Source organism: Haliotis cracherodii, unplaced genomic scaffold, assembly GCF_022045235.1.
Source record: "Haliotis cracherodii isolate W230 unplaced genomic scaffold, xgHalCrac1.p SCAF_16, whole genome shotgun sequence".
NCBI lineage: Eukaryota > Metazoa > Mollusca > Gastropoda > Lepetellida > Haliotidae > Haliotis > Haliotis cracherodii.
This window is the reverse complement of record NW_027266271.1, coordinates 6,685,539-6,935,900: the sequence shown is the minus strand read 5'-3', so window position 1 is coordinate 6,935,900 and position 250,362 is coordinate 6,685,539. Positions and strand designations below refer to the sequence as shown.

At 41.2% G+C, this 250,362-nt stretch overlaps 2 protein-coding genes across 10 annotated transcripts; one reads left to right on the top strand and one right to left on the bottom strand.

Annotated features, from left to right (window-relative positions):
- The first annotated feature begins 38,711 nt into the window (after positions 1-38,711).
- On the top strand, positions 38,712-205,529 carry LOC139463757 (supervillin-like). 8 transcript variants are annotated; one of them, XM_071245034.1, is made up of 36 exons: positions 38,712-38,839; positions 93,115-93,237; positions 101,125-101,551; positions 104,801-106,933; positions 118,067-118,542; positions 152,900-152,952; positions 154,818-154,985; positions 158,238-159,850; positions 166,599-166,769; positions 167,074-167,307; positions 168,315-168,992; positions 171,982-172,105; positions 175,086-175,323; positions 176,729-177,428; positions 191,017-191,187; positions 191,634-191,866; positions 194,162-194,221; positions 194,332-194,436; positions 195,295-195,493; positions 195,704-195,864; positions 195,991-196,146; positions 196,347-196,483; positions 196,927-197,071; positions 197,279-197,424; positions 197,965-198,121; positions 198,400-198,566; positions 198,740-198,849; positions 199,062-199,231; positions 199,641-199,795; positions 200,074-200,387; positions 200,795-200,928; positions 201,182-201,343; positions 201,611-201,769; positions 201,999-202,120; positions 202,349-202,504; positions 202,945-205,529. In XM_071245034.1, the coding sequence occupies exons 3-36, from the start codon at positions 101,199-101,201 to the stop codon at positions 203,029-203,031; spliced, it is 10,347 nt and encodes a 3,448-aa protein (XP_071101135.1). In that variant the 5' UTR covers positions 38,712-38,839; positions 93,115-93,237; positions 101,125-101,198; the 3' UTR covers positions 203,032-205,529. The 8 variants fall into 8 exon arrangements, with proteins under 8 accessions (XP_071101135.1, XP_071101137.1, XP_071101136.1 ...); XM_071245036.1 differs by lacking the exon at positions 38,712-38,839 and adding an exon at positions 54,420-54,481; XM_071245035.1 differs by lacking the exon at positions 38,712-38,839 and adding an exon at positions 68,277-68,363.
- Positions 205,530-206,174: 645 nt separating this feature from the next.
- LOC139463764 (inversin-like) lies at positions 206,175-245,969 on the bottom strand. 2 transcript variants are annotated; one of them, XM_071245053.1, is made up of 23 exons: positions 245,925-245,969; positions 242,680-242,736; positions 242,205-242,319; positions 241,322-241,488; positions 239,532-239,705; positions 239,267-239,332; positions 238,822-238,923; positions 238,470-238,650; positions 230,856-230,962; positions 229,793-229,958; positions 225,322-225,529; positions 224,913-224,993; positions 223,366-223,462; positions 222,653-222,759; positions 222,348-222,465; positions 221,777-221,868; positions 219,323-219,475; positions 210,139-210,285; positions 209,833-209,982; positions 209,408-209,511; positions 208,262-208,348; positions 207,911-208,036; positions 206,175-207,127 (listed from the first exon to the last, which is right to left on the bottom strand). In XM_071245053.1, exons 2-23 carry the CDS (start codon positions 242,719-242,721, stop codon positions 207,048-207,050), a joined length of 2,670 nt encoding a protein of 889 aa, XP_071101154.1. In that variant the 5' UTR covers positions 242,722-242,736; positions 245,925-245,969; the 3' UTR covers positions 206,175-207,047. The 2 variants fall into 2 exon arrangements, with proteins under 2 accessions (XP_071101154.1, XP_071101153.1); XM_071245052.1 differs by lacking the exon at positions 245,925-245,969 and adding an exon at positions 243,629-244,084.
- Between the last annotated feature and the right edge of the window lie 4,393 nt (positions 245,970-250,362).

Genomic DNA, 250,362 nt, shown 5'->3' with positions numbered 1-250,362 from the left:
GGTCAGTACATGCATCTGCTGCCTGTGTTACACTGATCCATGTCAGTACATGCATCTGCTGCTTGTTACACATGACTGATCCAGGTCTGTACATGCATCTGCTGCCTGTGTTACATTGATCAAGGTCAGTACATGCATCTGCTGCCTGTTACACATGACTGATCCAGGTCAGTACATGCATCTGCTGCCTGTGTTACACTGATCCAGGTCTGTACATTGCATCTGCTGCCTGTGTTACACTGATCCAGGTCTGTACATGCATCTGCTGCCTGTGTTACACTGATCAAGGCCAGTACATTGCATCTGCTGCCTGTGTTACACTGATCCAGGTCAGTACATGCATCTGCTGCTTGTTACACATGACTGATCCAGGTCTGTACATGCATCTGCTGCCTGTGTTACATTGATCAAGGTCAGTACATGCATCTGCTGCCTGTTACACATGACTGATCCAGGTCAGTACATGCATCTGCTGCCTGTGTTACACTGATCCAGGTCTGTACATGCATCTGCTGCCTGTGTTACACATGACTGATCCAGGTCAGTACATGCATCTGCTGCTTGTTACACATGACTGATCCAGGTCAGTACATGTATCTGCTGCCTATGTTACACTGATCCAGGTCAGTACATGCATCTGCTGCCTGTGTTACACTGATCCAGGTCAGTACATGCATCTGCTGCCTGTGTTAAATTGATCAAGGTCAGTACATGCATCTGCTGCCTGTTACACATGACTGATCCAGGTCAGTACATGCATCTGCTGCCTGTGTTACACTGATCCAGGTCAGTACATGCATCTGCTGCCTGTGTTACACTGATCCAGGTCTGTACATGCATCTGCTGCCTGTGTTAAATTGATCAAGGTCAGTACACGCATCTGCTGCCTGTGTTACATTGATCAAGGTCAGTACATGCATCTGCTGCCTGTGTTAAATTGATCAAGGTCAGTACACGCATCTGCTGCCTGTGTTACATTGATCGAGGTCAGTACATGCATCTGCTGCCTGTGTTACATTGATCCAGGTCAGTACATGCATCTGCTGCCTGTTAGACATGACTGTTCCAGGTCAGTACATGCATCTGCTGCCTGTGTTACACTGATCCAGGTCAGTACATGCATCTGCTGCCTGTTAGACATGACTGTTCCAGGTCAGTACATGCATCTGCTGCCTGTGTTACACTGATCCAGGTCAGTACATGCATCTGCTGCCTGTGTTACACTGATCCAGGTCTGTACATGCATCTGCTGCCTGTGTTAAATTGATCAAGGTCAGTAAACGCATCTGCTGCCTGTGTTACATTGATCAAGGTCAGTACATGCATCTGCTGCCTGTGTTAAATTGATCAAGGTCAGTACACGCATCTGCTGCCTGTGTTACATTGATCAAGGTCAGTACATGCATCTGCTGCCTGTGTTAAATTGATCAAGGTCAGTACACGCATCTGCTGCCTGTGTTACATTGATCGAGGTCAGTACATGCATCTGCTGCCTGTGTTACACTGATCCAGGTCAGTACATGCATCTGCTGCCTGTGTTACATTGATCCAGGTCAGTACATGCATCTGCTGCCTGTTACACATGACTGATCCAGGTCAGTACATGCATCTGCTGCCTGTGTTACACTGATCCAGGTCTGTACATGCATCTGCTGCTTGTTACACATGACTGATCCAGGTCTGTACATGCATCTGCTGCCTGTGTTACACTGATCCAGGTCTGTACATGCATCTGCTGCTTGTTACACATGACTGATCCAGGTCTGTACATGCATCTGCTGCCTGTGTTACATTGATCAAGGTCAGTACATGCATCTGCTGCCTGTTACACATGACTGATCCAGGTCAGTACATGCATCTGCTGCCTGTGTTACACTGATCCAGGTCTGTACATGCATCTGCTGCCTGTGTTACACATGACTGATCCAGGTCAGTACATGCATCTGCTGCTTGTTACACATGACTGATCCAGGTCAGTACATGTATCTGCTGCCTATGTTACACTGATCCAGGTCAGTACATGCATCTGCTGCCTGTGTTACACTGATCCAGGTCAGTACATGCATCTGCTGCCTGTGTTAAATTGATCAAGGTCAGTACATGCATCTGCTGCTTGTTACACATGACTGATCCAGGTCTGTACATGCATCTGCTGCCTGTGTTACACTGATCCAGGTCTGTACATGCATCTGCTGCTTGTTACACATGACTGATCCAGGTCTGTACATGCATCTGCTGCCTGTGTTACATTGATCAAGGTCAGTACATGCATCTGCTGCCTGTTACACATGACTGATCCAGGTCAGTACATGCATCTGCTGCCTGTGTTACACTGATCCAGGTCTGTACATGCATCTGCTGCCTGTGTTACACATGACTGATCCAGGTCAGTACATGCATCTGCTGCTTGTTACACATGACTGATCCAGGTCAGTACATGTATCTGCTGCCTATGTTACACTGATCCAGGTCAGTACATGCATCTGCTGCCTGTGTTACACTGATCCAGGTCAGTACATGCATCTGCTGCCTGTGTTAAATTGATCAAGGTCAGTACATGCATCTGCTGCCTGTTACACATGACTGATCCAGGTCAGTACATGCATCTGCTGCCTGTGTTACACTGATCCAGGTCAGTACATGCATCTGCTGCCTGTGTTACACTGATCCAGGTCTGTACATGCATCTGCTGCCTGTGTTAAATTGATCAAGGTCAGTACACGCATCTGCTGCCTGTGTTACATTGATCAAGGTCAGTACATGCATCTGCTGCCTGTGTTAAATTGATCAAGGTCAGTACACGCATCTGCTGCCTGTGTTACATTGATCGAGGTCAGTACATGCATCTGCTGCCTGTGTTACATTGATCCAGGTCAGTACATGCATCTGCTGCCTGTTAGACATGACTGTTCCAGGTCAGTACATGCATCTGCTGCCTGTGTTACACTGATCCAGGTCAGTACATGCATCTGCTGCCTGTTAGACATGACTGTTCCAGGTCAGTACATGCATCTGCTGCCTGTGTTACACTGATCCAGGTCAGTACATGCATCTGCTGCCTGTGTTACACTGATCCAGGTCTGTACATGCATCTGCTGCCTGTGTTAAATTGATCAAGGTCAGTAAACGCATCTGCTGCCTGTGTTACATTGATCAAGGTCAGTACATGCATCTGCTGCCTGTGTTAAATTGATCAAGGTCAGTACACGCATCTGCTGCCTGTGTTACATTGATCAAGGTCAGTACATGCATCTGCTGCCTGTGTTAAATTGATCAAGGTCAGTACACGCATCTGCTGCCTGTGTTACATTGATCGAGGTCAGTACATGCATCTGCTGCCTGTGTTACACTGATCCAGGTCAGTACATGCATCTGCTGCCTGTGTTACATTGATCCAGGTCAGTACATGCATCTGCTGCCTGTTACACATGACTGATCCAGGTCAGTACATGCATCTGCTGCCTGTGTTACACTGATCCAGGTCTGTACATGCATCTGCTGCTTGTTACACATGACTGATCCAGGTCTGTACATGCATCTGCTGCCTGTGTTACACTGATCCAGGTCAGTACATGCATCTGCTGCTTGTTACACATGACTGATCCAGGTCTGTACATGTATCTGCTGCCTGTTACACATGACTGATCCAGGTCAGTACATGCATCTGCTGCTTGTTACACATGACTGATCCAGGTCTGTACATGTATCTGCTGCCTGTTACACATGACTGATCCAGGTCTGTACATGCATCTGCTGCCTGTTACACATGACTGATCCAGGTCAGTACATGCATCTGCTGCCTGTGTTACACTGATCCAGGTCTGTACATGCATCTGCTGCCTGTTACACATGACTGATCCAGGTCAGTACATGCATCTGCTGCCTGTGTTACACTGATCCAGGTCAGTACATGCATCTTCTGCCTGTGTTACACTGATCCAGGTCAGTACATGCATCTGCTGCCTGTGTTACACTGATCCAGGTCTGTACATGCATCTGCTGCTTGTTACACATGACTGATCCAGGTCAGTACATGCATCTGCTGCCTGTGTTACACTGATCCAGGTCTGTACATGCATCTGCTGCCTGTTACACATGACTGATCCAGGTCTGTACATGCATCTGCTGCCTGTGTTACACTGATCCAGGTCAGTACATGCATCTGCTGCCTGTGTTACACTGATCCAGGTCTGTACATGCATCTGCTGTCTGTTACACATGACTGATCCAGGTCTGTACATGCATCTGCTGCCTGTGTTACACTGATCAAGGTCTGTACATGCATCTGCTGTCTGTTACACATGACTGATCCAGGTCAGTACATGCATCTGCTGCCTGTTACATGACTGATCCAGGTCAGTACATGCATCTGCTGCCTGTGTTACACTGATCAAGGCCAGTACATGCATCTGCTGCCCGTTTTACACTGATCAAGGCCAGTACATGCATCTGCTGCCTGTGTTACACTGATCCAGGTCTGTACATGCATCTGCTGTCTGTTACACATGACTGATCCAGGTCTGTACATGCATCTGCTGTCTGTTACACATGACTGATCCAGGTCTGTACATGCATCTGCTGCCTGTGTTACACTGATCCAGGTCAGTACATGCATCTGCTGACTGTGTTATACTGATCCAGGTCTGTACTTACATCTGCTGCCTGTTAGACATGCCTGTTCCAGGTCAGTACATGCATCTGCTGCCTGTGTTATACTGATCCAGGTCAGTACATGCATCTGCTGCCTGTTACACTGATCAAGGCCAGTACATTGCATCTGCTGCCTGTGTTACACTGATCCAGGTCGGTACATGTATCTGCTGCCTGTTACACATGACTGATCCAGGTCTGTACATGCATCAAAAGATGTAGATATGTCATAACACCGCTAAACGTCATTATTTTAACCTCTATATTGAAATACTGTGTAGTCCATATTCCATAAAGCATCAACGAGATATATGAAGTTCAACATACCCATAGCATCTTGCACGCACATGCAGTACAATACATGTACTACTGGACAACTGTGATGGTGCTATGAGTTGGTTTCAGTTCAAGATCGCACTGATCGCCCATCCGGTTCATCCTCATCAACAGGTGAGGTGTGTATTTTAAGGAGCTTCAATAGTAGTCAAAGTTTGAAAGAGTATTTCATCTTTTCTGTTGGAATAGGATGACTTTCTATGGGTGACTGAAACGCTACGACAGAAACAGAAATGCATGCTCCGTGGGTCACTGTTCAAAGCTGATACAGATTCCAGGTACGACTCGGATGTCGTTTTTGAAGTCAACCTTTGTGAAGTGTTGTAAAATCCCAGCATATTACCCATTCGCGTAACCCTGAGTCTGTGCTGAAGGGCTGCTGAAGTAGATTCAAAAGCACATTCCAGAATACCTTCATGAAACTGTGCACGTATTGATGACTGGGCTAATCTTGCCTTTTGCCATTTAGCATTATCACATGGCATTTGTAGTGTGTGTTTTTATGGAAGAAGTTGGCCGCGACTAGTTGTTATATGTTACATAAATATTCAGTATATCTTGGAACATCTTTGTCCAAAAGGTCACAATAGTACGGTGTCGTGAGGTGCCATTTGATATTCATAATTTGATTGATTCAGTTGATTGTAAATTTAGGATTCCACTGAAACAATATATTTTCAGTCTGATAAACTGAACTGTATTGAAACTACATTGATAATCAGGGTATAATTTTATATATTTACTTTTGTGGGTAAAGCCTCCCGTCATGATAAGTTAACCTACTTCCAGGAAAGCAGGTGAAGGTGATGAACTATATCCCTTCCCGTTCCCTACATCACAAGTCTGTGAATGGTGAAGGCAATATACCTTTATCAACTTCGGTCACATCGCGCGCTCCAGTCATAGGTTATACCAGGTCACGTTCGAAGACATGAACACGAACACAAGAACAGTTTAAACCAAGGAAGGAATTAGAGCTTAAGAACGCATACAGGATGTGTCAATCGTCGACACACACCTCAAGAGACAATATGTGTGAGTTTGATCCAGTGATATCGACTTTTCTCTTAAACTTTTTCAAATATATCCACTCAAAGAGCAGGTTCAAATAAGGTAAATGGTTTCGATAACAACAGAGACAGGTGAAATTCACCATGTAAGAAGAACATGCATATCGCTCACCATTTTACGTGGCTTACATCACCCATTTGGATGTGTATACAGTTATGGGTCTCGTTCTACAAAGCGATCTTAGCGTTACCAGCATCGTGAGTCCATGTCAAGGTATTTGAGATATAGCAAGGATAAACTAGCTTTGTGATTCTGGTCCCGGTTCTTGGGTTTGCGCGGAGTGTTCAACTGCCTCTCTGTACATGTATAGTGCCATGCCTCTCCAGCAGCCATGTGGCTGTCATCCCCCACACCAGGCACAACATCCACGGCAATTCAAGTCAGACTCCTTCGCCAGTCTCATATGTTCCGGTCTATAATTACGATCAACTACATGAAACAGTTAACATCATCTTGAAGTGTATGTGTTTACAAGGACCCACCTAATTAGTGTTGAGCAATAGGGCTTGTCTTGGCTTTAAATCTCAAATGAGAATTTCGCGCTATAAATACCATCTTAAAACATGTAAACCGCGACATCGTCTTTACCTTAAGTTAACTGTAGAACAAACGAGGGGAAATTACATACAAGTACATATTTTGCACGGAACTGAACATACTATTATAAGGAAAACATCATTAGGCCTGATACCAGTGATAAATCCCATGTGCTTGAAATTGTACAAATGTTGACTTGGCCACGAGTCAAAAAGCTTATTACCAAACAACCTGAAGGGACTGGATCATCTCAGGCAGAGCGTGTGTACAGAACATTGAAGATCAACTAGGCGGGCTCATCGTCCCCCGGTAAAGGTGAAATCACTTCTACACTTCTGTCTGTTAATGGTTCTTTACTAAATGGTCTCAAAGGACCACAACCTTTTATTATATGATTAAATTGGACTGGATGCTGTTTTGAATACAATCGATGCCATATACATTATATTAAAAGCGACAAAACCCTTTCCATGATCATAAGAAATTTCTGCATTATACGATTCCGACTATATCATAATTACGTGTTTATTATCAAATAGAAATGATACCAGGTGTTCGCGAGCATAGCCTGTCCCGTCGGTGACACCCGTTACAAACACACGCAAAGGCAAGTCAAATGTTCATCTAAACAAAACACGGGAACATATTGTAGCTCACAAGTGAAGTGTAGACACCAAAGCTCTGGAGCTGCTGGAATATTGCTGGTATGACCGGTTTCTTTATTTCTACATCAGAGAAACGGGAACAAACTATACACTAGCCACGAGTCATAGTGCACACATGGAGTAGTTTGGTAACAGATACAAGCTCATTAAGAGTATCAACCAAAGAGGTGACAGAGCACCATGGTGATATGGCGAACACAATACGAATACCTGATCATGTTTAGAAACATGTTCAGACAAACCTACTTACACTCGCTCAGTTAGATATGACTTGATTTAGTGTATGTGTTTAGATATGTTTCTTATAAAAAATCAGGGGAATATTTCATGGCTGGCCTGTTGGCGATGAGGTTCTTTAGAGTGAGTTCTTCTTTCAAAGATCCGAATCAGATCTTAAACATGGAAATCCTTCATACACAGCTTCAGTCCTCTGGGTCTTGTTGTCTCAGAGAAGACGTTGGCACATTAAAATTGCACAAAAATAAATTGTTGATGGTTCGAACAAATTTAACCTCCCTTTTGAAAACCTGCACTCTTTCAATCTGATCCACCGAATATGTCCAATGATTACCCTCCAGTTATGACGTCATGTGGCATCTGGCAGCCTGACGTGTCTATATGACAATGTTTGGTTTATGTCACATCTCGAGGAATACTGGCAGCCTGACGTGTCTATATGACAATGTTTGGTTTATGTCACATCTCGAGGAATACTGACAGCCTGACGTGTCTATATGACAATGTTTGGTTTATGTCACATCTCGAGGAATACTGGCAGCCTGACGTGTCTATATGACAATGTTTGGTTTATGTCACATCTCGAGGAATACTGACAGCCTGACGTGTCTATATGACAATGTTTGGTTTATGTCACATCTCGAGGAATACTGACAGCCTGACGTGTCTATATGACCATGTTTGGTTTATGTCACATCTCGAGGAATACTGACAGCCTGACGTGTCTATATGACAATGTTTAGTTTATGTCACATCTCAACGAATACTGACAGCCTGATGTGTCTACGTGACAATGTCACATCTCAAGGAATACAGAGTACCTGACATGTCTTTGTGACAATGTTTGGTTTATGTCACATCTCAAGGAATACTGACAGCCTGACGTGTCTAAGTAACACCGTGGATTATAAATCAAGAAATACTGACAAAAGACTTTTGTCTTTATCTTGCACGTCTTTGAACGTCAGGTGATACCACTTGCCAGTGTTTTCTCTTGCAACAACATATTTGTCTGTCCCAAAAGTCGCCTGCTTTTAATATTAACTGTAAACCCATTCAAGCTAGTCTGCCTTCCCTGGTATAACCTTCTTCATTATTGAAAGTGTTGAATATCAGGCATACACACAGAATTATTATAGCACCAGTGGGAAGCACTTGTCCACCACAGCCACTCGCGTGTATCAGGTAGGCGCCATGCGATACAGGTGTTACAGGCCATGTCGAACAGAGCATCAGCGTCGGGAGGTATCTGGCGCACGCCGTGTCGGGGCTATTCCTTTAATCACTACGCAGAAGACACATGGCTGGGCCGTGTTTTACCTCATTACCGTATGATTGGCGCAAGGGACAATGTTCTGAATCCACTCACACTTTCCTCAAGTATATGAATTCTCATGTGTTTGTGCTGTATCATATTGCCGGAGAAGTAACCCAGAAACGTCCGTTATATGATCCTGTTCTGTGTACGCATCGTACCAAACACCGACTTCGCGTTGGCAGATGATACCGACAGAAATAAATTACAACATGATGTGTTTTTTCCAAACTTCATCGGCAAAATGAAGATCGTTTACACCTCTTTCTTCTGGCAAACTGTTGAGGCTGTAACAGTTCTTTGTTTTATACAATCATTGGGAAGCTGATAGGGATATTATCTGTAGTAAATAACACTTTCCACTGGCAACCTTGGCATCAAGCGTGACCTCATGGAACCCCCTCACTGAAGTTGAAGAAAAGTCAATAGTAAAAATGCTGAGTCTGTTCTTGTTTTTGTTTTTATTGACGGAATTATTTTTAGTTATTATTTACCTTTTTATTATCAACAATAATTTTGCAATAACTCCACCCTACACAAGCGTGAATTCTGTACCACCCGTTAAGCCCTTTTACAGAAATGAGTACTGATATTTTTTTACAGAAACGAATATGAATACAGTAGTATAGTATCAGTAGGCAGGAGCGCCTTTTGGTAGACCATGGTAGACCACCAGACTTAAAGGGTCCCCCAAGCCTATCGGAGTGGATCAAATTCATCTTGTACGGTCTACACGTTGTACACCATGAACGTTAGACAACCTGTATGGAAAAAATATATAGAAGAAATAGATAAGACTACACAATCAGCAAGCTAGCAGTGTAGTTTAATTACATTTAGCGCGCAAGAACGAGGTAGTCACGTCACCCTGCACTGACTATAACGCTGAAGGCAGCCGGATTTCGAATCACCCGCGCTGCGTACTATTGTGAACCATTTGTATAGAAGGCGTTCACTTATTCAGCCCTGTCCCGACTTGCATAGTTGATGTTTCAATGCTAGCGTTTCCATTTAACGCGATGACAAATAAGCCCTACGGTTTGAGTTTTAACCGTGTAACATGATGTGCACAGTTTTTCTTCAGAACGTGCTATTTTGAAAATAGATAGAAAACTGATAAGTACATGTATCAGTGTGACGGCACGAAGCTAGATTTGTTGGGAAAGTGATGGAAGCAATCTATAGGACATTTTCATGTTTACAATACTCACCCTTAATTCGAAGAGAGAACAGAGTTTATCATGGAAAATTGTTTGACGAGGAAAGTGTTTTATTGGAAATATATGTCGAAGCAGGTTTATTCATAGCTAATGCATAGCAGAGAGGCTAAGCGACCGACCGCCCATACCAATGTCAACATACCCCGGCCTTACAATTAATGTTAACATACCAGCCTGGTCTGAAGCTTCCCATTCAAAAATTGTGTGACCAGTGTCCCGTATTTATGATATGTTAGGGAAGATGTGTTGTACATTTGTTATTTTAAAAGGGATTTTTTTCAGAGAGGATATATATGGGTATTCCCCTCATTAAACCTTTCTTTCGTTGGTGTCTATTAAACGTATCCGGTATTTAATACATTTGAATGATGTAGGAAAGTATGTGCGTGTAGATGTTGTACCTATATCCGAACATGAATGTATGACACCTTTCAATAGATCAATTACGGTTCTAACCACGACACGCAACATGACTATGAGCGTGGTTAGCAGTTCATATTTATAAACACATCGAAAATGACAGATTTCTGATGAATGGACTCGCCCGCACACATGTCTATAGGGTTATGTTCGCCCAAACTGTAAACAGTGACACATTGATAACAGGAAGTGTGTGTGGAATGCACTCGTCCTTGTAAGGGTAAAATACGCGTTTAAACTACTTTTTATTGGTATCAGTGAGTGAGTGAATTTAGTTTTACGCCACACTCGGCACTGAAAATAAGCGATGACACAAGGTGTTCCCGAAAAAGGTAAGCATGTCCGTCCTACGCGTAGAGTTAAATCCGCGACATATTTGGGAAATCTGCACATGAGATGTCAAATGCTATTGAGAACTCAGCAAGTTTATTAGTTGTTGTAAATTTTATTCTATCAACACAGCAATGGAATGCAGTGGAATTAGTTCCCCTAGTCAATTCATTAATAGTGGCATTTGTGCCTTCAAATAACAGCTATTTAGGATTGTACATTTTTGATATTCCAACAGAGTCAATATAAAGTTTCTGAACAACACTGACTATCATAGGATATAATAAATATAAAAGCAAACGAAAGACGATTTTGCACCAAAACAATATACAAAACTTATTGTGTTCAAATTTTTCTGTTGTTAGATATTCTGGACTACATCCACAGATTCAGATTCAAGACCCTCTGCAGGGATGTATATATTCATAGTTCATAGTTGTATTCTGGGCTTACGACATAATAATGATAAGATAACAATAACTGTTTTAACCCTCTAAATAGAAAATCGATATACATATCTATGTCTTATCACAAGAACTCCTGCTAACTTTCAGTTCAGTCTTCTAAATGTTGTTGTTGGGTTTTTTTTATCCCGGGATTACGGAAAGAAGGGTTAGGCTCATATCTAGGAAAGCGGTGTCCATGGAGATTACCTTACATCTTCAGTGATTGGAAGATCATTCCCTCTGTATGAAAGCAAAACTGATGCCAGTTAACCCATTATGTACATATATTGGTAAAGGGGAATCGTCAACGTCAGAGAACAACCAGTCTCGATTAGCCGACGAAACAGAATCCTTTTTAACGTAAATTGGGAAAATAGAGGTGAAATGTATATGTTGGATCAGTGGAATCAGTGATGACACCACGTGTCACTAATAATATAGTGAATTTGGTTTGTAACCCAGCTTTCAGAAGTATTTCTGTATTATCAGGGCGTGTCAGCTTAATGTGAGGAAGCGTACCTGTAGGTGGAGACCATTACGGTGCTGATGAACCAAGAATTGTAATCGGGACTATTCAGGAATTCGAACCCACGATCATCAAGGTCATAGGATCGAAAATCTATACAGCGAGATGCGATGCGACACCGTGGACCACTGAGTCTCCCCAATCCCGTATGTAATAAGACGCCTTTATCGCTTGTATAATCACTATATGCATTCACCATCCTGCTTGTGGGCACTCGGAGAGCCCTGACGGACAGATCCTGTCATTGTGTTTACAAGGAACCTTCACGGCATCGTCAAGTGAGATAAACAGTCTGCTACAGTCCGTCCCTCCCTCAGGTCGCGGTGATAAAAGAGTTTATACCTGGAGAAGGAGGAGTCTGGCCGTTAACCCCTTATATTCTCCTGTAATATTACATAAAAGTTGTTATCATTTGAAGCTGATATAAACATTACAAAAAACCAAACACGACATTTATATTATTCACGAGTATATCCATTACAAAGTTTCAGGGTGAAGATAATACGTCACACAGCGTTTAAATCATGTTGGTTTTGGAAGGGTTAAGAAGTGTGAATTGGAGCCTTTGGTATAAAACGCCATGTCCGAGAACCCATGTAATACACATGTAAGATACATGCAGATGTATATCTACACGTGAGCAGTCTGTGTAGTGACAACAGTGACACTGTGACAGTAACATACCAACACTGTGATAGTCATAATACCACTGCTGTCTCACGCAGTTGACAATTAGCGTTGAACAATTCAAGAAACTATGCACTGTGGCCGTTTCTGACTTCCGGGGTATTCAAATGATCACTGGCATTGGCAAATCCTGTCACTGAACCGTCATTCTTTGAACCGACTTCAATATCGCTGTTTGGCGTCTGCGACAATGGTCTTGGGTAACCCAACAGGAGTCGTGTCGTGGTACACGTCTGTGTCCTGCACGACCTGGAAGCACCATGACGATCAAGGCAACAATCTCATCACACACGTCGAATCCATCTCACTCGTCGAGATGAACTGGATGAATAGAAATTGCGGTAAGTGTCCATTCTGACTGATTTCAAAGTATTTCTAATAAGACACAATAAGTTCAATCACCATATTTTGTTTTTAATTTGATGGAATATGTTTTAGGATTTTTAATAAACTAAAAACAAAGCACAATTTACCAAAATATGCTACGAAATTCCCCACCTATACAAAGGTTCTCTTCAACGCCTCATTCCTTACAAACTATCCCAATGAAGAAATGATACATATAATGTGGCTCTGTTTTCAAGTTAGTTGGTAAAAAACCTTGTTACGACTTCATACACCAAGTCAACATAACTGATACAAGAGAAATCTCCACCAGCTTGAAACAACGATGGGGTTGTGTTGTGAGTGCATGATGTTATTGACACCATACATGAAGTGTATATTCCACTTTATTGGGCATTTTGTTGCCGTATACGGTGTCATATTAGGTTAGCAGAAATATATTTTTCTGCTAACCTAATATGACACCGTGTACAACAACTATAAAGACACCATAACGAATTTATTATGCCGAAAAGTGAAAAATGAACAGTTGGGTACCTGGCTTGCAGAATGACTAGCTACGTCATGACCAATAGATCCACCAAGCAGGCAGTAACGTTAACATAAAACATGTTATTACAGAAAGGTAAATGGATACCACATGTACTTAAAAGTATGTGTTATTACGCATGGCGGGCGGCAGTCGTCCAAGGAGGCACAATTCGCTGTGCTGTGGCATGCAAAAACCCTGTGGTCGTTGGTTCAAATCCCTGATTTGCCCTGATAATGATTCATGGACCGAGTGCATGCATACACTGGAGTTAATGTACAAGTACGCACATGCATGTTAATACGTCTTGTAAAATGCTTGGCTACTCATTTACTACACGATATTGTGGATCCTATCAAAGTCATTTCAGTAAATAATACTTTCTGTACCAATTCAATCCCGTGGTAAAACCATGGCTGTCACTATTTGATGCGGGTGTCACAGTTGGGTTTTGGACTTTAGGTTTACAGCGTTACGGCGACTGTTTTCAGCCTAGTAACATTTTTAAAGTTTAAGTTAAATCCACTGTCCAAGTGTTTATACTTTTTTTGCCCGACAGTTTATCATATGGCAGTCAATACATGTCGTGTGTTCTGTCTGGTTTGGGATTTACTCAGTGTCACAGAACCTCTGGCTATTGTTAAGACTGTGCATTCGTGTTGAAACAAAACGACTCTTAATTGAATTGATGTTCGCTGAGGTACATTACATCCTGCCCGAATGCCTATGAATTGTCCAAAAACAACACAGCAACGAAAGTAATATCAAATGGCTTATATGTTTTTGATCAGAGGCAGAGGTAATTGTTAAGTTCACAACGGATGAATAACCATTCACGGTAAAGGGTCATACTCTTATATGTTGGTCCAGGTAAATTAAGAAGGTGAAATTTCACATGACAATGATTATTTACCCGGAGTCGTGTAACCGAGCACTTATGATGTAGTGGTTCGTGGCTAGTAGACTTCCCCATCAGTGACCTGCAGTCCGGCGTCGACCCAGGTCACGTGTAGGAGTGTGGAGAGCCCAGGTCACGTGAAGACGTGTGGAGAGCCCGGGTCACATGAAGGAGTGTGGAGAGCCCGGGTCACATGAAGGAGTGTGGAGAGCCCAGGTCACGTGTAGGAGTGTGGAGAGCCCAGGTCACGTGAAGGCGTGTGGAGAGCCCAGGTCACATGAAGGAGTGTGGAGAGCCCAGGTCACGTGTAGGAGAGTGGAGAGCCAAGGTCACGTGTTGGAGTGTGGAGAGCCAAGGTCACGTGTTGGAGTGTTGAGAGCCCAGGTCACATGAAGGAGTGTGGAGAGCCCAGGTCATGTGTAGGAGTGTGGAGAGCCCAGGTCACGTGTAGGAGTGTGGAGAGCCCAGGTCATGTGTAGGAGTGTGGAGAGCCCAGGTCACGTGTAGGAGTGTGGAGAGCCCAGGTCACGTGTAGGAGTGTGGAGAGCCCAGGTCACATGAAGGAGTATGGAGGGCCCAGGTCACGTGTAGGAGCGTGGAGAGCCAAGGTCACGTGTAGGAGCGTGGAGAGCCAAGGTCACATGTAGGAGTGTGGAGAGCCCAGGTCATGTGTAGGAGTGTGGAGAGCCCAGGTCACGTGTAGGAGCGTGGAGAGCCCAGGTCACGTGTAGGAGTATGGAGAGCCCAGGTCACATGTAGGAGTGTGGAGAGCCCAGGTCATGTGTAGGAGTGTGGAGAGCCCAGGTCATATGTAGGAGTGTGGAGAGCCCAGGTCATGTGTAGGAGTGTGGAGAGCCCATGTCACGTGTAGGAGCATGGAGAGCCCAGGTCACGTGTTGGAGCGTGGAGAGCCAAGGTCACGTGTAGGAGTGTGGAGAGCCCAGGTCACATGTAGGAGTGTGGAGAACCAAGGTCACATGTAGGAGTGTGGAGAGCCCAGGTCACGTGTAGGAGCGTGGAGAGCCAAGGTCACATGTAGGAGTGTGGAGAGCCCAGGTCATGTGTAGGAGTGTGGAGAGCCCAGGTCACGTGTAGGAGCGTGGAGAGCCCAGGTCACGTGTAGGAGTATGGAGAGCCCAGGTCACATGTAGGAGTGTGGAGAGCCCAGGTCATGTGTAGGAGTGTGGAGAGCCCAGGTCATATGTAGGAGTGTGGAGAGCCCAGGTCATGTGTAGGAGTGTGGAGAGCCCATGTCACGTGTAGGAGCATGGAGAGCCCAGGTCACGTGTTGGAGCGTGGAGAGCCAAGGTCACGTGTAGGAGTGTGGAGAGCCCAGGTCACATGTAGGAGTGTGGAGAACCAAGGTCACATGTAGGAGTGTGGAGAGCCAAGGTCACGTGTAGGAGTGTGGAGAGCCAAGGTCACGTGTAGGAGTGTGGGGAGCCCAGGTCATATGTAGGAGTGTGGAGAGCCCAGGTCATGTGTAGGAGTGTGGAGAGCCCAGGTCATATGTAGGAGTGTGGAGAGCCCAGGTCATGTGTAGGAGTGTGGAGAGCCCATGTCACGTGTAGGAGCATGGCGAGCCCAGGTCACGTGTTGGAGCGTGGAGAGCCCAGGTCACGTGTAGGAGTGTGGAGAGCCCGGGTCACATGTAGGAGTGTGGAGAGCCCAGGTCACGTGTAGGAGTGTGGAAAGCCAAGGTCACGTGTAGGAGTGTGGAGAGCCAAGGTCACGTGTAGGAGTGTGGGGAGCCCAGGTCATATGTAGGAGTGTGGAGAGCCCAGGTCATGTGTAGGAGTGTGGAGAGCCAAGGTCACGTGTAGGAGAGTGGACAGCCCAGGTCACGTGTAGGAGCGTGGAGAGCCCGGGTGACATGTAGGAGTGTGGAGAGCCCAGGTCACATGTAGGAGCGTGGAGAGCCCAGGTCACGTGTAGGAGTGTGGAGAGCCCGGGTCACATGTAGGGGTGTGGAGAGCCCAGGTCACGTGAAGGCGTGTGGAGAGCCCAGGTCACATGTAGGAGTGTGGAGAACCCGGGTCACATGTAGGGGTGTGGAGAGCCCAGGTCACGTGAAGGAGTGTGGAGAGCCCAGGTCACATGTAGGAGTGTGGAGAGCCCAGGTCACATGTAGGGGTGTGGAGAGCCCAGGTCACGTGTAGGAGTGTGGAGAGCCAAGGTCACGTGTAGGAGTGTGGAGACCCCAGGTCACGTGTAGGAGTGTGGAGAGCCCAGGTCACATGTAGGGGTGTAGAGAGCCGAGGTCACGTGTAGGAGTGTGGAGAGCCCAGGTCACGTGTAGGAGTGTGGAGAGCCCAGGTCACATGTAGGGGTGTGGAGAGCCCAGGTCACATGTAGGAGTGTGGAGAGCCCAGGTCACGTGTAGGAGTGTGGAGAGCCCAGGTCACATGTAGGAGCGTGGAGAGCCCAGGTCACGTGTAGGAGCGTGGAGAGCCCAGGTCACGTGTAGGGGTGTGGAGAGCCCAGGTCACATGTAGGAGTGTGGAGAGCCCAGGTCACGTGTAGGAGCGTGGAGAGCCAAGGTCACATGTAGGAGTGTGGAGAGCCCAGGTCATGTGTAGGAGTGTGGAGAGCCCAGGTCACGTGTAGGAGCGTGGAGAGCCCAGGTCACGTGTAGGAGAGTGGAGGATATTTCTAACAGAGATCAGACCATATGAACGTGCCCTTCATGCCCAAGAACTGGAGGACCGGTGGAATCCCCAGCAACCTATGCTGGTGGGAACCAAATGGATCGGGTGGTCAGGCTGTTGACTTGAGTAATGACGTGTCAACGCACACAAACGGCGTAGATCCTTTCTCGTAATATCAATCACTGGTTTGACTTCCCAAAACCGCGTTGTACTTAATGTTACATATGTTCCTCTACTTTCGTATGACGTCAACCAATCACATTAACAAAATATTCATCGCGTACTTTGAGAAGCACAACTACACAGTGCTACTGGCTTCGTCCCCGTGATGCATCGTTATGTAATCATCATTACATACTGAACGTAGGCGTTGACGCATAACACTAATTAAAGTAAACAGTGTCATTTCATAATGTGGTTGTTTTATCCACCGAACATGCTAATACTAGAAGGATAAATATTAACACGTGATTAGACCCCATCGCGTGAGGCTTAGATTATAACGTGTGTATTGCTCAAGAGCGGAAATAACACACATCATAATGTTAATAAGGATGTGAATTTAACTGGTTAACTTCAAGATTCAGCCTGACAGATGTGATAATCAATAGTTCATACTGGGGATGATCCTGTCCTGCTGGCAACTGACGAACTGACGTCATATACATACATGTGTGGTCCTTACTCAGGGACATGGCTCCACCATCTAGAGCCAGGAGCCAGGCGCTCTAATTAATGTCATGTGTGTGAAACTTGTGTGAACGATCGACTGTCATCTATATATAGTACAGTACAGCAGTACAGCAGTAACAACACGGGTGTCTCCACACACGTCTTCAGTACAGCAGTAACAACACGGGTGTCTCTACACACGTATTCAGTACAGCAGTAACAACACGGGTGTCTCTACACGTCTTCAGTACAGCAGTAACAACACGGTCGTCTCTACACATCTTCAGTACAGCAGTAACAACACGGGTGTCTCTACACGTCTTCAGTACAGCAGTAACAACACGGTCGTCTCTACACGTCTTCAGTACAGCAGTAACAACACGGGTGTCTCTACACACGTCTTCAGTACAGCAGTAACAACACGGGCGTCTACACACGTCTTCAGTACAGCAGTAACAACACGGTCGTCTCTACACGTCTTCAGTACAGCAGTAACAACACGGGTGTCTCTACACGTCTTCAGTACAGCAGTAACAACACGGGTGTCTCCACACACGTCTTCAGTACAGCAGTAACAACACGGGTGTCTCTACACGTCTTCAGTACAGCAGTAACAACACGGGTGTCTCTACACGTCTTCAGTACAGCAGTAACAACACGGTCGTCTCTACACGTCTTCAGTACAGCAGTAACAACACGGTCGTCTCTACACGTCTTCAGTACAGCAGTAACAACACGGGTGTCTCTACACACGTCTTCAGTACAGCAGTAACAACACGGGTGTCTCTACACGTCTTCAGTACAGCAGTAACAACACGGTCGTCTCTACACGTCTTCAGTACAGCAGTAACAACACGGGTGTCTCTACACACGTCTTCAGTACAGCAGTAACAACACGGGTGTCTCTACACGTCTTCAGTACAGCGGTAACAACACGGGTGTCTCTACACACGTCTTCAGTACAGCAGTAACAACACGGGTGTCTCTACACACGTCTTTAGTACAGCAGTAACAACACGGTCGTCTCTACACACGTCTTCAGTACAGCAGTAACAACACGGGTGTCTCTACACGTCTTCAGTACAGCAGTAACAACACGGGTGTCTCTACACACGTCTTCAGTACAGCGGTAACAACACGGGTGTCTCTACACGTCTTCAGTACAGCGGTAACAACACGGGTGTCTCTACACGTCTTCAGTACAGCAGTAACAACACGGGTGTCTCTACACGTCTTCAGTACAGCAGTAACAACACGGGTGTCTCTACACACGTCTTCAGTACAGCAGTAACAACACGGGCGTCTACACACGTCTTCAGTACAGCAGTAACAACACGGTCGTCTCTACACGTCTTCAGTACAGCAGTAACAACACGGGTGTCTCTACACGTCTTCAGTACAGCAGTAACAACACGGGTGTCTCCACACACGTCTTCAGTACAGCAGTAACAACACGGGTGTCTCTACACGTCTTCAGTACAGCAGTAACAACACGGGTGTCTCTACACGTCTTCAGTACAGCAGTAACAACACGGTCGTCTCTACACGTCTTCAGTACAGCAGTAACAACACGGTCGTCTCTACACGTCTTCAGTACAGCAGTAACAACACGGGTGTCTCTACACACGTCTTCAGTACAGCAGTAACAACACGGGTGTCTCTACACGTCTTCAGTACAGCAGTAACAACACGGTCGTCTCTACACGTCTTCAGTACAGCAGTAACAACATGGGTGTCTCTACACACGTCTTCAGTACAGCAGTAACAACACGGGCGTCTACACACGTCTTCAGTACAGCAGTAACAACACGGTCGTCTCTACACGTCTTCAGTACAGCAGTAACAACACGGGTGTCTCTACACGTCTTCAGTACAGCAGTAACAACACGGGTGTCTCCACACACGTCTTCAGTACAGCAGTAACAACACGGGTGTCTCTACACGTCTTCAGTACAGCAGTAACAACACGGGTGTCTCTACACGTCTTCAGTACAGCAGTAACAACACGGTCGTCTCTACACGTCTTCAGTACAGCAGTAACAACACGGTCGTCTCTACACGTCTTCAGTACAGCAGTAACAACACGGGTGTCTCTACACACGTCTTCAGTACAGCAGTAACAACACGGGTGTCTCTACACGTCTTCAGTACAGCAGTAACAACACGGTCGTCTCTACACGTCTTCAGTACAGCAGTAACAACACGGGTGTCTCTACACACGTCTTCAGTACAGCAGTAACAACACGGGTGTCTCTACACGTCTTCAGTACAGCGGTAACAACACGGGTGTCTCTACACACGTCTTCAGTACAGCAGTAACAACACGGGTGTCTCTACACACGTCTTTAGTACAGCAGTAACAACACGGTCGTCTCTACACACGTCTTCAGTACAGCAGTAACAACACGGGTGTCTCTACACGTCTTCAGTACAGCAGTAACAACACGGGTGTCTCTACACACGTCTTCAGTACAGCGGTAACAACACGGGTGTCTCTACACGTCTTCAGTACAGCGGTAACAACACGGGTGTCTCTACACGTCTTCAGTACAGCAGTAACAACACGGGTGTCTCTACACGTGTCTTCAGTACAGCAGTAACAACACGGGTGTCTCTACACGTCTTCAGTACAGCAGTAACAACACGGGTGTCTCTACACACGTCTTCAGTACAGCGGTAACAACACGGGTGTCTCTACACGTCTTCAGTACAGCAGTAACAACACGGGTGTCTCTACACGTCTTCAGTACAGCAGTAACAACACGGGTGTCTACACACGTCTTCAGTACAGCAGTAACAACACGGTCGTCTCTACACGTGTCTTCAGTACAGCAGTAACAACACGGGTGTCTCTACACGTCTTCAGTACAGCAGTAACAACACGGTCGTCTCTACACGTCTTCAGTACAGCAGTAACAACACGGGTGTCTCTACACACGTCTTCAGTACAGCAGTAACAACACGGGTGTCTACACACGTCTTCAGTACAGCAGTAACAACACGGTCGTCTCTACACGTCTTCAGTACAGCAGTAACAACACGGGTGTCTCTACACGTCTTCAGTACAGCAGTAACAACACGGGTGTCTCTACACACGTCTTCAGTACAGCAGTAACAACATGGGTGTCTCTACACGTCTTCAGTACAGCAGTAACAACACGGGTGTCTCTACACGTCTTCAGTACAGCAGTACAAGACACAAGACAAGTCAACTCGGGGTGTCGTATGATGTCAGGAGGGGTTCCCGCAGCATTGTTAGTCGAGTTCAGATACTGTACATGTTTCCCTCTTTAGATGAGAGTCAGACAAATAAACTGATTAAATGTCAGGTCAAGTTTCATATCTTATAGATCAACAAGTAATTATTTTGTTACTGCTACGCTTAAATCTTTTTCAGACAATTTCCCAATAAGATATCCTCTAAATCAACGCAATTTCTACATCATTTTCAGGAATCACATTAATCGACACCCATGAGACAGTGCTGTGACTGTTTCAAATATATCCTTATTAGTTCTTTAACGGAACTGTCTATCGTCTGATATACTAGTATTCGAAAAATGTAATCTAAATATATATCATAACAAGCCACAGTTCCCTTTTGACAACAAAGCAGACCTGTATGCTGGGGTTTGTGAGTCGTGACCTGGTCAATGTTACTCTGTTAATGAGGACCTGCCTGGGCGTCCTGCTGGCTCAAAGCTTACATCTACAGGTAACCTTCACCTGACAACTCTCACATCTTGTTCTTAGCAGGATCAGTCGCTAAATAGCATGTCAACATTGACAAGACGACACTCTGTGATGAGAAGACACACACGTCTCGTTCAACTGTGGAGTAGGTCTACTTTACCTTACGATGGCAGGTAGGCGACTTGCTATTGTTTCTGTGCATACTCCCATATACAAACGATCATGAATATCATTAGTATGTGTGTTTTAAACTAGTTAGGTAAATAACATCTATTGCTTAGCCACAGCAACATTAATTCATCCTGATGTTATCTAAGTAAGACCAAAGACGTACTTGGTAAGAGAGCCTTCATCGTTGAAGGGATCTTGCAGAAGCTTATATTACAACTAAACATACAATATTACATAGAGATACACGGTTCAAATGTAGCGACACTGTATGACACTGTATCTAATCCACGTTCACAAAGTGAGGTGAGGCGAAATGGAGTTGTAGAAAGCGACGTGCATGCACGCGCGCGCGTGTGTGTGTGCTAGTCCAGATTGATGCCGATTTTATAATACCATGCCGCAGTTAAACATGAATACCCCACACAGACACAGTATCCTGACTCCGAGCTGACCAGTCCTTGTTTTAGCCCCTTTATGCCAAGCGCCAGGCACGGTAACAACAAGTACTATCTTTTATTTTTACCTCTAGACCACGATATTTCAAACAGGTGCATGCACATGAGTGTAAGTGGTCAGAACTTTCGAACTGTAGGCTAAAAGCTTGGGTGATATCGTTTCAACTGACAGAGGCAAAAGGAAAAGCTGAGTGCTGGATACAAAGAAAATACACGAAACAGTGATCTGTCAGAACCATTCATTAGAGGAGGGAGACAGATAGTGGATTGAGTACCATCTAGATAGTTTATGACCCGAATGTGAAAATGAAGAAGTATTGAAAGTATATAAGAAAAAGAAATAAGCACGAGGTCGCATATCTTGGCAGGCATCATCAAGTGAAACCTCGTACTTTAACTTTTCGTATAGTACTGATTAGTCTTACAAAGCAAATCCTACTGTCAGGTCCAGTATGGGCGCAATAAAGTAAACAACGTTACATAAACTCACTGTGGCACACTGGCACACTGCATAACCTTTGTTGGAATTCTGAATTGACGACTCGTCCAGCCTGCTTCCCGAAAGGATATTAATGTTTCTTTGGAATCACATATATGTTTCTCCTGTTGACTACATCTGCCGATTAAAACATCTTGTCAAGATGTTGATCTATCAAGCTGCCTGTTGTACTTCAAGCTATGGGTACTTCTCACTTAAGCAGATTTCATTCTATTCTACATTTGAAACATTGTCCTGTTAATGACGAATGAAGTGAGCCTCTTAGGTTTTAAGTATTTAATACAAAACTCAAACAAACGGCAGATAATCACTTCAAGAATGATGGACAGGTAGCAGACAGAGTCGTTATCAAGCACGAGTCAGTCAGATAAATGTCATTGTGAGTGACTGGGGACGTTCCGTGAAGGAGCTAGATACTTACCTGGCCTCCAACTGAGCACTTACTTTCCTTCAGCTGGACACGATTGGCCTTCAACAAGACCCTCATCTGGTCTTCAACCAGACCCTCATCTGGCCTTCAACCAGACCCTCATCTGGTCTTCCACTGGACACACACCTGACACTTAACTGGACACTTCCCCGGCCTTCAACCAGACCCTCATCTGGTCTTCCACTGGACACACACCTGACACTTAACTGGACACTTCCCCGGCCTTCAACCAGACCCTCATCTGGTCTTCCACTGGACACACACCTGACACTTAACTGGACACTTCCCCGGCCTTCAACCAGACCCTCATCTGGTCTTCCACTGGACACACACCTGACACTTAACTGGACACTTCCCCGGCCTTCAACTAGACACATCTGACCTTCAAATTGGCACTTACTAGGCCTTCAACTAGACACATATATAGCCTTTAACTGACACTTCCTCGGCCTTCTACTGACACTGACACATCAACACATTAACAGGACACACATCTGGCCTTCAACTATGCACTTACCCGGCCTTTACTCGATATTTACGTGACCTTCAACTGGGCACTTACCTGACCTTCAACTGGACACTTACCCGGCCTTTAACTCGATATTTACGTGACCTTCAACTTGACACTTATCTGACCTTCAACTCGACACTTACCTGACCTTCACCTGGACACTTACCTGACCTTCAACTGGACACTTACCCGGCCTTTAACTCGATATTTACGTGATCTTCAACTGGACACTTACCTGACCTTCAACTGGACACTTACCCGGCCTTCAACTGGACACTTGACACTTACACATCAACACATTAACAGGACACACATCTGGCCTTCAACTATGCACTTACCCGGCCTTTAACTCGATATTTACGTGACCTTCAACTGGACACTTACCTGACCTTCAACTGGACACTTACCTGACCTTCACCTGGACACTTACCTGACCTTCAACTGGACACTAACCCGGCCTTCAATTGGACATTAACCTGGCCCTCAACGTGATACATATCTGGCCTTCAGTTGTTCACTTAACCGGCCTTCAACGTCATACTTGCGTGGCCTTCAACTGTACACATACACTCGACTAGGCACTTACCCCAACATTATTGTGTAATGATCTCAGTTGCACTGTGATTTGTGTCGCGGTGGCCGGAATAGTGTAAGACTATGTCCCGAGGAATAATACGATCATCTGTGCCTGTCTTGCTTGATTTATACACATAATGTTTACGTAAATGCGTCGCTACATCACGTTATACAACGTGGACCGTGTTTATGCGACCACCTTCATCAATCACTAACCTATCGCACAAGCCGTTCATGCGACAACCTTCATCAATCACTAACCTATCGCACAAGCCGTTCATGAGACCACCTTCAACAATCACAAACATGCTACCTAGCTATCAACGAACACAAACAATTAGTTTACCCAACTTTGTGTCAGCGTTATCACGGTCGGCGGCTTGGGATTAACGATTTTGAAGCCACGTGTAAGAAGGTATACTTCATTACTTTCATATGAATATTCAGATTATTCCACACGATAGGGCGTTCGGGTAGCCTAATGGTTAAAGAGTTCGCTCGTCACACCGAAGACCCAGGTTCGATTCCCGACATGGGTACAATGTGTGAAGCCCGTTTCTGGTGTCCTCCGCTGTGATATTGCTGGAATATTGCTAAAAGCGGCGTAAAACCATACTCACGCACTCACTCCACAAGTTAGCAGATTCATTACTTATGGAACGTTAACTAGTATATGTTTACAGAACCATTGTAAACCAGGGATTGCACTGACTGTTCGTGTGCTGCCTCCCATCACACGCGAGTGAACAACTGGGTCTGACATAAAGGCGTCAGGACCAATACCCCCTTAGTATATCATGTAGGTGATCACGTAAACACAGGCAGAGAAATAGATATCACCTGCACGTTGCAATCAGTTTTAATCACTTGAGACAAAGTTTGTATCTTCCCTCGGAAAACTGAAGCCAGTTGTCCTCCGAATATATAGTACCTCGGTGCCACACACCTGTCGTCTGTATTGAGTCGTCCGCCGTCCAGCACCGATCTCCACAGGCCTAAAATAGACTGTTTGAGGTTTGTTTTCCGTCCCACTTTTCCCTGTATACCAACAACCTATGCACACACTGGGTAGCCGATAGTTCAGGCTGCAAGTGTCAGCTTGACTTTTTCAGGGGGTAAAAGATGATAAAAAAAAGTAAGGGAAACATATATGATTGTATGAAAATAGTCTCGACATGTTTATTGTGTCTCACACATAGGTATTTTGTAAGGTGGATAGGCCTATACCTGGGCTCTTCTGTACTGATTTGGCATCTTGGGTATCAATCATAAAATGTAACTGGATTATTGCTCTACCATCTTCAATAAACGCAAAAATAGAATTACTAATTAGGTAGTACCCATACATTTAACTTTCATTTTCACTTTTAATTGTAAAACACTAATACGTATAAGAACAATACAATGTGTTACGCCTCATGAGTCTGTGGCCATATAAAGTAAACCCCGCGATAGGACTGTCCAGTATGTTTGACACGTGTGTGTATATCACAGTAAGTCTGGCACATCAATAGGACTGTACAGTATATCTGACACTTGTGTGTACATCGCAGCAAGTCTGGCACAGCAATAGGACTGTCCAGTATATCTGACGCTTGTGTGTACATCGCAGCAAGTCTGGCACATCAATAGGACTGCACAGTATATCTGACGCTTGTGTGTATATCACAGTAAGTCTGGCACAGCAATAGGACTGTACAGTATATCTGACACTTGTGTGTACATCGCAGCAAGTCTGGCACAGCAATAGGACTGTCCAGTATATCTGACGCTTGTGTGTACATCGCAGCAAGTCTGGCACATCAATAGGACTGCACAGTATATCTGACGCTTGTGTGTATATCGCAGTAAGTCTGGCACAGCAATAGGACTGTACAGTATATCTGACACTTGTGTGTATATCGCAGTAAGTCTGGCATAGCAATAGGACTGTACAGTATATCTGACACTTGTGTGTACATCGCAGCAAGTCTGGCACAGCAATAGGACTGTACAGTATATCTGACACTTGTGTGTATATCGCAGTAAGTCTGGCACAGCAATAGGACTGCACAGTATATCTGACGCTTGTGTGTATATCGCAGTAAGTCTGGCACATCAATAGGACTGTACAGTATATCTGACGCTTGTGTGTATATCGCAGTAAGTCTGGCACAGCAATAGGATTGTACAGTATATCTGACACTTGTGTGTATATCGCAGTAAGTCTGGCACAACAATAGGATTGTACAGTATGTTTGACACTTGTGTGTATATCGCAGTAAGTCTGGCACAGCAATAGGACTGTACAGTATATCTGACGCTTGTGTGAACATCGCAGTATGTCTGGCACAGCAATAGGATTGTCCAGTATATCTGACGCTTGTGTGTATATCGCAGTAAGTCTGGCACAGCAGTAGGACTGTCCAGTATATCTGACGCTTGTGTGTACATCGCAGTAAGTCTGGCACAGCAATAGGACTGTACAGTATATCTGACACTTGTGTGTACATCGCAGTAAGTCTGGCACAGCAATAGGACTGCACAGTATGTCACTGGTGTGTACATCGCAGTAAGTCTGGCACAGCAATAGGACTGTACAGTATATCTGACACTTGTGTGAACATCGCAGTAAGTCTGGCACAGCAATAGGATTGTCCAGTATATCTGACACTTGTGTGTACATCGCAGTAAGTTTTGCACAGCAATAGGACTGCACAGTAGGTCACTGGTGTGTACACTGCAATAGGACTGCATAGTATGTCACTGGTGTGTACACTGCAATAGGACTGTCCAGTATGTCACTGGTGTGTACACTGCAATAGGACTGCACAGTATGTCACTGGTGTGTACACTGCAATAGGACTGTCCAGTATGTCTGACACTGGTGTGTACACTGCAATAGGACTGCACAGTATGTCACTGGTGTGTACACTGCAATAGGACTGCACAGTATGTCACTGGTGTGTACACTGCAATAGGACTGCACAGTATGTCACTGATGTGTACACTGCAATAGGACTGTCCAGTATGTCACTGGTGTGTACACTGCAATAGGACTGCACAGTATGTCACTGGTGTGTACACTGCAATAGGACTGCACAGTATGTCACTGGTGTGTACACTGCAATAGGACTGCATAGTATGTCACTGGTGTGTACACTGCAATAGGACTGTCCAGTATGTCACTGGTGTGTACACTGCAATAGGACTGCACAGTATGTCACTGGTGTGTACACTGCAATAGGACTGCATAGTATGTCACTGGTGTGTACACTGCAATAGGACTGTCCAGTATGTCACTGGTGTGTACACTGCAATAGGACTGCACAGTATGTCACTGGTGTGTACACTGCAATAGGACTGTCCAGTATGTCACTGGTGTGTACACTGCAATAGGACTGCATAGTATGTCACTGGTGTGTACACTGCAATAGGACTGCACAGTATGTCACTGGTGTGTACACTGCAATAGGACTGTCCAGTATGTCACTGGTGTGTACACTGCAATAGGACTGCACAGTATGTCACTGGTGTGTACACTGCAATAGGACTGTCCAGTATGTCTGACACTGGTGTGTACACTGCAATAGGACTGCACAGTATGTCACTGGTGTGTACACTGCAATAGGACTGCACAGTATGTCACTGGTGTGTACACTGCAATAGGACTGTCCAGTATGTCACTGGTGTGTACACTGCAATAGGACTGCACAGTATGTCACTGGTGTGTACACTGCAATAGGACTGTCCAGTATGTCTGACACTGGTGTGTACACTGCAATAGGACTGCACAGTATGTCACTGGTGTGTACACTGCAATAGGACTGTCCAGTATGTCACTGGTGTGTACACTGCAATAGGACTGCACAGTATGTCACTGGTGTGTACACTGCAATAGGACTGCACAGTATGTCACTGGTGTGTACACTGCAATAGGACTGCACAGTATGTCACTGGTGTGTACACTGCAATAGGACTGCACAGTATGTCACTGGTGTGTACACTGCAATAGGACTGTCCAGTATGTCTGACACTGGTGTGTACACTGCAATAGGACTGCACAGTATGTCACTGGTGTGTACACTGCAATAGGACTGTCCAGTATGTCTGACACTGGTGTGTACACTGCAATAGGACTGCACAGTATGTCACTGGTGTGTACACTGCAATAGGACTGTCCAGTATGTCTGACACTGGTGTGTACACTACAATAGGACTGCACAGTATGTCACTGGTGTGTACACTGCAATAGGACTGTCCAGTATGTCTGACACTGGTGTGTACACTGCAATAGGACTGCACAGTATGTCACTGGTGTGTACACTGCAATAGGACTGTCCAGTATGTCACTGGTGTGTACACTGCAATAGGACTGCACAGTATGTCACTGGTGTGTACACTGCAATAGGACTGCACAGTATGTCACTGGTGTGTACACTGCAATAGGACTGCACAGTATGTCACTGGTGTGTACACTGCAATAGGACTGCACAGTATGTCACTGGTGTGTACACTGCAATAGGACTGTCCAGTATGTCTGACACTGGTGTGTACACTGCAATAGGACTGCACAGTATGTCACTGGTGTGTACACTGCAATAGGACTGTCCAGTATGTCTGACACTGGTGTGTACACTGCAATAGGACTGCACAGTATGTCACTGGTGTGTACACTGCAATAGGACTGTCCAGTATGTCTGACACTGGTGTGTACACTGCAATAGGACTGCACAATATGACACTGGTGTGTACACTGCAATAGGACTGCACAGTATGTCACTGGTGTGTACACTGCAATAGGACTGTCCAGTATGTCACTGGTGTGTACACTGCAATAGGACTGCACAGTATGTCACTGGTGTGTACACTGCAATAGGACTGAACAGTATGTCACTGGTGTGTACACTGCAATAGGACTGCACAGTAGGTCACTGGTGTGTACACTGCAATAGGACTGCATAGTATGTCACTGGTGTGTACACTGCAATAGGACTGTCCAGTATGTCTGACACTGGTGTGTACACTGCAATAGGACTGTCCAGTATGTCTGACACTGGTGTGTACACTGCAATAGGACTGCACAGTATGTCACTGGTGTGTACACTGCAATAGGACTGTCCAGTATCTGACACTTGTGTGAACATCGCAGTAAGTCTGGCACAGCAATAGGATTGTCCAGTATATCTGACACTTGTGTGTACATCGCAGTAAGTTTTGCACAGCAATAGGACTGCACAGTAGGTCACTGGTGTGTACACTGCAATAGGACTGCACAGTATGTCACTGGTGTGTACACTGCAATAGGACTGTCCAGTATGTCTGACACTGATGTGTACACTGCAATAGGACTGTCCAGTATGTCTGACACTGGTGTGTACACTGCAATAGGACTGTCCAGTATGTCTGACACTGATGTGTACACTGCAAACTCTGACAATAGGTATGTGATTTGAAACTTCACGCTTGTGTACGTGCGTGTAGGCTGTGATTCGCCATTGTGACAAGGAGGCTAGGATGGTATGTGGAGGCGGTGAGGTTATTATGGGGTTGAGAGTCTGGGCGAAAATGTTGCAACATTAGAGAAACATTACCCACTGACATAACAATAAAACGTCAAGCCAATGTTAGCCGCCCCAGCTCCAGCCACCGTCAGCAGCCTGCGGCTTGTGCGACTCCTATGTACAGACGACTCGATTTCACCATTCTCGGCACTTTATGAGATGTGTATTTACAAAAGGTGGCTATACATAAAAAGCAAGCTACCACTTGAATACCTAAAGTTGTGACAATGAAACAAACATTTGTTGCGCGTTAACGATCTGTGCAGCATATCTGTTCAACAGGGGAAGGTCATTGCAGTTGTAATGCATGTTTCAGGACAATAATAACACCTACGATAACCTGCGTGGGAAACACCCAATACCGCTGATGGGTGATGGGCTGTGTCACATCACAGCTGCCGGTATAACCCCTCCCCACCTCCACTGTCGCCAGTCGTGACCCATTCACAAAGGCCACAAGGACACGCGTTCAAACAATCTTCAAAGCCCTCGCTGGTGCATGTACATAGTATCGGGTGGCGGGACGAATTACGGGTGGAATGCTTATAGATCCACTCGCCACTCGCCCAAGGTTTTGGTCTGCATGTGAGGTTTAGGAAATACATACTCTGTTAGTCATACAGAAAAGTCATACAGCATTAATAACTGGGTAATATTTTCAATAGCTTCCCTTTTAGATGGATGTATAGTAATGATAACATATATGATAAGTGAGTACCTACGTTGCTTACACTATACTCTATGGTATGTTTGGGTGATGTCCAGTTTGTAATGCCCACATTCACATTTGACGGCTGACCGTAGCTGAGTCGGAAACTCCTGGTTTGAGCTGACTGCACACATCCCACATGAGACCCATGGAGGCGGTACTAACACCCGGATGTCGCGGCCAGTGTACCGCCGTGCCCACTCCATCACCGTCACTGTGTAAGAATATAGAGTGTAACAATAGTGTTATTGCCTACCGAACAAATGCGACATACTTCCCCTGCCCCGTCGGTTGGATAGTCCCAACGAAAACAGATACTGTAATTAACTAGGCCCTTCTGTCACCTGAAACATGAAAAAATCCAAAGGTAAATATCACAGGTAGTCAGCTATGATACTTCTTGTCTCATCTTGGCCACAGGGTTGACCGACCCATGAGAAGGGGGCGAGGCAGCTGGTGTTTCTAACTTGAAATTTATACACATGTAGAACAGTGACAAAGCCGGAAAACAATACAAGCTGGTTTGTTCAGGCCTACGAATCCAAACAGTTATTTTAGTTTGGGATGATTAAGCAGGATTCAGATGTGATATTTGCTCGTCCCGCCTGCCTCCATCACCCCTAGTCTCAAATTTCGCGACCTAAATTCAACCACTACGGCCATGTCGAGTTATTTCGAACAACTCTGTGTGTTTTCGGGGGATTTAGTTTGATGGTGAAGTGTAGACATGTTATTTCTGTGTGATATGAGGGTGTCTCAAACAGATGGTGTATGTTGCTGAAACAATTGACCGGTGACACTACATGGATACCATGATGTACCTGCTCTCCGGCGAATCTAGCAAGACGTCTGTCGTCCTTGTAGAGAGGACCGGGTGCCGCAGATATGGTAAGGACAATACTCAGACTATCCACTCCTGCATGTGTAGATGCCGGGTAGCAATACGTATTCAGTTCGTCAAGTTGTCGAAAGAGCCGACTGGGATGTATATGTGACTTGGCTTATTGAGTGCCATCGTAACACGATGTTGTGGAGATATCGATGTTCGTGCTTTCAGTCACTGGTTCAACTGGTCCTGATTCGATGACTTGCACGCCACCATGGCATAGCTGGAACTGGGGCGTCAAATAAGTCACTCAATAAACCCACTCATCAACACGCGCCCCCTGTGCGAAGTGCCAGTTTGTGTACACATCCTCCCATTCCGACATATCCTACCCTGAAGGCAATAAAACGTTTTTTCCTGCAGAAATAACACATTGTATTGTTCAGATCCATGTATCACCTAAAGTCCCTCGTCGGATAGTAGTATTTACTACTTAAATGCCATCAGCGTAAATTAAATTAGGAAAACAGAATATTAGGTTTTTACACACTGGATAACGTGCTTAATCAGATTGAAATCACCGGCACGGTTGTTAGATCTTGGACTGTATATCAATACAAATGAATATCATGACACCCTACCTTGTATGGTCTTTTTAAGATCGCAGACTATTGCTGCAGCTAACAAACAGCATTGCCACCACGAGTGACCCTCTTATAGAGACACCGGGAGATAGAGGCACGGCTTGTATTCACAGTCAAAGTGAAATAAATGGAACTGGTGAACGGAGGGAGTTATCTTTGTTATTGTTTGTAAGTCACAGCTACGTTAGGATCACGGCAGAATCCTGATGTACTCTTTGATCTGATATTGGCACTCTGATACTGTAGATAGGTGAACGAGAGTGTTAATGTTTGTATTTTTTCGATATAGTTTTCGACGAATGTTTTGTACAAGGACGAGTATCTAGCCTGGTATATTGTGGATGAGTGTTCAAGAACGAGTATCTAGCCTGGTGTAGGGAGGATATTTGTACAAGGTCAAGTATCTAGCCTGGGATATCGTTGATGTGTGTTCAAGAACGAGTATCTAGCCTGGTGTAGGGAGGATGTTTGTACAAGGACAAGTATCTAGCCAGGTATATTGTGGATGTGTGTTCAAGAACGAGTATCTAGCCTGGTGTAGGGAGGATGTTTGTACAAGGACAAGTATCTAGCCAGGTATATTGTGGATGTGTGTTCAAGAACGAGTATCTAGCCTGGTGTAGGGAGGATGTTTGTACAAGGACGAGTATCTAGCCTGGGATATTGTGGGTGGGTGTACACGGACGAGTATCTAGCCCTGTATATGGGGAATGTATGCACAAGAAGAAGTTTCTTACCAGGTCTTGAAGGTGAACTGATTTGTCAGCTGTATACATGCATGAGGTGACGAAAATGCCCTTGGCCCACAACAATGGGCAGACGCTGTGCACCGTCTGTAAGTCGTAACGATTGAATACCCCAATCTTGCCAAAAACTGCTTGTCTCTGAACGTCTAGACTTTCAGGTTGGGCGTTTTTATAACAAGTCTGTCTAAATCAATAGTCTAAGCTTTCGTTTTTAGCGGTAGGGGGAAATAAATAGGACGACATGAAGTCAGAAGGCTCGCAGTAACACCTTCCTTGTGTGTATGGATGTGCGTTTGCGCGTGCGTGTGTGTGGTGGCTATTTGTGATTGTGCTGAAGGCAAAGACATACTTTGTGCTCAAATCCAGCATAAAATGTGCCCACTGTAGCCACGCGTAAGGTCGATTTGAACATATTCAGTGCTTAGCAGTTTGAAGAGATGTAATATTACACCCGTGACACCTTAAAACAGATTTCAATATATTTCTGAGCGATTTGTAGCCTGACTCAATCCGCGTGTTTCTGACGTACATTTCCACGCGCTGATTATTTGTCTGCTTGGTGCAGTTGTAAGCCTGGACAGGTGGTGAGAGTTTAAGTCCAGTTTACAAGCAGCCGTTACAGGTTACAGAATGACGGCTGCGCAGTGCGTTTGGCGCAGCACCAACATCGTGTTTGTGGCCCTGCTGGAATCAACATTGTCCAGAACGTGCAAGCACTAGATCACACTAATGCACACTGGGTGCATGATCAAATATGATTTTGCACACGAAGTGTGGCATAGAAACTGTCATGGTGGCTAATGCTCGATGCATGTGTGTACGGTGCTGTAGTCGGGATACTTTCAGCAATCCAGAATAGCATGGTTTGACTGTCCAGTGACGTTCGGAGCATATTGATGAACATATTGTATACACAGCCCTGAATGGATTTACTAACAATACACTCATGTGAGCGGAAAGGTTCAATTCGATTCCCACTACATGGAGATCAGGGAATTGCTGGGGGTTACAAGGGGTTTATGGAATTACTGGAGTTCAGGGACCTGTTCCACAAGGCGACGGCAGCGCCACGACTGTCGTAAGTCTGTGTTAAGTAAAGGAGTTACTGTCGTCTCAGCGCTATGATTGCTTTGTGGAACAGGGCCCAGGGAATTGCTGGTCGCAGTTGGGAGCTAAGGGGCTTGCTGGGAGGTCAGGGAGTTGCTGAGAGTTGCTGAGAGTTGCTAGGATTTCAGGATGTTGCTGAGAGTTGCTGGGATTTCAGGGAGTTGCTGGAAGTTGTTGAGAATAGCTGGGATTTCAGGGCGTTACTGGAAGTTGTTGAGAGTTGCTGGGATTTCAGGGCGTTGCTGGGAGTTGCTGGGATTTCAGGGCGTTGCTGGAAGATGCTGAGAGTTGCTGGGATTTCAGAGACTTGCTGAGTGGCCGGAAGTCGCTTTGAGTTGCCGGGATGTCAGGGAGTTGAGGGAAGTTGCTGAGAGATGTTGGGATTTCAGGGAGCTGCTTGGGGTTCAGGGAGTTGCTTGAAGTTGCTGAGAGTTGCGGGGATTTCAGGGACTTGCTGAGTGGCCGGAAGTCGCTTAGAGTTGCCGGGATGTCAGGGAGTAGAGGGAAGTTGCTGAGAGTTGCTGGGATTTCAGGGAGTTGCTTGGGGTTCAGGGAGTTGCTGGAAGTTGCTGAGAGTTGCAGGAATTTCAGGGACTTGCTGGGAGTTGCTGGGATTTCAGGGACTTGCTGAGTGGCTGGAAGTCGCTTAGAGTTGCGGGGATGTCAAGGAGTTGAGGGAAGTTGCTGAGAGTTGTTGGGATTTCAGGGACTTGCTGAGTGGCTGGAAGTCGCTTAGAGCTGCGGGGATGTCAGGGAGTTGAGGGAAGTTGCTGAGAGTTGCGGGGATTTCAGGGACTTGCTGAGTGGCTGGAAGTCGCTTAGAGTTGCGGGGATGTCAGGGAGTTGAGGGAAGTTGCTGAGAGTTGCTGGGATTTCAGGGAGTTGCTGAGTGGCTGGAAGTCGCTTAGAGTTGTAGGGATGTCAGGAAGTTGAGGGAAGTTGCTGAGAGTTGTTGGGATTTCAGGGGTTGCTGAGAGCTGCTGGGATTTCAGGGACTTGCTGAGTGGCCGGAAGTCGCTTAGAGTTGTAGGGATGTCAGGAAGTTGAGGGAAGTTGCTGAGAGTTGTTGGGATTTCAGGGGTTGCTGAGAGCTGCTGGGATTTCAGGGACTTGCTGAGTGGCTGGAAGTTGCTGAGAGTTGTTGGGATTTCTGGGACTTGCTGGAGGTTGCTGGGATTTCAGGGAGTTGCTGAGTGGCCGGAAGTCGCTTAGAGTTGTAGGGATGTCAGGGAGTTGAGGGAAGTTGCTGAGAGTTGCTGGGATTTCAGGGGTTGCTGAGTTGCTGGGATTTCAGGGACTTGCTGAGTGGCCGGAAGTCGCTTAGTGAATGAGTGAGTGAGTGAGTGAGTGAGTATGATTTTACGCCGCGTTTAGCAATATCCCAGCAATATCACGGCGGGGACACCAGAAATGGGCTTCACACATTGTACCCATGTCGGGAATCGAACCCGGGTCTTCGGCGTGACGAGCGAACGCTTTAACCACAAGGCTACCCGTTCGCCCGGAAGTCGCTTAGAGTTGCCGGGATGTCAGGGATGTGAGGGAAGTTGCTGAGATTTGCTGGGATTTCAGGGAGCTGCTTGGGGTTCAGGGAGTTGCTTGAAGTTGCTGTGAGTTGCAGGGATTTCAGGGACTTGCTGAGTTCACACCAGTATTAGTTAACTTTGCAATTACTGCCATAGACAGTATTACAGTATTATCAAAGGGTACATCAGTCTTCACGTGTGCAGCTGACATTTCCCGATCCTTCGGTATAACCGCCCCGACGGACGGTCTGGTGTAACCTCACCACTGCAACCTAACACGTAAGGCAAGCTCGTTATTTGTAAAAGAACATCTCATCAAATGAAAGTAACAGTCAATTTATTTATCACTGATGCGGCAATAAACGCGAGTCAGAATGTTGCACCTGATGGGTTTATCTTGCAGACTGTATCTACATTATCTCACACACGCGCTTCAGCTAGGGTCAACTGCTACCCCCCGTAACTATATATAGCCTCCACCAATCTCAAAGACTTGGTACAGGGCTCCTACTTATGCACGACCTTCACGCGCGTGTGATCTGTGACACAGGGTAACTTTGTATATAGCCTCCACCAATCACATAGACTTGGTACAGGGCTCCTACTGATGCAAGACCTTCACGTGCGTGTCACCCGTGAAACAGGGTAACTTTGTATAGCATCCACCAATGACAAAGACTTGGTACAGGGCTCATACTTCTGCACGACCTTAACGTGCGTGATACCGGGTAACTATTTGTAATACATCCTACACTGTCATCACACACGTGCATGGCATAATGTTCCTCCACCGGTACCTTTACTTACTACACGTGCATGTTAGCTGGTACCTTCGTATTGCCAACCCTTGAGTAAATGTTGCCATCGCACACGTGCATGGTATATGGTTCCAACAAGTTGTCATCCCACGAATGTTGCCATGCTTACACGTGCATGACATAAGGTTGCTCCATGTTGCCATCCAACACGTGCATGGTATAATGTTCCTCAATGTTGCCGCGCTATACGTGCATGACATAATGTTCCTCCGTGTTGCCATCTCCCACGTGCATGATATAAGGTTGCTCCATGTTGCAATTCTACACACGACAGTGTTGTCTTCGCTTTCCTGCTTGTAATTTGGGATATCCCTTTTGCTTTGGGACATGTGATACAATGTCAGATATTACAATCAAACAGTTGTTGTGAATTAACGCTACGGGAAGTAATTCTACCATTTTAGTATTATTGCATAGGACGTTGAAGTCATATAAATGTTGTCTGTGAAAATAACCATTTTGCGCACAAAACTGGGTTCAGCGAGGTCTAACATTATTTTCAGCAACCAGCGTGTCACATTCGGTAAGAATTGCGCACCTAGAATTACATACTTTCATTTGAATAACACAACATACACCCATGGCGAACAGCTCCTCATACTAATTAGAGCTGAAGTCGACTGCATGGAGTCAACAGGACTTCCTATACAACTAATGTGAGCGTGTTTTGACATCTCTTCTGCAGCGAGGGCACTTGTCGTGGTTTTTCTGCGTTCGTTGTGAGGTGTTTGTTGGCATGTGGGTCTCATGGCAGCAGGGCAGATGTCTTTACAACATGTACGTTGTACCTGCGAAATTATATTACCAAGAAAACAAACTGCTCCAGCGAGCAGTGCCATGCTTATGCCAACAGCTAAACTCGGCTGCTCAGGTGCACACGGGCCTTATCTTTATTACAGAAACACTAAATGACTGCCATATCTCAATGCATTGCAATTTTCTATGCTTGTTAGCAACCGAAATAGAATTACTGGGTCTAGATAAAGGAAGGAGTGCGGTGATGTTTCGGGTCTTTCTATGTTTTGCGTTAACGTTTTAAGTTTGATTATAGGGTTTGGTAAAACCGTTCCTACCGAAAGTTTACAACATGCTTACTGTAGCAAACACACGAACTGAAACCAACACCGGTTTCATGATATTATGACAGCATGCCTCGTTCATGTTTGTTATGAGGGCGTTATTGGATACCCCTTGGGTGTGAAAATCCTGATTCCTGATATACAAAAATAAGCCTCATCAGTTCAAACTTACATCTCCATAAATACGATGATTTCATCCCCTCGTCGAGCAGGGTGACACCCCGACTACACTCCGACCCGCTCTGGTCATTAGTACAGGAATGACGGGGTATCTGTAATGTCATGCCATCTGTCCAGGAAGGTAAGGACAGTGTGGCTCCCCGTGTTGCCGGCGTACTGTGTAGCACGGGGTATCAAGCTGTGTCTACGATCACAACTCACCTCGGTGTATTAACGTGACAAAAATAACAAGTACGGAATGCCTGGCATGAAAAGACAACACGTCTCGAGACAGCATGTGCACCTGGGGTGTTTGCCGCTATGCATCAACATGGGGCTTGGGTGGGAACCCTTTGCATTCCAAAACACCACAAGGATATAGGGAGGGATATTAGAGCGTATCGTGGGTAATACTTACACGGACAGTTTATACAAGGTCTGTTATTTGTTAAAGTAAACATAAATGTCTCTAGATGTATGAGAGGACACAGCACATGGCGTACGTATATCCAGTGCTTGGAATGTCTGTCAGGGGATGGGTGTATCTGCTTGTAGCTGCTGTATTGGCATTGTTAGATCCCTGAAGTCTTCGTCGGTGTCTGTTGATGAGTCACCTCTATCAACTCCTCGTTGGTGACATATGTTTATAATATGACCAACAGAACGATTATAACCTATTACGGATGTGAATCCCCGACTGGATGAATTACTGCCACTAGGGCTACAGATCCAGTTGTAGGCAGTAATGCAGGAACCAAGGGCGACCTTTCATGGATCGTCAAATATGCACTCTGAGAACCCGAATTCATGAGTAAACGATGTAAGTAATGACGCGGTTTGGTGATATGGTGTCCTGGGACAGCGCATTGACAGTCTCTATCAACCCTTTGTGATGGTCGATACCATTGTGTTGAACACTACTTGTGTTGAACATTGACACTGGGGTCAGTCTGCCTGCAACCTACTGTTCATTCAGCTTTCTTTAACGCTTCAGTCACCCCCCAAAACACGACGTGTGTTTGTGGAGACCAATCTACCAGTCCGATCCTCATTAACTCCGTACTCCATCACCATTCCGGTTCCGTTACCACACTGTAGATGTAACTTCCGTACACATAGATACCACCCCATCACTCCGCCCCACTCCATGCCGGCTCCGTCACCACACTGAAGATATAACGGCATCGGCTACTGCCCTACACATAGATACCACCCCATCACTCCGCCCCACTCCATGCCGGTTCCGTCACCACACTGAAGATATAACGGCATCGGCTACTGCCCTACACATAGATACCACCCCATCACTCCGCCCCTCTCCATGCCGGTTCCGTTACCACACTAAAGATATAACGGCGTTGCAGTGATACCACATAGATACCACCCCGTCACTCCGCTCCTCTCCATGCCGGTTCCGTTACCACACTGCAGATATAACGGCATCGGCTACTGCCCTGCACATAGATACCACCCCATCACTCCGCCCCTCTCCATGCCGGTTCCGTTACCACACTAAAGATATAACGGCATCGGCTACTGCCCTGCACATAGATACCACCCCATCACTCCGCCCCTCTCCATGCCGGTTCCGTTACCACACTGCAGATATAACGGCGTTGCCTACTGCCCTGCACATAGATACCACCCCATCACTCCGCTCCTCTCCATGCCGGTTCCGTTACCACACTGCAGATATAACGGCGTTAATCCTCACTCTCCCTGTAACCCGGAACCTCGTAGGGTGAACCACCAAGCCACTGTCATTGGGGTAACATGCCATCTTCAGACACCTTCATTCAACTCTACTAAAAACAGGTAATTTTTTAATTGTGTGTCTTAGTGAGTTTTGTAGCGCTCTGGCAATGATATGGCGTTGGCCCACACGTGCCATCTCGGATTACAGGTTCCATTAGATTGTCTACATGTAGCGAGAGAGCTGTAACTCACTGCTTAAGACGTAAACACAGCGATAGATGTTGTCTTTTATCAAACCAATATGTTACCGGAACTGGTTCCCGAGGGTTTCATTTGCCGGAATATATTCATGGTAGAGAATCAGTTCAGTTCGTCGAAGTTATTGTTCATAAGATAGCGATGTTGGTATACTTTGTGTCATAAGATTGAAATATGTTTGCTTTCAGATTTCGTTATCGTGATTAGAATAGCCACTTGACTGCCAACCCAACAATCACACTTTTTAGAATACCCGTAAATGATGTGTGTACACTGTTTCAGTTCAAGTCAATGTAAGTTTCCTATGTCGGAAGTTAAATCAATTTGCGTTTTCCTACACAAGGGGGGAAAATATATTGTTTTCTGTACAATAGGTTAAATGTATGTTAGTTTCCTTACAATCGGTTAAATATATGTTAGTTTCCTAGACAAGAGGTTAAATATGTTAGTTTCCTTACAATCGGTTAAATATATGTTAGTTTCCTAGACGAGAGGTTAAATATATGTTAGTTTCCTAGTCAAGAGGTTAAATATATGTTAGTTTTCTGTACAAGAGGTTAAATGAATGTTAGTTTCCTAGACAAGAGGTTAAATATATGTTAGTTTTCTGTACAATAGGTTAAATGTATGCTAGTTTCCTAGACAAGAGGTTAAATATATGTTAGTTTCCTAGACAAGAGGTTAAATATATGTTAGTTTTTGTACAAGAGGTTAAATATATGTTGGTTGCTATACAATCGGTTAAATATATGTTAGTTTCCTGCACAAGAGGTTAAATATATGTTAGTTTCCTGTACAATCGGTTAAATATATGTTAGTTTCCTAGACAAAAGGTTAAATATATGTTAGTTTTCTGTACAATAGGTTAAATGTATGTTAGTTTCCTTACAATCGGTTAAATATATGTTAGTTTCCTAGACAAGAGGTTAAATATGTTAGTTTCCTTACAATCGGTTAAATATATGTTAGTTTCCTAGACGAGTGGTTAAATATATGTTAGTTTCCTAGTCAAGAGGTTAAATATATGTTAGTTTTCTGTACAAGAGGTTAAATGAATGTTAGTTTCCTAGACAAGAGGTTAAATATATGTTAGTTTCCTAGACAAGAGGTTAAATATATGTTAGTTTTTGTACAAGAGGTTAAATATATGTTAGTTGCTATACAATCGGTTTAATATATGTTAGTTTCCTGCACAAGAGGTTATATATATGTTAGTTTTCTGTACAAGAGGTTAAATGTATGTTAGTTTTCTGTGCAATAGGTTATATATATATGTCAGTATCCTATACAAGAAGTGTAATAATGGGTTAAACCAACTGAGATAATACAGGTATACGTTCAGTAAGTCATATCATATCCGCTACCAAAATGTGCATGTATCCCCAGTCACAGTGCATATTCGTTGTTCATGGGGATATGTCAAGCGCTTGACAATGTTTGCTTGGCTTTACTGGTGTTAACTTCCGTGGGCGTGGATCTCTATAGCAACCGACCATAAACAGCTGTACACCACAGTCCATCACGGTACATTCATAGTACATTCAGGGTACATCACAGTACATTCAAAGTACATCACAGTACATTCATAGTACATTCCAAGTACATCACGGTACATTCCCAGTACATCACGGTACATTTCCAGTACATCAGGGTGATTCACAGTACATCATGGTACATAACGGCACATTCACAGTACACCAGGGTACATTCACAGTACATCAGGGTACATTCTCAGTACATCAGGGTACATTCACAGTACATCAGGGTACAATCACAGTATATTCACAGTATATCACGGTACATCACAGTACATCAGGGTACATTCACAGTGTTTCACGGTATATTCACAGTATATCACGGTACATCACAGTACATCGGGGTACATTCAGGGTACATCAGGGTACATTCACAGTATATTCACAGTACATCACGGTACATCACAGTACATCAGGGTACATTCACAGTATATCACAGTAAATTCACAGTAGAGCACGGTACACCACAGCACATCAGGGTACATTCACAGTACACCAGGGTACATTCACAGTATATCACGGTATATTCACAGTATATCACGGTACATCACAGTACATCACGGCACATCCACACTACATCACGATACATTCACAGTACATCCACAGTACATCACGGTAAATTCACAGTAGAGCACGGTACATCACAGTACATCCGGCTACATACACAGTACATCATGATACATTCACAGTATATCATGGTACATCACAGTAAATCACGGTACATTCACAGTACATCAAGTTACATTAACAGTAGACCCGTGAAGATCTGGGCTAGAATAGGTCTTCAGCAGCCCATGCTTGCCGTAAATGGCGACTATGCTTGTCGTAAGAGGCGACTAACGGAATCGGGTGGTCAGGTTCGCTTGCTTGGTTGATGTATGTCATCGTATCCCAATTGCGTGGATCGATGCTCATGATGTCAGTCACTGGTTTGTCTGGCCCAGACTCGATTATTTACAGACCACCGTCATATAGCTGGAATAGCCATAGTTATACAACAAACAAAACAAAAACAAACATCACAGTACATTCAGGGTAGTTTGCTTCGATTTCCTCATGTTTCCATATTTTGACATTTCCCCATTTACCTCTGTAATCTCATTATTATGAGTGTGCATCTCGTTTGTGAACAGTTTTAGTTTACCCCCAATAATACCTTAGAATTTCTCTTGTGCTTCCACCGCATATTATAGATTATCTTTGAGTGCGTGTGATGAAGGCTTCTGGAATACAGACGTTATGGAACGATAACGTAAGACACACACGCATATCATAGACGTTATGGACCCCCCCCCCTGCATTATATGTCATATTCCGCATGCGTTCACCCGCCTATGTACATATGACAGAAGTAATGATTATGAACCTTGGTATCTTACATCAGTTTCCGGTTTCTTGACAAATATGTATGTTGCATCTCGTTCGATAGTATGCAGTACACAGTGGTGTTTCCGAGCGATAACGATAAAGACCAACAACGATGATTTGTAACCGTCTGATTATCTTTCAAACTGTTCTACACACACATTCACTTCATACAGCCGTGATACCCCTCACGTGGTAAAAAGGGTTACTATATATATATCCCATTTGGGAAAGATATTCCAAACAACCTGGTTCCCTCTGTACGCAAGGGATGTTCTCTTTGCTGTGTTTATTTACGATCTGTTGATTGGTCCAAGGGAATCGTATTACTGCTTGAATTGGTCGGATAACGGCCAGAAATGTTTGGTTTGTCAAAACCTGATTATGGGTCAGATATACACTCCTCGTTAGGGCAGAGCTCAGTATAGGCGGGACCCTGGAAGCGCGTGTTCTCACCTGTGGCTGCTGTAGACTGACGTGATGTCATGACGGAGGGAATGACTTATGGCAAACGAGAGTGCAAGTAGTGAGGTATAGTAGGGAAGCATCTGGCAGATGCAGCGCGGCTTCTTGTGAGACGCGCATGTAAGTAGTCGGCGGATATATATATCTCTGGTGAGGAGGTACGTGGGAATATACCTGGGCCCAGAGAACCCCGACACTTTACACAACCACTGATACACTGATACAAAATGATACCCCTCCATATATCCTTATGACGTTGAAGTATCTATCCAAGATGCATACATCCGCTTGCCGCTGTCAGATTCTGTCAGACGCTGTGTTGTGTTATCGCACTGACGTTCAGTGAAATGTAAATAACGAGCACAAATCGGATGTTGAACACATTATGGAACGTTCCTAATTACATAATTATTATTCGCGAATGCTGGGGGGTTTGTTTAACCTATCAGCAATATTCCAGCGGTCGGTAAATAATCGAGTCTGGATCAGACAATCCAGTGATTAACATCATGAGCATCGATCCACGCAATTGGGATACGATGACATGCATCAAATCAAGTCAGCGAGCCTGACCACCCGATCCCGTTAGTCGCCTCATACGACAAGCATTGTCGGCTCTTACGGCATATGCACATATTTCTATAAGTAAGTGATGATATATGAATATCATGTGAAAATGTTTATGTTTTAGTGGAAATAATTCAGTGAATCTGTTTATATTGCGTGCATGTCCAAGATATTCAGAAGCACTCATAAAAGGTTTTACTTATCGGGAACATGCAATTGACCTGCGTGATGACTCCGAGCAATGGAGTCCGTAGTGAGTATTGCTGTCCTTCCCCGCAACACTGACTTGTGGCCTTGTTCCGCAAAGTGATCTGAGTATCGTAATTCATATAGTTTGACCCACTATGGAAACGTTCTACATAAGAGTGACAGCTGCACGCCCAGGTGTGATAGAACCGGTCGAATATGTGCACTTTGGTTTCGACGGTGCCTTGCCTAAATCTACAATGATATTCATCAAAATATTTCATTCTGTTAAAACGGAAATGTCTGTCTCCTTAATGTATACTGCACATCTCCAACACCTTTACCGATCATTGGGTTACTTCAATAGCTGACTTTGGTTGTTGGCGAACGTGTGGTGCGGTGCCAAACCACACTTTTACATTCGTGGATTTTTAAAGAGAAAAAAATGCGGAGGCAAAGAAACTTAAATTACTGACACATCTATTATTGCGAGTGAACGTCCGCATGAGGCTTCGACGTCGTCAGGATGTGTCTGATAATAGCATTTCTTTTTGCTACTTCAAATACGTTGGCGTCTCGGCTGCTTGCATCATCATTGCTGATTAGTCGCCTACAGGTGATCTACAGCCTTGCTTGTCTTGTCTGTATCAGCAGGTAGCGCGTCGTGGTATACCGATTGACTGAAATAGAGGAAACTCCCTCACACGTGTCCACGACGCAACCCTCCTAGTTCATCCATCGCAAGTCTATATTATGATAATATAATAAATCGCATGGATGTATAAATGAGTAATTGAGATACGTATATATAGTCACTCGTGCGTTGTTGCATATAAGGCCTGCGCGGTTTTCATTCAATGGATTGAGCGTGAACCCTGTGGCATAATGCAGTCATTGTGACACAACAGTAAGGACCGGGGCTTTATCTATGTAATCAGTCATTATGACACACTAGTAAGGACCGGGGCTTTATCTATGTAATCAGTCATTGTGACACAAAGGAAAGGACAGGGGCTTTATCTATGTAATCAGTCATTATGACACAACAGTAAGGACAGGGGCTTTATCTATGTAATCAGTCATTATGACACAACAGTAAGCACAGGGGCTTTATCTATGTAATCAGTCATTATGACACAACAGTAAGGACAGGGGCTTTATCTATGTAATCAGTAATTATGACACAACAGTAAGGACAGGGGCTTTATCTATGTAATCAGTCATTATGACACACCAGTAAGGACAGGGGCTTTATCTATGTTACCAGTCATTGTGACACAACAGTAAGGACAGGGGCTTTATCTATGTTATCAGTCATTATGACACAACAGTAAGGACCGGGGCTTTATCTATGTTACCAGTCATTGTGACACAACAGTAAGGATAGGGGCTTTATCTATGTTATCAGTCATTATGACACAACAGTAAGGACAGGGGCTTTATCTATGTAATCAGTCATTGTGACACAACAGTAAGGACAGGGGCTTTATCTATGTTACCAGTCATTGTGAAACAACAGTAAGGACAGGGGCTTTATCTATGTTACCTGTCATTGTGGCACAACAGTAGGACAGGGGCTTTATCTATGTAATCAGTCATTATGGCACACCAGTAAGGACAGGGGCTTTATCTATGTAATCAGTCATTGTGGCACAACAGTAAGGACAGGGGCTTTATCTATGTAATCAGTCATTGTGACACAACAGTATGGACAGGGGCTTTATCTATGTTACCAGTCATTATGGCACAACAGTAGGACAGGGGCTTTATCTATGTAATCAGTCATTGTGGCACAACAGTAAGGACAGGGGCTTTATCTATGTTATCAGTCATTGTGACACAACAGTAAGGACAGGGGCTTTATCTATGTTATCAGTCATTATGACACAACAGTAAGGACAGGGGCTTTATCTATGTAATCAGTCATTGTGACACAACAGTAAGGACAGGGGCTTTATCTATGTAATCAGTCATTATGACACACCAGTAAGGACAGGGGCTTTATCTATGTTACCAGTCATTGTGACACAACAGTAAGGACAGGGGCCTTATCTATGTTACCTGTCATTGTGGCACAACAGTAGGACAGGGGCTTTATCTATGTAATCAGTCATTATGACACAACAGTAAGGACAGGGGCTTTATCTATGTTACCAGTCATAGTGACACAACAGTAAGGACAGGGGCTTTATCTATGTTACCTGTCATTGTGGCACAACAGTAAGGACAGGGGCTTTATCTATGTTATCAGTCATTGTGGCACAACAGTAGGACAGGGGCTTTATCTATGTAATCAGTCATTATGGCACACCAGTAAGGACCGGGGCTTTATCTATGTTACCAGTCATTATGACAAAACAGTAAGGACCTGGGCTTTATCTATGTTACCAGTCATTGTGACACAACAGTAAGGACAGGGGCTTTATCCATGTTATCAGTCATTGTGGCACAACAGTAGGGCAGGGGCTTTATCTATGTAATCAGTCATTATGGCACAACAGTAGGACAGGGGCTTTATCTATGTTACCAGTCATTGTGACACAACAGTAAGGACAGGGGCTTTATCTATGTTATCAGTCATTGTAACACAACAGTAAGGACAGGGGCTTTATCTATGTTATCAGTCATTATGACACAACAGTAAGGACAAGGGCTTTATCTATGTTACCAGTCATTGTGACATAACAGTAAGGACAGGGGCTTTATCTATGTTACCAGTCATTGTGACACAACAGTAAGGACAGGGGCTTTATCTATGTAATCAGTCATTATGACACACCAGTAAGGACAGGGGCTTTATCTATGTTACCTGTCATTGTGGCACAACAGTAGGACAGGGGCTTTATCTATGTTATCAGTCATTGTGACACAACAGTAAGGACAGGGGCTTTATCTATGTAATCAGTCATTATGACACACCAGTAAGGGCAGGGGCTTTATCTATGTTATCAGTCATTATGACACACCAGTAAGGACAGGGGTTTTATCTATGTTACCAGTCATTGTGACACAACAGTAAGGACAGGGGCTTTATCTATGTAATCAGTCATTATGACACACCAGTAAGGACAGGGGCTTTATCTATGTTATCATTATGACACAAGTTGTCGTCTGGTAGTGTGTGGAGTTGCTTTGCCTGACCGCTTTAAGTGTAACGAGCAGTATGTGTTTCCTCCAATACACTCACTATAAACTTCACCACGCAACACTGCTGCTACACCCCACCCCCTCGGTACATCCGGGTTGCTGGTGCTTCCTTGTACTGGTTGCCCGCATAACGCCATGCATAGTACTTGCTTTGTTTCATGCAAAAAACAGATGGCAATGAAAACACCTGGTTGGCTAACTCATTCGTTCCTGGTCTATCCTATCGTTTTGTACAAAAGGTGAAGCGCACTCGTATCTTTATCTTTATCATATATATTCCGATATATTGGATAAAACAAGCATCGTCTCGTGTAACAAAACTTTCTAATACATCTTTAAATAGGAAGCTATACTATGTACTGTGTTAATGAATCACACCAGTATAAGATGTCATCAAATTTTCATGCCATATGAGCATGCCCTAAATTTCTTTTCAAGGAACAAAATATCACAATGATCACAATTAATAAATGAGTATGTTTCATTGTTACATGTATGGTATATGTGGTGTTACATTTTTACATATGTGTGGTATATGTAGTTTTACATGTGTATGGTATATGTGGTGTTACATTGGTACATATGTGTGGTATATGTAGTGTAACATATGTGTGGTATATGTAGTTTTAAATGTGTATGGTATATGTTGTGTTACATTGGTACATATGTGTGGTATATGTAGTGTTACATTGTTAAATATGCGTGGTATATGTAGTTTTACATGTGTATGATATATGTGGTTTTAAGTTATTAAATATGTGTTGTATATGTAGTGTTACATTGTTACATATGTGTGGTATATGTAGTTTTACATGTGTATGGTATATGTGGTGTTACATAGTTACATATGAGTGGTATATGTAGTGTAACATATGTGTGGTATATGTAGTTTTACATAACCAGGCTGTACGAATGCGGTATATATATTTTCTGGACGTATCTGGAAATAGGAGCTAAAAGTATCTGCCCCATTCTTCTTTTCCCTACCTCATAAAACTTGATTAATAAAGTAAAGCAAGCTATATTATATATTTAAGTATTTTTGGAAAAACTTGTTAGAATTTATGTTTTGACGCAGGCTAAGACAACAATGAGTGCGTTTTCAAAAGCAGCGGACGTAAAATGTTCTATAGCCATGAGATAATGCTTGAGTGAAACTTGAGCCCGGATCAACATATGGTTTTATGATAGTCCTCAATGTACCTCACAACTGTCTGATTGCTTCGAACGATTGTTTGACATGACATTGCATATTGCATGTGTTTGTCTTGCTATATTTGTTAAAACATTAGTACATGTACACAGTGAACGCTTTTCTTGTATACCCACACGACCACAAAAGGTAAATCTTTTGGACGGCTTTATGAGATAATGTGGTGCGTAACAATTCTGTTTTCAAAGAAACGCGATATGTGTTACGCATTTAATGTAAACGTTTTAACGTATACTAATTGATCCAAGTGCACATGAGCAGGACCTGAACGCAAATATGTTGGTGCACTCAGAGACCATATAATAGATATATGGTCTCTGGTGCACTGCACAAATGCAATGTACATATCTGCTCCCATCCGGAATGTGTGATGTACTTTTCCGACGACACTAACACACGTGCTGCTGCAGAAACCACATGCTTATTGTTTATTGCACAGGCATTCTGCGCACACTCGCAGGAACATTCTGTTGCGGCATCACCCGCCAAAAACAGAAACTTGCGCACACTTCAAAAGTGTTATAAACTCCACGCAGGCCAATGCGTTCATCCCCACTTTCTGATACTTTATCCGGTCGGAAGAACAATACACATAAAAGTTACAACATAGCTCAGAGCAAACATATTGACCACATGTTCTAAAGCATCTCCTAAACTTCTGTGAAATGTATCAGAACCACCCATTTGTTCATTAGTTGTCGACCCATAGCGTTCCAGGGCATCGTCACCATAACTTGGCATGATGACGTCGTTAGGTGGCACGACCAGCCACAATAATGGAGTCATTGTTTGTGTCAGATCAGCCACCATGGTGACGTATTTGCTGTGTCAGAACAGCCACCATGATGAAATCATTACTGTGTCAGATCAGCCACCAGGGTGAAGTCATTGCTGCATCAGATCAGCCACCATGAAGTCATTGCTGTGTCAGATCAGCTACCATGGTGAAGTCATTGCTGCGTCAGATCAGCCACCATGAAGTCATTGCTGTGTCAGATCAGCGACCATGATGAAATCATTACTGTGTCAGATCAGCCACCATGGGGAAGTCAGTGATTTGTCAGATCAGCGACCATGAAGTCATTGCTGTGTCAGATCAGCCACCATGAAGTCATTGCTGTGTCAGATCAGCGGCAATGAGGTCATTGTTGTGTCAGATCAGCCACCATGAGGTCATTGCTGTGTCAGATCAGCCACCATGCTGAATTCATTACTGTGTCAGATCAGCGACTATGATGAAGTCATAGCTGTGTCAGATCAGCGACCATGAAGTCATTCCTTTGTCAGATAAGCCACCATGCTGAAATCATTGCTGTGTCAGATCAGCAACCAAGAAGTCATAACTGTGTCAGATTAGCCACCATGAAGTCATTGCTGTGTCAGATCGGCCACCATGAAGTCATTGCTGTCTCAGATCAGCCACCATGAGTGAGTGAGTGAATATGGTTTTACGCCGCTTTTAGCAATATTTTAGCAATATCACGGCGGGGTACACCAGAAATGGGCTTCACACATTGTACCCTTGTCGGGAATCGAACCTGGGTCTTGGGCGTACAGCCGTCATGAAGTCATTGCTGTGTCAGATTAGCCACCATGAAGTCATTGCTGTGTCAGATCAGCCACCATGTTGAAGTCATTGGTGTGTCAGATCAGCCACCATGAAGTCATTGCTGTCAGATCAGCCACCATGAAGTCATTGCTGTGTCAGATTAGCCACCATGCTGAAATCATTGCTGTGTCAGATCAGCCACCATGAAGTCATTGCTGTGTCAGATCAGCGGCCATGAAGTCATTACTGTGTCAGATCAGCCACCATGATGAAGTCATTATTGTGTCAGATCAGACACCATGCTTAAATCATTGCTGTGTCAGATCAGCCATCATGATGAAATCATTACTGTGTCAGATCAGCGACCATGATGAAGGCATTGCTGTCTCAGATCAGCGACCATGAAGTCATTGCTTTGCCAGATCAGCCACCATGATGAAGTCAGTGCTGTGTCAGATCAGCCACCATGAAGTCATTGCTGTGTCAGATCAGCGACCATGATGAAATCATTACTGTGTCAGATAAGCCACCATGAAGTCATTGCTGTGTCAGATCAGTCGCCATGAAGTCATTGCTGTGTCAGATCAGCCACCATGAAGTCATTGCTGTGTCAGACCAACCACCATAGTGAAGTCATTGCTGTGTCAGATCAGCGACCATGAAGTCATTACTGCGTCAGATCACTCACCATGATGAAGTCATTGCTGTGTCAGATCAGCCACCATGAAGCCATTGCTGTGTCAGATCAGCGACCATGATGAAGTCATTGCTGTGTCAGATCAGCGACCATGATGAAGTCATTGCTGTGTCAGATCAGCCACCATGAAGTCATTGCTGTGTCAGATCAGCCACCATGAAGTCATTGCTGTGTCAGATCAGCCACCATGAAGTCATTGCTGTGTCAGATCAGCCACCATGAAGTCATTGCTGTGTCAGATCAGCCACCATGGGGAAGTCAGAGTTGTGTCAGATGAGCCACCATGTATTGCCACCATAGTGAAGTCATTGCTGTGTCAGATCAGCGACCATGAAGTCATTACTGCGTCAGATCACTCACCATGAAGTCATTGCTGTGTCAGATCAGCCACCATGAAGTCATTGCTGTCAGATCAGCGACCATGATGAAGTCATTGCTGTCAGATCAGTGACCATGATGAAATCATTACTGTGTCAGATCAACCACCATGGGGAGGTCAGTGATGTGTCAGATCAGCCACCAAGAAGTCATTGCTGTGTCAGATCAGCGACCTTGATGATGTCATTACTGTGTCAGATCAGCCACCATGAAGTCATTGCTGTGTCAGATCAGCCACCATGAAGTCATTGCTGTGTCAGATCAGCCACCATGAAGTCATTGCTGTGTCAGATAAGCCACCATGAAGTCATTGCTGTGTCAGATTAGCGACCATGATGAAGTCATTACTGTGTCAGATCAGCCACCATGAAGTCATTGATGTGTCAGATCAGCCACCATGAAGTCATTGCTGTGTCAGATCAGCGACCTTGATGATGTCATTACTGTGTCAGATCAGCCACCATGTATTCATTGCTGTCAGATCAGCGACCATGATGAAGTCATGGTGTCAGATCAGCCACCATGAAGTCATTGCTGTTTCAGATCAGCCACCATCATGGAAGTCGCATAGAGGTAATCACATAGCTATAAATCTATATTTAGAAATTCCTTAGAAATTGTCGGTGTTATAAGTACATACTAAGTACATACTAAACAGATAAGTAATATCTGACATACCCAGATCTACTCAGCACCTCATATATCTTCTCGCGCAACGACACATATTCATAAATAACAAGGGAACAGTAAATATTTAAACTGTGCTGTAAACGGCAAGTACTAGTACGTAATATAGACTGGCTTTATCTGCTAAGTGAGTTGCAGTGCCTGAGTGACTTGTCTCCTCGTGTGCAACAGGTTGACTGATTCCACGATGTTTTCGGTTCTTCGGTTCAAGCGCACTGTCTATCTCAGCACCAAAAACAAACGGGCGTAACGGAAGTTCGACCAAGCATGCGCTCGACATGCCTGCATAGTGCCGTTTGTAACGTATATCCGATGGGTGTTGTTTAAAGTAAGCTCTGTTTAAAAATAAGGACATCATGAGACAAGTCGATGACAGCAAAGATGAAGGTCATAAATACATTTTCGTACATGTAAATAGAACATATTTGGACCCTTGTCAAATATACATATGATGGGTGATAACATATTATATTCTCATTCGGGGGGCTGCTGGTGTGTGTGTGTGTGTGTGTGTGTGTGTGTGCGTGCGTGCGTGCGTGCGTGCATGTGCGTGCGTGCGCTCTTGTACTAGTCCGGCATGAGTCTATAGTGCCACTGAGATACCATGCTGCAGTTGCCAAACGCCATGGACGGTTACAAGTACCTAATACCCCTATCACACCAGACTAGTTCTCAATACGTTCGTGAACATGTTGTCGAACGGGCTCCAACTGTGTATGAACGTAGTGGGCGTAGTAGCAACTATTGACAGTCTTTTTACGAACTTCATGGACGGGCTCGGACGGGGAGGGTGCTCTAGAACGTGCGTTCATCCCCACTTTCTGATACTTTATCCGGTCGGAAGAACAATACACATAAAAGTTACAAAATAGCTCAGTGCAAAAATATTGAAATCCAACACCATTGTAAATTTTGCTCTATGCTAAAAGCCAAAAACTATTTGAGAATTATTTGACATAGACCACATGTTCTAAAGCATCTCCTAAACTTCTGTGAAATGTATCAGAACCACCCATTTGTTCATTATACCCCTATCACACCAAACTAGTTCTCAATACGTTCGTGAAAATGTCGTCGAACGGGCTCCAACTGTGTATGTCTTCTTACGAACTTCATGGACGGGCTCGGACGTGGAGGGTGCTCTAGAACTTTGAGTCCGCTCAAAATTTTATCCCGTGCCTCCCGTTCTGCAATTAGTCGGATTGACAACGTACTCTAAACGAGAAAGACGTATTATGAACGGGGTAGAACGGGATAGAATTACTTTGGTGTGATGGTAGCATAACGTATATGTTGGCCAGGGAACTAACCACCGACTTTACGCCCTCAGTGCAGACAAACTATCCACTAGACCACGGAGGCGATCTGTCGTCATTTGAAGTTGTTGATGTGAATGTACTATTGTATGACCAGGTGAGCTCCGTAACTTTTGATATAGCATCCCTCATCGCAGAGTTATGCATTGCATTTTGATATCTTCTACAAACAACTTTTGATATGTAACCGGTTCAAACACTAGGTCCAGAATATCAAAATCACCCCCCATCCAACCCCCTGGGTCCGCCTAAGTACCAGCACTTAACTCAAAATCAAGTGAGGACATTTACATACGTTTCCCTAAGACGAATGTTTGACATATCAAGTATTTGTTTTAAAAATAAAGAATTTGCAACACAGGGTTTAAACGTTAAGAAACAAACACCGACCTCTCTTCCTCAAATGCAAGGTGACAAGCACATATTTGTGGGGTCCCGCAAGGGAAACTAATGAAGGCGAACGGGTCCTACATCACCGTGGCACATACGCCACCGTTAAAAATACAATTGTGGACGTCGTCATTCAAAGAATCAGCGAGTGTCCTTTGAATATAGAGCACCGGGCGGCACATTTTACAAAACTGGCACAGCCTTCTCGGTGCAAGGTCTCAAAGATCAACAGAGTGCACTTACCTTCATCGGCGAGGCATTTGAATGCCCTTTTATGAAGATGTTTACACTTGTCATGCATTGTTGACACATTGTTGTCACCATGACCGTATGACAGACTAAGCAAATAGCGCGCTCGTGCAACTTGCACGTGAAGTCAGGACTTCTGATTGGATGTCTGTAGATGTGTGCCCCCTACTTGACCTTTGTTGTTTGTTTGTTTGTTGTTTAACGCCGCACTCAGCAATATTCCAGCTATATGACGGCGGTCTGTAAATAATCGAGTATGGACCAGATATTCCAGTAATTGACATCATGAGCATCGATCCACACATTTGGGATACGATTACATGCATCAACCAAGTCAGTGAGTCTGTCCACCCGATCCCGTTATTAGTCGCCTTTTAGCATGGACAAATGGACGAGGTAGAAACATACAGTCAATTTACAGAATTTAGTGAAGTGATACGAATCCAGTTTGTTTTCGAAAAACGTCAGTTGCGGTAATCTTTCTTTTATTCTTTTCAATCTCTTGTCCCCCCCAAAAAAACAACAACAACAAAACAACAAAACAAAACAAAAAACAAAAAAACAACAAAAACAAAACAAAAAACAACCAATAACAAAAGAAGCAACAAACCCACAAAAAAACAAACAAAAACAACAACAAAAAACACACAAACTAACAAAAAAACAAAAACAACAAAACACACAAAACAAAAACAACAACAAAAAAGCAAAACAAAACAAAACAACCAACAACAAAACCCCTAAAAATTGCTGCAACGTATTTGGGATATCTCAATGTAACGACGATTTTATTCAAATGTAGACAATTAAAGAGGTCACACATCGTTATAGACATGAATATATACCCTGATGCATAAATAACCAGCAATTTTGTGAGAGAGATAATCGTTATTCGTATTTTAATTAAATAATGTTTGTTGTAAAACAAATAAAATCTAACTGGACCCCAGAATAGTGCTTAATTTCTTAAGTGAGGCAATCTACACTTGCCAAATCATTCTAGACTTTAGATAGATTGAAGTTTTGTTTATTCTCTAGGGTCTGTGAGACAGACTGTTGGACCGTGGTGCCGTTGTACAAAACAACCTTTAATGGCGCATCGATGATCGTAAGCCTGTGTTAAAGTGAGGGAGTTGCGACCATCCTAGTGCCGTTGTACAACGGGATCTTAACACTGAGATGATCCCTTACAGTTTATACATCTCAATTTGTTCACCATACTGTACTGCCACGTACCCATACCGTATTAATGCACATGTACAAGTCCAACGCCTTAGAAGCACAACATGAACGATATATAGAACAGTCACAGAAAAGAATGAAACATTTTTTAAATATGTGGTATATATGTATTTATATATTTGTATATGTATTTACCAATGTACAATTTGATTTCACCCATATTGTTTCACGCACAGGCACGCATTGTGTTATATGAAGCACACGCACAAGAAACATGAAATATATAGGGTTCTGGTTTGCTAATTAATTAATATTTAAGGTACAAATACCAACGCAACGCTGAACTTATTTCGCCTGTCTGTTGTTATCCTGTTTAAAGTCGCATCTCATTGGATCAAAGCAGACGACGCGCGTGCTCACAGGTAACTCTTCACCGCGGAGGCAGGAAAAGGTCGTCGTGTCACTTACGGGCGCGACGAAATTCAAACTGTCATAGTAAGCCACACCTAATTTCATACTCTGATTTGAAATTATTGGAAGGATTTTGTTGGCGTATATTTGGAGACCTGCGTACAAAGGTAGGGAACGTATTATGGGTGTATTTACGTTATTTGCAGTTGTTCCTTGGTGTCGTAATGTGGGACCGCCCACCATACGCTGGAAATCCTCGATACAAACAAGGTGACGCGCATGGCAGGAAACTTATTGATTTCCTTCTGGTCGTGAGATGCTTTTTATCAGGAATAGTTACGTCCATTTTAAGTCATGCACTGGTGGTGATCATTTTGTCTGGAAGGAAATGTTGATTTGTGAACATGAATGAATGAAAAAGCGCTGGTTGAATGAGAACTCCCATGTCTGGTGACACTGACAGTTTACCTGTGCATATGGAGTCGTACGTTCCACTGCGGTGATAAAAGGACGTTGCGGATATACTTGGTCATATAGGCCATCATTAGCTGTTTACTACAGACACGACTTACAGTTTTGGAATAAGGAAAAGTTTTAATATTAAAATAACTTTGCCATTTTTCACTTTACACTGTATTTGTTTATATTTAATCTGCATATTGACTACTCTACTGGCAGTGTCACCTTTATTTAGACCCACTCTACTGTGTAGGCCATGCCAGTTATATGCACATCACAATTATCCCATATTTACTAGCAAAACAGTCAGATCTAGGAAAGGGAAATTCAAAACACCAGCTGTTACTCAAAAATTAGGGGTTGCTTCAACCTAGGTTTAACATGACCACTTGTCATGCTGGTCAGCTTGTCCAGGGGTAGTGACATGTTGTTAGGACTAGTTTTCTTCTCCCTGAATGTGTACATAGATATTATTTCATAAACAAATAATCTAGTTCTACTTGATTTGTAAAGAATTTAACCAATGTAATTTTCTTAATAAGTCATACATGTATAATGATTGGTGCACTAATATGCAGTTAAGAAAATATTAAATGGTGACATGAGGTGTAAAACACTCATTGTGCTGGCTGATTCCGTTCACAGAGTCTTTGATGACAAGAACCGTGTCTAATGTGTGTTCACACATCAGTTAGTTCAGTGTCAGTAAATTTTTATGTAAATGTCACTTGGTTTGCCAGTTTCAGGTATATATTATCTTTTACTAAAATATTGCAGATTCTTGCATCAAAGATTTCACCCAGCTTTGAATAATACATTGATAATCAAGCAGTTAATTACATACATGTATCAGCTATTTTCAACTGATCACCAGCTGATCATGCCAAGCTTGGGAAAATAATAATGTACATAGAATGTTCTTAGAGCAAAAGTGGACACAAATTTGATCATTGACATTAACTGTCATTTTGGGAACTGGTTTCATCACTTGTTTTAACTGATTTTCATTTGTTTTATCAACAAAAAACACTTTGTCTGTGTAATCAGCTTAAAAATATCACGTGTATAGTCGAGAAATTGAACATGTCATCAATCAAGATGCCTGTTTGTATTATAGTGTCTTGTTTATGAATCTTACTTGAGTACAAAAATACCTGATCTTTTTCCTGTTATGTTGTGATTGATCATTATGGAATAAGGAAACTTTAGAATGAGTTTTATGTAATGGTTAACATTTCTTAGCATACGTCCATACTGTGAAACTAAATGCAAGTTTACTTAGTCATACCTACAACTTTACGGAACTGAATGAATAGGGTCGATTAGAGGACAGACACTTGCAAAAGGTTACGGGTAGGCATGGTGTCTCGTGACTTTAGTCTATGGACACACTCGTCCCATTCCGTAATCTACAAGATACCAAGTGGGGAGGAATGAGGCGATATGGCGCGAACTGAAAACTGCTCGAGACGTCAGACGTCAAACTCGCGAGTACGCTTGGATGACATGGTATTTAATAATTCGTTGGGTGATTTTTGTAACCGAAAAGTGTGGTAGGGAATACTGTAAGGATGATGTGGATAATAGTAAGGAAAGAGGGAGGCATAAGCATGGCTAGTGACGAACGTTGAGTTCGCTTTTGAATTAGTACTGAAAAAATGTAGCGGTGAAAGTGGCTTTTGTGAATAACCAAAATGTTTGACACCAAACCATTTCATCCTTTTTACTCGCTGTTTTTGTGTGAAGAATATTAGGAGCCGAATCTATAATAGCCACTAAACGGGTACCTAACCCTAATGATTGTAAAGGGGTGATTGATCGTAAAGGGGATCCAAGGGCTACCCTAACACTGACAACATTTGGATGTATTCAGCACCAATATGATATCCCTAATAAACTGCATTCTTGTGCATAATAATGAAAATTAATGAACCAAACAAATAATATATGTATGTTAGTTTTCATTTATGACCATTTTAGGCACTTGAATTACAAGAAAAGCAAAGTAAAATAGATAAAAAATAAAAGTGCTTTCGTAAACTAGCCCTTGCTATAAAATGCCCCGCTGCAGACTATGTTTAGTAAACAAATATTCAAAACTCTCAACATCGCTGAGCATATTTGATGACATTGCGTGTAGAGATAATAGATCACTGGGAGGAGCTTATGCACACTTGATGACCCCTGACACCTCAGGTCATTGTTTCGCTGGTGCGAATGGCAACAAAATACTACAAATTACGTCATAGGATATTGTCATGTGTTTGAAAAGTTTGTGGTACTCTAAAGGTAGTCCGAAATAATATATGTTGCATCCTGATGGACGCAAGGTACTTCGTACCAGATACCAAGAAATATAATGGTCCTGTAATTAAAGTAATGATAAAATCTTACAGTACAGTACAGTACACCATGTAATTACTTTACTTGAAATTAATAAGTTGGGGTCCCGGGGACCCCTAGTCTGTAGATCAAGGTAAAACCTTGCTTACAGTGGATTGTCATTTGACTCAGAAATACCCATGACCTCTTGTTTACATACTGTCATATCAATGGGCTTAAAACTGGCTGGATACTCTCAGTACTGAATGTCTTTCTGGCCATGGTAATAAAAGTCATTCTATTACATTATGTGTTTGGGTTTTCACATCTGCACTGATTCATCATAAGTTCATCGCATGTGCATAGCCTTAGCTGGCAATAAAGGGTCTAGCCATAGCGTGAAATCATGGAACTATATATTAATGTTCCTTCACAATGTTGATGTGTCTGAGATCACAGTATCCAATCTACCCTTTGAAACTAAAAGTAAATTCAGTAAGGTTGAAGAGTCCCTTGGAACTGCCAAAGTAGCAGAAACCCTTTGATGAAACTCACAGGTCTCAATCTCATTCCAAAACATTTGCTGAGGAACATCCGTATAATTACTCTGTACTGTAAAGTCATATGCTGCAAGGGAATTGGTACCAAATGTCTAGACTAACATCTAGTCTCTGAATGAACATATCTTACAGAAAAAAAAAGTTGTTAAATTATCTTAATCAAAGACGTATATACAATATACGTCTTTGTCTTAATAAAAATATGATAAAAAGGAGCCCAGACATGCCAAACATTATAGACTTGCTTGGGCTGTATTGGATATATTTGTATCAGGGTCTGTTTGATGACTACCAAATGCCCTGAATGCTAAATATAGAAGTGTTCTGATCTTATTGATTCCTGTTTTTCATACTGAATTCCATGTATACATGAAAGTGTTGGAATTGGTGCTTGCTTGTTCTGATGCAACAGTTTTGTTTGTAAGTTCTCATTCCATTTGAGATGTGTGTCTTGTTTGTTTGTTGTTTTTGTCACACTCAGCAATATTCCAGCTATGTTATCTGACAGAGGTCTGTAAATGATCGAGTCTAGACCAGACAGTCCAGTGATTGACATCATGAGCATCGTTCTACGCAATTGGGACATGATGACATGCATCAACCAAATCATTGTGTCGGGGGGGTAAAGAAAGTGTGGTGTTAAAACCTTATGCTTCTTTTTGCAATGCTTTACAGTTTATTCTTTATCTGCATCTGCACATAGTGTATGAGTTCCTCAAGGGAGTCGGAGTGGATGCCAGACAGTCTACATTTAAGTGTCCTTGTGTTTACTGTCAGGCAGGGCACTCAGCTTGCTCAGTAGTCTGTCTCACAGTCCCACAACCATACTATTTCCCCTTTCTCCCAGCCTCTACTGTATTGGTATAACTCTAGATGAAACAAGTCATAGGTTATGAATCTCCCATTTCACTAGGGTTCCTATTCAATTGAACTTGATTTGTTTCTATCAAATATATGTATTTTCAGAGACAATGCGTTAGTCTAGGCACCTAAGTTTAATTCCAACACAGTAGGACAAGATAATCATTGTCCATGGTCCATATATATTGGTGCAGAGTTTTCTGTATTGTTTGTTTGCAATTAATAGAAAAATGCTCTCAAAACCATGTTTCATTTCAGCATTTCAGTCCATGCCAAATATTTTAAGATTATTTTATTTGCTTTTAGCGGAATTAAAACCACCTTACAGATGTAATACTTACTGAGTTTATTACAGACACACCATCCCCTACCGGCAAATTTTGATTTTCCGGTTGGTGCACTGTAAACCAAGTAATAAAAATAAAAATATAAGACCTATGTAAAGTGTGACTTCAAGATTATCTATATCATGCTTCAGTTCAAATGTTAGCACTTACTGAATGTAATATTATATGTTGCCGCTCTACGATGATCTATCATTTCTACCTGAATGACCCATGAAGTCATTGTGTTACCTGTCCTGTAATGGGATCACCTGTATTGTCAACTGTCTGGGCCAGTATATTCCATATGGTGCCGTCAGTCACTTGCATGGAAAAGGAAATTGATGACTGTCTCAAGGAAACAAAGATTTCAATCTGAAAGGATGATTGAATTCCTATATCTGATTTACCTATATAAATAGCCTGCTGGAATTGCACACTTGACTGAGTTTTCCGTTGGCTCTGTCATTCATTGCACTGTTATATATGTCCATTTTTGGATGGAACAGAATGACTTATATTGTCTGTTAGTATTGGTTGGTGATTGTCCCAAAACAAAGGCTGCACTCAGGTAAGGTACCAAGGACCATTGAATCAATTGCTGTATCTGTTTGTTGTGTTTTCATAGCATATGTTGTAATAAGAAGCTAAGAAATTCGGTCTTTAAACAAATGATGCATGTTTTCCCGTCTAGTTCATGTAACTCAATCTTAGTCAACACTAAAGATGGGGTGGTGGGGTAAGCCTGGTGGTTTAGTGTTGGCTTGTCACGCCGAAGAACCTGGTTCGATTCCCACATGGGTACAATGTGTGAAGTCCATTTTTGGTGTCTCCGACTGTGATATTTTTGGAATTTTGCTAAAAGCAGCGTAAAACCATACTCCCTCACTCACTCACTATCTAAAAACAATGCTGTGTGGGGAGGGGAGGGAAGGGATTGTAAGGCCTTTTTGGCAAAGTGCAGTTTTAACATGAAACCACTGAACATCAATTTACCAGAAAGAACTATGTTTTTTGCTTCATGTGTTAATGTCATTCAATGAGCTTGTTTCAGAAGAAAAAAGAGGAAAAACAAAGCTGCAACATTTAGGCCAAACCAAAAGAGCTGGAATCTAAAAAGGATGGATTTGGGATTGGAATCCATGATCATTGGATTCTGGAACGCCTAAAGGATTCAACTCTTCTCATCCTATTCTTGTACCTTAGATGTCTGTGCCATCCCATTACAGAAAAAAACGTAAAAATGCAACTATGTTCCAATGTATGTTATCCTGTTTATCAACCAGGATAGGCAATCATGGGTCAAATGCCGTTCCATTATTCCATTTGGAATGGTCCTATTTGATGTCTCTGGTTTTGAGGGGAAAACTTCAAGTTTTCATTTGTTACAAACAAGTGGTCGTGTCAGACCCTGTTATAGTGCAAATTATGTTTACCCTGTTAATCAGTGGAATACCCTTTCACTTGAAAAACCCCAATGGCATAGTGTTGATATTAACCCGGACAACCAGCACAGGGTGGACTGGGAAACTGAGAACAAACATTTACTTTTCAGATCCTGACAGTAAGTAACATGGACTTCATTCTCCCAACATTGTTAGACATTATTGAGGATCAGTCCCAGGGTATACCACAGGACTTTGTTACGTCTAAGTAAACATGTTTTAAGTCATTATTGGTTCAAAGCACTCGTTCAGCAGTTCCACTGACCTTACTATCCTTTACAACAAGATTTACATAACTCAAACATTTGATCTAAACCCATTACCTGCTTGACTGGGTTAATTGTGGCGTATCTTAATGAGGGTTCACACAGGTGTTGGAGGCAGGGATGTGGTAAGAAAAGGAGCCTATCACAGGAAATGAAATTCAGAGATCCACAGGCTTTTTGTCATATAGCATTGTGTTTAGTTTGAACTTGTATAGACATTTTGTCAACTGTTGAAAAAGTTAGCATTGTTTGCACCTGTACACAGCCCCTGAGATCATGAGAAAGGCTGCAATGATAAAGAAAGTTGCAACAAACCGTGTTTTCCTTCTTCTTATCACCCATAATGTGTTTCAACAGCATATATCCTTGTTATTTCATATGGTTTGCTCTTGTTTTGTAATACACATTTATCATAGCCATGGATGCATGTACTTCATAGGAATATTCCAAATAAAACAAATTGCAAGATTGATAGTATTTTCAAAATAAGACTAAAAGACATGAAGCTACAGCAGTAAACTTTGCTTTAAGTCGGTGCAGTGATTTACCTGGATCCATCTACCCGGAGACTCCCAGTAATACAGTTTGGGGGTCTGAGTCGTGAACAGGGGAGTTCTCTGCATGAATTTTGATGAATGTAATGATTGAAACGGGCAATAAAAATTATTTGTGTCCATTCTCAGCTTGTATGCATCAAGGACACAATATTTGGTATCTGGAACAACCGTGGAAGTGACCTCCTCCGGTCTAGTATGGTGATGTTTGGCATGTAGGCGTGACCATGTACTGATCATACTAATCCTACAGACTGAAAGAGGTGATTTATGTGCAATATGCCCTACTAGTGACTTTTTTGGATAACTTGAATCCATTCTATTTTCATGATTATGAATTATTTATATAAAACAGCTTTTCTATATATTTACAAGTTCTAAAAATACCAGCAGTATAACATCCACTGTTTGACTACTCTTCATGAAAGTCCTGTTCTTTATTGAGAAAGATTTGTAGCTTTGTCCCTTACAACCAACTGTCCGAACTAACACTTTAAGAATTTGTTAAAAACAGTTATGACTCATCACAAGTTGAACGCTATCTTGAATTTTTTGTTAAATGTCATAAAGCCATGGATTAACTTGATGAGCTATTGTAAATTTGGTTTTCATTCTTAGAAATCTGATTATTCCGCTTTTGGGCTGTTTGTCAATGTTCAGTTTCCCCATGAGACAAACTTAAAAAATGAACCAATTATATTTCCCTTCAGTGCATTTTATGATGAATTGCGTGTTCCAGTACAAGTCACAGTGACATTTATGGTAGTTATGGTGACATTTCAAATGAGGTCAGCGTGACCTCTTACATTACAGCAGTGTTTATGACAGCGTGCCGAATCACAAGTATCTCAAGTCCTTTTCAGTTGTTATATCAGTGGTGTGATTCAATTTGTTATTTTGATTTATTTCAAATTTGAAACACATGAGTTCAAAGTGATACCGATATCCATTGATATTTGGTAGATGGTCAGTGTTCATATGCAAATTGTAGCTGTTAACTTGTCAGATATTGGTATAAAACACTTCCCATGTTTGATGTATACACAGCATGTGCTTCTTTCCTTTTGAATGGTGGGGTAACCTGGCGGGGAAAGTGTTGGCTTGTCGTGCTGAAGACCTGGGTTTGATTCCACACATAGCTACAGGGCATGAGTCTTGGTGTACCATCCCTTGATATTGCTACTACTAAATGTGGTCTACTCCTAGCATGCTCATTTGCTGAAGGTTACAAAAACTGGTTATGGAACTGCCAACCGTTCTGACTTTTTGTGTATCCTTTAATACTTTCCCTACTAAACACACGTCCATGTACACATGTCAGAATTAGCAGTCTGTGGTGTGTGTTGTTGGGTGTTGTAAGACCCAGCTGTACATGATCCATACACTGCCAGGATCCAGGTAGATCACATTTCACAGTGGTAAATCCAACATTACACACTGTCGTGGCATCTCCACAGCGCAACCAAGGACTGCTGGGTGGAGGATAAGAACTGATAATAGTTAATATCTCTTGGCATCGTTAGAGACACATACAAAAACTGATGCAAGTGAACAGACATACTGTGTGCACCTAGTCCCACATACATTTGCATCCTACTTGTTAAGTGATAGGGCCGAGAAGAAGTGATGTGGCTCCCATTACATCATGATTACCCAACTAACCCAAGTTTAAAGTGCCAAAACCTGTCTTTTTCCAATGATAATAGGTACCAAACACTGCTAACTTTACACTAGTTTTTCAACACTGATGCAGGGTTTGAGAAAATCTACTCATGTTCTGGAAATGTAGCGTAATATATTAATGAAACCCAGGTTTTAGAGTTGTTGGTTGGTTTGTTGTTAAATGCCGTAAACAGTAATATTCCAGCTATATGACCGCGGTCTGTAAATAATCAAGTCTGGACCAGACAATCCAGTGATTAATATCATGAGCATCGATCCACGCAATTGGGATCGATGACATGCATCAACGAAGTCAGCAAGCCTGACCACCCGATCCCGTTAGTCGCCTTTTACGACAAGCATAGTCACCTTTTACGGCATGCATGGGTTGCTGAAGACCTATTCTACCCCGGAATCTTCACAGGTCTTTTAGAGTTGTGCATGCATTAGAAAAATATTCAGGAGAATTTATGTTCAAAGATGTTCACAATAAACAGTTGAGGAAATGAGAACTTAAAATCAAATGGTTACGTTCCTTATCAATAGGTCATCCATATATAAATACTCAGTCATATGCAACTGTTTTGTTTTTCTTCTTAGGGCTGTAAACATGGTAAAGATCCACTTTGTTGCAATTCAAATTGTTTTTTACTTTTATTAGTATCAATGAGCATGATAGATGCGTGCAACTATCAGTGTTCTGATACATGGAAAGTCGTGTTGAAATCCTTACAAGGCACATTAACATGCTTATGTCAGGTCCTTCAGGACCCACATTTCAGTATTAGAGGGAATGACCAGATGCCCAAACAAAGCAGGTTAAACTAACAATGGCTGGCTTGAAAACTAATGTACAAACTGTCATTATGTTATAATTGTTATTATCAAGAAGTGGAAAGCATTAGCTAATGAACAGACATCATGTGTGCCCTGTATTGTGGAAGGTAGTGAAGTGCGTTTACAAGCAACAAACAAACACTTCCTTTTTTATGCAAATTGTGTTTTCACAGACACTTGGGTGCCATTGTACAAAACAACCTTTGCACTATGACTGTCGTAAGTCTTTGTTAGCGTATGGGAGTTACAATCACCTAAGCGCTAAGATCGCTTTGTACAACAGCACTCTGGAGTCATCAGTGAAGCATTCATACAAGACTGGCTTAAGAAGTTTAAGAATAGATAAGTTTATGCCTGTCTTATATTTTTGATAATTATCTGATTCTGTGGAGATCAAGTGTGACTGGCATCGCAAGGCAGGTGTGACTATATGACCATGGTAAAAGACTGGAAATTAAACTCCCTTATGAACTCTCATGACGGACCAGTCAGAGATAGGCAGTTTGTTATGATAACACCAAAGCTGATAACACGAATGCTTGGAGGAAATGAACATTGTACATGTTAGATTGATCTTGATTCATAACCAACAAACACCCAATAGAAGGTTTATATTTAGACATGTTGGAGGAAACATGTTTATTTGATCCAATCGGGAAAATGTTCCCAAAATCGTGAATGCTCATATTCGAAGATTGATGTTATTCTGGGGTATATAACCATGGACAATGTGTATGACAAGTTGTGATATGTAGCTTACGGTCAATGAGGTCCTGCTGGGCTGTAGACATAATTAAGGGATTCATTTCAGACGGAGACAATTATTTGATATCTAGCCAGTATCAGATTTCATCAAGTCTGCTCACGTAGAATACAGGATGATATATAGATGGCCAGCCCCATTAAGAACACAGTCTATCTTTTGCCCATTCAGTTACTGTTGGCAGGAAGTAGTTTCATTGGGTTTTCATGACTGAGAGCTGCCTGTGTATCCAGATGAACCACTGACTTGATTTGATGGATATTGTGTTTTTTCATTTCAATTTCAATCTGGATTACATTTTTCCTTAGTGAGTACATGTTCTTTCTATAATACTGATTCAGGCAGCAGTATTCCAGTTATGTCATGGTGGCCTGTAAGTTATCGAATCTGGGCCAGGCAAACCAGTCCATGCCATTAGCATGATCAGGGCAAAACACACACACCCAGCCAAGTCATTAGTGATAGTATGCCCGTGTCTGCAACTTCACATGGGTGGAAAGGTTTTCCAAACCACTGACCAGTCATTATATTTTAACTAATTCCTCACACAAAGGGAGGCAGCTTTGGAATATCTCTCAAGTTTAACTTGCTGAGTCAATAAACATTATAAAATACCATTAACTCTCTTATACTTTGAAGTGGGCAAAGAAGAGAATGTCATTTATGATAATATACACAATGATATCCTTCACAATTCCAGCTCATGGCCATGATAATGTTTGACAGGACTTTCTAGTGTCCTGGGCCCCGTTCCACAAAGCGATCTTAGTGCTACGTTGATCGTAAGCCTATGCTGAAGTATGGGAGTTACGACCAACTTAGCACTAAGATCGCTTTGTGGAACGGGTTCCAGGTCTTTAGAGTCTGAGTAGAATTGTTAGTGAGGTGAAATATGTACATGTGCATCCATACATGGGAGTGGTTGCTATTTACATGCCACATCTCAGAAATGTGTTTGTGAAGTAGACTTGTCTCTGCTGCTTATTTCTGGTGTGTTCACCCAACTTCGTGAAGCTCTGTTTATCTAACCTTGTTGTCTCATCTGCTGCATAGATTTAGCCAGGGTTTTTTTGCATTGTAGTGGGACATATTTTGGGAACATCTTCTGTATGGCTATGTGTGCTAACATGATGTGACTGTTACCATATTACCGGCAATTTGTTTCAAAGTGAATTTTATCTCCAGGAAAAATAAAACTTAACCACTGAGGGTAGAATTATGACTCTAATGCATGCAATCATGCATCATTGTCTTCCTATCTATAAAGCAATTGTGTTTAGTTTATAGCTGGTGACAAATTATGAAGCACCGTATTCATGATATTACCAGTATAATTTCACAGCTCAGTTAATTTTCTCCTTGGTTGTGGTAATGTCCTTGACCAACCTCGCTTGGTCTCTCCTTCCTTTTAAAGCTGACAACAGAAATACTGTCCAAAGAGGCGTGTACCATTGTCCACTCTTTCTGAAAGTTCTTACTGGACTATTGTAGAAATGAGACAAAATTCGATAACACCTCAATGAATGGGGGGAAGACATGGGTTACCCAGTCATCTAAGGCTCTGCAGTCTGTAGTGAAGAATTGTGTCCCTTTGAAATGCCAGAAACCTGTGATCATGGGTTTTAATACAGGTTTGCCCCAGTTGTGTTGCTAGGTTTATCAGCACCATACCTATGGTCGTGTGTTCCACCCAAGTGGTAAACATATAAGACCAGTACTACTTCAGGTTCCCCTCCCACATCCAGCTGACACGCTGTGATGTAACTAAAATAATGTTTGAAGCAGTGTTGAACCAAACTCACTCACTAAATGGGGCATGAGGGGGCATGCAGCTATCATCATGATTCACCATCGTGTTGCTGCCTCCTGATGCCTAGTGGGAACTCCGTGATTAGCATATTGATATGCTAGGATATTGAATCATTCTGTCAGCTGAGATGGTGGCAGCTGAATCCAGCTGGGAGTGGTGGGCAGGGAGGAGGTGTCGGTGGCTAAGGGCAGGACTGACTCACTCCAGGGCATGGCTTCCTATTGCACAATGATTTATGTAATGGGCGTGTTGAAGTCCCTCTTAAACTTACCTTACCAGGGCAATAAAATGCACTTGTACTCGATAATACCATGATAGAAATGAACAGAAAGGTTGCCCAGACCATGAGCAGATACGAATGAATACATGTTTGATTGATATTGGTATTATTTGAAAGCAGATCTGATTTTAGTTTTCTGTAATAAACAGCTACAGACACGATAGATAATGTACATAAAACAGTCAAGTTTTCTTTTTACAATAGACACAAATAACTGTGAGTGGACTTGTTAACCTGTTGATCTGTTAAAAATATAGGCATAACAGTAAAACAGTTCCTATTAAGTTCATATATAGTGAGGATGTGTCAAGTGAAATATCATGTTTCTCTCATCGATTGACGGGGGGAGGAGGGGAATAGAGTTATTTTCATGAGTGGTGTCACAAGATGAGAGAAACATGATATTTCACTCGACACATGGAATATCCTATTTAATATATACTTTTTGTGTAGTTGTCTACCGGAAATTTTATTATTTCATTATAAAATGTAAAACCTTGAAACATAGATTATCCCTACCAAACACACAGGGACGGTTCACCACCCCTTGTATTTGCAACTATAAAAGTAGCTTCGTGTTTGCAAAATCTTAAAAAAATATAAACAAAAGTAACAAAAATTATTTAGGGGCATGAAAATTCTGTATGATACCTATAGACATGATTATATACAAAATCAAAATATACAAAAATATTCTTGAAAACTTCGAGATTGTTGTTGGAAGCGAAAGAATACACGCTGGTCAAGTAACAAATATAGCGCTTTGCGAAACAAATGGTCTTGATTGACGAGTTAAGTGAGAAATTTACAGTTTATAACCGAACATTTTTAAGAGAATAACAAACACCATGAAGCAATATTAACTTTAGGGCTGGGACGGGGAACTCAGGTCCTCAGGTCGGGTGGTTCCTGAGTAGGACCTGGATACCCACAGGACTACCCGGACCCGTGGTTAGTCATGTGATATATTGATTAATGGCAAAAATTATCTAGTATTTCCATGGTTAAACTATAAGTGACTAATGTTCGCATTTCCTTCTGACTATGAACGCATTCCTTCTGACTTAATATGTTTGAATAGAGGTAAAACTTCAGTCAGCTTCAGTATATGCAAGACCAGATCGTTTTCTATGAGCATCTAAATACATTTTGCCAGGGCTATGGTCACAGTATTCCCAATCGGACATTTGTACTCTTGAGACCATCAGCAGGTAACCGTGTAGGCTCGGGTAATAGGGATGGGTACCCAGGTTGTAAATGTGGACTTGTCCCAGCCCTAATTAACTCCATAAATGATCATCTGTCATTCTTTTGCCTTGTCAATGTGGAACTAACATAAAAAGGAAGTCAACAGTTTTGTGAACGGGCCAGACTTACGATAAAGGGAGACAATTTGATGTGAGGTTACTCTTGCACAACAATAGTTCCGTCAAAGTGTTATTTTCACAGCAGTGAAATATCAAGTGTTTTGTTCACTGCAGCAAAATATCAAGTGTTATGTTCACTGCTGCGAAATATCAATTATGTTCACTGCAATGTAATATCACTTTTCTCAACTCCAGAGAACTCAGTCTTTCACACTTAAGTATATAATAAATATATATATTTCATATGATACAGAATATATTAGAATTGTATGTTACAAGATTTAATAAAAGTATAGAAAAATAAAATTGACAGTTTTTATCAATGATACGGCATGGTAGATTTACCATGAGGCCTACAAGTTGAGATCCTCACACAACACAGGATATTGACTGTGTGCAGTGCCCCTGTGTAGCCCCTCACATGCTGCCTGATCGTCACTGTCTAGTGTGGTGGCTGGCAGTGTGCATGTTATCAGCAGGCAGGTAGCACACCATTGTCAACACACACTGGATAATTACCTGTAATTTCAATCTATCTCGGTGAGTTTCATCACAGTTTAAATGTTTAACCACCACTTGCTTGTTCATTGTGTTAGGTTTTCACCCATAGTAGCTCAGTTAGCGAAATATGATAAGCAAGGTTGAGATGTGTTCCAGATCCAAATCTGATGTGATGGTGAATTTCAAATTCAAATTTATTTTGTATCTTGAATTACTTGAGGTGCTTATGTTATCTTCTTTTAAAATTTATATGCTTATATCTGGAGATACTGTATTCAGTGGCAAGCCACTGTGAATGTTATGTAATTTATTGATTTTTGTCTGCAACATGGCCATTGATTTTTTTCGAGACATTTAAGTAGGGTCTTGTGGAGCTTTATATTCCTTGTTTGGAAAAGTGATTTTGTTTGTTTTGCTGCCCAATAGGTATGTATGTTTGCTTAGTATGGAGCCTATTTTGTACTGTAAATTATTCTGATAATTTAAGCAAATCTTTTTTTTACATTTTAATGAAGATTAGTTGCATGGTGTTTGCAGATGCTTAGTCATATTTAGGTTCCCGGGATTTGTTTGTTCAAACTGCCAGGGTACTTGGTTCCTTTAATGCTTTTAGCTGTCTTTATTCATGAATCAGTTTCAGATAAAATGGATAAATATATTGTGAGGTTTTGTGTGGTACATGAAAACAAACAAATAGTGGTTGTTAATAACCAATCGGTATTTCTGCAGTGTATGTAAATGAATAACAGCAATTAGAGTGTTTATTTTTAATGTAAATTTGTGTTAATTTAAAATATTGATTCCAGTTGCAAATTTTGGTTTGAATGTTTGCTCATTCTATGCTTATCGCAAATACAATACTAATATCGTGCAAATGGGATGAGTGGTAACTGAAGTGATTTACTTGGGATTATTTGGGATGTTCGATAATGAGTAATTGATCAGGAATGTCATAACAGTATTTAAGAAAAAAATACCTTACCTTACACAATGTTCAACAGGTGGCATAATCATTGAATTGATGAATTGAACTCGCCCTTTTCTTGGGTTGCTTAGTATAGGGTTTAAGATGTGTTTATTTTCAAGGACATTGACAGATTGTCATCCAAATCTTTCTAAAGATTCAAAGTTGGAAGAACGTTCTATTGAAAATGTCCTCATGTCATTTTGTAAATTTTGCGTGGAAACCTGTAATTGTGAAACATGTTTATCTTTGTAATTATTCATCAACCATGATCTATTAATATACGTCTAGTAATGCATAAACAGTGCATATTGTAAAATAAATACCTATAGTTTATAGACATTTGGGATGTGTTTATGCTTTCATTGTGTTAAATGCATTATTGAAATACATTGGGATATGATATTATATATAGAGTGAAGATGTCAAAACTCTCTGCATATTTGTTTTCACAGTCACACAAAAGCCTATGTACTTGTAGCATGGTATGTGTGAATGATTCAGTTGTGAAACAGTATTGAGACAGTCAGTGTACATGTAGCATGGTATGTGTGAATGATTCAGTTGTGACTACAGTATGGAGACTGTCAGTGTACATGTAGCATGGTATGTGTGAATGATTCAGTTGTGAAACAGTATGCAGACTGTCAGTGTACATGTAGCATGGTATGTGTGAATGATTCAGTTGTGAAACAGTATTGAGACAGTCAGTGTACATGTAGCATGGTATGTGTGAATGATTCAGTTGTGAAACAGTATTGAGACTGTCAGTGTACATGTAGCATGGTATGTGTGAATGATTCAGTTGTGAAACAGTATTGAGACTGTCAGTGTACATGTAGCATGGTATGTGTGAATGATTCAGTTGTGAAACAGTATGCAGACTGTCAGTGTACATGTAGCATGGTATGTGTGAATGATTCAGTTGTGAAACAGTATGGAAACTGTCAGTGTACATGTAGTATGGTATGTGTGAATGATTCAGTTGTGACTACAGTATTGAGACTGTCAGTGTACATGTAGCATGGTATGTGTGAATGATTCAGTTGTGAAACTGTATTGAGACAGTCAGTGTACATGTAGCATGGTATGTGTGAATGATTCAGTTTTGACTGCAGTATAGACAATCAGTGTACATGTAGTATGGTATGTGTGAATGATTCAGATGTGACTTCAGTATGGAGACTGTCAGTGTACATGTAGCATGGTATGTGTGAATGATTCAGTTGTGAAACAGTATGGAGACAGTTTACATGCAGCATGGTATGTGTGAATGATTCAGTTGTCACGACAGTATGGAGACAGTTTACATATAACATGGTATGTATGAATGATTCAGTTGTGACGACAGTATGGAGACTGCCAGTGTACATGTAGCATGTGTGAATGATTCTCTTCTGACTCTACAGTATGGAGACTGTCAGTGTACATGTAGCATGGTATGTGTGAATGATTCAGTTGTGAAACAGTATGGAAACTGTCAGTGTACATGTAGCATGGTATGTGTGAATGATTCAGTTGTGACTACAGTATGCAGACTGTCAGTGTACATGTAGCATGGTATGTGTGAATGATTCAGTTGTGAAACAGTATGGAGACTGTCAGTGTACATGTAGCATGGTATGTGTGAATGATTCAGTTGTGACTACAGTATGGAGACTGTCAGTGTACATGTAGCATGGAATGTGTGAATGATTCAGTTGTGACTACAGTATGAAGACTGTCAGTGTACATGTAGCATGGTATGTGTGAATGATTCAGTTGTGAAACAGTATGGAGACAGTTTACATGCAGCATGGTACATGTGAATGATTCAGTTGTGACTACAGTATGGAGACTGTCAGTGTACATGTAGCATGGAATGTGTGAATGATTCAGTTGTGACTACAGTATGGAGACTGTCAGTGTACATGTAGCATGGAATGTGTGAATGATTCAGTTGTGACTACAGTATGGAGACTGTCAGTGTACATGTAGCATGGAATGTGTGAATGATTCAGTTGTGACTACAGTATGGAGACTGTCAGTGTACATGTAGCATGGTATGTGTGAATGATTCAGTTGTGAAACAGTATGGAGACAGTTTACATGCAGCATGGTATGTGTGAATGATTCAGTTGTGACGACAGTATGGAGACAGTTTACATATAGCATGGTATGTATGAATGATTCAGTTGTGATGACAGTATGGAGACAGTTTACATATAGCATGGTATGTATGAATGATTCAGTTGTGACGACAGTATAGAGACAGTTTACATATAGCATGGTATGTATGAATGATTCAGTTGTGACGACAGTATGGAGACAGTTTACATATAGCATGGTATGTGTGAATGATTCAGTTGTGACGACAGTGTGGAGACAGTTTACATATAGCATGGTATGTATGAATGATTCAGTTGTGACGACAGTATGGAGACTGTCAGTGTACATGTAGCATGGAATGTGTGAATGATTCAGTTGTGACTACAGTATGGAGACTGTCAGTGTACATGTAGCATGGTATGTGTGAATGATTCAGTTGTGAAACAGTATGCAGACTGTCAGTGTACATGTAGCATGGTATGTGTGAATGATTCAGTTGTGAAACAGTATGGAGACTGCCAGTGTACATGTGGCATGGTATGTGTGAATGATTCAGTTGTGACTACAGTATGGAGACAGTCAGTGTACATGTAGCATGGTATGTGTGAATGATTCAGTTGTGACTACAGTATGGAGACAGTCAGTGTACATGTAGCATGGTATGTGTGAATGATTCAGTTGTGACTACAGTATGGAGACAGTCAGTGTACATGTAGCATGGTATGTGTGAATGATTCAGTTGTGACTACAGTATTGAGACAGTCAGTGTACATGTAGCATGGTATGTGTGAATGATTCAGTTGTGAAACTGTATTGTGACAGTCAGTGTACATGTAGCATGGTATGTGTGAATGATTCAGTTTTGACTACAGTGTTGACAGTCAGTGTATACCTACAGAACAACATATTGATCAGCAGTCGGCACAGTAGTGTCGGGAGACAGTGGGACACACCAGGTCATACCTGCTCTATAATCAGGTGGTGATTGTTTTCCCTGATCCCAATCCATCCATCCAACCATCAAGCTAGCCATACAAATACAGGAGAACGATATTGAACATATTCTACAATTATGGAACAACAGGATCATATTTAGCATGTTTTACCCTTGTTCACAAGGTAATGATGATTATTTTTCTGAATTCTTGGTTATGACCATGATTTTGAGGATAACATCAGAAGTACCATGAGTACTGGAGATATTGCAATGGAAACTTGCAGGGCTCTTTATGATGATTAGTAAGCATTTAGTGAGTTGCTTGGTCCCTCTTTACATTATGCTAAGTTCTTAAGTTAAGTTATCTGAACTAATTGTCCTGAAAGTGAATTGTGGACAAGTTGGAGCAAGCTGGTGATGTCTACTGCTGTTACTCTGAATATTCCAAGGATGCCTGAACTAAACCAGGATTACACATACTGTACTTTTTTTGAAGCCCTTGAAAAGGTTTTTGGAGAGATCAGCCAGTCTGAGATTATTGTTTCTGCTGCCCTTAAATGCCATCTCTGTTTTTACCTAGAACTCTATAAATATATCAATAGGATACATCGAGAACAGTTTGCAAAGTACAAACTGACGAAAAAGTAGGTGCAAATTTGGTCTGTGTGTGGCTGTCATCTGAAAAAAAGATACCAGTGTTATGAAAAAAAAGAAGCAAATGCATTGAAATATGAACTGCTGATTCTCCCAAAAAGACATTCTGGCAGCTTTGTAAATACATACCGTATTTGACGTAATAAGCACCCAGGGCGCACTCAAAATTAGTAAAAGGGCTCTTATGAGAATACTACTTTGGTGAAAGATAAATTTCGTGGTTTATCTTGACATAATTATTTTTCAAGAATGTAATTGCCCATAATTAAGGGTGCATGTAGCACACGAGTGCGTATTATACCCGAGTAAATAAGTCTTATTGTACATTGATCAATCGGAAGGGCTGCTAAATGAGATTGTTCACTAGCCAATACATAAGCAAATATCACCGTTATTACGTTGAATATGGTAGTTTGAAATTTAGATTTTTGGATTGTATTTGGGGGCATGGGAGGCCGAGTCATCTAAGGTGCTGTAATTTTTCTGTGCAGAGTTGCGTCCCAGGGACAGAAACCGTGATATAACCAGAATACTGTTCACAGCGGTGGTAAAACCAACTCACTCACTCAGATAGTATTTGAAATATTTGATTTCATGGTCTGGTGAAAATATATTCCTCTAGCATCTATACAGAAAGTAAAACTTGATCATGTTTCTTTCGATCGGATGGAGCTGTTCATGAGTAAAACGAATCTACAGATATTAAACAGATCAGCCCAGCCCAGCCCAAGAAAGATCTTAATTGAATCATGACAGCTATTAAACAGTCATACTCTAAAATTACTTCTTTGTTGTGTTCTGTTTACTTGCTCTTTCGAAGGAGGAAAAGAATGAAACTTAGATAAGTCCTTTTCCTGTCACAATCAGGTGGTGCTTTTGTATCCATATGAGATGAATACTGAATAAAAGCTATAAAAACATGTTCATAATCATAAGAAATCTTTACTAAAAACAGAAGAAAAGGGCATTATGTTTTGTTGTCATTGGTTGTGTTGTAGATTGGTCTCTCTCTGTTTGCCTGATCTGAGATCTCAATGAATAGGAAATTCCAAGTTAGGTTAAAAATTACATCTTACTATAATATTTCAAGTTTTGCTATGAATAATGATGTACAATATTGAAATAAAGAAGTATGTATTTTGTATCTGATTGCATCATATTTGTCATTAATTTTAATGAACATGATAAGACATGGTAAGAATTTAGATCTAGATGTACTGTACTGTCAGCCAACATTTGATGTTAAACTTTCTGCCAATTTTCATTACATCTAAATAGATTTGATTAAATTCCTAGTGTTATCTCTCTTGTGTAAGAAAACACATGTATCCCCTTTAAATCACTATATTTTATCATACCAAGTGAAAATGTGGTAGTAAAACTGCATAATCAGAACTATCAATAAGAAAGAGAATGCTGTAAAACCCAGCGTTCCCTGAAGTGTTTTTGTGAATGAGATATTAACCTACAAAGATACCAGGTAGTGATAAGCAGTGGTTTGATTCTCGTCCTGCCAGCTGACAGCACTACACATATTTAGTACTGTATTATCGGAATGCTATGAGGATTGGTTATGCTTAGTGCTTACTGATCGAACAGATTGGAGGTGTATACATATGTAGAGTAAATATTGATAAGAATTTATGAGTGACACTTCACACCATTTCAGTGAAGAATTTGCCAGCCTTGTAAGTTAGTTTGAATAAGTTTGTCATGTACATCTTGAATGTGTATGTCTCATCGTTTGGATACATGGATGTGATATATAGCCCATGCCCATGTTTATGTGTGTGTGCCTTCATGATATTATGATATTTATGAGATGTTTTTAACATGTTCAAATTATATTGAAATTAAGAAATATCACGAGGGTGTGAAATGGTAATGTTTTTTTTTTAGAAAGCAGATAATAGTTCATGACAGTTTTTAAAAAAAGAATCATACAAATTATGAAGCTGTCATTTCGTGTGCTGTTTCCAGATTCCAGATTCAAGATATGTCGGTTTGAAACCTGGAAGACATCCATACACCTCCATAACACACAAGGCCTCTTGTGCAACATGCACTAGAAATTGATGATAATGCAGCTATGTTTACAAGTGGTAAAATCTGAAAACACAGAACGGGAATAAAACATCCTACAGTTGTGAGACATTCATTAACATGTTTGGTGTGTAAACAGATGTATATATGACAGCAGCACGTATTACACACATATCTGTTCCCATGCCATGTTAATATTGTTATCACCAGTGATCAGTGCTGTGGGCTCCCACCCCCGTCTGACGTCACCTGCTTGTCAGATGTCCCTGTGTAACACCTTTAGCCCTTGGTGATGATATGACAATATCTGAGTAATCTCCCCTACTACACATGTGTGATGAACTGATACAAAGTCGCTCTCAGCAACACAGAATCAATCCAATCACTAACCTGACGACATCACTGACACCACACATCATTAGATATGACTAACAGTACTTGACAGGAATAAGTCGTGTTCTGTGTAGAACCCACCATTTCAGTGTGGTTAGTACTTGCTTGAATGGTTGACCACCTGTTAAGGCTGTTGTTACCTGTGGTTGTGACCTGTGAAGCTTTCGTAACTTTGGGCCACACATTTATATTTCACTAATTTATTCCAGCTTTAACATACAAGGTCGGTCGAACTAAAAATAAAATAAACAGCATTGTCATTTATTTATTTATTTGAAAATCATTCTGATGTAGAGTTAAGACTGCAGCTGGCTTCATGAATCACTGATAGTGATGTAAACATGGAATTTACATATACTTTATTTTTTATTTTATAGGAGTTTCTATAGTACTAGCAGGAGATATGATAAAGATAAGTATTTTTAAGTTAAATTTATTTCTTGAACTGGCTGCTTTTCAGTCGAAGGTGGACCTGTGAAATGAAAAATATTAAATGTATGTCCTTAAGGATCACACAATGTGATATCAGTGACAGATTTGACGATAAGAACTTTTGTGTCATGAAATACTTGTGAACATCTTGGTCTGATTGCCAACTGTACAACTGAATCTAGTACAGTACAAGACACAAAGCAGCCTTCAAAATCCATGCTTAGTCTGATAGCCTGACACTTCTCATGCTTCTAAATTATGCTCAGGACAAGTAAAAATCTAATGATGGTAGTCATCATTGACTAGTAGAACATGAGAGCTATAATTTTTAACAAGTTCTTAATGCTTCAATATGGCTACAAATTGGAACTGAATATAACTGAAAGAAAATGCAAGTATAGTAAACTTTTTTGTCTTGTTCAAGCAGGGCTAGCTACAAACTGTGAGGACTAGTGAAATAAGGTTAACTCTAACCCTCTGTCTTAAACAACCAAATGTCTCAGGCTGCAAGGTTCAGACTGAATAAAATTTGTAGAATCAGGAAGTAATTAGGAGTAATAAAATAATTGCAGGTCAGCTGTCACCTATACTTCCTTTCCATCATATGACTTATACAAACCTCTGTTTAAGGACATTAAAAACACAAAATGGATCCTGACTGTAAACATGGTAAAATGTACAGTGGCAGGTAGTTGGGTCATTATAGGTTATGTCATTTCCTGAAAATGATTTCTAATTTTTCTTAGATTATTGGGCACTCATCTATGCAATTTGTTTCCTTACATAACAAATTGAGAAAGAGCCAGTTCAAGAGATATTTAATGTACTTTTCTTTACTGAAACCAGAGCAGAAATGTCCTCAGTTTTCAAAAGGACTAAATTTATAATTCTTCTTGTTTTTACTTGATTAGCAACTTTTTTCCAGGTTGAGTAGGTTTAACGTGGAATTCATTGTATTGGGATAACTATGTGTAGTTTGTTTATTGGAAGAAGGGTTTGCCAAGTTTGTCATGTGTCACTCTTTGCATGACACCTCTGTAATGTATCTCATGAGAAGGCCAAGGAAGTTAGCCCAACTTGGCTTCATAAAAAAATGATTTAGATTTTGACACCATCCCTTGGTGATGCCCTTGCCTCTGTATGACCTCCAGGAGCAGCAAGCTTGATATGTTCCTAGAACACTGGTCCTGTGTACTGCAGGAAAGGTTGAAATGACAGGATCCTGCTGTCCAGACAACTGTTGGACACACTGGTTTACAGATTGCCTTGCTTTGTTTTGGAGACAATATTTCAATGTGGCTCTTCAACATTTCTCTGTCACTGAGCAAAGAGCCAGCGTTGTCGCCACCAAAGTGTTTCCCTAACATGGATAGAAGGTGTTGTTGAGGTAAATATTTGTTTATCTTTGATGAAATGTTTTATTTGTGGGCATTTACCTTGTGAAGGGTTGTCTGTCAGTGCCAACATAAGTCAGAGGCTTATAGCAACCTGTAATGATACATGTTCAATTGCATTGTCATCTGGGTTGTTATCAGTAAGAAGTTCATAATCTGAGCTTATGAAATATGACAACGTGTGAATAATGTTTACTATAACATTCTGATAAGGTAATTTGTTGATACTGACTGGTATTCAAGGTTAACATTCTTATGTAGGATAGATGTCGTATGCTTATACATAATTTGCAAGGTGGGAAAAAAGGAAAATAAAAAGTTATGCTTATTTATAACATGGGTGATAATAACTGCTGGCCCACAGGCCCAAGGTATCATGTTATCGGTGAGGGTAAATAAAAGCATGCTTGTGACTCCAGTCACATAAGGGTGGAGGAAATAGGTTGGTTGATAAGGATTCTAATAAACACAAATATGTTGTCTCTTGAATGTTTTTTTTATGATCTTCCCTGCCTCTGAGAGGTTCATTAGAATCTGTCCAACAACCAACCATTTCAGTTTTTCTTTGCAATGGGATGTCTTTACAGCAGACATTGTTATGACATATACCATGTGCACCAACCCCCGACAAAGTGCTGTCTTATGTAAAAGTCAAAGTAGAGGAGAGATATTTAGTTTGGAGAATGGATTACTTGTGCATGTTTTGCTGGAATGATTAGGCACTCTGTACTGTCTGAAGGGTCAGCACATTATCAGTATGCTGCAATATCTTGTTCTTAATTGATAAAAGGAGGATGTGTTTATCAAATTATTGGTTTACTGTTGATATCCCCATTTGGACATGCTACCTTTATAAAAGGGATTACCAGATGTTAGCTAACAACTGGTTCCCACAGGGAAGTAGCACCTGGTAGCAGCGGCAGAGCTGTAAGCTGGGTTTCAACTCGTGAGAGGAATCAGTTCAGTTTTATCTATTACGTTAGCAAGTATTCATCTGGAGAGATAAATTCATTATATTTGAATATTAATTTATCGATGAGCACTGATTATCAATACATGTATGAATCTTCAGAGTGATAACCGAAATTATTACCAAGTTTGCTGCTTGCAGACTGGTAGAGATCTGTAATACGACTCTTGTGTTGTAGATTGGAACACAAGATGTATCTAGCCTAAGTCAACAAGAAAAATACATGTATTTTCTTTTTTAATGTTGTATAGCTGTGGGCTAATGTATTATCATAGCTGGCTTGTCTTGGGATAGAACACTGTCCTGCCATATCATTACACTTTGGATATGTATTCGCTTATGGGGGTCACAGTTACTCACTGTGTAACATTAATCTGTGCATGAAATGTTTCTATGGAGAAGCGTGTAAGCTCCCCTAGTGTGACTGTTAGTGAGGTGTTGTTGCTATACCTATTCTGGGCTGTGATGATGATGCTGTATCCAGGGATCCCCAGCACAAATAGCCCCATGCTAAGTGCAACAGCAACATCAACACTGGCAGGGACAGCACAAGGACACCAGCACCAATGTTAAGCTAACAAAAAACATAAAGGCAAATATATCGAAGTCAGTGTGGCCATGAATCATCCAGAGATCTCTGAGAATCAACAGTCGTGGAACATGTGTTAGCGGGGATTTACTGCATCACCAGGGCTTGGGGGGTAAATATAGCATGGTCTTGTCACCATCGCAGATATATACAACATTTTGGTCTGTCTCATAGTCCCTGAACCATATTATTTTCCCTTTCGCCCAGCCCTTACTGTAATGCTATAGCCCTAAATAGAGCAAGTCTAGATTTTCCCTTAAGGTCTGAATCTCCCATCTCACTGGGGCTCCTTTTGCATTTTAATGGAGTAATTTGTTTCTATCAAAATTATATATTTTCGGAGACTAAGTGTTAGTCTAAGGCACTCGAGAAGGAAGTTGTAGTGTGTAGGTTGTAGATAAGCACTTGTATAATGAGTGAGTAATTGTTCTTTTACAGTGTAATAATTAAATTTTCGTTGTGTTCATTGAAATTCCTGTATTCTGATTAGCTGAATTAGTCACGTGTTATTGCATTCATTTCCCAATGAATGTAAAAAATTAAGCCACGCCCACCGAGGCGCACTACTTTCATTACTTCGGAATGTCGGGGAATCCCAATATTACAGCCGAGGGAATTCCTTTTCTGCTCACGTGTATCGTCATGCACGACTTTCATGCATACTCATTGTCCAAACTACCCTTTGAAACAGATGGCCGAGAATGAGTGAAACAGCAAACTTGCAGGCTCGCTCGCCTGTTTTTTTTATGCTCGCCTCGGTTCAACTTTCATGTTTTCGGGTTTCCTTTCTAACTAGCATTTTTCCAACTGTGTTTTACCGTAATCAGGGAAGTAATGTTTGAATCTGGCGGTAACTGACCATGTAATTTGAAACCGCCGCCTTCTCCCGGACATATTTCTTCCAGTTCATTACAGTCTGACTGTTGCAGTTCTTTTCGCCTCTTGTCTTAACTGACAGGTCCAATGAACATTGTTTTGATCCTGCTCTCCGTTGATTGGCTACTGACAGTGTATGCGTGTCAATTTATGTGCATAAATTACACAATCACCTGATTCATGTTTATCAATCTCATTTTTGTCTGTTTTGATATATACAACTGTTTTGGGTTAAACTATTGTAGATAAAACATGTTTTATACTGTTGAATTTAATTATAAGCATTGACTGTGTATTTTTTTCAGTTCATTGAGTTATTAATCCATAAACCAATGTGCAAAGTTTGCACATTGGTTTTTCGATTCATACCTCAATGAACCGAAACAAATACACGGTCAATCCTTAAGTCAACTGCAACATGGTGGCCTGTTAGGAATTCAGTCTTGACCAGACAAACCAGTGATTGATACCAGGAAGAAGTATCCATGTTGTCAGTCTATCTGACATACTATAAGTATAACTATGTCACATTATTGTTACCATCTGATCCCCATTTACGTCTCTCATACAACACGCATATGAAAAGTCAAAGTTCAGTATTCAAGCAAGTAAAATGTCTTATGAAATTAAATTAAACAAAATGGACCCAACCAAAAATATACACACTTTAATATCCTCTTAGACCTGTCAACAACCTTTCTATGTTGAAAATACCAGAAACTGAAATATATTTTTCAAAAATAATCAATAGTGTCAATTATTACTATGATTACTTATTCTAACTCCCAATACATTGTGATAAATCATTAATGTAGAACTTTGAAGTCCATGTTTGCTTTATGAATACTGTACTAGCATGTATGTGCCATATGTATTTATGGCGTCCAGCCATGTGTGCAATAGGAGCGATTTATGAAGTATTTATGCAGGAATAATATTGAACATAAGTCAGATAGACATATAAAAACTTTCTTCATTTCAGACCCTTTCTCAATTTACCTGACCAGTTGAGCAAATATAATTTTCATGAAAGCTAGCTGTCATCAAAGCCCAATAGAAAGAGACGGAAACATGAATGGTGGTCATCTGAAAGACTGAGGAAAGTTTTGGGGACATATTTGTTGGTGTGAGCCTGTGTTTACTGGACATGGCTGGGCCTTATAACGAGAAAGTAATGTAAAGAGGCAGGCGCTTGTTTGACAAACACTTGATCCGCTGTCAAACTCCAGGCTTGAATACTAGGGTTGGGAATTTGTGACAATCAGGACATTACCTGGGATAGAATGAAACACCATTGAAATTGATGAAGGAATGTCTTTTACTCCACCTTCTGAAGGTAAATACTTTTTTGTGAAATGTTCGTTCACTCAAATGTTTCTTTTGCACTACTGATAACGGTGTTGTTAATAGATTTCCTGACAGAGGGGGGATCCCGTTTGAAGCAGCTGTCCTACAGCAGGGCGTCAGGCAAGGCCGCATGCTTAGAGGGATCACTTTCACATTGGTGATATAATGCTTCAGAGGAGTTTCTATTATGAACAAAAAATATTTGTTCGAAGTTGAATTGTAATGGAAGTAAGGTGCAACATTGTGCAACATGGTGAGTAGTTTGTTTTCAGTTTCAGCTCAAGTTTCCTGTTGATTTGACTGTTTTCTTGTTCTGAAAGTAGAAGATAGCATGACAGATTGTAAACCTTCCTTCATATATCAAGCTGACTGTGCATGAGTTTTATATATATTTGAACAGAGGGAAGCAAAAGACATTTCTTCTTGCCACTTCCCCATGACAACAATGGGATTTTATTACCGTTTATAATAACTACAGGAAGGAAAAAGTAGGATTTTGTGTTACGGGTGTTGATTTGTTTTGGGCAAAAACTATCTTTGTTATTCTGTCAGACCATAACTGCCTATTTTACCTTTGAGGCCAAGTAAGTTTGAAATACTACCATTGATGGGCAATTTGGATAGTTTGCTTGTGTAACACTGCATTCAGCAATGTTCAAACTATTTGACAACAGTCTGTAAATAATCATGTTTGGACCAGACAATCCAGTGATTGACATAATGAGCATTTATCAATGCAACTTGGATACAATGACATGCAATCAACCAAATCACCGAGCCAGAACACCAGATCCATTAAGTCGCCTCTAAAGACCAGCATAGGTTCCTGGGACCTAAATTCTTTCCAGAAATCCCCTCAAGTTATTTGAATATCGCATTTGTTTTTGGTGTAGTGTGCACACCCCATTCTTAGGTACAACTACAAGTTTTGGGAAAAATTGCTATTTCATGCATAGTATGCAATATGGTAAGACATTATGCTAGTACACTAACCAGAGTAGTCATTGAGTTTCAATGGGTATAACTCTAAAAATAAGTATTGTTTGATGCTGCTTTAGGGAGTTTCATACACTTTCTTAAAAAAGGCAATATGAAGGCAGGACCAGATAACATGCACTGTTGAGTGTTGACCTACATATAAATACCCGGGAGACATAAACAGGAGATATTACTGTGATTGAATACATGTCACCTGTTTATCTCAGATGGGCCCTAAACATTTGTAGATGTACCTCTGTCAAGGGATTTGCCAGTTGGGGTTCAGTATTTTCTGCTTTTTGATAATGTGTAATTTGAATAGTTTCATAGGTTTTGTAATGTTGTAGTCAAAGCTTTTGTTGAAATAAGATACCAGTTTATATTGTATAGCTATATAAAATGGTTTCTTGTTCCTCATCACCAACTGACACTTAAGGTTATTTTATGTTTCTTTGTAATGCTAATGTCATGTTTGCTGAAAAGACTGAGCTCATTGAATGAAGCTAATAAGCTTATTAGTGTCACTGGTACCAATGATCGTGATAATGTGACTCCTGAGAAGCTGTAGGGGCTATATGTGATGTGTGGGATTATGTAATAATCAGTATGTAACATTAATGATGATGGTATCAACTGTGCTGGACCATGGAACAGCAGAATATTTAAACAATTATCACCTCCCTGCTACCTGTCTATGATGACCGTGGGTCAGGATCTAACCCTGGACCATTTCCATGTGTCAATTTGAACAAGCTTGTTAAACATGTTAAAATTGTGTTGTTGGTTCTGGATTAAAACAAATGTAGGTCAGTGCTTTATGGGATATTTTGACTGTGAGGGATTTACCGTGAAGTGTGAAAGAGATGACAATCTAACCTGAAGGAGTAAGGCATACTCAGGAGCAGGAATGGTAATGGGAAAGAAGCTGATGCAGTCAACGTAATTCAGTCTTGTAGGTCATGGACTCTCTGGTAATTTGTTTCAGGCATACAGCTTTAATCATGTTAATGTTGTGAGTTGGCTACTTATGATATTGTAAACAAGCTCTTCAGAAAGCATTAAAGTTGTACTTGGATTGGCGTCATTGTTTATGTTATGTAAACTGGCTGGTTAGGTTGATTATACACCCAATTCAGTCAAATGTGTTTTCAGGTATTCTATTGTCAAACCAATGTCGGTCTTGGCTTCTGGTGAATGTGTGATAGCATATTATGATTATGACTGGATGAATGTATCTTATCATCATCATCATAACATTAGTCACAGAGTTTGTTGGATGTTCTTACTGTAAATAGGAGCACTGCGCATTTCCAGTCATAGAATTGATTGGGTTAAAATTTGTTTTTATCCAGTGACTTTGGACCTTTGACCACCTAGCATTCTAACACAGATGAAAAGAAGATTTTCGAAATGTGCAAGGGAACTGATAGTGTGACTCTATCCTGCAAACATGTCACATTCTAGAACTGGTAATGCAGGATGGTTATGAGATCTTGTCTTTGAACTTAATGTGATCTGTGTCTGGAAGTTACAACAAATTGTCGGCATAGTCAGTGTTGCCGACAATGCAGTCATGCTAGGTATTTCCAGAGAAGACTGTCAAACGCCAGTAACTATCCAAATGAAGCCTTTGAAACAAATTGCTGTTTAAGTGCAACTCATGATTTTCCAAATTGCTTCAATTGTGATGTCCATGTCACAATGACTTCCAATTTGCAATTGCATGATGTCTCAAATGAAATGATTAGATTAAGTGCATGTAGTGGTGTGTGTTCAGGAGAGTCTGGGAATGATGTAATCCCCAATTCCTGCCCCACTGCGGATCAAAACCGATATCTCCATGTCACATTGAGAATGCAAATGGCCAGAATCGATACTTGCCCTTAACATGCATAATGCTTTCTGCAGGTTTCCACTCGTGGAGTCTTGTAAGAATATGGAAAAATTTGCAATCCTTCCTTTGTCTCAGTTCTCCACGCTTCATTAGCAGTGTATCGGGGATTTGTGAATTAATTGGCTTTTGTATTTGAAGATAACCTTATTTTGGTGCTAATTATTTTTCTTTAATGTCTGACAAAGATGATTTTATTAGTATGCTGTGACGAATAACAAAAGACACTCAGAATATGAGTGTCTCTTGCCATGTTGTATTTCATGCCAAGGGGATGATGAACAAGTGGAGAAGCTGTAATGTCTTTAAACAAAAATCATTTGATTGAGTTAAATTACAAGGCAGTTGTGGAGGAACACTTTGAACTTTTTCAGTGAAAGCAGCGATTAGGGATAAAATCATTAGATTTTTTTTATTTTGTTTAAAAATCAAAATGGTTAAACAAGTTGTCTTGTCTAGCTGAAACTTTACCAGTGGTCAAAAGACCGAACCATTTAAGATGTCTTTTAGCTTTTTAGTTTATTAGACCATGTATCACATGCGGTATACTGTATATTTCTCTTGAAATACTGTATACTGCATGTGATATATATATATTTCTCTTGAAATACTGTATACTGCATGTGATATATATATCACATGCAGTATACAGTATTTCAAGAGAAATATACAGTATACCACATGCGGTACATGTGTAAGACTAAAATCTATTAAAAGGATGCCAAAGGTTCTGTTCAGCTGCAGGGTTACCTCTACATTATGTTTACAATATTAACATGAAACAATAAGCAGAATACAAGAACACTGGTAGTGCAAGGTTTTGAAAACTCATTGAGGAAGGTGTAAAGTGTTGGATATATGCTAAAGCTGCTGGGGTGTTGTGATGATATAACAGAAAAAAGTTTGGAGTAATCATGATAATGAGGTTATTGTCAGTGTTTAATTCAGAATACATAGTGAATAATGCTTTTTGTAGGCTCAGGGTCCAAAATTGCTATCGTTTCTACACATATCATAAATATTCATAGGTTTTGCCAGTCAAGAGTGTTGAGGTGATCAAAATTAGAGAAGATCCTTTATCATAACCACCAAGGACGTGAGCAAAGGAGAGATCCTTCATAGGTATTGCAGTCTCCACTAGGTGGGAATATCAGCAGTAAATTAACAGAGCTATTGAAAGTGGCAACATGGCATGATGCTCCTTGGCGGCAAGGTCATTCCAACATACAGCCACATGGCGGCAGCCAGACTGGGTAGTGTACATTTGACTCTACATGGCCATGGGTAGTACATGGACTACAGCAGCACAGTAATGCAATAATCAGTATAATGATCCCTCCACAACTGATCTGGGGGTAAGTTTTGTGGGAATGTTTCATTTAATACAAGTTATTGATGTGAATGTTTGATTACTTCTTTAAGAGGTAGACTACTGCCAATGGTGTAAAACATTCACTGACTGACTTGAGTCTCAAATTTGTAAACTTAATGGTAATTTGAGAGTGGTGTGATAGGCTTTATGTTCTGTTGATTGTAAATTTGGATTGTCAGATAAGGAAAGTTTAAATAGATACAATATGAATATATATATATTTTTAAAAGAAGACAGTTTTAATGATGAAGAGTGAGAGTTTCTGTTGCTTAATTCTAACCAGTTACTCTAAATAGGTAGAATGTTCCTATGACGATGGAACATATTTATATGCAGTTGTGAGTAGAAATACATGTATACATGGTTTGAAAATTACACAGGTGTATTGGTTCGAACTGGACCTAAAAAATCCTGATCCTGTAAGTGTTTAGCTTGAACTGTTGCAGTATGATATTGTTGCTGACATGTTTAGAGGTTATTGTGAGTGTTTTGTTGAAGAAAGTGAATTGCTAAACTTGCAGTATAAGCTTCATGGTGGCGTTATAGTTGAGCCTATCTCTGGCTGTGTCAAGGGCTTCAGGCTTACAGTAAATTGTGTTTATGTGCCTTCAAATCAGCTAGCTGTGAATAGTGGGCCTGTGTTGTGAAGTGTACGCTGGCCCAAGGTTATTGTTTTGTGTGCTCTATCACAACATGGTAAATCATCTGTTTGTTGGTTTACATTTATAACATACGGAAGCTAGTGTATCGTACACCCCATAACCATTGTCCATGGTCATTAGTGCTATTGGTATGCTTGCTATATCTGGAGAGGGGGTATGTTTGGCATAAGTTCAGGTAAAAATTATGTTGAAATGCTAATGAGAGTATAGTTAAAAGTATATTATTCACTGAATGTGTATATATATATAAGAATACAATTGTTCGAAAAGGCTGATTTTAGAGATTTTCAAAAGGGGTTTCATGAAGTGCCACATTAAGATACACAATAAAACATTACAAATGTATAGTAAAAAATCTATGGACCTACAAGTACTTAGATTTTTGTTTGCTAAAAATTCTGCCTTTTTCACTTATTTTAGCTGCATTTGTGTATTTGACCGTCATAAGTCCCAAACTTGCAAGTGTAAGAAAGAAATGCTACATGTCAGCCATTTAACATATGTGATAATTTTCATACTGGTGTTTCAATGTTTTCTACAACTTTAAAATTTAACATTTCCAGTGGGCCAAAAAGAGCCCTTGTCCTACCTCCTCACCTTTTTGGTCATGGTCATTAAATGAAAACCAGGCCCGTGAAGATTCGGGGTAGAATAAGTCTGCAGCAACCCATGCTTGCCGTAAATAGCGACTAATAGGATCTGGTGGTCAGGTTCCCTGACTTGGTTAATGCATGTCATCGATCCCAATTGCGTGGATCGATGCTCATGATATCAATCACTGGAATGTCTGGTCCAGACTCCATTATTTACAGACCGCCGTCATATAGCTAGAATATTGCTGAGTGCGGCGTTAAACAACAATCCAACAAAATAAAATGAAAATGAAGGATGGGATAAATATTTCATAACAGTGGACTTCTTGGAAAAATTACTAATCTTTGAACAATTAATGAATAATTTTTTACAAGAAAAAATATACTGAAGAAATTCTCCCAATTTCTGAGCAGCATGTTTCAATTACATTGTTGCATTTCTTGCATGAAGTAGATGAGGGACCCTCCTTGTGGTTAGTGCATTCTGTTTTTCACCTGGTCTCTCTCCCTCTGTCTCTCTCACCCCCCACCAACCTCATTGGGGTAATAGAAAACACTGGGGCTTCTTATATCCTCCCCATGTCTCGTAGTGTTATTACTGTGTGTGATGTATCAACAGACCAGGGGTTCCATGGAGAATTCTTGGAATCTTGGAGCCTTAATGTCTATAAGAGTGCTTACCTATTGGTCTTTAGATAGAACACCAGTTCCATATGAACATCAAGAAGAATTCAACAGCAGGATATGATCAAAATCTTTTTGATTTTTTAGAGTATTAATGATAGCTTCATAACAAATGAGATAGTTGTTCTTGTTTCAAGGCCTTGTCTATGCGTCATACCAACTTGTCTTCAAAGCAGCAAGGAGATATCACACATAAGTGTCATTTGAGAAGAAATCAGATTAATCAGCATGTGTTGTGTCAATTTAATTTGTTTCAAAAATTATTTAATTGGTGAAACTTGCACAGATTGCGAATTTGATTTCCCAAACAGAGGAAGAAATGATAGATGCAGATGTTGGAAAACTATTTCCTTTCCTTGTCTCAGCAGGAGTAATTGTTGCTGATGTCATGTGGCAAGGTGGTTGTGGAGTAATGCCTTCATTTAGAAATACTTAGGTGGATGCTGCTGCCTCATTATGTAGCCATCATGTGTGGCCTGTCAATAACCCAGTTGCTGGTGTCTAGTCTCCCCAGCTGGGTCCCTGGTCATGGTATTTCCCTGGACATCATTCCATCTCATGTCTTTCCAGAAGGTGTTACTGCCACATAACCAAATGACTGTTGCATCACAGCTAGATCAGGCAAAGCATGTCTGTTCACACTGACAGTATTGGGCTAAATATCAAGGCATTATCATTTTCAATGCACCATGTTAATATCACAAACTTTACACAAAGATTTTTATGTTTTGGTTGATACCTTTTCTCTTGTTATCCTATTGTTTGTTTTTCTAACTGAAAGACAAATTCTTGTTATTATTTTTACTTAAGAAACAAATGTGACACTATTTCCATTTTGTGCTTTACACTTGTGTTCAGTTGATAATTTATGTTTTTTAAAAAAAAGTCCATTTTGATGTTTGAAGTTATTTATTTCAGTCATTAAACTAAACTTATGAGAACAAAAACTAATATTTAAGTCTCAGACTTAGAGGAAGAAGTCTCAGACTTAGTACATTTAATATTTGAACAAATACATCTTCTATAATGAAAACAACCAGTAGGTAATCAAAATTACCTATTTTTATTATTTGTATGAATAATGTCTATCTATGTCATTAAGATTCTAAGACTTTATCTATAAAGTTCAAACAGTGTATTTTGCACTGTGGTACAATTTTTATGCTCTTTAAACTGAATATACTATTTTTCATCAACATTTCAAGAGCAAGATAAGAAAGGAGATAATCTGTGGTTACATTGTATGTATGACAGAAAATGTAAAGTAAGTTTATTTAGGTTCTCAACAGGATACAATGACAGCTCTTGTCTTCACTATTAAGATATGTATATTGTTTGTCAATGGAAAGATGTTACATGCTATTTATATAAAAACAAACTTGATATATAAGATAAATGTGTCAATATATGGTGTTTTGGCAGGTTTCACATCAAGATTAACCAATTCAGACTGCGTTATAAAGGGAAGATAAAGTATCATTGGTATCTTGTTAATTCTTTTTATGTAACCAGGAATTTCTGTTATTCTCATAACTCTATTCATATCGCACATCTCTAAGGCTATATTTTCTGTTTGGAAACCACATCTGTCTTCTCTTGACAAAATTTGCATGTTATTCTTGACACATAATACCTGTAAACTTTTTATCATTTACCCCCACAAGAGGTTACACATGCCCAGCTAAGCCTCAGAGTATTACCACATGGTCAATAAACAGCAGCTGTAAAAAGTACCATCTGCTGTTATATACAAGTTAAAAAATACGATCAGATGTATTTGAGTTCTCATGTCGAGTTTATCTATTTTTTTCACGTATTGAAGAAGGGTTGAATACATCTCCCTGGACTCCCCCTATGACTGTGGATGCCACATGTTCTTTAGCCGTCATACATTTGTCTCTAATGCTTTTTAGCATTACCAGTAAGGAGTTAGGTGATAACTATGTAGCGTCTCAGTCCTGGCCAGCACGTGTCTCAGTCCTGGCCATCTTCATGATCTTGGCCTTCTTGTTCCTCTGGCACCATGCTTGTTATTAGGCTGTCATCCTCGTTCTCATGTCCCCATCTTCTGGCTTGACAATGTCATGGAAAGGTGAGAGTGTGGCTAGGATTGTGGATTTATTATTGTAAAAAATACCAGTACACAACCCAATAATCTGTATTTACCTATTCCTAATTGGCATGATGTTATTGCTTTCATTAACAATGATAATGATTGTATTTTTCATCCTTGGAAATTTTTAAATCAAATTTGAACTTTTTACACACAGATCTCTTATAGAAGCTGGTATATGGTGATGAATCTTCGACACTCATAATGAAAACAAGTCAACAGTACTGTGCTAAATTCATTACCCTGGTTACTATCAGATGACTAACATGCAAAGATTTGTATCTTCATAAAAGAACTTAATGGTAATTTTTAATGAATATCTCTGTTATGGTATGAACAGGCTGACATTTTTGGCCCTTCTTGCTCCTGGCATTGGACAAGAGTTAAATCTTGCAGTAAGCACAAGCAGACCATGTGCTTGCATTCCCCTTGTGTGAGGTTCTTCCCACGCTTCTCTCATCTCCATACACACTTCAGAAAGGCCCTGCAAATGCTGGCTCTCTACATCACATAATGTAACGGCAATAAATATCCAAAATATGGTGATGCAAATTGTAACGTTTCACTTAGAAGTTAAATTAGATAGACTTCAATATGGAAAACATGTTTTTAGATGTATTTCACTGTGGATAATGTGTAATACAAGATATCTTTCATGAATAACTTTGAGATTGCAATCTACGTAACATCTTCATAACGCATGGGTAGGCATTTCATATATCCTCTTTAGTCCTCACTCATGGAATGAAGGCCAAGATGTTTTATGCATCATTTTCTACTTTTCTTCTGAGTTTTATGTTATTCCCTGTATAAAACATATTTGAATTCCCATTCCTACAATTATAAGCAGTTGAGACTAACCTTTAACATGTTGATTCCCCATAATTTGTATACATGGTAGATATATTTGCTGAGAAAATTTTGTGTTAAAAAAATCAGTTACTTTGCTTCTCAGGAATGATAATCTAAACAGATTCTCAAAAGATCAGTGATATTCTCTGAACATGCTAAAGCAGTATCTATAAAAACTCAGTTTCCAACAATGTGAGTTGTTATTAAAGATTCTACCATGAATTTGGAATTTACTCGATTCTGATTGGTCAATCAGAGTCTTTTAAATCACAATAAACCCCCTCTGATTGAAACAGCTGGTTTGACGGCCGCATCACCGCGGAAGCTAATATTCACAGAATAGTACTATTTTCAGTCTCTGTCGGTAGGCATATTTAAATAATTATATCTACAATTACAGGTTACGAAATGCACATATGCAGTTACTACAATATTCAAAGGATGTGTGGCAATACATTTCGTGCAGAAAAAACATGACAGAAATCAACAAAGGGAATGTATTTACGTTTTGGAGACAACAGAGAGCTTGGAATTTTGGCGCTTTTCTATATACAACTGTGACGTCATATTTTTTGCGTCACAATGAGCGATATGACGTCATAATGGTGATGCGCGATGTAGAGCGAAAGCCTGGCAAAGCTTGCTTTTTTTCTTTAGGGATGCCCACCTCATGTTAGCTTACCAAGTTGCCTTGCTTATATGCTTTCAATGCCTGTCATATGTTCGAGTGAAGTATAACGGTGTAAACAAACTGCTTGAGTATATACAGCACCATATTTTGTTCGGTGATTCCGTAATTCAGAACTCAACCCATGCCGCTTCACTCAGTATATTTGCTAACACCAAAGAGTTCGCGTTTTATTTAGTAATGGTAGAATGGAGATAAACATACTGTGTTTTCAATGTAGAGCTAGGTTACCTGTAGATTTAACCGCGCTAAATTTAACATTTGAAACCTCACGCTGCGCGTTCGGTTCCAAATTCAATTTAGCGGGGTTAAATCTACAGGTAACCTAGCTCTACATTGAAAACACAGTTTGTTTATCTCCTAATTATTGTCAATGATATAATGACCCAATGATGATAATCATGATCATTATAGATAAATATGATACAGTTATGAATAATTTATGGATAAATAAAATACAGTTATAAAAAATTGTTTGAAGTATTTGAAGTGTTTCTTTAAAAATGGTTCTTTATTGAATAAAACAACCTGTGAATGTTCAACACTTAAGTTCATGAAACCAAACAAAAGGAAGCCAGACAAGTGATTTAATTAAACAGTGTTATGTTACGGTAAATCATCAGGATGTGAAAACGGAGGTCATCAAGAGGCCAGCTTTCAGTTGTGAGAATTCTGCAGTTAACTATTGTCATTCCTGGTAAGGCTCAGCTGTAGAAGATCAGTGTGGCCCTGTAGCATGACCAGGAGCGTGATTGGTAGCTGTATACAATTGAAGTGGTATGTGCACTTACATTCCTTATTGCACTGGCCAGCCATGCTCATCATTGTCTGCCCTTGACTCAAAATATCATTTTGAGTTTGTTGTATAGGAGTTAGGGTCAATATTAAGATTTATCTTTACAAGGACAGTTTGTGATTACAAAAATGTTGTTAATCGTGTTGATATATAAATAAGTACACTTAATGCTTGACAGAGTTGCATTTTTCCAATCTTAGACCAGCAGGTTTGTTTAGTTTTGATCTCTGCAATGAGAATATAGATTGTAAACTCAGTGATAGAAATCAAGTTGACATCAGTAGCAGCAAAATGTGATGTTTTAGTAGTTAATGGCAAGGATCATACATAAAGCTGTGTGATTGAAGCAGTAATCCTGCCACTGTACATCTTAGTGCTAGTTATTCTGCATGACGACCACCTCGATGTCACATGAGGGGTTCAGGGGGACTACAATACCTAGGGCTTTGAAAGTTACATTTTGAAGTATTAGTATTGATCAGCACTGGGTTGGTTTTGCTTTCCAGCTAATCTAAGATAACATGACAAACCCTGTGGGGTAAGGCTCTGAAAAATAAAAAATATAAAAAAAAACATGAAAAGATTAAGAAATTCACATGCAATTGATATTGCTTGGATTAGCTATCTTTACCATGTCATGGAATCTGGATGGTTGACTTTCTGTTGTAAGTAACGGGTACTTTTGAAACATGCTTTTTTCAATGTTTGGCCACAAGACTGATGCTTCTAACAGAAACTCAAGTCTTGACAATATCATGAACATTTGTTTCACTTGTTGAGAGCAACTGCTCTTGCACATAGGGGGGCGCTGCAATTTGCTGTGCAGAGTTGCGCCCTTGGGCATGCCAGAAACCTATGACTGTGGGTTCGAATCCCGGTTCGCCCCGATTATGTTTCTAGGTTTGTCAGCACCATACCCGTGCTCGTGGGTTTCACCGAAGCGGTAAACATCTGAAACCTGCATCACTTCGGGCTTTCCTCCCACAATAAGCTGACACGCCATGATATAACTGGAATACTGTTAAAAGCGGCGTTAAACCCAACTCACTCACTCTTGCACATGAACCAGGGTTAGAAATTGGCACTAGTCCTATAGTCCTTGCCCAACTGCCCAATAGTTAAGGTATCATAGGGACTAGTAGATAGTTGCCATTTTTAAGGGTTTTGCTATATATTCTCATTATAAGGACTAGTGGACCAAAAATGTTAGTTTCTTCCGCTGCATGAACATTGATAACAGCTTTTATGCAGCTCTTTCAGGACATGGATGACATGAAGACTATATGACCTTTGATATGCTGCCATGTTCTTACTGTAACTGTCTTGGCAGAAGAATCACAAACTCTGTTTGTGACACACCTGACAAAGACAGTACATATTTTAATCTTTGCCAGTGATTGATCTAGACCTAGATACATGATGATGTGATATATGTTCCCATAGTATGACTTATGTATGTTCTTCTTCATTGCAGGAAGAAGAAGTTACAGTGGGCGGAGTGACCTCTTGACCTTCAGCCCGACCTTGACCTCCTACCTAGAACCGCATCAGTCCTTTTCCAAATCTTATCTATCACATGGACTTGATTACATAACAGGTGGGGTAACATTTGAGTTTGACATATTGGTCTGTTAACAATGCATCATCTACATCCACTTTGTTTAGGTCAAGGAGTTCAAGCTTGTTCCGTATATACTCACACATGTTCAATACAAGACTTGTAAGGTAATCGGACATAGCAAATGTCATACGCCACAAATGTATTACTGATACAACTGGAGTGAGAGCAGTGTTGATTTGTAGTGGTCGACTTATTGTCTCAGAAATTGAAAAACAAAATCATTCTTTTCCTATAACCCACATGTAGAAGGATCTTTTATGGGAAACCATGATTATGAACATGATGAATCTCCGCCAAATGAGGCATAGATATATTAGCCCCCAAACATAAATGTCGCCACCACCTTTATCTAGCTACAAATGAACAAGTAACATGTCTTTCATGACCCCAATATTTCATTGTTTCACCTCACATAAGTCAAACTGTAGAGCGTATCTATTTGCTGTTGTTTGTAAAAGTATAACTGGTAGTGTTGATCCAAGTAATCAGTTTTAGGCATGTTGGTTGGTTTCAGTTTCCAGAAAATAAGTCATTTCTTCTTTGATTGGATACTATCCAATTATTTCCAGTTCATTTTGATAAACTTTTATAAAAAAACACAGATGTTACAGTTGTAGAGTTGTGCTTTTGTAGATGTGTTTGTGTTGCTGACTACAGAAACATATAATTAATAGACCCATTTGTTGTCCAATGAGATTGTGATACTTGACAGAGGCAGAATGTAGATCTATTTTGTAGTATATCGTTTATAAACAGGTATCCATACATTACTCTAACAGAAATATGCGTGCATGCACACGCACACACACACGCACAAAGAAAAAGTAGCTTTGTTTCTCCATTTTGCTTCTTGCCAAGGGCTCTTAGAATGCTGCATCAATCCCTGACATCAGTGATCTGTTTATCAATGGAAGAAAGCAAAAGGTTGTCGGTCCCCACTACTGATTTAATAGCCATTATAGCATGAGATCAGAGAGCCCTGGGGGTTGATGAATATAGTTATCCACATGGGGAGTGCTGTTGCTGAGGTGTGTCTGCTTTAGTGGATCTGTGATCTCAGAACTTTCTCACATGTAGCAGCTCATTGTGGTGTTTAGCAAACTCATAGACAGCAGTGTTGGGTATCAAGGCCTGAATGATGTTGGCAAACTTTTTTATAGACCCATGTATTTTCATTGAATACACATAAGGAAAAGTAGTTCTTTCTGCCCAGTGATTGTACAGGATTAATCTTTCAAGAAAGTGCCATGCAGTGTGACTGGTGAATACCCTAATAAATGAACAGTACTGTTGTTGGTTGTTATCCTTGTCAAAGGACATGCTTGATTGCATGGAGTGAACATTTATTGTGGTTTTATTGTGATCTTGGTGATATTTTTCAACATTTTTGTGACTCTTGTTTCAATTTTCTCAAAGTAAAGTCTTCTTTCCTTGACATTTTAAGTAGCATTCATTCAGAGATCACTATAGCCTGTTCAGCTCCTGGCCCATATATTTTCAGTACATTTTATCACAGGTACATTTGGGATTCACAAGCTTGCCAGACTATTTGCTTAAGTATTGAATGTTTTACTGCAATCATTCTGATAAAAGTTCACTTGGATATATATTTAACAAAATTTGCACAGAATTAAAACTTCTTTTTATTTGAGGCTTAATCTTCTCAAGAGCTTAAGCATAAGGTTTCTTATGCAACTGAAACAGAATGTAAGGATGTTTACACTGACGTAATGGTATCTGTCTAACCATGCATCATGGTGGTGACTGCTATACAGACGCAAGTACCCATTGTCTGACATTATGTAAGTTGGAGGATATGCTGGATGAAAGGTCGACATGTGTGTGCACGGCATTACCGCCAGACAGAGTATTGAAGTTTGATCTATAAGTAGATTAAGAAGACTAGGTGACTGATCAAGCCAGTTTAGATATCTTGTGTGTGAAAACTTCTAGATGTTTCTTTGCTAAACAATTAGGAAGAAGTCTACAGCAAAGTGAAGGTGGGCAATGTTTTATCATGTGTACATGCATAACGTGTGATGGTTAAGTCAGCAATTTGTTGTAATGTGTAAATGTACATAGTCTCCACAAGAAAGGTGTTGTGTTAACAAAACTGAAGTTGGAAGTTTAGCATCATTTTAGTGTTAGTGTAATGATTTGGTGACCCTATGGATTGTTTATGACAGTTTTTAATTTGGATAAATGACCTTAATCATGATCATGAAGTGAGGAGTTACATGTCATGAACACCTGTGAAGATCCGGGGTGGAATAGGTCTTCAGCAACCCATGCTTGCCGTAAAAGATGACTATGCTTGTCGTAAGAGGCGACTAACGGGATCGGGTGGTCAGGCTCGCTGACTTGGTTGATGCATGTCATCGTACCCCAATTGCATGGATTAATGCTCATGATATTAATCACTGTATTGACTGGTCCAGACTTGATTATTTACAGACCGCCATCATATAGCTGGAATATTGCAGAGTGCGGCGTTAAACAACAAACCAACTAACCAACCAACATGTCATGAATATGAAGTTTCTGTTACATTTGTGGACAAATATTTGTAGTTAAATATATACCTGAAAACACTTTCCAACAAAGATGTATTGAAGGGTATGACAATGAAAGACATGTACTTTATTTTACGTGATAATGAACTTAAGACTTTGCATGAAGCTCAACACACAGTCACATGTGTAAAATATAATAGTTGGACAGTCTGTAAACAGCAATGGCCTGTGTAACTATGTAAAACCTACTTTTCAAGAGCTTAACGGAACTAATGGCTTTTTGTACAGGTAAAAACTCTCTCTTCACAGGCCTGAATAGTGCCGAAAATAGTTGTTTATACTTTTGAAGAGGGGAAGAAATTATGCAAAGAGCTCACGGGGGGTGGCCCAGTTTGAATCTGTTGAATTCAATTATCTAGGTTGGGTGTGTAGTGCTTACTCCTGCTTGTATGCAGATTGCAGAACTTTTACAGTGTGTTTGACCATATTGTAAATGCTGCATTGATGTGTCGATATTTGACATGTTTCTTTTTTAATTGATCATGGTTATTAATACATACCACGGAATGAATTTTCCTGTGACTTGGGAACACAATATTGAGTAGAAACTTCATTTCCATGTACCCTATGTTTGACTCAGTCTGAGGATTAGTTTGTCACGTACATTAGTACATTCCATTTTGCTGATTCCTTGAATGGGATCATGTGTTTATTACATTCATGACAAGTCAGTAGTTGACTGTGGAGGGGGGGGGGGAAAATTCTGATGTGTGCTCAAAACAGCCAGAGGAGATGGGGTATAATTAAGCATGCATGAATGATGCCTTCTGACAGTGTTATCATTCTAATTGTATTAATGAACTTAAGGGATAATTCTAGGGTGGGGCCTTTTGAAAAAGTGGGGCATTTTAACATTGTGCTGTATGGGCAAGTGTGGGTGTACTTAATGAATATATATGAAATTTTGACATTAAGGGCCCATGTCAGAAAATTCCTAGATCTCTGGAACTTGCCTCGAAAACCTTATAATATATCCAGTTTCAAGTTCCAAGCATTCCATTATAGACAGTATAGATGGTTGAAACAGCAAGAGGTTATTCTCTACAGAGGGACGATTACATCCAGCAAATCCACTTCTCTGTGCACACCCTCTATGCAAGGGTGAACCTGAAGAAACGTGACGGTCATACCAGACACCTCACGGTGTACTACTACCAACAGATGCACTGGCTTGACCTGTCTCCCTTCACCATCCCCATATCGAGGTAGTCAATTCCCTTATGTACCTGCTGTACACTGGTACATGTGGGATATGTCACCAGATATTACCTGCTGTACATGTGGGATGTGTCGCCAGGTATTACCTGCTGTACATGTGGGATGTGTCGCCAGGTATTACCTGCTGTACATGTGGGATGTGTCGCCAGGTATTACCTGCTGTACATGTGGGATGTGTCGCCAGGTATTACCTGCTGTACATGTGGGATGTGTCGCCAGGTATTACCTGCTGTACATGTGGGATGTGTCGCCAGGTATTACCTGCTGTACATGTCGGATGTGTCGCCAGGTATTACCTGCTGTACATGTGGGATGTGTCGCCAGGTATTACCTGCTGTACTTGTGGGATGTGTCGCCAGGTATTACCTGCTGTACATGTGGGATGTGTCGCCAGGTATTACCTGCTGTACATGTGGGAGGACACAGTGATGTGTCGCCAGGTATTATCTGCTGTACATGTGGGAGGACACGGGATGTGTCGTCAGGTATTACCTGCCATACATGTGGGAGGACACAGTGATGTGTCGCCAGGTATTACCTGCTGTACATGTGGGAGGACACAGGGGATGTGTCGCCAGGTATTACCTGCCATACATGTGGGAGGACACAGTGATGTTTCGTCAGGTATTACCTGCTGTACATGTGGGAGGACACAGGGGATGTGTCGCCAGGTTTTACCTGCCATACATGTGGGAAGACACAGTGATGTGTTGTCAGGTATTACCTGCCATACATGTGGGAAGACACAGTGATGTGTCGCCAGGTATTACCTGCTGTACCTGTGGGAGGACACAGGGGATGTGTTGTCAGGTATTACCTGCCATACATGTGGGAGGACACAGTGATGTGTCGCCAGGTATTACCTGCTGTACCTGTGGGAGGACACAGGGGATGTGTCGCCAGGTATTACCTGCCATATATGTGGGAGGACACAGTGATGTGTCATCAGGTATTACCTGCTGTTCCTGTGGGATGTGACACTAGGTATTACCTGCTGTACCTGTGGGAGGACACAGTGATGTTTCGTCAGGTATTACCTGCCATACATGTGGGAGGACACAGTGATGTGTCGCCAGGTATTACCTGCTGTACATGTGGGAGGACACAGTGATGTGTCACCAGGTATTACCTGCTGTACATGTGGGAGGACACAGTGATGTGTCACCAGGTATTACCTGCTGTACATGTGGGAGGACACAGTGATGTGTCACCAGGTATTACCTGCTGTACATGTGGGAGGACACAGTGATGTGTCGCCAGGTATTACCTGCTGTACATGTGGGAGGACACAGTGATGTGTCGCCAGGTATTACCTGCTATACCTGTGGGAGGACACAGGGGATGTGTCGCCAGGTATTACCTGCTGTACATGTGGGAGGACACAGTGATGTGTCGCCAGGTATTACCTGCCATACATGTGGGAGGACACAGTGATGTGTCGCCAGGTATTACCTGCTGTACATGTGGGAGGACACAGTGATGTGTCGCCAGGTATTACCTGCTGTACATGTGGGAGGACACAGTGATGTCGCCAGGTATTACCTGCTGTACATGTGGGAGGACACAGTGATGTGTCACCAGGTATTACCTGCTGTACATGTGGGAGGACACAGTGATGTGTCACCAGGTATTACCTGCTGTACATGTGGGAGGACACAGTGATGTGTCACCAGGTATTACCTGCTGTACATGTGGGAGGACACAGTGATGTGTCGCCAGGTATTACCTGCTGTACATGTGGGAGGACACAGTGATGTGTCACCAGGTATTACCTGCTATACCTGTGGGAGGACACAGGGGATGTGTCGCCAGGTATTACCTACTGTACCTGTGAGAGGACACAGGGGATGTGTCGCCAAGTGTTGCCGTTGCAGATATTTATACCTTGGGGTGTAAGTAGCCTTCCTCATGCCACTCATGTTTTGGGTGTTGAGTTTTGGATAAATGCGGCCCACTCTCAGGATGTAATATGTAGATTTATTCTGAGGACTTCAAGGCTGTAGTCTTCTGTGCCCTGAGATTCAAGGTTTTGTGTTATTAACTAAATGGAGTGATACGAGTTTGCAAGAGCCAGTAAATATTTGCTTTATTGGTCGGGAAGGTCATATTTATGACTGTTTGCTGTATCACATGTCAATTTCGAGAAATGATTAAGGTTGTCTATGTAGGTATAAATTATGGGTACTGTTAGGCATGCCCTATGTCTTATTGGTAATAAGCTTTTGAAACGTTTGACTTGACTTACCACGCTTATAGTCATATACTGTTACAGCACTTAGATGCCAGTTGTTTGTGTGTGCTAAGCAACCAGGCAATATGGGATTTAGTACATGTGTTTAAGTATATGGTTATGAGGCAGAGCCATGAATGTGGCCATTCAGAGATTTATTGTCTCAATATTGTGTTCATTCACTCTGACACTCGGTAATAGCCTGGTAGTAATTGTCACATGTGTGACATCACATTGTGTTTGTCATGTGTGAAGTCACACATTGGGAGCACTGTTATGTCTCTGTCAACAGACAATGCCATATATACATGTGTATGTCATATATGAAAAGTTGTCATCAAGTCTTGTCAGCCTTAACTACAGTTATTAGGTTCAGTGTTCAGGTGACATGATTGGGTTAACCTTTGGATATGATGTTAACAATCATAGATTTCAATTTTACAAATATTAAATGACAAGGAAAATTTCATACAGCGTAAAACAAGAATTTTTTTAAAATACTGATGCACAAACTGTCTAATGTATAGCCTTAATACTATCACCTTTCAGAGTACCAGTTTTCTATTGTGGAAATTCTATATTTGTCAATACATTCAGAGTTGCATTTGGAACTTTGAATGAATATTAATTTGTAAGATGATTTGACAGAGATGTAGGTTCGTTAGGCGAGCATGCTTTCATATGCCTGAGAGCATTTGATGCTCATCGCTTAAGTTTTTAAAAAAAGTATGGGATATCGACAGTCATGTGTGATGTTTTTAAGAATAGACTGTTGCAATCTATAAATACTACTACTGAATGTGTGATCAATTTTTGATGACTAAACACCCACATACACCCTTCCACTACATGTGCATCAGGTGTCAGGCCTTTGTATACGGTGTGCTTTTCCTTTTTTAGCACTTTGATTACACATGAAAAGTGCAGTCATTTGCTTGACTACAGCAGACTGTAGTAACTCCTGCAACTCTATCAAGTACAGGCAGGCATTGGATTCTTCCAGACCCTAGAGTAACAAATTAAAAAAAGAAGTCCAACTCAAGAATGATTTGGCAAGTCTAGATTGCCATGGCTCCTAAAATTATGGATTATTCTGGGTGTCATTTGGAATATTTATATTTATATATATATATATATATATATATATATGTATTTAGATATATATGTTTACATATGTTTGTTTCTGGGACTAAGTGTCAATATAGGCAGGCAGGAGTGGGGAGCAACAGGATGGACACCCCGAGGCTACTTATTTACAAGCTCAAGTATACAACTGAGCCACCTTCTGTCTAGAATATTAACTAGTCAGCAGAAGAATGAAAGCATCTGGGGTTTTCCTTTTGTGCTTGTAATGTATTGTAAAAGAGAAATCAGTGTTTATTCCAGTGGTTGACAAGTTTGTCCAAAGCTCAATATAGCTACCAGAGAGCAGCTGTATATATTATCTTTATGTGTATGCTTCATACGTCATCATTCACATGTGGAAATAGCTGACCACTTGTGGACAACGAATCAATACCCATGCTAGACACCTCAGTATGCTGAGTCTTTTGCTGACAGGAGATAATCAATTTATTCCATACTAAAACACTGCTTATCCCAGCCCCAGTCCCTTCATCATGAGACAATGAAACAGGAACTTAGTGGATGACTAATTACAGGTCGCTTGGATTATATTAACAACCACTGACAGTAATAATCTTTGTTTTGTATAATGTGAACATGTTGTGGCCTTGTTCAGGTTGTAAAACTGATTGACTTGTTGTGTAGGAATTGCGCGTTTAATTTGTCAGATGTACAAAGGTTAATAATGTTTTGAAATGAGACTGATTTTGTTTTAAGGTTCCCCCCACCGGAGCTCCAGCACTCACTTTACTGGTGACGTCGTACCGCGGAGCTATGTGAGTGGAAACAGTATGTCACGCTACGGCTCGCGTAGCTACGACACGGGGGGATCACGTCGCTTTGAGTCAAGTCTACGCAGCTACGACACAGGAAGCAGTTACAAGAGCTACGACTCGGGTAGGAGGTTTGAAACTGGGCGGACGTACGACTCGGGCAGAAGTTATGATAGTGGTCGGAGCTATGGAACCAGTGGTAGCACCAGTACCACATCGAGTAGATACGCCAGTCCCACATCAAGTTCAAGGTCATACACATCAGGCACAACATCGTCCTACTCTCCAACATCAACAAGATCATACAGTAGCTCCTACTCATCGCGGAATGGAAGTAGTGAAACAGGTTCAAGGCTAACCAGGACAAACAGGTACGGAGGGTGAGATTTGCAAGGATATGTGTTTTATATGAAGATACTGAATTTTGTGATTCATGACCTTCCTAGAGGTGCTGTATAATATACTGTTTGTAAGATTAGGTCTCACACAAAGTCTTGTACCTATGGTAAGCCTGACCAAGTTGGCAACCAACATCACACACTAACAAGCCTGAAATGTGTATCATAATTTGTGAAGGATTTTGAACGATACAAACATATGCGACCAGTACACACAAATGTATAGAATTGATGCAGAAAAAAAATACATATTGCTTCCCAAGGGATGCAATGTTATTTATTTTTTTTACCAAATCTTTTACATGAAATATTAAGTTCCTGTTATTGAAAGTAAGTAATTAGTGATTGGGGGTCCTCTGTACCACTAGTTTTGTAGGTCAAGGTAGAGCCCTGTCTGTGTCAAGAAAACTCTTCACACCTTATATTAATAAATAAAGTCTATATGCATAACTATTTAAAAAACTCAAAATAAGAACCAAGTAGCATATTCCTGCAGGTGATTTTGATTTCATATGTTGACTGCATTATTCCAGGTGTGTCATCAGTAGCAAGTGATCTACAGATAAAGGGAGGCTACTCTTGCATCCTTGTAACTGCTGCGGCAATATCTTGGTAGCTTTCAGTGCAACTTTAACAACTGTAATACACATCTCTCCTGTGGCCTATCGTGTGCATGAAGTATTTGACTATCTGCTTGTTAAGCTTGTTATATGAGATCCACTGACAGATAGATATCATCCATTACATCAACGTTCTTAATTAGGATTTCGTCCTCAGTATAAGTTCGTATGCAACTCAGTGCCTGAAATTGGTTAGTGCAAATGTACTTTTGACTATGATAAGGTGAGATGTGTGCATCCTCTGTTTAATATCAGCATGTCCCTTATATGTATGGCACATTATGTTGGTTTGTTAATGATATTAGTTATGGCATTAGTTCCAGTAAGGAAAACAGCTTGAAGATAGTTATACCAACAATAATTACAAAGTGTGTGTGTGTTATCCTATTTTCTGAAATTCTGATTGGATACCCAGGCCTCAAAGTTGTGATAAAATGGTTGCCAAATGCCTAGATTTTCAGTTTGTCTACCATTAAAAATTTAGAGGTTGCCTACTTTGAAAACTTGTCTTTTGGAAACAAATTCGTATTACTTCACATAAGAAGACTAAGACATTAATAACTTGATTGATATATTCTGCTCTGTTTTGTCGATTGTCAGTTTTCCGATTGCAATGGAACTCGTGTCATCTGACTTAGTGTCTCTGTCTATGAACATTTTGATAGCTCTATGCAGTGGTGAGAGGATTTGGTTATGCTACCTAGGTTTAGTGTGTGCAGTGCATGTTTATGAACTTCTGACATGTGTAGACCCTTCCGCTTTTCTTGAGAACATTATGCCACTAAAAAGTGTGAGTGAAAACGATGATGACAGTAATGTTGGAGCTAATAATAGTGATGGTAGAAGCGATTCAGAGTTTATGGATCAGAGGATAAAAGTCTCAAATGTAGTATAAACTTGTTCCACTATGCTACACGGTTGTATACAAATGTGTGACAGTCTTTAGATACATATTTCTGGTACAGGTTCATCTTTTTGCTATTGCTGTTTTTGTTCTTCAAGCACTTGTCTGGTCTTTACAGCTGATGCCAAACTATGTTACAATGTTCATGTTAGTGTAAAAACATTTTATCTCACCTTTCTTGAAACAAAGACAAAGGCCAATGAAATTTGGTTTACATGATTCACCTGCATTAGCCATATAAGGTCAAGGTCATGCTCATGGTCATTGGTGTAGTATATTTGCCACATCGAGTTAAAAGGCCTTTTTTAGAAATATATTTTATAAGTCTCACGAATGTTGTGTTTATATTATTTGGACACTTTATATATGTCACATGGACCTACTTTCAATGAGTTGCATGTGCTATAATTTTGCTGCAATATTGAATTCATCCTGGAGACAAAAAAGTGGTTTTAATGCTGTTTAGCCCTTGGGAATGAACTAATATTGAAGGTCGTATTCACTATCAAGGTAATATGCTGAAAAAGTGTTATGTTCATGATACCTCAGGAAGTGATTAGTTAAGGTAAGTCTGCATAGTCAGTGTACTGTTAACTCTCTATGTTTGTATCACATCTTATGACATCTTTGTAAGAGCTAGTGACCATGTTTCAAGCATGTGATTGGCTAAATCAATCTGAAGTACATGTAACATTCTTATTAAGGTAGTGAGAGGTATGTGACTATGGTTTTATATTGCACTGCAATTGGCATGTGCTTTCCACACCAGAAGTGATGTCAGAGTAGAAATCCCTTTAGGTTCCCCATTATGTTTGATGTTTTAGTATACATGCATTTCACCAAACTGAAGGTAAAGGTATCCCACTGGAAGTGTGTGGTGGCGTGTAATTATTTCTGGGGCCTTCTTGAAATGGTGTTGAAGGTGCTGCTTCTGTTTACAAGAATGTGTATTGGGTGACATGAACACATGCTCTGACCATTTTACCTCTTGTGTGACACAAACCCTTAATTTACTTGCCTGACCGTGTATTTTGGAATTAGTCTCCGTATATTCTGATCTAACTAGATCAATGGACATTTGCACTGGTGTTGAAATCTGGTATATGGCTATTATTTCCACAAATATCATGTGTTTGACCAGTTTTCTTGTCTTTGCACAAAATCCATCTGTTTTTTTTTCTGTATACTAATACAGTTTAAGCAAGTTAGCTATATAGTTCTTGAGTCTTTATTCTTGATAGAACAGTCCGTTGTTTCAGCTACCAGTCTGAAGTGTGGATCTAGTAATGTATATTTTGTTTGAGTAAATTTAACTAATAAAAGCTTAATTTATTTTGAAATTCCTCTGCAGTAGATTTGGGGCTATAGATTATAATGTTTTTGTGTAAAACGTTCAAAACCATTTGGGCTTAAACTCAAAACACTGACACCTACCTGATCATGCTTATATGTGTTTGTACAAACAATAAGGTGATCAAAGGCTGTCAGCCACTCATTCATTTCTACATTTCAAGAGGAAAAAACAGCCAGTATGTTTCTACCTTTTCATTTTGTAACATAAAATGGAGATTTTCCCACGACACAACACATGAAAAGAAATGTAATCCTTCTATTGAAGTAAATTTGATTATTTTGATGTTGATCAACAACAATATCCAATGATATGCTCAACATTCATGTATTCTCTGCTCGTTTCAGCTCCTCAAAGCCAAGTGATGGTACTTCATCACCAACAACCGAGTCCAGATACTCTCGCAGTGGATACACATCCCCACGAAGCAGCATCCCAACACGTTCCTCAGAGTTAGCAAATGGTAGGAGCCCACGATCTAGTTTGTCATCAGAACCTTCATTAGAATCTAGGGAAGATTCTCTTACTCGAAACACAGAAGGCCGAAGGTCACAGCGGAACCGGGACAAAAAGTCTGATAGTGATGATAACAAAGATGAGATTCCATCATACCGCAGATATTCCCGATCATATCTGGATACCAAGACAGAAGGTGACAAAGATGACAAGAAAGATGATACCAGAACATACAGCAGATATGGCCGAACATACCATGATTCGAAAACAGAAACAGATAGCGACAAGGAGGACAGGTCAGTTAGTCGATATTCACGGCGACATCGGGACACAGATACTGATATATCAGAAACCAAACCGAGATATGAGTCCAACTACGACACTGGCTCAGATACAACAGAAGCTATTCTAAAGCGAGCAGAGAGACGTCGGTTGCGTGCTGAAGCTAAGAAAGATCCGGCTGCTACAGATGACTGTGGTACCAAAGATGGTTCTTCAAACACAACAAGAGAAGGTGAAAAAACTGACACGAAGGAAGATGCATTGACAGAATGGCGACGAAAGAGAGCACTTGAGCAAGGTTCCCTGAGTTCAGACCCAAGTTTAGACAAACCTGATGCCACAGATAGGCTATCAAGAAGAGACAGGACTGGCTCATTAAAAGACAGCACTGATGATAGTGATGCTTTTGTGAGGCAGTCGAGCTATCGGAGACGCCATAACATATCTGAGGAGAAGGACACTGATTTTTCTACCAAAGAAGAGAGTAGCACTCCAACTAGAAGTTTTCGTCGTTTCCAGCGGGAAAATCAATCTGAAGAAAAAGAAGATGTAAATGAAAAGATTCGAGAGAAATCTGAAGAAAGGGCATCACGCGCTGAACGAATTGCAAAATATAAAGAAGAGCGTCGAAAGGAACTGGCTGCCATTTCTAATCTTACTAAACAGTTGGATAGTGATTCAGAAGGTTCAGGAGTGGTTGCTAGACCGTCTTTGTTTCTAGCAGCGAGTTCCCAGAGGCAGAGTTCAGAGGAGAGATCTGAAGATGGCAAAGGTGCTACATCCAGTCATGCTGATGGACAGACACATAGAAGACGTCTACCTGAAATACCCAGTTTCAGACAAAACATATCAGGAGCAGACATATCAGTTGGTGGTGTTGCCTCTAAAACAAAATCTGAAGTTGTTTCCAGTGACAGTGGCATATCTGAAAATGAGGCAAGATTTCGCAAAGACACATCTCTGAATGCCAAATTAGGTGTAAGCACTACCGTGAAACGGTCATCTTCATTAAGAGAAGATAAAAGTTTGGCAGAAACAACGAAACAGTCTTCATGCAGGTCCAGAGATGAAACCAGGAACAAGTCACGTAGCCGTGATCGTCTGGATGTAGAGAGAACTGCTTCAAATCGTCACTCTTCTGGTGATAATCGATCTTCAGAAGATGAGGGGTCAAAGTTAGATGTCAAAAGTCGATCAAAATCTGAAAAGACACTAATATCAACATCAAAATCAGTACGAAGATCACAAAGTGATGTCACTCGCACGTCACATAGTGACCCCAACTTGGAAAGTTCGGGGTCAGAAACCCTGCTTGCATCAAGTGCGCTTGATCAACTCAAACTGAAACAGATAGCAAGAAGGGGAGAACTTCTTGAAAAGAAGACTTTCGGAGCTAAGGACAGATCAGTTGACTACCAAAAATCATCTGAGAAAGCAGAAACTGAAAAGTCAGACAAGACAACTGCATCAAAAACTCTTTCTCCACTGAAAACTCCAACAAAGATTGTCCGAGGGGAACGGATGCCCCTCTCCCCTGATCCACTGGATGATTTGTTAAAGAAAAATGCTGCATTCTTATCAGATGTAGATATGGAGTTGGAGATTGATTCCTCATCATCCAATGCTTCAAAGTCTTTCAAGAATGATAAACCTAGAAAATCCTTGAGAAGACGTCACCTCCAGAAATCCATGAGCAAGAAATCTTCAGTGGATGAGGATGGGAAAGAGGAAACAGCTAAAAGGTGAGTTTAACTTAGTATCTGACTTGGTTCATGCTACTTGTAACTCTATAAGGGTGTTTATTAACTGTGTGATGACTTGAATCCGAAGTCTGTCTAGGTTGTCTAATCACAGTATATTATGTCTTTTTCTGATGAGCATATCAAGTTGTTGCAAGGATAGGTTTAATCTCCTGTATAATGAATTTTTATTATGACACAGGCATTGAAACATATAAGCACGGCAACTTGGTAAGCTAACATGAGGTGGGCATCCCTAAAGAAAACAGAGCAAGCTTTGCAAGGCTTTCGCTCTACATCGCACGTCACCATTATGACGTCATATCGCTCATTGTGACGCAAAAGATATGACGTCACAGTCATATATAGAAAAGCGCCAAAATTCCAAGCTCTGTTGTCTCCAAAACGTAAATACATTCCCTTTGTTGATTTCTGTCATGTTTTTCTGCACGTAATGTATTGCCACACATCCTTTGAATACTGTAGTAACCCAATCTGTGCAATTTGTAACCTGTAATTGTAGATTTATTTATTTAAATATGCCTACCGACAAAGACTGAAAATAGTACTATTCTGTGAATATTAGCTTCCAAGGTGATGCGGCCGTCAAACCAGCTGTTTCAATCAGAGGGGGTTTATTGTGATTTAATAGCCTCTGATTGACCAATCAGAATCGAGTAAATTCCAAATTCATGGTAGAATATACAAAGACTATTACTCCAGGTTTAATCAGCAACAGTTAAGTCATTTATTTTCTGCAGAAGACGGCGTGTTTGCCATGTGTAGCAGCCAGAAAATGTTTACGAGTAACCGGAAGTTACAAAGACTGTTGACGTTCACAATGTTTATGAGTTCCATTTGAATGAATAAGTCATAGTTTTCAGTTCCAATGGCTCACCAGATTGATGCGCTATTGGTGGATTGGACGGGTCTATTTGCATACGCATTGCCACCATGGTCTCTCCTTGACAAGGTCATCAGGATTGCATGATTATCTTGATAGAACCAATCTGGCCCAGCAGAGTGTGGTTCCCCAAATTATTAAGTCTACTAATGGAAGAACGTATCCAGTTACCTCTCCATCGAGATCTGTTACGACAGCCCTGGTTAAACATTTCTAAGTCAATCTACCCAGCCTACATCTAACTGCCTGGAAGTTATCACTCAAAAGATGCAGACATCTGGGTACTCTGGTACTGCCTTTGAAGCCGTGGCAAAATCATGGAGACCTTCATCCTCCCTCATCATGCTCCTACATGACAATAGATGGGATAAGTTTGTGGAGCAGACGACAATTGATTATACTTAATACAATCTCCATCCCTATGATAGCGGACTTTCTACTTATCTACGTCAGGGCACTGTTTTACAAAACAACCTTAGCACTACGACTGTTGTAAGTCCATGTTAATGTATGGGAGCTACGTTCACCTTAGCGCAAAAATCACGTTGTACAACGGTACCCAGGACAATAAGTTCCGACATGGAATGATAGAAGGTTACAGATCGGCACTTCACTCTGTACTTCAACATGAATTCTATCTCTCGTCTACAGATCCACATAGATGCCATCGAAGGAGACTTTTAATACCCTGCAAGCCTCATTCCAACAAGGACATCACCAAGGCTATGATAGCAGGTTGACTTAAGTCTACCATTGCAGCCAGTTATACGTAGGCACAGAATTCCACTCCCCATCTTGGATCCTGCTCGGCTCATGAAATCAGAGCCCTTGCCACGAGTCTCGCTTCATGGACATCTGTTTCGGTGGAACAAGTGGTGTCTTACTGTCAGTGGGCCTCACAAAACACCTTCACCAGCTTTTGCTTGCGCGTGACGTGCAGCTGGACCTAGAGGGCATATATTCCATTGGGCCAATGGTCGCAATGCAAGCTATCATCCACCAATAGTTTCCTCCTTCGATCAAAAAATAGTTTCCTTCTTCTATCGAAAAAAGGGGGGGAGGCAGGATCCGACAGCTGCAGCATCAGAGGGTGGGTACACCCTTGATTATCCTGTCTATTAGGTGTAAGATGGATTAAGAGCACCTTGAGTATCAACTGCTCCAAGAACTAGGACTATGACCGGAAGTGATGTCAGAGACGTAAGAGATTAAACCGGAAGTGACGTCATCACTGGAAATAGCAGTACAAGGTCCTTCTAATCAGGAGATGATGTCTTTTGGCAGAAATAGACCATAAGAGATGTCATTATCCAATAAAGAGGAGGTGACAGACCGGAAGTGGCGTCAGAACTGGAAGTGAGGTCAAACCAGAAGTGACGCCAGCACTGGAAATAGTGTCACAAATCCATTTTTTTTAACAGGAAATGACGTCATTTGGTGGAAATTGACCAGAAATTACGTAATTATTACTGACAAGATCAGCAAATATTATGGTAATTCTAGTGAAGGTATCACATATTTGACTGATTCTTGAGCATTCTGATTTTCAAGTCCTCAAGAGAAATTTCAGAGGAAATTATCATGGGTCAGGATTTGAATCAGTGATTAAATGGTTTCCAGAAGAGGATTACTGTCAATTACAGAGGGAGTTACTGGAGGCAGATCCTGCCAGGTCCCTCTAGTATATTCTGGCAAAGATGTAATGGAGGTAGAGGATTCGCAAGTATTATCGAACAGTAGTTATCATTGTTAATAATTCTAAGAATACTACCTCTATTACATCAAGAGTACTCCCACCCACCTTCCCAATTCATCTACCTCTGGTGGTTAGATGTTGGAAAGAAGTGAGGTTTCCCGCCATTACGCACATCATAGCTTGGGTTGCTATAGTGCTATTCTGGAACAACTAATTGTGGGTAATTGACAGTGAAGAGGACATCTGTTGAAAATCTGAAAATTTAGATAGGGTGACTAAAGCAAAAATACAGGATTTATGGCAAATATTATAGAGGTAGTATTCTTAGAATTATTAACAATGATAACTATTGTTTGATATTCCCAAGGTACGCCCATACAGCACAATGTTAAAATGACTCATTGTATTTGAAAATGTAGACCTAGAATTATCCCTGGTAGATAATTTTATTCAAGCAATACAACAGTTTTGATGTTCGTAGGTGAAAATGAGAGTGTCAGTTCAGATAAAGCTATTGAAAGCGATTTTCAATTGTGCTGAATGAATGTTGATACGATATCTATGACAACTATGCGAGAATATCGTGGAATCGAGGCCTAAATCAATCCCTGAGGTATATTAACTAATATATATCTCACCCTATTTTCATTCATAGTTGGAAAATCGCGATTTGTACAATAGAATTTGAAAGCACTCACAGATATTCTACAAGATCATACCTGTTAGGTATCAATTTTATCTGAATAAAATTATTTCAAAACGAACAAATATATGTTTAATATGACACATGTATCGACAATTTTTATGTGATTATTTTTCTACATCTTGTCTCATAATTATACAATGAAAGATGTGAAAAGAGCTCCTTTGGTCATGTTGGTATGGAATTATCAGGATCATCATGTAAGGTTAGACCAACGGTGCCAATGGTTTAAGCCAATCTTTAATAAGACTAACGATTTTTAAATATATCTTTGGAGCAATGTTGTTTTGGACTGTAAACTGTTGTTTGACTTCTTGTTCTTATATTTATTCCTATTGGTCAAAGTATAATAGTCCCATCTCTTCAGCTTTGATGAAATCATAGAGTACTTAGTTGAACCCACCTTGATCTGCGTATGTAACTTTCTCGGGAGAGTGCATGTAAGTTCTGACTAAAGACATGCTTTTGGCTGTTGCACAAGCAGTTGGTAGAGCTGGTATTCCACCAAGCTAGCTATGACAAATCTCTCAGCTATGGATCTGGTAAAAAGTGGAAGTATGCTCATACTTGTAATTACATGCTCAAACTTACAGTAAACCTCTAGAAGTGGTGGTCATCCTGGAGAGGCTGTGTTCCCTACACAGACTAGTCTCGTGCAGAGCAACATTATTTCTGTTGTCTTTGAGCCAGGCTGGGGAATTGAGAAAGTTTGCTTTCAGGTTTAGGGAATATGAAATCTGTTTCTGTACATTGATAGGCCATAACATTGGCCATTCGTCTGAACTGTATAGAACAAGATGACCCACACCTTATATAGGCCATAATCTCCTAAGTTTTAAACATGTTGTATCTCATAATTAATCAGATAAAGTCATTGTGATCAAAGTTATTTGAAAGTTGATTTCCGATCAGTCTGTTGGTGAACCAGTGCCTTTATGATGATTTGGGATATTTTATTTTTCATTTTTGTTTGGTTTTCATGAAAACAGGTTGAACTCGTAGTAAAAGTGAGGGTAGTACTGAACAACGTTATAATTGTCTTCACTAAACTGAAGGTATCCAATGCCAATGACTTACTTACTTCCTTATATTGGAGATTTAACGTGCGCTTTCCGACTGCAAGCGTATGTCGCACACGGGCCCGGCCAGGCCATTTAATGTGTTTCCAAAAAGGGGAAAAGTGAGTTTGTGCAACCCAGGAGGGGGGCTTTAGGGGTTGCATATATAGTAATTTTGAAATTTTGAGATTTGGAAAGAATGCCAAGAGTGGGGGACGAACTAAGGGAGCTGTGTGTGTTGGGTGGTTATTAAATAAGGTAGTTTTGGTTTTAATATTTTATTTGGGGTTTAAATGCGGCTAATTAGTCCTGTTTTTATTAGGTATATGCCTAAGGCTTTGAATTTTTCTAATTTATTTTGTGGATTTAGGATTGATTCTAGTGTAAGTCCGGTTTTAAGATTTAGGGTGGTCTGTAGTGTTGTTTCGGTGTGTTTGGTAGTGTGTGCAGTGAATGAGGACGTGTTCTGGTGTTTCTTGTTGTTTGCAATGTGGGCAGTTTCCTGTTGTGTGTAGATTAGCTATTTAACGGTGATTATTTAGTTTGGTATGGCCTGTTTGTAGTTTGGTAATTATTCTGTCGATTTTTTTGGATGGGTGTAGTATTTTTGGTTTATTTAGGTTTTTTTTGAGTACTTTCCTGATTTGGCTATTTGAGTTTTGGTATATATTTTGCCATTTTTTTGTTGATTTTTTGTTTAGTGACACTTTTGATTTCTGATTTTGAGCTGGGTAAGTTTAAGCTTATTTCTGGGAGTTTAAGGGATAATTTTGCTGCTTTATCTGCCTTTTCATTTCCAAAAATTCCTACGTGGGCGGGGATCCAAATGAACGGCAATGAACCAAGAGTGGGGTATAAGTAGCCGAATCACCAGATCAGGGGGGTTATGTCATCTTCAGATGACTCTTGTTTAAAACTTGAGTTAAATCTTGTAACCTGTTCAAAAGGGTAAATATATAATCTTTTCAAATGGCGGTGACCACAATGACACTGAATTCCAGAGGGAAAGAACCTCAATAAGTTGACAATATACTGTGTAGTCATATGTTAACAATGTCTACCTATTAAGTGATTATAGTCCGGTGACACAGGTGAAATCAGCAGGTAATTGTCTGTCACAGGTGAGGTGACTGGAGCGTGACCAGGGTGGAATGTTATCTCAATAATTTGATACAAGTGGAAACCTAACCCCTCTTCTCAAGATAGCCAATGTGGCACCTGACATCATAATCTAATATGTTGTGCATCAAATAAACTGTATGTGTATTCAGAAACAAAGGTAATATTAATGAAGCAAAAAACAATCCAGTTTAACCTTCTCTTGAACTCATTGGCAGGTGAAGTGTCTGACATATTCCTTTTGCTTTTGGACTTTTACTGTACAGGTATTTATTTCGCTCCGTTAAGCAAGACAGACAAATACTAGATGTAAACACAGGTCAAAGGCTGGCCTGGTGAGGGACCATTATAGTAGCAGGCTCTCCAACACTACCTGACAATACAGCCCTGCACTGAAGGAAACTTGATCACAGAAGTGCTAGCATCTTGCATAGTCTGTACACCTCTGGCAATACGGAATAAGGCAATTCCTTGGTCTGTATCCAGCCAGTCGATTCCATCGCCATGGGAAACTGGTAATGTTGCATTTTGGAATCTTTGCTTCAGCTGTAGGTATTGTCAGGCATGTAATTACAATGGCAGCTTATCCTTACATGTTAGGCCATTGGGTGGAGGGGAGGGCATGTGTGAGAGTTGTGGGGTTAGTGTTATGTGAACTTGGTGGTGTGCGGTCCAGGCGGATCCCTGCTCTCTACGTCATAGCTGGGTGTGTTGATGACCTTTATGTAATAGTTGGCACATACACTGGGGGCAAATATGTCTAGCTGATTATTTATCTCTCCATGTTCCAATTTGTTAAAAGTTTGGAGCATTATAAATTGTGAAGACTGAAATTACAATTATATGTTTGTGATTAAGTTCATTTATGCATGTTTTGTGACATGTAATTTGGTCATTTTAGTTGTTTTTATATGTAACTTTTTTGGTAATTTTGAAAACACATGGGAAGTCTCCTGCTCCATGTAAGGTGTTTGTTTGGCACTGAGACTCTACAAACATATTAAATGTAAAACGCCTTATTTTATGATTCATGAAATAATGTGTGAAATATAGACTTTATCGGAATATGGGGATATACTTGACAAAATGTCATCTCTACTGTTTCCATGTAAGTGGCATTTTGCAAGTAATCCAAATACTCGTGGGAACCTCTCCCAATGTTCTGTCATGTTAACCTTTAAACACATGACTTTTTAGTGCCTTGTAAAATTTGCAAGTATTCTCAGTTGTCTATAAGGTTGCTGTGTACCTCACATCTGTACTCAACTTCAGAGGATGTTTAAACTGAAAAGAGATAACCCACTTTATCCTGTAAACAATTAATTCCAATCACACCTGTATGCAAAATGTTCCCGAATTGCTTGTACAGCTACAGGATGGCTTACCCTGCAGGGTTGTCCATGTCACTGTTGTTTACATCACATGTCAGCGCTTCAGATAAGGAGACCTAGCTCTTTTAACATTGTTATTATCCAGACTGCTTTTAATTGACTTGGAGGGAGAGAGAGTAAAACACATGAGTTTCTGTGAGATGAACTGTGAGCTGAATGTACGTGCTGCCATGACATAGCTGGAATGCATTGCCCAGTGCAGCGCTAAACAACAAGCAAATATCCATATATCTTAGAAAATCATTATTTGTTTTGTAAGTAAAAATATGTTTGTCCAACTACATACCTGTATAAGGTTTTTACTCCAGCAACTTAGTTACTTTAGATAATTTGGCAGCCCCTGTAGGGGGAGGTGTGAACCTTGAGACCAGTTATTATATAACAATATTCTTAATGTAGCTAGTAGAAAGTAGTACTGAAGTGGTCAACATTTGTTCTTTGATCATGTTTTCCCAAAACAGAAGTGATGTTGTTAATCCGGAAGTGGTAGTAACTTTGTTATGTAGGATCTATATGGAATCCATATAGATCCTACATAACAAAGTTACTACCACTTCCGCTGTCAGCTGATTTGGTGATGTTGAAATAGTACAGGATAATTAGTTTCTGTTAGGAAGATCATGGGGCATTCAGGAAAAGGTTGGGAATGGAGCTGCTGCCAAATGTGACTGAATTGCTCTAACACAGTTTGGTTAGAAATAAATTCACATGCAAAGTTATCATGATGAAGTCAAGGATTTTTCATTTCCAAGTAGTGTTTTAAGTTACAGAGGTTCCTGGGATCCGTGAGGTTTGCTCCTATAATATTTTAATCTCGGGACCCCTCAATCTCTAACAATCAACACTTGGGTTATGACAGCGGCTTTCAAGCTTAATTTTGAACTCTGTCAAGTTTCAATGTCAGTCCTGTAAGGTCTGACAAAGTAGGAACTAGCTGCCAACTGTATGCGTCAGTTTGGATGCTGAATGTAATCAGAGCAGCTGGTCAGTGTTTGTTTAGAAGTAATGACAAACTATGTTAGGAATAATTCTAGTTGTGTGATATATAGGCTGTGTATATATTTCTCAGCTTAATGATTTCTGTCAAATGCTTTGCTCTATATAACCGATCAAGCTTTTTTCTGCATCTGTGTAGCCTATCAGCATTTGAAGCTTGAACTAGTTTTGGTATCTGAAATGTTTTAAGTTTGAGATTTTTTCACCAAGAAAAATATCTATAAAATGATGGAAGAAATGTTTTAAGGTGTGTTGTATTTTCTTGCATAATATTTTCAAGATTGCAATACATGATTAGATCATTTGAATTGGTCCCCAGTCACCTGTGCTTGTTGTAAAAGCAGACTCTATGGATCAGCTGGTGTTATTGTACCCTGAAGGTTGGGGGACATTGTTCCATCAATCAGTTGTCTTGATTTCATTTGATCTGGTCTTGATCATGTACGTGCTGCCATGACATAGCTGGAATGCATTGCCCAGTGCAGCGCTAAACAACAAGCAAATATCCATATATCTTAGAAAATCATTATTTGTTTTGTAAGTAAAAATATGTTTGTCCAATTACATACCTGTATAAGGTTTTTACTCCAGCAACTTAGTTACTTTAGATAATTTGGCAGCCCCTGTAGGGGGAGGTGTGAACCTTGAGACCAGTTATTATATAACAATATTCTTAATGTAGCTAGTAGAAAGTAGTACTGAAGTGGTCAACATTTGTTCTTTGATCATGTTTTCCCAAAACAGAAGTGATGTTGTTAATCCGGTAGTGGTAGTAACTTTGTTATGTAGGATCTATATGGAATCCATATAGATCCTACATAACAAAGTTACTACCACTTCCATATTATGGATGCATATTGATGCACATAGAAGCAGTTGTTTCACAGTTGTTGATTCATTTGGCATATCAAGATAGGCACAATTTTATGGATAACAACTTCTAAATACTGTGAAAAGCGTTTCGCTTTTCACAGTATTAAAGACGTTGTTATCCATAAAATTGTGACTGTCTTGACATCCGTCAACTTCTAAGTAATGCCTATCAAACAATTCATTTGGCATATGTTTCTCCCGAACCAGAAGTGATGTAATTAATCTGGAAGTACCTATAATTTTGTTATTAAGGATACATACATCTTCCTGAGGCATGGGAGATGACTGACTATTAAAGACCAGTTTCCACCCTTGCTGAACATGGCTGGAATTATGGACTTATATATTGGCTGGACTAACAAGTCTATACACAGTTTAACCAAAATTGTGTAACGAAATGCACTTCATAAACTACATGGCATCTGCTGTGCAGATTTTGGTCGATTGCAGGATTTGCAGAGCATGTATACTATCAAGGGAGTGTCAACAGATATTTCCAAATCTTTCCATGTTTTTAATCAAGGTGCTCAAGTTATTTAATGCACTTTGTGAGGTAAGACTCGTTATATTACAATATAGATCTTGATTATCGATCAGATATTGACTGTGAGTCGCCATTTTGTTTGAGGCAAATGCATGTGATATGAGAAATGGAATCTGATTTGTGAGTAGGAGGGACATAACTCGCAAGAACAAAATTCCAGCCTAGTTTGGCAAGGTTGGAAACTGGACTTTTGCAGTCAGTTAACTCCCTTGCCTTGGGAAGATGGGATCTATATGGAGGCACAGATCTAGAACTTTCATCAAGGAAGATAGACTTATAGGGTCAACATATTTGGGATCAACTATAATACAGATAGATATTAGTGAGGTCCGCTGTCAGCTGATTTGGTGATGTTGAAATAGTACAGGATAATTAGTTTCTGTTAGGAAGATCATGGGGCATTCAGGAAAAGGTTGGGAATGGAGCTGCTGCCAAATGTGACTGAATTGCTCTAACACAGTTTGGTTAGAAATAAATTCACATGCAAAGTTATCATGATGAAGTCAAGGATTTTTCATTTCCAAGTAGTGTTTTACGTTACAGAGGTTCCTGGGATCCGTGAGGTTTGCTCCTATAATATTTTAATCTCGGGACCCCTCAATCTCTAACAATCAACACTTGGGTTATGACAGCGGCTTTCAAGCTTAATTTTGAACTCTGTCAAGTTTCAATGTCAGTCCTGTAAGGTCTGACAAAGTAGGAACTAGCTGCCAACTGTATGCGTCAGTGACCTGGAAGAGCTGGTCTTGGTGCATCTACCTGGTGTGCTTGTACAACACAAAAACACCTGTATAAGCAGCTGTCTTGTGCACTATGATCACTTTACTGCACCTCTCAGCCGATAACTTACTCCACTGTCACTTTGAGGAGCTTCACACGGGATAACAGACTTGCATTCTCTCCTATCCTTTGGCGATATAAACTCGGCAAAAGAGCAAGCATGTTAACATTCATGTTCTCTGTTTCGGTCTCTCTATTTATTGTGCCATGGAAGTTGTGGTCTCTGTGTCATGTATTGGCTTTGAAGAGATTGCGGAAATTATTAGATGTTGACTAATTTGATGAGCTGTTCACATTTTGAGTTTTTTAAGATGTTGGAAGAACAGTAAATAATAAATACAAACTTTATCCAATATTTCCAGTGGTTGAATGTATAATGACATATTTCCAAAGCTGAACATTATATAAATGTGTCATGTCGATGCTTATCACATTGAAATATGGCACTTCTAATTCACTGATTCCAGGAATCATACTGTCAGATGCCCATGGCTGAATGGGCAGAGCAAGAATCTAAGATGGGGAGGCTGATAATAACAGGCCAAAGTGAAAGTGTTGTTTTTGAGATCTGTCATCCTATGATATTGGATAATAAACACCTGAATGTTGGTGGTTGTCTGAGGCAGTGTTGAGTGAGATAGGATGCGACTGTTATGAAGAGGGTTCCCTCCACTCAGATTGTTTAGGTACAGACAGAAATAATGTTCCCCTGCGAAGATGAGGGGCAGATGGTTTTGGACTAGTTCCCACTAACTAGTGGAATGAGCAAATATCTCAAGTTTTCCTTTCAATGCTTTTTCCATCTGTCAGAAAATGTGAGATTGAGCTGCACTTTCAATGGTGGTTGATTGTTAGGGGAGAGAAACTGTTAGAAGAAGAGCTGCCGATTAAGAAACTGTAGCTGAGCTGTGGACTGGGAGGAAGTGGCAGACTACACATGGCCACCTGATATGACCTCCAGCAGACACACTGTAATTATGTTTTTGTTTGAAACTAGAGAACCGGATATTTTTTATGTTTGCACTGAAGGAATGTTCAGGACATCTTGTAAAAGTTTTGTTCTCTTTTGCAGGCTGTCAAAGGAGGTGGATGCAACTGAGGAGGCGGCTGCTGCAGATGACAAATTCTCTTCAGTGACATCTGCTGTGAGGAAGCAGACGCACAATTCCTCTGATAACCTTCAAGGTGAAAACAATAACTTGGAATTACAGGTGACAGATATATTGGATGAGTTTGAATCTTCAGGTGGTTCTGAATCTTCGGATACACAAATGAGAAAGTCAGCTCTAGGACTGCGGAGGTCTGAGTTTGATACACGCCATGTGGATGATTATACAAACAGGGACAGGTCAGAGAAACGGAGACGCTTTATTGCAAGAAATGCACAGGCTGTTAAGGATTCGGATAGTTTACCAGGATCAACTGAGAGTGAAAGTATGTTTGAAACAGCCCCGTCTGCTCCATCAAGTACAGAACCTGTTAGACGAAAAGTTCGGAAAGACAAAAGTGCTCTACGCAAGTCCAGTCTCAACAGACATGAGGATGACAGTAAGTGATATGAGATTCCTACTAGTGTTAACTTATTGAAACTGAGAACAGTAGTTTAGGTTTGTTTTTGTGCTACTTGTGATTTACCATTTCCTTAAAGTCAGTCTATGACGAAATAGTCATTTGCCTCTGAAGATGATGAAAAAAGGACATCTTTGAGACTCCTATCAATATATGTTTTGAAATGTCACATACATTGTCAGCATGTGAAGATAGAATTTCATCTCCGACATGCTTGAATGCTTTTTTTGCTTTCACTGTCTGTTGGAGAAATTTCATGAACCATTACTCTCCAGGAATACAGGAGTAATTATGCACAGATGCCTTGCTCATAAAACTCAGGACACAACCTGAAGCCATCCAGCCCAGAATCTGGAGCCAACTTTATTATCAGCTTCAACACTTTACTTACATTGTGCATTTGCTTAGGTTAGCAGCATCCCACCTCTGACATGTTGACTATCAAGCATAAGTACCGCATGCTAATTTCATTATCAGGATTATGTTATAATTAGAAATAAATTCCTTTACATGGTGTAAAAAACAACACGCAAGTAAAGAGCATCAGCCTAGTAATGTGTGAAGGGCATATGCTGCTCCTGTATCTGAGAGATTGTGCAGCACATTCAGGTTACCTGATATTACAGAAGGGAAATGGCTTTATGTTGAAGGAAAATCCAGGAAGGAAGCCTCCACAGCTGTCTTATTCTCATCTCCCAGGTCATAAATTGTTGGCATTGTACATTCTTTGAATCTGATGTAGTTTCCCATAGGCTAGAGTTTCATGGAACTGGGAACTGAGTGGGTACATGTAACTAGATTATCAATAAGATGCATGCATGTTTACAGAAGACTGAAGCAGTTTTCCTTTTTCCTTTTGCTATTTTTTTAAATTTTGTGTACAAAAAGCTCCAGAAGAATGACTTATCATAATGTCAAGTGTATTATATAACGTATAGTGCTGTGTATAAGGTGAGTTTTTTTGTACCTAGAATTAGGGGGCTTTCGAGGGGGATCGTCTTTTACACAGGGTTGAAGAGTTTTGATGTTTTCCCCCCCCCAACACAAAGACATTACTGTGAGCATGTAACACCAGAAATATCATGTCAACAAATGCATACTGAAGTACGCAAACTAATCATGTAGTTACACTGTCTGGTCATAAAAAGTATTCATTATATATCTGGACTTACGTTTGTAATCTATTTTATTAGTTTTGTTACTTTTATTCAAAATTTCATTCAATACTGTTAATATTCATTTTGGCGAAATCGTATGTGAAGTGATCAGAAGATCACACGACTCACCGTTATTTACAGCAACCACAGTCATATTACCGCTATTGATCGATGCCTTGAAACAAACTTTAGTGGATAGAGAATGGATATTCATATCATAAATGCCATACTTAGACTCGCTTAAAGTCATATTCGTCGTAGTTTGACAATTATATGTCAACATAAAGTTTTCACTATCGCGAGCACGGGAGCCTGACAGTGATTGGTCAAATTGTCCATGCGAAAAAATATCTGGCAATAGTGATCAGCTGTACCAAAGTGCTACGTTTATGGTTCTTAATTTATTTGAATATATATAGAAAAATACTACTAAAATAATAGGATATTGGAATAAATTATTCCTGATAAAATAATAGTTTTAGATACAATTCTTTCAATCATTGTATCAAAATTCTTTAAAGTTATATTATTGGGTATAAATTATTAACCGAATCACCAGTAGATTCCGAGAAACATGTGTACAGCTGATTGCTGCTTCTGGCTTAGTTTACGAGAAAATATACATGGGAATCTTAATCTCTGCGTATAAAACAATGCCTATCAGAACAGGAAATACAATTTAATCGATAAATCTTCATGTCTAGTGTTTTTTATTTCAAATTTTAAATTTGTATTGACCAAGTTTAATCGTTATGATCTGTTCGTTTCCCTGAATTCGCTGAAGGGATACAATGTATTTTTTTCTGCGGAAGACAAACACGTTTTAATAGCAAATGTAGGGATTGTGTATGCGCTGATGATGTGCTTCATTCCGATTCGCTTTATAGACGTGGTATATATATTAGCATCGATTTTTAAAGGCTTGTACAGGGGTGTTGTCTTATACGTGGGGTCGCTTTGTAGACAGCGATACACGGTACTGAGGGGGCATTCAGAATAACATTTCATTTGTCAGAGAGCAAATAGTGATTTAGTTGATATGTCATCATGTGAGAGGATGTAATGTGGTCAGTGTGTCATTGTCAGTATATAAACACAAGGTCACAAGAACTGAATATGTTTTGGAATGTATGCTGTGTAGTGTTAGATTCAATAGAAGTTGAGGGAGGCCAACAGTTTTGTTTGGATCTCTTTGCAGGTACTTTAGAAATGTAAAGTTACATCAACACCAACTATGCCTATATCCTTAGCTCAGCAGGCAAGTTTTCGCAACAAGACAACCAGAACGTATGAAAACATAATGAAAATGTGATTTTCTAAATGCTGACCGGTTTCTCTTTTCGAGAGAGCAACTAATCCGGGATTAAACTTATGAATTTTCACTCAGTTTTTCGACAGTTCATTGTTCGTAATTATTTCCCCTTTCATGCCATTATAAACGTTCCACATCATCTGTTTTGGCCAACACACTGAAAGGCTGCAATTTATGAGATATGGCTTCTCCTAGACTAATGACACAATTCTACCTTATTTACATATATAAGTTTTAGAGATAATATCTATTAACATGACTATGTAAGGGACTAAATTCTTCATAAATGGCTGGGACTCCTAGGAGGTAAAGAGTCTGGCATTTTGAGAGCTCATATTTCATTATGTTTAATCCCGGGTTGTTTGTTCTCCCACAAACATACCAGTGTTTTGAAACCTGAAAAATTATTATGTTTCAGTATATTTTTGCCATGGATAGGATATTATCTAAAGTACTAGTAAATGTTTATTTGTTCAATTACTTAAACTTTATTTCACTGACAGAGAATGATTTTGTACACTCCTAGCTGAGCTGTATAACTATAAGAAAATAATTTACAGTGGATCACTTGCCCTGTGGGGTGAATTAGGCGTAAGTCTGTTGGGCAACTGCGTATGAAGTCATGATGTTCTGTCCCAGACTCTAATCTCTGAGGGAATATTCACAGACTCCTGCCAGCCAGCCATGTCGTGTGGTGTGTTGTCTTCAAGGCTATTGTTTCCAGGACCCTCGCCAGACTAAACACAATGGCTTGATCTGTTTGTTGTTGCTTTCTGGAAAAATAGAATGGGAGTTTGGGGTGCTGTCATGGCCTCAGTGAGTTTGAGGATGGTTCAATGTGTTTTGTAATGTAACATCTTTTTAGGCAGCCAACTTACATGGATAAAAGTGATGAAGAGATTGTTAAACTGTTATTTGGTTCTCAAAATCTTTTTGAGTTTCTGTTTGCCTAGAAGGTAGAAGGTAGACATTTTTTAATTTTTTTTTAAACTACTAAACAAAATCCAGATGTGTTCTTGACATCAATATTTTTCCTTTTCAACAGTTAATTTAATCAAGTTATGCAGAATGCTTGATGAAATAGAAGTATCAAGTAAACTTGGTTATTGCCAGTCGCTAATGTCAGTATTTTGATGATTTACATAACAGATCCTGCACCCAATATCATCAAGTAAAATTAATCAGCTGTACAGTTCATTGCCTGTCAGGCACTGACACTATTCCATGAGCCTGTGTATAGATGGAAAACATAAGTAAGTTGCTGTCGGACACTATCCATGTTATGTTTTATTCCTAAACATTGAATTCACAAAAAACATTTCATAGCGCATATCTATTAGACATTCTATGTGCTATAGCAGTAGCAGGTTGTTGGTATTTATAGGGCTTGTGTCTGAAATGTTAGTTATGTCAAAGTGGTCTTTAGCCATATGACTAGGCCATGGAATACCCTTCTGCCTTACACTGACACCTCTCAGTGCATAGAGTACATCAGGGCAATGATATACTATCAGTAATATTCCTATCAGTGTAACTTGCCCAGCTGTCTTTGATGTCCTGGATCTCATTGGCAAGAAGCCCCATCTCTGTTGCATGCTTTTGTACAAAAATAAACATGACAAACCATCGTATTAGCTAAATGATTTTTGATTGAGATAAATGTCAAGTGTATGGTGATTTATGTTTGGACCCACTGCTGCAGGCCTTGGAACCCCCTCACTGTGAGATTGCTAGAGGATCTCTGTTAAAGCAGCTAAGACCACTCCATAATAATGTATTTGCCCTTTGGTAAAAGTGGATTAGGAACAGATAATAAATTAATTGTTGCCTGATATACTTAGATATAATTCCCACCCACAGTATGCTCAGAATTAGTAATGACTGAAAAGGCGCCCCAGAAACTTTTTAAGAAGAAAATGTTTATATGGTCAGGCAGGCAGTGATAGGTGTATTTATGGATAAAGTTTCAGTGTGTGTAATTATGTAGCTGGATAAGTTCCAATAATAAACTAAATAAATGTCATTTCCATGGCAAGTTTTCAAATTGATTCCCAATTCATTCTGATGAACAAGTTTTGAAATTGACATATGTGGGTATTATAAAGATGGCTAGACCTTGTAAATATAGATGTCATTATTAGGATGATGACATTTTCAACTTCTTACATTTAAAAGGACTGAACATCTGTCAAAGGAGTTTTCTTTTCGTTCTGTGTAGATAGTGCTAAGATACTGATGCTGCTTGGCTGATGTGGAACAGGGAGGTTGTGATGCAGGCATGAATGGCTGTATGTTGAGCAGGTGTAGTGGTCAGATTGTCTGAGTTGGGCTATACCAGGTTTAGAATCTCATTTATTGAGATTACAGGAGGCAGTGAGGGCCATGTGATGGGGGTCTGGAACATTAGCAGACTTAAGATAGGCTGCGTCCTGTAATTAAGCTTTATGTTGTATACAGAAAAAATACCTCATTCCTATAGGGTACAATCAAAATAACACCCTTGGACAGAAGCAAATTTGGCAGTTTGGAGACACTGGAGATCATTTAGTAGGCTTCACATTTGTAAAACAAATTGTCAGTTTTTGAATGTTATAATATAAGTGTATTCTCAAAGGATGTGTGTTATGTATTTTTCTGTTCATGTCTTCAAGACATTTTGTTGTCATCAGTTGTCCATTGTACACATAGTTAGTTCTTATCATCTTGAAAAAAGTCTTGAAGCTATTCCAGCTTTCCTTGTGTTTTGTATTAAATTTCAAAGGTGGTGAACAATACTGAACATTCTGTCTCCCTACAAGTGAGAATGCTGTTTGACACTGCCCCAGCTAGACTGCCCTTCTTCCTGCTCCGTAAATGCAAACAGTAAACCAGCCCCTGTGTTGTGATTGTATACTTCAACATAGTTTCTTTCAATATGGTTATTTAGAGTAATCTAATGTTGAAGTCATCAGCAAGTAAGTGATTGTCTCAACAGAGAGACATGTTTCATGAAAGTTGCAGGGACATCTGATCCTCCTCTGTGAAGGGGGAAGCAGATAACAGTGCCACAAATCATCCCAACGAGTAACGAGTAACACGTTGACCATTAAAACTATTGTGTCTTGCTGTTAACAATATGGTCGAGCTTGCCAGACAACACGAATATGATGCTTTGATTTCCCTTACAACCTATGGTGATGGTGGTATCCATTTTCAGGTGTCAAAATCTAACAAAATACATGCAAATCTGAAAGCATATGGACAATGCGAAAACAAACTTTGTGTATATTTGGGGAGCACTGTCTTCATTTCTCAAGCATTTAACTAGCTGTATAAGAACTAATTTAGAATGCCATGATGTCATCATACAATGGTATCGTCACATGCTTCAACTGAAGAATCAAACTTGGAAAATAAATCTTGCAAATTGTCACCAGTGAAGAAAATATACCTATGCTGTAATATGCCATGATTAATTGCTTATACATGTATAGTTTTTTTTCAGTTTTCTGCATACACTCACATCAGCTTTCCTGTGTAGTGTGAAAGGTGTTTTGTGATGTGCACTTACTGCTTTGAGAGATACCTTTGTAGTACGGACATTGATGTAACCATCTTGGATGAATTAAGGCATCTTAATGTATTCAAAGATAGCTAGTCATAACTTTCAATTTAATGGTTCTGTTACAGATGGATATTCTTTTTTTATCCTAGATAACTACAAATGCAAACAGAGTAATGTGGTCAAACAGCTACAAGCTGCGTTCTCATTCATTTGCCTCCAGCTAGCTTGTGGTCTGACATCAATCTCATGTTTTTTTAGCGGAAGTAATGCATAAAAAGTCGTTCCTGCCTGCTGAGCACCATGTGGCAATGCCTAAACACTCTCAATGTGGAGATTCTGACTGGGCCAAGAGAAAAAATTGACAAAATGTGGAATCATTTAGCTTGTCTCCAAATTTTTTTAAATTGTTTACCAGAGTGTGAGATGTAGCCTCATTGCTGTCCGAAGTGAGGGTGAATCAGGGAGAATTTGGCAGGCCTCCTTCCTCTCTTTTATGCACTGATAACTGGCTTTCCTCCTGGGAGATTCCAGCGATGTGATTAAAATATTTCTACCAGTCATTAATAATACTGGTTACCTTCATGTGGATAAGTATGAAAACAAAATGGCTGATTAGGCATACCGGGGAGCTGTGGATGATTTAGGCTAGAGACCACCTGAGATGCTGTTTCTTAAACGAATTAAGTCTTTTATACAATCTTGGTTCATGATGCTGTACAGGTGTGTCATAACCCTTCTTGTACTTTTTAGTCGAGGCTTGACAAATTATAAACTCCCCTAACAAAGAAATGAAAATCATATTAGAAAAATAACTCTCATGAAAAATATGAAACTAGAAGTAGAAGTGTGCATATAAGATATTTTGCTACATGTCAGGTGAAGAAAAAGTTAATGTCTTATGGGTAATATATATATTGATTTGAAAGGATCAATGTGGAGAGTTGAGTCCCATTTTGTTGTGTTACGTAGGGCTAATAAGGCAGCCTATATCTCACTGACTTAACCAGGCTGAAGTTGATGGATGGACAGACATTGTCATCATGTTGTTAAGGCTGGAGTTGACACAAAGTATAGTTGGCCATAAGCATACTTGGCTCAAGGAATTTCCCTAACAGACATGCTGCAGTAAAACTCCTCAAATAGTCACAGAAACACTATATATGTTAGGGGGAGCAATGCTCCACTATTTGGTGCCCATGTTTGGGTTAGGTACAGGCATTATAATAACAGTGACTTGTGTACAACTGAGACATTGTTTCTGTGTAAACAGGGCAATCGTCAACTGATAGATTTATAGACATAGTCTTTTTATGTTAAACTTGCTGGGACTGCATATTGGCCTAGCCTGCCTGGTTGTTGGGCGTGTCTTCACTGAGACATGTAGCTATTGGGAGAGTATAATAGACTTGGAGATTATGCATTTATTGACTTTGAAAGGCTTTGTTTGATAATACAGATAAAATATTGATTTGATAGTGAATCCAGTGATGTCCATAAAGTATTAACTGTTTTAAAGTAATAAAAGTATTGAACATGTTGTGCATGTAAGTCATGGCATGGCTGCTTAGTGACTTGGTGTGAGAGCTGTATGTCCCCAGTTCTGGGTATGACCTACCAATTGATCATGGTCAGTCGTGCACATTAACCTGAAACATCTACTAGCCCACAAGGACTTGTATGTAAACACATAAGGACTGCAAGCCCACAGGATACCTTCAACATTGCCTGTATAATTGTTGATTAAATGGATTGGGTGGTCAGGCTCAGTGGCTTGGTTGACTGCATGTCATCAACATTGAATGTTGCTAATAATATCACTAACTGGTTTCTTGTGTCCAGATTCAATTGTTCACTGTCTAACAACATATGGCTTGACTATTGCTGTGTGGCATCAAACAAAGTTTGGCATGATACGTGACTGCGATCATTCCGGAGTGACAGTGGCGAAGTCACTATTTTGATATGTTGAACAGTGTTCAAGAGTATGATTTGTTAAAGAATCCAGTTCATTTGGAAACTGGGAGCAACTTAACATGCAGCCATGGATTTTCTATGCATATTGGTGAAAGAGTCAGGATGTAGAACTCGCTTATTAATTTATTCCTTAAAAACTGCCAGAACATATGATGATTGCATTGAAAGAAATTCATTTGAAGATAACTCTTGTTACCTCCATGTTCCAGGACTGTAAATGGGTTGGGGAAAAACATTAGTCTGTGACTATAATTTTAGTTTTTGTCTGCACTTGAAGAGGGTACGGGGCGCAGTCGTCTAGGGAGCCACAATTTGCTGTGCAGTGTTGTGTCCTCTGGGCGCAAAAGAAACCTATGATTGTTCGAATCTTGGTTGGCTCGGATTATGTTTCTAGGTTTGTCCACACCATAACCATGCTCGTTGGTTTCACCAAAGTGGTAAATGTCTGAGACATGCTTTACTTTTGGCTTTTCTCCCACATTGAGGAATACAGTTCATAGCGATGTTACAACCAACTCACTCACTCTGAATGTTTAGGATTTCTGGTGTGTTAGTGACTCTAGGATAGGAATACCTTCCTCTTTACATCAAGTAACACAAGCAAACTAATTAATTCACACATATTTGCAACATAACTTACACAGGACACAGTATATTAAATGTGTCACTGCACAACTGGAAGTTTGAACGAAAGACTTCTTCATAATGTTCGTGGCATAAGCATTCCAATATACTTTCCAGTACAAAACTCTGGTCGCATAACCCCTGAGTTGACACAAGGCATTTAAATGTTGTCATTATAACACAAGTACTACGCTTCAAAACATTTACAACGCTGACGCGGATTTTATTGGCTGTCGACTGCCCCATTTTCATCAGTATTATTGCTGAATTCTATACAGGTTTAGTCCCAGACGTCATGCAGTGTTCAATTATCCTACACAAACAGTGTTCTTTGTGACCGAGCTTGGAAAGATGTATCTACCTATTGCCAACTTTATATAGGTAAAGCCAGAGTTGTAGATGAGCTTAACTCTCATTTGAACAAGTGCACTCACTGACCACAAACAAGATACGCTCCACTTATCAATGATATATGTTTCACTTCAACCTGATATCCATAACAATGACATGGGCACATCAATAAAAGTTCATTTATAAGGTTTAGGAATCAATAAAAACACAATCACCTTGTCTATTACTCTGTGTTGTATAACTATAAGGAGTGGGACAGCCAAATGGTTAAAGTGTTTTCTTCTCATGCTGAAGACCTGGGTTTTATTCCTCACGTGGGTACAATGTGTGAAACTTTGGATTTGCAGATAATTCTACAGCCTGCTGACATAAAACACACACAGCCCCCGCCACAAAAGACTTTAAAAGATGGCTCTTGTTGTTACCCTGACTGGCGCTCAACATTTTTAAGGGGATAAAACATGGACTGATCATTATGAGTAGGATGTCCATGGTAGACTGTGTCATGGTGTCAGCAGACTAGGACTATTAGTCAGACTGGACCAGTATACACACACAAGACATGAACAAGATTGACCTTAGGACTATCATTTGCCAACATCACACAACCCCACTCCCCACGATCCATTTTTAGTAACATTTTTTTTATGACTGTAGTGGTGAACTCGTGCCTTTTGATGATTTGGGATTTATTTTTTATTTTTTAACCATTGAATATTTTTAGATGAAACATGCTATACACATCTGTCTGGTGGTGAACTCGTGCCTTTAGATGATGTTGGATGTTGAAAAATACTGAAAAGAATTATTTTTTTTGGATTTTTTTTTGACCTGAGTGTATCCAATACAATGAACCCAAAGATATAAGTAACCACACCCCCATTCATGTCTTGGATATGTTATCATATATTACTTGGCAAACATAGTGTGATATGGCCTTGTGAGTGTTTGACACATATCAATGAAGCCTTTGGAAGTTTCTCAATATTGGAGAAGGCCTCATACATATATTACCCAGAGATGTGTTACTCGAATCTGAAATTGAGTGCAATAGACACGGATTGGACTTGTTGTTGACAGAAACTTTTAGCTTTCTATCTATATTGAATGTAGTGTTGGTTTATGGATCTAGATAGGAGCTCCTGAGCTGGGTATTGAGGGAGGGGTTGAGGATGAGTGCGGGCACACATCGTCTTTTTCACCAACCCAGAGAGGGACGACACACATATTGTTTGCATGCTTCTGGAGCGACATTAATAGGGACTTGAATAAAGAAGCCCTGTTTGGCGTCTTTTCTTCGGTTTATCAGCATAAAGCTCACAAGCCTTGAATGAGGCCAGGCGAAAATGTAAACATTCAGTCTGCACAAGTTTGAAATATTTTTTGTTAATTTGACACAGGTCTACTTGACAGAAAGACTATTGCCAACTACACATGTTTATTTCAGAGGATCAGATACTGAGTTTGCACTTGAAAATGGGTGGATAGAGTGTTGCATAATTGGAAAAGTTATGACTTATAAACTTTGCTGGCTGTTCCGAGATAGCCAGGGAGGTGAAACTCCAAACAACTCCGAACGAAAGGCAGCTGTACAGGGCTTGTCATACACTGGAGACATACACTTCCTCAGCATAGTCTTACACATGGCTACGTAATCGAAAGTGGCATATGTTATATGGAAAGCTTCGAAAATTAAATAATTGGCCTGGATTCAAATTGAAGAGGTGAATGATCCTGTGAGTTCTGTCTTCAAAGAGGGACTAATTTTCAAGACGAGAAAGTTATTTGAAAGCAGGTTGTATTTCAAAGAGGATGAAAAGTGTTGGTGTGATTTGTATGCTGTATTCATCGTAAATAGCTGTATCAGACCTTTATGCAGAGCTTTATGGAAAGGGACTGTGGCTTTTATTGACTGTCTACCTGCTGGTAGGTATGTGAGTAGATGTATGCCTTGCTGTCACCCAAGTTGAAGACGTGACTTGAGCTGAATGGTTAGTTTCACAAGAGGAGTTGTTCAGTTGCTCACTGGATGCTACATGTGATGGAGTTATCTTATAACACATGTATTTTGTGTCATTGCTAAGCATTTGGCCCAAACAGTACATGTTGATTCTTGGTGACTTCCTTGAAGACAGACCCTGCTTGATCACATGTGTTCCCTGACAGTGGATGTCATGCATGTACATGTATCAAATTTTATGAGTGTCAAGTCCTGATTTCATGAACTTACTAGCCACTAAACAGTCGTTAACACAGGTGTCACTTTGCATTATCTCAGTCTGAATAAGACATTTGAGTATTTTTCTGGTAGTTTCTTAACTGACAGCTAAATTGTGACGTGAGTGTGAGCACACTCCTTTGTATATCCTGTTGTATGTTGCAAGATTTAGGCAAGCTCTATTGAAGCACTGAAGCATGACAAGTTCAGTTAATGTTGTGACAGACGCACGCTTGGGCATTAAGCAAATGTTCGCATTCAGGTGACAACATCATTAATCACTCACAAATTTCATTTCATGAAAATCGGACCCTTTGTGGGGCCATAAGTCAGAGTTCATCTTACCAAGGCACACCGCCTCTACATTTAAGGATGGTCATTTCAATCCAGTTACTTTCACAAGTTGCTGGAAAATTTATTTGAAATAAGATCCTATACAAGGAGTCAACAGGTCTGGACATTTTTCATTTCATACCTGGATTAGTGTCACGGCAGCAGGACAGTGATTGGAGAATTTGTTTTTTCTGTATCGCTTTCCTGCTCACTTAGTACATGTGGTGATGTATTGATCATACTTCATTGAAAGCATCTGTTGTGGGATTCACCGACACCAACGTGACAAAGACAAGGTTGAGTCATCCACAACCACACGGACTAGACTTTTGGATTTCACCCAAATTTGAGGGTAAATTGCCAACCTGTTAATAATTCACTGTTGGTGAATCAAGGAAAGAGCCATCCTCCCCAGGGTCCAGCCTTGCGATCAGTTACAGTGGACAATACAGCAGTGGTAACAACCCCTCTTGGCTGTTGTTGTGCCTCGGCACAGAAAGAGACAATTGTGTTGTAGTCAGTGAGGTGGAACAGCCTGCACTGGGGTGGGCTCAAGACTGCCCATGGAACTAGTTATGTTCCAGTGATATGCACAAGCTACACAGGGATATGTACATGTGAGACAAACATGTCATATTACAACATGTTGTCTAAAAGGGAATATACCACTCTCTCGGGCCGTCAAGGTGAGTCTTAGTCATTTCTTTATCTAAATCCCTGTCATGTTTGTGGAGGCGTCCCTGTCTGTCCATGTTGAGAGACAACATGGGTAGTATCATGTCCGCTGACAGATATACAGCCTTCTTCAAGTTAAATATTAATTATAGCTTGTCCTTTGTTATCAACAGTTTCATCTCCATTGTGCCAGGAGAATATTATGACATACTGAGATATTTACAAAGCTATAGGTGTGGTTTAGAATTAATTTCTGTGACACACCTTTCATTGTCCTAATCCCTTCCTGCAGTCAGATACATGTACCATGTTCATCTAGCAGACAGATGTCTTCAAGACATTCCCTGATTATGATAAGAATTAATATCCCTTAGGAAGAGCATATGAGACACAGATGGCAAAATTTCTTTGTTTCTGTAACAAATATAATGCCTCTATTATAAGGCCTGAAATGTACAATGTGCTCAGTCCCAGTGATCGAGACAGCATTTCAGGATGTAAATATTGCCTTGTTTTATGATCACTGTTTGATGTGCAGATGTGATTTGTGTAATGTCTCAAACAAACACATAAATATCAAAAGCTATTTTGTTACAGCTAATTAGTGTAAGGTCATGAATAATATTCGCTGCAATTGAGTTTCTGTATTAGATGAAGTAATGGTCAAGATGACATGTCATACGGAGGATGTTTATATGTAAACATTGTGGGTTGAGATTGTAGGGCATCTGTCAGCAAAAGATTTTATGTCGATATCATCTCATTAATCTGTTTCTTAAATTAGGGAAATTGAAACATAATTTGAGTTGAGTTTTGAATTCCTTGTATGATTTGATAATGGTTACTTTTTATATGCTACAGGAAGTCTGAAGAATAGAAATGTCAGTGTAGAAAGTCGAAAGAGAAAACCCATTATTGGTATTGTTGTTTATCATATGTGACCCACCAAGAGAAAAGGGACCTTATGGGTGTTAGGATACAATTGTGCTATGACGTCACAAAGACATTTGACGTCAACTTACTTCAGTGAAGATCGATATCTGTGATCTAACAAATTGAAGCTTGTGAATTGTATTTTTGTGTTCCAAAGATGCTGTAACATGTAGTTTAAAAATATATTGAAAAGTCAAAATGTGATTTTTCACCTATATGGTCCCTTGTCTCATGGTCGGTCATATATGATGATTAATTAGTAGTTATTATTGTATTCTGTGGAAAGATTAGTCACCTTAAGTTTTCAGGAAACATGTCCAAAAGAGACATCTATTGAATTCTCTGTACAAAGATGATGTATGTTTCTGAGAAATCATCAAATAATTTAAGTTGAATATTTTACCATAATCTATATATATGAGTAAGTACAACAATAAAATCATGAAAGAAACCTCTTTGACCTCTATAGGGGTTGTAGAGCCATTGTTTGGGTAGTAAAGCCATCAAATAGGGTTGTAGAGCCTTCTATCGAGTAGTAGAGCTGAGCCTTCTTTTGGGTGGTAGAGTCTCCTATAGGGTAGGAGAGCCTTCAAAACGGTAGTGGAGACATCATTAGCATAGTAGTACTTCTATCGGGTAGTAGAGCATTCTTTTGGGTGGTAGAGTCTCCTATAGGGTAGGAGAACCTTCAAAAAGGTAGTGGAGACATCATTAATATAGTAGTACTTCTATCAGGTATTAGAGCCTTCTATCGAGTAGTAGAGCCTTCATTAGGATAGTAGAGTACATGTCAGGTAGTAGAGCCTTCTTTCAGGTAGTAGTGTCTCTGATAGGGTAGGAGAGCCTTCTATCGGGTAGTAGAGCCATCATTAGGATAGAGAACCTGTTGGGTAGTAGAGCCTTCTTTCAGATAGTAGGGTCTCTGATAGGGTAGTAGAGCCTTCTATCGGGTAGTAGAGCCATCATTAGGATAGTAGAGCAGCTATTGGGTAGTAGAGCCTTCCACAGGGTGGGAGTTGTGACTGGGAGGGCAGGTTCACACATGCACAGGTGACTCATGGTTGTACAACTCTTAGCTACTACCCGATACATGCCTACAGTTTCCTTATTGCAAGCTAAAAGGTAGATTAAGATACATGCACTATTTAGGATCTGCCGGGTGCTGTCAGATTGTTGACTCACTCACAACAGAGTGTCATTGCGAGAGACATGACTTGATTTCTTAATACCATATTCGACATAATAAGCGCCCAGGGCGCTCTCAAAATTAGAAAAATAGGCTCTTATTTGAAAGATAATTTTCCTGGTTTATGCTGACAGCCTGACATGTTTATATACGTCAGATATATTTTTCCAGAATTTAATTGCCCATTGTTAAGGGTGCATATAAAACATGAGTGCGTATTAGTAAGTAAGTCTTGTGTACATTGATCAATCGGAAGGGGTGCTAATTGGGATTGTTCACTAGCCAATGTATTAGCAAATATTGCTGTGGGCGCTCATTACGTCGAATACAGTATTTGTATAGGCTTTTTTTCAAAGCATTCAAGACTGAAAGGAAATGTTTATCAGCAATGAAATCCAGTTTCAGTTTTTGTGTGAGCAATTTATGGGATTGTGAAAGAGGTGTATAAGAACATGCAGTTGGTAGCATGGACTAAATGTTTTTTTCTGTCAAAAGAGAAGTTTATTCAAAGTTCTTTATTTATATTCTGAATATCATAATAATGTTTATTGCATGAGAGTAATTTCTTAATATCATGAAGATCAGTAGTTCATATGGATTATTTCCTTGTACTTTTATGTCTCAATAAGGGCGGTGGGGTAGCCTAATGGTTAAAGCATTCCCACACCGAAGACCCGGGTTCAATTTCACACATGGGTACAATGTGTGAAGCCCATTTCTGGTGTCCCCTGCCGTGATATTGCTGAAATATTGCTAAAAGCTGCGTAAAACCATACTCACTCACTCACTCACTCACTCACTCACTCACTCAGCTTAATGAAGTTCTATCTATCCTGGACCGATTGAGAAATCGCTGCCCATGCCGTACATATGTAGGAAAAAGGCAGAAAATTGGGTTCTCTTAAACTGATGCAGGTTTTGTTTTCCCCCATCTTTTCAATGTACAAAGATATGTTCTTCAAATTTACATGTATGTATAGAAGATTCAGATCCATGGTAGGATCTGTGGCGGATTCACAGATCTATGTCAGATTCCACAAATAGGGGGGATATTGGCGTATACTCAGATCTATGGCAGATTATCATATAATATCAATAATTGGCAAATTCTATAGTGAGATTCATATATAGCAGCAGATTTTCGATGATCAGTGTTGTGATGTCTCTTGATTATTTTTAACATTTCCCATTCAGAACAGCATCGTCGGAGCAGACGTTCCCTGAAGTTTCAGCATTGATATGATTTTCTTAGACCTTCCGCACTATCTTCTCATTTGCAGGAGCTGCTAAAATCCTGAATATTTTCACTCTTTCACTCAATAACAATGAAAATCTGCCATGTTTTGGAGAGTCCCACCATATCTGAGTCCTACATGTATATTAGCCAGGCATTTCTTGGATACACTGGTAGAATTAATGTGAATTGTCTTACCTGTACCTCACAATTGAAGTCATCCAATGTGCCGCAGTTCACTGTGCCAGAACCCTGTGGTTGTGGGTTCGAATTCCATTTCTATGTTTGTAAGCTCCATACCGGTGCTCATGGGTTTTACCAAAGTAGTAAACATGTGTGACCTGCATCACTTCAGGCTTTCTTCCCACATTAAGCTGACACGACATGATATAACTGTTCAAAGCAGTATTAAACCCATCTCACTCACTCATACATGAAAGGGGAATACAATGTAGAACTTCTTGCCATCACACCTAATGATATGATGGTCACTAGATTTTTTGTCAGTGTTGCTGACAGTATTTATATCGGTGTAAAATGACCCGAGTTTTAGCCAATATTTTATTTTTTATATTTTTCTAGTTATATTTTATTCCATCAAACTGTTGAAGGCATTACTGTCTGCAGATGTGAAGCATACATGTTTGGTAGGACGGAGTAAATGGTGTATTTCAGAGTCTGTCTGTACATCTGCATCTCAAAGGGGACAAATTTTCTCAAGAACTATTTAAGTCAGAGAATTGAAATTCATACACTGACATTACTGATCTCAAATGAGTCCGAAAATTGGTGTGGTAAGTTCATTTATTACAGAGTTATGGCCATTGTTCAGTGCTTTTCAACTTAGTGCATACGGTGTGAAATGGGGACATGTTTTCTCAGAAACTACTAAAGTTACATGCATGAACATTTGCTTATGTAAGCGATACTTGCCAAGACTGAGTTCGAAAATTGGTCCGGTAAATTATTTTTTTACAGCCCTTGATCAATGTTGTGCAATGGGGACAAATTTTCTCAGAAACTACTAAAGTTATTATCTTAAAGATACTTATCAAGACTTATCATAAGAAAGAATTTGACATCCATAAATATTCTTTCTCTTATGGGTATTATTTCAAAATGCCGTTTAAAGACTTGATACCAGTTTATAGTCACAAAACCTCAAGGACCCTGAGACTTTCTGTATTGAACTTCTGACATGGACACATGTCCTGAAACTTCCAATTCCAGGCATAGATATCACAATGTTACACACTGGTGTAATATAAAATAACCACACGAAACAAAAGTAGTTGAAACATTGGCAGATATTCTGAATGTCCTCCTGTCACCAGTGTTATCATAGAGAGGTTTATTACATCCCACGTCTTGGCACCTGTGCCGCCTCCCCCACAGGGGTGACAACTTATTTTACTGTGTGCCTCTGTAGAACACTAACCTGACTCCCAGGTATGAGAGACGGCACTACACTTGTCAGTGTGAGTGGTGCTGAACCTGTGGCTGTCATTTGACACGAGATGAGTCACAGGCAGAAATACACATAATTATCATGAATATGCAATAATTATGTCAGAGCTGAGTCAGCAGATTTTCACTTGGGGCAAATGTTGACTTGTGTGAAAAAGCTGATATTAAGTTTCATGATGTTACGCATTAAAATAGCATGAATCATCTGGATATTATTATCTACTGATTGCCTGCACCAAGGCAGTTTCGTAATGTTTTTGGGATAATTTGTCTGTATTTCTTCAGGTACTTCTTTGATTGCTCTGCAAATGATGTCTTGTAATGTGATAAGAAAATTGCTTGAGGAATGTGTATCTCATGTATATATGTGATTGTGCAAATTTTTGTTTTATCAATCATTTTATTTCATTTTCAGTAATATTTATTTGTCAGAAATACTTGGTGTCATTAATGCATAACTGTCCTTTCATTCATTAATTCGGTATATTCATGTGTACAAAAACAGAAACAGCTTTAACTTCAGTTAAGTTAAGACATTTCGGATGTTTTTTAAGTTGGCAGAGAACAGAATCCTGGTTTTCACACCCACTTATTTCAGTGGTTAAAAGGCATACAAATGTGTACCTTTCCCTGCAAGATCTGATTTAAAAACATAGAGACTGGCTGTTGTTGTTGCTTTGACACTAGCCTGATATCTGATCACTATGTTTTTGTTGACTATTTTGGGAGGCAATATAAACACACCAGCGCATTGTACCCAGCTCTGTATGAAAACACTTATCATGCCAGCCTAGTCAAAGAGCAGGTAACTCTGTCAGCGTTACTGGCCATGTTGACAAGTTATGCTGGTTGAGTGGTAGAGCACATGCATGTGTATGTGTATCAAGATATCTGATATACAGATATACCACAAATATGCTTTGAGATAGGTGAAATAATAACATGAACACTTGGTCATTTGTAAAAGCACTTATGGAACATTGTACAAGCATTATGACTTTGACTCATTATAGAACATAAAAACATAGAAAAGAAATGTATCCAGTTGTACAATATAGGAAATAGGATACAAATGCTGGAGGTTAGAGAAAATAGCTACCTACCTGTCTACTACATACACAGAGAGGTTGATGAAATGTCAACAACCAGCTCCCTGTTGTTATTATGGGTCAGCTCTGTTTGTTTAGATGCTATACCGCTGGTTTCCATTCATGCGTTAAGCACCCTGACAGAAATAGCAGTGTTTCAATAGTAAAATCAACTTGTGACAGGGTCATCTCTGGGTAACTGTTGGCCAACAGTGGCATTTTGGAAGGGTGTGTCATGCTGGAACTCAACTCATGTTCAGATAACTCACTTTCCCTAGTGGGGTCCTAATTGTAGAAGTCTTTGCTGTGTGTAATAATGACAATGTTAAGTATTAAAAGTGTTAAGTAGATATCTTGTCCTCCAGGAATGTCCTCCTGGTAGAATCAGCAACATCTTCTATTGCCAATTACTAATACGATTAGAAAAAGTAATAATCATGGAATGAATGAATTATGGCTTAATTCTCATTTGAGGAAGGAATCTTACGTAGTTCATCTGATGTTTTTAGTTTCTGTTGTAAATTTCTTTTTTCATTTTTCATTTTAGGCATAATGTTCAGTATCTGACTAGTGTCTGAACTGACTGACTGAAGCTAAATATGTGCGTGAGTTGAAGTTGGAGAGGCAGGTGACAGTCATGGCCCTATATATTGTCGAAGGAATATTTAAAATTGATTAATATTACTGGTAAATCTTTGCAGAAAATTCAAATTTAATTTTGTAGAAACTTGAACAGGCCAGACCAATTTAATTACTTATTTAGGTTACTAATATGTAGCTTGTGGTCTGTCCACAGGGCATTTTTCACTCTAAAGACACTGTCCCCATTGATAATAAACAGCCCTTAATAGTGAGTGTGTTTGCCAAGGCTCTGGTGGACAAATCTGCAAATATCCAGTGTTTAAAACCTGTTAAAAGGATGTTTCCTTTTTGAGTGGGACTTGTGAAAGATTAGCATGCATTGAGGCAAAAAGTTGTCAAATTGGACACTCTCCTGCCTCTGTCCTAAGTTAATTTGCCGATCTTTATTTGCAGTAGTGTGGACTGGCTTGATAGCCATCTGTAAACAGAGCAGTGTGTATAGGAATAAATGACATCATTCGGACACCAAAATGTGTTTGATCGGATGCCTCATGTCAAGGTGGCTGAAATTAGTCCGGAATCTGGGGAATTCCATCTTAGTGTTTAGTTAGGTCACTGCTTATTGGCTTTCAAAAGGGACAAGTTGTTTGTTTTAAAACTTTACTTGCGTGGAGACACTGTTAGACTGCATGTGTAAACTGTCTAGTTGTGGCATGTACTCGCTGTGATCCTTTTAGAAGGTGAATAACAGATGCTGTAACAGCTGCAACTTCAGGTACTAGTACGAAGTCCAAGTCTAGTAAAATTCTGCTTAGTCTAGTACGTTCAGCTTTTAATAGTCTTATGACAACAAACAAGTTGCCAAGTTAGTGTTTGGTACAGGCTTCTGTGATATCATATTTATTACATACGAACTCTGGAAACGTTTCATTTCAAGCAGTGCTATTGAAGCATTGGTGAATAAATTGAAACACCTCATTGTGCAGTGGGATCATAAGCTATGACAAGATTTCCAAATCATTTGCTGGGAAGGGGATGTACTGCTAAGATTTTGGACAGCTGCAAGGTTTCTTCATTCATTCGACAACACAAGGACATTGAAATGTGTTGTGAAGAGTGGAGTCTCCCTCTTGGTTGTGTTGTTGGGGAGGAGGTGTGAGCACTAAGTGTGGCCAAGGTTACCTGGGGCCTGTGTAGGCATCTGAACGGCTGCTGCAGGTGTGGTTTGTAGTTACCTTGTGCAGGTGTGGTCTGTAGTTACCTGGTGCAGGTGTGGTCTGTGGTTACCTGTGCAGGTGTGGACTGTAGTTACCTGGTGCAGATTTGGTCTGTAGTTTCCTTGGTCTATGTAGACCTCTGAATGTCTGGTGCAGGTGTGATCTGTAGTTACCTGGGTCTATGTTGACCTCTGAATGGTTGGTGCAGGTGTGGACTGTAGTTATCTGGTGCAGATGTGGTCTGTGGTTACCTGGTGCAGGTGTGGACTGTAGTTACCTGGTGCAGATTTGGTCTGTAGTTACCTTGGTCTATGTAGACCTCTGAATGGCTGGTGCAGGTGTGGTCTGCAGTTACCTGGGTCTATGTAGACCGCTGAATGGCTGGTGCAGGTGTGGACTGTAGTTGCCTGGTGCAGGTGTGGTCTGTAGTTACCAGGATCTATGTAGACCTCTGAATGGCTGGTGCAGGTGTGGACTGTAGTTACCTGGGTCTATGTAGACCTCTGAATGGCTGGTGCAGGTGTGCACTGTAGTTACCTGGTGCAGGTGTGGTCTGTAGTTACCTGGGTCTATGTAGACCTCTAAATGGCTGGGGCAGGTGTGGACTGTAGTTACCTGGTGCAGGTGTGGTCTGTAGTTACCTGGGTCTATGTAGACCGCTGAATGGCTGGTGCAGGTGTGGTCTGTAGTTACCTGGATCTATGTAGACCTCTGAATGGCTGGTGCAGGTGTGGACTGTAGTTACCTGGGTCTAAGTAGACCTCTGAATGGCTGGTGCAGGTGTGGTCTGTAGTTACCTGGGTCTATGTAGACCTCTGATAGCTTGGTGCAGGTGTGGTCTGTAGTTACCTGGTGCAGGTGTGGTCTGTAGTTACCTGGTGCAGGTGTGGTCTGTAGTTACCTGGGTCTATGTAGACCTCTGAATGGTTGGTGCAGGTGTGGTCTGTAGTTACCTGGTGCAGGTGTGGTCTGTAGTTACCTGGTGCAGGTGTGGTCTGTAGTTACCTGGGTCTATGTAGACCTCTGAATGGTTGGTGCAGGTGTGGTCTGTAGTTACCTGGGTCTATGTAGACCTCTGAATGGTTGGTGCAGGTGTGGTCTGTAGTTACCTGGTGCAGGTGTGGTCTGTAGTTACCTGGTGCAGGTGTGGTCTGTAGTTACCTTGGTCTATGTAGACCTCTGAATGGTTGGTGCAGGTGTGGTCTGCTTAATTGTTGATTATACTGTCCTGAATTTGTGAGTCAGCTTCTTCTCAAGGTTATCTGCAGATCAAATTCAAAAGAAGTCTGTAGAGAGATGTTTTTTCACTTGAAGAATGGATGGATGTAAAAGAAAGACTGAGTGATTTCAAGTGATTTACCAAAAAGGTGTCTTTCCTCTGTGTAACTTGAGAATCTATAAGGTTGGACTTCATTTGAACAAGTTGCATCCTTTTTTAATCAAACACAATGTTGTCAGTGCTCAAAATATTCCACTTAAGTATCAAGTTCACATTACTGTGTTCTTCTGAAGTAAGGCAAGTCAAGAAAACTGAATGTTATTACACTTTGCCTCAGGTAATTGATTATCTTAAAGATCTAAAGTGTTTAATGAAGTGTTGCGACTACTGTTCATATGAGTAAGGTATAGGAATGCAATAGTTGAGTTATGATGGTCTTTGCACTAAGGTCACTTAAAAACGTGAGCTATTCAAATGTTCATCACACAAACAAATGATATAAATGATTTTTGAAATTCACATAGCTATGCTAATGGCAGAGCAGTATAGATGTGTCATGGGTGCTGTGTTTGCTGCAGGGTTTTAATATATCACTCAAGTATATTTTAAAGCAAGCAAACTTGTAAATTTGCCTATGATTTGTCTTTGCATTCATTTTTAGTTTTTAATGTATATTTGTATATTATTTGTATATTCTGTTCATACTCTGTCAGGACCTTGCTTCTGTGATGGTAGCATGACAAAGTGAATAGATCCAGTGCTAATGTGTTGAATGTTTGCTCAGAGTTTTACCTACAGACAAGTGACACAGTAGGGTGATCCGCTGGAACAGGCTGTAATTCAAGCTGGATTGTGACGTGCATCCCCATTCTATCTAGCTGTGGGTGTGGCACAGCGATACATGCCCAGCAAACACAATGCACAGAAAACACATTTCCAACATGACTGATACTGACTGAGGTTAAGGCACTGCTTTCATTGTCATTAGAAACCTGCAGCTTGTGACATTGTAACAGTATGTTCTTACACTATATCAAATGGTAGTAAAAACCCTACTATTTACTGAATGTGTGGCAGTGATGTACTGTTCCAGTAATGTAATGTAATATAATGTAAGTGAAATCTCTGTGCTGAGTGAAATGCTGCAGTTTCTGTATTGACAAAGTTTGTTCAACATCTGTTGTGCCACAGAATTGAAAGGTTTTAAGTTCAGTTTGTTTTAAAGCTGATGCATTTTCTATGGTTATATAGAAAGTTTTGAGAACTACTCAAGTCACTGAATATGCTAAGAAATCTCTTGTATGAGTATATATGTGGGCCACGTTCCACAAACAATTAATATAGGTATAGTATGACAAAGCATTGTATGACAAGGCAAATCCTATTCTCATCCTACCAGTAGGAATGTTCAGTCTGGACAAGATGATGCATGCATAGCTAGGTACTCAGATGTAAGTGGGCCTGGCTCTATTGTAGGGAGAGTAAATAGGTCAAGATGGAAATGTTATTGGTTTGATCTCTGTGTACACCAGGTAATGGTCCACCTAGTAGTTGGTGTGGACAACTTGTTTAGACTTTTCTTTGCCCAAGTTGCACATACAACAAACTGGCTAGAGGTAGGGAGAGGTCAGGTAAGGTCAGCAGAATGTGACCAGCAAACAACTGGTCAGCAGGTCTGCTATGTCCAGTGTTGACTCAAGCAAGATCTCACCTTACTGGTAGAGGTGGGACAATCATGTAAAACATTGCCTGAGGGACATGGTCTCTAAATGTCAACTCCTTCATCAGCTGGCAACAGTGATGGCCATTCAGATTGACTGTTTGTCTGTGGAATAAAGATTCATTTCCATGATTACTTTAGTGTCACCAGTAAACGAATACCATCTATGCCAAACTCATACTACTACTATCTTTGCAACCAGAAGAACAACCACACACTTACTGCATTGTTCTGTCCAAATACAAGAAAATAATAGAAATTAACTCATTTCTAATTTCTACAATCCCACTAATACAACAATTCTATCTTTACTGCCAGAACAGCACTCCCACATCTACCACAAAAACAACAATCAGTTATTGAATGTCGCCAAGTTAGTTTTTAGTCGGAGAGCCACCTTCATTCAGTTTGAAATTACAGTTTTCAAGGTTGGTCTAAGTACATTGTTGAGATACCAGAGGTGAAAAGTGGTGGTCAAGTGATGGCCTTGTGGTCAGTGAAGCAGATGACAGATTGCCATTCATTGCATTGGATGAATAACTTCAAACAGAGGTTGTCCTCAGGAATTTGCTTGTTTTGCTGAAGGCTGTGTTTAGCGAGGACATGCAGGTTCAACTCAATCAGTCACTTACCAGAAACCTATATTATTTTCAGAATGAGCAGCCGACTGCAAACATGTAACACTTCAGTATTCAACAATATGACATTCGTAATTACTTTCACGTCCACTCATGAGCCTGTCAGACATCATCTTGGTCAAAACTATTTATGTTTATAGTCTACTAGCCTGAACTTGTCTAGCAGATTTTATTGCTACATATGGGCTGCGGATTGCAGTAATTTTAGGCATCTGTACTGTGTTCGAAATCTGGGCTGAAAATCAAGGGGCTCTTGTCATGGTTCACATATTAAATATTTTCTTTATTCGAATACTAATTACTAGATCCAAAAAGCTGAAGGACCCAAGGAATCTCCTTGTTTCGTTTACCACTGATGTAGTCACAATATCAAGCTTTCCCCAAAAGCACCTTAGATACATGAATACAGTGTACTGTTATAATGGAAAAAACATTACCTTGGAAATATTCCCAGGATTTATTGAGATATGAATGCAAGTTACATTTCATGTTTCATGATTCATGGGAACTTGAAGGGCTGCAGTAGTGAAAACAGCATCACCATGGAAATATTCCCAGGATTTATCAAGCTAGGAATACCACAGGTTATGTTTTATCAGTTACATTATCAACAGGATCACATGGGTAGAGTAGAAAAGAGCAGTGTCAAATATATCTTTTCCATGTTAATCTCCAGTAACTGAGTAGCAAAGGAGGGGTTGAGAATACCAATAAACAACTGTGTGTCAAGTTTGGCTGTCAGCGCCATTCTTATTAGCTCTATACAACCATTGTCTTTAGAACACATACATATGTGATAACGTCCAGGGGTATGGATGTATGGTAGATATTTATTTGTTTGTAACACATCCTGCGACAAAGATAGGGGTATAGGTTTTCTGTCACAGACCAAGATTTGAATTGGAAACAGGCCTTTACCTGTATGGATAGTTTTTATCACAGACCTTTCATCACAGATTTGAGTTTGAGACCAGCCGGCTTACACCTGTGTGGATGCTTTCTATCTCAGACCTTTCATCACAGATTTGAGTTTGAGACCAGCCGGCTTACACCTGTGTGGATGCTTTCTATCTCAGACCTTTCATCACAGATTTGAGTTTGAGACCAGCCGGCTTACACCTGTGTGGATGCTTTCTATCTCAGACCTTTCATCACAGATTTGAGTTTGAGACCAGCCGGCTTACACCTGTGTGGATGCTTTCTATCTCAGACCTTTCATCACAGATTTGAGTTTGAGACCAGCCGGCTTACACCTGTGTGGATGCTTTCTATCTCAGACCTTTCATCACAGATTTGAGTTTGAGACCAGCCGGCTTACACCTGTGTGGATGCTTTCTATCTCAGACCTTTCATCACAGATTTGAGTTTGAGACCAGCCGGCTTACACCTGTGTGGATGCTTTCTATCTCAGACCTTTCATCACAGATTTGAGTTTGAGACCAGCCGGCTTACACCTGTGTGGATGCTTTCTATCTCAGACCTTTCATCACAGATTTGAGTTTGAGACCAGCCGGCTTACACCTGTGTGGATGCTTTCCATCACAGACCAAGATTTGAGTTTGAGACCAGCCTACACCTGTGTGGATGCTTTCCATCACAGACCTTTCATCACAGATTTGAGTTTGAGACTGGCCTACACCTGTGTGGATGCTTTCCACCACAGACCAAGATTTGAGTTTGAGACCGGCCGTCCTACACCCGTGTTGATGCTTTCCATCACAGACCAAGATTTGAGTTTGAGACTGGCCTACACCTGTGTGGATGCTTTCTATCACAGACCTTTCATATCAGATTTGAGTTTGAGACCGGCCGGCCTACACCCATGTGGATGCTTTCCATCACAGACCAAGATTTGAGTTTGAGACTGGCCTACACCTGTGTGGATGCTTTCCACCACAGACCAAGATTTGAGTTTGAGACCAGCCGTCCTACACCCGTGTTGATGCTTTCCATCACAGACCAAGATTTGAGTTTGAGACTGGCCTACACCTGTGTGGATGCTTTCTATCACAGACCTTTCACATCAGATTTAAGTTTGAGACCGGCCGGCCTACACCCGTGTGGATGCTTTCCATCACAGACCAAGATTTGAGTTTGAGACTGGCCTACACCTGTGTGGATGCTTTCCACTACAGACCACAATTTGAGTTTGAGACCGGCCGTCCTACACCCGTGTTGATGCTTTCCATCACAGACCAAGATTTGAGTTTGAGACTGGCATACACCTGTGTGGACAGGAGCCTGACTTTTACCTGACAGTATGAAATCATTTGATGTAGTTAGAGAATTGGGTCAACAGTGGATATTCAAGCATGACCAGTGGACAGGCTTGAATAGTAGCGTGCAGCCTTTCCAAACAAAAATGTACTTAATGTGTCTGTGATGGTTACATAAATGTGTGACATTTTGTGAAACTTAGTGATTAACTTGGAATCTTTAGGGGCTGGTATATTTATCTTGAAGCTGTTTTCAGTGTATTGTGTTTTCATGCATAAAAGGTCAGTAAACAGCATCTAGGTGATAGCACTGATAGGCTATGTAAACACTCTATCAACTTTTATCATGTTGCTTAAACCTGAGCGGTAATGGTGTTTACATTCCAATCTGGGCACATCCTAGTAGCTCTACTTCAGTCATGTAATATTAATATCTATAGCAAGCATTGTGGTGACAGTGCCCAGTATAGAGGACAGTGATGAGCTGGATCTAGGCAGGATCAGTGCTGGCTGTAGGGTAAGGTCAACGAAGCGTAATAGAGTGACCAAGTGTCCACCTGTCACACCTATACCTATAGTGGATGAGGTCAGCATGACCCAAGGATATCAAGCCCAACTGGAAACGCTGGTCAGTCAGCTGTGATCAAGACGGCTGTACACCCGCCGCCGTGTGCCGAGAGCAGTCAGATGACAATAGCATCTCACAGCCGTGTGTTGCTGTCAAGGTGTGGGTTGTATACCGCCGTGTGCCTTGACTCAGGATAGAGGCCAGGCCAGGCCAGCTTCAGTTGGACACTACACACCTATTGCAGACAATTCTTGTGATTATTGATGCTCAGTGGCCCAAATATTGTTGACTGTATTGACCATTGATGATTGTGTCTGGCTTCTTGGATCGCTGGGAGGCTGAATGTTTCACCAGGTGAATGGCCTGATTTGATTGCCAAGCTTGGGTGATACCAGACTCATTGACAGTTGCGGTGCTTGTTGATGTTGACACCAGCCATGCAGTCGGAGGTGTACAAATCCTCATACACACATGTGTTTCGCGTTACAAGTAAGTCATTCGTCCATTTCAGCCTATCTAGGTCAGAGGTAACAGATTTCTAGTTCGTGGACATCACAGTGCCTCATCAAGCAACATTCTCTAACTCTCTTGTTCTCTATCACAACAGCTTGTAGCTTTCACTCACCGACATCAGTCATGAATTTGACCTATAAATGATTGTTATACTTCATTAGATTCAACATTACAGAACATCACATCCATCATCAGCATGATTAACAGTGATGAATTACGAGGCTTCATGTAATGCAGTGTACAATGACACGTCTGTGAATTGATGACTATCTATGAAGATGTTGATACCTATATACAGTGCATGATCTTACACCTCCTGTGTGTGTTTTGGCAGTTGATGGCAACTGTGACATTGGTTCCCATATGTGTTGTATAGATTGAGCGTGTGAATGTTATAGGAAGTGCTCTGTATGCAGTGACCCATACCTGTGCCAGGTGACACAGACCACCTTGCTTCTAGCAATCAATCAATACTACACTCAGACAGGGAATCAGTCAATCTTGTGAACTTCAAGGAGGTCGCACACAGAGTAATGATGATGACCACTGTTTGTGGAGGGGTGGGAAACAGAGATGGATTATGTTAACCTTGGGTATCAATATTTGTATTTGGCAATAAGCTGACAGGAAGATGGTGGGATAGCTTTAACATGCCACTGTATGGGTATATTGCCGCAGGCTTAAAAAATGTTGCCGAAATGTCAATCAATAGAGTTTTGGTCACTTTAATCAATTCTCCACCAAGAGGTAATCAAATCTGAAGTAAAGAGAACTATGATATCATTCGGTACATGTTTTCTGGACACCTGTCACAAATATAGAGCCTTTTGTCGGGTATACAGAGCTAGCAGGAGATTGCCATGTTTGACATGAAGTGTACATGTATTTGTGAAATGTGTGATCAATATTGCAATAGACATGTGCACTTGTTCACCTGTCACTTAGTGCTGAAGTAACATGTGACATCATTTATTGTGCAGCTAACTGTTTCTACTGGAAAAGGTATGACAGCTATACTGTCTATGTGCTTTGTCTGTCATGGTGTGTAATGTACAAGACAAGCACCGTTTTAGGGTACATCCATCATTGTAGATGACAAGCTGCAGTGATATGTATGACTGATACGCTGGATGCCTGCCTTGCTTTGAAGTAGCAGCTCTATATAGAGAGCAGTGCAGGCTGCAGGATTAACTTTAGTTGCCAGCTCAGTGGGACGTACCTTTGATTGCCAATGTATCTGCGTATCTTTGTCAGTGTGAACTTGCACGCATGTGCACTGTAAATTTAAACTGATTAGACATAGTCACCTCAGGAATTTTGTTTGTTATATTTCTGGATTATATTTTATTTTTTATTTTTCTAATTAATTTTTTTATTCATTTTTTATTGTTCATTATTGATTAATAGTTTTATCAGGAGTGGTTATAGCAACGAAGTGTTCCTTCAGTGTCAAATGTGCTGTGTTGTGTGAAAAAACATGGGCGAAAAACTGACCTTCATGAATCCAGGACATGATAGAAATAACACCTGTCCTATCTGAAAGTATACTAGCCACATAAAGAAACTGTGCACGGAGAAAATATATTCTGGATTGAAATACAACACTGTTGTCCTGTTGAAATGTCAATCCCGGGCCATGACGTTGCAGGAAAGGAATGACCACGGGCCTCAGAATCTGATCTCTGTAGCCAACACCGGTGAGATTGCCCTGAACAACCACCAAAGGGGTTCGGTGCCATGCTGTTATCCCACCCCAAATCATCACAGAGCCACCTCCAAAACGATTCCTCTCCGTAAATACAGTTGCGTGCATAACGTTCTCCCAAACGCTGGTAGACACGTTGGCGCCCGTCACTGTGGGAAATGTTGAACCTCGATTCATCTGTAAAGAACATTTCTCCACCATATTCGAGGTTGGCGAACATGATTTCGACACCATCTTAGACGGTTGACTCGATGACGGTGTATCAGGATGGGACGTATGGCAGGGCGTCGTGGTCGAATCCCATACTGACGTAAACGATTCCTGACAGTGTTGGGATGTATACGGCGCAGTCCAGGAATTGTCTGGGACGTCGTTACTGCCGTTTGGAAACTGTGTCGGAGATGTGTAACTCGAATCCATCTGTCCAGTCTTGGCGTCGTTACACGGGGACGTCCTGAACGTGGGTGGTCGGCAACGTCATTTGTGTTCTGATAACGCCTCACCAATGCTGATATCGTGTTACGATGGCATTGGAAATGTGTTGCCTTCTGTTGTTGCCTCATTCCCGCTCGGATCATTCCAATGGCTTCATGACACTTTGCAGCTGTCAATCTTGGCATGATTTGCTTGTGAGATGCTTGTGTCTGCGCCTGAGAAGTTTTGAATTTTTTAATGACCACAGATCATGCTTTCCAAAGTGACAGCGAATTTTGAGTTGCACATGCTGTGTACAGCTGCACAGGTCGCACGTGCAGTAACACATTGCATGTCCATAGGCCCCCATCAATGACGTCATATCGCATGGCACATGCATGAGCGTTTGAATGTCTCCAATAATTGCTGTGTTCAAACCTATGTTTCATATATTGACGGTGTGCCCTTATATCTATATTTTCTCCGTGCACAGTTTCTTAATGTGGCTAGTATACTTTTGAAAAATCTGAATATGTGATATCTGACATTTGACATTGGATACAGTACTACCCGGTACTCAACTATTAGGCTGAAATGACAATTCAATTGCTGTAGATGACACGTCGGTAGCAGCAGTTGACTGGCATTTGACTGTTTGTTTGTTTCAGCTGCCATGGAATTGTTTTATCATATAGACTTGTTAAAGCACCAATCAACCTTTCAGTCTTCCTACATGATGTAGATTTGGAAACCCAAATCAATTTAAAATTACTTAAATGTGTTGTCATAGATCGTTATCGTATTGGATATTCATCAGTCACCAGCAAGCAAATATTCATAATGTCCCACGAGAAAATTTGCATGTCCAGGTGTGGATACATTCAGTCAACCTGTTTTTTTTTAATACATAGCATTATCAATTAGAAAAAAACAAAAACAAATTGAAAATATGTAAACATGGTAAAAGCCTTCATAGATGAGGTGCTATCAGAACCGAAAGTTGGTCACATGCTGTATTATGTATGATGTCCCTGTTTTGATCTTTGCTTGAGAAACATAAAGCCAAATGAGATAATATTTGATACCAAACTTGGATATGACAGTTGTTTGAATCTACATAATTTGAGCTAAACCACAAAATTTGAGACATGTGAGGGAACATTTGCCATGTTTCCCACCAGACCTTCTCCATTATCGTTCCATTATGGGAGCCATGAACCAATAGTGTTTGTCACAGCTTTGACCCAGTCATCAGCTGAAAGAGGGATACAGACAGATTTACAGCCAGTGTGACACTCTCAGACCAGGGTTTATCTGTAGGAGACAGACATGTACAGTGTGCAAGTTCTGTATTATCAGCTACAGTCTCACTCAGTACAGAAGGCGGAACTGCCTGATAGCTGGGAGTATGTCCATGTCTTGGGATTCCTGCATCATGTTTTGTGTACAGAGCAAAACTGTGTTTGCATATGATCATTGAAATTCCAGATGTTGAGGATTTGCTGATTGTAAGCATAGGCTTACATGCAGGGTCAGGGTATAGGTACCAACTGGTACAGAGACTGACTTTAAGGTACATATGTCATGGCTGGTACTTTTATGCAGTTCAAAAGTAAGTAATCTTAGTAAACAACTACACATCAACAAATTTACCGGGGTATATGCTAATTTGTAATGATTTTGAAAGTTAGGAGAAGAATTTAAGCTGGGTAAAAACGATATGATACAAAAGGATATTAATAAATGATTACATGATGTAATTATATGTGATTGTAACTGTAACTTCCCATTATGATTAATATGCATGCTCAAATGAAGTCTTGGGTGACACCATTTCACAGTGTGATATTCAGGTTTTATGGAAATGAAATTCCTGATATGAATTTGTTCATGTTCTGAGAGGGTGGTTCCATTGAGAATAGCCTTTCTGATATGGTTCCTGTCCAGTTGTAGGACTGCTTGGCATTCCTCACTTGTAGCCAATTTTCCATAATTCACAGAAATAACACAGCTTTGATTACCAAAGCTTCCTCCAACAACCCTTTGTTCCCATTGACCATGTTGACACAGGTTCCACTGATTTCCCTCCATTTTGTGTGTTCCTATCAGGCTGACAATGGCCAAGGTCAGTGACAGGGTCGACTGTACACAACTTGAAATGGACAACAGTGAAATGTACAACATGTCCTGTATTGGCCTTTGTCCCTGCCCACATGTTGATATATATAACCCCTGAGCCCTGCAGGCATGACTCAATACACTCAGTGTGGATCAGTAGTTGTCAATATTAAAACTCATTACACCAAGTTTGCTTTAAGAATTGATCAATAATTAACCAGCCAACGGAACCACCCTGTGTGATGCTGACTTGATTGGCTGACATATGGGTGTGAAATGTACGTGACTTAAACAGGTTCTTACTATATTATACATAAGCCCAATGATTGCTTCTGTCATTCACTGTCATTGTCAGCTTAAAAGGCAAATACTCTTAATGCAAGACAATATAAGGAACAAGGATTCTGTCCTTGTGAAGTTTTTCAGTAGTCAATATCTGTTTGCATGAAACAAAGGCAGAAGTGTTGTATTATGTATGAGGACATTGTATCCAGGGTTTGTACCTTTCTGTATTGGAATAACCTGATGGCCTGACACTATTGTTTCAAAGTTTACACATCAGTAATAGTTAAGATCATTTTGTTTTGGTGTGAAATTGTCTCCTGATTCTACACCACACATTATCGTGCATGGCTGCAATCACCGTGCGTTGAACTGCACTTGATGCCTGTAATTAATGTCAATCATTACATATATATTCTGTGTTACTCTGTGTACAGTTCCACGTGATAGAAAAATCTTCAGATGGTCACAGCAGTGTGTAGCAATGACTTCAGAAGCAGGTTGATGTTTATTGCACCGGAACTGCCTCATCAACTGACAATTCCTGGATGCTTGGGACAATGAAAGATTAATGAGGCTGTTTATGACTCAGTCAGTTGTAAGATGTTGAAATGTAGGACAGTGTTAATATTGATGCTTTCACATTGCCTTTAGGAGACTGACAATTGCCTCATGTCTAGCACACTGACACATCATTTCTAGGATACTGAAACATCCTGTCTACGACACTGACATCCTGTCTAAGACACTGGCACATCCTGTCTAAGACACTGACACATCCTGTCTAGGACACTGACACATTTCTAGGACACTGACACGTCATGTCTAAGACACTGACACATTTCTAGGACACTGACACATTTCTAGGACACTGACACATCATTTCTAGGACACTGACACATCCTGTCTAGGACACTGACACATTTCTAGGACACTTGACACATTTCTAAGACACTGACACGTCATGTCTAAGACACTGACACATTTCTAGGACACTGACACATCATTTCTAGGACACTGACACATCCTGTCTAGAACACTGTCACGTCATGTCTAGGACATTGACACATCCTCTCTGGGACACCGACACATTTCTAGGACACTGACACGTCATGTCTAAGACACTGACACATTTCTAGGATACTGACACATCATGTCTAGGACACTGACACATCACTCCTAGGACACTGACACATCCTGTCTAGGACACTGACACATTTCTAGGACACTGACACATTTTTAGGACGCTGACACCTTATGTCTAAGACACTGACACATTTCTAGGACACTGACACATCATGTCTAGGACACTGACACATTTCTAGGATACTGACACATCATGTCTAGGACACTGACACATCATTCCTAGGACACTGACACATCCTGTCTAGGACACTGACACATTTCTAAGACACTGACACATTTTTAGGACGCTGACACCTTATGTCTAAGACACTGACACATTTCTAGGACACTGACACGTCATGTCTAGGACACTGACACATTTCTAGGTAACTGACGTTGGGATAGTGATAGGCTTTGTCTCATGGCTTCCACCTGTTCTTCCTAGGATAGAAGTGGTATTGCTCTTGTAGGTTCAATATGTGACATGAAAGAAGCTGGCCACTTCCACACTGTGTTTATTTGTCATATTAAGCGCTCTGCTCGAATAAGCACCCCCTGACCATTTTCTAGACCAATCTGTAAGTTATCTTTATAAGCACCCCTATAGAGACCGAAAATATCCATGACAGTCCATATTTTCTTGTGTGGCATCAACATTTGAAGTTTGTTCACTTCAGCTCGATCTATCAAATCAGATTTAATTTGTGTATGGTTTTCATAAGTACACCCCCTTAGTAAATTTTCTAACATGTGGAGTTCTTATTACAGCTAATATGGTAATTAAGGGTATATCCTGAATCTCGTGCCATGTTTTCAATGCATGTGGGAAGGGCACTGCTACCTACACCTGTTGTCATGGATAGGTAAAATATAGAAGGCATATATAACACACAATAAAATCTGACTTTGGCCGCTGAGAAGCAGCTAATTTCCAACACACATGGTGCTGGTGGCATGTTTGTACCTCAAGTAGTCAGTGTGTGTAGTGATCATGTGGGGTGTTACAGGTGGTAGACAAATTGGTTATGACTTAATGGAAGTATCACCTTTGAGGAGTTTCTTTCATTTTCTCATTTTGTTGCCATGAAATGATTTACTTTTAATATTTTGAAATAAATGCTTTTAATGTATTAATGAATTCTCACATTAAACAGAAGAGTATGTTCCATATGTATAGTACAGTGAAAAAAGATGAAAATACCCAAATTGAACGGTATTTTTGATCATCCATCTTGCATATATTATTGCTGTCTTGGTGTATCCCTGTCCCACTGCTGAGGCTGTGTTGGTGGTGACGGATTTCCAACTGATTTATGTACAGTCATGTGCATCTCACGGTGCCTGCGGTCATACTGGTGTCCAGTCTACATTCAGTCTTATTGTAAGGGACAATTAAACAGCTTTCAAGGTATTTTGCTCATATTACCCCTGACTGAAATCACATTTTTCTATATATGGTAACAAGTGCCACCTTTCGGTAATAAATTTCAAAAGTTACTTTGTAGAGTCATTGTCGTAGTTGAACCTACATACAGATCACCCTGATTAGTGTTACAAAACTGATGGAATAAAAGTTCGTTCAGCATCAGGGAGCATTCATGAAAACAGGATATATTGCGTGATCTCTAAAGTCTATGCAAGGAAGATCTTTCTTCTACAATAAACATTATTTGAAAATCTAACCAAATATTCATGTCCTGCTCAAATACTGTTAATGTGTACTTATGTCCTAGAACAGGTTTAATGAATTGCAGTAATAAGTCTGTTCCAATTGCTGATCCTGTTCAGATTTAGGAGTTCATGGAACCTTTGAAGTAAAGACCCAACACTGTGGAGATGTTACGCAGAGACGCTTTATCATGTCACATAAACAAAACATGCCTTTGAGAGAATGATATTAAAGTTTCTGTTCCTGTTTTCCAGATTCTTCCAAACTTGGCAGTGTAGACTCCTCATCAGACCGAGGGCAGGACAAGGTAGGTGGTCAACCCTTCAGTGCTGTGTTTTTCTCTACCCTCTCTTCTTCTGTCATGTACCACATGTATTGGGTATCTTTTTCACCTTTAGTTTTGTTAGAAATGAGCGTCATGGGGATTCCGGGTTACAAGAGGTTACAAGCTCTTATTCTGGTCTCAGGAAGCAACTTAATGGATCGGGTGGTCAGACTTGGTGATTTGGTTGATTGTGTGATCGTACCCCAATGACATATCAATCAATGGATTATCTGATCCAGATTTCATTATTTACCTGCCGTTGTCATATAGCTGCAATATTGCGGAGTGCTGTATTAAGGACAAACAAATTAAATATTGTTAATGAAATGAAATACATTTTAGATGAATTTCTTGATGATTTCTTGTTTGTTAATTGCAAAATACGATTTTATTTGCACTTTCTTAAATATAATCTTTTCACTTCACACTAATCCTGTTTCAAACCTTTGTAAAGATTGTATATAAAATTTCATTTCGATGACTACTAGTAAATTGGTAGAATAATAGGATTTCGTTTGCAGCCTGAATTTAACAGTAGTTTCTTGATGTGCATACTTTTTGAATTTGCTCCCATGAAGTGATTAATGTAGTGATTATAGTTAACTGCATATTAGAAACAATATACATGTCTTGTTTCATTATTCATACAAGTGGATGCATAGTTCCTTTGTATGAAACCTTAGCAATTAGATTTTCATGATTGTGAAGTTATGTAAATATTGACAAAATGTCAACCCTCATGAAACACACGTTACATTAAACTAATCAGTGTTATGCATATATCATGTATGTTACAAGTATGTAATCGTCTGGCTTGATAAGGAAGCTAATGTATAAGATGAGAGACATGTTCTTGGCATGTAGATAGCAGGTGCTCTATGTATACCTATTGATTGTGTAGCCCATTAGCCAGGTTTGTTCAGCAGGGTGGGGGTACATAGCAAGCCAGGTATATATATATATATATATAGAGAGAGAGAGAGAGAGAGAGAGAGAGAGAGAGAGAGAGAGAGAGAGAGAGAGAGAGAGAGAGAGAGAGAGAGAGAGAGAGAGAGAGAGAGAGAGAGAGAGACTTTGAATTATGTTATTTAATCACTTGTTGCGTCATTAACTGAAATGTCCTTTTGAAAATATGATAAAAATATGCAATTCAAATAACTATCAAAAGAAAGGGAATGTATCCTAGACATGTAGTGTAGTTTGGATGAATTCCATTTTATCTGAGGCCATTTGAGCAGGAATGCTATTTGAATGTTCTTGGTGAACTTTACATAGATAGGTTTAACATTGGTTTTAGTATTCTATATATGTAGTGAGGAAAGCCAGGTAACGTCACAGTGTGAGTCTGTCAGCTGCCTCTTTGTCGTAATAGTCTCTCACAGTTTATGCTTGTTATAAAACTGTTGACAAAAGGAGCGAACAGTTTGGCCTGCAGTCATGTATTTGTGCAAAGTCTGTATGCAATGACTAAGGGGGAAAAATGAGTCTGTGTGTTTTAGGTTGGGGAAATGCAGGAGATATTCAGTGAGTCATGTAAAAGGTTTGATTAGAAAATTTTTAAGCAGATTCCTCTGATCTCTTGTCCATGAAATATGACAGATTGTTTAGGTTGACAAGTAGGATGTAGTATCTTTGACACATTCTGAGGTCGTACTGGTTTGTAGGTGAAATTATTCATTATATACAGTCAATGTGGCTAGATTCTAAAAATATACACGATTGTTAGTGACAGTGTTATCAAATGCCTTTGCCAGATTCGGAGGGTTGACAATTTTGTCAATATAATTTTGTAGCTCTCAGTATCTTTCTACTAACATGTTCATCACACTAACAACCTCTATATCCAGGTTTCTTATATACAGACAACACATCTGCAACTACGTTCAGGTCGCACTGACCTCAACACTACCCACAATACCCCCCTCTCCTCCGCCGCACCCACAGCTAACATCAAGTCACGTGCCCGAGCGCTGGTGGAACGGGTAGCGCAGTCTAACAAACCACATATCTCTACGGTATACCATTCTTCTTTGAATTTGTTGCCCATTTCTTATTCAATTGTTTTAAATTTTTCTTGTTTATGTGATTAAAAAAAATCATGACATAAACATGGATATTCATCTCACCTGACTTAAAGTCATGGTGACCTTATGTTGTGGTGCGTTGTCCATTGTCCATCCTGTTAATCGTCTGTCATTAAATTTTGCATTTTGGATATCTCCTCTGAAACTACAAGGACTATGGAGCTGTGGAACTTTGTATGAAAGATTCTATGGTGTCTTTAATTTTAAACATGGTTGCCATGGTGTCTGTGATGAAAATGTCATTTTGGGGCTGTAACTTGGCCATTTATGTATGTCTCATGAACTTTAATATTGAACAAGTATGTTCATAATATGTCTCCTCCGAATGAAACTACAAGGCCTATAGAGCTGAGATTTTGTAGGAATGATTCCAGGTATGGTATTGCTAAACATGTTCACAGAAATCTGATCTGATTTTAAACATGGCTGCCATATTTTGGAACCTGTAACTGGCCAGGCTTTTTCAAAATGAATTGAAATTTGGCATAGGTGTAGTTAGTAATGGGGCTTTAAGTGTATGTTACACGTTTTACAATATTATAAATTTTTACCTTGATTTCACTTATTTAGGATTATAGTTGCTGAATATATCAAAGAGGAAATTCCATTATTGGCAATAAAAATAACAGTAAATAAATTGGAAAACCATATATCACACCAGTCTTTAACCATGTTTATTGAATCATCTCCATACGTTGGGGATCAAAATGGCAAAATGTAGGTTTTCACATATGGTTGCTTTGGAAAATAAGTTTTTCTTCGAAAAGAAATGGTTAAAGAAACATTGGAAGAGGCTGTCACAGTTCAGGTAATGTTCCACCATCTTAAACCTTTTGATATCGATGAAAATGGAACAGTTAGTTTCAGCAAACCCCAACTATACACAGACAGCAGGCTAGCGTTTTTACCAATTGGACTAGTGTGTCAGTTGCCCCTTGGCTGGTCAAAGCCCAAACAGCCATTGCATGGGTTGTGGAGGCAAGGGCTAAGGACTTATAGCACTTCAAAAAGGTGTCTCTTTCTTGTGACGGACTACTTGAAAGGTACATCACTCCAGGATCCCTGGTAACACCTACACTGACCTTGCAGTGGAATGAGCTTTACTCCCTGAACATGTTCTAAAATATAGTCTGCTCTGATACTGTTGCAGGTTTCTTTAACTCACAATAGACATTTGTAACTAAATATGGTTGAAGCATCATCAAATTATTACTTCATCAGGTGAGCTACAGAGCCTTGTGGCTCTCTTTTTAAAGTGTTAAACGATTATTAAGAGATTTTACATCTGATAATTTATAAGAATGATAATCAAATGTAAGATGAAGGCAGATAATAGAGTGTTGTTGGCAATATGTTTTCATTATTATGTACAGGACTCAAATAAAGGGTGGCCACGACCATGAAGTGTGTTTTGAGTTGAAAATGAAAACTGATGCTGCGGAAACGAGAAATATCAGACATATTTTACTTTGCCAAATCACCTGTTTCTTTATTTATCATATAATGGGTAGGTTTCTCGGCAGGATAAAGCCAACGGATAAAAACGATATCCGTTGGGGTCATATGCGGATAGAGATGCAAATATCAAAGGTCAAGTAGGGACTACTTTCACTGTTTATAAACAAACATGGCGTCGGCCTCGTCATTTGACGATCAAGTCAGAATTAACCATCAGGAATCTGGATAAACTACAGGGATAATTGCTATCATTATCAAAAGAACAGTCTAATATACTGAAAATCAGTGTCTAAGTGTGACGTAGCTAAGGCATTTTATAAGTTTTGGCAACTTTGGAGATATAAATTTCGAAACAATTTTGCGAGGGCACGAGGCCTAGCCAAGTGGGATCAGTATCCATATATGTGCTTGTAGACCTCTGCGGCTTGAAACCTTCTCCACAAATTAGAATAGTTGGATTTGGCCGAAATATGTTTGAATTGTTACCTTGTTTCGTTTTGTCGCTGTGTGTACATCTGACTACACTTCTCAACGTTATGACAGACCGATGGTCAACAACGTCTGACCGTGGCCGTGACGTCTCATAGACTAGGGTTAGAGTAGCTTCCCTTTGACAAAGGGCAGTTACTCTACGGACAGACCGATGGATTGCCGCGAAAGGCAAATAAAAACAATAGTTGTTTTGCGTATATGTTGCTTCGCCACTGTATAAGAAACAGATTTCAGTTGGAACTATATTGGCTACTGTCACTGTCCGACTGACACATCACTTACCCTGTGACGTAATAAATATTAATGCGCGCATTCCAGGAAAACTCGCAATGTTTCGGTAATGTTTGTGAAAGAGGGAAAGTGATTTTGAAGAATTAAAGAATGACATTATATGATAAAGAGGTTATCACGCTTGTGTGTTTGGGGATGGTAAATATCCTGTATTAGGAATAAACACTATGTATTTAGCTCGCCAAGGCTCGCTAAATACAATGTTTATTCCTAATGCAGGATATTTACCATCCTCAAACACACTCGCGTGATAACCTCTATATATCCTTTTCATTAAGTATTGATGTGGTAACTTCAGGTAAAAGATACCTCTCCCAAAGTCAGCTTTGCAATTTTCTTTTATGGAATGTAGAACTGTTTGAAAATGATTATGAATATAATGTTAAAGCATGAGTTATGTTCTCTCTTATCCCTCTCTCTGCACTATATATTTAGTAATTAGATAAGCAGTTGTAGTTTTAGTGATGATGCTAAAGTGGAGGTTTTATGTCATCCACCTAGCTTGCATGTCAGGTTAGTTTGAGCTTGTACTTTCATTGGAAGCACAGACTTATTCAAATAAAATGAGGATATTGTATTGTGAAATAGTGTGTACTGAAATTCATATTTGGATTAAATGCTTAATATGATACTGTATATGACCGAATTTTGAGGACCAGAAAAAGATTCTGTAGAAAGGGGTCGGCTTATCCACGGGATACACTTTCATGATAGTTTTTTCAGATCGTGATCTGTCAGAAACATCGCCTGAATGACGGTCCGATAGATTACAACTTCCCGAAAGTTTTGAAGCTGCCACAACTAGAGCCATTATTGTTATAAATTATCAATAAAGTTATCATTTTACACCAATGTTGTCATTATTAAAAAAATGTTATGCATGTTACTACTTCCGATAAGTTTTCAATTGAATGTTCAAAGTTTTGAATGTTTTCTAAATAGGGTCCAAGTTCTATCTCAATCAGCCATATTGGAAGAGAAGAGGGAAAGAAGAAGGTGAATGAGACTACATCTGAAGATTCCAGGACACATCTTACACGTCCATTGTCTCAGAAGAAGGATATATCTTCTCTGATTCAGAGGTTTTCAAATTCTGATGCATCCAGTTCAGAAAAGTCTGACACAGAGACAAATATTTCTCGTAGACGTGTGTTACCTATTCGTAGGCAGGATCCTGTCGTGATAAGCAGCAGCCCTAGTGATGAGTCTAATACTGAGAGTTCGCGACGTACACCTGAACGTACACATAGTCTACGCATACATGGCTCAACTGAGACAACGGACAGTAAAGTTCAAAGAACAAGTAGTTTCAAATCAGATTTCATGCGTAGAAGGTTTAGTGGTGATACAGATAAACCAACCCCAGAATTGGCTGAAGTTCTTGGGAAACGTAGCAATATTGTTGAAAAACAGGAAGAGGAAGACCGAGTGAGGAGTGCTGCAAAGGCAACATCAAAGTATGAGAAGGCAGACACCTGGAAGGCGGCTGAGGTGGAGGAGGTGATTGCTGACAATGAAGTAGCTGCTGTCTTGAAAGCAAGACGAAAGCAGACTGATTCACTATCTGACAACGAAACAAAAGAGCAGGATAATAAATCATGTTCATCATCAAACATATCTGAGACAAAAACCAGTTTAAAAACTCTTGATTCCACCCTAGCACTATTAAACAGGGTCACAGAGGAGTTGGACAGTCCTGCAGCTCTGTCATCAGACTCAGAAATACTTGCACCTGTTCCGCTAGTTTTGCAACGCAAAAGGTCAAGCAAGGAGTCAATTTCAGAGGCAGAACAGCTGATCAAGAGTGTTGAATCCTCCATCACATCGCGTACATCAGTTCCCATATCAGGCACCTCTGTCACAGAGGGAGATAACTCTAAGGAGCAAAATGTCAGTGGACTAACCACTAGTGATTATACAACAGAGAGCAAGATAAGGGGTTGTTCTGACAATGTGGGAGATCCTGGAGATGTTTCCGTCACACACACCTCTCACAGACATGCAGCCAAGCGGGACAGTGAGGCGGCTGACTTTGCCATGCCTCTGGATGAGAAATGGGTGACAGATAGGAAGAGAAAAGATAAACATGATCCAAATTCCATCTCACCTTGTAAATCATATCATGATGATACAGATACTGGGAAAACAAATGGAGACATTATTGGAAAAACAGAGGGGATTACGGAAGATACAGAAATTAGGGACAGTGCCAAGAAACCGGGTAAAGAACTCGACCCCATCACCAGCAGAAGTGTGGATTCTTTGAGGACTGACACGTGGCATGAGGCATCCTCCGACAGGTATTCTTCATCCAATCTACGCAGGGCAGAATCTCTTAAGGATTCCTCTATCAAGAGGACAGATTCACTGGAACGCAGGAAAGGTATTTTGAAGCGTACTCCATCCCTACCGAAACAGCCAACTCGACCAATTGTAGACCCCGAACTGGCAGAAAGGTTACGGAGACAGCGAGAGAAGGAGAATGACTTGTCAGATGAAGATGAGCATAAACCTAATCGCATGTCTATCATTGAGGATATACAGGAAATTGAAAGGTGAGCAATTATGCCTTTATGTATTTATTGCTATTTTTGTGTTAAACATCACGCATCATGGAACTGAAAGTTAGCATTTACCTTCCTGTGAGACACTCAGTGTTATGACCACTTGCATAAGGGAAGTTGTGGTATTATTTACAACAACAAAATTTTCTCAAGATAAAGAAATATATGTCAATTCCTTGTGATGATACAGTGATAGAATTTGTCACCAGTCTAGTATTCTAGTCCTAGCTAGACTGCCCAATAGTTCAGATATCACTAGGACTTTTGCCATTTTTAAGGGTTTTGCTATATTTTATCATTATAAGGACGGTTAACTAAAAATGTTAGTTTCTATCACTGTGAGATTGTATTTTTGAAAATGGAACTGCCGAAATTATTGCGAGGTAGAAAATAATAAAACAAGTCCCTTTATAAAATATGGTTTCAACAACAATAACAACCAGATGTGTGTAAACTGAGTGTAGTGGGTAGTAACCTGTTGGTCTGAAACACCTTAGTTTACTCACATCTTGTATGGACATTTATACACTGGGTAGGAAGTCTGTTACAGAGTGTTATTGAGTATGACATCAAGTAATCACATCTGACATTAGCCTCCCAAATATCTGGCATTGGGGAATTGACATGGTCTGTGGTTACAGTACATGCTGCAGTACATGGTCGTCACAACTTGCCCAACTGTAAATAATGTACTGTAGAATGTGGAAACATGATGCCAGCACCATCGAGTGCAGCACACCAGGTGCGTGTCCTGTGGTGCATGCTGCCACAGTGTATCAACTGGGGTGGGGAGGGATCAATGGACGTATGAAGCTGAGCAGGGCTGGGAGCAGGCTCCTGAGGAGGCACCAGGCAGGGGGAGAGAGAAGTACATGTCTAACACTGTGTGGGGGTGCAGGTGTGTGCATGTACATGTGTGTCCTTATTCACCCAATTGTCATGTATTCAAAATGGTTTTTCAGGTTTCTTGTGTGCTCAGATATTGTTTTGTACATTTAGAAGTTTTAAGAAATATTTCTAAAACCTTCTCAGTAGTTTTGGTAATCTTACTCTGAGACATTTCATAACCAGATTGTTGGCTGTATCCTTGTATACTTTAGTAATGATGACATTAGCTGCCTGGAAGAGATATCGCTCCTGCTTTGAACTAGCTCTCCCAGTGAGAGTGGAGAGAGATGGGGTTGAGTAGCCATGCTTGAGTTATTGTCTAATCACTTCCATACCTCCGACTTACAGCAGTGCTGGTAGGGCAGAGTTTATGTGTGTGCAAGGTGGAGATGGGATTCCACATATATCGTGTAAGATATCGTCACTTCAGTTTGTTTGAAGTCTTTGGGAAACACAATAAACACACTATATTATATGGAGTGGGTAACAGTGTTGCTTTGCGTAAAAATGACTTGTTAGCAATTGAACCTTGTGTGACATGGTAAGTATGTTCAACTCATGAGGATTCAAAGTGTTATTTTGAATGTTTTCATAGATTGTAGCCAAAACCCTTTAAATATTTTTCGGGTAAGATTGTTATGCCTTATGATGTTGTTTCAAATATATGGTGAGATAGTATTTTGTACAGCAGACTTTATTCTATTAAAGTGAAATCTATATTTTTCATGTAGTGCAAACCTATTTAAAATATATACTTTGCCAATTTATGTGTCAGGAAAAAACTTTCTATTTAGTAGATTGGAAAGGAGATAGGGTCCTTGCAATAATTTCTGCTTTGTGATTGTTCTTTGAGGGGGTGGTATGTCTGTGTCTGAATAGTACCTGGAGGGGGTGGCGTGTTTGTGTCAAGATAGTACCTGGAGGGTGTGGCGTGTTTGTGTCAAGATAGTACCTGGAGGGGTGGCGTGTTTGTGTCTGAATAGTACCTGGAGGGGGTGGCGTGTTTGTGTCAAGATAGTACCTGGAGGGGGTGGCTTGTTTGTGTCAAGATAGTACCTGGAGGGGTGGCTTGTTTGTGTCAAGATAGTACCTGGAGGGGTGGCTTGTTTGTGTCAAGATAGTACCTGGAGGGGGTGGCGTGTTTGTGTCAAGATAGTACCTGGAGGGGGTGGCGTGTTTGTGTCAAGATAGTACTTGGAGGGGGTGGCGTGTTTGTGTCAAGATAGTACCTGGAGGGTGTGACGTGTTTGTGTCAAGATAGTACTTGGAGGGGCTGGCGTGTTTGTGTCAAGATAGTACCTGGAGGGGGTGGCGTGTTTGTGTCAAGATAGTACCTGGAGGGTGTGGCGTGTTTGTGTCAAGATAGTACCTGGAAGGGGTGGCGTGTTTGTGTCAAGATAGTACTTGGAGGGGGTGGCGTGTTTGTGTCAAGATAGTACCTGGAGGGTGTGGCATGTTTGTGTCAAGATAGTACCTGGAGGGGGTGGCGTGTTTGTGTCAAGATAGTACTTGGAGGGGCTGGCGTGTTTGTGTCAAGATAGTACCTGGAGGGGGTGGCGTGTTTGTGTCAAGATAGTACCTGGAAGGGGTGGCGTGTTTGTGTCAAAATAGTACCTGGAGGGTGTGGCGGGTTTGTGTCAAGATAGTATCTGGAGGGGGTGGCGTGTTTGTGTCAAGATAGTACTTGGAGGGTGTGGCGTGTTTGTGTCAAGATAGTACCTGGAGGGGTGGCGTGTTTGTGTCAAGATAGTACCTGGAGTGGGTGGCGTGTTTGTGTCAAGATAGTACTTGGAAGAGGGGCTGGCGTGTTTGTGTCAAGATAGTACCTAGAGGGTGTGGCCTGTTTGTGTCAAGATAGTACCTGGAGGGGGTGGCGTGTTTGTGTCAAGATAGTACCTGGAGGGGTTGGCGTGTTTGTGTCATGATAGTACCTGGAGGGTGTGGCGTGTTTGTGTCAAGATAGTACCTGGAGTGGGTGGCATGTTTGTGTCAAGATAGTACTTGGAAGAGGGGCTTGCGTGTTTGTGTCAAGATAGTACCTAGAGGGTGTGGCCTGTTTGTGTCAAGATAGTACCTGGAGGGGGTGGGTTGTTTGTGTCAAGATAGTACCTGGAGGGGTGGCTTGTTTGTGTCAAGATAGTACCTGGAGGGGTGGCTTGTTTGTGTCAAGATAGTACCTGGAGGGGGTGGCTTGTTTGTGTCAAGATAGTACCTGGAGGGGTGGCTTGTTTGTGTCAAGATAGTACCTGGAGGGGGTGGCATGTTTGTGTCAAGATAGTACCTGGAGGGTGTGGCTTGTTTGTGTCAAGATAGTACCTGGAGGGGTTGGCGTGTTTGTGTCAAGATAGTACCTGGAGGGGGTGGCGTGTTTGTGTCAAGATAGTACCTGGAGTGGGTGGCGTGTATGTGTCAAGATAGTACTTGGAAGAGGAGCTGGCGTGTTTGTGTCAAGATAGTACCTAGAGGGTGTGGCCTGTTTGTGTCAAGATAGTACCTGGAGGGTGTGGCTTGTTTGTGTCAAGATAGTACCTGGAGGGGTTGGCTTGTTTGTGTCAAGATAGTACCTGGAGGGGGTGGCATGTTTGTGTCAAGATAGTACCTGGAGGGGGTGGCTTGTTTGTGTCAAGATAGTACCTGGAGGGGTTGGCTTGTTTGTGTCAAGATAGTACCTGGAGGGGGTGGCGTGTTTGTGTCAAGATAGTACCTGGAGGGCTGGCGTGTTTGTGTCAAGATAGTACCTGGAAGGGGTGGCGTGTTTGTGTCAAGATAGTACCTGGAGGGGGTGGCGTGTTTGTGTCAAGATAGTACCTGGAGGGGGTGGCGTGTTTGTGTCAAGATAGTACTTGGAAGAGGGGCTGGCGTGTTTGTGTCAAGATAGTACCTAGAGGGTGTGGCCTGTTTGTGTCAAGATAGTACCTGGAGGGTGTGGCGTGTTTGTGTCAAGATAGTACCTGGAGGGGTTGGCTTGTTTGTGTCAAGATAGTACCTGGAGGGGGTGGCATGTTTGTGTCAAGATAGTACCTGGAGGGGGTGGCTTGTTTGTGTCAAGATAGTACCTGGAGGGGTTGGCTTGTTTGTGTCAAGATAGTACCTGGAGGGGGTGGCGTGTTTGTGTCAAGATAGTACCTGGAGGGCTGGCGTGTTTGTGTCAAGATAGTACCTGGAAGGGGTGGCGTGTTTGTGTCAAGATAGTACCTGGAGGGGGTGGCGTGTTTGTGTCAAGATAGTACCTGGAGGGGTGGCTTGTTTGTGTCAAGATAGTACCTGGAGGGGCTGGCGTGTTTGTGTCAAGATAGTACCTGGAGGGTGTGGCTTGTTTGTGTCAAGATAGTACCTGGAGGGGTTGGCTTGTTTGTGTCAAGATAGTACCTGGAGGGGGTGGCATGTTTGTGTCAAGATAGTACCTGGAGGGGGTGGCTTGTTTGTGTCAAGATAGTACCTGGAAGGGTTGGCTTGTTTGTGTCAAGATAGTACCTGGAGGGTGTGGCTGGCCACCAGGAAGGACTTTGACCTGTCTGTATGTAGAGAGTACCTGGAGGGGGTGGCTGGCCACCAGGAAGGACTTTGACCTGTCTGTATGTAGAGAGTACATGGAGGGGGTGGCTGGCCACCAGGAAGGACTTTGACCTGTCTGTATGTAGAGAGTACATGGAGGGGGTGGCTGGCCACCAGGAAGGACTTTGACCTGTCTGTATGTAGAGAGTACATGGAGGGGGTGGCTGGCCACCAGGAAGGACTTTGACCTGTCTGTATGTAGAGAGTACATGGAGGGGGTGGCCTGTCTGTGTCTAGAGAGTACCTCGGTGGTTGACCTGAGCTGTAGGATTGGTTTTGAAGACCTATGCAATTGGTTTGCTTGGTCCAGGCCCAAGTCATTGCAGCTATGGTATAGCTTTTAAGTTGCTGACTAAGGCATCGCCTTGAAAATATTAATTGGGTTGAGTATACTCAAATCAGTCCTGCAGGTATCCATGAATATATCTGTTAATACGGTATTCAGTTGTAATCCACATATTCATTAATAAGGCAACTTCTCTTAGTATGCCTTAATGAGCTCAGAGTGCCTTATGATTTTCCTTGTATTTAAGTTGGGGGTTCAGACTTGGGGTGAGTCAAACAAATTAGACATTCAGTGTCCCAGTTCAGTTTAAATTATCAAGTGTATTCCCATTGATTTTAAATAGAATGGAAAGCTGTGCTATTCATATTGACCTTCCACAGTATTCAATAAATGACTTAAAAATTGTCTTCTGAGACTCCACACTCAAATGGTTAAAACAAACAACTCGGAACAAAAAGCCCTAGTGTTCATATGTATTCTTCACAGAAATGTGTGAAGAGTTGACAGACGTTGTTTGGCAGAATATTATTCTGACAAATATCGCCTTTGTCGGAGCTATGCTGAAAGCTCTGTAAATGCACAAATGCATGCATGTATATTTACAGTGTGCAGATAGACACCCAGCAAAGGCAAAACGTTCTGTGATACTAACAGTGCATTCAAATAGTCTTCAGTAATCTTTGTTTATTGTTCAGCTGTATTGCAATGAAGCCCAGTTCGGTCATGGAGTTCCGTAAAGAATTTAAAACTATTTAGAAAAGCTGATGTTATATATGTAGAAAAGCCACATACTTTCTACTGTGTTGCCTTGACTGGGTTGAAAGTTTGCCTTGACAGTGAAACACATGGATGTTTGCACAAAAAGATCATACCTTTCAAATGTAACACTTTGTTCAATGTTAATATTGGCCTGGAAAAGATGCATAAAAATGTAATGGCTAATGTTATTTCATAGTTGACCAGATTCAATTCTTTTTGTATCGGATGTTTAAAATATTCTCTTTTCTATTGCAAGTTCTTAAAATAAAATTATTTTCATTTTGGAAATAGATATCATACCAAATGTCCCAAAACAAAGACAAGCACAAAAGAACAGAAAACAAAACAAAACAGCAATTATTGTTTATGAAAACACCATTTAGGATCAGGATTTGATCATCACTTATATAATCACATTATCATTATGTGATATTGTTTTCAAACATTATTTCATGTATATTTTAGGTAATGAACCAATAATGCATATTCCATGGTTGTCAAATTCAGTTACCATGGGCTGTTAAGCTTCACACTGATATGTGTTGGTCCAGATGAGATTTGAAGTACTCACAAGATAAGGCAATATAGTCCTAATCTCTGTCTGCCACCTCGGCTAGTCAGTATTTATCTCTGAGGCTCAGCTAACGAGTTGTGGATCGAGATGGTCTAAGGGGAGATAATTCTGATAGGATAGATGATTTGGTGGTAGAGTGCATGCTTATCATTATGTTGGACAGATGGCAGATGAAAATATTCTGAATACTTTCATAAAGAAATTTTAATAATAGACATAAGACCTGTTGTGTAGACTGCTATATGTGTACAAATGCATTTAATTATTTCTATGTAGAGTAATTATGTATATGTACATAAGTATTTGTTGTTAATTTAGAACCTTGGAAGACTAGGCAATAACATTACCTTTACAAACAGACAAAATCTGTTTTAAATAAGGGATATGGTTCTATAGATATACAACTCCTTTATTACAATGGCTGCAACGCTTTGGTGTACATACTAGTACCGTTATCAAGCAAGTGATCACTTGCAATGAAGAAGTTGTATATCCATAGAACTATATCCCTTGTTCATAATACAAACTTCTAAATTTCACTTAAAGAAGACATCAGTTTTGACTACACAGATAAGGATTTGTGGAGTAGAAGTAACTTTGTTGGCTATGTCATTAAGGCAATAGAATTTGGGTTCTCTGAGCACAGATTCACAGAAAAGACATTATGCACATTGCAGGAGAGAGAAGAAGGCTGAGGGTTCGGATGGTGACAGCGACGGGGATGGAGGAGTGAAGTTGTCTGTCTTCGAGAGGATTTCCAAAATGGAGAATAAACTGGAAGAGGAGAAGTTCGGCTCAGCAAGGTCAAGGTCAGGCTTCACAACACCAAAGTCTGCACAGAAAACATGGTAAGACTTGCAAACAAGCTTTATCTATAGTAATGACCTACATTTACGTTTCCATCATTAATAGCCTCTTGCTACCTGTGTTTTTTGCAATGCTTATCAACAATCAAAGGCCCTTATCGATTGTTCAAATTGGCAAAACGATGATAATGATGATAATGATGATAATGCTGTAAATTTAAAATAATTGTAATGTAATATTTTGTTTAGAAGATCTTCATAGTCAAGTAATTATTACCAAGTGTTAAATGAAATCTGAGTTGATTATTAAAACAGTGTTATGTAGGTAATGTGATTTGATTTCTAGGATGGAGAAATCCCAATCAGAGTCCAGCTTTGATTCTGGATCCAGTCATCGTCTAGTGTCCGGAGAACAGCTGATGGAGAAACTCAATGTACTAGCAGAACAGACGGATGTCCTAGACCTTGCTGCCAATAAACCAGTCAGTGAGAGACGACAACAATTCCAGCGCCGTAACCGTGACGACTGGAGGACAAGAACACAACCAATCACCATTGAGGAAATTCATGCAGCAGACAAGTTAGTGAATGCTCTGAAGTTACCCTTTTGTTCTAGGTTCAAGTTTGAAATATTCAGATATGGTGAAGTAACACTTCATGTATTTCTAACAATTTTTATCTGTGAAGTGGGTATGAAGGAATGAAAAGATTGACACTTCAACTTTCGCTTTTCTTGGAGATGCAGCTGAAATCAGCTCTTTATGACAACTATTTTGTTTTGCTTTCTTAATGTTGGTGATGGGAGACTGCTTTTAATGTCATTCCTTTCTTTATCTGTTTCTTTTGAATTTTATGTTGTTGCCAGACTTTCTTTCCTTTCTCAAATACTGAAAATGGTCAAAATGACAATAGATGTTGCACACTAAACCAATGATAGAATTTAGAGTAGAATATCAGCAATTTATCAGGGAAATAATTATTGAGATGGACTTCCTGCACTGGGATTAATTTGGAACTGCATAGGTCAAACTAGACACATTTAAAGGTGTTCCCTAAGTGCTATCTATGTCTATATGGTTTTGAAAGACGTAAGTATTATGAAAATTTGCAGAACAGTGTAGAGACTGGTGCCAGGGAATTAAAGGTTCCGAAATTCGGAAGTTAGAATTACCTAGTTTCTTCTTGTGAGACAAGAGGACTTAGTACTGGTGAAGTCTGTGAGAAAAGCTAGAGATGGCAAATTGTCAGATTTGGTTTGATTTCAAATTTTCACAAAATAATGCAAAACTCCGAAGAGATAAAATTTGCCAAAGATTGGAGATGGAATATGCATACAGGGATGCAACACAATCTGAAACAAGGACTAGTCTGAATAGTGATGACATATTCAGATACCCATAAACAGTCGGAAATTCTACTTGCCCCTGGGATACCTTTAACATTAAGCAAACTGATTTGGGTTAGTGCCAATTTACATTCATGGTATAGGCAACATCCAAATTGCAGTTCACATATGATTTATGCAGGGCGTCCATGTTAGGGACAAGATAGCTTGATGTTCAGGATGCGAATCATGTCTCCTTTCAGTTTGGAGACAGTGAGTGCCTTCCGTTCACTAATTCGTAAAAAGACTACCATCAATGCATACAATCAGATGCGAGACCTTAATAAAAAAATTAGTCCTGTTGGGAAGAAATGTGAATTTCCTCAGCACATATCACCTGAAAAAAGCAAGCGTCGGACTCGAAGCCAAAGGCACAAAACTACACCAGTCACAGCAGCAGAACTCAGTGCCATTCCAGAAGGAGAGACAATGGAGGGGGATAGGTCAAAGATGGGCCATGGAAATCGGGACTCCACTACAGACTCAGGAATCTTGTCTGATGCTGACAGTCTCCTTGGAAGAAACTCCTCGGAGAATTTACGCAGTTTGACACTGGAGATGGATCTGAATGAAGATGATCCAGCTAGAGGGAGTGTTTCTGCCAAAATGTCCATGTTTAAAGCAATCGAAGAAAGGTCAAAAGCAGAAAAAGAAAAAGCAAAATCTGCAAGTGGTGCCAAACGATATATTGACCGAAAAAAACGAGAACGGTCGCGAACACAACCTGTAACAGAAGATGAAGTCAAAACGGCAGCTGAGATCTCAGACCCTGCGGAGGAGAAGAAGCCAGAGGTGAACATTCCAAGACCTCGAGTAATCTCCAGGGCGAAGTCAGTTGAACCAGAGGAAAGCTGCGTTGCAGAAGAGGATGAGCTTGTTGGGTAAGAGACTTAGCCGAAGCCCTGCATCATCCTCACCTGAGTCTCAGCCTCAGAATTAACCCTATCACTGCAGAATGCCATTGTTTCTGGTGAAAGTGTTAATTTTGTAAATGCCTGTTAGCAGTCCCAATGTTTGTCAGCACCTTACAGGGGGGTTATCTCCCCTTTTACCTTTCCTGACATTCACATTGTCCTCCTGGTGTGGTGACTAACTGTCCATAGTTTTAACTCTGTGTGACACTTCTTTTTGTGTGATACTGCACTTAGCTCCTGTACACATCATCCAGTACTAACACCAAGGCATTCAGGAACCATGTACTAACGCTGTAGGCATCCTCACAATACACTGGCTCGGAATGCCTCTAGTTTAACGTAGAAACTGTAGATAGATGCCTTTAGTTGGTGTAGATGAAAGCAAACATGTTGATGTCATAAATAAAGCTCATTAACTATCTTCTCAATACACTGGCTCTGGATGCCTTTGAGTTAAACATAGAAACAAAATTTGTAGATAGATGCCATTAGTAAGTGTAGATGAAAGTAAACATGTTGATGTCATAAATAGAGCTCAGGAAGTTAAGTTGGAAGAGTCAGCCACAATACACTATCACTGGATTCTGTGACAGTTGGCTGAAAGGAATTTGAATGGATGTTGTCATTTGCTGATTTGGGCAACATTCGTCTTTACAAAACATAGACGCTATGAAGAATAGGTGTGTTCACAGGAAGAAACGAGTGAACAATATCCTGTAGTTTCCTTTTGAAGCAACTTTAATTAAGTAAAGAGAAACTGTTATGTGTTGCTACACATCATTGTTTCATAATAACTAGTTCGGTATTTATTCAGAAATTGCATGCCTAGCATTTCATGTTTGTGTACCTTTTCTTTCTTTTTCTTATTTATTCATGCATGGTTTTTATTGGCCATTGTGGTTGCATGTTCTCAACTTCATTGATTTCATTGAAATATGCAGTGCAACCTTTGTGAAGACACTAAATTGACATCAGTAGATACATGAATGTTTGCTGTACACATCAATATCTGTAATTTTTATTGCCATCTCCATGTCATATGGTGTTCAACAATATTAGTATTTGTGACCTTAGTGCTGTCAGGGTTACTTCCCTTTACATGTGCTGGCAAAAGTGTTGCAGTACAGAAACTGTTGCTGTATCATGATTACATTCTGCATCAGTTATAGAAGAAAGGTTAAATATGGCCCTTGGAAGTCGAGATTAAAGCATCAAGTCTAGTTCAATTGAGCATGTAGGGGCATTTTCCTGTAGTAGTCGTGCACTCTGTCAACTGTGGCAGGCTTGCATGTGGAAACCAACCAACACTAAACTGGGCCACATCCATACACAGTCAACAGTGGGAGCTAGGCTGATAACACTTAGCCTCTCACCACCTCACTCATACTTGGATACATTGTTTAGATTTCATGGTTTACAGACTATTGCTAACCAATTTAATTGGATTGGTAAAAGAAATACTTATATACATTCCTTAACTTGTTTGGGTTGGTTTTGTCGGGGGGAAAAGTAAATGATAATACTGTTTAAAGTGAAGAATGTTTGGTATTTTTACTTTAGCATGTAGATGCATTTACTTTGGAGAAGGTTTGTTCTGTTCTGAAGACTACATAATTATTATATATAAGGTAAATTGTTTCTTTTTCTAATCTATCAAAGTTGAAGTAGTCAGGCAAATCTAAATAGATTCAAACTATCTTCATTTGCTTGTTATTATTGTGGCTTTTGGCTCCGGTCCGTCAAATCCATAAACCGTAAAAAGTAAAAAAAAGTGTTGTCCTACACTTATCCTTTACTATTAACATCAATCTTACTTGATGTACTGAACTTCGCTGTGATAGTTTTTCAAGGAAATACGAAATGAGATTACCCTCTGTATAAAAGTTCTTTTTGTAATCTTTCTATGTTCTAACACATCTTTTAGTTTAAAGAGGAAGGTAATTGATGTTTTATCTGTATTGAAAAATGGTTTCTGTGTAAGCATAATTGAAATGTGTCTGCAATGCAAACTAGAATTCACTTTTCTGCATGAGTGAAGCTGTTCTATAACCCCCCATGATGCTAATTGTCAAAGACTCCATGGGTCTAGTCATATAGACAGGCAGTGTGGTAGCCTGAATATTCCAGGCCGGTCACTGAGTGAGACAGTGGTATGGTTGAGTGACCTGATAGTAAAACATGCCAGTATAGATTGAGGGGTAAGCTTCTGATATATGCCAAGTGGTAGGACATCGAGGTCCTACACACAATCAACACACAACTCCTGCAAAGTTAATAAAATATGTAGAACGCGAAAACATAAATATCCAAATATTGTATCTATAGTATTTAGCTTAGTTGCTGCTTACAGTATTTGTATCTATAGTTTTGTGTAACAGTTGAAAAATGAAATTGTCTTTGCCTTGCACTGAAAGAGCATAACTTGGAGCTTGGCAGATAAGCATTTGAAAAGTATAATCCTTTGATGTCCTTGTAAAGTGCTTGTGTTTTGTGAAGTGGGAAAAACAATGAAGGGAATAACACGGGAAATAACTCAGCAACCAGTTCAGTATTTCTTGGTTTCCTGTCAATTTTTAACATGCATGTAATGAGTTCGAATAAGTATGAAATGATATTTGTCTGATGATTGTTAGTAATCGTAATTTAGGAGTACTTCAAAATTGCAGTGTTGACCATAAAAAGTTCTTGAAAAGTCCTTTTATTTTGTCTTTAATCTGTATGAACCCTGCATGAGCAGTTTATCTTGTTAATAGCTATGATTATTGACAGTATAAGGTATCTCTATCACATTGTAATCTACAGATGGTGATCAAGTGTTATCAATGTGTATGGAACTTCCATCTTGTAATTCTGGAGAGATATTATGAAACCTGTTGTAAGCACTGACCATGAAAGGTGACAGAGAGAGTGGGTCACCCTGTAGAGAGCCTCTATTCAGTCCCATTCTGTCTATCAGGCTCAGCTTGGCTGAAAAAGTGAAACTCTTCACCCAGAAGAAAGAAGAAAAACCTCCAGCTCGTACAGATGCTCCTGTCCCTCGGAGACGTGCTCGCAAAAACATCTCAAGATACAGCACTCAGGTAAGAAGTTTAATCTTGTGTATTGCCAGTATTGAAATTCTATCATTAAAATCTATCATTTATTGTGCTATTTGTCTCAATCAAATAAAGTCTATGTACGTTATGCACTTTCGATGTTGCAATAACAGTATGTAAAATAAATATATGGTGCTGACATGATCATAAGGTCTGCTAGCTGTTGATTTCTCAGAGGCTGGAAAATAGACCTGTCAGAGTAAAGATGGAGAATGAAGTCCCAACACATCTACAAAGATCTAGACCTGTAATTGTGGATAACTGTTTCTACATTGCTTGTGTACTCAGGGTGTCTTTGGGAACCACATTTAAGTAAACTATTTTACATGTGTTTATTTAATTTTTTGGTGAAAAGAAAAACAAAACAAGCTATTTCGTGCAATAGATTAAAGTATTTGTAGGAGCAGGAAATATGATTTGTCAAATGTACATTCCAAAAAGGTGATACGAACCCAGATGTGTGTTCTGTCCCTTGTCAGATATCTACATCAGGATCGAGGAACATATTTTGTTAAGAAGTGGGCTATCTGGGGCACCATCTACAAATATATATCTGAGTGTCTGCCTAATCTTAATGGTGTACAGTTTTACCAGTTATCGAAGCTGTCCCCTAGTGTTGACAAATAGCTGTTAGATAATGTCAACCTAGGTAGGGGTGTGGTCACTGGTCAGGGCTTCACACACCTGCAATGTTGTGGTGGAAGATTACATTCTGTGTTAGTAGAGGCATGCAGGCTAGGATCCCAGGTCGTGGTGGTGTTGTTGTCATAGCTCACCACGGGACTGGTAACAACACCCATATCATATCATGGAAGTCAGCTTACCATACTCTCATCAGGTGTGTCATATGTTTAAGGATATATTTTGTAAAAGGAAGGTGATTTGAAATTAAAAATGTTAGATTCATTCAGCTTTCTTCGCGCTTGAAGGTTGTCTAATATCTATATTTCTGTAGTTATTTGTTTGATTGGTAAAAGTAATTGGAATGTGTTTTGAGGAAGTTGTACAGAAAGCTAGTCAATGTCAATGGTTTAATATGCATGTAGTAGTAGTAGTAGTAGTAGTAGTGTTACAGATTACTGACACTGACATAGTTATGATATCAAGCGAGGAAACAGATAATACTCTACCTCAAGTCTCGTATCTATTACCTCCACACTTGATATGGAGAAAAAGCACAATGGGTCTACTTCCTGGTGTGCCCGTGTTGCTGATGGCAGCTGCTATACAGATATTTAAACAGTCCTTCAGGGATAGCAGGTAACAAATATTTTGTGGTTTATTTATGTCTTCAAGACACCTCAATATCTATAAACATTTTATGCAGTTTTTTGAGCTGTTGCGTCATATGGGAAATTGTATCCATGTGGTTGTGATCAGTTGCAGTCAGTCTGTGTGTAGGTCTAGGTCTAGATCACGGCCTCTATGACTGGTCTGGCAAACACACATGACACAATTTGTTGACTGTTTGCTGCCCCCGAGTGTTGCTAAACAACTGAAGATGTGTATATAATTTGGAGCAATGGTAGTCTTTAATTAGCAGCTTTCTTCATTTGATTAAGATTTGTGTATATGTGTCACCAGATAAAGAAGGTACTGTGATCAGGACAAGTTAATTATATGTAGGAATGTAACAATGTGGGCCTCAATGACATCTCAGCAGGGGGATGGTGGAGGGTAACTTTATATGGGGGTTTAAAATTGTGTAAATATTGTATGAATATCCAAGCCATATTGAAGTGTGGAAGGTTCATTCAAGCAGCTGAAATTACTCTAAGATCAAGGTACATGGTGTGTAATGTAGATCACTTCAGGATAGAAGTTTGTCACAGAGGTTGATAACCTGTGATATGATCATGTAGCAGGCACTACCTTTCAATTAACTGATAACACATTGTTTTAAATGATAGTTATACTGCATTTAGTAAAACACCTGTGTGTGATAGTATCAGTAAAACACCTCTATGTCAGCATCAGTAAAACACCCCTGTATGACAGCATCAGTAAAACACCCCTGTTTGACAGCATCAGTAAAACACCCCTGTATGACTGCATCAGTAAAACACCCCTGTATGACAGCATCAGTAAAACACCCCTGCATGGCAGCTTCAGTAAAACACCCCTGTATGACTGCATCAGTAAAACACCCCCATATGACAGCATCAGTAAAACACCCCTGTATGACTGCATCAGTTAAACACCCCTGTATGACAGCTTCAGTAAAACACCCCTGTATGACTGCATCAGTAAAACACCCACATATGACAGCATCTGTAAAACACCCCTGTTTGACTGCATCAGTAAAGCACCCCTGTATGACAGCATCAGTAAAACACCCCTGTATGATAGCATCAGTAAAATATGCCCATATGACAGCATCAGTAAAACACCCCTGTATGCCAGCATCAGTAATACACCCCTGTATGACTGCATCAGTAAAACACCTCTGTGCGACAGCTTCAGTAAAACACCCCTGTATGACTGCATCAGTAAAACACCCCTGTATGACAGCATCAGTAAAACACACCTGTATGACAGCATCAGTAAACACTACTGTATGACAGCATCAGTAAACCACCCCTGTATGACATCAGTAAACCATCCCTGTGGGACAGCATCAGTAAAACACCCCTGTATGACTGCATCAGTAAACCATCCCTGTATGACATCAGTAAACACCACTGTATGACAGCATCAGTAAACCATCCCCGTGGGACAGCATCAGTAAACCATCCCTGTATGACATCAGTAAACACAACTGTATGACAGCATCAGTAAAACACCCCTGTATGACATCAGTAAAACATCCCTGTGGGACAGCATCAGTAAAGCACCCGTGTATGACATCAGTAAAACACCCCTGCGGGACAGCATCAGTAAAACACCCCTGTGTGATATCTACAACCTTCTAACATGTTCATAAAAGTCTTCATTAGGCATCAGGAAGTTGTTTTATGTTTTCTAGCCTGTGACAATAGAAGAGGTAGAGAAGGCTGCATCACTGAACCGTGTGTCTCCACTGGCAGCAAGCCTGATCAAGCCTCCAGATCCTGAAATCTTGAAGAGTCTTCCCATCAGTGCACAGAGGGAGCTGATGGCACAGCATGCCGAGGCCTGTCTCTCACAGCCAAACTCCAGGCCAGGCTCAAGGCCATCATCCAAGCCAGGCTCAAGGAGAGGGTCTTCACATGATCTCGAAGATGGTATGTTTATTGAGACGTAGTTCTCATGAAATGAACAACATTTTGGTTCTTAAAAATGTACTGCAAGCAAACAATAGTGATCAGATACACAATCCATAATGGGTGGATCACCAATCAAACCAAGAAATTGGATACACTTCATTAATAAATGAATCATATGACTCTCTTCAACTAACTTACCATGAAGGATGAAGTCCCGACAGTATGGTACAGGTAGTCTTCAAATTCCTCTCAATCTGACCACAACCTGAGTATAATGCCAGGATCACCTTATATCTAGATTTCCCTTTTAATTGTGTCATATTAGAGTGGCATTTCTTTCATAATCCTGCTAAACAAACCTTTCCATAACAACTCACAATATCAATACATAACAGTATCATCGACGAATCAGTTTTGACGTGAACATTGTTGGAAATCGTCCAATATCTGTAGTACATTTGGATGGGAGTTGATTTGTGAAATATGAATAATATAAACATCAAAAGGTTAAAACAAACAGCATTGAAAAATGTATTTGAAGTATGATTTTATCAAGTTTGGGAAGTGTGGTGTTGTATATTTAAAGCTGCCAGCGGTTGTTTGTAGCTTAAATATGACTAAAGAGGGAGATCCATGTTGGCCCTCTGACAAACACATGTAAAGCCCCCTCCTCTCTGTAGAGATGGCAGGTGGTGTTGGAGCTCACACATGCAGGGATTCAAATAGCATCTGTCACTCAGAGGTCTTCTCTTGAGATGCCTTAAGTGTTAGGCTACTGTTAGTTTTACAATCAATACATATTAGACCTTTGTATTACATATTAAATAGAACTGATAAAAATTGAGAATGGCTTTCATGGCTTTCATCATTCATCTCATGTTGTAAAACAAGCACATGAACAGAAAAAGTAACTTTGGGAAATATTTAAACTTAAACATGGTAGAATTTAGCAGCATAAAAGGGAGCCCAGTGACTCTCTTCATTTTCTGATACTGCAGTAATCTAGACTTGCCAAACATTATAGACTTGCATGGGCTGTATTTGTTATATATTTGTATCAGGGTCTGTAAGACAGACTAAACAAGTTCCAGCACTTATTACTTTTCGGTCAATATGAAAGGCATTATACTTGTAATTGCATATCCTTCTATCAAAATAATTCCATTAAGGATTATTCCCTTAATTCTTTCATCCACTGTTATGATAAGGAATAAATATGAAAATGAGTTTTTTCACTTTTGCATAAATTTGATTAAGAAGGAACTGAGAAGAATGTGTCAGCTTGATTAAATTGTTCGTTTTGCGCTCAAAAGGGTTTCTTATTAAAAGAAACATTTATTTGCAAACGGTCCTCACTTGTTGATCCATTACTTGCATGAAGCACTCCTGTATGTCTTGTGAAGTACTCCTGTATGTCTTGCAGAGACCAGTGAGAACCTCCAGGGCGTGCGGAGCATCCTGAAGCAGGAGAGTGGACAGCTCAGTCCCGAGGCTGATGTCAAGGGCATTCTTAAATCAGAGAAGAATAAGAAAGACACTGAGCCCCGAGGTATCTTGAAACGGGGAGAGATAAGTGATACTAATTCGAAACAATGTGACAGTGAAACTCACAGTATCTTAAAACAGTCAGAGCTGGTGTCCAAAACAAATGAGGACTCAGAGCCAAGATCTAGCTTGAAGCAAACTGAATCGGAGTCAGTAGCAGATGCCATTGATCCAAATCGAGGGATTTTGAGAGCTTCAGATTCTAGATTGGAATGTGAGCCAAAGGGTATACTCAAAGGTGAATTATCTGATGGCCACGATGTGAAGGGAGTGTTGAAAAAAGAGCTGAAGGGAGATAAATCTGTAACGGAACCAAGGGGGATTTTGAAAAAAGAAGGTTCATTTGAAATACGAAAATGTGAGCCAGAGAAAAGTGTGTTGAAAAGTTTGGACTCCAAAGATGACCGAGATCACAACCTGAGGAGTATTTTGAAGAAAGAGCCATCCAAAGAGAATGTTGGAGTGGAAACAGGTAGCAATGATGGGACACAAGCCCACCTTGGAGAAGATGATGATCAGGAGGTCAGTGAAGCAGTGGAAGACCACATCAACAGAAGACGGCCTCGTCAAGGGGACAGGTATGATCATATTCATCAGCTCTTTGTAGCATATAACCATAATTTTCTAAAAACGTTAATATGATCATTTTTTTAATTATTCAAGGGGCATTGAGATAAAACAGATTTATGGATAAAATTATATCCTTTTGTGTTTCCTGAAAAATGTTCTTAATCAAATTCAAGTATTATCAGAGAGCTTTTGTGTGTGTCTACTTAGGCACACTGTTGAGTAATGACTTGGCAGAATCAGAAAGTAATGAAGGGGAACCAGCATCTTCAACAGGAAACACATTGCACCGTCAACTTGTGTATTTCCTCTGTTTTGCTGCTGTTCTAACTTTGATTCAGTTTGGTATAACTGAGTGCTACATTAGGCATTTCCTTTTTCAGTGTATCCTTATGATAAGGACTGAACAGTACAGATACGCTGTAGCTATCTTCATAGTTAGTCCTGTTTATCAGATTAGATTTATACTTTATCAGCTGTTGGCTAAAATGTCACATGAGTAACTTGGACTGCATTTGTATAACTAGATGCTCAGCAACGTCACATTGAATGGATATTTGGATCTCCTGTGTTATTTTTCACTTTAAGGAATCTTAACATCCCATGTGGATAGCTGTTGAAGTGCATTGTCTGTGATGGACTATCAAAATGACATCAACATTTGTATATTTAAGGGTGTGCATTTAGTGACAAGTGAAGTTCGCTTGTGAACTGTGAAACCCTGTGATGTAAACAGAAAATTTCACGTGACCCTTTTGTTAAGCATGTCCATCTAGTATGTCTGACCCAGCTGTCAGCCCATCTTGAGGGAGGTTTGTTGCATAATGGAAACATGACAGTCTTGACTGGTCAACCCTGTGTGACTGCATGATGGAGGTCAGCAAGGGTGCTCTCTCCTTCCTTTCTTATTAACACACTGTGCGGAAGTCCCTGGTTAAGAGGTTGGATCATATTTGGGCCATAAATGCTGAGTTCCTCCTTTGGTTATTGACGTGTTAGAGGCTTGGCGTGTTATTTACATGTAGTAACTGTGTAAATGTTGTCTTAAACAAAGATGTGCACCAAGCATTATGGATGTATTCCCTCAGGGAAACTTAACCTACTCCGACAAAGGTAAGTTAGGTGTATTATTCAGATCAATGTTTATTATTGGTAATTACTAGTGTACATAAAGGCATGGAATCAATATACTGATATACTAAAGATATAAAGTTTAAAGATTAGAGATAAAATAGTCTCTTATATTTCAATTCTTTGACCAATTTTGTCTCATAGTAATAACACATGGATGAAATGTGATTGAAAAGTTCTGATTTTGTTAAAGAAAATATTGATCTCTTTCTCTTTAAAAATGACAGATTCCAAATATTTTTCTTCTCAACCTTATTAGTTACGGTGTATTAGAAATTAATTTTAAGTTTTAAATCATTGAGAATTTATTGATTCACAGTCATAGATGATGTTTGTAGTTCTGAAAACAATTAACTGTAAATATTTGATTAAGGAAATTCGGATTAAAATTTGTAGCAGGGAGAAATGTAATGCTAAATTACAGAGCAAGTACTGGGCTTCCACCACATTGTTGACAAAGGAAGTACAGTTGGGCCGAATGTAGTTAGCGTTCCAATGCTAATGACCTGGCCTAAAGGAAATCTACACCAGTGTAATTGACTTACACATGTTAATTGCTCTCTATCGTGTCAACATCTTTGCTCTTCAGATACATGTCAGCAGATAGCATAGTTTTGATGAACAGGAAATAAGTGTTTTCTGGAACATCATTGACAAGCGTTTAAGTTGTTATGATGGTTTGTCCTGAAAGTTTAGGAAATAGGATGCCTTTTCAGCTGTGCCTACAGAACTCGTCAGCATCATAAGAATATCTAAAGAAACAAGAAAATTTATTAATATGTTCGTGCAAATGCAACAGAAGCCATTTTTAGGGAAAAAGTGAAAATATTACCATGTTTCTCATGCAGTGGTTAAATCAGAAAACTCACCCTAGCGAGATAATATTTTATTCTGCGGGAAGGCCCAGACAGGTAGCACATTGTTTCACACTCACACTAGAAGCTGCTGATTATCACCAACTTTAGTCCATGAGTCAATGTGTTTTCCCTTCAAATTGTTGGACTGTTATGCCGAGATGACAATGAACTAATTGACCAATTTTGATGTTATTTGCACAGAATTTATTGAAGAATGGCTGCATGCCACACCTATACACACATCTGTTCATTGATAACTCTACACCCTACTGCTTTCACAACAGATGATAATCTATTTTGTAGTCACTGAAAACATGTAGTCACTGGTTGAGGTGTTAACTGGAGGATTCAAGGTTATTTCCTGGTGGAGTTTCATGCCAGACACAGTGCATGCTTGGAGGATGGCTGGTGTGTGTAGGGGATGGTCACACTATATATCACTCATTTCTCTTACTTGTATGTGTGTCAGGGTATGGTTTGTTTGTGTTTAACACAACACTCAGCAATATTCCAACTATGAGACAGTGGTCTGTAAATGATAGTGTCAGACCAGACTATCCCATGATCGACATGAGCATCAATCCATGCAATTAGGATACAATGACATGCAATCAACAATGTCACCGAGATTGACCACCTGATCCATTTAAGTGTTATCTATTTTTCACTATGACCTTTGTGCATGTATTGGTTCACTAACTAAATGCAATATTATAAGCATGATGTAGTTTAACCATAGCTGCCAGGCCTGTCATGCACTAGAATATATTTACTGAAAGGTCAGTCAAATATTCAGCTTCCATGCAAGTCAGGAACCAGATTTTGCATTGCAGTATGGACATGACAAGAATACCCACAGTAGCTTGGCACACAACAAGAAAGTTGTTATTCGAATACCAATTATTTCATTATTTTCAAAAACTTTGCTGACAGGAAACTCTTTCAGTAATTGGTTTGTATTCTTTTTCTATTTGGTTTCATATTTTTTTCAGCTGGCAGAATGACCATTCCAAAGCCTTGGAAGTATTACCATAGTGGATTGCTGCCCCTCTGACTGAGTTGATAAACTAGTGTGGTTAAAGGGGTTTATGCTTTTGTCAATGATTTACTCCAAGGTTAAGAATTGATTTTGTTCATGCCAGTCCCACATATGTGAACTACTATTGACAGGTGAATATAAAATTATTGCGGTGAGCCTACAAAGACTTTGAATAGAGCTTTGTCATTATGCAAAACCTCATCCTTGCTCATGTTTAGAACATTGACAACTCGAAGGTTAGGTGGAATAAGATGTGTATTTCTGCAATGGAGGACCAAATGTTCATGAGTTGGTATTAGCGTTGAGGTTTTTACTAAGATGTACAAAAAGAAGTGAGTTTATTATCACCTAATGTATTATATATGTTTTCAATTGTTTTGAGACAAATAAGCCGTCAAAATCTATTTGTCTGAAATGAAAGGCTACATGGTTGTAATTCATGACAAATTTGACATTTTTATTCATGCTGCTGTAAAACCACAACATGTATCTGCCCTTTGTATTTCTTTATGTTTGTTTACTGTTACATCATCAATGTTCACTATTTATATGCTAGTATTATCTTGTCAGCGATGTTTTGCCATCGGGTTATAGATGATTATGATGTATCAATAATTCCAGCCCCCATACAAGTTGAATATATCTGTGATTGAGACATAATGTCTATCAAAATACCATTGAAATATGTTACATATTTCTAGTTTTGTAATTAGATGTGCCAATTGGAGTAATCAGACTTTGTATTTCTACATCAGAGATAACTGATAGTTTTCATGGATAAGTAGGATATTTCTATGTCAAGAATTAGTGTTCCGAGGTATGTGTACACTTGACTTGTGTTGATGTGTGGACTTGTGCAGAGACATGGAAGTAAGTAGTCAAATTCAATAATACTGAAAAGTGTATAACTGGGTTGATTCATTTTAAAGCTAGTGATGGGAATTTTGGTCACTTTAACCAATGTTTCAAATATGTCATGAAGTGGAGGGACACCAAGATTAAAATGTGCAGATTTGGGGAATCAAATCCAGGGACTTGTTTGTGATGAGAGAATGCTGGTCCATGTTGTGTGTTGGAACTGATAGTACAGCCATTTATAATGCCACTCTTGTCATGGCTTGTCATGGATAGGGGACAACTGTGCAGGTATCACATGAAAGACATGACAGATGCAGTCTGTCTCAATTGTGTCAGGAATATGTCCAAATGTAAATTTATATTTAAACTTTGTCATCACCCTTCAACATTATGCCCATGGTTGAAGTCTCACACATCAACTGTTAACTTGGAAGTTTTATAGGGTTCACCATGTGGCCAGTGTTAGAGTAATGGCTCACTTTCCAATCTTTCATGTGCCATATACTCGACAGAATTGTTGATAGGGAAAAGTCTAATTGTTCATCAGTGTTCATTTCAGTGAAATATGACAACATTGTGGAGTGTTCAGACTACTTTTCCTCATCTGTTTCCTGAGCTTAAATGCCCAGTCTCAGCTTTGTATATAGTATATCTGGATAGAGAGTGCATCACATGTACCAGTGTGTATCACTTGATGTACAGTATATCACATGTTCCAGTGTGTATCACTGGATATACACTATATCACATTACCAGTGTGTATCACTGGATATACAGTGTATCACATGTACCAGTGTGCATCAAAGGATATACAATATATCACATGTATCTTTGTGTATCACTGGATATAAAGTATATCACGAACCAGTGTGCATCAAAGGATATATAGTATATCATATGTACCAGTGTGTATCACTGGATATACAGTAATTGTAATTTTTGTGAGACAGTGATGTGCATTAGGTTGATTAAGGGGACTTTTTAGAGGAAATATTATTGATGTGTATTTTGGATGAACAGTTTGTTTCCTACTTTGCTTTATTACCCACGTGGTGAAGATACAGGTGGTAAGATACTAAATCCGTACGTCACACGTGTGTCGTACAAGGTTGACCTTGTTTTATTCGTTTTGATTGGATAACCGTAACCTCTGTCACACCGGGACTACTTTTTTCATTCATAAAAAATCGCGAGATGTCATTCATTTTGCGATTACAAGGCAGAGCTGAAGAAATTCATGAGAACGAGAGATATTTACAAACACTTTATTAAACCAAACAAGATAGTCACACGCATCAAATTCGGTTTGCATTCTATATAAGTTATGCATAGAGCTCCTACAGACATATAATCGAGCTAGATCTATAAATCGATTTACAATGTACGACTGCCGATCGAGCGCGTCCCTTGAGCGTGACGCACCCGACCATTTTCGCAACTTTCAATTTGATTTAACGTAAAAGCATAAGCGTGGTGAAATGAAGTCTGTTTAAACTATCTGGACAGATATCTAGACTTACTTGGGATGATCCGGTTGTGCCATCGGTGTCCCCTTTGAAGCGTATTTTGTGGCGCTGTTTCGGGAGGTGTTGTTTATGAATGAACGAACACGACAGCACGACCAGATCACTAAAGTTCACAGTTCCGATACAAATCATTCGAAAACTCCGTGGAAGTGTGCTTGACTTCTGATTTTGTGGCCCCAAACATCCCAAAATGTGAACAGTAACATTCCCTATCTCTAGCGTAAAACGCTGTGAGTGGATCGCGGTTGTCTTTTCTTATTCCGGTCGCGACCTTGCCCTTCGCTCGTTCGAAGCTGTCACTGACATGCAAGCAGATTTGAGTTTGTTGATTTTCACGTCTTCAGTATATAGGGTGGTACAGTTAACATGAATGTCTTTGGCGAACAGTCTGATTTCCCTCTTCCAAAATGGTACGGACATGATATAAATTCAGCTGATAGATCAAGGAAACCGAACCATTTTGACTGCACAGACGGGACCCAGGCAGTGTGATGCGTGTGACTGTTGGTCCGATATTCAAAGCGCGGCGCTAATGTGACATTTCAAATTTTCTTATCGGTGTCCTGCGTTCTAACAACATGGCGCTTGAATTACCAGAAGTTGAAGACTTTCTTCCAAAAGGATCTTGAGCGTCGGTGCTGGTTTGTTTGCAAACAGAACAGCAGGCGCATGTTGTTAATACGTATGCATACACATATCAACAATGCCCATATTTGGTCATATATCAATATTCATGCGCAACCAGATTTTGCAACCGGCTTCAGTTTGGTCTGTCAACGAACGAAAGTTGTTATGTATTTACACTTAAATATATATTTAACGTGGGTAATAAATAAAATACCACACTCATTCTCGTTAGATACCATTTTTACGAAACTCGTGAACTTTCTATGGTATCTAAAGTCCACTCGTTTCGTAAAAATGGTATCTAACGAGAATGAGTGTAGTATTCTCTATGTATTTCATATCACTGTCCTGTGTATCTCAAGGATCTGTTTTGTTTCATTGGGTTTCTCATACAGTGTTTGGTTCACTGTTGCCAGTGTGTAGATTACTCTTAAACAGCTTAGATGAGCTGTGGTTTTGGGATTAGGTTTGGGGGTATTGAATTAGATCTAAGTAATAGTACTTGCTGTATGCAATAGTGTGTTTTGGTCTTGTCATGTTATAGAAGAGTGTTACATACACCGGGCCCGCAGTACACACGCTGCACAGTTAATGTCATCAAATGTGTAGATTGATGCTCATCATGTCAATCATTGAAATGTCTGGTCCAGACTCTAATAAGGACTGTTGCCATATAGCTGGAATATTGCTGAGTGCAGCGTTAAGCAACAAACAAAGTCAAAGACTAGCGTATGTGGTTCAGTGTTACCTGTGTGTAGCGAGGGGCTGCCTGTCTACTTACAGACGAGTGTGACATACACCAGGCCTGCAGTACACAAACCTTTCTACTTTGGCTACTGATGAGGTCTCTATCTGGAACTGACATGCTAAATATATGCCAAATATATGCTAAATGTCACTGAAATAAACATCACTTTGTAGCATTCATGAAATCTGCAGAATGTACTGTCATTTTAAAAAATCCTTATGTCAGATGAAAATAAATAATTTATTGGCCCTCAAAATGTATGTAGCTATCAGGGTATTTTGATATGAGGCTATTATCTGTGATTATGATTAATTGTTCCACGAGTGATGTGGTGATGTTGTTTGGATACTGATAACATCGCATGTTGCTGATGTAACAAGGCTGCAGCTGCTGGAGTGTAGCAGGTTGTGGATGCCAGGAAGGTGTACGTGTGTGAATACATAGTAGCAGTTCTCAGTTGGAAAAGATGAAGTTAATTTTCAAAGTTCTGTAATAATATGGAAATGGTTGTTAAGGATAAATATTGTGTATCTTGGCCGGTGACCTTTCATGCAATAAACATGATTATTATTATACCCCTGACCTAAAAGGGTGGGGGTATAGAGCAATACCTAGGAATTCCTTTCATCCTTCCGAGGACGTTTTTTGTGTGACCAATAACTTGAATACTACGACATACTAGATTCTTTTCAAACGTGGTGACCACATTTTATACTTATAGGAGAGGTGCAGTGCAAAGATGGATTTCAATATTTGGACTTTCTGAAAACATACTGCTTTTTGTTTTCATTGTTTTAGTTCTTTACTTAAACATTTGTGACCTATAACTTGAAAAGTAGTTAGTGGAAAATAGAAGAGGTGCAGTGCAAAGTTTGATTTTGATATGTGTATTTTCTGACAGATTATGTTTTTCTTGTTGCAAAGTTAGATTTTCTTTTACTTCAATATTTGTGACCAATGATTTGAAAACTACTTCATGGATTCTTTTCCAATTGGAGGTACAGTTTCTTTACCAATAGGAGAGGTGCTGTGCAAGTTTTGATAAGTGGATTTTCTGAGAAAATATTGCTTTTTACATGTTTTGAACTTAGAAAAGCAATATGTTGGATTCAAAGTTGGGACCTGTTTGTGTTGTGTTGTGGCCCTGCTTGTGTTGTGTTACCCAAGCAATGACCACACACTGACCAGCAGGACTCTTTGATCCTGTGAAAGCCCTCTCCATTAATCCTAGTCAGTCTATTTGAGGTAACAGACTTATCTGATTAGCCAAGACCTTATTAGCCAAGACCTTATCTTCAGGCCAGGCCATTACAAAACAAATCTCATATTAACAGTATGCTGCCTGGTCATGTAATAAACAAACCACCAGTGGTTGGAGCATTATATTATTGACTGTCTAAGGTACTTTCAGTGGTATCAGGGCTTGCAACTCCTATAAGGAAGCCTGTTGGGGAATATCCATGTGCAAGTATCTTATTATTTGATCTTTATATGTTCCATGTAGCTGACATTTCATGTATTCCTTGTCTAAGGTAAAATGCGAGCATGTCAAATGCACCATGGATTGTTGCTTCTGTTGTTCCAACCTGCCACAATCAAAATGCACCATCAGCATCCTTGCTAAGCATGAAGGCGTTGGATCATATGACCGCCCTATTGTATAGCTATTGCAGCTAGTCCACATGTATGCGACAAAATATAAGGATGTGAATGTTAAAATGAATAGAACATGATATGAGCATGTACCGCACCCTGATTGTGTGCATGTGTACGTGCTGGCAGGCTGGTGAGGAGAAAGTAATATTGCCCATGTGTAAGTAAATGCTGGCCAGCTATTGATTCACGGAACACTGTTGACCTCATGCATATCAAATACAAGCTAGTAGTTGTACATTTCATGCTGTCAATTACACCACTAAGTGCTTATTGTTTTGGCGAGATCATTGGATTAGCTGCCTTTGCAAAAAAGAAATTCCTTGGCAAGTTGTTTCGTCTGTGTTCAAGTGTAGTGTCTTAGAATGTGGACCTTTGTTGGTTATGCTAGTTGGAAATTAACTGTTGTTATTGATGAGGCATGACTAATTAATGAGGCAGGATGTTGCCTTTTCATGAGCACAGTTTGACATTGACAGGAACATGAAACAAGGTAACAACACTTTCATACACATTACATCTTCAGTATAATCTACTAGTAAAACTATATCCATGTGAGTACAAGCAACAATGTGTGACATTTGAACACTGGTAGCTTTTAAATGACTCCAAATTACTTTAATGTTTGGCAGTATGTAAAGTTCATTGTGCCAATTGTGAAATGTCATGTTCGGTGTTTACATATAAGCCTGTGATATAACTAGCAAACTGACACGAGAGAAGTGCCAGAATGCAGGAAATCCTGTAAACACTGTCACTCTTTATAAATGCTTGTCATAAGAGGCAACTAGTGGGGTCGGATCATCAGGCTCGCTGACTTAGTTGATTAATATCATGGTATCCCAATTGCGTAGATCGATGCTCATGATATCAACCACTGGATTGCATGGTCCATTATTCACAGACCACCATCATATATGGATGGAATATTGCTGAGTAAGGTGTTAAACAACAAACAAACAAACACTCTCTATAAAAATGAAATAAGGAGGGATTTGCATGTTATTGATTAATCCCCAGTAGCTTTAAAAATGTGACAAGATCTGACTCTAGATCACAGAACTATTTCGGACATATGCAATGTGGAGAATTAGGTAGATTTTTTTGTGGATTTTGTCTGCCAAATTAAGCTCACACATGTTGTGTTGTATAGCCTTTTTGTTTCTTCTGGAAGGCATTAAAACCTCCCCAATATTCATTGTCAGCTCTTTTGTTTTGGACTGAATGACTCAGAAAGACAATTAGTGAATTCTCAATCTCTCCAGTTAGGAAGGCAGTTGTCCTCCACCACCAGCTGTTGTAGTTGCTGCTATCACGGGCTGGTCTGCCTGTAGGCAGCCCTGCTTGGGGACATATGGCTTTATGAAGCTGATACATGTTACTGCTTATTGTTGGTTGAGAGAAGTTGTAGATGGGAATTAGTGATATTTATACCGCTGATATGTAGCAGTGACCGGCTGTGAAAGTGTAATCGGGTCCACACTGGCTATCACAGGGCAGCAGGATATTGACGAGCTATTGATTACATGATTCTATATCAACAAGTGGTATACACAAGGTAGGAAGTTTACAAGTTGTAGTGTGACACCTTCATGTTATGGACATGGATGGGTTATGCTGGCTGTAGTGGTTTAGGGTGGTACTCGTTATCAGCAGGGATGGAGGACCAGTGTACAGTGGCCTACAGATGATGTCACTCTCCTCAGCTTGTATGGACGTTCATATTATGGCATTTATAACAAATGAATGAATATAGCAGATTGTTCTATAAATTGAGTATCATCCCTTGTGATGGGCTCATCATCGTATTGTTCTTGTGGGGTAAGTTATTCTATCGGATTTCTTGGGACAGAAAACCTAGGACATTTTCAACAATTAATCCTTTTTAAGTGTGGTGAAAATTGTCCAAAGATATGTATGAAACAAACAGTTCAATGGGACATTTGGTCCAAATATTCCTGTTGGACTTGTGTGGGCATTTATCCTGTAGGATTATGTGGGACAGAATGTCCTATGTGTTTCATTCGGCATGCTTTGCCATGTCTGATGTAGGGTCGCTATGTTATTAGAGGTGGCAGAAAGTGACAACAGAAAGCAATGACTTTCCATCAGTATCGTGCAGCGGCCTACATGATTTGTCAGTTAACATCATTCTATATTTATGGACAGCACAGATTTCAATTCAGTTCAGATGTATGCTGGGATTCTTAGGCAAAATGGTTTTCAGAGGAGTTGAATGGTTGTTGGAGAAACTAAATGGATATTGTTGGAGTTAGATGGATATGGGACGAGTTAAATGGTTGTTTTTGGAACTGAATGGTTGTTTTTGGAGCTGAATGGTTGTTTGGGGAGCTGAATGTTTTTTTGGGGAGTGAATGTTTTTTGGGGAGTTAAATGGTTGTTTTTGGAGCTGAATGGTTGTTTGGAGCCCTGAATGGTTCTTTTTGGAGCTGAATGATTGTTAGAGGAGCTGAATGGTTGCTGGAGAGGTGAATGGTTCTTGGTGGAACTGAATGGTTGTTGGAGAGGCGAATGGTTCTTGGTGGAGCTGAATGGTTGTTGGAGAGGCAAATGGTCGCTGGAGAGGTGAATGGTTCTCGGTGGAACTGAATTGTGTTTGGAGAGGTGAATGGTTCTTGGTGGAGCTGAATGGTTGTTAGAGGAGCTGAATGGTTGTTGGTGGAGCTGAATGATTGTTAGAGGAGCTGAATGGTTGCTGTAGAGGTGAATGGTTCTTGGTGGAGCTGAATGGTTGTTGGAGAGGCGAATGGTTCTTGGTGGAGCTGAATGGTTGTTGGAGAAGCGAATGGTTGCTGGAGAGGTGAATTGTTCTTGGTGGAACTGAATTGTGTTTGGAGAGGTGAATTGTTCTTGGTTGAACTGAATGGTTGTTGGGGAGGTGAATGGTTCTTTTTGGAGCTGAATGATTGTTAGAGGAGCTGAATGGTTGCTGGAGAGGTGAATGGTTCTTGGTGGAGCTGAATGGTTGTTGGGGAGGTGAATGGTTCTTGGTGGAGCTGAATGGTTGTTCGAGAGGTGAATGGTTCTTGGAAGAGCTGAATGGTTGCTGGAGAGGTGAATGGTTCTTGGTGGAGTTGAATGGTTGTTGGAGAGGCAAATGGTTGCTGGAGAGGTGAATGGTTCTTGGTGGAACTGAATTGTGTTTGGAGAGGTGAATGGTTCTTGGTGGAGCTGAATGGTTGTTGGAGGAGCTGAATGGTTGTTGGAGAAGTGAATGGTTTTTGGTGGAACTGAATTGTTGCTGAATTGTTGTTGGAGAGGTGTGAATGGTTGCTGGAGAGGTGAATGGTTCTTGGTAGAGCTGAATGGTTGCTGGAGAGGTGAATAGTTCTTGGTGGAGCTGAATTGTTGTTCGAGAGGTGAATGGTTCTTGGTGGAGCTGAATGGTTGCTGGAGAGGTGAATGATTGTTGGAGAGGTGAATGGTTGTTAGAGAGGTGAATGGTTCTTGGTGAAGCTAAATGGTTGTTGGAGAGGTGAATGATCTTTAGAGAGGTGAATGGTTCTTGGTGGAGCTGAATGTTGCTGGAGAGGTGAATGATTGTTGGAGAGGTGAATGGTTCTTGGTGGAGCTGAATGGTTGTTGAAGAAGCTGCCTTAATTGTTGATTTGGGGATCACAATGGTTGTTCAGTATTAACTGTACAAATGACAACTTTTTGATGTTGTGAAGACACCATTCACTCGAAAGACATCTCTGGTGTCACTGTGTGTGAACCTCCAGAATCAGTTAATGTTCACATTATTTGATGATCACCAGTTAGGTTATAGCTGTGATACTACTGACGGCAACAACGAGCAACGTTTATTCACTCATTCCTAATTCATGATCCCTCAGCTTATTATCTTCATAAATAAGTGGATGAATTGGTGTATACATTAACATTGCACACATACACCAACAAACTCACATGTATAGAGTGTGCTGAGCTATGATGTCAACATGCAAACACTCAGCCATACTCCCACATCCCATCTGTTGATTGTTTTAGGTGACTCACTATGAGAATGTTAATGAACTACCCCAGCTGACTCACCTGCTGTATGTGGACGGGTGTCCTGCGAGAGGAGGGGCACATCTAGTGCCATGACCACACAATGTGTGTGTCGTACACAACATTTACACAGATTAATGAATGTGGTCCTGACCCGGGAGATCTTCTATCAAATTATGGATGGGTAGACATGTGCTTGCAATAACACCCTTGCCTTGAAGCAGTGCTTTATACATGAGTTATGAACTCGCATGGTCAATAGTCCTTATTTACCGGTTGATAGCTCCATTAAACAGTTCACAGAGAGTGACCTTAATTACAACCAGTCACCCCTATGAATGATATTACTTGTGAACAGGAAAGTCATTGTTGAATATATATGTGCCGACATGGACACAATGTTAATTTGGGCATAGGAAGTCTCCGTTGTCTCGGGATGATGGATGTTTCAGGTAATAAAACTACTGCTGCATGGCTGTGGTGTGTTGTATGCACAACAGCAGGTACTGGCCAGACTGGGCACAGATCTCAAGACATCCAGTGCCATGTTCTAAAGATACATGTGTACCACTAACTCATGCTGATTATTTGTTTGTTATGCCGCATGGTACAGGGTACTGACAGGTTAATTCACAAAATGTGTACAGCCAGTTGATAGTTGATAGCCAGATAGAACTGACACATTTGTGTGCCATTGGTTATGTGTGTAGTTTGCTCTTGAGGATTACATGTTGCTTACAGATTGTGAACACCTGTGTAGAGTGCTTTTGTTTGCTTTTTGTCTTGTAATGTGGCACTTCCAAGATACTTCTTGGCATACGTGCTGGAGGACTATAGAAAAACAATGTTGTTTTCGTCAGGATCCTTATCATGAAAGTAGGACATGGTGACATTTCAAACAAGAAACTTCCAAAGTTCTTGAATGGGTTCTTGTTGGCATCCTGTTTGGAAATCTTTGTATTGTTTGAAGTGAATGTGTTCAGAATATATTGAATGTAAAGCTTTCTTCTGTCAACCAGTCCATGTGTAAGTTCAATATTGAAAACAAGACTACATTTGTATGCAAAACTTCTGAAATCATAAAACAATACCAATGAAAGTTTGTGGATGTCTGTGTCCTAGCTAAAAGTGAGATTTGATTTGCAGATATTTGACTCAACCTGCTGACTTCACCCCTGAGAAGTCACCCCAGAGTCGGCGCAAGTTCAAATATGAGGGTCGTCACCTAACACAGCCAATCACGCCAGAGGAGATGAAGGAGGCGAAGGCAGTGGCCACACCCTCCCCAGTCAAGCCAGGGGGCTCCATCGGGGACAGGTCAGTCAACATTTATCACGAAGTCTTTCGGTGGCTTTTTTTTTGCTGTTGAAGTATTTCCTCTGTGTAAGACTCCATCATTTCTATCTAGGTGACACAAGTTGAATTTCATGAACATTTGAGATATAATGTATTTCTGAATGACAATAATCCCATTCCATTCTATGCATTAAAATTCCATGGAGATCCTAGTGTGTTTTTTAAATGTCTAGAACACTCAGAAGTTGATGTGCGATACAAACTGTCCATGAATACTCCTTAAAATGTGACAAGTCTCTCCAGGACAGTGTTTGTTTTAATAGATTTCAAATATCTGTATCTCTCTAGCAAAGTCTTGACATTAGGTTCCAGCTGTGGCAGTTTATTTTAAAAAGCCTCTTTCCTCCTTCCCTGCTTTATTAAGATGTTTGTGTCACAGTGAAGCAGCAGGCCATGCTGTGTTGCAGGTTGAACGCTCTCAAGAAAAGTGGTGAGGAGGACTGGAGACGTCGGGTTCCCAAAACCTTGGACCTTGACACACCGGTCAAACTGAGGGACAAGACCAACCTTGCTGGAGTAGAACGCCCGTCCAGCCTTGCTGACCGACTGAAAAATTTGGATGAGTCCAAAGGAGGATGGAAGGAGAGGGTGGAGGAGAAAGATCAGGAGCAGTTTACAGTGAAGGGAAGGCTTGGCAGGGGTAGGTACAGGGGAAGAGAGTGGTAGGTAGACTTAAGGCAAAGGCAAGTAAAGTCAGGGCAAGGGAGGTAGACAGGGCAAGGGCAGGTAGAGTCAGGGCATGTGTAGGTAGACTTAGAGGAGGGAAGGTAGAGTGAGGGCAAGGGTAGGTAGAGACAGGGCATGTGTAGATAGACTTAGAAGAAGGGAAGGTAAAGTGAGGGCAAGGGTAGGTAGAGACAGGGCATGTGTAGGTAGACTTAGAAGAAGGGAAGGTAGAGACAGGGCAAGGGTAGGTAGAGACAGGGCAAGGGCAGGTAGAGTCAGGGCATGTGTAGGTAGACTTAGAAGAAGGGAAGGTAGAGTGAGGGCAAGGGTAGGTTAATCAGGGCAAGGGAAGGTAGAGTCAGGGCATGTGTAGGTAGACTTAAAAGAAGGGAAGGTAGAGTGAGGGCAAGGGTAGGTAGAGTCAGGGCTAGGGTAGGTAGAGTCAGGGCTAGGGTAGGTAGAGTCAGGGCAAGGCAGGTAGAGTCAGGGCAAGGGAAGGTAGAGTCAGGGCATGTGTAGGGAGACTTAGAAGAAGGGGAGGTAGAGGGAGGGCAAGGGAAGGTAGAGTCAGGGCAAGGGGAGGTAGAGTCAGGGCATGTGTAGGGAGACTTAGAAGAATGGAAGGTAGAGTGAGGGCAAGGGTAGGTAGAGTCAGGGCTAGGGTAGGTTAATCAGGGCAAGGGCAGGTAGATTCAGGGCATGTGTAGGTAGACTTAGTACAAGGGAAGGTAGAGTCAGGGCTAGGGAGGGTTGAATCATGGCAAGGGCGGGTAGAATCAGGGCAAGGGCAGGTAGAGTCAGGGCATGTGTAGGTTGACTTAGTACAAGGGAAGGTAGAGTCAGGGCTAGCGAGGGTTGAGTCAGGACAAGGGCATGTAGATTCAGGGCATGTAGATTCAGGGCATGTGTAGGTAGACTTAGTACAAGGGCAGGTAGAATCAGGGCAAGTGCAGGCAGAATTAGTGCAAGGGTAGGTAGAGTCAGGTCTAGTGTAGGTAAATCAGGGCAAGGGAAGGTAGAGTCTAGGCAAGTGTAGGTAGAACAAAGGAAGGTAGGGTCAGGGCAAGGGTAGGTAGAGTCAGGGCTAGTGTAGGTAAATCAGGGCAAGTGTAGGTAGACTTAGTGCAAGGGCAGGTAGACTTAGGGCAAGGGTAGGTAGAGTCAGGGCTAGAGTAGGTAAATCAGGGTAAGGGAAGGTAGAGTCAGGGCAAGGGTAGGTAAATTTAGTGCAAGGGCAGGTAGACTTAGGGCAAGGGTAGGTAGAGTCAGGGCTAGAGTAGGTAAATCAGGGTAAGGGAAGGTAGAGTCAGGGCAAGGGTAGGTAAATTTAGTGCAAGGGTAGGTAGAGTCAGGTCTAGTGTAGGTAAATCAGGGCAAGGGAAGGTAGAGTCTAGGCAAGGGTAGGTAGAGTCAGGGCAAGTGTAGGTAGACCTAGTGCAAGGGCAGGTAGACTTAGGGCAAGGGTAGGTAGAGTCAGGGCTAGAGTAGGTAAATCAGGGTAAGGGAAGGTAGAGTCAGGTCAAGGGTAGGTAAATTTAGTGCAAGGGTAGGTAGACTTAAGGCAAGTTTAGGTAGAGTCAGGGCTGGTGTAGGTAAATCAGGGCAAGTTTAGGTAGAGTCAAGGCAAGTGTAGGTAGAACAAAGGAAGGTAGGGTCAGGGCAAGGGTAGGTAGAGTCAGGGCTAGTGTAGGTAAATCAGGGCAAGGGAAGGTAGAGTCAGGGCAAGTGTAGGTAGACTTAGGACAAGGGAAGGTAGAGTTAGGGCAAGTGTAGGTAGAGTCAGGGCTAGGGTAGGTTAATCAGGGCAAGGGAAGGTAGAGTCAGAGCAAGTGTAAGTAGACTAGTGAAGGTGTCAGGGCAAGTGTAGGTAGACAGGGCAAGGGCAGGTAGAGTCAGGGCAAGGGTAAGTAGACTTAGTACAAGGGAAGGTAGAGTCAGGGCTAGAGAGGGTTGAGTCAGGGCAAGGATGGGTAGAGTCAGGGCAAGGGCAGGTAGAGTCAGGGCAAGGGTAAGTAGACTTAGTACAAGGGAAGGTAGAGTCAGGGCTAGGGAGGGTTGAGTCAGGGCAAGGATGGGTAGAATCAGGGCAAGTGAAGGTAGAGTCAGGGCAAGGGAGGGGTAGGTAGAGTCAGGGCAAAGGCAGGTAGAGACAGTGCAAGGGAGGGGTAGGTATAGGGGAAGGCCGATCAGTGGGATATTCCCACACTGTTTATGACAATTGCATGTGGGAATATATATTTACTTTATCACCCACTTTTTTGAATTTCAGGAGGAAGCAAGGAGAGCCCCTTGGTGGCCAGACTGCGACAGACTCCAAAGAGAGATGGAGGTGAGATTTCAGATGTACTTATCATCAAGTAACATAAACATCCAGTCAGTTTCCAGCCAACTTGTAACAGTGTATGTACAATGACATAGATGATGTATCTTTCCCTTCAGATCCCTCCTCAAATGGTCCGTCCCCAGTGACATCGCCAACATCCCCTTCCAAGGAATTTGCAGTAGTCACAAAGAAAATCTCACTGCCCAAGGAAATCATTTCAGGTGAGTGAGAGATCCAGGTGGATTGTTGTTGGTGATATTGTAAAGTTCACGGTTATACTTTACTGGAGTATTTGTTCTAAGTGTTCAGAATGTGGCAATATGCAGACCGATATTACGTTAAAATAAGAATTGACTTCAATATTTTTTGCTTTTATAGAGTTTTAATTGAAGAAACCAGTTTGCATAATTACACGTTATGCAAAGTGTGCACACTGCTTATTTAATCATTAACTCAGAAAAAAAAACACTATTCACTTGGTGATACCATTTAGCTCCATACTGCTACACAAGATTATCATAAGAAGCGACTAATGGGATCGGGTGGTCAGGCTCACTGACTTGGTTGATGCATATAATTGTATCCCGATTGTGTGGACCGATGCTCATGATGTCAATCACTGGATTGTCTGGTCCAGACTTGATTGATTATTTACAGAGTGCCATCATATAGCTGGAATATTGCTGAGTGTGGCGTTAAACAACAAACAAACAAACAAACCTTGCCCAATAAATTATCATCCAATCAGGAAACAGTAGTCCGTTAGTGGAGGTGGTTTATTCTTCTTCTTTTTTAAACATAAACGTAAATAAAATTAGTAGGTTAGCCAATCAAATGAGACAGAATAATATGCTATTTATTGTGACATAAATTATACTGATTTGTATGATATTTGCCAACACAATTAGTATGTATCATTCCTATAATGAATAATTCCTGCATATGTTGTTTATGTTATGTTAGTTCCTTCATCAATAATAATGTTATGTTACTACTCAGAAGATAGATTTTTTCATGTCTAAGTATACATATATCCCGACTGATTGATGATTGTCTAATTGTAAGGTTTGTGTTAGCAGGTCCTGCCCCGGTGAAGCCTGAGCGTGAGAAGCACGTGGAGGAGGAGGAGAAGAAGGAGCCTGTGAGAGTGGCTGTGCCACAGATGGACACAGAAGCCATCGACTCCTTCTTCCAGACCAGGGACATTTCACAGATCAAAGATATAGTGGATGTTGACATTGACGACTTTAATGAGATATTCATGAAGGCAAATGAAATGTGAGTTTCCAGGAACGGGAACAGGAACATTTTGGGGATGGTAGATATATAACAAAGATCTATATTTTGAAGAAGCCGAAAAAATCTTAAGAGGAAATTCTTAGGACCACAATGTTTGCACTAATCAAAACTGTTTTCTACCTGATTTGATGGTTGCAAGTCCCAAGAGATCAGTTGGGTTTGTTCAAACTCAATCAATCCTTATTCCAGGCTTCCTGCTGTAAAGAAAGCTCGTCCAGCCCGCAGTAAGTCTACCCGCAGTCGGAACCACCTGAAAACAAGGTCACTACACTTGGAGCTGAAGGATGAGTACCTCGAGATCAGCCATGGGGTTGCAGAGAAGGAGTTCAAGAGGATGAAGAAGGAAACAAGTAAGGATGACAGACCTTAATTGTTTTTATGAATGAACAAGACATAAAACATGTACATATTAATTCTGTGAAAGGTACTTGCCTCTAGAGGCTATGATTATTTGACTTTGTACTTGCTTGTTGCAGTCTCCAAGGAGGCAGGGTTTGCTCAGGAGGCCTTGGCGGGCCTGGCCAGCAAGGAGAACTTCTCCAAGGTGGCACTGAGGAAGGCCGAGTCCTCCACGCCAGGAGGCACAGGGTCCTTCCAGCCCTACAAACCCCTCATGCTTCTTCATGTCAAAGGTGGGTTCACTTCTTAGACCACAACACTTACATACACAAAGCTGCATAGAACAGCAACTCATTGGTTAACTTAATGCCTTGTATATTGGTGCACACATGGTAGCAGGTGGCAGGAGGATGTAAATATGTCCTCATTATATGAAATGATTAACTGTACCTTTATCACTAGTGATGATTCATTTACACAATATTTCCAACAGGGCGATACAAGATCCAGACTCGCCTGGTTGAGCCATCAGCAGCATCCATCAACAGCGGGGATTGCTACCTCCTGGTGACTCGTGACAAGATCATAAACTGGATCGGGGAGTACTGCAATGTCATCGAGAAAGCTCGGGTAAGAGCAGTGGCATTGAACATGGTCCAGGGGAGATAACTCATAGGCCATGTTCTTCCGTACATGAATTTGATGTTTCTTTTCTACTCTTATGTTGGTTGTAAGAGACGGGTTAATGGATCAGGTGGTCAGACTGGGGGATTTGGGTGACCATTGGTGTGGGACATTGCTTGAAATATCAATCATGGATATGTCTGGTCCAGATTTAATGGCTACTGTAAATAGCTGAAATATTGCTGCTATGTGCGGCATTAAACAACAATCATCATGGTTCTAAGGGATGCAACTTGCGCAGAGATGAGTACAGAATTGTATGGTTTCAAAGGTGTAACTGTTTGATGAATATATGTTCAAAGTTGGATGCTTCTGTATAAATTGTGTCATTTCCACTTTAATGTTCTCTATATCCTCTGATACTTGTGAGTGCAGTGTGTATGTTGCAGTCTGCAGATATTGCTGGCTTCATCCAGCAGAAGAAGGACCTTGGTTGCAAGGCAGCAGCTCTGGTCATCTTGGAGGAACACAAGGGCCACCTAGGTGCTGGCAGACACTTCTGGAACGCCATTAATGGATACAAGGAGTACCAAGGTACGAGCAGCCCGACAGGATGCCATTTGGAGGCCTTGTAGGCTGGGAATGTTAAAATGCTGATAATATGTGTTTGTTGCTTAACAATGAAAGGTCCTAAAAGTTTTCTATTTAAACTTTTTGCCACTGCATGTTTAATGTGGATGAGTAGGAGAGTAGGGACACCATTACATTCAGGAGGTTAGTTGTGTGCTTTTTTCCCTACAGACTGTGGCCCCGAGGATGAAGATGAGCTGTACGAGAGCCACATCATCAAGACCAACATGGTGTACCAGGTCGTTGACAACTCACTCATGCCCTACGAGGAGTACTGGGGCATGCAGCCCAAATATGAGATGCTCAAGAAAGATGAGGTACTGACAACACTTTCTACATGCTACCCATGAAGAACCTGTTAGAATTGGTCTCTGGCAACCCTTGTCGTAAGAGTCAAATAACGGGATCAGTGACTCGGTTGGTGAGGCTCGCTGATGTAGTTGTCATTGAATCCCAACTACATAGATCAATGCTCTTGATGTCAACATGAGTGTCTGATCCAGACTTGATTATTTACAAACCCCTGTCATCTAGCTGATTGCGGCTTTTTACAAGAAACAAACAAACCTTAACTGATGAAGACTTTTTTGCTGAACATCATACTATTTGTGTAGGATTATCCACTAGCAATGTGACAGACAAGTAGGTAATGGTTGCTGCTTATGTCTGGTATGACGTCATGCGTTGATGGGAAACAAGGTTATCCTTGTGTGTTCCTAACCATCAACACATGACTCACTACAGTAACAGATTTGTAGCCATCATATTTTTATTTTTAAATGGTAGGATTCTGAGAATGAGATGGAACATTTGCTGTGCTGCCAGCTAGACTATAAGATGGTGTGTTGTGTGTGCAGGTGCTGGTGTTTGACTTCGGCACTGAGATGTATGTGTGGCAGGGGAAGACAGTGACCATGGAGAAACGCAAGCAGGGCATTAAGCTGGCACAGAAGCTGTGGGAGAAGGGCTACGACTACGAGGAGTGTGCCATCAACCCACTCTGTCCTCTACACGGTAATACAAGGGAAGCTTGGACACACTTCCCACCTTATGACTTGTCTATGTCCAGGAGACTGTTCAGAGAAAACGGGTTGACATAGTCAACGTAGTGTCTGATTCTTTATCAGAACATTTAGGATTAGAATAATGGCATCAAACATCACTGGCGTAATTTATGTTGTGAAGGATTAGAGATAGAATTAACATTAATTGCAGTTCAATACTTGTACATTATGTGTACAGTATGAAGGTTGTATCATCATTAGTAGTATGTGTGTGTTTTTTCCCCAAAGATGATGACTCGGCAGTACCTAAAAAGAGCAGTGAACGACCTTCATGGGCTTTGTTTGGAAAGGTCAACCAGAATATGGAGACCATCTTGTTTCGTGAAAAGTTTGCCGATTGGCCAGACTCATCGAGACTGATAAAAGTCAAGGATACACAACCCACAAAACAGAAGGTAAATCTCAAGGCTGGAGACAGTGAAATAAATTGATAAGATGATGTTGTCACAAAGGCAACCAAATAATGGATACAAAAGTTCCTTAAATTCTTATGCTAATAGTTCAGTTTGTCAGAGTATTCCTTGCTACTGATTGGATTGAAGTCCATCTTCCCCAATTTGTATTTCAGGCGGATGTTGTGGAATTGCAGCCATACGATGCTAAGTTGATGCTGGCTGAGAAAAAGAATCCAGTCACACTACTGTTGGAGGGCTCTCATGTCGGCAGGGGAACAAAGTGGTGGGTACACTACAGACATCTTGCTAAACAACAAATTCTCTTGTCTTACTTATAAAGTTACTATTAATTCAATTATCTTATTTTCTTTTTCCGTTAGATTTGAGGAGCTTGTCAATATTTTCATTTCATTTTGCTGAACCCCAGAGACTTGGATAATCCGTGCATTTTGTTCTGAGATATGTCAGCATGCTATATCTGCTGCATGTTGCCAGGTATGAGGACATGGAAGGCTTCATCCGGGAGGTGGACATTCTGACTCTTGGCACCTCTGTGTGGCACGTGCTAGAGTATGACCACTACAAGATGCCAGAGACAAGCTATGGCCAGTTCCATGAAGGGGACACCTATGTGGTCCGGTGGCAGTACATGATTGCCAATGCTGGTGAGTTCTTTAGTGTTGTAGAGAGTCTGAAAGTCAGCCAGAGGCTGGTATAGTACTGATAAGTGAGGCATGGAGGGAGGGGCTGGGTAGGCAGACAGATGTAGAGGACCTGGAGATGTAACATGGATTTGTATCATGAAATGGCTTGCCCAACCACATCATGTTAGCTCCTGCACTTCTCTGAATGTTTGATCAGGGTTCTGGTTGAGAATGTAGAAAATTACAGATACTAGTTCCTGGTTAGGAAACAGAAAGCCTGCATGGTTTAGCAGACATAATGGGTAGTTGTGTTATAAACATACTGTAATGTTGTGGGGGAATCAAATCCACTGTTCCGTTGCCTATCAAGAGAAAGACATTTTGCATGATCACATATGATCATTGACCTGTTTGTGATGTCTGTGAACAGGGATGCGGACACTGAAGGGTCATGCTGCCAGACACTCACTGACAGGTCGGGAGAGGTGTGCCTACTTCTTCTGGCAGGGTAAGGGCTCAACAATCAACGAACAAGGGGCATCAGCTCTGATGACAGTGGAGCTGGACGAGGAGAGAGGGCCACAGGTAGGTTGGGTGAGATGGGGAGTGCGGAATAGGGGCAGTGTGGGATAGGGGCAGTGTGACCAATGTCGCTGATTCGGTTTAAACATATATTTAATCAGGATGAAAGACAAGATGTATAAATCGAATCATTTTGGTTTATTGTTGCAACATTTCAGTGTTTATGTGAACAAACTTGTCTAAGCACAAAACACTAAACAAGAGATTCACAAGTACAAATTCATTAATAAGCTTTATTATTGACTAACATTGATAAATATTTTGACTTGTTTGCATTTCAGATTCGTGTTGTACAAGGCAAGGAGTTGCCGTGTTTCTTGAACCTGTTTGAGGGTCGGATGATGGTTCATGTAGGGAAGCGTGAGGATGCCAGCACGAACACGCAGGGGTCCTGGAGGTTCTTCTGTGTGCGGGGAGAGTACACCAATGAAATGTGTCTTGTTGAGATACCTTTGTGTACAGACAATCTCAGAAGCCGTTCATCTTTCATTTTACTCAGTGTGAAAACTGGCCTTGTGTACATATGGCATGGTGCTAAATCTCCGCAGCACACTAGGAAAATAGCAGTCAAAGCTGTCGACAATCTGAAGGAAAAGTGAGTTTGGGGGTTGAAAATATTTACCATAGCAATATGCTGTGTTTTAAGTATTGATACAAATATAATAAATAAATTATGCTTCTTTTTTTTTTTTAAATTCTTCTTCAGAGAGTGAAACATCAAGTAGATTTTTGTTATCTTCATGTCAGTTATCGTGGAGTACATTAAAAGTAAATTATTGGTAATGATTGATAAGGAAGTTATTTGTTATTTTCTACCATTATGAAGTAACTGTGTCTGGCGGTAATTTATAATGCACCTTGGAATTGCTATGTTTCAAGATGTTCCAGAGCAGTGCAAAGTGATACACGGTGACTCTTATTAACATAAGACACAGATTGGTAACAGTAACTGTCATTAATGAGTTAGGTCAAGTTTCCCTGTTAATGAGGAAGTGTTTGCAGATGTCCTCTGGAGGTGAACATGGACAGTCGGGCCAGCCTGCTGGTCACGGAGGTGGAGGAAGGGTCCGAGAAGTCAGACTTCTGGGGCCCACTCGGCGGTCGGCCCAGTGACAGCTACATCTCATTGATAAAGGGTAGGTGGTGTACACAATATGTACAAATAGACATTAGGAAGTGTTACACAATAAGCCCAGCTATCAAGTATACATGCATACATAATCACCAACACCATATTCTTGGAAATGTCATTTTGGTACACTCGATTATCAAGTTGTGTTGTACATGATATAAGTCTATTTCTACTTTGTTGTGGCACTAACGTCACTTTGTGTTCAGCCTGTTTGCATGTCCATGAACGTCACCTTATAACTGTCAATTGCCTCTCAGATCCGCGGGTGTACCAGCACACAGTGCGCCTGTTCTACATGTGCAGTGTGTCTGGGGTCTTCAAGGTGTCGGAGGTCCTCTATGAAGCGCGCTCCAATGATCTCGTTTCGCCATTCCCATTTCTACAGGCTGATCTCTACAACGAGTCTGTCTCCCAACCAGGTAGGAACAATGAGATCGCTGCATAGAAAGTGTCTCTACATTACATGCTTGGAAATATGTGAGACACCGTCTTATTGGTACTTAAGTTTTCTGTTTGTCTTACATTTAGCCATTTGATGAGAGTAACAGTAATTTAAGCGCATTTTCCCTTCTAGATCAGTGATGTATTCTTTAGATTCTGTGATAACTTAAACTGTCTTGTTTAAGCAGTTTATTGGTGTGTTGGTGTTTATTTGTGTTATACTGTAGCTGGTGGGTGTGTTTCAGCGTTGTTCTTGGTGGACAATGACCATGAGGTGTACCTGTGGCAGGGGTGGTGGCCGGTGGGGGATGAGGAGCAGGAGAATGTGGCCACTGGCTCGGCTCGGGCCCGCTTTGATACTGACCGCAGGTGTGCAATGCTCACCACTATCCAGTACTGTGAAGGTGAGGACATGAACACGTGGCAATGTGTGGAAATCTTTTTTATATGGTGAAATTTATAACGGAGAGGGACATGTTTGACATGCACCTTTTTGTTTTGCTTACAGAATATATTAGTGTGTTTACTGTTTTAAATCATGTCATTGTTGGGTGGAGTATTTTGCTTATTACTTTCTGAAGGATTTTATCAAAACTACATTATGTTAACACAACGTTCCTTTGCATGTTGCAGAGAAGAACAGTGCTAAACCCCCAACAGCATACCTGGTGTGTGCGGGTGTTGAACCCAAGTCTTTCACCAATCTCTTCCCCTACTGGGAGGTGGATGAGACAGTCAGAGAGGTTGCCAAAGATGTGAGTAGTATTCATTGTATTGACAGTATATTAAGATGAATTATTATGAAAAATTAATTATATTTAAACAATAGAACAAATCCTTGCCAATGGGAACATTTTTGTACATTTAAAAACTGCCCAGGGTATGTTTTGATAAAGCTGTAATTATGAGCTGTGTCAATGATAACTTTATGTTTGACAACAAGTATAAAGATGTGGAGTAGACAGTTGTACCTCTCTGTGCAGGACGGCAAGGAGGACGACTACTGTGACTTGCTCAGCGACGTGCTTGCTCGCTTTTCCAAGACAGAGTACTCTTTGGAGGAGCTGTTAGACCGCCCCCTGCCGGAGGGAGTTGACCCGTCCAAGCTCGAGTGGTACTTGGAAGAGGACAAATTTCAGGTGAGCCCTGCCACCATATACTGCTGTAACAAATCCCCTTGTAGGTAAAATTCCAAGTGAGATCAGCCCCCATATACTACTGTAACAGATCAGCCCCCATATACTGCTGTAACAGATCAGCCCCCATATACTGCTGTAACAAATCCCCATGTAGGTAAAGTTCCAAGTGAGATCAGCCCCCATATACTGCTGTGACAGATCAGCCACCATATACTGCTGTAACAGATCAGCCACCATATACTGCTGTAACAGATCAGCCACCATATACTGCTGTAACAGATCAGCCCCCATTACTGCTGTAACAAATTCCCTTGTAGGTAAGTTCCAAGTGAGATCAGCCCCCATAGACTGCTGTGACAGATCAGCCACCATATACTGCTGTAACAGATCAGACATGTAGATAAAGACTACATTTTGATACTGACTTTTGCACTTTGCAGGAAATATTTGAAATGTCCAAGGAAGAGTTTTACAAACTTCCAAACTGGAAGCAGAGGCAAGTGAAACAGCCAACCGGCCTCTTCTAAGACAGATCAGGCAGATGTCCGCTCAAAACACTGTCATGGACATGTCCAGCATCTCATGACTGCAGCATCTCATGGTGTCAACATAACAGAAATCTCATCATGAGACTTCAAGAGCCTTTGTTTTATGATCTGTGTTTGTATTGACAGTGAAACTGGGATGTATATCCACCTTACCGACAGGGTGAATGTTGCGTGAAGATTATCTGCACGAGTACTTACAGACATCTGTCAATATGATCACTGGTGTCAGTTTCTCTGCTGCCAAAACAATCAGCTGTCACTCAGGTGTGAACCTTGTCATCAATTTCATTGTCATGACCAGGAATGACGATACATTGTGCCTGCAGAGTCAGGAGGATGTACTAAGTGAAATATCAGTTTCATATCCCATGTCACCATCACCTGTCTATCATCTCATATCATCTGAAACAGGTGCTTGTAAAATGAACACATGACATGGATCTGATATACGGGGTAATACAGAACAAAGCCTTTCAATAATCTGTGATCTGCAATTATAGAGTATGCTCTATGTTGCGTTACAATTTGGGACAGGTGCTTTAAGAGTGTCATTAGTGGAATATAGTGAACCAATGGTGGAGGACTTGCAACAGCCCAAAACATGCTGTGCAACAATTCTAAACTGTGATTGGCAGACATGAGCTCCATACTTCCTGGGAAGTGTAGATATGGATGACATACCTCTGGACATTGTCATGCGCACCAAAGCATGATTAACAAACCACAGAGCACCCCCACATCAGACCACAGGGTGCTGTTACAAGACTTGTGCAACTTGCTACTGATAACCACACGTTTCAACAGGGATCTCATTAGTGCTGCCTTAAGACAACTGCTGTGTGTATGTCATTGTGTTGTGTTTCTTCTCTGTCATTGACCAGTGTAAAACCTCAATGCAAGATGAACTTGATCCACATGTGACACCCAATCCAAGATGGACTTGCTTGACCCACAAGAAGTACAAAATGGACTTGCTTGACCACTGTAAAACCACTATACAAGATGGACTTGCTTAATCTCTGTAAAATCTCAATACAAGATGGACATGCTTGACCCCTAACAAGAACAAGATGGACATGCTTAACCACTGTTAAATCAATACAAAATGGACTTGTCCTAGACATACCAATATACCTGAGGGTCAACAACTACTGATCAAGTGTACTACATCAGATTCAAGGTCATAATCAACATTCTCAGTGTTTTGACTGAGTAAATCTGAGTGCTTTCAGGCTAGTAGTTGGAATGTGCAGCAAAGTAGCATATTTTACTGAGTTAGCGATGTTGTCCTTCAGTGACAAATATTCCCATTATTGATTACAGATGGTAACTATTTTGTGACAGATATTTTTTGACAATAGTTTTGAGAACATGATTCTACTTGCTCTTCCAACTTACTGATTGCAGGTAAAGATTTAGTGCTAACTTGATCTGTGCTCAGTCTTATTGCAGTTTTTTTTTTACCAAGGTGTAACAATTTTACTTCTTAAGCTTATAGTTATAAGTTATAAGAAATGAAAACAAATTAGTTTTATTAAAACACATTTTATCTTTTCAACTTAAAATACACCACAACCACCACCACCACCACACCCACACCCCACCACACCCACTAAAAGTGAATCAAACATAATGTAATGTATACATGTTATTGTGTAGGAGGTACTGATTTGAACAAGTTGGATTGAAAAACTATAGTGCATAATGTTGGTATTTGCAGTTTGTATATATGAGAGAAAAGGGAGGCGTGTACTGTACAATGAGTGTGTACAAACGTGTGTCACACACCCTTCCTCTACAGCCAGGGTGTCCCACGACCACCTTCCTTTAGACCCACTGTATTTATTAGTTGGTTTACAAAACTGACAGACAAATTAACATTCTTTGGACAAAGATAATTAGGCCCGATTGTGTATAACGGTGAGGTGTTGTCCCAGGGATGTGTGAACAATACAGGGAACCACTGACTTTTTTAACAGAGTATTTCTCAACTATTTTTTAGACTCCAATCAAGATCCTTTGTCCTGCTAAACCTAATGTCAAACCATTGCAAGAACTTAGAGATGTCCCAAGTTAACTTGTTTCTCATTCATTATGAGTAAATCAATTTGGCAGTTGAATTTTTTAAAAATAATAAAACAATTTCCCCTACCACTTACTTGAATTTGGGACCCAAAAGTTTGTAAACCAACTTTCAATAAATAATGGGTCTGGCAACAGTGGGGGACCACTACTAAGATGGTTGGCAGTGGATGTCCCAATTCTGGCAGCATCCTTGATGTAACCATGTTTCCTGTATCAGTGTTTACGTTGTGTACTCGACCACTGTGATGTCAACATTACACTTGTCCATATCATAATCACTCTCCATGTATATATATATGTTTTGTATTCTGCTACAACCCTTTCAATTGTACATAGATTAGTGTACATATACCATCAACACAGAAGAAATTAAATTCAACTTATACATCAAACCTAGCCGTGTTGTTTTATTGTCTTGTTTTCAGCATTGATGGAATTGGAATGTATGCAGTGCATGAAATTTGATAAAGTACTGCTTTCAAATGTGATAGCAAATTGTCTTCCTCTTTCACAATTGATAAATCTGCTATGTGATGCAGGAAGAAAAGAATGTAATGTGTGATTTGAGGTTAAAACAATACCATCATATTCGGGGGCCCTGTCATCTGAGTTACTGCACTTTGCCTTAGGTGAGCCAGAAACCTATGATCATAGGTTCAAATCCCATATTATCATTGATTTTGTTTCCCGATTTATCAGCACCATTCCTGTGCGCATGGGTTTCATGAAAGTGGTAACCTGCATCTGTTTGGGCTCTCCTCACACATAAAAGTGGTATTATATCCAACTCTCATAAAATTTATTTTTCTTATTGTTCAAAACATACACATTTTCACCTCATAATTTAAGTAATGTAGTCAAAATAAATGATGCAGTTGAGGAATCCGATAAAACACTCCTCCAGGAGTGAGAAATGTCTTTCAGGGAGGTACTCGAGTTCAGATCCAAAGGTTTGATGTAGAACGAGTCATCTTCATCATGAAGCTGCATACAACAGAAGCCACAAGTATTGTTAAATGTTTTACTTCACAGCCACAGCTTGAGATACACAGAACATGGACGGATGATAAACATGTTTGAAGAATTAGGTACATCACAATAAATATCTTACAGCATCTTCAATGATAATAAGTAAATGAGTTTTTTGTGAGGCTTCCTTTCTTCATAAAGATCCCGATATCAAAGCAGTATCCAGTATTCTTTCTCCAATTTATTACAATTCAACAATGTGTATTTTAATGGGGTATCTCTAAAGTCTAAAATATCAGATAAGGCCACAAGATAATTTTCCACAGGATATATAAACACAACAATGCACAAACTACATGGTTATTTTCAATGGTTTATCTCCACTGACACAATAAGTAATAAAGAACTCAAACCTTAAGACAATAACATATCATTAATAAGATAAAGTTTGTTTTGATGACCAGATATTGTTCAGCTAAATGAAAATGAAAACCAATCAATTCTACAAACAGTGGGTAGTATTATAAAATCAGAAGGTTATAGAAACATGAGCAATTAGGTTTTCAGGCTATTACTTTGGAAACCTAGGTGGGAGGCCACTAATTGGTTGTCGAAATTTGACGCAATCAGGCTTTAACTTGTACTTTATTTTCACAAATACTAACCAATACAAATCCAATCAACACTGCTGCAATGACTGCAACAAGTCATGTATATCAGATATGACCTCCGTTGAAGCAATCAGAACTGGTTGAACTTGCTGTTGGTCATACTGGCTGTATGACTATCCCCACTTACATCAGTAGATCAATGAGCACCACAGGAGAGGATTATCATCAACATGTCACTATGTACATAGCTAGCAAATGCCTTCACTCCATATCACAGTCTGTCTTGTCAATCTCGGCTTTACACATGCTATGTAGAATAGCACCTGGGGGTCAGAGTTTGAGGTCATTCAGGTTGTAGGAGAACCGTGCTGGTTGACTGCCTTTACTCACTTTCATATTCTGGAGGCTTTCTGAAAGTGTAGATAAGTACAGCATATATATTGACTTCCACAATATGTCTGGGGGACATATAGCAGTTATTCCGTTACCGCTGACTGCCACTGTGTCTAGGTCATATACAGCAGTTATCCCTCTGACCTGCACCATTTCTGGGCGATAAGCACCAGTTATAAGCTGACTGCCATAGTGTTTAGGTCATAGACAGATGTTATTCTGCTGACTCACATTGTGTCTAGGTCATAGACAGCAGTTATTCCGCTGACACTTTGTGGCTAGATCATATATAGCAGCTATTCTGCTGACTCACATTGTGTCTAGGGAATATACAGCAGCTTTTCTGCTTACTCACATTGTGTCTAGGGCATAGACAGCAGTTATTCTGCTGACTCACATTGTGTCTAGGGCATAGACAGCAGTTATTCTGCTGACTCACATTGTGTCTAGGGCATAGACAGCAGTTATTCTGCTGACTTACATTGTGTCTAGGGCATATACAGCAGGTATTTTGCTGACTTACATTGTGTCTAGGGCATATACAGCAGCTATGCTGCTGACTGCAATTGTGTCTAGGGCATATACAGCGGTTATTCTGCTGACTCACATTGTGTCTAGGGCATATACAGCAGTTATTCTGCTGACTCACATTGTGTCTAGGGCATATACAGTGGTTTGTCCACTGACTGCAATTGTGTCTAGGGCATGTACAGCGATTATTCTGTTGACTAGCTGCCACTGCGTCCAGGTCATATACAACAACAGATATAAACATGAATGTTACAGGTGGTGAGTCTGACCTGATAGTTCTGCCTCCTCCAGGGTGCTCCGGGAGTGGGTGTGGTCATCGTGGGGCACCTGGGGTGTAGCACCCCTCATAGCAGTGTCAGGGTGGTACTGGTCCACAGCAAAGTTAAAGGATAAAGCTAGAACAAAGCAGAAACAAGCCATATGCAGACAATATGCAGCTGTACTTGTACAATAAGATGGGCAGAGTTTTGTTTGGTTCACTTAAATGAGGAAATAAGAATATTTTGTCTTTCTTTATTCAAGATGCCTTCCTTGTAAAATGATACCTATGTATAAGAGAGCAATTCCTGCTGTCATAGTTTCATCTCCTATCTTCCTGTGATGCAGTTGGCAACACTTACCAGCAGGCGAGGGAATCAGTCGGTGCCAGAAGGGGCGCACTTGTCGCTTCAGAGTCGGGTGCCAGAAAGGGGCTTGGATTGCTTCAGCTGAAAGGCAGTGGGCTGTTATACATGTGTTGTACATGTGTTATACATGTGTTGTACATGTGTTGTACATGTGTTGTACATGTGTTGTACATGTGTTGTACATGTGTTGTTCTACATGTGTTGTACATGTGTTATACATGTGTTGTACATGTGTTGTACATGTGTTGTACATGTGTTGTACATGTGTTGTACATGTGTTGTTCTACATGTGTTGTTCTACATGTGTTGTTGTACATGTGTTGTACATGTGTTATGCATGTTTCACTGTCACTGTCTACATGGAGCAACATCTCTCACTGTCTCTGGTGTACAGAGGATTGGTCTGCCTTGGAATCTGATGTTATGGTTGTAGATTGCTATGTAGAATATAGTGTATACTGGAGTGTAAAAGTTGTTATTTTACACTGCCTTGAATATCATTTCAGATATATAATGACATGAGAGCTTAATGTGGGGGCAAGTCATAAACTTAAAAGATTACCACATAAAGGAAATACTTTTTTTGTTTTATGTCGTAGTCAGCAATATTCCAGCGACATCACAGCACCCTGTGTAAATAATCAAGTCAGGGCCAAACAAACAAAGCTTGATGCTATGATCAGCATCGTCAGTTGGCAATGATCAACCCAGTTCAACTTGACCTTCATGTCCATTTTAGTGGAATCTTATGCCAAGCATATTTCACTCCAGACAAATTCCAGGAATACCCACAGGGTAAAATTCATTATCATGAGTGTGGGACTGACCCTAAATCAGTCAATTCTGGGATTCAAACCATCATTAATCGGCATTCTTGCAGCTAAGAAACATAACATTCCACTGGGCCATGCGGCCACACCTCCAGCTATGTAAGAAACTGCTACATTTGAGGCACTGCATTTTTTGGTGGTGACAAACCAACAATCATATCAGGAGAAATCTTGGATAAAAAGTAAAGATCATAGGATTCTGGCCTGCCTAATGGATGTAACTGTGCACTGCAAACTGCACTGAGACAAATTGGCCTGCCTTGCGCCCTACTGCTTGAGGAGACTGCAGTGAACAATGTTATACACTTACTATATATCTGGTTGACCAGAGCCCTCTGTTTTGCAGCAATAACGTCAGGGTCCCACATCTGCAGCTGTCGTTTATTGGGATGTATCTGGCGTAACAACTTCTTCCTGAGTACACAATATATACTCAATGAATTTATACACAAATCTTGGTGTGCAGTCTGAGACGAAATACTATACCAAGGTTGTGATGATCTAATCCTGTTACCAAAGTAGACATCGACAACCACATCAACAATACCAATTCCCACAACCGAAGCTGGCAACACTAACCAAACGCACCCACCACTAACCACTACATCCATACCCCTCCCCATAACTACACCTTATACCACAATCCCATCCATAACCCTTTCCAGCAACCACACTGAACTAGACATATATGTACACAGATATTTGCCACGTTGGGCCGGTGGGCCAGCTGCTCACCTGAAGAACTTCCTCCAGGCCAGCTGTATGGTGAGTGCAGCAATCTGTCTCTCCCATTCCTCCTCTGTTGTCCGCAGGCGCCGGCGCCGCACAGCACTGCGCGCAGTGGAAGCAAGCTGGTTTGTCAGCTGTGTGGATCTCTTTCTGTATCTGTCATAAGAGAGAAACATACAAGTAACACCTGTACCTGCGAAGAAAAATTCAGGCAGAGACAATATTCTTTCTTTTACCAGTGGACATTTATAGCCTTGAAATATCACTTCTTTGAGCTAAAACTTGAAGTCTCTGTTACTAAGCACTTCTCACCTTCTCCATGCTGTCTGTATGGTAACAGCTGCTTGCTGTTTTCTGCGTATTGCCTTCTGTCGTTCTTGCTCAGCCTGTTTCTTACTCTGTGCTTCTTTCTTCTGTGACAGAATGATCTCCCGTTCTGTTGGCATGTACTCCTTCTTCCTGCAACAAGTGACACACACCTGATGCTGACATCTCATACAAACAGGTTCACTGACCTTAGCAGCTGTCTGTTCACTGCTCACCTACACCAGGACAAACCTCCAATAGCACGTGGACGTTCACAATACATGGTGCAGTAGTCTTGCAACAGGACATTCAAAAGAGATGCATGAACTCCTTTCTCGTGATCTGGTAACTATATTTTATGATTCTCATTAACTTCCCTAATCCTGCATAACAAGTTCTCAACCTTCTAACATAGCCATTGACAGATAGAATATTTCATATATACAGTGCAACCCGATGCCCTCTTGAAACCTGGAAACAATCGAGATATCTTTCATTTCGGAGAAGCAGATCATACCACTGCAGATTCTGCCAGGGATCCATTCCACAAAGCGATCGTAGGTCGTAAGTCGTAAGTCTATGCTAAGGAATGGAGTTACGATTGTCTTAATGCTATGACTGTCATAAGTCTATGTTCAAGTGTGGGAGTTACGATCGTCTTAGCGTTATGACTGTTGTATGTCTATGTTAAAGTATGGGAGTTGTGATCATCCGGTCTGTATTAAAGTATGGGAGTTGTGATCATCCGGTCTGTATTAAAGTATGGGAGTTATGATCATCTTAGCGTTATGAGTGTCGTAAGTCTATGTTAAAGTAAGAGAGTTACAATCATCTTTTCACTACGATCACTTTGTGGAATGGGGCCCAGAACAGTAAACATGGTAAAAGTACATAATCTAAAATGACACATTAGGTTATATGTAGGTACAACTGACAGGCAAGAGAGGGAGAAACACACCACTGCACGCACTGTAAAAAACACGGTACTTACTGACCACCATCTTTCCTTGATACATGTCTCACAAGTGAGGAGGGCCTAAATTTCTGCTTAGTAGGCATTGCTTAAAGATTGATTCACTAAAGTACCCACGTCACGTCACGTCACTTCACAAACTCAATAAATGCTCCTAATTTGTTTGACAAAATCAGCAAGGTTCATCCTGCTTCCCAGTTCATGCCATCAGCACATGCTCACAGCACAGAAACACAGATATACATGAATAGTCAAACATTACAAAGACTTCCTGTTGCAAATATCCACCCCTGGCAGTTCAAATCACATTATACCCCAGACAAGTTTTTCGATCCTGGCATGTAATCTCTTCCCATGATCAGCACTACCAAGTGTCCAGTACCCAGAATCTTGCTCCAATTCAAATCCGGAAAACACTAGCAACCACTGCAGGAGGCATCTGGCCACCGCTAGCCCTGACAGTGTTTCCTCCAGACAAGGCTGTTGTTCTGTCTTAGTAACAGACTACAGCTCTGAGCAGGAGGCGTGACCAGACATGGGGGTAGAGATCAGGTGGCCTAGCGTATGCCGCGTCTCCTTGTCACACTGCATTGAATGCATTCAATCCTATATCATGTGGCGGCCTTATTGAGATTGTTGTATTAATGCATACCTATCAAGGGACATTGTTTGGCAATCTGTCATTGTGACAGGTGAAGCAAGTGGCTATGACAACAGATTCCTATCTCCCCATGCAGTGATCACAGTGTAGTAGTCACTGTAACAGATGCCCTTCCTTCACAGACAGCGTACTGGATGGGTACAAGGACACCCTCAGGTCAACAACACATTCCTTAATGTTGCCTGCAACAACAACATAGTAATCCAAGTCCAAAACTTGTGTACACAAACCCTTCAGTTTATCTATTGATTTCAAAAACCTGTACAGACTACATATAAAGATCTCCCCTCCAAACCCACACAGAGACCACACATAGCCTATCTCCCTCTCCACGGCTAGCTGCTTATCTGCTTCACAAATCAGGGATCTGATACTGAGTTGGTATTTTTTTAGGAATAATGTCTTCACAATATTGGACTTACAAAGCAGCAAACATAAAGTGATATTAATATGGTACAGACTAAACCATGCACACAAGGCTGTGTTACTTTATCAAGGGGAATTCACAAGGGAATCTTCAATGATGTCATGAATAATGACAATTCTAATGGTGTCAAATCAAAATAGACACTTTTATCTGAAAATCTTCATCGTTAAGTCTTCATCACTGGTATTCCTCAACCCATTTTGATACTGACATATTTATCAATAGTAAGCTGATCTGGGATAACATCTGCTCTAGTTTCCTCAGTCGGGGCACCTGTTGTAGCTGTACCTCACAGTTGTGTTGGTGTGTCATCTGCTGGTCCACACAGTTGTGTGGGTGTGTCATCTGCTGTTCCACACAGTTGTGTTGGTGTGTCATCTGCTAATCCACACAGTTGTGTTAGTGTGTCATCTGCTGTTCCACACAGTTGTGTTGGTGTGTCATCTGCTAATCCACACAGTTGTGTTAGTGTGTCATCTGCTGTTCCACACAGTTGTGTTGGTGTGTCATCTGCTGTTCCACACAGTTGTGTGGGTGTGTCATCTGCTGTTCCACACAGTTGTGTTGGTGTGTCATCTGCTGTTCCACACAGTTGTGTGGGTGTGTCATCTGCACAAAACATGTATTTGTGACGTTTTTACCAAGTGTTCTTTATCATATAATCATAAGCTTGCATCCAAACTGCCGCCAAACACATCAGAATACAAAATATTGTATGAATCAATCCATTTCAGATACATTGTACCATAAAAATGAATCCAATGTTATCAATTATTGACTGATCACAGCTGAAACTGATGTGGGTGTATTCATTCTTCCGAGAAGTCCAGCTTAACGCCATCCTTGTTTAGCCAGTGTATTTGATCTCCATTCTATTTTGATAAATTCTCTGCACCAATTTGTAACCATCATATTACTGGTGCAGAGCATTTATCCATAACAGAATGGAGATATAGAGACAAATTCCTTGAAAGGTGACCAATGTTCTAAACATTACTTAATGTAAGAATTTGTACATGCAAAAAAACATCAGACAAATTAGAAGAACGAGTAAGAGCAATCATCATGGTGCCTGTAAATAATCAACTCCGAACCATGCAAACCAGTGACTGAAAGCATGGGCTACGATCCACACCATCAAGGGACAAAATGACATGCAAACCAGTGACTGAAAGCACAGCATCAAGGGACAGTATGACATGCAAACCAGTGACTGAAAGCATGGGCTACGATCCACAGCATCAAGGGACAGTATGACATGCAAACCAGTGACTGAAAGCATGGGCAACCATCCACAGCATCAAGGGACAATATGACATGCAAACCAGTGACTGAAAGCACAGCATCAAGGGACAATATGACATGCAAACCAGTGACTGAAAGCATGGGCAACGATCCACACCATCAAGGGACAATATAACATGCAAACCAGTGACTGAAAGCATGGGCAACCATCCACAGCATCAAGGGACAATATGACATGCAAACCAGTGACTGAAAGCACAGCATCAAGGGACAATATGACATGCAAACCAGTGACTGAAAGCATGGGCAAGGATCCACACCATCAAGGGACAATATAACATGCAAACCAGTGACTGAAAGCATGGGCAAGGATCCACAGCATCAAGGAACAATATGACATGCAAACCAGTGACTGAAAGCACAGCATCAAGGGACAGTATGACATGCAAACCAGTGAATGAAAGCATGGGCAAGGATCCACAGCATCAAGGAACAATATAACATGCAAACCAGTGACTGAAAGCATGGGCAACGATCCACAGCATCAAGGGACAATATAACATGCAAACCAGTGACTGAAAGCATGGGCAACGATCCACAGCATCAAGGGACAATATAACATGCAAACCAGTGAATGAAAGCATGGGCAAGGATCCACAGCATCAAGGGACAGTATGACATTCAAACAGCCAAGTCACAGAGCCTGACCACCTTGACTAACATTTAGTCCCAGAAATAGAGTTATCTCATTTAAAAATGTATATCCTAAAATTATAGTAAAATCCAAACAGACCCAAGAACAATATTTAATTTCACGACTTGACCTTTTTCACTGTATTCTCTAGGGTGTCAGAGACTGGCTAGACTAATTTAAGTGTTTCCCACTTGCATCTGCTTAAGCATGATCAATGTAATGGGACCTATTCTGACCTGTTGTACAGGGATGCTGTATGTGAGATGTGATAAGAAATATGTGAAGATGCTCTAGTGGTACATGGGTTCCATCTCTATGAATGAATCCAAGACAACCACAAGGGCAACAATTCATAACAAGCATTACCTAAGTGGGGCATGAAGCACATCGGCCATGTTGTAAGTCCCAGAGAATGTGAGGGAGAGGCTTCTATTTCCAGCACATACTGTCAACTACACTGCCACACAGGCCACTTGTAACCATGCCGGGCTCCCCTGTTTGATATACTGCAAGTGCATAACACTACACACAGGGAAAGTAATAACTGCTTGGGGATTTCTATTTACCTCTCTTAGGGTTGGAGTGTGCGAGGTAATGACACTTCACACCTGACTGGCCTAATCCATTGTGTGGTACAGAGCCCTCTACCTGGGTAGGCAGTGAAGGATATGGTATGGGCACTTTAATTCAGCCAGAAGGCAATACTCATTGTATTCAGTCAATGGAGAGCAATCCAAGTTTCTGAGTCTGATATTTATTATGCTATATTTCATACTTTTGTATTATTATTACACTGACTCAATGCATTTTCCCTGACATTAGCTACACTAATTTTAATGCTTGCAGGTCTGAAAGTGACACAGCTTGTTTGTACCAAACAGATAAAAAATATGATAAAAACAAAACTGCAAAACCAAACTGCAATATAACCATGTATTACTCAAACACAACTCTCACACACTACTTTTACAAACTACCTTTACTCATTACTTTCACGCACTACAGACAGACCTAGTCTGTAAAACAGCTCTGTACAAATACCCTTAGAAAAGTTCTATCTGTGGTAGTTGTAAGATGCAGAGGACAGACAAGGAGCCGTGTGTGTAGTGTCCCAGCTGTGTGTGTAGTGTCCCAGCTGTGTGTGTACAGTCCCAGCTGTGTGTGTACTGTCCCAGCTGAGTGTGTACTGTGTCAGCTGAGTGTGTACTGTGTCAGCTGTGTGTGTACTGTCCCAGCTGTGTGTGTACTGTCCCAGCTGTATGTGTACTGTCCCAGCTGAGTGTGTACTGTGTCAGCTGAGTGTGTACTGTCCCAGCTGTGTGTGTACTGTCCCAGCTGTGTGTGTACTGTCTCAGCTGTGTGTGTACTGTCCCAGCTGAGTGTGTAGTGTCCCAGCTGTGTGTGTACTGTCCCAGCTGTGTGTGTACTGTCCCAGCTGTGTGTGTACTGTCCCAGCTGTGTGCGTACTGTCCCAGCTGTGTGTGTACTGTCCCAGCTGTGTGTGTGTACTGTCCCAGCTGTATGTGTACTGTCCCAGCTGTGTTTGTACTGTCCCAGCTGTGTGTGTACTGTCCCAGCTGAGTGTGTACTGTCCCAGCTGAGTGTGTACTGTCCCAGCTGTGTGTGTACTGTCCCAGCTGTGTGTGTACTGTCCCAGCTGTGTGTGTACTGTCCCAGCTGAGTGTGTACTGTCCCAGCTGTGTGTGTACTGTCCCAGCTGTGTGTGTACTGTCCCAGCTGTGTGTGTACTGTCCCAGCTGTGAACAGTTGAACAATAAGCTCTAGTTGAGCCCACTTAAATTATTATGCAAGCTGACACACTCCAGTACTTTCTACCAGTGTTGTACCAGTGTACAAGTAGCTTTATTAAATATCACCAGGTTTAAATATTATGTCATGGTAAGTCTGGATAAGTACATAATCGTATTATCTTACAGCAGCTGCAGGGTTTGGTTCATTGGCTCTTGTGTTTTAGAAGCAGAGACTGAGGCAAGCCTATCACTAGTGAAGGACGCTATACACCACACCTAGAAACACATTGGCTGACATCTTTCTTGCTGTGATGGAAAGTCTGATGGAATGGTATATTTGCTGGTGTATTATTGTTTCTATCAGCTGTCTTCTCCCCATCAGCTTCATGTCCTAAATGGTCTGAACTACTGCAACCGTGGACCATTTGTTCTTCAAGCTATCCTTTTTGTTTGTTTAACGCCACATTCAACAATTTTGCAGTTATTTGCCAACAGCTCTGTGTAGTGACAATGAAAATGAAAATCATTTATAGGGAACAATAGAAAGATATGGTCACTGCAACTAGTCTTCTTCCTTGCCTGAGTGAAAGTCCCCTCTAACAGTTAGTCCGGTAAGTATGCTGTGCACGGTACAGAGTATGACCCTGCACCAGTTAAAGGGGCACTGATCTAAAGCAATTCCCCGGGACTGGTTGTTGCCTTTGTTATTGTTTTTTCCCCGTGAGTACCCGGATGATACGCAACGCAACTGAGCGTGACCAGAGACTGGGCTACCGTCTGCAAGGACAGCTAAATAAACTTGGAGGCAATATTTGTTTTACCCATTTTTGAACACTGATTGGTTAACCTTGATCTATAAAGATTTCGACAAAGGGCGCATGTTAATTAATTTCTTCAGCCTAAACAAACAGACAAAAAGAACGGCGTAGCTCATTGGTTGTCGTCATTTGGAAATACCCCAGATGGTTATAGTTTAAAAAAAAGTATCAATGCAGTGAAAGCATTTTCGGATTTCAGATTGTGTCGATAATACAATTACTACTCCCTTGTTGTCATCCACGTTTTCTGGTATAACCCTACACTTGTGTATTTGTCGTCATTCACTTGGCGCTCAGTTAATTATTTTATTACAGGTATAATTAGTGGTAGCACCACTCCGAATACCTGACGAAGATTCCCATTTGGCATTTACCTATTGTGTCTGGGGTAATTATTCAATCTAAATCCAGGTTTGAAGTGAGGTGAAATGTGTGTTATGTAATATGCACGTGGCAGCCCAGCAAGAGATGAATGATCAGCTAATTTACTTTTTTTTGTAAATCAGTGGATCGTTCGTAGTCATCAAAGGATTAACAGAAAATACATTGATTGATTAATCCCTGTTAACTTGCACAGTGGATATCTCAAAAGTGAGTGTTTACATGTCTAGGTTTACTAAAACAAAGGGAATACACTCATATCCTTGCGTGAAGTGCCTATGTAAAAACAACATACTTTGTTCAAAGGGTTAACCGATAATACGTTGATTAATTGCTCATTGTTATCTAACTCAATGGATTTTTTTAGGAACTGTGAACGTTATGAAAGTAGTTGTCACGTGGGCTGTCTCAGCCGACCTTTGAGACTTGACACCTCTGTGAAACACCTGAAACAATCTGTGCAGTCATGTTTTATGGTGGCGTTCATTCATAATGTTCTGCTCCACTGTCAGGCTCTACCTCCTCTATCCAGTCACTGTTTTGTTTTCGCTCTTCTGTTTACAAAAGCTGGACGACATTGTGTACCAGTCTGCAGGATGTTCACCTGCTACTGTCATATTGTCTGTAGGGGTGCCTGGCCTGCCTGTAATAGCTCCAGGGTTGTATGTTGTGTCTAGCCCTTCCTGTGCCACCAACCTTCATGTCTATTGTTTGTTGCAAAATGTCCTCTCCCTGGCTGCAAATGCTACACTAGTTCCACCTGCTGTGGGTCTCATCTTCAGGAATTATACCCAGCATGATGGTTATTCTTCCTTGGCTAAAAGTAAGGCTAACCAAAAATAATAGTCTTTGTTCTCAGGCATGTTTTGTTTTTTATTTCCATTGAATTTTAAACAAGCGTATAGTCAACGAAGTCATCTATATCCCCCTCCCATTTTAACACGTTATGGTCCCAAACCAGGCAACTCTTAGCCCATGTCAAAATAGCTGCAATGGAAATTCTAAAATTAACATTTCTAAAACTCCTTAATATCAAATGGCACCGGTTCAGTATGTGCTCTATATATAGACATGCAATGTTTGGCAAGGAAATATTTAACAGTTTATCTGTTATACTCCATAAGTGAACCCGCCCTACATTAAAACTTAGATGCAACTTGTTGCCATTGAAACATGTAAAAAATAGAAATTTATAAAATTCCTAAATAGCAAAAGGTACCAGTTTAGCATGAGTTTGATAGACATGCAAAGTTTCGTAGAGAAATATTTTACTGTTTCTGAGTTATGCTCCGGAAACAATTTCGAGATGCACACACACACGCACAGAAGGACAGACAGATGGACAGAACCCATTTCTATATCCCTCGCCCCGGTGAATAAAAACAAAATCCCAATACTTAAAAACAATGCAATCCTATATAGCACGCAGTTACTGCCCTTTACACATGCACTGCTTTAATGCACAGATCGTGTCATTCTAATGGTAGCAATAGGAGTTTGTATGGTAGGTTGAGGTGCAGTGAGGTGAGGCGAAGTGAAATGGGGTTTAATATCACGTCCAAGATTATTGCACTTATATTCTAAAACATTCTAAAACATGTGCATGAATGTCTGTTTGTGTGTGTAGCTGCTTGTACTAGTCCGGACTGATGCCGATTTATAGTGCTAGCCCACTGAGATAACATGACACAGTTTTAACATGAATACCCAACTCAGACATATATGCTTACATACAAGTGTCAACAAGCAAAAAAAAAAACACCACCTGCTTGCACTATATTTTCAAAAGTCATTGCCTGAGAACCAATTCTTTTCTTTTTTTTAAGCCTAATACTGAGTTTTGCCGTCAAAATAGCCATCTGACCCTGCTGCATTGCTTGGTAGGCTCCTCTCTAGTCCTGTGATTATCTTTCCCACCATAATTGATGGGAACATCTTTGTCATCTGAGTAGTTATCCTTTTAGATGCTATCTACCCATTCTTCTCACACTTTTCATAGATATGTGGTCTTCTAAAGTGTTAAATGGAGGGCTTCAATCAGTGAATGCAGTAATATCATTTTAATGAATATTGATACAATGGTCAGTAGAAATTATATCTAGAATCTATATATAGAAACTATATTTGAACAGGAATAATTTAAAGAGGGAGTTCTGTTAGTTCCCGGGGGATCCTACTCAGAACCCATCCAACCCGGGTACCCGAGTAACCCGTCCCAGCCCTAATACATCTTCACCTACTTTTTGGTCCCACTTTTGACCTCCACTTCAGGTGCCACGTCCACTGTTCCTGCTGTCTCCATGGTAACCAGATCAGAGGTGACATACTTGTCTTCCACGTCCCGCTTGTGCTGCACATCCTCCTTCTTGCGATATTCCTCCACTGCACGCTTCCTGCACCCAGAGAACAAGTCAACTTACTCCACGTCAACACAGTGTTCAATCTAGGAATGTTGGATTTGAAGGTCTAGAGGTAAACTTATACGTTGCTCTTCCACCCAAAGCCAGAGACCTAACTACACAAGAACAGAACCTTTGGATGCAAAATATGGTGATAATCTGTGACAAACTGTTAACATACCTATAACTTACTCTTAAGTGTCAAAGCAGACAATTTTCAAAAAGCACATCCAAAGAACTTATATACACTGAGGTTGTAGGTGTCAAATGAAAGGTGTACTTTATTTCATGTAAACTCACAACTGACAGCTGTCAAATGTATATTGTAATCTACTTCATGTAAACTCCCAACCGGCAGCTGTCAAATGTATATTGTACTCTACTTCATGTAAACTCACAACCGGCAGCTGTCAAATGTATATTGTACTGTACTTCATGTAAACTCCCAACCAACAGCTGTCAAATGTATATTGTACTCTACTTCATGTAAACTCCTAACCGGCAGCTGTCAAATGTATATTGTACTCTACTTCATGTAAACTCCTAACCGGCAGCTGTCAAATGTATATTGTACTCTACTTCATGTAAACTCCTAACTGGCAGCTGTCAAATGTATATTGTACACTACTTCATGTAAACTCCCAACAGGCAGCTGTCAAATGTATATTGTACTGTACTTCATGTAAACTCCTAGCCGGTAGCTGTCAAATGTATATAGTACTGTACTTCATGTAAACTCCCAACCGGCAGCTGTCAAATGTATATAGTACTGTACTTCATGTAAACTCCTAACTGGCAGCTGTCAAATATATATTGTACTCTACTTGATGTAAACTCCCAACAGGCAGCTGTCAAAAGTATATTGTACTCTACTTCATGTAAACTCCTAGCCGGTAGCTGTCAAATGTATATTGTACTCTACTTCATGTAAACTCCAAACAGGCAGCTGTCAAATGTATATTGTACTCTACTTTATGTAAACTCCCAACAGGCAGCTGTCAAATGTGTATATTGTACTCTACTTTATGTAAACTCCCAACAGGCAGCTGTCAAATGTATATTGTACTTTACTTCATGTAAACTCCTAGCCGGCAGCTGTCAAATGTATATTGTACACTACTTCATGTAAACTCCTAACCGGCAGCTGTCAAATGTATATTGTAATCTACTTCATGTAAACTCCTAACCGACAGCTGTCAAATGTATTTATTGTACTCTACTTCATGTAAACTCCAAACAGGCAGCTGTCAAATGTATATTGTACACTACTTCATGTAAACTCCCAACTGGCAGCTGTCAAATGTATATTGTAATCTACTTCATGTAAACTCCTAACCGGCAGCTGTCAAATGTATATTGTAATCTACTTCATGTAAACTCCCAACAGGCAGCTGTCAAATGTATATTGTACTCTACTTCATGTAAACTCCTAACCGGCAGCTGTCAAATGTATATTGTACTTTACTTCATGTAAACTCCTAGCCGGCAGCTGTCAAATGTATATTGTACACTACTTCATGTAAACTCCTAACCGGCAGCTGTCAAATGTATATTGTAATCTACTTCATGTAAACTCCTAACCGACAGCTGTCAAATGTATTTATTGTACTCTACTTCATGTAAACTCCAAACAGGCAGCTGTCAAATGTATATTGTACACTACTTCATGTAAACTCCCAACTGGCAGCTGTCAAATGTATATTGTACACTACTTCATGTAAACTCCCAACTGGCAGCTGTCAAATGTATATTGTACTCTAGTTCATGTAAACTCCTAACCGACAGCTGTCAAATGTATATTGTACTTTACTTCATGTAAACTCCAAACAGGCAGCTGTCAAATGTATATTGTACACTACTTCATGTAAACTCCCAACTGGCAGCTGTCAAATGTATATTGTACTCTAGTTCATGTAAACTCCTAACCGACAGCTGTCAAATGTATATTGTACTTTACTTCATGTAAACTCCTAACCGGCAGCTGTCAAATGTATATTGTACTCTACTTCATGTAAACTCACAACTGACAGCTGTCAAATGTATATTGTACTCTATTTTATGTAAACTCCTAACTGGCAGCTGTCAAATGTATATTGTACTCTACTTCATGTAAACTCCCAACTGGCAGCTGTCAAATGTATATTGTACTCTTTTTTATGTAAACTCCTAACTGGCAGCTGTCAAATGTATATTGTACTCTACTTCATGTAAACTCCCAACTGGCAGCTGTCAAATGAATAGTCCTTTAGTCCTTGCCAAACACTGCATATTGTACTCTACACTGTAAACTCCTACCTGGCAGCCTCCCTCTTTAACTTTTCATGTTTCATCAGCAGCCTCTTCCTCTCTATAAATGTCTTCCTCACACGGTAGCCTCGAAATGCAGACTACAACACAGAACATCACAGATCAGCCAGCCATCCAGCCACCTCCATGTTCATCAAATGCAAATCATACATTACTAGTATCCTGCATAATGACTGGCCAACCAATAGCATCACATCTACGTCAGACTATCAGTTTGTTGATACAACATCATCTCGAAAGAAATATATCTTTAATATATAAATAAGCACTTCTTTCACAAACCCAACCAACAGGTCATACTAAAATTTTAGACCAGGGGTGGCTACTGAAGTTCATGAAAACTTTTGACGTTTACAGAACTTTACAAAGTATCTGTGCCTCTTATGGAAATATAATGGTTAAAGCCATGGTTAGAGTACACATCTCAGGATCTTCGTTTGAATGTCTGGTGGTGTCACCAGCAACACATGCATGTGACCAGCGCTAGACACACAGCAGACTACGATGCCAGGGTTTCTATGTCACTTAGCATCAGCACCTTCAGTTGCAGGACACTCACCTGTATTTTCTGTGCTGCAATGTCCTGTATGCCGGTGATGGAGAGGGCCCCCTGTTCTATCATGTACTGGGCAACGTCATGGTGCTCACCCATCAATGCGTAGTCTAGAGGTGTGTACCTGCCAGTTCATAAGTCATTGGACAAACTAGCCGATATCAATCCCTTGCCATCAACATATATACATGAACTGAGGTAGAATAAAATCTCCATTTATAGATGAAGCTTAACAAATATGTTGATTCCATTTCCTAGTAACATTATCTGTTGTATGTTATTGATGAGGCAAGCCAGGATCCCGGACCTACCTGTCTTCAGTGAACTCCATGTGGTTGACATAGGCCATGTGCTCCACCAGCAGCTTGACTGTGTCCAGGTGGCCCATACTGCAGGCCCAGTGCAGTGATGTCATTCCCTGGCGCCGACACAAGACAACATTACACATCAGCAGAAAGCCTGGACTACTACTGACAACAAACTGGAGCCCCTGGTGGACCAGCCAATAGACCAACACACATGGCAGTTTACATAACAGAGCGAGGAGGTGAATGTGTTGGATGATGCAGTCAGCGCTGTTCCAGCTACATCATAACAGGCTTTAGATAATCCAGTCTGGATCAGGTGGCCAGTGACTAAAAGCATGAGCAACGATCCTTGCTATCAGGGTATGACGTGATGCCATCAGCCAAGCCACATTGTCTGCCAACCACATTTTTATGACAAGCATAGGTTACTCGGAACCAGTACTATCCCAGAATCCCCACAGGAACATAAGACACTGACATATCTCTAGGTGTCTTATCTTATGAAGTATGAATGAAGCAATACTACTATAAGCAGAAGGGTGTTATGGGTCATATACTGCAATGATTGGCTTGGTGTCTCGTTCCTGAACCCACGCCAGACACGACAGTGCATCCACCCTGCTCCACTAGGGTCACTGACCACAAGCTTAATCACTGTTCAGCCTGTAGCTTGACACCCGGTGTCCAACCCTTACTGTGACACATGTAGCACTAACCTCATTATCCTGTGTGCTGGGATCGGCCTTGTGCTCCATCAACACAGACATACAGTTGACAAAACCTCCATACGCTGCACACTGGATGGGGGTACGCCTGCAACTCACATACAGTTGACAAAGCTCAATGACTGACTATGACAGTCCAGTTTCCATCCCTGCCAAAACTAGGCTGCAATTTTGCGGATCATATTGCCAACATAGGCTATTATAAGTCCCAACTGTCACGTCCAACTACTCACTCACTGGTGTCCACTGTCACGTCCCACTACTCACTGGTGACCACTGTCACGTCCCACTACTCACTGGTGTCCACTGTCACGTCCCACTACTCACTGGTGACCACTGTCACGTCCCACTACTCACTCACAGGTGTCAACTGTCACGTCCCACTACTCACTGGTGTCAACTGTCACGTCCCACTACTCACTGGTGTCAACTGTCACGTCCCACTACTCACTGGTGTCCACTGTCACGTCCCACTACTCACTGGTGTCCACTGTCACGTCCCACTACTCACTGGTGACCACTGTCACGTCCCACTACTCACTGGTGACCACTGTCACGTCCCACTACTCACTGGTGTCCACTGTCACGTCCCACTACTCACTGGTGTCCACTGTCACGTCCCACTACTCACTGGTGTCAACTGTCACGTCCCACTACTCACTGGTGACCACTGTCACGTCCCACTACTCACTGGTGTCCACTGTCACGTCCCACTACTCACTGGTGTCCACTGTCACGTCCCACTACTCACTGGTGACCACTGTCACGTCCCACTACTCACTGGTGTCCACTGTCACGTCCCACTACTCACAGGTGTCCACTGTCACGTCCCACTACTCACTCACTGGTGTCAACTGTCACGTCCCACTACTCACTGGTGACCACTGTCACGTCCCACTACTCACTGGTGACCACTGTCACGTCCCACTACTCACTGGTGTCCACTGTCACGTCCCACTACTCACTGGTGTCCACTGTCACGTCCCACTACTCACTGGTGTCCACTGTCACGTCCCACTACTCACTGGTGACCACTGTCACGTCCCACTACTCACTGGTGACCACTGTCACGTCCCACTACTCACTGGTGTCCACTGTCACGTCCCACTACTCACTGGTGTCATCTGTCACGTCCCACTACTCACTGGTGTCAACTGTCACGTCCCACTACTCACTCACTGGTGTCAACTGTTACTACCCACTACTCACTGGTGTCATCTGTCACGTCCCACTACTCAATGGTGTCCACTGTCACGTCCCACTACTCACTGGTGTCCACTGTCACGTCCCACTACTCACTGGTGTCCACTGTCACGTCCCACTACTCACTGGTGTCCACTGTCACGTCCCACTACTCACTGGTGACCACTGTCACGTCCCACTACTCACTGGTGTCCACTGTCACATCCCACTACTCACTGGTGACCACTGTCACGTCCCACTACTCACTGTTGACCACTGTCACGTCCCACTACTCACTGGTGTCCACTGTCACCTCCCACTACTCACTGGTGTCCAATGTATTGTCGAGTACTCACCCGGTTGTGTCCCTGATGTTGGGGTCCACTCCAAACTTGATGAGAGTCTGGCAGATGTAGGCATGCCCCCCGAGTGCCGCCCTACAGCAGAGGGACAGCTACATTAGATACATGTGGATACTGTGGAGCACTCGATCTACACCAATACATACATGCCTGTGATCTAGACTTGAGAAGCCATTCCAAATGCTGTAACAGCTATCAAGCACAAGGACAGAACTTTGGGGATACAATGTCTGGAATATTTCATTTCATTAGCCTTGATCTCTCTGGGATAATGTTTTTTAAATTTAGAATCTTTCTAAATCCGTACATTATTCAACTATGTATATATATGAATAATGACCATTATTCATGCAACTACGAAAAGTAACGTTGAGACTGCCATGACACCCTGAAGTACACCCACCAGTGTAGAGGGGACCTGCCATCCTGATCTACGACGTCCACCTTGGCCCCAGCATCAATGAGAGCCTGCACCACGTCCGTCTGACCTGACTCACAGGCCCTGAAAAGAGGCGTGTGTTTCATCAGGTCCACTGCATCGATGTCAGCCCTGTACTCCAGCAGGATGCGCACTGTGCTGGTGTGGCCGGAATAAGCTGCAGCATGGAGGGCTGGAGGAAATCAAACAGTGGCTGTGTATTCACCATGTATACAGATGCCAAGGCTTGAAGGACGCTCACTTTCCGATACCTAGAATGATAGCCAGACCTACCCTAGCAAAGGCCAGACAGCCATTCACCTTACAGAATGTGCAGTCTGTATGTTGCCCACAATGTGTCAACCCTTCTCTGTAGAACACACACTACTGGCCCTCCTTACAGAATGTTCATTTGTAGAACACACACTACTGGCCCTGCTTACAGAATGTGCATCTGCAGAACACACACTACTGACCCACCTTACAGAATGTGCATCTGTAGAACACACACTACTGTCCCACCTTACAGAATGTGCATCTGTAGAACACACACTACTGGCCCTGCTTACAGAATGTGCATCTGCAGAACACACACTACTGACCCACCTTACAGAATGTGCATCTGTAGAACACACACTACTGTCCCACCTTACAGAATGTGCATCTGTAGAACACACACTACTGGCCCTGCTTACAGAATGTGCATCTGCAGAACACACACTACTGACCCACCTTACAGAATGTGCATCTGTCGAACACACACTACTGACCCACCTTACAGAAGGTGCATCTGTAGAACACACACTACTGTCCCACCTTACAGAATGTGCATCTGTAGAACACACACTACTGGCCCACCTTACAGAATGTGCATCTGTAGAACACACACGACTGCCCCACCTTACAGAAGGTGCATCTGTAGAACACACACTACTGACCCACCTTACAGAATGTGCATCTGTAGAACACACACGACTGACCCACCTTACAGAATGTGCATCTGTAGAACACACACTACTGACCCACCTTACAGAATGTGCATCTGTAGAACACACACTACTGTCCCACCTTACAGAATGTGCATCTGTAGAACACACACTACTGACCCACCTTACAGAATGTGCATCTGTAGAACACACACTACTGGCCCTCCTTACAGAATGTGCATCTGTAGAACACACACTACTGCCCCACCTTACAGAATGTGCATCTGTAGAACACACACTACTGGCCCTCCTTACAGAATGTGCATCTGTAGAACACACACTACTGCCCCACCTTACAGAATGTGCATCTGTAGAACACACACTACTGTCCCACCTTACAGAATGTGCATCTGTAGAACACACACTACTGACCCACCTTACAGAATGTGCATCTGTAGAACACACACTACTGGCCCACCTTACAGAATGTGCATCTGTAGAACACACACTACTGGCCCACCTTACAGAAGGTGCATCTGTAGAACACACACTACTGACCCACCTTTCAGAATGTGCATGACATATGTTACCCACACAGTGACAACCCTTATCTGCAGAACACACACCACTGATCATGACGTCATTTCTGGAGATTCAAACATGCGCCCGCAACTTGATGATGTATATTGGATGACATTATTTTATTTTTATGCGCCCCTTATGGTTAAATCTCTCTGTAATGTCTTACTGTACGATAAACAACTCCCACTCATCATTTATTTCTTAAATAAGATATATCAGCCTAAAAAGAAATCATATTAACAACTCTAATCCAAGCATATGAGACCTCTAGAGCATATTACTGTAATTCTTTGCTCTACATGCTTCCAGAATATCTCTTGAGCAAGCTCCAGAAGGTCCAATATTTGTCAGCCATAGTAATTGCATGTACTAGGGTTTTTAAACACATAACTCCTGTGCTGAAGGAATTGCACTGGCTTCAAAATCTGCCAAAGAATTCACTTCAAAAGACTTGTTTTAATGTCCACAGCATTTAGCAATGCCTCTTCAACATGAAGTACCTGCCATCATGTCCCTGCTGTTTATCGGATCAGCTCATGGCCAGGACTGTACTTTCACATGAAGAAGAGACAACTGATAGTTTGTTGTAGGCACTTCGAGGGGGAGATACGAGGGCTGGCTGAAAAGTTCTAAGTCTAACTGTGAAAGACCCGTAACCAGTCGATGGGTTTCATTTATTTCTCCACATAGTCCCCTTCCAGGTTTACACACTTTTGCCAGCGATGCTGCAAGGCCTGGATGCGGGTCAAGAAGAAATTTTTTTCAGCCACCCTACAAAAGTCATTAACAGCAGAAATGACGTCATCATTACTAGGAAAAAGGCGACCGGCTAGTTCCTTTTTCATTTTGGGAAACAGGTTGAAGTCTGACGGGGCCAAATCGGGTGAATAAGGTGGACGGTCAATCAGTTCGAAGCCACAATCATGAATTGCTGACATGTTTGTGAACAGGAGCATTGTCTTGGTGGAACAGGACTCCTTTACTGAGGATTGCCCGTCCCTTAGCTTTGATAGCTTCACGCAACTGTCTCAGTAGATCAGCATAATATCTTCCATTGATAGTCTGGCCTTTTTCAAGATAGTCAATCAGCAGAATACCCTTGGAATCCCAAAAGACTGAAGCCATCACCTTTCCAGGAGAAGGAACCGACTTGGCTTATTGTGGGGCTGGTGATTCCGGATGCTTCCATTGTTTAGACTGAATTTTGGTTTCTGGATGAAAGTGATGAATCCAGGTCTCATCCATGGTTGCAAATCGGGCCAAAATATCATCGGGATCTGCTTCAAAGCGGCATAAATTGTCACAGGATGTCAGGAATCTGACACATTTCTGATCCGCTGGCAAGAGCTTTGGCACCCATCTTGCAGAAACATTTGTCATTCCCAACTCGTTTGTGATAATGTGCTCAACTCTCTCATGAGACAATGTCAATATGTCGAGTGGTCAATTGTTGATCAGCCCGCAACATGTCATGCACCCGGGTAATGTTTTCTGGAATGGTCGCTTGCATTCCGCAGCCCACTTCTTTACAGTGGAAAAGGAAGGGGCGTCATCCCCTAAAGTGGAGACCATGTCAGCATGTACCTTTGTTGGAGTTAGCCCGTTCAGTTGCAGATACTTGATGACTGCCCTATAGCCAGTTTTGTCCATTTCTGGTGATTTCAATGAGTAGGTTCACAAGATGGTCTGGTACAAAGACAATAATATCACTACTGTTGCAGTTCTTATGTCTGATTCATTAAATGATTGTACTTGTTGGTGGCAAAAGTTTGTTTCAATCCGATTGAGATATCCCACTTAGGCTTAGAACTTTTCAGCCAGCCCTCGTATGTTTTTGTTGTGACTTGAAGATTGTCAAGTCTTGCAGAGTTGGATTTGAAGAGGAAAGGCATTCCAAAGAATTGGGCAGCATGAGAGAGTGATCTGTTTCCATAGGAAGACAGTTCGAATTTTGGGACTTGTGCTGGTTTTGAGAACAGAGTGATCTTGCAGGGATGCATGCTGTGACGAGTTCAGTGAGATATCTTGAAGCTTGATTGTGAAGGCACTTGAAGGTTATGCAGAGCAGCTTGAAGTCAATTCGCTGTTTAATCGAAGCAAGTGTAAGGATTTTAAAACAGGGGAGATATGGTTTGTCTTTGTTTTAAGAGAAATAATTTGTGTGGCTCTTTTTCTGAAATTTTTGTAACTTGTAGAGTTGTGTTTTATTCAGGCCAGTTAGCAGCCTGTTGCAATGATTATTAGTTGACTTCTATCTTTTAAATAGGTCTTGAACCATGACAAGGCTTCACCTTCCACTCCGATGTGATGTTTAAGTGTGCGAAGCTAGAGCCCAACAGTTTCAAGTTTGTGGAGTCTCCAGAATCGACTATCCATCTTAGATCGCTAAGGCTTCAAAAATTAAAAGAATTGGTTCTCAGACAATGACTTTTGAAAATATAGTGCGGGCGGGCGTTTTTTTTGTTTGTTTGCTTGTTCAAACTAGTATGTAATCAAATAAACAATTGTGTACCATCAACTTGGGAAAGACCTCCCTACGTAAGAATATGCATACAAACTCCTATTGCCACCATAACACAAGATACACACACTGTGACCAAGAACCAAGACTATTATTTTTTTAGCCTTAGTACACAAAGCAGCAAAGTTTCAGTCGGCTGATGTGTCCCATAAGCAGCCTGAAACTTATGGAGGATGTTATTCGCAGACATATGATCCAAGAGTCTCCTTGTAGCAGCTCACTGATATAGGTCAGTAGTTCTTTAAGATGGTGGAATCAAGTTTCAAGGTTTTTAATATGTGGTTTGACAGTGGTGTTTTTTTAGGCCATCTGGAAATGCTCCTGCTGAGAAACTATTGTTGACGATTTCAGTGATAACTGGAAGTAGAGAGTTCTTATAAATCCATGTATGTATGCCCCACAGAATGATGTCTGCAGCAGAACGTACCTGTTTCTTCATGCTTGTCCATTTGTCTAATATCAACACAATGTTTTATAAAAACACGGATAACATCGTCCGCCCCTTTGCCTGCTGCCCACATGAACGCTGTCCGCCCGTCTACATCACTCTCATCAGTCACCAGCTTGTGAGACAGGAAGACTTCCACAGTATCCTGAGTGAGTGAAAACCATATCATAAATGTTAATGTTCACAAATGGCATTTATGCATTGTATTTTTCTGTATCTGACACTAATACAAGCCACAAGGCTCTGTAGCTCAGCTGAAAATTCCCTGGAATATTACAGTAAATCAAATGGTATAGAAAGGTAATGAAGGACAGGCAAAAGAAATACACTGTAGCAGTATTCCTCTACATTGTGGTCTACCTCGGCCAAAGCAGTATACATGAAGATTAAAGATTGAAATTGTGAAAATATCCCAAAACACAGCAAAACAATTCCTGCAAATCCTTTACCTCTATTACATCATAGCCATGTTGAAAATCTGAAGATTAAGTTATAGTGTGTCTGCAGCCAAAATACAGGATTTATGGCTATGACGTAATAGAGGTAAAGGATTTGCAGGAATTACGTAGTATATGTTATTTCAAATTCTCTATACTTGCTTCTTAACACATTTCAAAATAATCTGTGAAGAGTAAGTGGAAAAATTGAAATTTTGCAAGATGATTGCTATGGTGGCCATGTTTAAAATGGGATTGGAATTCTGTGAGTACTTTTATAGCTGAGCTCATTTCTTAAACAGTTTTAGTTTCATATAGGCTTTGTAGGTTTGTAAAATGTCGAAAATGGAGATGTTAGAGGTGGCCGGCAGGTCAAGGCGTCATGAAATAAGACTCTCAGTCAGGTAAACTAAAGAAAGGCTAGCTGCTCCTTATAAAACACTTTGTCCATGAAGCGCTTTGAGCACTTTTTGGGGCATGGATTAGACGCATCACAAAAATGGACATTATTATAATCCAAACTTCTGAAGTTTTCAATTCTAGTGGATTACAAGAAGTGAATACACAATAGGTGGTACTGAGGCGTGATCAGTCCGGGGACTTACATCATAGTTATTTTGAGCAGCATAGTGAAGAGGTGTTGCACCATTAGAGTCCGAACTGGCATAATCAGCACCACTGTCCAGGAGGAAACCCACAATCTTCGAATGGCCTGAAGCACAAAGTCAAAATGTTAATAAATTTTTTTACAAACCTGTAGAGGTTATGAATTCTCTGATGAAATCCTCCTTGGGGCACTTATTGCATTTTCCTTGCTCAAGAAAATCTACATGACATAGTTGTAACCATTTTTCCTTAATAGAAAATGTTACCACACAAAAATCTTCGTTTTTGTATGATATATGACCACCCTTACGGGGCCTCACCACCAACGGCGCCTCACGCCAGGGGGAGCAACTCTCACCCAAATCACTTTCCATATGTCAAATGCTGACGGAATGTGGGGAGGTGGGTGGCCGTGCCCCAAGGAGGATTTCATCAGAGAATTCATAACCTCTACAGGTTTGTAAAGTTCTCTTTCTGATTAAATCCTCCTTGGGGCACTTATTGCATCAGGACAGACTCCCAAAGATAATCTAGGAAGTGGCATCCGTCAGCAACAGGCGTAAATAAATACATCGTATTTGATTATTCAACAGAATAAAATATTGAGTTCAATAAATGGAACCAACCTTATCGTGAGGCACCACCGTCGAAAGGCGGGGGCTAGAGACAGGGCGTGGTCACCCATATATTATATTAAAGCCTGTTTTTGCGGCTTGTCATAAGTTGAGAACTCGAAACACCTCCCACCCCCACACTTATTTTGAACAAGTGATATAGGGGCGTAGATCATAACCATAACCAGCGCTGAGCTAGGCCAGAGGGTACCCGGGGATCGAAGGAGCGCGTGCGCAAAATGCGAGTATTATCGAGTAGTAAGGACTGATATTTATCGACCGCAGAAGATAAAATCCGGACCATTACTGAGCAGTATAACCGGAGGACTGTCTAAAATCTCGAATGCTCAATCGGCTAGAGATTAGAACTTTGCCCCGTTCGGAGAACTGACTGACCAAACCGAGTACGCTCGCTTGAGTGTTTGTCGAGTTGGTAAGGTTTGATGAATCGTGCTCGGCTGGCTCCAAATAGCCGCGGAGCAGATCTGCTCAATGTGCAGAGCCGCGGCGTACGCTTTTGACGCAGCCACTGCTCTAACCTAATGAGCCTTCAACCTGGTAGGGGGGTCCCTGCCTGTAAGCGTATACGCTGTACAAATGGTTGAAACTATCCACCTCGAGATAGATTGTTTACTCGCAGGTGAGCCAACCTTCCTACCGCCGTAACAGCAAAATAGTTGGTTATCCTTACGGACACCAATATTTCTGCTGATATAGGCCTTAAGAGTCGTGCGGACATCCAAGACATGAGCATGTCTTGCAGTGGTCCCCGACGAGGAAGGCTGTGAAAGAGCAGGTAGCTCAATAGGAGCCGTTCACGTGGAAGCGTGTGCGACCCTTTGACGGTAAGAGTCCGGTAGTCGAAAACTGACTCTGTCCCGGTGATATTTATCGACAGTTATTTCGGGATCGGCTGACATAACACGAATGTCGCCTACCCGTCTGCCGGACGTTACCACCACAAGGAACGCCGTCTCCCAGCTCAACAGCTGAAGAGAGAGAGACGACAGATCCCGAAAGGAAGGACCGGACAGCCAATCGAGAATGATTGACAAGTCCCAAGGGGGACTGATCCGCCGGACTGGCGGTCGGATCCTGTCCACACCTGCTAAAAAGCGCTGCACTAATGGGTGTGCACCCAGAAGTGCCCCGTCGACAGTGACGTGAAAAGCTGCGATAGCTGTAGAGTACCCTGGACTGTTGATGCGGCCAGGCCGTCATCTAGTCGCGACTGGAGAAACTCAAGCACGGATACGAGATCTGCAGAAAAAAAGATCTGCAATCCCTCTATCGACACACCAGGGCGCATAGCAGGCCTATCTATCGTACTGAACGTTTGTCGAATCCCTCCGCAAAGCCAGTATTGTGTCTGCAACTCGTGCAGGAATACCGCTCTTCTGGAGGCGATTCCTGACAGTGGCCAAGCCACCCATTGAATCCTGTGATTCGGGTGGAGGTCCCCGTTCTAGGATAGGAGGTCCGGTCATAAAGGTAATATAACAGGAGGCTGAGCCAGAAACCTGAGTATTACTTGAAACCCACTCTGCGCCGACTAAAGAGGTGCCAGGAGCACAATTAGTCGCACAGGCTGAGTGCTTAGCTGAGACAGGACCTTGGAAATCAGAGGTACTGGGGGGAATGCCCACAGAATTCTGTCCGTCCAATCTAGCTGGAAGGCGTCCGGTGCCACCGACCTCGGGTCGTGGACTCGGGAGCAGAACGTTGGTGTCTGGTGATTCATCACAGACGCAAACAGATCCACCTGTAACGGCCTGTATAACAGGGAGAAAATCCCGAATATCCCCGGGTCGAGCCTCCACTCGTGAGGAGCGAGGATCCGGCGAGACAGAGCGTCCGTACGGATGTTGTCCACCCCCGGGAGATAAACAGGTAGCACCCTGATATCGTGAGAGTCGCACTATTGTAGGAACTGCCACGTCTTTCGTCGAAGCGACGGAGACGCCGTTCCCCCCTGCTTCCGGATGTAAGTCATCGCCGTTTGGTTGTCCATCTCTAGACGAACCACTTGGCCACGAAGCAGACCCGGGAAGCGTTGGAACACCCACCTGACCGCTCTCAGTTCTAGCACATTGATATGCAGTTTGATCTCCTGCTGGGACCATAGTCCCGAGGCAGTGTGATCATTCAGAACGCCTCCCCAGCCGGAGAGTGACGCGTCTGTTTGAACTGTGAGAGACGGAACGGGAGTGTCGAGGGGGAGCCCCCGGGACAGATTCCCGACCTCGGTCCACCACTGGAGGTGTGTAATGAGCCACTACGGAGTCTCGAGCAGTCTTGAGATCTTCCGAGTTCGCCCAAAGTCGACAGAGTGCTTGTTGAATGGGACTCATTCTCAAGCGCCCCGCCAGACCAAATCCACTGTCGCCGCCATGTTGTCCAGTAACTGGAGCTATGTACGAGCAGTGTGACTTGCGCTTAAGGGACTTGATATCTTGTGACAGAGATACACGTCCTCTCACCGTGTTGAAATTAGCCACTAGGAAGACTAGATTCTGAGTGGGGCTCAGATCTGACTTCTTGAGATTGACCACCCACCCTAGAGTGATCAGAATATCTATCACTTGTTGTGTAGCTATCTGACTCAGGGATTGCGATAGAGCTCTTAGTAACCAGTCGTCGAGGTACGGATGGCAGAACCGACCTTTTGACCTGGCCACTTGGGCGGGAATCAACATCAGCTTGGTGAACAACCTCGGGGCCGTGAAGATCCCGAATGGTAGAACCCTGAACTGATAACACCTCCCGTCGAAAGAAAACCTCAGGTATTTCTTGAACTCGGGGTGTATTGGTATGTGGAGATAGGCGTATTTAAGTCTATTGACGTTAGCCATTCTCCTGTCTCGACAGGTGAGATCACTGTTTGGTGACTAGGAAACAAGTCGAGTAGAAGCCCTCGCTTTCCTGTCCCTCGGGACCCGGTTCGATCGCAGCTTTCATAAGTGCGTCGACCTCGGCACGGAGGAATTCCGCCTTCTCTCGGGTAGCAGGCACCGGAGTGTGCTTTATCCCGGAGAAGGGGAGGGGCGGATGATGTTTCCACCGAGGCAAATGGCCATCCCTTAAAATGGACGGGGTCCAGGGATTGTGATGTAACTGTCTCCGATTCCTTCAGGAATAGAGCCAGTCGGCCGCCTACGGGGACATCCGGCTGGAGGCAGTGGACCCCGGCTGTCGGCAGTTGGATAACTTGCGACTGTGGGTTCACCCGGGGCTCTTCGGGCGCTAATGGGAACTCATCGTTCCCAGCCCCGCGAATAAGCTGTTGGTCTCGACCAGCTGCCTTGCCCCGGCCCGTGCCTCTCTTGCTCCTCCCGGCGCCCTTATACCTGAAGAAAGCGGCGGCTTCCAAGCAGGTGTGGACGTCTGACCCGTGCGTTAGCATAGGAGGGAACAATTTGAGAGGCCCGCTTACGCGGTTTTAACGCTTGGTACCTCCAACATGGCCTTATGAGTCTTTGATGGAAGTATACAATTAAGCGGCCTCTCGGACCACCTGCTGAGCCGCAGGGAAGAGGTTCGCACCCTCTTATACGGCAAAGCAAGTAGGTCTTGGCGTGTGTAAGTCGAGTATTTAGATACCGACATCCACCGCCTGCGCATGCCCATAACAGCGCACATCATCTGCGAGGCACAGCTACGAATAGTGTCCCGCGTAAGATAACTGAACTTCCGTTAGTTGCGCGGCCAACTCCGAAGAGTCGACCGGCCCCTCTCCCGCTAACTCCCTCTGTACAGCCGACAGATACGCGGAGTGTACGGACACACGGAGCTGTTGGCATGCATTATGATATTGCTCCTCGAAGCATATGTAAGCAGCCTTCAACTCCGCACCGCACGGGAAAAGGGGGGCAACCGCCAGCCCTGCTTGACCTTAGTCAAGTTGGGTGTCTCCGACTCTGGCATGGGCGCAGCCACCTGAGGCAATACCTGGACAATCCTGTCCCGCACGTGCCTCTGCACCCGGCCCGATGCCGACTCCCGGTGCCGAGGTGCCGGAGGTTCAAGGGAACCCACGTGGCACCGGGCTAGGTATCCACTAGTGGAAGCCTCGGCCTCGGAAGAGGCGTCTGGCTCCGCTAGGGAAAATTGTGCGTCGGTGGTGCACGGGCCGGCGCCTGCCACCACTACGCTGGGGAGTGACCGCGAGCCAGAGCCGAAGCTCGGTCTCGGATCGTCCCCGAGACAAAGGGAACCAACCTGGCCCCGGGCTAGGTATCCACTAGTGGAAGCCTCGGCCTCGGAAGAGGCGTCTGGCTCCGCTAGGGAAAATTGTGCGTCGGTGGTGCACGGGCCGGCGCCCGCCACCACTACGCTTGGGAGCAACCTCGAGCCGGAGCCGAAGCTCGGTCTCGGATCGTCCCCGAGACAAAGGGAACCCCCCTGTCTCCGGGCTACGAATCCACTAGTGAAAGCCTCGGCCTCAGAAGAGGCGTCTGGCTCCGCTAGGGAAAATTGTGCGTCGGTAGTGCACGGGCCGGCGCCCGCCACCCCTCCGCTGGGGAGCGACCTCGAGCCGGAGCCGAAGCCCGGTCTCGGATCGTCCCCGAGATCAAGTGGCCTGCCTCGGCCGACGCCGGGCATAACACAGATCTCGAAGCCGCGTCCGGCGCCGACAACGGGGAAGGCTCAGCCCGTAGCTCCTGCCGGAGCCGAGACTTCACCTCCTCCATCATCGACGCCATCGGCGACTTAAGTAACGTAGAACAGTCTGCAGGAGAGGGTGCAGACAGTGCAGGAGAGGGTGCAGTGCTTACTACGGGGACCCTCGAGCCTTCTCCCCCGGCCCCCGGAGAGGGAGCGGGGGAGACAATCTCGGCAGCTTTTTTACCCTTTTTAGATGGGGAGGGGGGGATGTCTTAGTAGATCTGATATCTACCCCCGCCTTTAATAGACCTCTTTAAAGTGGAACAAGTCAACTTGTCTCTTTTGGGGGGTAAAGGCAATGTCCTCCGCCAGACATATCAGGCAGCGTTCGTGCCTGTCTTAGAACAACCCGTACACAGTTTGAAGGTCTTTGTAAACAAGACCGTAATTTCTAAGATGGGCGGGAAGGGTATTAACGTGTATCATTGCGATATAAAGATTGGAAAGATACGTGCATAAATTGTGAAACTAGAAGCAAAGGCGTAATGTAGAATGCAATTTGTAACGCGATACTAATAGCCAATGTCGTAGTATAATTATAACACCAAAGGGGCGTGTTACGCGCTAAGGTGTAAAACCCGTAAAAAAGGTAAGTGTAGTTTATAAATTAACACACCACCTTGGGTTTTGTAAAGGAAAAAATTGTAGACCAATGCTGTATGATAAAACAAAACCTCAAGCCGTTTATTAATGGCCTTGGTGTTACATGTATCAGCCCGTGGAACTACAATATGGACGCCATTACGGCCATTTGAATTCAAAGGTACCGTGCACGTGGCGTCAATTACAACTCTATAACTTCACAATGCGAGGTATTACGCCTTTGCAATGAAAGAAATGTACCATACATACAGTTTGGTCAGCCATGGTTCTCTTGTGTGAAAAATCAACACGTCTGTCCCTTACAGATGACATAAGGAAAGTGATTTGGGTGAGAGTTGCTCCCCCTGGCGTGAGGCGCCGTTGGTGGTGAGGCCCCGTAAGGGTGGTCGTATATCATACAAAAACGAAGATTTTTGTGTGGTAACATTTTTTATTAAGGAAAAATGGTTACAACTATGTCATGTAGATTTTCTTGAGCAAGGAAAATGCAATAAGTGCCCCAAGGAGGATTTAATCAGAAAGAGAATAGACTATTAGAATATATTCTCTATTTAATACTTAGCTCACATTACATTAGCATATTCTTGCTTTCGGGTAGAAAGTATCCATGGAAAGATCACTTCAGAAGATTGTATTTTTGATACAGTTGATATAGTTGTTGAACCAGTAGTACCCCAACACTGCTCCCCGGAGTTGCCTCCCATGCCCCTCTGTAGTCATTGAGTTTCTTGTGCCCACCTGAATAATGTGTGGGGAGCGACGTGGAAGTCCAAGGGAGGGCAGACACACATGCAATGCAGGCTAAGTATTAAATAGAGAATATATCCTAATATTCTAATATTCAGTTATCTTTTACATTGTGCCAATAGGTAAGTGGCGGTCAGTACCTTCAGGAATGATTAAGAACAACACATGCATGGTGACGCCTGGAAGATCCTTACAGCTGATTGGTTGCAGCGCGCAGTTGATGTATGTCGCACACTTTAACTGGAAGTGATTGATCAATCCTTGTAAGTCTGTGAAACCTGAGTATCACATTCACTAAAGAGACAAGGCCCATCTAGGGGCCGACGCTGCTATGCAGGCTTCATAGATCTCCTGGGGCATTGTGAAAGTCTGATGACGGGGTCTGGTTGTTGATTCTTAGGTAAGAAGTCCCAAACTAGAAAGGTTGCTATATGGATAAGATCCTTGGTGGCCTTCACCTTCTGGATAAAATCCAAGTCAGTCTTCCGTGTGTGTAAAGAGAGTTAAGTACGGTCTGGTATGACTGCCTCTAGTTCCAGGTTGTTGATGTGCCAATCTTTGAGGATGTCTGCCCACAACCCGTAGGTAGAATGGGGGGAAAGGCAAAGGTAATCTGGTAGGCCAATCTCACATTGATGTTCTATAATGGTCTTGTATGAAAATGGTATAAGGCAACACCTCACATGACAGACATTGTTCAAACCCCCACCAAGTGTAATTAAGTATCCTACATCTAAAACCTGTCTCAACCTTGATTGTCAAATCCGAGAATCTGCAATACTCCAGGCACTCAAATGGTTGCCTGTAAACAATCAAGTCTGGCACACAAGTCACTGAAAACATGGCATACTATCAGCCAAATCTCATCAGTTCAGTCTTAGTTCGACAAGGTTGGCATACTGAGGATCTATTGTTCCCCGGAATCCCATGTGGAATCAGTTGGATTCATTAGCAGTCATCAGAACGATATCTCTCGTCTCTTACCCAGCACAGCTGCCCAATGCAGGGGAGTTCGGAACCAGTTGTCCAGCGCAGACACATTACACTTCCGTACACTTGTCTGTACCAACACATTGACGATACTCTCGTTGCCGTCAGCAACTGCCAGATGTAGAGCTGTCCTTCCCTCGTAGTCCTGCCAGTTGATCACACTTGGGGTGGTTTCCTGCAAGAACAACAGACGTTATTAAAAACAGATGAAGATTACCCAGAACTACTTACACAGAGTCACTGCTGTGAATATCCCTATTACCCGCCACTAGCTAATCAATAAATCATTAACCTGGACAATATGCTATTGGCTGCATCAGGTGGGGATTCAGGTGTATGTACTCACCAAGATAAGTTTGACACAGCTCACAGCCTGACGATCTCGGCTACTGGCGGCCCAGTGGAGTGGGGTCTTGCCATCTGTGTCTGGGATACCGATATTTGAATCCTACATGAAATCCATGCATGAAGAAGAAAATAATTATGCAAGCAGACAGAAACTGAAATACTGAGATACTGACATAAATTATCGAAAAAAGTCAACTCTTTCATTATCAGTAAGTACTAACTCTAAGGGAGATAACTCTATAAACATCATAGCAAACTCGCCATGATGAGATTCAAATTATTTTTAGAAGAGAAAAACAATTCCTCTTATGTAATCAACAAAGCAGCATATCTACTCATGGCTGTTGGCATAGAATAAACCAATTGATGCTCTGACAAACTGCATCTTTTTTTTTATTACTGTATTCAACATTCCTGGTTTTCTGAGCAAAGGACAAACATACCGACTTGATGAGCATCTTGACATGTTCCAGGTTCCCATAGGAGGCTGCCCAGTGCAGGGCTGTTCTCTGAAACACAGACATGGTGCTACATAAACGCTGGATGATATAGTAGCAGTAAATGAAGGTAAATATGACATATTCAGTTGAATATCATTTGCAACGAAATATAATTCCTGCCTTCTGGTCCTAATTCCTAGATGGAGCCACCTGCTCAGGACCCCACACTGACCTACAATGAAGCTGCAGCAGCTTCCTCTTGTGTTACCTTGTTGTCGTCCTGGTCGTCCATCTCCCCTGGGGTCAGCTGCCGCAACAACAACGCCATACACTTCGGCAGCTTGTGTCGTGTACAGAGATGTAGGGCAGTCTGGCCCTCATTGTCCTTCTCTCGACAGTCTGCACCTTTTGACACCAGCATCTTCATCAGCCGATAATTACCCTGCAAACACAGCATCGGGATCTCTGTTACATTTTAGGTCACTGATAACAGAAGAAATTAAACAATTATAAAAAAAATTCAATAAATCTAGTAAAATCCTAGATAAGTTTTATATTTGTATACTTATCCTGCATTACTCTTTAATGCATATTACTGCTTGTTCTTAATAGAGAAAAGAGCTTTGTGAAGGTCTTTGCTTGAAGAAGTTGTTCCAACTAGCTGAGAGGCCAACCCAGTCACACATCTCCATGACCAAAGGAAGTGATGTCACGGATCCTCACATAACTCTGGAGTCCAGACATCGGAAAGCATCGTGGGGAGGCACCTTGCGATGGGCAGGTTTTTACTAGATTTTTTACTTATCCTGCATTACTCCTTCATGCATCTTTATCCGACGGAATCAGTAGAGGGCACACTTTCAGATGTGTACTTTCATCTCACACCTCTGTTCCCCCAGCCCGACCTCGGCTGTGTGGTCAGCATCAATGACCATTTCATGGAAGGGAACTAAGAGTCAGGTATGTGGTGTGTCCAGGTACTTAACAGCCATAGATGATAACTTTACTCAAGTTAAAGTTGTAGACTGACGTACCGAGCCGTATGTGTGGGGCATGAACCTTCTACTTCAGGGCATTTAAGCCAGGGGAGGTCAAGAGGCCAGCTCTGGACTGGAGGTGTGGTCAATGGCGTCAAGTAGTGGGGACCTGTTGGGCTACTGCTAATGGACCAAACTGTGCGTGCCTGCCACATCCTCCAATGGAACGTCTCGCAGGTGGTGACTGGCGAAGATTGTGTTTGATTGGCAGAAACAAGTCCTCCATGATGGCACGTATAGAGCAGTTGCTATGTAGCGCCATGGTGGAGGTGACAGCCCAGGTTTCATGCGGGTTGTTGAAGCTTGAGCGGTCCAAACCGCAGCCTCGTTGGCCTGGAGAATGATGGCTTGTAGCCAGAGGGCGATAGTGATGTGGTTGTTTCCCACTTGCGAGGTCGCAGATACTGGTATGAAGAGGAGTCGTCGTCTACTGCATTCCTTGGACAGCTGATGTAGCAATGGAGCGCTCTTCCAGGGCACAGACGGAGCTCTTGTTCGTCTTCCGCGCCCTCAATCGGGGATAAGGGAGGGATGAGGAATGATCTATCAGGCTGCCCTGGGAGCTGGTTTTTGGCCATGAAGTTCCAGCACAGTCCAAGGTGGACGGCTCAAAGCACTCCATGCTCAAGGCCGACATGCGTCGAGAGGCTCGAGGGGGCATCTCTCAGAAAGGTGAGAATGACGTTCAAGTCCCAAGCTGGTGGAAATTTCGCCTTCTGGTCTTGCTACCTGAGTGAGCGGAATAGAAGCCTGTAGTTCCATCATTTTTGTCATGCGCCGAACTGCCAGGACGGAGTAAAGTGCCACAAGGTAGATCGTTATGGTACTACTCCTCAGTCTACGCTTGTGGCGAAGATAGAGCATGAACATGGCCAAGTTAGTATTCAACTGTTTGCTCAAACCAAGACGAGGTGAAATGACATTGTTTTTTACTGTGCATTATACACAACATGGCAATAGTTCCCTAAACCTGTACTCCAGAATTGGGAGTGCATATTATACCCAAGAAATTAGGCAGTACCTTATGTGCTGCCCAGTGCAAGGCTGTCCGACCCCCTTTGTCCCGGAGGTTGATCTGTGCCCCAGCCTTCAGCAGCGTCTCTGCACACTCCAGTCTGTCGGCCAGCACACAGAACATGAGGGGACTCCGCCCGAACTGATCCCCTGCATCAAGCTCATGGGGGTAGGCTGAAACGTGAGTTGGGTTTAATGCAGCTTTGAACAGTATTCTAGTTAGGTAATGGCATGTCTGCCTAATGTGGGAGGAAAGCCCAAATTGATGCAGGTCTCAAACGTTTACCACTTTGGTGAAACCCAGGAACACATTTATGGTGCAGAAAATTCTAGAAACAATCAGGGCAAATGAGGATCTGAACCCAGTCATAGGTTTCTGGTGTGCCCAAAGGAGGCAACTCTGCAGTGAATTGCCACACCTTAGACATCTGGGCCACCCATGCCGCCATTGGCTCATAAGAAACAGTACTGTTGACTGTTGATTGTAGGGGTGTCACAAGACTCTTACCTCAAGTATATTTGGGGCGGTGTCTTTTGTTTCTACTTTTTTTGGGGGGGGGGTGTTCAAACTCAGTACCGGTATGTAACCAAATAAACAGCTGTGTAAACCAATGAAAATAGTTGTGTGCAATCAACCTGGGAAAGGGCCTCCCAACATAAATGTATTCCTTGATGAGGAAAATACTGGAATACAGTAGCCTAATATGTTAGGCTTGCTTTATTAACACTGACATATGGCATCATATTGAAAAAAAATTGAAGAGCTGAAATTATATCTGAAATATCTTTTTTTATTTTTGTACCACTTACCATCAAGGAATTTTTGAGAAAGAAAACAATTTAACCAAGAAACGAAAAAGTGTGACCCTACAAGACTCAGGACACCATACCTGCCACAAGCCTGGTGAGGGTGGGCTTGTCTCCATTGACGGCAGCTGCGTGAAGCTGAGTGACACTCTCTAGTCGGCCATTACCATTGGCAAAAGGGCTCTTCGGGGTCTCCACCTAGTGGTGCAGAAACACCAGAATGTCACAGAATGTCACAGAATGTCACAGGGGTTGGGACTTGAAGGAGCTCAGTACTTTACTTCTCAGCAACTTTTGATAAGTCACGTAAATAAACTTCTCAACCTGTGGAGAGGCTATATGATAAGTGAAATTGGTCGAGGAATAGGTAATCTTTTGGTTGATAGTGTGAGCATCTGGTGAGCCAGGCAACAAGTCATGTGCTGTCATATGCTGTCATCGAGGTGGTCACCAGTCAAAGCAGTATTTAATCAAACTCTGCACACCACTTAGGACAAGCATGGTGTACTCAGGACACAAACTTGCCTCTGACGTCTCCTAACAGGGTGGAGCATTTACCTGTGGCACTGCAGGACTGGAGGGGCCAGCCACGGCGGTCATCTCCCCTACCGACACCTGAAACAGCGACACCACCTTAACAGTTGCCATCAAATAAACCCCATTTGAGCAGATACTAGGACCTGGATACCTGCGGTATATAAAACACTTGGCTGATACTGAAACATTCATCTGGCTCCATCGTCGCTTCTGATGCAGCATACCTGGCACAGACTGTAGGACACAGGGGAACAGGTGCACAAACAACAGTATTCACCTGATAACATTTTGTAAGTATGTGACAAAGTGCCAAAACAAACCCAGAAATGTTCATATTGTCATGATAAAGGTAGATAAGGTTAAATTTGTTAAAAGTGATTACTATGATTAAAATTATGAAACAAATATTACAATTATTCAACTGATATATAAGGATAAGATACTGAATTTCAACTTAATTATATAAATGATATTAACCGAATTTCAGTCCACAGACTCTCAAGAAACACTCCTTGGCACATCTTAGCTTGATTCTGATAACTTCAGTTTAATCCAATGAAGAAACAAATGCATATTCAAATACTGCCTCAAATTAATCAGACATCTGTGGACTACTGAATGATCGACAACTGGTGAGTATCCACACAGTCCTGACCAGGAATATTTCATAACCCCATCAAGAATCCCACATATGCAGTCAGCAACTTTAGCCACTAACCTGAAGCCAGAGCTGCTACTCCATTCTGTCTAGTAAGCTAATAATCGTCCATATATACAAACAAATAAAACCCACTGACAATGATGGCTAGTAGATTTTGCAGATTTTAGCACAGACTGCATATCTGTGTCCAGTCATGTGATCATGATGGTTGGGAAAATGTAAATCTGTCCACCTAAACCTATCTGTACAAATACTGAATTTGGAAGGTTTTTCATTTAGCAAACACGGAATGTTGTGCTGGTTACCTACCCTGCTCGTCTCCTCCCTGAATGTGTGAAGGACCCTGGGGGTGACACAACACACACACAGCACCTGGGATATCCCCCACCCCACAGACCCATACAGGGAGTGTCCACTGTCTTCAGACAACATCCTTGCTCTAGCACATCCCTAAAACACCCTAACTTTAGTACTCACTTTCCAGTTTGTTTCCCATTTGATACTCAGTCAATAATCATGATAAATGTCATGTCAGACGTCTAAGCCTTTTGTGTTATCATGAAATCAAAACATCAAATATTCTGCTGTCAACATGGTTCCTTACGGCAGCATTCAGTCTTTTCATAAAGTTGTCAAAATATCAACAATTCCAAATATGCCTTTCAAAATGGAAATATAAAATTGTCAGTCTTGAGTGCATAAGTACAGGGTCACAAGGAGGGCTGTGAAGTGTGGGGAACACGGAGGGACACACAGACAAGTGGCAACCAAAATGGTGGAGTAAACTGTAGGAGTAGCAGCGTAACCTGATCTGTGTCTGGCTGAACCGAGATGGCGGTGGAGTCTGTGGCGGAGACAGAGCATCTGGGGAGGGGAGGCTGTAGAGGAACTGCTTACAGCAGCTGCAGCCATTCACTGGGAGGAGTGGGGGGGAGGTGAGGGGCCATTAGAATAGTGAGGGTGGTGGTGGGAGGGTATGGCTGGTTGGGATGAAATGAGGTTCACATTGTGTTCAAGATTATTGCACTATGGCTGTGTGTGCTGTGTGCTGTGTGCTGTGTGCTGAGCGTGAGCGAGAGTGTGTGTGTGTGTGTGTGTGTGTGTGTGTGTGTGTGTGTGTGTGTGTGTGTGTGTGTGTGTGTGTGTGTGTGTGTGTGTGTGTGCTAAACAATCAATAGCATTAATAGACATAATACAAAGGAAAAAACTTGTTAGTTTTCAAAATAACATTGTTGGGTCCAGGTTAGTATCCATTGATAATATGTCCTACTATCTCATTAATATCATTACTGCAACATCATCTCAACATACTTAGACAGTTTTTTTAACTATTGCCTTTAACAAATTGATATTTATTCGGGAAGGATCATATACATTTAATATGATACTTATTTTGAGAATGGTCACATAAAAGCATAACAAATATGATACTGTATTTGCCATTAACGTCCTGCTTCATTAAGTGCCCCCTGACAAACGTTTTTGATTTCAATGTAAATAATCATTTAAGCGACCCTTCAAAAATTGAAAATTTACATGATAGTCTATTCCTACTTGTGTACATTAAAGATATTTTTTTTTACAGAACGGGGATATGGAATAGCACAGATGGGGAATATAATTACCATGTTATTATTAACACTTTGTTGTAGTTTCATCATTTCTACTAAGTTTGTACACTACTACTTGATCTTTAAAAACAGATTTTACTCAAGAACAGATTTAACAAGTCCTCTCCCCAAATGGCCCTTATTTCTATGTATACAGTATTCTTTTTGGGGTGGTCATAGATCATATTGTTTGTTTGTTGTTGTTGAACACCACTCTCAGCAATATTCCAGCTTTAAGACGGTGGTATGTAAATAATCGAGTCTGGATCAGACAATCCAGTGATTGATATCGTGAGCATCGATCCACGCAATTGGGATACAATGACATGCATCAACCAAGTCAGAGAACTTGAGCTCCCGACCCCGTTAATTGACTTTTAGACGTATTCTAAGCTGGATCTTCACAGGAAAGCAGCTGCTTTGACAATATAGTCATTTCAGGAAGGTCAATGACCAAGCATTGGAATGCATGGGCCATCTTCGTACATTATCTGTAAAGTATGCATGTTGCAGTTTAATGTTGATGAAAGGACCATGAAACTAATACTGCGGCCTCGTCTGTGAGTTTGTTTTGATAGAATATTAGTTCCGTTACATGGTCCTGTGGCGCGGAGCTCTATGTTTATAAATAATTTGAAGAATCCACTTTTGCAGTTTTTAAAGCATATTTTGTACATCGGCATATTTATTCCACAACAATCACACCGGGTCTGTCTTTCATATATCCCATTTCTCACGGCGGATTAATACATGATACTATCATCGGCGATAGGCTACAAGCTGGTGTAGACTTTGACTAACTGTAGTGTACCGGTGTAGCGCAGAGAAACAGGTGCCCGTGAACATGGGCCGGGGTCAACTGACGTATCGGAAACCCTGTGGTAAACTACGATATATGTGTATTCATTATGACATTGTCTTCGAATATTTTAAGTACTCCAATATCATAGGCGTTCGCTCCATACGGAGGATAAATGGCGCGCGGGCACACTCACATTTCACTGCAACATTTGACAGTCATCTTATAATCCTCCATGTCGTCAAGGACAATAACCACATGTTTGAAAGAGAAAGCTTGATTGGTGCATTGAAGCGAACAAGTCATGTAACAATTCCCGTGATTGGAGCGTGTTTCTCTAGGTTTTTTGCACAGACTACAGTTATTTCCCTTTGATAATGAAGCTATTCAAGTTGTTCAACCCATTTTGCTTCTTTATATGAGGTAAACAATTACATTTGCACGAGCAAGCTCCGACGTCATACAGTTTGGCCCTCACTCTATGAAGGTTAATACTCCAATGAACTCACGCAAAGTGAAGGTCAATTCTTAAATCTATACAAAAGTACAGCACTGCATGTTATATTAAGACAAAAGACTTGGCAAGCATACACGTTCATTTAAAGTCCATGGACACGTTCATTTAAAGTCCATGGACACAGTGTTGGAACATCAGTACCAAGTCGGATATTGTTTTACCAGATCGTAGACCAATAAAGAGTAAAGAGTATATTAGTTATTGTTAAAGAAAATGATTTATGATATGTGGTATCAAACACTGATATACATTTTCACGTATAAATGACTTTACTAAGAGTTTTTGTGGACAAAAATCTGATATTAAGGAATATTTTAAAACAAAATTATATATGGTATTTATTACATCATTGTGCCAAACACTGACCTTTTTGTGTAATCTGATATGGAATGGTGTAACATGTGAAGGTTCCTCTTGGTAGATGGTGGGTACTGGTTTGGACTCTTCCCTAACACGGTCTTCTGGCGGGCAACACAATTGTCAGCTTGGATCCCGTCTCCCCTAACACGGTCTTCTGGTGGGCAACACAGTTGTCAGCTTGGATCCCGTCTCCCCTAACACGGTCTTCTGGCGGGCAACACAGTTGTCAGCTTGGATCCCGTCTCCCCTAACACGGTCTTCTGGTGGGCAACACAGTTGTCAGCTTGGATCCCGTCTCCCCTCACACGGTCTTCTGGTGGGCAACACAGTTGTCAGCTTGGATCCTGTCTCCCCTAAGACGGTCTTCTGGCGGGCAACACAGTTGTCAGCTTGGGTCCTGTCTCCCCTAACACGGTCTTCTGGCTGGCAACACAAATGTCAGCTTGGATCCTGTCTCCCCTAACACGGTCTTCTGGCGGGCAACACAGTTGTCCGCTTGGGTCCTGTCTCCCCTAACACGGTCTTCTGGCTGGCAACACAGTTGTCAGCTTGGATCCTGTCTCCCCTAACACGGTCTTCTGGCGGGCAACACAGTTGTCAGCTTGGATCCTGTCTCCCCTAACACGGTCTTCTGGTGGGCAACACAGTTGTCCGCTTGGGTCCTGTCTCCCCTAACACGGTCTTCTGGCGGGCAACACAGTTGTCAGCTTGGATCCTGTCTACCCTAACACGGTCTTCTGGTGGGCAACACAGTTGTCAGCTTGGATCCTGTCTCCCCTAACACGGTCTTCTGGCTGGCAACACAGTTGTCAGCTTGGGTCCCGTCTCCCCTAACACGGTCTTCTGGCGGGCAACACAGTTGTCAGCTTGGATCCCGTCTCCCTTAACACGGTCTTCTGGCTGGCAACACAGTTGTCAGCTTGGCTCCTGTCTCCCCTAACACGGTCTTCTGGCTGGCAACACAAATGTCAGCTTGGATCCTGTCTCCCCTAAAACGGTCTTCTGGCGGGCAACACAGTTGTCAGCTTGGGTCCTGTCTCCCCCAACACGGTCTTCTGGTGGGCAACACAGTTGTCAGCTTGGATCCTGTCTCCCCTAACACTGTCTTCTGGCGGGCAACACAGTTGTCAGCTTGGATCCCGTCTCCCCTAACACGGCCTTCTGGCGGGCAACACAGTTGTCAGCTTGGATCCTGTCTCCCCTAACACGGCCTTCTGGCGGGCAACACAGTTGTCAGCTTGGACCCTCCTTCGTCGGTAACGTGTTTATTGGTGTTATCCTTACAGGTGGTGATGATGCCGTTGTAGGTGTTGCGTGTTGACACGTCTTCGTTCAACATCTCCAGTAGACCCTATCTTCTTTTGTTTGAACTCTGAATTTATAACCACCATATACTATATTCTCACGGCCTTTACCATTAGGAATGTATTGTAATGCTGCTTGTCAGTTTGTCATGATTTTAATGTGTCTGTGATTCCTCTTTATAAACGGGTGACACCACATTATAAACGAGTGACCATACATTGTAAACGAGTGAACATTTCATTTTGTCCAACTAGAGAGAATATTTCGCTTACCACCACTGTGCCTGTAAATAAAAGTTCAGTTCAGCCTGTGAGAACATTTGACCCCCACTTAATTCCCACCCACCCTATTGTCTCGACCATGTTGTTGTAGGACCCATAGTCACAAGTGGACACAGCGGGGGTACACCTCCATTCCAAGAAGTACCTTTGAGTATTTTATTTATTTCACACTACCAAAGGTACCTTTCAGAAATTACCTAAACAAATGTTGTTGTTTTTCTATGTTTTTATGTTATATAAAGAGATACATAAATGCAACGTATCTGGTGAAAAATAGACTGCCGAATTGAATGCGACGTCTCTCTACACTGCATAAGGATGAACAGAAATGTGCCCCTAATTTTCCGACAGGAGTTAAATAAAGTAGAAAAATAGAAATAATTTCCATTAACTAGTAAACCACACTGTTCAAGTCCAGACTTATCAATTCAGTTTTCAGGCTTGATACTTCTTCAATTCAACTGTCTATGCACGTGGACTTTGTGAGCGAAGTGAGGGATTTTACGTGCGCCTCATATGGATGACGAATACCTAACTCAGACATATTATACTGACTCCGAGCTGGCAAGTCCCTTTTAACCCCCTTGATACTGAACGTCAGCCAGGGTAACAACAAGAACCATGTTATAATGTCTTGGACTTTGATACGACAAGGCGATCGAACTACTGACCTGCTCTCTGGACAGACTCTTCACCCATTATGTCACTGAGGCGGTAGCTCCTTTGGGAAAGAGCAGAGAAGGGCGATATTGCAGTAAAACTAAGCGAATATAAGTAAGCTTTGAGCCTGGTCTATCTAGATTGTCTTCATATGTCAAAGGTTTGTGCCGGACGAGTATACCACACAAATAATTACTCTTGACGACGCGTATACCACACAAATAATTACTCTTGACGATGCGTATACCACACAAATAATTACTCTTGACGACGCGTATACCACACAAATAATTACTCTTGACGATGCGTATACCACACAAATAATTACTCTTGACGAGGTAATACGCGAACACATGGACCCGAGGACCGCCAAGAGTAATCATTCCTTTTATTATACCGAAATTCACTTTAAAGTTTATGAAGTCTTTCTCCTCTGTTTCATTACAGTAACTTAGTTGCGAACTGTGAAATGGTCGTACCAGACGTCATCTTGTTTTCTAGCGGACGAGTCGATATTCATCACGTGACAGGTGTTGTATGTGCTGATGTATGTTTGAATATGGGTATACTTTTATCTGTTGATCAGTATATTAGGTGCAATTAGACTTGACTTAGATAAGGGGCTTTCAGTTGAGTGAATTGCCCTTTGTGTAACTGAATGTACAGCTTGTGACCTGATTGATTCAAGCGAGTATAGCTTTCGTGTTTCAGTTGAACGTAGGTAGCTTGTCGGCAAGGCATTTTAAAACACTTGTAATTGTTGTAGAAGGCAGTGGTGTTTGCAACTTGATGTGACACAGCCGCAATTGTTGCCTCTTCCTGTTTTATCTAAACTGAGGACACCATTACCCGTTTGTGAATTTGCACCCATGTCGGGACTGAAAGAACAGAGATCATGACGATGCTCGGTAAACAAAGTACCACTGGGAAATAACGATGTCTGATGCAGATTTGGAGGACCATGCCACTGGTAATGATGACTTTGCATATTAATATTTCCATATTGCTTTGACGATAGTATTGCTTGGGTGTCCTTAGTTGTTTCTATTGGCCAGTATTGTGGGTAATGAATTATTCTTAGTGTAGAATTAATTGACTCGTCTTAACTGCAGTTAGATTGTTGTGTTATCCATTTTAATTGTGCGAGTGTTTTTGAGGTTTTTTACCCCTTTGCCTCACCATGGCTCGTAAAACAGGTCAATACTGATCATGTGACGAGTATATTTTCGAGGTCAGTGTCAGTTACATTATTTTGGGGGTCTACATTGAAATGTATTGTTTCATCACGTGGTACGGGATTGCAAGATTCTTAATAGAGGTATAACAATGTAAGGTGTCAACCGATCTCGAGGGATACATCACACACATATGTCCCGAGGGGTCGATGGACAACTGATTTATCTAACTGACATTTATTCATATAGACCCGGAATATATGTCCGAAGTTTCACCGAGAGTAAAACCCTTTGCCTCAACCATTTTGACAGCTAGTTGACGACGCAAACGAACCG

Bases quoted from the DNA above. Each gene is read 5' to 3' on its own strand.
- LOC139463757 (XM_071245031.1), top strand. From the start codon at position 80,976: ATGTCTTTTACTCCACCTTCTGAAG. The intron at 198,567-198,739 runs GTAAATCTCAAG...TTTGTATTTCAG, and splicing joins CACAACCCACAAAACAGAAG to GCGGATGTTGTGGAATTGCA. The intron at 202,505-202,944 runs GTGAGCCCTGCC...TGCACTTTGCAG, and splicing joins TGGAAGAGGACAAATTTCAG to GAAATATTTGAAATGTCCAA.
- LOC139463764 (XM_071245052.1), bottom strand. From the start codon at position 243,751: ATGTTGTCTGAAGACAGTGGACACTCCCTGTATGGGTCTGTGGGGTGG. The intron at 229,959-230,855 runs GTAAGTCCCCGG...TCACTCACTCAG, and splicing joins CTGCTCAAAATAACTATGAT to GATACTGTGGAAGTCTTCCT. The intron at 222,760-223,365 runs GTTAGTGCTACA...TGTCGGCGCCAG, and splicing joins CCAGCACACAGGATAATGAG to GGAATGACATCACTGCACTG.